Source organism: Poeciliopsis prolifica, unplaced genomic scaffold, assembly GCF_027474105.1.
Source record: "Poeciliopsis prolifica strain line A6 unplaced genomic scaffold, Auburn_PproV2 SCAFFOLD007, whole genome shotgun sequence".
Lineage (NCBI taxonomy): Eukaryota > Metazoa > Chordata > Actinopteri > Cyprinodontiformes > Poeciliidae > Poeciliopsis > Poeciliopsis prolifica.
Genome location: NW_026562382.1, coordinates 11165496 through 11445717, shown reverse-complemented (window position 1 = coordinate 11445717; position 280222 = coordinate 11165496). Strand labels below are relative to the sequence as shown.

Sequence of the window (280222 nt, the reverse complement as noted above, 5' to 3'; positions counted from 1 at the left end):
CATTAAGGAGTCATGGAATACAAGTAATAAAGCTGATGAGGGACATTTGTTTTGTTTAATTTCAGAAACTTGTAGCAACACCACAGAAATTATTCAATGATTTTATTCCACAGGTTTTACAGTCATTATATGGAAAATGGAATGCTTTCAGTAAAGCAACCGCAATCAACATTAGAGGGATCTCAGAAACTGTAAAATGTTGACCTTTTCAGCATCCATTTTCATTTGCAAGATATTAATGACCACTCAAACTCTAAATGGATCAACTTACAGTACATTACTGTCTTGAATTTCTAGGGAAATGGAAAGTACTTAAAAGTTGATTATCAACAAATGCTTTTGAATGACAAAATATGCAGATATTGCTTCAAAACATCAGCTCCAATTTTTGTGAAGACACAAATTTCTGAAATAAAAGTGAGCTCCAGTGGGTGCACTCTTTGGTGCCAGGATCTATTTTCTGAGGAGGCTGTCACAATATGCCGGAAGCTATTAGCATCTTAAGTGAATGGAACATGTTATTAATTATTAAAAACTGTCTAAATATTTGTTATTCTCCATCACTGCTTTTGCAAACTGTGGTTGTACATCCACACAGTGGGCAGTAAACGTAAGTTGATTGCAAAGTGCTCATTATTCCAGTCATCTTGTCAGATTATGACGCTCGTGGTTATCAGTTTTTTGCCGCACCCACAAACAGCTCTCAGATGTTGTTTTCTGGACAGACATTTCTATGTGTAAATGTTTTCCAGTATGCACTTCACAACGATTGTATCAGAGGAAGCAGCATGTCTCATGAATCTCAACTTTCTTATTCTTATAATGACTGCCTCCCTTAATTTTGTCTTCATAGTGATGTGAGAAATTCAACGTCCCTCGGTTACAAGATGCATCTTAATGAACACACAGCTCGCTAATGGCAACAAGTGCTGTTACATATTGCCTATTTTAATGGCTGTTAAATCAAGAATGATTCTGCAGACTCTCCTACCCGGTTGCCAGGCAACATGACAGAACACTCCTTTGTTCGGCTACATTAGGGTTGAAGGTCGGATGTTGGTCTGCCATCCCCATCCCCAGGAGTCCAGCATGCTTGGCAGTAAGACGTGGGCATGTTTATGAAAAAAGATGCCTATTTGGCTTCTATCTGGCCACTGGTATGCAAAAGGACTGTAGTAAAAAAAAAAGAAAAGAAAAAGAAATATTTCAAAGAGAAACCTGATATTGCTACCCATAACAGCTCTGTAATTGTATTGCTCCAGATAGATGGGCAGGAAATCCTATTATACTATACAGAGGAGAGTTATCGCTATACCTGTTAAATGTTCTATACCTGTTAGATGCACAGGAATATATATGTATGATATCTATATATGTAAATACATGTTTTATCTCTGTCTCCTAATCATGGACATTATTGAAAACATCATATTCACATGATCTTATTTTCTGTTTTTCCTACATCTCAAAACATGGAATGCAAACAGGACAGACTTTTCAAATGGAAACAAATCCTTCTTACACCTGCACTGCAAATGTTCAGGAAAAACAGAAACCTTTTGGGTAAACTAGCGTCTCTCCTCAGTTAAGTCCAAATCGATCATATTTCAGGATATTAGTTTCCAGAAACACAAATGAAGAGGTAAAATAAGAGTTCATTAGCAACTCAGTTGCTTGAATAATTGGGCATGGTGCTGAGATCAATAACAGTCTGTACAAACCACAATGGATACAGCCAGTAGAGTGCTAGCACTATATACCCCAGAGGATATGACTACATTGTCCTGTTCTAATAGGTTTTTAACCTTGCTTTCTTTAAAAGTGCAACAACTCATGCAATATGCATTGCTGTTTTCTAAGTACAGCACCTTAGTTGTCTGCTATGTTTAAGCTGTATTTTGAGAGTACTGTATGAGACAAAACTTTTTGTTTAAATTTTGTGTAACATGATAACAGGTGTTTATAAATACAATGCTATTTGAAATGTGTACTTATAACAAAGTTTCTTAGCTACAGTGTTGGAGCAAAATAAGCTCCAACACTGACTAAACTTATGTGGTACAGTAATTGGCCGCTGTTGCACATGAAGCTCGATATCAACCTAATTTACTCTGTGATTGATCTTCAGAGGACAATGATTATGTGTCAGAGTTAGTACTAAATAGTATCTGACAGAGCATGGAAAGGCCTCTGTTGGAACAGTTGCATGATAAACTCAACACTATGGACATCGGACTGAAGTTAGTTTGTGGTGTTACATAACACTGGCCTTCGAGTTTCCATGAATATGTTTCCAGTATCCATTGCAAAGTTAGTGTCAAGGAGTAATAATATTTCCAGTCCTTCTTGTGAAGATTAACAGAAAAAAGGTGCAAATAGTTTAAATGAAATAACTTCCTTCAAGGTTATCTTATGAGAGTGTATTTCTGATTAAAGGAAAAATAAATGACCTGACAATGTACTTACCTTGACCTTTGGTATATTTTAAAAAGTGTTAAGAAATGCTTTGAAATATATTGGCTAGGTTTTTGATTTTTGATTTTTATTTTTTAAGCCTACTCATACAAACTTATAAGTGTAATTCTAAATGATCTATATTCCAGAGAAACAAAACTTATCAATATTGCCTCTCCAGTATAGACTGTATTTTGCGATATAAGATTAGGATGAAGATAAAATACAACATTTTCCTGATTCTCAAAGTAGTCAGTCAATACAATCCACAATTTTATTAGTAAATAATATTTTTAGATATATTAGTAGCTACAATGTTTCTATTAGAAATAATTCCATTTTGGGGTATGTAATGACACTGAATAGCATCTGCCAGAAATGTTTGTATTACACACTATGATTTAAACCAAAAATGTTCACTTCACTTGTTTGATTTCATTGCAAATCAGAAAATATTTCAGTTGGAGAAAGCAAATGTCCATCCATAATCGGGGGATTTTGCACTGTATCCAATTTGTTTTTTGTTGTTCTTGTTGTTTTTATGGATACTTTTTGTAAACATTAGGATAATTTATATCAGATCAATATACAGAGTCTTTATGACTAATGAGAAAAGAAATAGAGAGAATTATGCCTAAAAGAACAGTCAAACAGATAAACTTGATGACTTATAAAAAGTATTTTTCCGTACAGAGTTGACGCCAACCCATCATCTAAGGAAGTGAATTGAAACGTTGGATAATTGCGCCCTCTTAAGTTGAAAGGAAGATTTACATGCTACATGCCTCCTTTAAGCCCTAAGTAAAATCTGCCAGGCATGGACAGTAGCGATAATCTTTGCGTATAAGCCTTGAATATGGTTAGGCTCATCAACAAGATTTTTAGACGGATATTTAAGTAAAATTTACATCGGTGTGTGGCATTGTCAGTTTTATAATCAGCCAGCCACGCGAAGTGACGACACTTTACGCGACGTCCCAAGCCTGGAAGTCAACAGTGAGGGTTTTGTTTTCCAATCTTGTGACAAAAAACCGTTTCTTAGCTACCAGACAACGCTGACGGGCTGAGTGCAAGATGGCGAAAATAAGACGGTTTCAACAGTAAATTAGCTGTGTCGTTATAAGCAATTTTAGTAGCGTGAAACATTGCGTTTTCCTTTTCCCAGTCAGTACTCCATCTACAGCGTTAAAGATGGAGGAAGAAGACACAATCCTGGTAAGCAAAGCTCGCTAATAATAGCATTCGGTGCTACATAAACAAAACGATAAAATAAACAAAAACAGTACAATCGGGAAGTCATTAACTATTAATATACTTTATTTACAAGATAAATAAAGTATATTAATTGGTAGTGGTCTGTAAGAGAAAGATCACATCAACAAGCAATTAAGATAATATACCATGATGACGAATGTTAATTAACAGAAATGCCCTTCTTTAACTCCTTTTTGTCATAGCATGATATTTGTAATTTTAATTTTCTTTTTTTTAAGGTAATCAAACTATTTGGCAGGCTGATCCTCAAATTGTTTTAACTCTCTTTTTTTTCTCGAAATGTTTTGCTCCAGGCTTTGATCAAGTACTACTGCTATGAAAAGTACTTCAATCATGCAATCAATTCTGTCTTAGCTGCTCAAAGGAAATTCAGTAGCCCCATCTACACTTTCTTCCACGCATTTGCAAGTCTTATGCAAGGTATGATTTTAAAGGATTACTAATATGAAGGGACGAGAGCCTTTGCCAAATATTTTTGTTTCTTCAGGTGAAATTAGAGAAGCCACGGCAGAACTGGACATGGTCAGAGATGATCGAGATCTGTCTCTCTGCACATTGATGGCTCTTGTCTATGCTGAGAAGAAAAAGCCAAACCCAGGTGATACAAAGTTTTGTCATGCATTCTATACATAAAACATAGTCTATCAAAACTACACAACATCATGCAAAAACATTGACACCCCCTGAGTTTCATTCTCAGTGATAAACCAACAAAAAATATAGTTTTCTGGCACAATTGTAACATGCAATAATATAGTTTATAGTTTTCAGATTTTTTTCACAAATAAACTGTCATGTTTAGTGGTTTCGAGAAGGACCCAAAAGCAGAGAGACAGAGGCATTGAGTTGAGAATGAAAGTTTTAATGAAAATATGAGAACCAACACTTAGAAAAATTGATAGGGGAACAGGTGACAGAACAAAAAACAAAAATCCACAGGAATGAAACTGACAAGGAGACACTAGGATAACACACGGTAAAACAGGAACATGACAAAAGGAGACTAGAGGAACCAGTTAGGAGTGACTAAGGGTAAGGTGCTTAAATACCTTGGAGGTTGAATGCTTAGCAAAGTACCTCAGTTGATGAGCTAAGGGGTTGCAGGTGTGAGGGGAAGGCAGCCTGAGGAGAGAGAGAGAGGGAGTGACACAGAGGGCGATGGAAAGTATGCAGGGGACCAGGAAATAAACTTAACATTAAGTAATAATAGACACAAAAATAAACTAGAACCACTAAGAAAGGATTAAGTGAATGGAAAACAGAAACAAGACTAACCTAATCAAAATAAGAAACTAGCACAGAATACAAAAATGAAAAGTTCAAAGTGCATATGAGTTGAGTCCCTCCATGAATTAATTCTGTTTAGGACCACCTTTTGAGAAGTTCAATAGCTTTGATGCTTTTGTACTCTGGCAAAACAAAAAACAAAAAAGGTTTCTCTGTATCCACAGACAGAGACATTATTCAAGAACTTGATGCTAAGGTCAAAGAGGATCGTAAAAGTGCACCACCCAAGAGTCTTTACCACGCTGGGACCTTTCTCTGGCTGTTAGGCAGAAATGACAAAGCAAGAGAGTACACAGAGCGAATGATCAAGCTCTCCAATGGCTCAAGAGAGGTGAGAGTTTATTATTTTCACTGTATTTATGCAGAATCCATAAATTTATCTTATGGGGATGATTGTGATATTTGTGATGTTCTTTTTTATTTTAAAGGGCATAATCCTAAAAGCCTGGATAGATGTTACGTCAGGGAAAGACACCTACATCAGGAAGGCTGGGAAATACTTTGATGAGGCCCTGAAAGAAAGGGCAGATGTTTTTGCCCTAATGGGAAAGGTAATGATTTATTTTGATTATTCCAAACTCCAAATGTTATGATCTTATAATGCATTACCATTCCACATTTTACAATATGTTTCAAATGTTTAATTAACTCACCAGGTTGAATTTTGAGAAATCCAACTATGTACACTTTGTTGTAGTTCTGAAAGTATAGATATTTTAACTCTAAAAATTATCAGCTTAGTTATTGTTTAATATTTATATTTATATGTATTTTAGACAAGCAGAATGTTTTCAAATGCATGTATGTCTTGTAGTTTCTTCAGACTGCAAGACATTTGAATTATTCTACCATATTGTTTCACACACTGGCCTATCTGTGATAAGCCATTTAAAAATCCTCAAACATGTCTTATAATAACTCTGTGCATGTTATATTAATATAACCCTTTCACAGATGCTTTTCTTTTTTTTTTTTTTTTTTCGTATAGGCACAGTATTATGAATGTCGTCAGAACTACTCTGGAGCACTGGAGATGGTTAACCAAGTCATAGTGAGTTTCTCTGGGTTCATTCCAGCTCTTGTTAAGAAAATGAAACTGCTGCTAAGTCTTCAAGACTGGGATCAAACCATAGATGCTGCTCACAGGTAAATAATAAGAACCATCAGTTGTGTTTTCCAAATAATTCACCAACAATTTGTACATCTCAGTTGAGACTGCATCTCAAGGTTTCTGAAAGAAGATTAATAGTACAGGTGCAATAAGGAGTGGTTGAAACACTTGCACTCTGCACTTGGGATATAAGGAGAAAAGAAAATTTGAAAATAAAAATAAAAATCTCTAACCAGTGGATACAGGTTTTTCATTGTTTTTACCTCTTTGTATCATTGCCGAAGCCAGACAATATAAATATTTTTTTTAAAAAAAGGTGCCCTGACGCTAATCTTTAGACTCTCCAGTGGCTGCCTTCTCAGTTCCTTTCAGTTTTAATGTTGATCTGACAGTTTAACCTAGTAGTGCAGGAGTATCAAATACTCTATTACTGTCAATGGAAGAAATGCGTTGGAGATTGACTTTTATTAACACCACCTTGGGTCATGTTTCAGGCTTTTACAGAAAGATAAAAATAACCTGGAGGCTTTGCGGATGCTGGCACTGCACTCTTTATGTAGAGATGGAGATATTACAGAGGTACATTCAACAGATTCTTACATTTACCTTACTTAATGGTTGGAAATTAGCATGATTCATTTAGTTTAGACAAAAACCATAGCAATGCTCATTAGCTCATAGAATCCTGTTTTTTTTTACCCCTCGACAGGCAGTAAAACAACTTTCCAACCTTATCAACGGATTAGACATACTGGAACCAAACAATGCCGAGCTTTACTACAGAATGTCTGTGGCCTTCACCCGTGTTGTAAGATTTCATGTTAATATTGTTATTATATCTCAAAGCTGGGATTTTAGAAGCAAATGTGTTTTTCTCTAAATCTTTGCCAAAGTTGTATTACCATCTCAGTTCTTGTCATGACATGTGGTCCATAGATTATTTTGAATAATTTGACTTTCCAAATTTGACTATCTCTTCTGTGTGAATCTAATTAGGCCTCAGCTAAAAAAACACATTTAAAATATTTAAGAATTATTTAAAGAAGAGTTATAGGATTTACAATGATTTCAGAACTATTTCTATATGATATGTCGTCTGGTTTTTGACGCGAACTTGAAACCTTTCTGAGGTTTTCATTGGATTTTTCCATTACTATTGCTGCTTTAAAAAAAATCTTTGCTGTGACTTTGTTGCCATACAGTGTGGACGCAGTGACAAAGTGATTGAGCAAACATTCCGAATGGTAGAGAGGGCTTATTCCATGGCATCGAGGGATCCAGATTTAGCCACGGAGTTGGGCTACCAGATGGTGCTTCAAGGCAGAATCAAAGAGGCCTTGAAGTGGTACAAGATTGCCATCACTAACAAGGAGAAAACTAGTGTTTCAGCTTTGACTGGTAAAGTTTTTTGAATGTTTTTTTTGTTTCTTTGTTTTATTGCAAATGTTCTTCATGTTTACAGATTGTTTTGTGATTGTTTTTTCACTATCCAGGTATAGCTCGCTGTCAGGTGATCGAGGGACTACTTGACGATGCAGAACAGCAGCTGGAATTTCTCTCAGAGATTCAACAATCTATTGGAAAATCTGGGGTAATGTTTAGATGAATTCTTATGAGAGAATCCTAAAACCAGTACTTGTAGTTTGGAAGCAAATATAATTTACTAAGCTAAATCAATCATGTAGCCTAAAAAATTCAGTTCTTTGATCTTATGTTGTAGATCATAGATTCCTTTAATTAGCCAATTTTGAAATCTTCACTCAACATTTGCCGATTTTTTTTCGTACTTTGTTTACAAAATTATTTGTTCAACCAATTATTTATTTTTAATATTTTCTGTTGTATTAGGAGCTTTTGTATCTGCAGGCTGTGCTGGCAGGAAAAAAGCATCAGCCCCAGGCAGAGGTGACCAACCTTCTGAATGACGCAGTGGACACACACTTCTCCTCGCTGCAGGGCCTTCCTCTGGGAGTCGAGTATCTGGAGAAGATGAACCCAGACTTCCTGTTGGATATTGTCAAAGAGTATCTTGCTCTTTGTCCTACAAAGGTAAAATTGATTTGTTTTTTTGTCACCCCACAAGTTATTAAAGAAGTTTTGGGGATTCAGTATATTCCAAGCTAATTTGGAACACGTTGTTATTTAAGCCTCCTGCTGCTGGCCAGCCTCCTGCTCCTCAGCTGCAGCATTGTGCCACGTTGTTGGATACTGTGGTTAAAATTGTGCCAGGTCTCCTTCATGCAGTCTTCTTGCTTGCCAAAGTCAGATACCAGTCTGGTGAGTAATACAAATAAAATGTACATGTGCTTCTCAGTAAATTAGATGAGCTTTGAAGAGTTGATTTTTTCCAGTGATTAAGTTAAAACAAAGAGAATCTTAGTTTTATTAGACATAGAGTGATATAGTTTAGAAATACATATTTGATTTAATTTTGATCATTGTGACTTAAGGTAAAACCTCAAACATTTTTACAAAAAATATCAGAAAACTGAAAGGGATGTCCATCTTAAATCTATGTCTGAGACCCAAAGAAATAGGTTTGAGCATTCTTGGTGATATTTGGTATTTTATCAACTTTATTTGTCCTTTGCCTTTTTATTTATTATTTATACTATTAAACTTGATTGAACAGTAAAGCACTCTGATCAACTTATGCTGTTTATACGGTGCTTTATAAATAAGTTCATACAGACCGACTTTTACATGTATTTTAAATTGTGTAGTTAATAATGGGTCAGGGTTCCTTTTGCATGTACAGCTGCACCAGTGCAGCATGGAGGCGATCAACCTGTGGCAATACTGAGGGGTTAAGGAAGCTTATGTTGCTTTAATAGGACTCTTTAGCTGATCTTATTTTGTACTTGATAAAAATCTTATCTTGTGTTTTGTTAAAGATTCTTCTGACTCTAGCTGCAGTCCACACCGATATCAGTCCCAGTCTTTTGTGGTCTTTGCTTTGTTTGTCCTTCCACTCTACTTCTGAAAAATATGCAAGGATGTAGCGCTCCGTGAGCAACATTTCTTTAAGCTTTTGCTTTTCATTGGTCATTAATTTTAATAAACAAATATAACTAAAAAAAAAAAACTCTTGAAATGGATCATCCAGCATTTAATGAATCAATATATATTTTTACATTGAATAACTGAAATAAATAAAGCTTTCACAAAATAAAAAATATATATATATTGAGATCCTTCTGTGTTTTAATTATTGATATATTTTTGTGACTGTAATGTTTCAAATCACACTCTTTCTTTACCCCTTCAGGTGACATAGATGGTGCTCAGAGCAGTCTTAACCACTGCCTGGAGCAGTGCCCCTCTCACGCAGATGCTCATCTGCTATTGGCCCAGATTCATCTTTTGCAGGGTAACATGATGCTTTGCAATCAGTCACTTGAACTCTGCCTCAGCCATAATTTTGAGGTAAAAACAAATAAAATTTGTCAATTTATGTGTTATGTTATGGATACAGATCATTTTTATCAAAAAGGTTTATGAACTATTGTGCATTCTAGATACGAGATCACCCTTTATACCACCTCATCAAAGCTCAGGCTAAGAAGAAGACAGGGGAGCTTGGGGAGGCTATTCAGACATTGCAGATGGCCATGAGTCTTCCAGGCGTCCGTAGAGCTGGTTCCTCATCCAAGTCCAAACACAAGAAGTCAGAGCTGAACTCTGCTGACTGTGTGTCTCTCTTCTTGGAGCTAGCCGAGGCCCTGTGGCTCAATGGAGAGCAGGTATGATATGGAGTTTTTATCCTTGACACAATTTAATTTAAATTTTCACAATTTCTTTACGGAAAGTTATTAGAAGATGAACTTATTTCCATATTACAGCATGAAGCAGCAAAGGTCATGCAGGATGCCATCAATGAGTTTTCTGGGACTCCGGAGGAGCTGCGTGTCACTATTGCTAACGCGGACCTGGCGCTGCTGCGTGGTGACACAGAGCTGGCTCTGAGTATGCTAAGAAACATTACACCTGAGCAGCCCTACTATATTTCTGCCAAAGAGAAAATGGCAGATATATATTTGAAACACAGAAGAGAAAAACGACTTTATGCAAGCTGCTATCGGTGAGTTACGTTTTGATTCAAACAATGACAAAAACAAAATCTGTCTGAAATATAAACTGGCATCAAATTATCTGAAGGGAAGAGTAAAATCTGAAATAGTAAAACAATATAATCAGCTTTAGCTTCTGGAAAAGCTTAAGCTAAATTAAGTAAATATGAGCTCTCTGTGTAACAGAAAGCATTTGATGTTTTTTGACTGCGTGGACTTACTAATGTATTAGTAAATCACACACAATACAGAGATATGTAAACATAATGCCATACGTTATATGTGATATTTTCCACAGAGAAATGGTGGAGAAGCTTCCTAGTCCTCACACATATCTCTTACTTGGTGATGCATATATGAACATTCAGGAGGTTTGTAAAATACATGTTTTATTTTTATTATCTAATGTTATTTGACGTTATAAGGATTCTGTGAACTTTAAAAAACTGAAGGATTTCAGTTTCTGAAATCCATCCCAACAGTCCTCTTATTGCTCTGCTGTTAAATTCTGTTGGCTTGCTAACTATGTGACAAATATCTGACTATGTGCTTAAATGTGTTTTTTTTTTAATCTTAAACAATATCTTGTCTCAGCTGGTGTGCATAAAGAATACGACAAACTTCTCAAGCTTGGTTTACAAGAAAATTAAATATTCTCACTGTTCAGTTCAGGTGGTATAACAAAGAAAAGGAAGAATCAATTGTAACTGCTGAGAGTGGAAAAACACACAGCAGGCCTGCAGCCAAATAACAGACTCCCATGGAGCAGATTTCAGACAAATCAGGGAACAGGATGTATTACCTTCATGACTGTATGGGTGCTAATAATGTTTATGCATTTTTTGGTTGTGACACAAGATAAAACTTGGGTCAAGTAGATTTGCTTTTGTCATTTCACCAACAGCAACTAATTTTAGCCAAACTATCCAATAGATTGCTCTTTAAAACATTGTAAAGTCCATTACATTCTTACTACTTGTCCCAAGCTAATAATATTTACAAAAACCTAAAACCAGCAGTAAACTATGATGCTACTTACAGTCATCTGTGTTTATCTTCAGCCAGAGAAAGCCATTGAAGTTTATGAGCAAGCTCTGAAGAAAAACCCCAAAGATGGTGCTTTAGCAAGCAAAATTGGGAAAGCGTTGGTCAAGACTCACAACTACGTCAAGGTAGATTAGGTTATACACCCACATGTTTTATACACATTTAAAGTTTTGCTGATGCATGGTTGTTGTAATCATTCCAGGCAATTACTTATTATGAAGCAGCGCTAAAGACTGAGCAACAGAACTTCCTACGCTATGACTTGGCTGAGCTTCTGATGAAGATGAGGCAGCATGATCGCTGTGAGAGAGTTCTCAATGACGCTTTGGCTCATGATCCAGGTGCTTCCAAAATCCCAATATTTATGGCATTGCATAAGTATGTAGATAACATACAAAGATACTTGCCAAAAAAAACGTAGAACCAAAATCACAGTTTGATGATGTTGTATCTAAGGTGAGATTGGACTTCCCAAAACTGTGCTGAAAAGCTGTACAAGATTTTTAAAAACTATTTAGTTTATCAGCACTAAACCAAGTGTCTGGATCTTCTTTAATTTAAACTCCATCCAATATTTCCCAACCCTGGTACTCAGGGCACACTTTCCTGCATGTTTTAGACGTTTCCCAGCTTTAACACACCTGATTCAGATTATTCAAGTTTAGCAAAACCCTGCTAATCACCCATCAACTCAAACCATGAAATATGCAGGGCAGTGTGTTTGAGGACAACGGTTGGAAAACACTGGACTAGGCCAATAAGAGGTGCTCCAAAATTCACCTTACTCCTAGTGCACAAACATTTTTGTTGCTTATATCCTGCTGAACAATTTGACCCATACATTGCTGCTTTACTTACACACTGTGATGTTGTGTTCATGACTTTTTTTTTTCTTCCAGTGAATGAGTTGCCTGCTCTCTCAGATACCTGTCATTATCTAATGCTGCTCGCTAAGGTCCAAGTTAAGGAGGAAAAAAATGAAGAAGCTTTACTTTCACTACAGAAAGTAAGTGATTCCATTCGCTCATAAAATATCTTGCTTGAATATTTCTCATGACAAATGTAATGATTTTTTTAAATCCCATTCAATTCAGGTTATTTAAATAACACACATCCATCTATTTATGAGAAAAACAGGTCTGATCTAGGTTCAATACATAGAATCTAAATTGAACTTGTTTTCAATTGAAATTGCTGCAATACGCTCAGATTCAGAACAGACATTTATACATTTTCTCAGAATACCTTAATTTTTATGTGTTTTTTTAAATTATTATTTTTTGTTTCCCTTAATGATGTTGAGTTATTTGCTGTTTATAGGCCCGAGATGTACAAGCCAAAGTCCTGAAGCGCGTTCAGCTGGAGCAGCCCGATGCTGTCCCGGCGCAGAAACAACGTGCTGCAGAGATCTGTGCTGAGATCGCCAAACACTATACAAGTCAGAGGGGCTATGAGAGAGCGGTCAAATTCTACAAAGAAGCTCTTGTGTATTGTGAGACCGATCGCAAGGTCAGTGCAGCTGAATCAAAACGTTTCAGTGTACTTACTGCAGCTGTGGGCTGTGCTTAGCAAGCGTTAGCTTTTTTTAAAGTCTTGTTACATGTGTTTCTCAAATGATCTGTGATTTCAATTGCTGAAGATTTTCTTTACGCTGAAGATCTGATGTACGTTCTCAGTGTTGCCATATTCAGAATGCTTTGACACAAAATCTATTCAGATGAATGTGTGCCCTGTTCTTACTTAGGTCATGCTGGAGTTGGCGCGGTTGTACCTCACTCTGGACGAGGTGGATTTATGCCAGCACCAATGCAGCGAGATTTTGAAGAATGACAATTTCAACGAAGATGCAACTCTGGTTTGTGTTGCCCCATCACAGATGTTTGAAGTTATTTTTTCAACTAAATCAAATAAATAATTTCGAATGCATGTTTATTCTTAGATGATGGCGGACATTAATTTTAGAAAACAGGATTACGATCGGGCACTTAGTAATTTTGAGAAACTCCTTACATACAAACCAGGTAACTCCTTTTCTTTGGCAAATATAAATAATAATAATAATAAATAAATCATTTCCCAAACTAAAAGCCAGCTGTTTTTTTTCCAGACAACTACCCAACTCTATCGCATCTCATTGACTTGTTGAGAAGAGCTGGCAAGTTGGAGAACATCCCCAGTTTCCTTGATAAGGCAGAAAAACATTGTTCCAGAATTAAATTGGACCCAGGCTTCAACTATTGCAAGGGGCTTTATCTTTGGTAAGGTCGGTCAATTTTTTTACCAATCTTGTTCTTTCAAGTTTTGAGTCTAAACTTCATGCCTTTTGCATAGGTACGCAGGAGAACCCATCGATGCTCTGCTACATTTTAATAAGGCTCGGAAAGATAACGACTGGGGTCAGAATGCTGTATATAACATGATTGAAATCTTGCTCAACCCAGACAACGACACAATTGGAGGAGAAGTGTTTGAGAATTTAGATGGTGAAATTGGGTGAGTTTCACACAAGCTCAGTAATGACAATAAAAGTCAATACAATTAGTAACTCAATTTAAAGAGTGAAAATATATTTCAAGGTTTTATTTCTGATCATTTGAATATCTGTGGCTTACAGTTAATGGAAACCCGCAAAAAAGAATTTTCAGAACAAGTTAGGTACTAAGAAATTGTGAATTGAGTTATTGAAACAATAATTTAATTTATCGAGTGGCATCTGCAGACATTATTAGACTCACACATTCTGGGCCTAAATTGATTTTAAAAAAAAGTGAGAAAAAAAAAAAACAAGTTTCAGATCTTTACTTCATAATATAAAAAAAATATATATTTTTTTTTTGTCACATAAAAGTATTTTAGGCACACCATGGGAAGCCAGGTGCCAAGGCAGCTTTATGCTACAGTAACAGTACATTAACTAACTGTATCAAGACTCTGTCTGACATCAAAGTAGACAGGCGAAATTACTGAAAAGGAACTTGTATTTGCATGACTTTGGGCTGTTTTGATTATTTGTAAGGGTGCTTAGTTGGAGGGATGTGTGAATTTAACACCTGAAGGTGTGAGAAGGGTTGAAACCTCAGAACTCGGCACCCGGGCACACCAAATGGCAGGCAGTTTCTGCTCCTGAATGAACCAAGCATCCAACCCAGAAATGTCTCCCTTCAAAGCACAGGAGAAAAAGAACAGAGACACAAAGAAGTAAAGGGCACCAGATCTCCAGGCCAAGGAAGGGAAAGCACAGTTTCATCCTTTCTAATGGCACTAGAGTCAGATGTCTTGACTGCCAAGCGTAAGAATGAGTTTAAAACTGAACTGCACAATGGGATACAATGAAATGGTTTAGATCAAAAACCATTAAAAGGTATTACTATGTTAGAATGTCTCAGTCAAAGTCTAGTCCTATGTCCACCATATTACTAAATCTGATTCTTTTCTTGAGCTTCAAATAAAACAAAAGTTTTTTAAATATTTTATTTTATCCGTTTTTTTCCCTCGTCAGTTTTATATTGTCTTTCTTTCCTTTCGTTCCTCCACTGCAATATTTTTACTCAAAGCAAAAGACCTCATGGTAAAACATGCTGATGTCGTTTCAATGTAACGTATTTTAAAATTGTCATTATTATATGGAAAGGTAAAACTGTCTGGTCTGGGATAAGCCTCCTGTTTTTCAGGATCCAAACAGTGTCTTTGGTACAGAGCGTGTGCCTCAGTTTTAAATATTACAGACTTTGTTACAATTCTATTTTGTCTCCTTAGCAACTCCACAGAAAAGCAAGAGTCTGAGCAGCTTGCTGTGAGAACAGCAGAAAAGCTTCTCAAGGAGATAAAGCCTCAGACGCCGGGCGGACACGTACAGCTCCGCATCCTGGAGAACTACTGCTTGCTGTCTACTAAACAGAAGGCCAATGTAGAGAAAGCCCTCTGTGTTTTCACAGAGATTGCAAACAATGAGGTAAGTAAACTCCAGATGGTGCACGACATTATTCCTTCTTGTGTAAGTATACCCACAGTAGTGGCTTTCCATTTTTCAGGCCATCTCTTTATATGGTTGAGTGACATTTAGTTATATTTTTTATCAACCTTAGTTTTTCCTTGTCTTATTATGAACCAGGTTAGAGTCGATTTTTGTGCTATAAGCTGTTGGCTAGGGACTCATTCTACCTCTCCTGCTTTCTATTGTGGGATTCAGAAAGACCACGTTCCAGCTTTGTTGGCCATGGCAACAGCATACATGATGCTGAAACAAACTCCTCGAGCCAGGAACCAGCTCAAACGAATAGCCAAGATGAATTGGAACATTGCTGACGCTGACGAGTTTGAGAAGAGCTGGCTGCTCCTGGCAGATATATACATCCACTCAGGGAAGTATGACATGGCCGCAGACCTTCTAAAAAGATGTCTCAATCATAACAAGGTGGGCTTGAACATGTTGTCACTCTTTAAATAAGGCATTAGTTCAGCATTCTCCGCACATGTTTTGTCTGACACAACTTTTAATCTAAAAATGTACGTTTGTCCAGTCATGCTGCAAAGCGTATGAGTATCAGGGCTACATAATGGAAAAAGACCAGGCGTTCCGCGATGCAGCTCTTAACTATGAAATGGCTTGGAAATATGGAAATCAGAAAAATCCAGCTATTGGTATGTCAAGCAAAATCAGATGTGAAGTTCTACCCACATGAGTTAAGGGAAAATTGCATTTATAACATCAAATGTCTGTGTTTCATTTAGGATATAAACTTGCTTTTAACTACTTGAAAGCAAAGAGGTACGTTGAGGCCATAGATGTGTGTCATAAGGTGAGGCTTCTGAAAATAAATGATCACAGTCTGTTGTCTTTGTTGTGGTTTTATGCTTTAACACAACTGCATTTCTGTCTACAGGTTCTCGCTGCTCATCCAGATTATCCAAAAATGAGGAAGGAAATCCTGGACAAAGCTCGTGCTGCCTTGAGATCATAGAGTTGCATGTTTTTGCATGTGTGCCTGAGAAATATTGTGAGAGAGTTGCTTATTGTGTTAAAATGAAAATGTAGTTATTTTTCTCATGCCTTTGAGCAGACCCTCAAACACATGGTTTTATAGATTTTTCTGAGCACATGAAAAGTTGGTTTCTGACAGTTTAAAGAGAAAACAGAGCAGAGACTTTGGGGAATATGCACAGCCGAAAGCTTCTAGCAATTTAATGGCTATATAAATGTTTTTGCAGATTGAAATAGTAATCTTAGAAACATTTACATTTTACTAGTCCATACTGACCCTCTGCTTTCCAGAGGTATTTGCAGTGTGTTTGTCAAAGGTACTATCCAGTTATATGTTTTTGTTCTATAAACAAATGTAAACTGACAGTGAGAACATCTGGTTAATAAAGCATACATTTTCACTGTTGGATTTTATGCAAAACAAAGTTTTTTTTTTTTTTTTTTTCAAAAAAATGCATTACTAAATTAAAAAAGCTAATTCTGTTTTTTGGGTCGATCACTTTGCAAGGACCAGGCATATATGTCTTCTTACAGTTGTGCTATTAGTTTTTATTCCTTGATTAATTTATGGATATTTCACTGTAGTTTGAGTCAGAAGACTGAGGTGGCTGGCCTGGAAGCACAGGCTGGCCTTGTGCTTTGGATTATTGTTGTGTTGAACATGGAAGGATGTCCAGTGAGGAATAAAAGCACAATGCCATCTCACATTTGCCAAAAAGACATCTTCAATACCCACAAGACTTTTGGGAAAATATTCCCTGGATTTGTGAGACAAAAATGAAACTACCTTTGGTGTGTGTCCAAACTGAGTGTAAGACTTAGAGTAGTGTTGCATGTTTTAGGCGTTTCCTGTCTTCAGCCCAGGCAATTTCAATTGACAAGTGTATTCTGAACTGCAATCAGCTGAGTCAGGTGTTGTAAAGCAGGGAAACATCTTAAACATAAAGGGAGTATGCCTTGAGGACCAGGGTTGGGAAGTAGTGATGTAGTGCAATACCTACCTTCAAAAACGGTAGTGTTGCTGAGATGGTCTGGGCTGCTTTACTACTTCAGGATCTGAACAACTTGCTGTGATTGTTGGTGTCATGAACTGTGCTCCTGAAGTATAATGTCCAGCCATCAGTGTGCAGCCTGAAGCTCAATCATATTTTGATTGTGCAGCAAAGCAAATATCCAACAAACAACAGCAAGTCAATCTCTATATTCCTTAAACAAGTAAAATTAATCTAGCCAGACTGACATAGACCCTAACGTATTAGTTTCTGTGTAATATGCCTAATATGCTATCCACACTGAAAGACCCACAATATTACTGAAAATAAATAATTCAGCAAGAGTGACCCAAAATTTCTCCACTATGATGCAAGGGTCATTACCAGTTATAAAGTCTTAATACAGTTGTAGCAACTAAGGGTGTTTTATGGAGCAATTACTTTTTCCTAGCAGGTCAGGATTGTGTTTTACTAAATAATGTGATCATCCTTGCAAAACTGCATTGTGTATCCTTTTTGTAGAATGTTGAAATTGAGAATTTGAGACATTTATCTATGGAAAAAAGTAATTGAAAGAAAAACAAAATCTGTCAAGGGGATATGATTTGTTAAAGCACTTTCAGTTCTTTCATATAAACCTGATAATCTGTTATGTTTTTTGTTGTTTGTTTTTACATGCCACTCCAAGACTATTGATCCCCAAACTGGACATCCTTCACAAAACTTTCTGAAGGCCCCCCACGGTGATTGATAGCTGAACTTTTAATTGTTTTATGGGTGGAAATATATTTCAGAAGAATCCTTTTGAAACATAGTTGTAGTTTTTGTTACATCATTCTTTTTCTTTCTTTTTTCTTTTCTTTTTTTTTTCTTTTATGAACCTCCTAAACGATGATGAACATACGGCATCTACAGACGTGACCCGCAGGACACAGTCAGCATTTTAATGGACATAATATATTGGCTTCCTGCCACGGGAAGCGATGGGGGGGGCACAGTCCGCACAGATGGAGTCACTGAAAGACAGACTCCAAATTGGGCACCAGGGGAGGCTCAGCTCGGCTGGAGCCCGTTTCTCTGCTCCCTCTATCCTCCAAATCGTTTTGAGCTTTATCCTTGGGACATTTCAGAGATTAGACAAGCGGTGAGTGTCAGCTTTCATCACTTCTATCAGGAAAAAAATAAATAAATAGTAATACTAAAGCCGCTCACATGCTGGATGATTTTTTGTAACTTCAATGATTCGTGTCGGATCATTTTCTGCTTATTAGTTTCTTCATCGACTCTGAAGTTTTAAGCTCTACGGGCAGGATGTGGTGCTTCCCAGTAGCGTGATTGGACGGGGTGGGGTATACGGCGTTCCTCCGTTATTTGTAACCCAGCAACTGCCCCAGTGAATGACCAGTTGAACGAATCCTATTAATGACGCGGCTCCAGCCTCTCCGCAGCTCCGATGGAAGCATTCTGGTTTCGCTTTGGCTCAGCCACAGGTTTGTCCCTGTCGTCTACGCATTTGACTGAAATTCAACAATTAGCTTCAAAAAATGTAAAAAGAAGAAGGCTCTTGTTTGGATAAGTTTTCTCTTTTTGTACCTTATATGGATTCTGACCATTATTTTGACATGCAGAGGTCCGGTGTGCGCACGCGCACCGCTGTGCCACCGCCTTCTACCTGAGAGGAGCACACCTGGAACCAACGAGACGGAAGTTTGTTGAAATCAGAGAGAAGATTATTGTCTTTTTGAAAACTGTACTTATCTTTTTTGTTGTTGTTGTGGGTATCAAAGCAGCAACAGATGATCTCCGGTTAGAGCAGGATGCCATATCCGTGGATTTTTAAAACTTCGTTAATGAACTGCCAAGCGTAAGCTTCAGTTCAGCGACTTGTGGTACGTGTTGTTTTGTTTGAAGGAATGCGAAATCACTTGTCATTTTGATACAGATATTTGAGACGCTTCCGACTAAGAATTTAGAGATACCTGTTCCATTTTAACCATGTGTGGTCAATGTTTTGGAGGTAATTAAGTTATGTTTTTATATACACGTTCAGTTGAACTGAAACTGATTTTACGCTGTTAAAAAAAACTTGGAATCAAATGAGTAAAATTGGTGTAGCAATTTGCATACATTATCTATGGATGGACGTTTCTTCTGCTTTAAATTAAATATAATTTTAGAGCTCAAACTAAGTTAAATTCTAACTAGTATATTGTATAAGAAATCGGATAAATTCCAAATAATTGGAGGTGTCACCTTCTTGATAAAACGACAGGGAAGAGCAAAGGCAGTGTTTTTTTGTGTTTTTTTTTTTTCTTAAAATATAATTGAATAGTAGGCTATTATGTTTAACATTCAATCCCACCAAGGCTAGCATGTAACCTTCCCTGCCACAGCATGTGCCATTCATTTTGACCTTTGTACTGTCCCTAAATTATTGTGATTAGGCTATGAAGTCATGTTTAAATTATGTCTTAAAAAGTAAATGGCTTGTACAGTTGAGGCCAAAATTATTTATGCCTCTGGCAGATTTGGATTTAAACTAATCATTTTATATTTTCAACACATAACTTATGACTAAAAATGATATTAGCTAAAAAAAACACACACACACAATCATACCCCCAAATGTGGCGGTATGATCGATTTTGGGTTTGAGTGTAAAGGTGTGATGATGCATCAAAATCATGACGTGAGAATCCAACCTCACCTACCCAAATAGAGTTAAAATATAATGAAATGTGTGTTCTTTCTATGGTGTTCTTAATCCCAAAAAGTATTCAATAATCCCCCTTTTATGTCGTTATTAATGTTATGTCATTATGTATGAATAATAAAAAAATAAACTTTGACAATAACTTTCCATTGTAGGATTAATGTCCAAGATTACAAAATTCAGTACAATCTCAGAATACAAACACATTTTGAAATAACACTGCAATGTACCACCAATACATAGTAAATAATGTGTAATTTGCATCTAATGGTTACTGCTACAGGATTATTCTCTCTTATATTAAACGCTGCATTTACTTTGGTAATGTTTGAGTATGTGTGTTTATTACAGCTGGATCTTAATCCACAACCAGCCACAGCCAAGAAAGAAGAATGACTGTTTTTCGAAGAGTTCTCCGAAGACCTCTGCACCCACTTAAACTGGTCATAGTGACCTTAGTGTTTGTCACATTTCTGTTTTTTATACAATGGGAAGTGGGGGCACAAAGCCAACAGGAGGATCCCTGGCTGAAGGAGATGGCGGTGAAGCGTGACAGCATGCTGGGAATGGTCATAGGGGCCGTCAATAACTTCAAGCATGCAATGCCAAAGATGCAGATCAAAGCCCCCGTACGGCAGCAGGATAAACCAGGGGGAGCCTCCTGCCTGCCGGGTCACTACACTGCTGCTGAGCTCAGGCCGGCTCTTGAGAGGCCTCCACAGAACCCTCTCTCTCCTGGAGCTGCTGGGAAACCTTTCCACACAGATTCGCTCAGTCCCGAAGAACAGAAGGAGAAGGAGAGGGGTGAAGAAAAGCACTGCTTCAACGTTTATGCAAGCGATCGCGTCTCCTTGAGCCGAGACCTGGGCGCAGACACAAGACCACCAGAGTATGTGGACATCTTTATAAACTTTTTATGTAGACGCAGTAATCCAACCCTACTGTCAAATAAATTACTTCTATTTGCTCTTAGTAGCAGAGGAAAATGGAAAATGTCTGGCTGAAACCACTAAGATATGTACTCTTAGTCAACACAGCATGCAGAAATCCATGCATGCCATGATGTGGCTGAGTTCAGATGAAAGTTGAAATCTAAGTACTTGATTGTAGTTACCACATATCACAGGCAGAATCGTCATCCATCTGAATTGCTAAACGGGTTGCATGTATTTGAACTACTGAGCAACATCTCCCCCATTCCAGCTTAAAGGTTGACATATGCAGCTTAAGGAGACTGGCAACGTCCCACAGATGTAGTGACCACAGTCTCTTAAGACTTTCAGGATAGTCACATCTTTTTTTTCCCCATTGTCCTCCTTCTTGCAGATGCATTGAGCAAACCTTTAAGCGCTGTCCCCCCTTGCCGACTACCAGTGTGATTATTGTGTTTCACAACGAGGCGTGGAGCACTCTGCTGAGGACGGTTTACAGTGTCCTCCACACTTCCCCTGCAATTCTCCTGAAGGAGATCATCCTAGTGGACGACGCCAGTGTGGATGGTAAAAAAATTTAATGGCACCTTTTAAAGACCGCTCTGCTGAGCTTTTGGGTTCATTACAGGCAGCATGCTGGGTGGGCAGCTCACAGGGGAGCACAATACTCCTTCTGTGGTTTTGATGTGGCTAACAAAGGAACTCAAAAGGCTGTTAGTGAATACTTTCTAAGGATTTAGCAGTATCTAGCCTCAGAAGAGATACAACAATATTGGTCAGATGTATTACAAAACTAGCATACTGGGAAGTCTTATCTAAGAAGTACATAAATGAACTTGTTATGCCATTTAAAGTCAATATATGAGGCCGTCTATTTCCAATATCCATTTTCTGTGAAGGACTCTAGTGTCTATGCCAATTTTTGCCAATTTTGATTTCTTTTCAAAAACCTTTTTAGCAGTTTTCTTGCGAAGAGTGGTTTACATATTTGCCCCTTTCACAATTTAATTAGTAATTGGATTGGAATTACTAACTTTAGACAACAGTCTCTTTGTTTTCCAGGAAATGTAAACTCTTATCTTAATGGTGACATTTAGAGTATACTAATATTTACAAATCCAGCATACTTCACGACTGACAGAGGTTGTAAGCTAAAAGTGTTTAAACAGAGCAACCTAGCTGTGATATGTTTATCCTTCCTGGTATAAACTGTAAGTCTTCCCATCATTTTCTATCTTGTAGTCAGCTTTTACTCAATTCAATGCTGTGCCCTTTTGACAAAATGTTCCAGACCATGTATAAATTGATTTAATGTGGCAGAAATAAAAAAATGGCTGGGAGTAAAATGATCAGCACCAACCACTTTCTGACTTTGAGCACTAATCATGAAAATACATCGCTATAAATGTTGTTCCTGCAGTAGCAACCTTCACGTTGAAGATTGCTGTAGTTACCGTGTTGTGGTAGTGCTTAGATATATGGTGTATTGACAATTTGTAAAAAAAAATATGGAAGATTTTTGAGTATTGGTGAAGCTGAACAGTCCTCTGATCTTAGTCACCAGACCATTTTACTGTTCATTTCTATTTCTGGTAATTATTTTGAACTTCACAGAAACAATTAATTTCTCATTCTCTGCATCTGTTTTTGGTATCCCAGTTTTCAACAGACTCTTTCAGTTACAATCTTACATTTTCAGATGTATTGAAGGATGACCTGGATGAGTATTTGAAGCAGCTGAACATTGTCCGAGTCGTCCGGCAGCGAGAAAGGAAAGGACTCATAACCGCTCGTCTGCTGGGTGCCTCCGTGGCCACCGGTGACACCCTCACCTTTCTCGACGCCCATTGTTAGTCAGAACCACTCACGTCACCAAACACTTAAACTATTTTACACACGCCCTTAGTTATGCACTGTTTATAAAATGTTTGTGATTGTAGCGATGAATAGTAATAGAACTGTGACGGGCTGTCTTCTCCATACATGTATTAACAGGTGAGTGTTTCCATGGATGGCTGGAACCTCTGCTTGCAAGGATTGCTGAGAACTACACCGCCGTTGTGAGTCCTGACATAACAACTATTGACCTCAATACATTTGAGTTCATGAAACCTTCCCCATATGGTCAGCACCACAATCGTGGGAACTTTGACTGGGGTCTCTCTTTCGGCTGGGAGACTTTACCCGATCATGAGAAGCAGAGGAGAAAGGATGAAACATATCCCATAAAGTAAATACAATGTTTGACTCAATGGAAAGTGTGACCACTGTGTTAATATTTAACCTCCTGTAATAAAATTCTTGTACGTTATAGGACTCCCACGTTTGCTGGTGGACTCTTTTCAATCTCTAAAGAATATTTTTACCATATTGGCAGCTATGATGAAAAAATGGAAATCTGGGGTGCTGAAAATATTGAGATGTCATTTAGGGTAAGATGTCACTTTGGTGTCATTTTCAACATCAGCTTTCTTATTTATAAGTGCCTTTCAGCCTAGGAGTTTTTCCAGTTTCCAGAAAGTGTCTCGGGTGTGTCTTAACTCTGCATCTGTTTCTGCTGGCTTCCATTAACTTGCAGGTGTGGCAGTGTGGTGGACAGCTGGAGATCATCCCATGTTCTGTTGTTGGTCATGTTTTCCGGACCAAAAGTCCACATACGTTCCCCAAGGGCACGCAGGTGATTGCTCGGAATCAGGTACGACTAGCTGAGGTCTGGATGGACGAATATAAGGAGATCTTTTACCGTCGTAACCAGCAAGCTGCACAAATGGCTAAGAATGTAAGTGCCAGTTTTGCTGTTGATATACTTCTGAAATTATGTCAACTAAACATACTTATCTCGAAGGAGTAGCAAATTGGTCCTGAGGCTGTGTCTTGTGTTTCCACCACTTATGGATGTGTATGAGTGTTTTCAAGACCACTTATTATCACCCTCTTTAGACAAGCTTGAGCAAATCCCAGCTCCTGTCCTTGAAATGCTTACAAAAAGCCTCAGATCTGATTATAAGTTACTTAAGATACTCTCACAGGGCAAAGCATGTTCTCTCCTGGAGAAAAGTTTAGGAGTTTAATTTTCTATACAGATTATTTTAACACACACACAAATGCTTTCTTTAGCATCTCGTACCGATGCTATCAAAAGAACATCGGTACTACTTCATGACATACTCGTAGTGCTGGTTAACGTGCTCTTGAAGGGGTCATAAACATTTCTCTAAGGGCTTTACTTCACACAAAGAGGTCAAGCCAGTCCTGCAGATTTCAAACAGATATGCTGTTGTCCACAACCTCCTAGGGACCAGTGTGCTAAACACTCTTCACTGTATTAATAAAGAGCTCTTGTTATTATTTCCCTTTCACCCCTTTTCCGTTCATTTAGTTTTAAACAGGACTACAATACAGGTAGTAGTTTTGTAATGGACCAACATTATGTATTTAAGTTTAAATACAATTTCAGGCCACATATTTTTAGATTTTATTTTTATCTGTAAGCATTATTACCATCAAGTTCAAAAAGATTAACAATCACTCAGAAGGCATCCAAATTTTCTTTTATTGCTGTTGTGCCACATGTTTTTATTTTACCCATATTATTATTGGTGGTTCAGAGTGTTACTTTGTTACCGGATTCCAAACATGTGGCTTCCATCAAGTTGAAAATCATTCCTCAAAACAATGCAAGTTTCAGTTTCCAAATGTCTAAATAAATGTATTGAAGTATGCCCATATGCACCCATTATAGTTTTGTTTTGCATTTTTCACTCTTACGATTTTGAGAAATAAATGTTTTTGCATGTCTTTGAAAACAAAGTCTGTAGTTTGTTACTAGGGTGTAACTAATTTTCCAAGAGAGTGACTCTTTTTTTTTTTATCTTCCCTTCACACCACAGCACAGCTGTGCAAATGTTATTATCCAATTAAGAGGTTGCAGACTTAAAAATCTAAAATGTCTTAATCACTTTAAGTGAACATACCACAGTTTTTCGTTGAGGTAGGTCAGAGATGAATACATTTTCCCTTGTTTATGACAGGTCTAATATTAAAGTCTTGTATTTCTTCAATGCATATGAACTTAGACAATTTTTTTAATCTTAAAATGCATCAACAAACAGCATGTAATCTGATGCCTTTTTTTAGGGACACATTCTTTGATGCATAAAATCAGTTCAATTTTATTTTGAATTCTACTTTTATCAAGCTATGTTTAATACAATGTAGTTCTTGTAGTTTTATAATTTTCAGGTCAGATCTAAGTGGAAACAGTCAATGTCTTTCAGGAAATGGCTGATTGGTGTATCCCTAATTTTTTAGTAATATACATAAAATCATTTATTTAGTTTTCCAATTATTTCAAATCTCTGTACTGATGAGACATATGTCCTTTAAATGCTGAAATCTTTAGCTACCCTCTAACAACATTTGTTTTTTTATCTTTATGATAGAGAAATTTTGGAGATATTTCCAAACGTGTGGACCTCCGGGAGCAACTGCAGTGCAAAAGTTTCTCGTGGTATTTGAACAACGTTTATCCAGAAGTTTTTATGCCTGATCTAAACCCAGTCTTCTTTGGCTCGGTAAGATCAAATTCTACCACCAGTTCTCATTTCAGACCCCATAGCTCTGTCTAGCCACTGTGAGTTTCCTCTTGGGCTTTCTGTTAGGTACAAGTCAGTTCCAATTTAACACCACTAAAAGCACTTCAGAGGGTGAAGTTGTTTGAACAGCTTGTGCTGGATGTTAGTTTTTCGTTTTGTTTCCTCTTGCTCACTCGCACTTTCCAATTTTTTCACTCCTTTTTTTTTCTGTAGGTAAAAAATCTGGGGAAAGACACATGTCTGGATGCTGGAGAGAACAACGAGGGTGGGAAACCGCTGATTATGTACCCATGTCATGGACTAGGTGGAAATCAGGTCAGTAAAAAAAAAAAAAAAAAAAGCACTTTTTATCTGACTTGTCAAAACCACGGTGGGATTTCACCACCTTTTCGAAAATGATTTAATTTTTCAACATTTCCTTCTGCCCCAGTACTTTGAGTATTCCACACGTCACGAAATTAGACACAACATTCAGAAGGAGCTGTGTTTGCATGGGGCAGGGTTGGCTGTGACGCTGGAAGACTGCCAGTACAAAGGCATGAATACATTTGTAGGAACCCAACAAAAATGGGAGCTGAAGGATGTGAGTTTGCTCTTTTCCATCTGTTCAATTTCAGATTCGCTGGTTACCCTTTATGTGTGTAGTCGAGTAGTAATATTATCCCCTCTTTCTTTAGAACCAGTTGCTCTACTTGCCAGGATTGAACATGTGTCTAACTGCCCATCATGAGAATCCATATTTGGCTCCATGCAACCCCTCAGACAAATATCAACTCTGGTCCTTCATCTGAGTCTGCAAACCACTACTTTGCAAATGTCGGCTTGGTATGCATGAAGCATACAAGGACACAAGTATCTCATAATGTATGCAGCTTTTTTTTTTAGATTACAAACTACATCAAATTTTTATTTATTTTTTATACTAAAAAGGACTAAACTTTGCTGTTGCTGCTGTTGGAAATTCTAGACTTTGGAAGAATACATCATGTGCCTCTGCTACAAGAATTCATTTAATTGCACATTAGACAAGTGCCTTTTATGTTTTAGATAACTTTACAACCAAAGCAAACACTTGGTTATTAGTTAAAGCTGGCACATACTGCAACAAAATACACTGAGGATATGCATTACAATCTAAACAGTAGAAGTGGTGATAAAGTCCTAATAATGTGATGGACAGAACAAATAGGAAATTTCCCTTTAAAACTATGAAGTGCCTCAGATCTCACTTTGTTTTTCTTTTTTGTTATTAGTCTTTGTACAAAATTGGTAGTGGTTGGGTAATTTTTTGTTGAAAACCATCTGTGGTTCAAGGATTTAAATCACCTTATACAAAATTTCCTTTGTAAGACGTATTTTTATAATGCAAGAGATTGTAAAAGGCCCATTTGTTTTGTTAAGAGAATGTGTGAAGACGTTTAAATATCAAAAGACAAAATTTATAGTTACTGCAAAGTAAACATGAGTAGTAAAGCATCATGAGTGATAGAGATTTATTTTTGAAATCACCTAAATATGTCTATTATTTCTGGGTTTATGCTTTGGTGTTTATGAAGGGGATCTCTCAGTTTAGCATAAGAAACTCCACTTAATAATTAAATGCATCTGCTGGAGTGAACCTATGAATTTCTGGTGCAGGCACTAGTGTTTTGAGGGCTGTGAATGTTGCGTTGGGGCTTCGGATTGAACGTGGTGACTTTTCTGAAATGGCAAATGTTTTGTGTCCAATGTACTGAAGTCTGAAGATGTGATTATGAGACAAATAAATTCTGTTGGGTAAAGCAAGCTTCACTCATGCTTCCCTTCTGTGGACAGCAGAGGGCACTTTTGCACCTACAAATGGCAAGCTTCTACAGTACAGACAATGCATTGAAAATGTTTCATAACATCAGATTTTATGAAATGAATTTGAAAACATGTCAAAATACAACTACTGAAAGTTATGTAGGCTTTATGTACAGTTAAAAACATAACTTGGAAAAACAAAATGGACCATTGTGTGCAAATCCTATGCATTTCACCAAATATGAAACAGAATTAAAGAAACCAGGCACATGAAAGCATTACAATTCACCTAAACTTGCATGAAAGAAAAGACAATCTTAACATATCAAGTTACTTAATACAGACTTTTAGTAAACCACAATAAATACACATTTCATTTTACTATTTGTAATAAACACTGAAAATTAAAACACAGTAATCCTAAGTGGGTGCAACACCTTTAAGAACCTTCCCACACTGTACACTTTGGCTCAATTTCTATGTATTATAGGCTTGTGTTGATGTTCGGGGACTTTCTGGAAATTCCCATCTAATGAACAAATGTGTTAAACTCAGTAAATTTAAATGCATATTTAAGCTTGGAAATGAAGCATATTCTTGTATTTATGCATGAGCAACATGTTAATGGGCTTCATTTGAGCTTTTCCATAATATCTTAGAATTCTACTGAATGTTGAGAACTTCAGTTCCATTCTGTCAATGTTGACAAATGCCACTATTTACACATTGTAAATGACCAGGCTTTATGGCTAAAATGATTCAATAGTTCAACTTATAATGCTCATAAGATCAATCCTATTTAAAATTAGACTTTGATTGTCAACTCTGTGTAACTATTTACCCGAAGAACAAATCTGAATTCTGCAAAGCAACTGTAAAAGAAAAGATTATTCTATTCCAACATAAAAAAAACAACTTCCTCTTTAAACTGTAAAGTGTTATTTAATCATTTTATATCAGCTTTTCCTTTTATATTTAAAGCAGATAAACACTGACTCAGGAAGACTTTCACTAATGACTGTAGCATTTGTAGACAGAAAAGGAAGTGTTTCTCAACTAAAAGAATTCTTTTGAATGTACTAAATGGATGTATGGACCCTTGGTAGAGGCAGCGGGAAAATGATAGAATGTACTCTTTTTTTTTTTTTATTTTGGAAGATCATCGATGTAGAAAATGTGGGCGAGCTCCATGGAACAGAATACTCCACACCTGCCAAAAAGTCTTTTTTTCTTTTTCTTTTTTTGGAAATGGGATCCCCGGACACTGAAACAACATGGAAATATTTTTTTAAGGAAAGGAACAACCACAAAAAGAAGTTGCCATGATTATGACCTCTAACTCAAGAAAGGAATCAACAGCCAGACTAAGGTGACTCAGTTGTTGAGAAAAGGGCTTTGCAGAGGAGAGGATGTGTCTGCATTCCATATGTAATATTGTAATATTGTTGCTCTTCTGCACCTTTTGGCATAGCTTTTGCCTGCTTGTGCTCCCTTGATTTTGCACATGAACAATGTTTACTATTGTAATCTACAAGCTAGAACCAAAGGTACACAATGGTATATGCCCTTTAAAAAGTTTCTGTTATCTTCAAGGAATCAAATGTTTTCTGGATTATTTAAAAATGAACCAAAACTATACTTGCTGTATCTGTTAATTGTGTATGCAATTTTAGTATATAATTGTTTTAAACAAGATTTGGTCATTAACAACCAAAGACGTGCCACTGGACCCCAAATAGACTAAGTGCAAAAATCATCAAAATGACCTGGCAGGTCACTTGAATTTAAGTGAATTCTGAAATCTGATGATTTTGAAGACATAAAAGAAGATAACTGTACAGAATTAATACAACTTGTTTTGTAAATGCAGGAAATTTTTCAATGAGTTCCAAATGGCATGCATATTTTTTACGAAAACATTTACAATATATATAAGGACACACTTACAATTTAGTCACAATAAATAAAACTGACAATTTTTTTTGCACATACAGCAGACAGAAGTTCAATCTACAGTACAATATTTGCTTGAAACTAGAACTTGAGTTCTGCAAATACAAGGTACATTGCACAGTTTGACATTAGTTGTGTTTGTATTTTTTATATCGTCTCTTGTGTTTTGGAGTTGAGCACGAACACTGTAATGGAGAAACCTGCATTTGTCAACAGTACCACAAAAGTGTTTCCCTCACAAACTTATGGCTTAAGAGTTACGGATGAAAAATGTAGTATTACTTTGTAAATTGCTCTGAAAGTAGTTTTCAAAAAAGGCAATGAAGATGTTCCAGAAAAGTATACCATAGCTGAGTTCATGTGAGGATGTAATAATTAAAAGCTTGAGGCCTTTTAATTGGCTGTGACCTCAGGGCAATGGTCTGGTAAAGGGAGTTTCGTAGTTTTGTTTGATAGTAAGGTTACATCAGGATGTTCATTAGCACTTGATTCTTGGGGTGGCTGTTCTGCTGCCATACTGATGATGCTGTTACTACTGTAGGACTCCTGGCTGTTGTTGTTAAGGTAGTTTTGAAACTCTGTCTGGTTCTGGTTCTCACGTTGCTCCACAAACATGGCCTTGGACAGTACCTTGGTGTTTTGGTCAGATGCGTAGCAGCACAAAGTGGCAGCCGGACCACCCCCATTCAGATTACGGTGGTGACTGGTTGTGTACTCCTCCTCCGTATGATTAGAGTAGCCAGTGAATTCCCCAGAGGTCACGCTGAACGGTCCTTGGGCCAAATTGCCATTGGTTGTGCTGACTGGTTCTGGGAATGCTAATGTCTCCCTGTAGGACTCACTGGGCCGACTGGCATGGACATTCGAGTCAGCACTGGAGCTCCCCAGCTGATAGTAGTCAGCAGAGGAAGAGTTCATGATGTAAGGGTTTCCATTTATAAGGTTATCATGACCCACGGAGCCGTCAGTGTAGCACATCACAGAGGACATTGGCACCACATCAGTGTGAGAAACTGCTAGAGGCGTTATGTCAGCCTCATAATTCTCAGACTTCCCTGCAGGTCCCTCCTCGTCCTCTGAGTCGCTATTTGCAAAGCTTTGTGTGCTGGAATCAGACAACCCACTACATATGCTGCTGCTGTCCTCGTCTTCCTCATCATCTTCGTTCTCTTCCTCCTCCTCCTCTTCCTCTTCTTCCTCATCCTCCTCGTCTTCATCATCCAGAGGCTCCTCCATCTCCTCTGCAGAGTGCAGGTGCATTGCAGCCGTCTGCGGGACAGCATCAGACAAAGAATACTCCAACCTGTGTTGCGACTGCGTGAACAGGTTCCCGTTCCCCATGTCGTTGGTTTCCCCGCAGTAACCGTTGGTCTGGGGGGTTTGCTGCTGTTCGCGGCTCTTCTCCAGCTCCAGCTTCATGATGGTGTGCAGGAAATGGGTTCGAACGCGGATAGGATTAAACTCTACTCTTCCAGTTGAATTGCTGCAACCTTCTTTTGTGCAGCCGCATGGAAATGACATTCGATCCACCTGGGAAAAAAACAACACCCTGTGATGCATGACTTCTCTTAAATGATTTTTCTGTCCTTTAATGTTTTGTCATCAGTCAATGCATTTCTCTCTAAATAGACAGAACCCTTCACAAAAAGAATTTATTTTATATTGTTGTTTAGTGCACTAGCATAATCTCTCACTGAAAAATTAGGAAAAACTCAATCTTAAATTTAAATTGATTCAGTGGGAAGGTTGACCTACATTACGTAACAGCTGCTTTCAAAACCACAGTTGCCTTTGTCCCATTTTTTGACAGGACAGGACCAAATCTACACTTTGGTCAATCATTTGCATTATCTCTCATTTGTCCAGAATCCTGGATTTTGACTCTTCTTTAAGCCTTTCCCAAAGGGAGGTTTTGGGAAGAGAATTGATTTTGTGCCTGGCAAACAATCTTTCCGTTTGTTTGGTCATATACTTCGAATCATTATCAAATTGAAAGATCAATGGAAACTTGTTTTTTGTTATTTGGAAAAGCCATTTCTGATTCCTTTGAATCTTTGAATAAGAAATGGATCCACAGATCTTTCACCATTACCCTTTATTGCCATTGTTGGTCAGCAACATTGGGTTGTTTCACCAGAAAATAGCAAGGGAATATTTTCTAATGCCTGTCTTGTTTTCTACATATTTAGCTCATATTCCACCTGTATTTTTTGTAATCGTGTTTTCAGGATTGGGTGTAATCCTGAAAACAAAATTTTAAGATTGGCTCCACTTAAAATCCCAGAAGAATTCAGCCAACTTAACATTTGTAAGGGTAGGTTGGAAAAGGTTTTTGATAAACACATCTAGTGGTATTTATGAATGCTTAATAAAATTATAACTTGCTTCTACAATTCTTTAAGTGAGCCATCAGAATTTTATTCATCACATACCATCTTTACTATTTGAGAAGAGAAGATGAAATTATGTCCTGGTCCAGCTCCATTTGCTCTTTTTTTTACTTTTTATTTATTGATCAGGCTTAACATATGGGCAAGTTAAGGCATAAGCTTCAGTGTTAATTTTCCAACTTATGAAAGTCAACATACCTGCCTTGTTTTCTTTCTGATTTTGTAGAATGGAAATTCTAAATGGACACATCGTATTTATGTCAGAGGCAAAATAAAGTCATGAGTTACTTGTGAAAGCTTTTTAATCCTCATATCAGCTTTAAAATAACTGTGACATGGGGGAGTTTAAATGTCTCAAAGTTGATTTTTCACCCTATTAAATGCATTTGATCAAATTAAAAAGTTTAACTTTTCTAAATCTTTCACTGTGAGAGTATGCTACTGCAATAAAAAACTCAATAATTTTAAGAATTTTTACATGCTTACAGAGTCTGTCAATAAATGTGTAAAATATGTATTTTGTGGAATTTACCTGACACTTGATCCCTGCAATGCTGCAAGCACACGTCTCGGGGTCACAGAAAAGCCTGCAGTCGCAGCCACAGTCTTCTCTGGACATGCGAATGGCTCTAAGTTCATGCTTCTCATCCACATCGATCTTCTTCACGCCTGAGGAGCGTAGCAGTGCCCGGCGCTTTTTGGTAGTAAGAGGCTGCAAAAAGAAGTACTCATCTACCTCTGTGTTGTCAAGATCAATGTCGTCATCTGAGATGTCTTCTGCTGTGAGCGTGTTGGCCTCTTCTGACTCCATTGTGCCATTCTTAGTCAGCTGAAAAACAAGATTGGAACACGTCCAGGCACTTTCAGTACCAACTGAAGATTTTTAGTTTAAAAGCTATAATTTAAATTTTTTGATTGGCAACTCTGCAAATACTTAGGATGTTACAAACTAAGGCACCACTTTATATATTTTTAAGAAATATGTTAGAAAATGCTATCACAAAACTAAATACAGGAAAAAAAATTGCCTTAAATCCTCAGACCGATGACTTCTGCTTGCTGAACAACATATTACAGGCATTTATAGACTGAATAATTAAATTTTTAATTGACTCATAAAAAGCTCCTACCTTCAGCTTTATTGAGTTAAGTTTCTCTTCCTTCAAGTGATCTTTGAGCATATCTCTGTGGATCCTCTCCTGCTCCAGGGCAAACTCTCCAAGGGAGTATTGTCTGACCCAGCTGTGTCTGTTGGACATGCCTAGAGTGCTGCCACCCTGGCTGGGCACACTGGTGAAGCCCTGCCGCCGGCTGAAGTAGTACACGGTCACATTCTCAAAATGCACCCTTCTTGCCCGCAGGCGCTTCTCCCGCTTTAAGATTGAGTCGGCTAAAAAGGGAAAACAGTATATGTAGAGCATGCAGTAAGGTAATTTTTGGCCAAAGAATTATTAATACTAAAGCAGAGTGAAACAGTGATAAGCACTTCTTTGTTTTGAGTATTCATAAACTATCTCATAAGAACACCGCAACAGCTCTGATAAATGTGTCAATATAAACCGCCACATAGAGTTTATATTGCAGGAATTCATAAATTTGGTGGGGGCTTTTTCGTGCAGGTTTTAACGCTACTTTGGACTCCTCCACTTGACAGGCATTTCCGGTGAGTCTTTTTATAGAGTTCTACAAGGGGGAGGTGCAAGAAGGAGGGTGATTTAGGAGCAAAAATTATCCTCCGCATGGCCCGAACAGCAGAGCACAGCTCGTTCACTCAGAAGCAGCATTCCCAATGTTCAACCACCAACCCCCCTCCTTCAGAGAGAAAGGACAAATAGAAACCATCTGGTTCCTGCAGCTCTCCGTCTCGTACAAGAAGGACAATGCTTTTCTTTACAGATGTAAACTGTCATACCTTCCAAAGGAGAAGCACAACTTGGTCACAACAAAATCAGGTAAAAGGAGTCTTTTTTGAACATTGTCATGATGAAGATTTTTTGCTATTTCTATAAAAGCTTAATTTCTCTTAGGTGTAAATCTTTTTTTTTTTTTTTTTTTTTTTGCACACAAACATTCCTTATGCCATTGAAGGCTTTGTCACCTTTGACCTCACTGTTCTTCAAACAAGTCGCAGATGTTTTTTTTTTTCCACTCTACATAATTAGAACAAGAAAATATGGAAATTAAGAAAGTCAAATCAGTCAACTGCTGACTTTAAGCAGATCCCCACCAACCAAAGGCTACAAAGGAAAAGTCTACAGTTATATCCCCATACCTCTTAGCTCTATTATGTAGCTATACTGCCAAATTGTCATTTAGAAAAAAAATGGCAGTTTTTTTTTTTTTTTTTGTGGGTTCTTTAGAGATGCACTCAGAAATAAATTTTACAAATGGATGTTTAAAAATAGTGATTGTCCCAAACCTAAATGTGAAACAAGAAAAAGCGAGACTTTCTGCAGGTAACAGGAAGGGGTTCTGTCTATTTGAGAAATGCTGAATTTTTAAATATTGGCAGTCTCTTGGAAATCAGAGCTATGGGAAAGATAATCCCACTGGAGCAAATATACACAGAGATTGCTGTTCTTGTAATACAAGCCAGTAAGACGCAAAGTAAAGCTTAAAACATCCACTTTATGTAGTGTTAAAATAACAGCACGCTTTTATAACAGATGACTTTCTCAGACAGCAGTAATACATCATCTCTATTTGCAGCTTAAATAATTGATAATACACAGCAAGAAGCCTAGGAAAACATATGGAACGTTTTATATCTTTTGATTATGTAATGGTTCAAGAGAAATTGTAAATTGGACACAAATCTCTGATTAATGAATCTCTACATTTTTCAACTAATTTTTGACACACAAAGACAAATCATGCTTTGATTAATTTGGATGTTTTGGTAAAAAAAAAATCCCACTCCCTTTTCTTCTAGGAATCAATTGTTTAGTGAAAAATCATCTCATCACATGGACACCGTGTCTTATTAGAATTCACTTTCTTTACAGGCTTTGAAACTAATATAACTTTGAGAGATCGGTTTTATATTTTAAATCAAAATCAAATCAATCCAAGAATCACAGCAGAGTGCATCATTGGTATGCCTGCTTTTTTTTTGTTGTTGTTGTTTTTTTTTATGTACAAGGCTTCTTCACATCCCAGCTGTGATTGCCTTTATTTTAATGAGCTGAAGGAACAACATCTGCAGATTGTAACAGCATTCTGAAAAGTAATCAAATTCAGAATGTTGACTTCTAAACTACAACTGATTTTTGTGAACTTACAGAAAATTATTAGTGACATTTTAAAACAAATTAGACAAAGATAACTACTGTTTAAAAGAAAAGGAATTTAATTCTGATTTTATTCATTTTAAATAGCTCAAAATATTTTTTTCTTTCTGATATTGTCATTGTTGAAAAAGCATGACTAGTACAAGTCCTTGATGTCAAACATGTTGCTGACAGGTGTTTTAATGCAACAGTGAATTACACGAAACACATACTGCCAATGCAAAGGTTTACTCCAACAACAGCTATGTGATTATAAATGACTTATTTGATTTTCACTTGTCCAGCTAACAAGCACATGATTTATGTGCCAGAACAGAGAAATTCAATTTGACTTTAGAGAGATATGTGAGATATTGTGACAAAGGAGGACATGCACAGGATGTGAAAATACATGATTTGATTTCTGAAGAAGTTAAGAACATTTTTTAAACTAAGGTGGTTTGAAGCTCCTTGCCTCTGTTTTCAATTACTGCAAAGTAATTTTGTTTCCTCCTCTGAATTAAGATGAAACATCTATCAGCATGTTAGGAGTATAGTTCTTAAAAATCTGACCTCAAAAAGGAGAGTTGTAAAAGAGATAGTCTATTGATCTCTGCAGTAATAGTTTTTTTTCAGTAATATTATTATTATGATATTACAGTAATAGCAACTGTTGTAAATTGCATCAAACTAATTAGTAAAACCTTCACATTTCTATTCTCCACAACATTAGTAAAGCATGCAATGGTGACAGTCTATGAAATGTTACCTTCAAATCTTTATTTGCAATGCACCTTTGATTAATCAGCCAAGTGAACTGCTTGCATTTAGTCAAGTTTGGAAACGTACACAGAATTAATTTATGTCATGGAACAAATACTGCACTTTTTCTTAGTTTGCAGTGCAAAAGTAGCACTCCAAACTGTACCATCAGTTTTTGAGGTTTGTTTTTGAGGTTCGCTAATATCATTAATTAATTCTTCTTTATTAACACCTGACTAATAACTTTTTTTCCTTGTCCATCCCATTATTTTAACAGTTCAAACTTGTTTTATTTAGCATGGCCAAGAACCTAATTGATTCAAGGACCTTTCTTAGTAAATACCACCATAGAATTCATTTTTAGTACTCATTTCTACAAGATTCATCCCAAAAGTGGCTCAAAATAGGACTACTTAATTTGAAGATTTTCTGTTTGTGTACCTCTTCACAACATTTTTCTAAGTGTTATATAGTCTGAGTAAAGCATGAGCACACAAAACTTGAGATCATTCATTTGCTTAGGCCTGTAAGCTGATGCTGCTCCTAATGAGCGAGGCTGGCTGTGCATGCTTCCTCTTCATCAACGGCACCAGTCTCCTCACAGCCCTACATCCACAAATGTTAGCTCATTTGAAGATGCGTAGATTGATGTTTAACCTGCATCTTGTAATATCTGTGAGCTACTGCATTAGTTTGTTTGTGAGATTCACACCATTTTCAATGAAAAAATATACATATATATTGTATTGTATATTGTATTTTTCTTTTTCCTGATAGGAAAAGTTCATTTTGCTGTCAATAGAACAACAGAAATTGAAGGATGCATTTAAAAGAAAAAGACTCACGGCTGAAAGGATCTGAAGTTGAGGGGTTAACGCTGTCACTGCTATCCCCACTCTCACTGCAGGAGACCTCATCATCAGACTCCCGCACAGAGGAGCAAGGGGAGGAGGAGGCTTCCACCTCCTCAAATTTTCTCTTCAGTATTCCGCTCATGGCCTGCTGCATCTGCACCTGTACGCGAGAGACAGCAAAAGGGGGTTGCATGTTATTTAATACTCGGTTTAGGACCTTCATAATCCTCAACTCACTCAATTAGCCACCAACCCAGACTGCCCCCACCCCTGCTCCTACCTTCACCCACCCACGCATGCACACGCGCACACACACACATCCAGTCTTGCTAGCTGATATCCCAGCTTCCAGGCAATCCCTGGGTCATTGATCACCTTGGCACGAAGGAGCAGAGGGGAAATAGTGAAGCTGCCAATTACAAACTACATCTTCCTCACAGGAAGTTAATTCTCCTTTTTGATTGAGAGGTTCAGGGAAAAAAGAGACAGAGACTGGATCTATTCACCTTCCACTGGTGACCATCATGATTAAGTTTATAACACAATGTTAGGTTCAAATCTTAGAAATGCCATATAATATAAATATATTATATGGTTCATTTAATTCATTTCAGTTAATGTTTCATATTAACTGGAAAAAAATTTCTAAGTACATGGACACGTCATTATCAGTGTCAATTCTGAATTGATTAGATGTGTGCTCGTGTTTGTTTCCCAAACTCACGGCTGTACCCAAACTCTATGGTGGTAAAAGGGAAGGTGTAAAACGAAATCTTCAAAAAACAATACCGTTAAGTGTGATTAATTTTTTTGTAATTATTTTATTCATTTATATAATTTAAAAAAATTCTAATGTGGCTCAAATAGTATCAATTTGTGTACATCTGCAATGTATGTTGTTGCACCTCTTATATAAAAGAATTACACATAGCATTTTTTTTTTTAGTAACCAGGACAATTTACACTGAAAAGTGTTTGAAACAAGTACTGGTTTCTCAACTGTTTGGTAAACATTTCCATCCACAGTTGGTGGTGAAAGAAAAATTTTACTTCTACACTGTCATGCTGTGCTTTTTTGTTTTCAACTTTAATGTAAATACAATGAAACCAAGGTTCTTTGGTATTTTCACCCCAGCTTATGACACCAGGAGAAGCTGATTACTGTCCATAAGTATACCCGTCATTGGAAAATTACAGCAGCTGGAGTGCCAGCACTATTTTCATACCATATTTCCCATGCACACACTCTGGAAAAAAAATCTGCTTTTATCAATTCAAATGTTTCTCATTGCCACGTCACGCAAAGGATTTTGTAGCAGACTACATCAATGTCAACCAAGAGTGCATTATCTCCCCTGACTGATGATGCAATTAGACAAATAAACAAGAATAGGCTCATCAGTCAAATACACTAAAACTAATTACTGTCACATTTAATCTGCCTCTAATACTACTGCATGGCAGACATCAAACAGTGCATCATTTTTAATATGTTTTTTTCCCTTTCAAAGCATTCAGACAGAATGCTCACAGCTTCCAATATATACACAATTGTATAAATGTAGTGATTAATTATAATAAATGTGTAGGCTTTGCTTTCACTGTTTTAACAGTAATAATTACATTTTGAAATCACAGAAGTGTGCTGCAGAGGTACAGCGAGGTTCGCAGTGACTGGCAGCTTCTCCCTGGTTGCTTTCGCTCTCGCCCTCTCTCTCAGAACCTGGAATCAGTAGAGACGACGTGCATCTTCAGCCAGTCTCCGCTCTGTCTATCTGCCAGAGCAGCTTGTGGGGGAGTTCCATTCACAGACAGCCTCGCTGTTTCATCTGGGCTCTGCTATCAAGTCATTACAGATGCAAATTTGGTCGGTAAGACATGCTGCCTGAGAGAGGAAAAGAGAGAGAGGTGCAACCAGGAGAGGGAGGACTAGCTCTGCCAGCCAGGGGGTCATTGTTCCCTGGAGGCTGCTGTGCCATGGCCAGCATTTGGAGAACCTCCAGAGTCAACAGCTCTACCTACAACCAAGGAATGTGAGGCAAGAAACTCAGGGTAGTCAGGGTAACCTCACTGAGTAAATCTCTCTTCATGAAGAATTTATAATAATTTGGATAAGAAACAGACAGCGTTATCCTGAACTAAATGCGGTTTATTCTCAGCCCATGGACACAGCTGAAAAGAAAATGAGCCTTGAATGAGAAACAGGACAGATTAATGACAGATTAAATAGCTTATTACATAATTCTCAAAAAAAAAATCTAACTTATAAAAGCTTCTGATCTCACATGAAAAATGAATTGCTTTCGCTAGCCACTTCTCACCTTGGCAAGCAGGAGTGGAAATTTCCAACAGAGATGACCTGTTCAAATTCTAACCCATTTTGTACTCCGGGTCTTAATTAGATGCCATTGTTGGAAGCGTGTTTGTGTGCTTAGCCCTCAGCTAATGCTGCGCTCAGGCTTTGATATCAAAAGTGGTTTCCATGGAGATTCTAATGTACTCTCACAAATAGTGCCTGCCCATATGGCCCTGCTTCCTGCGCTACATACCCTGTGTGAGGGACTCTTAGCAATAAAGAGCAGTCCATACGTCCAACCCCTCCTGGTTTCATCTGCATTCTATTGTGCCAGTATGAAAACTTCAGTGGGGATGACATCATAAACCACAGAGCTGTGGGTGATCCAAGGTGAACCTCTTCAATCATGGCTAAATAAAAACCAGAGATTGTTGCACTTCTGCAACAGCTCTTTCTTTGTCTCCACTGCATTGCCACTGATAATAGCTGGGCAAGCACACACTCTTCTCAATCCCAAAGAAATTAATGCAGCAAAAAACATGCTTGGAAAAGCCCCTCCCTGTGTTTGCCTCTATTTGAACACATATTAAGCCAGACATCAACTCCCATCCTTAATCAACAGTGCTCCCAGTTCTCCAGCACACTTTCATCTTGAATGTATTTTGTTTCTCTTCATCATTCACAAAGTTGACAGAGAAAAGCTCACAATGCTCATCCGGAATGATGCCAACAAGCCGAAGGGATCTGAACCAAGTCATGACACATCAATCCTACAGTGACCACTTCTATGTTTGTGTCTAAGTGTGTGCGTGTGTGTGTGTGTGTGTGTGTGTGTGTGTGTGTGTGTGTGTGTGTGTGTGTGGGGGTGTGTGTGTGTGTGTGTGTGTGAGCCCTCACAGGAACAACTGACCTGTATCCACTGGCCGAGTGTGACTCCTCTCACCTCTTCTCACAGCGCTACAACCACCCAGTCACAAATGTGGCCACTCAGAGAAGGTGAAACATGATGAATGGAGAGATTCTCATTTTGTCTCAGCCCACTGACTTGCAGCGACCCCTGAGCTTCACGGGCATGAGCGAGGGAGAAAAAGGGAGAGCGGAGAGTGCAGTAGGTTGAGGGAGACGAGTAATTTTCCAGTTCTGCCTGCGTTGTCGGTAACATATGCTTTATTGTTGCGAGACGACAGTCTTTCTCACTTCAACTGCCTCTTCTGTCACTGTGTTGCACTCTCCCTTCGCTTTCTATCTTTGGCCGCACAAAGGCTCATTAGCTGCAGCCGGGCTGAAAGGCAGGAGTCTGACTGGAACAGAGAGTGGAGCAGGGAGCAGAGGCAGCCTGTGAGATCACATGGGTGGGATGTTTGAGAGAGAGAGGCAGAGTCAGGCGTGCTTCTGCCACTGCTGTCTGCAGATATTTTTACCAACACAGGGAGGGAGGAGGACTAGGAGGAGACCAAGGAAGGAGAGTTATTGGTGTGTGGGGTGGAAGGAGAAAAATGTTAAAGAAACTGATGAGAGGAGGTGTGTGTGAAAATGGGGCAGGGAGTTTAAATAGAAAATGCATAGATGAGGGGACTTAGTTGGGAATAGTAAAGGTAAGGAGGGAGTAATGGGAAGTGCGGTTGGATAGACGAAAAGAAAAAAAAAACATCTTTGAGAAAAGAAGAGAGGGTGGGGTCTCCAAGAAAACAAGAACCTTTCCAATCTCTTTTGATCCTAGCCTAAATCAAATCAGTCAACAAAACACACTGGTTCAAATGCAAACAGCCTTCTACAAAAAAATGTTTTCTGCACAAACACCGTCTAAATGGAAGAAATTGACAAGCAAATGTCAGGGTAAAACCACTTCATCCACAGGAAATAGGATTTGTCTGCACCAGAGTGCATGTGCTCCTGATGCTTCCTATGACAGGAAGTTCTCCTGAAGAGTTAGTGGGGCCCCCAGTTGTTGCAGTCAAAGAGCCTCAATTCCTTTCTTGCACTCAGCTGGATCGTATGTCAACATAAAAGATCCAGCACTTCCTCTTTCAGGATAGAATTAAGCTTAGACATTTTTTCCCCTCTTATAGAGTCCTGAATTACAGTCATTACAGACACATGGCTGTTCCAAGTCACAATTAAACCACACCTTAAAGTGCAAGATGGCAAAGACACGGCCTGGCCATTGCCTTCCTACTCAATTCAACTCAATTCTCATCTCCTGTACTCTGTCAGGGATTTCTCACATTAAGCTGGATTTTCTGGTTGAATTTGAGCGGGGCCAATTGGCAAACAGAAGGAGGTGTCATGAATGATTCTGTTGATTTCTGCACTGTTTTAGTATTGTAGTCTGTCTGTAGTTTGGTAGTAGCAACAGAGGAAGTGAATAAGGCCAAATATTTAGCAATCAATGTCAAGGCAATAAGAACGTAAGAAATACAACAATTAATTGTCCTACTCCTCATAGGGCTTTTTACAGAGTTTTCAGTTTTCAGTAAGCTTCATCAAGGTGGCAGATTTTACATGTCGTGGCCAAATGTTTACGATTGGCTAAAATGAGATCCATTTATTTAAAACTTCAACATAGCCCATGTTTCCAGGAGGTAATTATTTCTTAATAGCCTAGGGTCCAGACCCTCTGTACAAAGCAAAGAATAGATCAAGGGACTGGTTTTTACTAGAGTAGCAAAGATAATTTTTTCTTCAGTATTCCTTCCTGGCATCCTTCCTGGCATTACTGCATATGCCAGGAAGAAGGTAAAAAAAAAGAAATATGTAATCCTAACAAAAGTTCTAAATAGTATTTAATGGTGTTACATTGTGACTCTTTACAACTCTTTAAGAAATACAATTTCTATTTTCTCATGCTCTACATCCTCTATTGACTTCGCTAAGTCGTGGCTTTACTTTAATGCATTTTTGCCCGATCAAAAGATAATTTTTGTCCTGTAATGCTGTCAATTATGTGACACCAGGACTAATATGGTGTCATATTAGAAATAGCATGTTTTACTTTCAAAAGTCACTACAGGTGGCTCAAATTTGACCCTTTATCAATTTTGACTTTTTTTTCCCAGCTATTTTTAAAATTACCTTGTTAGACTAAAGGTACAGTCTAGCAGTCACTCTTTGATGACAAAGAGTGAATTACCACGTGCATTATTATAGGCCTTATAGAAATTGTCCTAATTTAGTCATTTGAAAGTCCAAGAAGCTTGAAGTTCCAACAAGATATATTTTGTTGGCACATTTGGACATGTGCTCCATGTCGTCCAGTAACATTCTTTGAGGACATGTCACATTCTGTTATTCTGATGGACCCAAATGCCGGCAGGAGGAAGGCAAAAATCACACTGACAAACTGAACTTCCATAAATATCACATAACAGGGACAAACAACACAGGGGCATGGAGAGCAATCACAAAAGCCAAGATGGAGTCAATCATAATAGGAAGAATAAATAAAAGGATGAACAACATTTGGAACAAAGAGAAGGTGATCCTCATTGATAAAATGTGTTGTAGCTGTGATAGGAGCATGAGTCAAAGAGCTTAGAAAAAATGACTGACAAAACAAATGTGAGAATGCAGTGAAGAAAAACAGAACCCAGACAAATCTAGCTGAATTATATATTATATATACTGAAATATATATATATATATATATATATATATATATATATATATATATATATATATATATATATATATATATATATATATATATATATATATATATATATATATATATATAAAAGCTTTGAAACTTTAAATTGATCTATTTATTAACAATTGCAGGTCTGGTTAGCTGTTTATACCTGACATTTCACATTACAGTGGTCTTTTTTTAAAATATGTGGTTTGCACACAGGAAGCAAGCGGAGGAGTACATACTGTACACTGACAGAGCTTGCTGAGCTCTTTAAGCTCACAGCTGGCTATTACTGCCAAATCAGAATGACCACAGAAGCATTTCAACAACAACACAGCAGTAAAGAGGATGCACTAACTCTACAAACACACACACCATAAGGGGCACAAAGCCAAAAAGATTTATCCTTATACATTTCTGACATAAACATAGCAATACATTTTTATTCTGACAAATTATAAAAACACTATACTGTAAATTACATGGACACTAAATGGCACAAGTTACTCAGGCAAATGGAAAGCTGCTGTCTTTAGTAGCATCACGCTTTCTTAAATTATCATTTTACAGTTATTGCGTGTGCCTCTCTCTCCTCTTTGAAAGTCAATGCCACTGACTTAGTCATGCTTATACACAGGAACATGAGCCAAAGTGATTCATTCCTACAGGATTTCTGTTGTCTAGTAACAGGGAAGACTCTGTAACTAAAAGTAAATTTTACTTTGAAATTACGTTAGTTTTAAATTATTGTTTTGATAATTGTATTGTTAGCTTGGATTGACATGAATGTATATTAGCTAGTGTATAACAGCAGTTTCAACATTGTATGCAAACTTACATTTTTGAATTGATTTGCAGTTCATTATTTTCTTGCAAATTTTATGCATAAAACACAGAAAACAGAAAACAAGACATAAAATAATTTCTAAATATTACTACGGCAAAGCATCTCTGTGTCAGAAAGCCTTCAGCTACTCGACATCATCTAAATCTCAAACGTTTCTTTGTAAATTATGCTTGGAAAAAAAAAATCATCCTACCTCTGCATCCCATGTTTGTGGCATTTTCTTTACTCTCCTGAAACTTTAATAGTTACTGTCCATTATTTACATGAGTTTAACATTGACCTTTTCTTTACTAAACACTCTAGGGAGATATGCTATAAAATAGAATGGGAATGAGCAAAAGTATCTTATGGTACAGTGGAGGTACTACGATGCCGTGCGGCTCCTTTTTTTTCTGAAGATGGCATCATCTGTGCTTTGAAACAATTTGAGATTTCATTTAAAACTTTTTGCTTTCTTGCCAGAAAACTCAGCATAGGAAATATCAGTAGGTCTTTCAGAAGGATAATGCAATGAGAGCATTCTCCTTGCACAATAGACACAAGACCATGGGCTTCTATTGTGCAAAGATAAATGTTAATAAATGCTGCTTTCTGTAATTCTCTGTAGTAAGTTAGCATAGCGATGGGAGTGAGCTACAATATGCCGATCAAACCCACACATGCACAGGGAAAACATGCAAACTCCATACAGAAAGACCTTTAGCCGGGAAGTATAAACCTTGTGAAATGTTATTGCAAGAAATGTAATTTTAAAAAAATTATAAAAAATTAGTGTCCAGTTAGCAAAAGGGTCAAACATTTTCTGTATGACACACCACAATAAAAGAAGTTTGTAAGGTATTTAGCACATCTTGATAATACCAATACATTTGTTCTGAACGTAAAACTATGTTTTGTTTGTTACAGTAACCTTTTACTCCAAAATCTTTACTGACAAGTTTTAGTAAACCATGTTATCTATATTTCCTCAAACATATGATGCCCTATTACAGAAAAAAGTAAAACACAAGCTGGAACGGTGGCATTTGTTACACCATTGCACCAGCGACAGTGACCTATATTTGCTCTCACTTCGAGAGACTCTATCAACTGACAGAAGAAAAGACAGCAGACAGCAGGCAAAACAAACAAACAAAGGCTTAGAGATTACTTAATTATATATGTAGAGGTAATTTGTGAAGTGTGGCAGACAATAAAATGTGGAATATAAGATATCCTAACAAAAGCTATTATTTAATTGAGCAAAAAGGGGCAGGAGTGTTGCCCCAGTCATTCAGACATAATCAGCATCATGCAGACTGGGTGTGTATTGAATGGAAAATACAATATATAAAACCTACTTTAACAGCACAGAAGAGAAAGAGAGTAAACCAAGGCTGAGTTATTGCACCTGCCTTGTTTATCACCTTCATTACAGTTCTTCTCTAACAAGGCAATGCCACATTATGTTCAAATACCATAAAGTCCAGATGGCAGATTATTTGATATACTGTATTTCAGTTATGATAAAAGAAAAACACACAGAAAAAATATTTCTGCATCATGATAGAATAAACCTATCCTGATACTTGAATAGTATTAAGTTAATATAACAAATTCACACCAATGTTCTCATGACAGATAAGTGGTTTTAAATTGTACCCATTCCAATTCAAACCTAATTACAATTGGAGGCAACTTAAGGTTTTTTAGAATGATGCTGCCAAGAAAATTCATATTTAGCATGTTAACAGTAGCCTGTAGAGTTTGAGATGTTGCTCACCATTTTCATTTTACCATTTCAAATTTGTTAGGAATTGGGGTGGGTGACCCTTATTGGAGCACCAGGAACTGTTTCATGTGAGCTGCAGTGAGTCCTTAAATTACTCACGATTTGATTAAAAATAAAACCCTCAGTGCAAAATATGAAACATTTATTTTGCCTGGTGCTGATGTGTTTCACAGGCAACAGTTATTGCTGTTGCACAACACACTTCAGTATACCTTAACTGGAAAGAGACAAGAGATAAGGAGTGGAAAACTTGAGGAAAAAAACACCAAAACATTTCAGTAAACATGCTCTACAGTGAAGCGAGTTAGCTTAACATCACAGCGTGGTGCCAACAACAATTTTGCAGACGCATGTATTTCTGAATAATGAAACCTGCAAACGTAATCCATCTATTGTTGGGGCTACAGGCTGATGGATCATCCTGAATCACTGAGACACAACATCTCATTTTTCAAAAGTGACTTGTATAAAGAATCGTTCGATGTAAAATACAATCTGTTACAAACTGATGTTATCCAATAGTTTAGAACCCAATATTTTAAATCAGTATCAAATTGGGCATATTAAGCAAAATAAATTTTATCGTGTACCTCAAGTATAAGTAAATCTGAAACAATGCTCCTAAAAAGCATCCCACAATGCTAAAAATAGGTAGAATTGTACAAAAAGCTTTCAAAATTACTGAACTTACTGAATGTGGTAGTCTGTGGTCTGTGTGTGCATATGTATAGGAATACCTCTGATGTAGAAAAGGTTTCTGATTTGTGAAACCTGTAAGTTGTGAAAACACAACTTACAGGTTTCACAAATATTGGAGATTCTTAATATTTTCAAAGGTTTTGCTAAACAATTTTATTTTATTTTTTCTTTAACTTAGTACTGTATATGTAATCTTTTATCATTACATATTTATTCAATGTGCTTCTGCCAAGTGACCATATCATCAAATATGGCTGGACACAAAGTGCTTCCATTGTGATGGGTTGCACAATTATGCATCCTAGATTGCTTTGAAGTTCTTATGAGGTCTTTTCTTACATCAGAATAGTCAATATGCAGTTAAAACTATGTCAGCACAAAGAAAAATCTTCCACCTCCTCATCCTCATAGCCATTCTTAGGCAGTGTGTTGCTCACATCCATCACGGATGTCACACTCCACCATAAATGGTAAAACCAAATGGCACAGACAGGAGGAGAGAGAGAGAGTGAAACTCAGGTCTCAGCTGGACTCCCCTAAGGAAAGGCTGTGGCCTGGATGATTATGCTGCTACAGATGATATCAGTGGAGGATCCCAGGCACTGACAATACCCCAAAATATTTACTGAATATTCATTTTGTGGAAAGTTATAGCAGCTTCTTCCACTATACATGTAAACTGAGAGAATAGGGTGCAACAGTCCTATAAGCACTATAATCATAAGGTTTTTGGATCTATGCATCAAATACGAATGGATGCATTTGATGGATAATACAAACATCTAAAATCAGTATAATAATCAATAGTAATGTAGTGAACTTCAACAATTTCACTGAAGCGTGATTGATAAATTTGTAGATCGTCTGTGTTTGTGTATGTCCTGTCAGATTGTACAAATTATGCAAATAAATAATGAGCGAATGCAGAAGCCTCTTTTCTCATTTGGCTTTGGAAGAATTGCACAAGTATATGCAAGCTAAAAATAATAATAAAAGCAATCTCCAATTAAACACAAAGGAATCCATTGAAAGAAACATTGCAACATCTACAGATTTATGCAAATGAGATTTTCACATGCGCTCTGTACAATTGTTAACGTGCACTGTGCCTGAGGCTGCAGACAGATCTGCTCTGCACACATGAAAGAGGGGGAGGGGAAGGGGTAGAGGCTGTGGAGGGAGGTATGGGGGGCTGTTGGTGGAGAGAAGTGAGCCCCCTCCAGCCCCCTGTTCAGCACTCAGCACGAATCCGAGCTGCAGCGTGGTGACGCCTGCTGCAGCCTCTCCTCTGCAGCTTCAGCGTTCAATGATCTGTTCTTCCTCCTCTTAGAAACAATAAAGGAAGCAGGGCTGTTAATTAGCCACATGACTATACACATGCACTATTTTCACTGTAATATCTTATAAAATCAAGACCTGGAGATGGCGGACAAGCTCTTGGAAAGCCAGCATATATTTGCATTCTCCTAAATAACTGATATTCTGTGAAGAACTTGTTGATAGTTTTGAGCTCACAAACTTTCTGATTCCTGACGAGATTGTGGGTTTTAGATAAATCTTTCACACCAAACTACATTAGGATTTTTTTCTTTAATAAAACATGCCTAAACTAAAGCACTGTTTCGTCTCAGCCGCCTTTTGTTGTTACAACCGGTGATCAAAATACAAAAAACAGCAGACAGGCAGCATAGCAGATGCTTCGCATTGAGCCTGGAGTTTTGACTTGCTGTAATTGAAGTCTCACGCTGTCGAGGCATAATCAGGTACTCTCACCCTCATGTCAATCACAATGCATGCCTAAATTATTCATAAGTCTATCATTTATTTATGCCTATATTTTCCCATGCCGCCTGAAAGTTAGCAAAAGTCGGCTCACTGGCAGAAACAGAGCTGCCAAAGCCTTTCACAGAGACGCAGGGCTGCTTTTATCTTTCACACAGGCTGAGGAAAGCTGTGGGATGTGGAGTTCACATTCCACAGACAAGCCTTATCATTTATATATAGCCAGTATCATGGAGAGATCTTGAATCATTTTTTATATGCAAAATATTCAGTTATCTGAGAGAAATTGGGAGGTAGGGCAGCTCTCACTGCTATTAAAATGTATCATGAATTAGAGTCAGATTAAAAACCACAAGTGACAGGAACTACTAATGACGTGAAAATTGTTGAGGGTTAGTATCTTAAATTCTACAATTATGAAGGAATGTTTGAATTCTTGAAAAGAAAACACAGCAGAAATCTTGATTTTGAGATAGTGAAATCATCTGCCAATTCAATAATTTATAATAATTGCAATAATGCACTTTTTTAAATAAGTGATAATGGAAACCAGAGATTGTAATTAAGAGGATGATCATTTATATCACACATTTTATCCACCAAATGTAGCTCACACAATATTGCATTCGGATATGGTTCTCTACCCAGCGTGGCAAAACCTGAGTCATAACAGATAAGACAATCAATGACGATAATTTCATAGGACTAATGAAAATAGGGCTGCATGGCACAGCAATTATTAACCCTGATGCCTTCCAAGCAAAAGAAAATATTGGATTTGAAACTCAGGCTGTGGTCTTTCTGTAAGACGTTTGCGTGGGTTTTCTCTGGGTCCTCTGGCTTTCTCGCACAGTGCAAACAACAGACACATCAAGTTAGTATGCATCTTTAAATTGCCCTTAGGTATTAGTGTGTGCATGGTTGTCCTGAGTTTTGTGCTACCATGTAATGGACTGCTCATTTGTGTGTTCAGTACATGATAATGGTTGCTCCTCCTTTGTTGTTTACAATATGAGCAAGAGTAAGATATTGCTGTACACCACAGTTAGCTGATAATGTATAATCAACTTCTGCTCTTCTCTAGTTCAAACTCTTACAAATGTTGAGTGTTCACACCTCAACTAGATAATTATACGCACAAAGTACAAGACAATAAACCCTTTATTTTCCTGTTGCTTTTTTGGCTCTAGATCAAGGCAAGCTGAGATATGAAAGCATAAAAAGAAGAATCTAAAGCTTATACAGTGATCAAAACTGAATTGGATTTTTTATGTGCTGTTCAGCCTTTATTATTTAAGACCTTTAATACATATTTACGGTACATTGTTGCTTAATTAGCTTATTTCTCTGTCTAGATAAGGTGATCATTATTTTCTATGACAGTAATCGTAAAATACCAGCAACGTAAATAACCAATAGGACATGAGTGATGGTTAACAGTGAGCTGACAAAGGCACATATATGTGTACCCCTTTGGATTTGCTGGCAACAGACCAGCCTTTCTAAATAGAAGTCATGGCAACATCTCAGGAAAGAGCGATCTTGAACCATGAAAACTCAACAGGAAGGAGCCAAACACACAAAAAGAGTCACATCAAAAGCTTCTAAATTGGAAACATGAACCCTGCAGAGACTCACAAAGCTGCTCTGCAATCTGAAAGGTTGATATTAGTTTACAGTCAACCTTTGATGAAAATGTACTTCATCGATGCAGTTGCATACATTTGGGGTTTCTAATAAAAAAGTACATAAAAATGTGCTGTGACGAACAATAGAAAGCACACTGAACAGGTAATGAATTACTGAGAGGCAATTTTTTTTCTTTTTCTCTTTTGTCACTAATGACTATATAAAGTAATGCAAAATACCTCCTCTTGTCATTAGGGGGTCCAAATTTACCTACTTGAAAGTGGGTCAAATAAATCTGAATGTGGACAACAATTTATGTTTCCTCAAACAGCAACAATTCTGGTTTGGCTTTAGTCAAGCAGTCATAAAATTCCTTGATGTTAATACATAATATGCATATCTATTATTTTCTTATAATAATATGCATATCTATTATTTTCTTATATTTTTTATACTGATTAACTATTTACATTTTTGAAGCCAACAGAATTAATTTAAAAACATTAATTCACTTCTATGGTGTTGGGATTTTTTCTAGTACTGATAAAGCAAAATATAAAGGAATGCTCTGCATTTTAACATGACCTATGGCACTTATTAACTAAAATATATAAAGATTAAAAAAAAACAAAAAAAAACTAGAGGTTGAAAAGCACACAAGAAATTCTAGTTTCTACAACTCCACTAATTTCCAAAACCATAAAACAACTTTTCAACACAAATAAAGTCTGATCCATAATCCTTCTTCAGAGTCTTTCTGTGAAGGTGAGACCCCTTGATTCTTATTTCCCTAATCAAAGGAAACTGAATGGATTCACCCATGCATGTGAAGCTTTGTGTGTAGACAACTCGGCCACATTGGCTTCCTGATGTGAGATTCTGCTTAGTGCTGTTATGCCATGACACCTTCTTCTGTGAATTTTTAATGGAAAAATTTACTGGTATCAAGCTTAAGCCATCCGTGCTGAGGTTTGCAATACTGGCGCAACTGAATTACTTCTTCAGATAAGACGATGTTTTAATTGACCAGCTTTTTCATGAGTAAATATATCTACTTAATGTTGCAGCGTCCTTTAGTTTGTGTTAGTGTCCCACATGTACTAATTAAATTCTGCTCAACGGAGATGCAACTGACTGAAGAGAAAAATGAATGGAGAGAGGAACTCACAGTATTAGAAAAGGAGAAAACCTACCAAAAACACATACAACAGGTATGAAAAGGGTTTTAGAATTGTTTAACCTCTTGTTGCAATACAGTTGCAGCAGTGCATAATTTCTGACAGAAGCAGCTGGCAGATAACCAAACACAATAACCCTAGCACAATATGGCGTGTCGGGGCTGTGTTTCTGCAGCGTACAAATGTACGCAGTTTAAGAAAAAATACTGCAGCATCGTCTTACCAGACATGGGAACAAATGTTTGTCTTTCAAGGCATCCAACATTGTCAAAAGCCAAAATATAACTTTCAAGACCTGAACTGTGAATATTGTGTTTCAAACAATACAATTTCTCAAATTTACCATTTAGTTACAGTGCTATTGTATATTAAAGTATTTGTTAATGCATTAGTTATTCATGTGGCTAAAGAGATGTATTTATCAGAGGGATTTAACTTAAATATCTTCAAAGACAGACAAATAAAAGAAAAATATATGCTAAATACTAACCAAATCACAAAAAATAATAATTTTATGATCCAAGGGATTCATTTCTTGTATGCTTTTCAAGAAGTGTCTTTTTTATGAAAGGAACTAAGGTGTACAGAGTTATTGATGAAAATAAAAGACACTTTCAAGAATATGGTTCTAAAGTTACTTTCTATCCATGAACAAGGAATATAAGCACACCTGATAGATTTATTCATTGGCTATTTCAAAAAATACTTATGAGATGGTTTATCGCATTACAGAAATATCTAGCTTTTGCAGTAGGCAATTTATTTTAAATCATTATTTGAGGTTTGCAAATATAATTGTAATAATTTACATTTGAATATTTTCCATGTATTTTCAATGATATTAAGACCTGGATTTAAAACAAATTAGCATAATTTTGAATTCTGTGAATAGATGTTCACAATTCCTTGAACAAGCAAATGTTTTCCTCATTTATACAGAATGGCCTCTCACAAATAAGCAATAAAATTGTATTTGCTGTCAAACTAACAAAAAGTAGATATTAATCATCAGTCATGACTTATTCTACTGGTAACTATAAATACTGAAATGAGTTGTGTATTGCTGTTTCTCTGACAGTCATTTTTAATCCACATCATATAGTTAATTTGGTTTCTCATTACTTCATACTTTGTAAAAGGAAATTAAGTTGCATGAACTGCAATGCAGTCTGCTTCTCTTCTGTAGTTTTATTCAATGTATTGTCAGATGTAGGGATTCTGGGTAGCTTGTTTTGAATTGGATTAATGTTATTTAACTTATGTATATACAGAGGTGGTTAGTACATATTTAAATCTACTTTTTTTAATGAAAAAATATAACTTTACAAGTATTTGTAATGCACCATATTTTTTACTTCTGCTTTACTAATATACATTTTGAAGAAATGCTAATTTTACTTTATTAAAATATCTGGCTACTCTACACATGTGACGTTTCTATTCTAAATGAAGAACAAACACATTTTAACCAAACTACAAACAGATATGTCTGGTGAGACTTTTGGTTTATTACCTAGATGAGATGAGCCTGTTGTGCCATTTGTAATAGTAAACAGTCGATATAATCACTACTTTGCACTCTTCTAACATCTATGTACAGTAAATATTGTTTCAGAAGTTTTTATGTTGTGGAAAACAAAGATTTGTTCTCGCTGCCATGGTTTCATTTTAGACATGTTGAAAAAATATTCCAGCAATAGCAACAACACTTATAAATGCATCAAAGATATGAAATAAATACAAGTGCCACTCAAATGTTGCCCTGAAAATATGGTACTTAATCTCATGCTTCCCTAGGGAGATGCTCTGTCTGAAATGAAGAAGATTATCTCACCTCACCATGCTGAATGCTTGAAGTTAGAAGTATTGTCTCACCGATGTAACTAATACTTTAACCACTTCGATATACTCAAAAACTACATAGAGAACTGAACTTTAAACTCGAAGTGATCAGGTGATTATGTCATTGTGGTAAAAGCAACTTCATCTGATCTGTCACAGAGAAAACACAATTTTAAACCCTTAATCTCAATGCAAATATATTATGAAAAACAGGAACAAATCACAAGCAGTACTCATACTTCTTGGGCTTCATTTCATCACAGTAATACTCACATAAAACATGTCTATGCTGTCATACATGTCAAGATAAGGATATGTTTGATAACAGTTCTGAAAAATGTAATTCAAAAGAAGAAAACTTGAAATTCATTTGAATATCCAAATAGATATTAGTTAAAATTCAATGCCTATATTGCAAAAACCAAACAAACAAACAAACAAACAAACAAAAAAACATATTTAGCACAACACAGTTGAGAATGAAATGGCTTTTCTTTTTGTCTTTGTGAAATCAGATGCATCTCTTGTGTCAGTGAAACAGCTGTCTTCATTTACTAAACACTTGTCTGCTCCAACATCTCGCCCTGTCCCTGTTATCAGCCAGTCTTTTGTGGCATCGCAGCAACAGTTGTGTGAGCTTTGAATACCATTCATCTCGCAGGGATAAATTCACTATGTTAATGGCTTTTGAACGTCGATGATATAATTTTCAATCAGCAAAAACAAGATCTGATCTTACCTTTAGCTAAATGTGTTACAATGCGATGACCCACTTCTGTTCTGTGGAGAACAAAAAAGAGAAAACACAAGAGAACACACAATTTTTGTTAATACCGTTAGCAAGTCTTAAACTATGCAGTTGATAAAGAGATTATGCACATTGTGGCCCTGGGAAATATGGTTTATGCTGTTTGTTGTTGCATCTGATGTGAAGTACTGAAGAGAGACTAATTATGCTGTAATGCCCTCTGTTATCAGAAATGAAATGCGGAGGCTTTGTTAGAAAAACTTTGCCTTTTCTGCACTGACAAATGATTGTCAGAGCATCTTCTTAACCGTAGGAGTACCAACCTTCCTTTTATTCCTGTTTGTGAGATGGAGGTGGAGGAGAAGCAGGGGTATTCCCAGAGTGTCCGTATCCTCTTCCACACAGTACTCTGTCTCGAATGAGACCCTACTCCTCTTCTACTCTAATCTGGATTTTAAAAAGACCAGCTGGCTATATGCTGCTGACTGTGTTTCTTGGCATCCCAGGTAAAGATATGTAAAAAAAATAATTGGCCAATGTTCAGTTTTGTGGAAGAAGCCCTGATGTTTTTTTTTTTTTTTTTTTTTGTATGCTATAAAATTGTGATGATTTAACTCCAGATACAATGCAATATAACTTTTGGCAGATAGTCAATTGTTCATACTATCATACTTAACAGCAGCCATGCAGCCTTTCTTCAACATGCTTGTCTTTTGTTTTACCTTCTCTAGAGTTTTTGATTTCTCTAAAGTTGATTACTATTCTCACCTGTTAAGCCAACCACCATTTTTGTAACATTAAGACAAAAAGGTATTTTTTTAGGGATGCGTAACAAATAAGAAGTTCACATTGAGATAACATCCGATGGTTGTTATGAGAACTTGAAAAGAGTCTGTTCTCTTGTCTTTCCCATTTTGACGACTATTTAAGATGATGGCAAAATCTGTGCATCCTAACAAAAAAAAAACAAAAACCTACTTTTGAGTTAATTTTATCTTAAATAAGTTATTTTGTTACTGGTTAAAGTTGTACCATAATCTATTTAGTTAAAAATTAGATTTATCAATATGAAATGTTTAATTGAACATAATATTGACAAATCTTTCATTTGTCTGTTAAACAGGTTTACCTAGGTTGCCAACACATGCAGACACCTTTCTTATTTCTAGTACTTAATTTTTAAATATGTGCTCTAAAATTGCTTTGTAAAAGACAGAAATCTTTAAAATGAATCCATGTTGGTCTCACTATATCAGGGTCTGTCTGTTGAGTCAACAATATAAGAAGCAATGACCATCAGCTGAGGTGTGGTGCCTGGTACAGCTTGACAAATGAACCACTTAGGAATTATTCCCTGCAGCATTAAAAAGTAACAAACCAGCAGAAAAAAACATATAAAATACTTGAAACCACTAATAAAAGATGTAAAAGAAAGACATGATAACAATCTAATTTACCTTACATCAATATGTTTAAATGCAGGCCTGTCACCTGTAATAGTTCATACTCACCATTCATTTCGTTATTATTATCAGTATCCTCCTGTCTGACGCTCCTTGAAGCTCAGAGAGTTCATAATGTTTGTTCCTCCACCATGATCCAGTTTTACCTTGCAGAATCCTTTATTAAGCAGAAAGGGGTGAACATAGAGCCGGTTCCCAGCACAGTATACCGGGCTGACCCGTGCAGCTGTCGCATACAGTAGTGCTTATACAGGCACTTCTTCCGGCTGCTCGGGGAACAATGGTGCAGAATCAGACTGACAGCTTCACGGAGAACGTGACTCCTTTTGACCAATCAGGGGCTTTAAACCAGGAACCAGCCGCAACAGAGAAGAACACTGGAGCCTCCGCGCAAAAAAATAAAAAAATAAATAAATTAAAAAAAACAATCACACGCAACATGACCGTAATCAGGTTGCAGTCCTTGGTAACACAGGCGCTGCTGGCAATTGTATATTGAAATAAATAAAAAAAATAAAAATAAAAAAACGGAACATTTATTCTGAGACTGCAACATGTTTGTGATTTATGTGCTCCATTTTCTTTTTCCGCGCTAAGATGTGATGTCTAAATACTAATAACCTGAATGAGTTCAAATCAAGTCATAATGTCTAATCAGTAGCTGGCAGTATAATTATCACAAAAATAAGGGGGGAAAAAGTACTGCATGATGGTGAGAAATGTGCTCAGAAGCTACTCTAAGCAAGAGTTGGCTTTAAAAAAAAAAAAAACTACCACTACTACCAACAATAATAATAATAATAGTAATAAATGCAATATATTTTCTATGTTATTAAAGATTGGAAAACTTTTTTTTTTTTTTTTTTTTTTTTTTTTTTTTTTTAGTCCAGGGGAAAAAAATTGAAAAAGCAATAAATAAATAAATAAAAACTGTTTCGACAAACACACTGTCATCTTGTGGTCAAAAAGTAAAACTACAAATATCCTTGACCTGGGAAGACGAAGACCAACAAAGACATAGAAAAGCACCAACAAAAACAAGTTCAGACTTGTAGGATTTGTTGAAGTACAAGAGATGAAAATAAGATCTTTTCAGAGGTTTTTTTTTATTATTATTTATTTATTTTGTTGTGTTTTATTCAGTGACTCACAAAAATCTTGCTCAGTAGGTTTTTCAAATTGTGGTATTTTGTGACCCTGCGGGGGAGCTTATATGCAAATGTCGTACCAGACAATATTCCAAAACTAAATAATGCAGTTAAACCTCAAATATTCTAGACAACATTTGAACTTTTTTTTGTTTGTTTGTTTAAAATGGATACGTTGTGAAACAACTCTGTGTCTGTCTTACAGGATGGTCATTCTAATATTTTCTTTCAAAATAAGTGTCTAAGTCTATGAATCTCTTTGTTAGTCACGTATGTTGGTGTTTATGGCTTATTTCTTCTTCTTTTTTTCTTTCAATAAATGTCACAACCCCTGATCCTGCAGTGGCGTAACACGGATGTGGTGCCATCTGCTGGAAATTTCTCGTTACTTCATCTACTTGTGTCTAATATTTGGCCATCCATCCATCCATCCATTACTATATAGCACAATTATAAGGATTAGGCCTATATATTTGGGATTACACATATTTTCAGCTTTGTACATTTTTCCTACAAATAAAAGTGACCACAATCTATGTGTAATCTTTGCGGATTTCTGTAATTTACTGATATACTACTTGTTAAGGCTATTTATAAAAAATTTTGTGAATCTAGCCATTTATGCTAAATTGGTAGAGATTGGTAATTTCTACCAATTTAGTTTTCTTCTTTGGATAGTTAGAATATATTTAAGTTGATTTAGAACCAAAATTTGTAAGTAATTTTTATATTTGGAACTGTTTAGATTACGGTGTTAATTGTTAGACCCCCCCATTAATTTGAGAAATTAAGAACACACCAGGTGCTGGGTGGAGGCCTGTTGTTTGGTAAATGTCTGGCGTGTTATAATTGATTTTTGATCACTTTTTAGAAAACGTTTTGGACCACTTTTTGGAGATTATTTTTTGCTTAGACTAAGTTGCATAATACTTTAGTAATTATTTTTGTCACTACTTTTGCAAGAAATAAATCACATATTTTCACAAAACAAGCAAGTCAGAAGTGCGTTCAAACCAAACCACCTGTTAACACCTTTGTTAGAAGTTTTAGGTTTTGGAAATTGAAGGCAGCGACACTACTTTTGTATGTTATTTTTTAAATTAATTTATTTATTTCCAGTTTTTGAATGTCTGTGAGTTTCTGTGGTTGGTTTGAGTCCTTTAGGTCCTCAGTTGTAAACCTCAACCTTTGTCACTTTCTGATAACATCACTGACTTTAGAAAATTATTTTATGAATTATCTGGACTCTTGCATGAGAATGGTTGGGTTATGCAGATTATTCTTTTATATTTCAGCTGTACTCGGGGACATGCCATCAAGCTTTAAGTCTCAAAGTGAATTTTACTTGTAAAACAGACACTAACAGTTCTGTGAGTGGGAGTTTAGAAGCCTCCTGAAAAGAAGAGTAGACAGGCTTGGCTTACCTGAAAAAGACATGAGAAGCATATGTAAAAAGATCTTGTTGAACGCACAAGAGTATGATGAATAAGCCCAAATTAAGTGGACAGGAAACCACAGGTACAGCAGCTAAATGAAATTCAACCATCAATCATTTGAATGATGAACAGTAGACATGCTATTTTTCACTGTCACAAGTCAGAGAGCTAGTGGTGAAAAATGGTGTATTGTCACAACTATCCCTAATACAGACTAACTAGACTCTCTTCTCAACTTTCCTGTCAGCCTAGTATCTCTTTCACTCCCCCAGTTCCACATCTACCTAAATTATTTAGCAGTACTTTCTGTATTGTTTCTGCCCTTCACACAATGAACAGTAGGTGATGCTAAAGTGTTGGAGCTGAAAAGCAGCAATGGTCTTACAATGGAGGAGGACTGCAAACACTCTTGGGGTTAACAGAGACCAGGGTCTCTTTCAGTTCTGTACAATGGAAGCAGCTCATTAAAATCCAGTGTTTTATATTTTATTTTGACAATATTAACACATTGACATATTTAAATCAGCATATGTAGCTAAATTAATATTTTTGCTGTTGTTTCTTTTCAGGGCTTTAATATGACCAGACAACATCATGTGACCACAGACATCTTGTTGATGTTTGACTCTTTCAGACAGTATTGTCTGAAATGATGCACAACACCGTAATAATCCTCATTTGCTCTTGTAGTCCTTAATTAACCAATATGATTACATAAGAATGGGCTTCCTTCCCTGTGATGTTTTGATTGATTAATGTTGAGCTTTTCTGAATTTGGTTTCCTCTTTAGTAGAGATCAGTCTCATTTAGCTCCAGTAATTGACTTCACCAATGGTGAATTCAGAATTTACATTTGCGGTGTTACATGAAATCAACTTTTTTGAATTTTATGTCAAATTATAATATTATTCCCTTATCAACAACACATCTGGAGTGTTGCTTTGACTCTTTCATCAATGTTTGAGGCCAATTTTATTGTTTCAAATAGGACTGTGATGTAAAGTCAAATCTCTCAAGTTATTTTTGATATATATGTTGTATTTTTATTCCATCTGAAAGCAACATAGTTACTTGGATGTGGTATGAAATGGCACAATGTCCCTGAAAAATACATAATTGTACTCCTTTAAAAAAGTCACCTGGATCACTTTTTCAAAAAGTTTCTTTGGCTGTTCTATTTAGCAATGCTTATTGTGCTTTGGCATTGAAACTGTCCTTTATCCACCTGATTTGATAATATCTACGAGACAAACACAGATTGATCAAACAGTAAATGTGCCCATCAAAACTGTTGCTTTGCTTGGTGCAGTTGTTAGATCAGTCACGCTCCATGCAGAGGCAATAAACTTTAATGTAGCCGTCCAGAATTCGAGCCATGTGCTTGGTTCTTTTGTTGCATGTTTCTTTTTTTTTTTCCACTTCTCTCAGTCTCTGTCAGATTACTATTGAATAAAGGCTGCTAGTGCTAAATTAAAGAAAAAATATCTTATTATGACTAATTCAATCATTTTTAAAGAGAACCCAGAAAAAAGCCAAAAGAACCTAGAAGAGCATCTAAAAACAATCTGTTCAAACTTCAATCTATTTTAGATATTATGATGTAACTTCCTCAACCGATTCTTTGTTTAAAGGGGTAAGTCATTTTTCATACAACCAGGTTGCTTTTTTCGTTAATATATGAAATCATTTCAATAATATATTTTGTTCTATTTCAGGTTGTCTTTGTTTGATATATTTTTGTTGATGGTCTGAAACATTAAAATGTGATAAAATGAAACAAAATAAAATGTGAGCAGAAAAAAATTGAAAGGGGCCAAAAACTTTGTCCCACCACTGTGGATGGTTTAAAGAAGATGGCAAAGGTAGATTTTAAAAATACCTCTTACATGAGTTCAGTGAAGTTTGGGAGTAAAATTAAATGTCATTCACTTCTCCCCGGGTTGTATTGCAGTGAAAATCAGATGTCATTGAAAAGTTTAGGTTTGCTGTGAAGGAAAGTGATCAGCTGTCAGTTGAAAGCACGAGTGTAATCTGAGGGCTGAGTGTGGACCAAAGACCAGGTTACATGGGACATTCTGCTCTAGCCTTTTCTGAATTATGCATTCCTCTCCAGTGGATATCCAGTTTCCTTCATTCAACATGTCACTGTAGTCAGATCTATTATGAACATTCTATCATCTAATTTTCTCTGACAGCTGCTGGATGATTTCTTTTTATGCTTTAAATAATAAGCTCAGGCATAAATTATTATTTTTGCCTTTGCACTTAAAATAAAATCATAAGTGCACAAAAGCTATGCTTATTGGAGTGTATATGTGTTATTGCTGACAGCAGAATCACACACTGCGTCTCTGTATAGAGGAGCTCTGGAGAGCTTTTGTGAACCACCTGCCAATTTTCTCCCTTTGTAGAGCTGCTGATAGAGGCCCCATACGCTGCATTGAAAGTAAAACGCTACCGAGTGTGGTGACCTGTGTCCACTCCCTCCTGTAGTCCTTGGCGATACAATTGCACCACAATGGAAATTCAATCTGGAGATTGAGCCTGGTGAGTAGAAGCAGCATTCCTGTCCTTCTACAGGTTGGCTGATAATCGATCAAAAAGGAAACTTTAAACACATCTGGATTAGAGAAGCTGCAGGACCGTTTGGAGGAACACACACTCTCTGTGTAAGTACAGTCAGTGTTCTGGTTGGTTTTATATGCAAAACCTTTAATAAATGTATTAAAGGTTGGCAGTTGTGCAGCTTCATTTTACTTATTTTTACACCATTTTTAGCAATCTTTTAGGTTTCTTAAGTAAACTAAAATCAAACATGTTGCTATGAGATTTCTCTTGCAATGGGACAAGATTACTGCTTACATGTACACTGACATCTGCTGACTGCAGCCAGCTTTGTCTGCATATATTAATCCATTGAATAGTGCTTTTTATAATGACTATTTGTCAAAATAGTGAGTAGTGCAATAACTTTTGTTACTTCATTTATGTTTACTTTTGACTAGACACTAGTATTCCAAATTACTTTTAATCACATCACAAACTTTGAACTCAGAGATCCATTGGAGGCAACTTTACAAGGATACAAAACCTTTCAAATTGCTCAACAACAATTAATCAATGCCCTCAATTGATGATTAAGACTGTAGAAGCAAATATGACTCAATTTACACTGACATGTTTTGAATCAGTGGCTTAATGACATGACATCATTTCCTTTTACCCGCTATGGTATTTCATGTTGAGGCAGTCGGAAAAATCAGCATTGATTGATAACTGCCTGCCGCCTGAAGGTCCTTAGAGAAAGAACTCTGAATGCAAACATGGCAGCTGAGAATGATTCAGCCAAACAGAAACTGAACTGCAGGATCAGATAGCGAATCTTAAGTGGACTCTTCTGAAATCCAACCCTGTAACCCAGCAGCCCGCCCTAGCAGTTAAGGAGTTTTTCATAGTTTTCATGTTTTAGTACCGTAATAAGCAAATTATGACTTTGACAAATTTTCTCATGTCAACATGAGCTTGAGTTGCTTCTTATTGCATACAGTTGTTCATAGTAGTTTTATAGAGCAAGGTGAACAGTGAGCACAATCAGTTCAATATGGATGATTTTAATAGAGGAAGACAATGTGTGAGAGTGTGGAGATGCATGATTGACAGTCTGTGTGAGCCAAATCTGTCATATTTTAATACTATCAGATGCTATTGAGACTGAATGACAGGGTATCCATGACTACGATTACAAATGAGATCACTAAATCACATCATTAAATCCTCATTTGGTTTAAAAGGACGTACTGAAAGAAATGTATGTGAAATGGACCGTGCAGAATATTAGTGCTCTGGATTGACATATTTCAGATGGTTCAGCTCCTCTGACAGCATGGAGGCTGAACATCTCTATAATAAAAGCAGAGAAATGAAACCAGATGAACACTGCTGTGTGGCGTAGAAGGGCGAAGAATTGTTTTTCATTGGTTGACAGCTTTTATGCATAGAGTGCATTTGCATTCAGATGGCAAATAACAGAGACAAAAGGATTTACTGTGTGAACAGACTTCTAAATTCTCAATAGAAAATTTTCTTGTTTTTATTTTAAAAACTAATAAGGCATGTGCTGTTTACTAACCTTTTATATGGTTACAAGATTGATCTTTTTGGCAACTTAAATCAGCAAGAAAAACACTAACATTTCTGAAATATGTCAACATACATATGGAAATATATATATATATTTTTTAAGTTTTTGCCCCCTGCGGATTTCTACTATTTTTGCTTGTCTCATGTATGTTTGTCATTTAACAAATGCCAATATCAAGCACCTGTGATAAATAGTATGTTTGAATATCTATTTGAATGCACTCTTGTTCAATAATCAATAAAATGTGATTAACCACGTTTTTGGAACAATTTCACAACCAATGCCAACATCTAATCTAAAAAATCAAGACATCACATTGATAGAACCTTTCTGATATATAGTTAGGAAGGTTAAAGTTAAATCTTGGGCTAAAAGAAAGTCATATGTTATATCTCAGGAAAAAGGAATTTAAGATCAGACTGACATCTATCAGACTAAAAAACGTTACACACCCATTTTTGATGTGTTGGGATTTGAGTGATCTGCAAGGGTATCTTGCAGTCTAGACCTAAATCTGATTGAGATACTTTTTTATCAGCTTAAGCAGGTTTTTCATGCCCCAGAACCCTCCAATGTAACTGCATAATTACAATCCTACAAGGGAAAATCTGAAAGATTTCCTCCAAGGCAATCTGAAAAGCTGACTGTTAGTTATAGGTTTGGGGGACAATTCCCTATTCGCATATAAGCAGGTTGAGTTTGGATAGCTTTCTCCTTCTGCAAAACAAACCTAAATTTAAAAGCTCTCTTTTGAAATACTTACATTATCTTCATGTGATATATCTATATATATTTTTTTATCTAAAACATTTCAGTATAACAACAAAAGCCAGAACAGATTAAATCTGAGGCATTTCTTCAAGTCTAGCAGTGCCTCTTTAAGCAGCTGTCTGATTGCATTCAGGACAAATTATACAAGGAAAGAAAAAAAATATCTACTTACAGTAAATAGTGCTGCAGAAACTGTGTAATGCAGCTAAATAGCTGGGAAATTTTGCAGAGCACACTCTAAAGGACTAACATATTTTTGCTTGGCATCAATATTTCACTGAAATAACCATTAGTGCTTTAAACTAGATGATCTGTTTTGATCATTATTGAGCATATTTTTAAATACAGAAAATCAATTACGTACTCCCTGCAGAGAACCCTGTTCTCACAAATCCATCCCCAAGGCCCACAACAAGATGAATTAATAAAATGAATTATATCAAATCAAAATATTTCAAAAATAAAATTAATAAAATATAACAACTCAAATTTTCTGACTCACTTATTAATCTCTCATAAAGGTTTCTCTAGTTCAAGCCAACATGCTTTTTCACCAGAAGACTCTCTTACTGCGGCCAAGATTAATTAATGGTGAAGCTTTTTGCATAATGGGCACTTGTGTTTAGCAAACAATTTCATTTAGCATAAATCACAGAGTCAGATAATTGATGTAGGGAGATGTAGGAAGATAAATCTGACTGGGTCTGATGCAGTTTAGTAGTAAAGTTTCCACTTTCATTGAAATGCAGCTTCCAAATCTCTTTAGCACACTTGTAATATACAGTTTAATAGTGCAGCTCCAATGTTTCGTAAAGCACTCTCACTATATTTATGAGATCAAATGCAAATGTTTGGTCTTAGTGAAGTGGTTTCATAATGGCCCTTTAAAAAGGCATAGACCAGGGGCTTCCAACTCAAGAATATCCTGTAGTTCTTAAATGCATCACCGTTCCAACACACCTGACTCAAATAAGTGGTTCATTACTATTTCTCTGCAGAACTTGGTAATATTTTTTTAACTTAGCAGTTTGAGTCGGGTGTGTTGAACTATGGCTGCATGTAAAATTTGTTGATTAATACCTCTTGAGAAGTGAAGTCAGGGACTCTTACAATAGACAGATGAAGCCGATAATTTGAGCCCTCAAACCATGAGGGGGCGCTTTCAAATGTTTGTTTGTTTATTTAGAATAAGAATACTAACTCATTTAAAAGTTTCAGTAAATCTATAAATGACAGCAATGATTGTTGTTTGTTTTTCCAAAAAACATCTCTACAAGTAATAATCAATTTTCCTTGATTGCTTTTGAGGCGACTAAACTTGCACTCTTCTCAAACAGTGTGATAGTTTAGGCAATGTTGTTTGCAGGTAGACAGGGCACAAATCAAACTGGAAATTTGTTTTGTACTTCTACTGGACAGTTCAAATCAGTACAAATGGCCTCAGAATGGTTCCACTAACAAAAAGAAGCCATAAGTAAATATTAATTTTGGAGCTTGCACATCCCAATAAGCTCTCTAAAGTTAATTAGAGAGCAATGAAAGGGATTATGGGCTGCACAGTGGGTAAGGTCCTGGATTCAAATCCCAGTGTTTGGTCTCTCTGCTTAGAGTTTGTATGATCCCCCTCTGCACATTGCTACTCTGGTCTTTTCCCACAATCCAATGGATGACTTTTAGGTTAATTGATCTCTAACTTGCTCTTAGTCTTTAGTATGTACAAGCATGATTGGCACGAATCTCAACACAATCTAGCAAAATGAATGATAAAAGTATTGAGAGGATAGATAGAAGAAATTATTCTGAAATTTTGTCTCACTATTTGTTTACCAACTTATGTTAGAGAAAGTCAGAAGAGTTTTTAAATAAATTGATCAAATCTAGAAGAACTCTGTTGCATTTTATGAATCTTTATAATCAACATTAAGATTCTGGAAAGGAGATAAAGTAAATTTTCACTAAACTTTTTTCATTTTTGCTCTGGCTCTCTGGATGCATGTGTTAAGAGAAATCGGACGTCATGTGACAGTATATTTATACCTTCATAAAAAATGATGATGTGAATCACCAATTACAAGTTCCTAGACTAATACATTTTATAGAAAGATAAAAACAAAACTGATGTTTTTATTACATTTATTTTAATTATTTGATAAATTAATAATTTAATCCAATCTTTTGGACAACTAAGTGTGACACTGGTGATATTGCTGAAACCTTAATGTATTTTTCCCATCTTCCCATCTTTTCTAAATCTTACAATGTGTGACTATTATAATGCAATTACAGCTGGATTTATTTTACGTCATTTCTAATGCGTGTCTTTTATGATGTGTGGAAAGGAAAAAGCATTTTGCTACACCTTCACTCTGAGATTTTTCCCGCCTTACTCCACATGAGTGACCAGCTTGTTGTTTTCCAAATTTATGGTTTGGGTTAAGTTGAACACACTTTGCATTTCATTGATGGTAATCTAGGTCATTCTTGTGTGAGTCATGGTGCCTCATCTTTTGTCACTTGAGACAGTTATATTTAGGTGCTTTTTGAATTTCCTTCATGGCTGTTGGTGCCAAGATTGGGTGTCAGGCATGAAGATGTCATAGGATGAGCACGGGCTAAATTTATGCCTTGTTGCTATGAATGTTGGTGATGCTTTATTTTTTCTTTTTCTTTTTCTTTTTTTGTTGGAAACTGATTGTGTCATTATTTCACCAGCTATAGTTTCATGCACATTCTCCAGGAATAGCCTCTGTATCTGCAGACGCAGCTGTTTGCATGAAGCAACACTGTGATATGACTGGATTTCTTAGACATACATCTGATAATATTTCAGCTATTTTTCTGGTTGTGGGTAGATCAGTTTCCGACTTAATACAGAGTATTTTGCAAAGATCTGACATGGCAACTGACAGAGAGCAGGGGTAGGAGTTAAATAAATTTACAGCTCCCACACATTAAAGAAGATACATACATAAATCATACCTGTATATGTGCTGTTCACAACCTTTACATTCTCTCTGATGGTTGTTGTCAAATGTTATGTTGACATTCTGCCTGATGCTTTTTTTTCTTAGCCCAGATTAAGAGCTAAGGTTGATGATCATGTCTGAAGCAGGGCTTCACAAATCTGGTGGTATTGTGAAATCTTTTCATGGAAGTCTCGTTCACTGCTTGTGTGAGTTTGGTTGCTTTTACTAGACCACGTGTTAGTTGAGTGATATAAAAAAAAAAGTTTCACAAACTGTAATAAGACATTTTTTCTTGTGTATTATGACTGCAGAAAAATTAAAAATCCCTTTTAGTAAACTTGACATGGAAAGGTCGTATATATGACTGTATCACAAACAGGAAGTGGACAAAGCTGCTTGAAACAAACCAAAGTGTCAAATATTTTTTTCACGTCATTAAATTATTGGAATGCATTTATCATTCTCCTTTTCTTAGGTTGGTGCTCTCACTGTTGTCTCTCTGTGAACATTTTTAGAGGTGTCACTCATTTGATTCACAATCCCACCATGGAAAATGTTCCATTGATTTGTTGTCACTCACATTACCCCACAATGATCTCTACCAGGGTGGGAATTCCCACTGAGGATTATGAACAGCTTCAAAATCACAGCAGTCTCTCAGATGTTTTCTTTAACCTTTTCTGAAATTAACTCAGAGCTTTTATATGCCACATTCGTCATCCCCATCATGAAGAAAGATAATTCCTCATAAACGTTAAATGAATTTTAAAACTCAAAACACACACCAAGTGTGTGCACCCTCACATCAAACACACAGTGCTCAGAAAGTGGCTACACCTGACTGACAGTCTAGAAAAATGCTTTTGTTCTGAGTGGTGGGAGCTCTGACAGCTGGCAGGAGGGGAGACATTTGCCTCAGTGGGCCAAAGACTGCAGTCCAAGACAAAATGTCTATTTATTTCACCCACCTTTCTGTGACTTTAGTGTTATTGACTGTGCAAGGGTCTCTGTTTGTTTGTAATATGGAAGACACTCTGGTTAACACAATTTAAAAGCTTGCTTATGTATTTTAATTAACATTTTATAACCAAATAAAAAGTGTATATTTATATGCTAAATAAATAGTATTTATTTATGTGATTTTTACTTGTAGAAGAACAAATTAATTGCACCACTGAATTGCAGCAGCCACACTCTATTTTTATTGAGGTAATATTTCTGAAGATAAGCAATTCTAGGTAAAACTAAGGGAATGTTTTGTATGATAAAGATGGGTATAAAATATGTTACAAATGAATCGCTTCTACTTGAACCACCAGAGAGATTTTACAGTTGGCCATAAGTAGGAACTAGAACTTTAAACCAAAGATTCAGAATGAAGAACGAGCCAACATATTGTTACCAACCTGGTGCAAGTTTGCAAGAAAAGGAATACAATTCACATACCCCCCCCCCCCCCCCCCCCCCCACACACACACACACACACACACACACACACACACACACACACACACACACACGCAAACACGTCTGGTTAAAAAGTACTCTTGTTCATTTACCAAAGAAGAATTGACCAATGGGAGAAGTCCAAAGGTAAAGATTAGTGGTGTAATATTTTATACAGATGACTGTAAATAAAGGTCAAAGATGTTGTAAAAGGACTTGAATGGTGTTACCCATCTATTAATGCGTTTTCTTGTTTGGATAGCTTCATCCTTCTATCTGAAACATATATGCATCTTAAACTAAATATTTACATACAATGAATGAAATTACAAAGAAATGTTTCTCACTTTTTGAAATTAAATGAAACTATGCTTTTTTTTCTTTTTTGTCTGTGAAGATTTGAAGATGTATTTGCCAATCTAAATCAAGAGACCAGCACCTCAAACACACTACTTCTTTTTCTGACACTGCAGAACATTTAATGTAAATCTGGCAAGACATCAGAAAGATAATTGTGGGCAGTTTGTTCATAAAATAGCTCTTGCATAGCTGTCATGAACTGACCAACGAAAACATCAAAATCAAAAATAGGGAAATAGAGCAATTCTATTTTCTGTGTGTCTGCCAGACTGGGCAAATTATGGAACCATTTCAAAATCAGACAGGGGTTTAAGGCACAAACAGGACGGAAATAACTCCAAGGTGAAAAGTGTCTGACTACAATTAAGCAATAGCATGTCTCTCTTCTTACTTTCATAAAAGCATAACATCATTTAAATGAGACTATACATTTTTCACACAAGGGGTGATCAGATTTTCAAAGAGCAAAAACATGTTGCTCCACTTTTTTTATTGTTCTGCAACATCTTTCGTACTTGAGCTGTTTCACGACAGCAGAAATCTGCTTTGATCTTTGCCCTTTCTGCACTAAAAGTAAGCTATTATTAGTTAATAATAAGCTAATAATTATTGAAGCTAATAATAATTAATTCAGTCATAATTATTAGCTACTATTATTACTGAAGCTAATAATTTTTATCTAATAATTATTAGCTCATGTCTCCCTGACCAAAAGCTCTACATATATACAAAATGAAGATGCAAAAAGATTATCTGAAGCTAAGTTAATAACTGCTTCACTTCTGAAACGTTATCCTGTTCTTTTAATTATGCTCTCTGTTTGACCTTCTTTGAAAATACTGATGATGCTCATGAGTTTCAGCTATATGCGTTATCGATATATTCCTCGAACCCATGGATGGGTGTTGTCGAGTCTCTCAGTTTGCCTCATATAGATGTCATTTGAAACATTATGCTTAAATCTCAGATGTGTCTTCCTGTGAGTTTTGAGTGATTTCTTGGTTTGTTGAGTAGTTCAGGTTTTTTGTGTAGGAAAAGGATGCAGTCTAAAAAGATAAGCAACTGACTGAAGTGGAAACTTGTGTGTTTGTGCGTGCGTGTGTGTGTATGATGTATCGCCTTGGTGATGCACTTGTTTGTGTTTTCTTTTAAAGAAACGATGAATGTCCCTTGAAGGAAAATGCAAATACACTCTTGTGTAAATTATTGATCTATCCCAGCACCCTACTTAATCTTGACGCTTCAAACTTTGTTGACCGGTTTATTTTCAATAATTTACTGATCCTCTTGGAAAGTACCTTTCTCCACCAGTCAGAGACCCAACACCAAACTAAATATATCAGGGACAAACATATAGTCTGGTTAGCTTAAACTGCCTTCTGAATACTGGAAACTGCTCTTGGTCTGAAATGAACATCTAAGCAGCACAGCAGCAGCAGCAGCCCTGCAGTGCCAAAAACAAGGCATGTTGACTCTTACATCTTAGCAGAAATATTTTGTATTTATGCAGGAAGTATAAGGCCTATAATATTCAGCATAAGGAGAATCAGTAATCACAGCTTTGTATTAGCTACACTGAATAGATTTCAGAAACACTTGTTTTCATCTGTAAATAACGTCTCCAGAGGATCATTGCTTTCTTGTTTATTTTATTTATTTATTTTTTTTTTTGATAAGCTAACAAAAACATAATTTGAGAATGTTATATTTTGATTTAAAAGCTGCAATTTTGTGTTGTAGTTATGGTACTGCTGCTGCTTCAGACCACATCATTTTATAAATAAGCAGCAGGGGAATCATGTTCAAGGTCTCATTTGATCTGCAAACAACCAAAACCAACACAGGGATAATTTCTTAGCCCAGTAATGGTGATTAGTATCTTAGCTGTGTATTGCCAATAGTGACACCTTGAAAAGTAACTGCCTGTGTTTACTTAAGACAATCCTCTCATAATGGAGATGGTAATTAATGTTTTTAAGATATTTGAATGAACCAAGTTTCACAACATAAAATTTTCAGTGATGCTCCATTTTTAAAGTTGACAAATAACTGATTATTAAATAAAGACACGTATCATACAAAATAGTAAACTTCACCCATCATCTATTAATATTTTGCAAGTGTTAAATGATTCATCATGCCAGTACCTTGGTTTGAAACAGAATATAAAATGTAACTTTTGAAAACATCAAACATAAAGACGTTTAGATTAAAAACCACTGTGTTTTCAAGTAAACACTGTTGTTGTTTCTGTAAGCTCTTTACCTTTCTTTTTGTCTGCAAAGCAGAAACTTTATTATACATTTCAACATTTTGTCATCAACTGCAAACCTCTGGGTATTTTATTGGGATTTAATTGGAAACAGCCACACTGTGGAGCTAAAACAGTTTTTAGCTTCAGAAGTAAATGCATTATTTTTTGTTCACATGTTCACCTTGTAGAACCTAAATTTAGAAACAGACAGGCAATTGTGTGCAGCAAACGTACTACAAACTCAGAACAGCAGCGCTTGTTAAAGATAATGACCTGTTGATGATAGGCAAAGGGCTCCCCTTAGAATTTGTTCATGTCTTGCCACATTATTTGTAGCAACCATTGAAGTGTGTCTTTTTTCACGCCATCTTCCTGCACTTGTTTCATTAAATTTATATTATTTTTTCATTTTCACAGCCTATTTCCAGGCTCACCTATTAATTTTTCTGCTTTGATGTCTGCTGTCAATGCTTGTGGGTGGTTTGTAGTCAAAAGTCAGCGCTATACCCTTTGTACAGCACAGATCAGCACACACAGAGCTCTGACTACCAGTCGATTTGCAAAACTGCTGTGACTCTGCATGAGGCCAAAATTGTTCAGGCACTTTGGAGTGTATGTCAACTATTAAATTCAGCATGTCACTGGCCTCTCATATCTGGCATCATAACTTAAGCTTGCTGGGCTTTAATGAAGGTCTACACCTTCAATCTTGTCTCGTACATAAAATATGTTCCACTTGAGGTAATCAAAAGCTAAAGCAAATTGAAAATGCATTAGTGAAAAGGAGTCCCTCATTCCAAATAAATGGTAGGGGATATAAATTGTTCACTTTTTGTTCAGAAGATAATAAACTCTAACAACATGGTTCTGGGGGAAATAATTTTTCCTAAATGCAAATCCAGCTAAAACTGAAAAAAAAAGAGCAGAAAGAAGAAAGAAAAACTAATCTGCATCACTATATAAAGCTTTTCTTTCTGAGTGAATTCTTGTGATTTACAGGCTCACTTCTAATGGCATCTGGTAGCTCATTGTCATGCACCCCATGGCTCTATCTGCCTTTGGTCCTCATGCAGTGCTCACTGATGTGAGCAACACCAAAGTCTCTACCAGACAGAGGGGTCGAAATGAAAACCGCTGGAAACACTCATTCTGAATTTACAAGCAGTCAAATGTTGGCCAGCTATGTTATCAAATTTATGAATATGAAAAACAGAGCATATATGTTTATACAGAAGACGCTTCACTTCAAATTGTATTCTTAGGCTATGCTATCAGTTATTTATTATCTTCATTTTGTCTCTCCATCATAATATCAGTATTTATTTGTCATTATTCTCTTCACAGTGACATGTCTTGAAGCATTATTGAATGATGCATTTTCCTTATTTTGTAGGGAAAATAAGGGGTTTAGAAAGATCTACCTTCTGCTTTGGGGATTTATCTTAGTTATTCAGCCCTTGAGATAAAGAGCTCAAAGTTATTTACATCAAGTACCTGTGGATTGAGCACTTAAAAGGGCACAAAGGTTTACAAATGCACTCTTTAACTCTTTCCTAAACATTTGGGTTGGTCGGTAAAATGCTGTTTCTGTGGAGGAAGCAGATGGGGGATTAATGCCCAGCTTCAGTTTCTTTCTATCTATCTGAAAATCTATCTATCTATCTATCTATCTATCTATCTATCTATCTATCTATCTATCTATCTATCTATCTATCTATCTATCTATCTATCTATCTATCTATCTATCTATCTATCTATCTATCTATATTCTATCTATCTATCTATCTATCTATCTATCTATCTATCTATCTATCTATCTATCTATCTATCTATCTATCTATCTATCGTCTGTCTGTCTGTCTGTCTGTCTGTCTGTCTGTCTGTCTGTCTGTCTGTCTGTCTGTCTGTCTGTCTGTCTGTCTGTCTGTCTGTGATTCCACCCACACTGTTCTGGATATTTTGTCTTCATTTCACTGTAACATTTAAAACCAGGTTTGCTTCATAAAATATCTGTGTGCAGAGCCTGATTTGGTTAAGAACACATGATGTAATGTTTTTTTTTTTTTTTTTTTGCTTTGTTTTTTTGGTGAATTACTATTGTGCATGAAACATGTGTAATTTGTTGTTTGTTTGTTTGCTTTGTAGACAGCATGAAGGCAAATTGCCTAAATAAGAAAATGCACAAACAGTTGAGAATTATAACTCACAAGCTGTAATTAAAATTTGCTTGCAATCAAAGGACAAACACATAACATTACATTGTATCCAAATGAATTCAACTGTTATTGCCAGTGCTGGTTGTACTTTGGTTATGTAAATCTGAGTTTATTGCCTTTACTCACTTTTTCATTTTCATTGCTTGAATCACCAGTGTATCTAAACACAAATCTAATTTACTATAAAAAGTACTTATGAAAATAATTTGGATACTTCACACCATACAATGTCTTGCAGAAGAATTAGTATTCCTATTTTTTTTTTTCTGGAAGTCTTTTGTCTGCCAAATTTTCACATTCTAAGGCTGAAAACTGCACATTTTTCTTTCTTTAGTTAGGTTGGCTGTAGAGCATGTATGAACATCAATGTTGAAGTCTTGCTGCAGAGTCTCAAATATATTTAGGTTTGGACTTTGACTTGGCACATCCTAACACGCAAATATGCCTCAATCTACACCATTCCATCATTGTTCTGGTTGTGTGTTGGGGGTCATTGTACTGCTGGAAGATGAATCTCCACCCCACACTTACGTCTTTCATAGGATTTGTTCAAGAACTTCACAAAACTTTCATTATAACTGTGCAACCGTGACCAGCTTCTGAGCTGCTGATGAAAAAATGAACCCTCACACCATGATGCTGCCTCTACCATTTTGACTGGCAAGCATATTGTATTTGGGGTGTTGGTTTTCCACCACATGTGAAGTTCTTCACGAAGGATTAAAAAGTTAATTATGTTTTCTTACATCACGTTTCTTTAAAACAGATAATCAAATTTGAATGTTGTTTTTTTAATAGATAAAATAGAAGAGAAACAGTACTTTTCAGCCAATCGCATACTAGATGCATGCAAATATTGAAGCAAAGTTAGTTTAAGGAAAATAAACGACATTGCATGAAAGGAAACATAAAAACTTTTTGCCAAGCAGGTAGTCTGTAGAACTACAGGTGTGAGTTATATATGCAGACGAGCCTATGCCTGTCAGACAGACTGAGCTACCTTCCATGAGATACCACAGCCAGGCTGGCGCCACAGAGTGCAGCTTTGCTAAACAAGACGAGCCGGCCAGCTCCTCCACACTTAGAGGTGTCGCTTGTATTTACAGCCCCAGAAACTCCGTGCTCCTCCGCATGTAGCATTACATCACTGGTCCCAAATCAGACTCGCACATATAAACACCATTTTTTGTTGAGGGAATTTATATCGACTTGATGTCCACTTTCTTTTGCTTTGGTTCTAGAAAAAGTGAATGCTGATTCAATTCTCAGAGTATCTTGTTGTGGGTTTCTATGTGCATATTTTGTTATATTATGATAGACGGTAGCAGCTGTTGAACTATGGAATCTACTCTGGTGATAGACATGATGATGAAACCTCTGTGACCTGATTTAGCTGTATACAAGGGCCTGCAAATAAGTCACAGTATGTATTTCTGTATGGGTTTTCTTGGGACTCGGCGCAGGAGGCATGGAGCCTTAGAACCTTAAAAAAGGGGGAAAAAAACACCGCAGGACCATCTACTGCAAGGGGGCGGAGGGTCTAAAATAAAATCAGCTGTCACTGTCTGCTTGTTGGACAGAGGTGAACATATTGCCTTGGAGCTGGTCTCCATCACTGACCCGGATTTTTCTTTTTGCTTGGAAAGACCCTGCAGGCAGGGGTACAGTGGCCTTACTGTGGGATTCTATTTACTGAGATCATATATTTTATAATTCAACACCATTCTTTCCTGGTAGGTGCTGTTTAACTATTTTGCCTGTTTCCAGCTTTCAAGTTTACTTTTTTTGCCTTAATGTTGTCAGATGTAACAAAATAGCTGAAGGCTATCACTGAATCATTGGTGCTGAGCAAACATCCTCCCATAATACAGGATTTGAGAGCAAAATTTAAACCAAACTGTGACTAAAATGGGAGGTTAAAATTACCTTTAGCCTAAGAACAGATTAGAAAAAAATTCTATGAAGTTATTCCAATAGCTTAGCTGTTTGTTTGTTTGTATGAAGGCCAGATCTTCTGGCTGTTAGATAATATATAACCTCATATCCAGGTCATGAAACATGGAGTTTTGAAGAGAAACTGAATGCATTCTTAAATGCTAGGTCATGAGTGCAAGTTTTTTCATGCTTTTGGAAAGGGGAACTTTGACCTCCCAGCTTTCCACTGTATTTCACTGAGAAACATGACCCATGATGGTTAAGTCTAAAATAGGCTGGATTTATTTTTGCATGTACATGGCGCCAAGTTAACTTCACTTTCTTGATATTTGAGCTCTTGTCCCAACCTTGTCTGCCATGTAATAGGCTGGGCCTGAAGACAGATTTGAATTTTTTTGCTTGGTATCAAAATCATTTCACTTGACTGAATTATTTTAACTACATTTGTTGCTCTTTTATAAGTTGTACTGAAACATTTAAAAAAAACAGCCTACCAGCATAAAAAGCGATTACATTTCATTTTGCTGGCATACCACTTATTCAATCTTTTTTTTTTTCAAAATATTAATTGATTTATAAATTAAAAACATTTTAATACATAAAAATTTATGAAAACCATTTTTTTTTATTTGTTTCAATGTTTGTTTGTTTGTTTTTAGCTAAATAAATAAACTAAGCCCAGGTTAGTTTATTTCAGGTTTATTTTTCATAACTGAATAAGTATAGAATGTTTGAATCATTCAATGTTGTGCCATCAATAAGGCTCAGACTGTTTAAGTAAAACTGAGTTTGGAGTTTGTTTTCTTATTGTTTTGAGCACATTATATATTAATAAGTACTGACAGACAAACAAGAAAGCTTTCCAAATTAGAACAGTGATTAAGCTCCTGACACAGTATTTCAGGTTTAGCAATTACACATAAACTTTTCATTATTAATTAGAAATAAAAGCACAAAAGAAGCTAACTAAAAACAAGGGAAGAAAAATTTATCATCATAAAACCGTTTAGGTCATTGTCTTGTCCTATACTTTCATTCTAATTATACCAGAACATGATTAACAAGCAGGGCTTGCAATATCTCATCATACAAAAGTTTGAAATACAGTAACCCTAATGTGAATCTTCACCCTCTTAAAACTCTAAATGATATGAGCTATAATTTCACAGGGTTATGAAACCACAGAAGTACTCATTAAACTAAGACGATAATGAATGCTGAGATCCCTTAAATAGTACATTCATATTATTTGAGAGCGCATTTTAATGAGGTATAATGTTAAATCCCCACAAATCACGTCAATGTTTTCGACATTGGATAGTAGTTTAGCACCTTTTTACTAAATTTTGCACTAAATTTTGCACAGCTGCCAGAAGACAGCTCTGCAAATGATTTAAGTCCTGGGCCAGAGGAGCATCCTGATATTTTTATCACCTTTTCTGCAACTGCACTTTATGAGTGACACTCAAGACACAATCAATCAGATTTTAACAAAAATATATTACTTACCTGATTTTATCTAAATATATTTATAATAGCAGTATGATGTTATTTGGCTTCCAATTTTTGGGAGATAATCAAATAATAAAAAATAAAAAATAAAAAACAGATGTTAAATGTGTTCTCCAACTCTTGGCTTTGTGTGCCTCAGCTGCTGGCAGTGCAGGTGCAACCAGGGCTGGACATTCTAAAAGTTTAAAACCAGAGGAATCGGGATTCACTCTGTGGACTCAGACGTCATCCCACAGGCCAACTGTGAGGCTATGTCCCAGGCAGCTGTCTCCAAGCGAGCAGACAACACCATCACAACCAGGGTATTCCAGCTTGTGCATGGACTATGTATCCAGATGACTGCTTTCATTGTTTCCCCGCAAGTTGCAGTAAAAAGAAAAAATATTCTTCCTTATTATATAATATTAGAGAGTGATATCCATGATCATGGAAACAACAATTGAGGTAATTGAGGTAAACCTTTGTTTCTGTTGCGATAAAGTCTTGATAAAATTGACAACTCTTTTCTGTGACCATGGGTCAGTTTTTGCATTCATGCAGACCATAAAATCACTTACAAGATGTAAGCAACTGTTGGAAAAATTTAGAAAACACTGCACAAACTACATGAGCTGTCACAACCCCTGTCTGCGCCGCATGCATCCTGATATGAAAAGCCATACTGAGCAGCTGTTTAATTCCAGAAGTGGAGGCAGCTAACAATGTTTCCTGCTTCATTAGGTCATGGAGGAGTCAGAGGTCTGTTCCCTGCCTGGGGGACTTACAAGCGTGAGAAAACAAATTCATACCCAGGAAGCTTCAACATCACACAATGTAACTCAGTGTCATTTTCATCAAAAAACTGAGCAGGTACACAGATCAGCTCCATTAGGTTGATGCAAAATGCTTGGAGGAAATGAGTGCGCAAATCGTGGCAATGCTATGTAATGACCTGAACTGGTTGCTGCTGCATCATAACACTTGACATTCTAATTATTCGAACGGGAGTTCTGCAAGAAAAAACTGATAACCTGAACTCTGTGAGGTTGTATATACAGTGCCTTGCAAGATTACTAATCAAGTTTGGATGTTTTAAGACTTTGACATGAATCAACTAAGCCAAAATTTACTAATTGTGCTGGTCTTTTACAAAAAAAATCCTAATTAATTATATTGAAGGTTGAGGTTGTAATGTGGACTACTTCATAAAGGATCAGAGGTTATGAATACTTTTGCATGGCATTTTGTTTGCTATACTTGTAATTGAACATGTGGACCCATGTTTGCATTGTTTGATATATCAACTTTTTGTTAAAGCCTGCAGGGTATATTTATAAACACTGTAGTCCATTTATGTAGACAGATTATTTAACAAGGAATATGAAGGAAATATTCATAGATTATTTTGCACAGTGTGAAAGAAGAACTTGGCTTTATTATCTTTACTCCTGTGATTATTTTTTCAGAGCTCAAGAAGCGCAAGATGTTGATGGTATTTAATTGTGTCCTGTTATGCTTTAACAGAATTACTAAATTGAAGTTGAGTCTGATAACTGGCCATAAAAACAGTTGGTTATGATATGTGGCACCAAGAAATGTGTGTTATGAGGTTGTATGTCATCTACCATCTTTGACAAATGCCTCTTTTGCCCTAACAGGAGATGTCAGCCTATGAGGTTACAGGGTCACATGTCAGCAGGTCGGTCGTCCCAGGCAGTCAGCAGCTAAATTTCCAAGAAACTATGGTATGCATAACATTTTCTGCCATTATGATTCTAAAAGAAATACAAGAAGATCTTTGTATATTTCTCAGTTTTCAGCAGAATCTGTGTAACAATTAACACTTGAAAGGTCTAAAATCAAGGATGAAATTTATAACAATTTATTCCAGTAGCGACTCACTACTCATTAGATAAAATAATACATAACCACATAACATAACGGCAAGAAGAGTAATTATAATTATGTATGTATCAGTTACATAAAATCCCTCTCAGAATCTTTCATTTAAAACACTCACAGGTGACCTACAATGACAGCAACCTGGCTTCCAGTTATGAAAACCATCAGAATGATACAGGTAGGAGCTCATGCAACTCTATCTGTTAATTATCATTCTGTATTGCCTATCTCAGGTTTGCTAATATGAATCTCCTCTTTGTTGTAACTCCTGTGCTAATAATTAGACGAAGAGTTTCCCAGGTTCACAACCAAAGAGCTGAGGGATCACTTTGAAAGAACAATAGAAGAGGCTTCTGCACAAAAACCAATTAAGGTAATAACTTTTGAAATACAAGCATATTTTTTTCTGAGATCACTCTCAAAATGTAAAGATAAGTTCTTTTAACTCTCTTAATTGCATAGAGCATACTCTCTGCATAAGCATACACCTGTGCAAATTCATAATGCTTAGGTGAGGTAAACTGTGTCACTGGACTGGTGTGTAGCTGTGCTACTCACTCAAAACCTTGACAGATTTGTCTTGCGTAAAATCAGCAATTTATTTCTTTGTTGTTTGGAAGTGAATGAGAGGAAAGCAAGAAGTTTATTTTATTATGGATTGATTACCATTGTTTATAGACCCCATCAAAACCAGATTTTGAGACTTTAATGTGTTAGATTATATACTCATGTTTTTTAATAGTTAATTTACTAAAAAATATATTTTTATTCCCAACAAAGATTGGACGTGACATCAATCAATCAAAGTGGTCTTCAAATGTGAATCAGAGCAACAAGCTGACTAGTGAAGTGTGTAAGGAATTTGATATGGAGTCAACCCCAGCTACAGTGATGGATTATGAGGACTTTCCACCCCCTCCGGCTGAGGATTCTGAATATCTTCCACCTCCTCCTCCTCCTCCACACTTATTACAAATGCCATCAGACAGTGAAAATATTCCAGTGAGCCATTGCTCACATGAGCCTCTGAAGCCAGTAAACAGACAACACAATCGAGAAGCTTTTTTCAAGCAGAAGGGTATGTCTGAGCTGAAACGTCTATACAAGCACATTCAACCTGAGATTCGTAAGAATATTGAAAAAGAGTACTACAGTGAATACAGTGAAACAGAGAACAACCAGGTCGAGAACCAAGTGTACACATATGAGGATGATGATGACTGTAGTCCCGATGATGTCTATGATGAGGAGTATGAGGAGTGGGAAGAGATTCTCCCTGGGGAGGTGCAAACCATGCGCTGGATGTTTGAAAATAAACCATTGGATGCTATCAAAGATGAAACTCCTGATGAGGAAGAAGAAAACAAGAAAATTACTCAACAGGAAATAATTGTGGGTAAAGATGTGAGACGAACGGCGTGGATGTTTGAGACCAAGCCGATAGATGAGCTGGGCTCTCTGAACACCAACTCAATGGAATATAAAAACAAATTTAACAAATTTGATAAGGGGGATGTTCGTGCCGCAGCGTGGTTGTTTGAAACTCAAAATATGGACACTCTAAACAAAATGCACAAGGAGGAGGATTTGACAAAAGAAATTGTGTTTACTGAAGATGATGGAAATGCTTCTATTTACATGATTGATAGTAAGTTAATAGAAAGCTTGGGGCACACAGAGACTATTGATGAGAGCCACCTGCTGAGCTTGCGTTCAGTGTTGGAAGAAATCAGTGGAGAAGTCAAAGTCATAACAAGCACATTTGACACTCAGTTTAAATGTGTTATCATAGGACAATCAAGCCAAATGTTGGAGATAAAGTCTGTGCGCAAAATAGAAACTGAACTGGAGAACTCTCTTGCTTCACGCTGGCTTTTTGATACCCAACCTCTGGACCTGACAGACAAAGAATTTGCTCCTTTAAAACTTGTGTGCAGTCTGTCTATGGAGGATAGCAGCAAGGGAGATTGGGGCAGATGGTTGTTTGAGATAAAAACATTAAATTCTCTCCATGAGTGGCAAAGTTTGCAAACAGAGAAGAAAGCTATTATTGGAGCTGATGTGCGCAAGCACCGGTTAGTCTTTGAAACACAAGCAAAAGACTCTCCAACGGCCATGACATCGGAGTCGATTGAAGAGATTATAGGAGGAAATGTTAGATCTGCAAGGGACTTTTTTGAAACCAGTCCTCAAGTAGCCAGGAAGAACTGCCCCGAGGTTGGAAAACTTAAAAAGGCAATAGTAGATGAAGAAATGAAAGGGGACGTGAGACACCAGAAGTGGCGGTTTGAGAGTCAGCCTCTCGAACAAATAAGAGAAGAGAAAAAAGAAGTCATGCGTACTGTAAATGTTGAGGATGATCTCACGCAAGAGGATGGAACAAGCTGCAGGGCAGATGTTCGTAGGAACTGTTGGGTCTTTGAGACACAGCCAATGGATACGTTAAAAGACAATTCCAATTCTTATTCCTTGACAAAAGAAGAAATTATTGCTGGTAATGTGAGATCAGCCAGAGAATATTTTGAAACGATTCCAAGTGACGACTTGAAGGAGTTGGCCGAGGTAGGAAAACTGAAAAAGACCATACCACTTAATGAGGAAAAGGGCGATGTGAGACATCAGAAATGGTTATTTGAAAGCCAACCACTGGAGGAAATTAGAGAGGAAAAGAGAGAAGTAATCCGAACAATTGACCTTGAAGAAATTGATAAAGTGGATGTGTCAAACTACAAGCACATTTTTGAGAGCACAGACTTTAACACAAGTAAGGAATTGCAAATGATTCCAATAGAGGGTGTGACATCTGGCTCTGTAAAATCAAATAAGAACTTGTTTGAGTCATCAGCATTGTATGCTATGCAAGACAGTTTAGGCCATTTTCATGAAGTGAAAACAGTGCGGCGTGAGGAGGTAGTTAAAGGAGACGTAACAACCTACAAATGGATGTTTGAAACATGCCCCATTGATCAGTTTCATGACAGCGTTGAAAAATATCAAGTCATTAAAGGAATATCTAAACAGGAAGTTGAATCTGGCGATGTCAAGACTGCAAAGTGGCTATTTGAAACACAGCCTCTTGATGCAATCAAGTACTTCAGCAATCTTGAAGATGAAGAAACTGTGGAGACAAATAAAGCTCTGGATATTGTGAAGGGGGATGTGAAAACATGCAAGTGGTTGTTTGAAACAAAGCCAATGGACATCTTGTATGAAAGAGTGGAATTAAAAGGAGAAAACGAATCCGAAGAAATACCCAAGGGAGACGTCAAGACCTGCACATGGCTGTTTGAGACGCAAACACTTGATTCGATTCACGACGAAACTGAAACAGTTTTGAAGACATGCAGTTTAAACCAAGAAGACATTAAAGGAAAAGATGTAAAAATGGCTTGCTTTCTTTTTGAAACGGAAAACCTGGAGAACCTCACGGGGGAGGAGAGAGGATCTTATAAACGTGTCACAGAGATAGACATTGCGTCTGGAGATGTCTCAAGAAAAAAATATATTTTCGAAAACCAAACATCAGACATTATGACGTCTTCCTCTGATGAAGTAATGGAAAAGCTCAAGAGAGTTCAGACCGAGGACATACAAAGAGGAAATGTTGTGAACTGCAAATGGCTCTTTGAAAACCAGTCCATTGACCAAATACATGACAGCAAAGAGGAATATCTGAACAGCCACACAGTCAGCGATGTGCAACGGGGTGATGTCAACAAGGGTCGGTTTATTTTTGAAACCTATTCCCTAGATAAAATCCAGGAGGTTTCCTCTGAAACAGAAAACATAAAAACATCCAAAATTATTTGCGACGAGGAAGAGAAAGGTGACGTGAGAAATTACACAATGATGTTTGAAACCCAGCCCCTGTATGCCATACAGGACAAAGAGGGTCATTACCATGAGGTCACCACTGTTACAAGTGAGGAGGTGAAGAAGGGAGATGTTGTCGGGACCCGGTGGTTGTTTGAAACAAAACCTCTTGATGCAATTAAAGAAACAGATGAGGTCTATATCATTAAATCTGTGACACAACAGGATGTACAAAAAGGAGATGTAACATCTGCCAAATGGAAATTTGAGACCCAGCCTCTTGACAGGATTGCTGAAGAAAGTAAGCCTTTTATAAAAACTGTGGAAGACATACAAGGAGGCAACGTGAGAGTGAATAAACAGCGCTTTGAATCTGACACCTCCTCAAATGGATCTGTTAGGACTGTTAATGTGAGTGAAATACAGAGAGGTGATGTCAGGTCTGCAAAGTGGAGGTTTGAAACCCAGTCCATTGACAAAATTAGAAGCATGAGTTCTGAAAACCTAATTGAAACTGTTCAAAAGGAGGAGGTTGCAAAGGGAGATGTTAAACATTCAGTCTGGCTTTTTGAGAAAAATCCTCTCGATCACATTAAAGAAGTAGATGAGGGTGAGAATATATCTGTTGCTCAGGAGGAAATCCCCAAAGCAGATGTAAAAACAACAACATGGCTCTTTGAAACAACACCGTTTGATGGCTTTAGTGAGACTAAGGTAGAGAAGGCTGAGATATTGGGGAAAAGCATCAAGGGAACTCTTGAGGAACTTTACAGTCAGAAAATAGTGAATTCAATGGGAATACTAATTGAGTCTGACGAGATTGGTGATGTAAGAATGGCAAAATACCAGTTAATGAATAAGCAGACTCCAGAGATTCAGAGAGAGGAAATCATCAGGGGAGATCTACAAACGATTATGATGAACCTTCTTAACAGAAAGGAAAAAAAGGAGCAGCAAATTGTCATAGATTCAGAAGAGAAGGGAAACATCAGCTCAACAGTGGAGCAACTATTCAGCCAAGAAAAAGAAAGTAATGTTGAAAAGGAGGAAATACTTCATGGTGACATTCAGGAAACAATCAACAATCTCTTCAGTAAGACTGGATCAGCAAAACATGGCATACTCATTCAGGAGGATGAAAAAGGAGATGTACGGATGACATTATATTCTCTTCTACATAAAAACCAGGATGTTAATGTTGAGAAAGAAGACGTTGTAAAAGGGGACATAAAGAGTGCTCTTGAAAGGCTGTCCAGCTCAGAAAAGTCAGATCAGGCAGTGAAGATAAAGATAGATGACACTGAAAGGGGGAATGTCAATTTTTACTCCACATGCATTGAATCTGGAGCTCTTGATTATCTCAAACAGCTCCAGTTGGGGCCTGATGAAACTCTGGATGACACAAATAAAAAAGAGAAGATCATTGGGGGCAATATCAAGAGCACCAAATCTATCCTCGGCCAACATCAAATGCAAATTGAACGCTCAGTAGAGGATGTTATACCAGGAGATGTTCACAATGCATTGAAAGTTTTCATGACAGAGCCAACTCTCTCACTGGAAAGAATCCAGAAGGAGGAGATAGTCAAAGGGGATTTAAAAGCGGCTTTGAGCTCATTGTCAGAATCAGCTAAACAGACAGTGGTTGTGGAAAAAGAGGAGGTGGTAAAAGGTAATATTCCAAAAGCACTGCGGTGTCTGGAGAGGGCTCAGAGACGCAACAAAGAGCTGGAGAAGCCGGATATTATTCCTGGAAATATCCGGGGTGCTCTAAGATCTCTTGAGAAATCATCCACCTCCAGAGTTGGAAGTTTTGCTGTGGAGGATTTAGTTCCTGGAGATGTGAAGGCTACCCTAAAATCTCTAGAAATGGCAAAGCAAGCAGTGAAGGGAGTTGAAAAGGAAGAAATTGTGCGAGGTGATATTCATATGGCAATGCAAAGCCTGCAAGATGCCTCAAGTGAGAGAAAAATATGTCAGCAGGAAATAGATGTTCAAGGAGATGTCAAAGGGACAATTCAGATGTTCATGGAGCCTCCTCTATCCCCAAAGACCCAACAGAAATTTGCTTTTGAAGAGGATCTCAAGGGTGATGTCAAAATGTCAATCAAGTCCTTATATGAGACACAGGAGCAAATCCAACAGGAAAAAGAAGAAGTGATAAAGGGTGATGTTAAAGGCACGATCAAATCACTCATGGAAACAGCACAGCGGGAAACTCCCAAAGTCAGGCATGGAGTATACAGAAGGGTTAAAGTCAAACAGAGCCCTGCCGTGAAAAACCTAAATCCAGATGCACAGAGGAACATACAAAAGATAAAAACAACAAAGCAGGTTGAAACATCTAAAGAAAATCACTCCATTACTAATCAGTCAGATACAGTTAGAATAAAGACTTCAACAGTGGTGGAGCATAAAACTATTACCCAAAACCATGGCATAAAAACGGTAAAAACAGAGTTTCGTAATCTTAAATCAAACCAAAAGGGGATGGGAAAACTGTCTAAAACCAAAGTAAAAACTGACAATTACACGTTGAAGTCGCAAGTACCAGAGCATGATCTGCCTCTACCACCACCACCTCCACCCGTTGCAGAAACAGATCTTCTTCCTCCTCCTCCTAGTCCTCTTCCGCCAACTGCTGATACTGACACTGAACACCTTCCTCTCCCACCACCGCCACTCACTGGTGATCAAGACTTCCTCCCACCTCCTCCACCTCAACAAGAACTGGAGAGCACCCCAACGCAAACAGTTCCTGCTTCTCCATCAACAGCAAAAAGAATGATAGTCAAAAAAGTGAAAGTTCCTGCTTTGCAGCCAGTTCCAAAGTTGGAGTCTAAAGTTGAATTTAGTAAAAAGCAACTGGTACAGGCAACATCTGTGAAAAATGAAACAGAAGAAACCATGCACATTTCAAAGACATTCTCCCGTGACACCCCTCCTCCATACCCAGAATCTCCTAAGCTGCTCAAGAAGGTCAACATTGCTCCTGTAAAATTTACTCCTCCACCATCTCCACCTCTACCAGCAGAATCGCCACTACCACTAAGGAAAGTTTACATTGCTCCAGTGAAATTCACTCCACCACCTTCCCCTCCACCGTTCATGAGAGGAAAAGCTAGTAAATTTAACACAGCACTGATAAAAGCAGAGGAGAAATACCGGAAACTGAGGGAGGAAAATACCCCCCCAACTTCTCCGTCTCCCACTTTTGCACATGACTCTGTGAGTGCTACTCTTGAAATGCTGTCCAGTAGGGATCAGGTAAATTACAGTATCTCAGGAACCACTAAGAAAGGAAGTACAAATACAAAAATGGGTGCTCATTCAGACTCCTCTGTGACGGTTTTGGTATCAGACGTAACCCAAAGCAATCCCAGGTCCCAGCATGGCAACACCACTGTGGATTCCACAGTTATGTTGTCTGCAAAAGAGCAAAATGTAACAAGTGAAAATACAAAGTTGGTCTCCAGTCAAAAGATCTCCTCCGTCTCAACTGTTACACAGTTTTCTGAGTTTTCTACTCAGAAAACTGTATCAGTGTCTTCTAATCAGTCTGGCCAAACTGACAAAGTCTTGATCTCTATCACTGATGTTAGTGGCCATGCCAAAACAGACACTAAAACGCACAACACTACTTCCAACAAATCAGAAGATCAGAACAAAACTGATAACGAGGTAAAACAGGTATGTAATAATGTTTCTACAGATGAAACAAACAGAATAAATGTGTCTTTAAATAGGAGCCAAGAAAAAGTCTCAGATTTGCCAACAGAAAATACGTCTCTCATTACAAATGGAAAAACAGGCAAACAAAGCCAAAAATCAAAAAAGAACTACAACAAACAAGAAAAGCCAGTAGAGATGAACAAATCCAGTGACAATGAAAAGCAGAGTGCTTCACAAGATTTGAAAGCAGAAGCAACAGAGATAAAACAAGATATAAAGAAGGATATTACTTCTGCTGTTGTGGCTGCAACACCTGTAAGCAATACTGTCAATCAACCAGAAACCCCTGCTCCGGTAAAGAAGAAGAAGAAATCCAAAAAGTCAAAAGGAAATGCACAGCAAGGCCAGGGTAAAGAAAATGTCACTGAATCAAACACAGAAGTGAAGAGAGTAACATCTGAAATGACTCAACAAGGAGATGAAACAATTGCAGTCGACCAAATTCAGAAAAGTATAAAAGAAGAGCATGTTCAAATCAAGAGAGAGGTTATTAATGCTCACAGAAAAGATGATCAGAAGTCTGGGCAACAAAAAGCACTTCAAGCGCAAGGGAAGGGATCTCAAAAGAAAGAAGTGACAGTTTCTCAACAGAGCGCAAAGGAACAACCAAGAGAAAGTTGGGATGTCCCAATTACGGTGACAGGCAAGTCAGAAAAAAAGGAACTTGTAAAATCCATGACAGAGAGAACAAAGGGATCTCAGAGGCATGACATCCAAGTGTTAATTTCTCAAATCGCAGAGATACAAAACATTTCAGAGGAAAAGCATTCCACATCTGTAAAAAGTCTTTTAAACTCAGTGCCAGAATGGATCATAACTCCGGAAAGAAAACATGAATTGGAACAAAGTGCTGCTGAAAGCGCTGCTCAGACCAATGAAGAAATTATTTTGAATCTTAAGAAACTTGCAGAATCCAAATTAATGGAGCTTACAGACAAAACATTGGAGAAGCATGAATGTGAGCCCGTAGCAGAGAAAGCAAGTTCTGCCTTGGTGGCACAAAGAATATCAAAAATCAGTATCGGTTCTGCCAAAATTGAACACCAAACTCTTAAAAGCACCTTACATGAAAGCAGAAAAGAAGAAGTGAGTTTGTGCAAGTCAGTCGACCTCCGAGCTCCATCCCCCTCACTCAGAATGCGTCCTCCCTCTCCAACATTTATCACCATCGAGTCCACACGAAGAACAGACTCACCACAAAGAGTAACTCCATCACCCACCCTACTCCACAGGCCACCCACCCCTCCTACACCTCCACCACGCAGGTGCGACACCCCGACATCACGCATCACCAGAATCACACCGTCGCCGACATTTGATAAGGCAGAAAATCTGGCCCGACTCAAAGAAACAACAGCAAAACTTTCTCGGGTTGTCACACCCCCACCACTACTCACCCATCAAGTGATTGAGAAGAAATCAGAGGTTGTAGAACTGCCTTCAACATTTCACCAGCAAATCAAAACTGATGCTCAAGTTACAGAGACTTCAGGGACACTGACAGAGTTATCCAACTCAAAAACAAGCATTACGCAAAGTAGCTCTGAGAATGATGTGTTACAACTCCAAAAGGAGGCAAATTCTGGAGAAGATTCGGATGATTCTGACATGATATCTGCTTCTGTCAAAGAAAAGCGGGAGTTCTTTGAAGGGGCACAAAAAGCTGAGCTTAATAAGATCTTTGTGCGCAAGGAGCCCATCACTATAAGTGAACGGCTGGGTCCTGACATGGAGGAGTGTGAGGCTGAAAACAAGAACAGAGAAAAAGATGAGCCTCTAAAGGCAGACTTGTCAAGTTTTATAAACAAATTTGAATCCCCAGAAGAAAAGCAATATAGCAGAAAAGAGCTCACTCCACCTGTACAGTGCCTTCACAGTGACAACAAAAGCTCAGACTGTATAAAAGAAAAAGGAGACATACTACAAGAGGAAATACCAAGTTTTAACATCCAGGCGATTAGAAATGTTTTTGAACTGGATGAGCAATGTTTCTCAGTTTCAGAGAAGAGAACGGATCAGGAGGAGCTTGTATCAAGTCTCGGCAAAGCAAGAGTAGACTCTCCAAATCTGGAAAGATCTCATGAGACAAAAGGAGGCTCAAAGCAGAGCACTCCGCTCCCTTTTCCAAGAAATGATGCAGAAACAATATTGGCACAACCATCTGCCCTCTCAGAAACCAAAACAATCACAGAACATTTCTCAAATGTTGATGAATTTGGTAACAAAGTAACTGGAACAATCACTGCTGTCACTCAGCACTCCGAAAATGTCTCAACCCAGCCAGTCCCTTTTTCTTATGCCGATGCCGTCAAAAAGAAAGCTGCCAGGCGAACAGAAACTTACGATGAGGACACCACAGAAAATCTGCTGAGGAATTTCCACAAAACGTGGACAGAGAGTGAGACAGTTTTCAAAAATCTTGGGTACACTGTTTCTGAAGAGACATCATCACAAGCTGTGCTACATCAGACAAAGACTGTCTCATCGGGTAAAGAGTGCATGGCATGAAACAGCAAAATTTAATAGCACGGCCTATGTGCTTTTACAAGATTGTTTTCATAGTCTCTATAATGAAAAGTGTCTGAAATGGCCTGGAAGAGGAAGTCTGTAGGGGTGCTAAAAGGGAGGTTGACAAACAAATGTCATTGACTTGTTTATATGCTAACTTTAAAATGTCCAAGTTAGAGATTATCTTGAGTAAAATAAATTAATCAAATTAAAGTTCTTACATGTGGTTCATGAGTCATTGTGGGTTATTGCCTGCATTGATTGATGCATGTGTGCTATTCCTTTAGGGCTCAGTGCATGGTTGTATGTTGCTGCTACTTGGGGCAAAATAAATGGAGCAATCTGGCAGGATTGTTGGTATTACTGGCTCTGTAGTTTTATTCAGATACAATCATGATAAAAACAAATCTGCTTTGCAATGAATGAAACTAAAATATTAAGATTGTGCAACTTGTTCTCTGCTTTTTTCAACTTTGCTTTATTTTTACTTTTTTAGTTTCCTCATATGTTTTTCTTTACTGTCCAAAGACATTATTCATGAACTTTATATGATACTCAAAGCAAAATACCAAAATTGTGAGGGAAGAGAGCAACTTTTTTGTAACTATTTTCAACATGGCATTGTAACATGTTACTAACTAAGATATCAACAAATCATATTGAAATAAATAGTAGACATGTTACAGTAACCTTAGCAGTTCAGCAAACTTCTCAAAACAAAAACAATTTCAGCAGAAGCAAAATTGCTTTTGAAAGCTTTAACTGGATATTTCTAAAAATGAGAGAATAATCAGTATCACAGATAAACAAAACATATTTTTGATTTATATTCAAATCTGAAATATGACATTTAAAGTACTCACAAGAGGAAAAGGTACAAAAATTATTATGAACTGTTTAACTAGCTGCGTAGACTTGTATATAATCTGGATTCTTTGTGAAACCAGGACACCATTATTTACTGTTGCAGGGATCCAGTTCCTCATATATAGGTTTAGATCCAGCTTTAGTTCATAACTTTTGGCTCAGAAGCATTAACATAGAAAAACTACAAAATCAGTAGACTAAAGGCTTTGCTTTGTTTTTTAATAATTTAACATATTTAAATTAAAAAACCTTAATTGCACTCTTCAGATGGGTCCTGTGTATCATACTGAGGTGTGAAAAAGTGTTTTCCCCTTCCTGATTTCCAATTGTCTTTGAACGTTTTTCTACACATAAGTGTCTCACAACATCAAAAGAATCTAAATATTAGTCAAAGGCAACACAAGTAAAACAAAATGCAATTTTTAAATGACAGGGTTCATTATTGGGAAAGGAAAAAAACATGCAAGGGTACATACACATTTTCACACCACTGTATATGATGAAATGTTGACATTCCTGATTAACACTAATTTCAGTCTGTTTGATAACACAACAGTGCATTGAAGTACGGTGCATGTCTGCCTTGACAAATATGATTTATTGTACATTATGTACCTTCTTTAATCTAAAAGGGTTTTCAGATATTACAACTATGAATGTGAGTAAAACACGATAGATAGATAGATAGATAGATAGATAGATAGATAGATAGATAGATAGATAGATAGATAGATAGATAGATAGATAGATAGATAGATAGATAGATAGATAGATAGATAGATAGATAGATAGATAGATAGATAGATAGATAGATAGATAGATAGATAGATAGATAGATAGATAGATAGATAGATAGATAGATAGATAGATAGATAGATAGATAGATAGATAGATAGATAGATAGATAGATAGATAGATAGATAGATAGATAGATAGATAGATAGATAGATAGATAGATAGATAGATAGATAGATAGATAGATAGATAGATAGATAGATAGATAGATAGATAGATAGATAGATAGATAGATAGATAGATAGATAGATAGATAGATAGATAGATAGATAGATAGATAGATAGATAGATAGATAGATAGAGTTTTTTATGTTTATATTTTCAACTTCAGTAAAGTGTTTGAAAAGCTGCATATGCTGAAAAACTCACTATTTCCATTTTGATCTTTTTGGAAAGCAGATTCGTGTTCCGCAGTCGGAGCTCTGTACAGTATGTCGGAGGAGGGCTTATCCGATGGATGCTCTGATAGTGGACAAAAAAAAGTACCATAAATCCTGTTTCTGCTGTGAGCATTGCAGAAATAAATTAAGGTAAATGTGACACGAGTTCAATGTTCTGTCTCTGCTTTTGTCTTATTTAATAAACTTTAACTTATATAAATGTATGTTGTTTGGAATGGATTGTAATTTTCTCCTACAAATAAAAATGAATAAATACTAGTTTGCGAAAGCAGAATTGTACATAAAAAAAAGAAAGAAAAAATATTTTAAATGTTTTTTTTTTTCTCTTTGTCTTTGCAGTTTGGGAAATTATGTCTCTCTTCATGGACATTTTTACTGCCAACCTCATTACAAACAACTTCTTAAATCCAAAGGAATATACGAAGACGGTCTTGGACAAAACCCTCTTGTGGCAAGCAGTGGGCCAAATCCCTTAGATGATCAAATAGATTGGAGATATTCCATGAACAGTGTGAATTCAACAGATAAACCCCACAGAGGTGGAAACGAAATGACAAAAACATTTAAAGAAAGCAAGCCACACTGCAACAAGATAACCGTAGTCTGGCCTCCTCAGGGCGATCCACCAAAGAAAACCTTTAAAATAGAGGAAGACATTCAGCTAACAAAACCTCACTGGCCCCCTCCGGAAAGCTCTCCTATGTCCCCCAAACTCCAACATAGAAAGGCTGTTCCCAGAAGCGTCCTTTGAAATGTAATCTCCCACATTCAGAGTTTAGTCAAGTACGATCAATAAAAGAGAACAAAAGATTTAAGGGTAACGGAAGGCTACTGTTGGAACAGTTAGGAAAGTGTTTAAATGAAGGTCATACAGTTAAGTAATGTAAAAAGGTAAGGTTAACTGACAGGAATAGAGAGGAAACTGTGTATATATTTGTAAATTGTGAGAAAAAGCAGGGTGTAGTTGTAAGTGAAGAAAAGGTAGATAAAAGTGCAGATAAAAGTAAAGAACGTAGATATGGTACACTTGGGCAGACATGGAAATTAGTCTGTGTCATTTTAATGTTCACTGCAGTGTATGGTTGTTTTTTTCTGATAAGCAGTAGTCCAGTTTAATAAACCATTCAGTATTTGATCCCATGTTCATATTAATTTTTCTGTTGTTTTTAATCAGTTCTATATAGATTTATAAAACTTACATTAATTTTTATTAAATGACTTAATTTAATTCAGGGGTTTTCAAAGTGTAGAAGCGTTAGTCCCCTATAAGAAAGCAAATAGGCAATTTTCCCTTTTGTATTTGATGCAAACATTGCATCTGAGAATGAGTCTTCAGCAAGGGATTAAATGCTGATACAGATGAACCTGTTCTGCAAGAGCACCCTCCAAATTGTTCATTTTGAGTGAAAGGTTGTGCGCATAATCTGGCACAGTCCGGCCCCACAACCAGCCATAAATCTAATGCATGGCATCTACTATAAACCTAGCTCTACCCATCACATCTTCAGGTACTAAAGATCCGTCTGTTTCTGGCACAGGCCTAGTGAGATTTGTTCAATGTTTGCAGTTGCTTTTTCTTGTTTACTTATTTTTTCCTCACATCATGGCACCACTGAAAAACTCTGGGAGCCCTAGAGGAAACACAACCCACACTTTAAAATCCCCTGATCTAGTTGATTTGAATCATGTGAAAATATATACCTTTAGATCATTACAAAGCTATGATCAAATACAATTCAACTTAGTCCTTTTAAATTTTATTCTATTTTTTTTTGTTTTATTTCATTTTACTAACAGACTCTGAACAGCTTCATTCTGTTTTCTCTACTTTTGTATTATTTCGGCAGGTCCATCTTTGAACTAAACATTTTTAAGCATTATTCTTTGCACCTGGTGTGCAGACTGATACGATCTTAAATTGTCTTATTTATAATATAGAAAGTATATAATATAATGGAGTTAATAGAGACATTTGTATCCTACTTTGAACTGAATATATTTTACATTGAAAAATGTGTATTTTTTAGAATAAACAGTTTACTGTACTTTCCTTTGTACAAGAACATTTCTGATTATGTCCTGCTGTCAGGCTGCTTCATCTGAAATACTGTTGATCAAAGGGCAATAAAAAATTCAATCCTATTGTTTCCTTTGTCTCTTTACAGATCAAGTCATAATGTTTGATCCAGTCACATAAGTGTTACTTATAGATTTGTCTGGAAGAGTGATAAGTTGAATCATTGTTTATTTGCATAGTTTTTGCTCCAAATTCTGTCCCTATAGAAAGAATCTGAAGTCCCTGAAGTGATCTAACCCTACACCTCCACTCCAACTCCGCCCCTCTGGTGAGAATAGTAGATAGTGGATGGACAGATGGAATGGACGAACTATTACCTTTGTTAATAATGTAATCTATAAGATTGTTTTTGTTTGTTTTTTTTTGTTTTTTGTCAGTTTGATTTTAAACCTTAGACTTAAGCAATAATACAGGTAAATCCCTTGTTATTTATTTATTTTTTATTAAAACTTGCTTGTTTATTTAAAAAAAAGTTTGTCTCTTTCAATATGTACAGTGCATAATACTGCAAACATAAATAAAATATCAATGGATAAAGGTCTGGACAAGATATCCCTGCTGGATGAACGAGATCATCCAGCAGGGCCCAGGCAGTCCTGCAGAAAAAAATCTTCATGGCTTTCTGTGTCATTCTGTGGAGATGTGAAGAATGATGCATTTACGAGACCAGAGGCACAAAACCGAATTGACACAGCGATTTTTCTCAATTGGAACAAAACCAAAGTGTAGACGGCAAAATGTCACAAGACCAAATGAGGAGCATATCAATGCTTTTTCAATGGAATTTGAATGGGAGACGTATTAAACTAAGTGGCTACAGAAGAGAGAGGATCAGGTGGGGACAATTGTTTTAAATGTACCGCAAAAGTCCTAAAAACCCAAACACATGACATAGCCCAAAAAGAGTAAATAAAAAAAAAATAGCGCAGTTGCTCATGATGACTTATAAAAACACTCATTGTCACTCAGACCAGCCATCTGATGCAGACAGAAATATTTGCGTGAAACAGTAATGCACAAAAAGTAAAGATGATAGGAAGACCCTGTTACCTGTTAAAGAGAACCAGTAAAATCCTTGGGACTGGCAATTTTAGGATATTTAAAGGTGATACTGGTGCAGAGAAAAATAGTGGAAGATACATGTTTCCATTCAGCAGTGTCTAATTATGACAACACACAAGAGTTTGGGATATTTTTGATGCAAGTCCAAATCAGCTGACGGAAAAGAAAGGACAACAGAAACAGCCAGACCAAAACAGTCAGTTTCGTATTCAACCAAATAGAGATAGAATCTGGTTGCAAAAATGCAGCAGTGAGTAGGCAACGCTCAATGCTAGACATAGAAAGTAAGCTTAGGTGTAGTTCAACTTCTTGGACAACTGTTGTCCTGCATGTGCCAAAGATTATTTCCTTGGGCTTGTTGATAAAAGCAAAATCAAATGAACCTATTTATTTATTTAGGTAGTTAGTTACTTATTTATTTATTTGGTCATCACCACAATTTTTATTTGATCATTGTTGCTGATGTTATTTAGTATCGTCACATTATTCTTAAAAAGCTGTGACTACAATCGTAGCTGATTGGTCACACAATATGTTGCTTTACTGGAGCTGTAACATCTGCAGCGCAGACATGGGGAATGAAAACAGTTCGCACGGGCGGCTGACTAAAAAATTCTCCCACAGCTTCAATCTACCTTGCTACTACGGACTGCGGTCAAGCACAGCCTTCACTTTCTTCAATTGAGTGGATTGGTGAGGAATTTCTCGGATTACACTCTCATTGGTCGGCTCCTCCTCGTTGAGCGGCGCGTCAGCCTCATTGCATCACCGTCATGATTCTGCTCCCCCCCACCCCCTCCCTCCACTACCTCGAGCTCTGGGATGCTGAGGCAGAACAGAAGCGTATCGGCGGCACCACGAGTGAGAGTGGGATGAGGACGCAGAATGAGGTAGGGGGGCACCGAGGACGGCTATTTTCATTTCGTATCTGCTATGGCGCGTGCGTGCGCAGGTTGAGCTTTTTTCCTGCACGGTTGTGAAACGCAGTGAGTCGGGATGGTCCTACTTTTTGAAAGAATCCTGCAGTGTGGGGCATCCATCTATCCTCTACTCATGTGTCCTTCCTGGTCTCTGTGCGCTCAGCCGAAGAATTTCGGGCGTCTCCTCCTTTGTGGCGCTTTTGATCTCTGCTTATGTGCGTTCGGGTCATACCCATTTGGGTATTTAGCGACGCAGCTACTTAGACTCAATCCCCTGTGAGCACACACTGATCTCTGTCCTATTTGGCAGGGCTGCCACCTCTGCGCTCCGCGTTAGAACTGCGGAGGATGTTCAGCTGGGCGATGAGGATCAGGAGCTGCATGGCGTTTCATGTCAAACTTTGAAAAACATCCCAGAACAGTCAGGACAGCTAGATGTTTTGTTTGTTTGTTTTTCCAGCTTGATCTTTAAAACGTACTAACTCGCAACTTTCTCATTTTATGTAAGCTTGCCATTTCTCCCACTGAACGGAATCAGTGTAGTTGAGTGTGTTAGTGGACAGCCTCAACTGCTAAGTTTATAGTAATAGAGATAGGGGTAACATATTCTTTTAAATTTTAAATTATTTTAGACAGTGGGAAACACTGCCTAAAAGAAAAATAGCTGTGATTGTTTAAAAAAAAAAATCATGTTTTAACTTAGAATATCTGAACGATGTTTTGAAATATTTGACCGAATTTATTTTTGCACCTGTCTTACCTATGCAATGAACTGTAGAAGTTATTTTAGACTTTCTTCATCAAAACAGAGAGTCTTGAAAGTATTTTTCTGTACTTTTAGAAAAGCTTTGCTCTGTTATCCCAATGTGAGACTATCACTACTACTTTACTGTGAAAATGTAGGCTATCATTCGTGAAACAAATACAATTCAAAACAATAAGACAAGAAGAAAAAAGTATGTTCAACACTTAGCCGTGTGGGAACCTTTCTTGACATCCCGACCACAGGTTAGGGTGTATTTTTGTTGCTAAACCCTTTGTTCACACCATGACACAGTGACTATGTGTGTTACTGTGTGCTTCTTGTGTGTGCTCTCACTAATCACTTTTCTCCATGTGTAAACCCTTAATCCCCGATTTAAAGTACTACATCTTTGCTTAGTCAGTGTTGCCTGCTTTGTTGCACTGGGCTTACAGTCTGCAATGTATGTCAGTGTATTGAAATTCATTCTGAATAAATATTGTTGGAATATTTATGAGACAACTGGCTCGGATAAAAGATCACTTGGACTTTAATACCCTCATCTGAAAGAATGAATGAATGATCATTGTTTGTTTAATTTTGAAATGCCTAATGCATATGCTATTTTAGATAACAATTTACATAATTGAATGACAGACAAAAGCAGACGGGATTTGTCTGCATTTTAATAGCAGACATGCATAGTCAGTGATGGCGTTTAAAAAAAAATAAAGGAAATATTCATTCACTTTCTATTTCATGTGGGATCCTTGACTGGTTTTTGTTTCCAACTGCACTCAAAAATTACAATGTTTTTTGAAGGGGAAATGAAATGTTTCCCCCTTAAATGTTATTTTGTTTAAATGTTAAATGCTATTTTGTTTAATGCAAGAAACAAAATAAGAACAATTGCATTCTACTTCAATGCCCTTGGTTAAAAGCAAAGGACCTTGTGAAAATATCCAGTCCAGAGAGTCCTGTCCAACCTGTGTAGAAGGATAAAGAGGTTATTAATCGAAATGTAACATAAAAAGACAGATTACACCTTTCAAACACACTCAGGAACAAAGACCTTAATTTTTTTTAAAGGTTTGTTAAAAAGGGAGACTCTTGCAAGCTTGGAATATCAGCCAAACTATGACGAATGTGGGTGGCAGCATATGGAAATATTGAAGCAACATCTTCAGACTTCAGTAAGAAAGTTAAAGCTTAGGCAAAGATAAGTCCTCCAAATGCACACTGACTTAATTATCCTGCCATATTAGTAACAATGTTGTTTAGGGACAACAAAGTTAATGTTTTGGAGTGGTGCTCATAAAGCTCTTATCTCAGTCTCTTGGGAAATTTGTTGCCTGACCTGCCTTCTAAACCTAACTCAGTTACAACCATCCTATCAGGAGCAACGGGGCAAAATTGATGCAGATTATTGTGAAAAGGTTGTGGAAGGGCATCCACAACATTAAAATAGTATTGATGGAACAGGCAATTCCATCAATACTAGGAAAATGTGTGCATACTCTTAAAAACATAAAATAGGAAAAGATCTGATTTATTGCCAGGCAGTGAGCAAAACAGTCATGCATTTTAAATTAAGTGCATACACATATCTGCTTTCAGGTGTATGTAATTAAAGGCAAGGAGAACTAAAGGTCTTTGTTTTAGTGTGATTATAATTTGTTCATACAGCTGTTGGTAAAAATGTGGGTGATTTAAGTTTTTGGTCGGCATTGCAGCAGTTTGTCAACATTGTGGTTTGTCAACATTGTGGTGGATATTAGCTAGAACAAAACCTCAATAAATACTGTAAAAAAAGTCAACTCTCCCTAAAATAAAGCTTTATTTAACCAGATTAATCCCACTAAGATCAGATACCTATTTTGCAAGGTTCAAGTCAGTAGCTGTATAATCACAATAAAGGCAAAGAACACACATTAAAATTTGACAGAATTTTTGACATTTTTGACAGAAATTGCTTGAGGCCCATTTGCAAGAAAGATAAACAGAATATAAAACGTGACATTTATTCAATCTAATCTAATTTGGTTTAAACCAATACAGATCAATTTAGTCCAAATACAATCTAACCCGATTTGGTAAATTACATTTGAATTACAAATTTGCCAATTCGTTTTGAACATTTGGGAAATTAGCATTTGCAAGGGAAGAAGTCATAGACAGTGAAGATAATAAACTCCCTTTAAACTGAAGAAATCACAACAGGGCCAGATTGATTAAGCACAGCAATCATCCATAAAAACCTAGGAGATCAGAGGAAAGAAAAAGGATATAAACAATCCTAACTCCCCCAGACTTAGGGGGGGTTAGGATTCCAGCTGTGATTCCAGCTGTTGAAAAGAAAAATGGAAGAACAACATTAACTTATTGAAAACAACAGTAATATTAAAACCATAAAAGGAAAACAAAACATACATCAGGAGATATCATCATACTAGCAGTCAGTCTCTCTGCCTTACAAGCAGAGGTGGGCATTATGTTCTTAAACATTTTGTCACATCTTCTTTTACTGTAAAATCAAAGTCCCAATATTATTGCAATTTCCCTACTTGAACAGATTTTTTTCACTTTTTTCACCTAAATAGATTTATAAAACTGGTACACTACTAATCGCTAACATAGAGTTAAAGAAACAAATTAACTTCTCAATCATATCAAAATTTATACACTACTTTCAATATTTGATTCTAAAGTATTACGTTCTCAGTAAAATCTGAATATGAGATACTTTTTAAACAATTGTGAGGTGTATTCAGAAATTTCAAAGCAATTCACATTGGACATGACATAAATAGGCTTGTAATATTACTGCACCCTGTATTTCCCTCTGAAAATGTGCGGTGGGTTGTGCAAATGAAACTGACTCAAGTCCTCGTATAGGCTGCTCATGAGAATGAAATGAGTCATATGTATAAATTCAGAATAACTGCTTTTGACAGCTCTCGGGGTTTGATATTTATTTTGTGATACTTAGTGAGGTATTTATTATATAACACAGTTCAGCATAACAGACCCGTTATGCTGAACGGGTCTGTGTAAAATAGAAACAGAAATATGTCTGGATTGTATTTAAGCCGGTCTACTCTACACTGCCTAAGTCTTTTATAGATAAGGTGGAATGTCATCAAATTCACTCTGAGTTTAGCTCCAAGATATTTCTAGCCACAGTTCTTCCATATCATGTTCTCATGTTCACATTGAGAAAAAGTTTATAACTTCTTGTAAGGCCCTGCTACTGTTCAGTCGGGCATCATAATTTTGTTACATGTGGAACTTAAGACTCCAAAAAATATATAAGTTGTTGAAATCATAAAATGTTTAATTTTAATGTAGAGGTTCGAGGACTGATATATTTTATTAAATTTCATATAAATGTATTTTGTTTTGTCTTTTATAATAAAAAAATGCTTTTTCAAAATTTTTGTCTTTTAAGTTGCAACACATAAATAACAGAGGCAGCCAATTACATTACAAGAACTTCAATTAAACAACATATCTCTGTAATTATAAAGTATGTAGACTTTCATCACACATTTCTATACATTTTTTATTTGTTATATATTTTAAACAGTTTATATTGTTTTAAAAAACATTGGGAAAGCCAAATTTAACAGCACTAACAGCATGATCGGTTATCAGAGGCATGTTTTGTACTTATTTTGTTGATTATCAGATAGTAAGCTGCTGGCTGATAAGACTGAGACAAAGTCAAGCAATGCATTGCTGGACACTCAGAGGTCACAGCAGAAATAGGCTGTTTGCACTAAACCGATCTCTTGATTGATTAACTTGATATTCTGTGGGGTGTGATTTATTTTTCAGTCTTTTGGAAGTACATTTATTTGTTGGAAAATAGTTTTCTTTCTGGCTGTTTGGATTATTGTGTAGGTTACATCTGGATTAAACATGATTCAGTTGACTGAGTTCTTGTTAGAAAAGCTTGACTGGATATGCCCCAGTGTATCCAGCATAGATTGGGGTCATTCATGACTTTAGTCTAATTATGAGCACACCTTCATTGCATATGTCGATTTTACATTATTGTACTGGAAGTATTGCAATATACAAAACTGAAAGTGTCATAGGTCATAAAAGAAGGTTTGTTGAGTTTAAGGGCTATGACAGTATATAAGGTACAACCAGGAGATATTCTTTTTATGTGCTGTGATTCTAGCTTAACCTTTTTATCTTTTTTCTATTTTCTTTGATTAGAATCTGCTATTACAACTAATTAAAGATTTTAATTAATTTTCTCTTATTAGATTTGATAGGAAGCACTACTCAATGAAAGTTTTGTTAGCAGGTTTGAAATCCATCACATTTTATTAACTTGATAAATGATTACCTGTATATAAATACCGATTGAATGATATCTTTTGCTTGGGATGCTTGACATGGAAATAACATATTATAGCAACATTATAAACTCAGCCTATATCTACTTGGTTACTTTAAAATATTAGTTGAAGGAGCAACTGAACCTGGACATGGAAACTGCTTTAAAAGACATCCTGAAACAAAGTAGGACTTAATCTGCTCAAGGGTGCCCAGCTGATGAAAAATAGTTTGAAATGAAAAACTAATTAATCCAGTTATTGTATCATTTTTGGAGCATCATCAAGTAATCATGACAAATTCTTATCCTAATAGATTTTTTAGGGATAAAGAAAACATAATAATCCTCATTTCAATCTGGATCAACTCACACAGAGAAAAATAAGCAGTTAGAGGATTTTAATGAACAAATCTTTGGCGCTCGAACCGGCGGAAGACTAGTGAGCGTAGATCGCCGGGGGGAAGATGCTGAGTCCGGCGAAGCTCACTAGTCTTACCCCGGTCCGAATACTGATGATGGAGCAGAGCCTTGGATGGAGGAGCGCGTAGGGCGCCTGGAGAATGGTCATCGGGCTGAAGGTGGAGATAAGGAGGAGGTGGGCGAAGCACAGCTGACGAGCAGGCAGATTCCCGGAAGCTCGTCTTCTTGAATGGACCAGCTTGACGTTGATTGGCTGGGACGCGCAAGGGCGCCGATCCTGATTGGCCGCAGCAGGGTGTGACGTGATTGAAGAGGATCAGCTGTGATGTAGATCAGCTGTGTTCTGTCTCCCAGCTTGAATTTACGCCTTAGCTCCATGTCTGCCTTGTGCAATAATTCTTGGCATCTGAGATTTGGACAGAATAACAAAAACATGGTAAAGAAATCAGAGTAATAAAAGGGTAGTAGGGAATGTTCATTAATATTACAATAGAGCTATTCACAGTTAAGAGAAAGGAGGCCTCTGACCTATCAGAAACATCTTACCTTTACTTTAGGAGGGTTTAGGCTCCATTTCTGTTGTCCAGTCCACTCCATTCCAGCATTTTTATCAAAATGTGATAAAAAAAAAAGAAAATTAAAAACATGCTAAAGTGCATTCTGTCTCTTCTTCAAACCTTGTTATTGTTTTCTATGTTTTTGTATGAAAACCAGGTGAAATCTTGTTAATGTGAGTTTTATCTTATAATTATTCCCAGAGGTAGTGAAAAGGGCTTTTACATGTCGTTCACCTAACATTATGGGGACTGACTTTACTTTTCCTCTGATCTGAGGATGCCAAGTGATTATGGTGTCCAGCTTACCTCCTGCTCTCATCATCCACTTGTATTCCATATTCATGGAACTGGCTGCTTCTTTTAATTATACATTCAGATCTGCGTTTTGTTCCCAAACTATCAGTGTTTAACTCTGTCCACTATGTAATTCTTTCCATATTTAACCCATAATCACCATGGTGTTCTCCTGTTTTTCATTGATTTGTTATTGTGTCTTAATGTCTGCATTTCTCTCTTTAATAATTCAGATGCTCTTACACTGCTACTGTAATTGCTTTTTACTTTGGTCTGCATCTTTTAGGTGAACTCTTAAGCACACACAGAGTTTTCTTTTTTTGTCGTTGATATTTTATTAGTAGAATTTGCGAAATATTTGTTTGTTTAAATATACTCCTTATTGGCCTTTTTTATATGTTTTTTTTCTATTATTTGTTGTAGTCTTGCCACAAGCAATTGCAAAATGCTCCAGCTTTTATATGAGACTCATGAGATTGAGATTGACACTCCAAGTAAAATGAGCACGTAACCAACATTTATGCAATTTATGCAGGATTAAATTAATACATTTAACAATTTCCTATTGTTTTATCTGTTTCTCTGCAACAAATAGAGAAGCTGTGTTTTGGAGTCAAGTATTTAGTAACAAGTCCATTCCATGAGTGGATTAAAGGTACCTTACTCGAAGAATGATTGTGAACAAGGTCCTTTTGCAGTGTGATTTGATTTCCCCAGTGACTCTCCAGCGAAAGTTTATGTTATTGCTGTGGAAAAAAAATCACTGTGGACAAATTCTATATAGGATGTGACCTTCAAGATAAGAAAAACAGAAATTACAACACTACACCTATTTTGTTCCTATCACTTTTTTTTGCTTCTTTTATAACTTCTTGAATTGTAAATTAGTTCCATCAATATTTAAATTTAACATATACAAAATACATTGTTTTATATTATTTGTGCTTAAGTTTTAATAACACATTGAGAGGGTTCTTAATGGTTGTTTGGATGCTGGAGCTGGAGAGTGGATCTGTCTAATGGACTGCTGGAGATAGTCTCTTGTCCCTCCATCTTGCTCGATGGATGATAGCTGTCAACAGTAGACAGCTATCATCACTGAGACATGGGCATGTTCTTTAGTTAGCAGTTTTGATCTTACTATTTGCTTTGTATCTGCACTGGATTAACTAAATAGATTTTATAAAATATGTGCAGATTCAAATATGCTCATCAAGTATGTCAGTTGGGAAAATGTTCATCTTTTATCTGATCCATTGAAGTTCTCTCTGCAGTTGCAAACAAAGCAGGTGTGGAAAACTGGTTAAAGGGCAAGAGAAAATTGTGTTACTTTTAAAAATAATATCTTAATCAAACAGTCCACACTGTTGGATTGTCGGAATGGTGTTTTTAAGTCAGTAGGGGATTCTGCTGATGATCACAAACAGTAAAATAATCTATTTAACTCATTAATTCGTGCTGTCAGATTATAAAATGTGTCGTCATATGCATATGTTTTGTTGATTCATTTGTGATTACATGAGAAAAAAGAAGAAAAGAAAAACTAAACTAATTTAACCATAAAAGAGTTTTTGTTTTGAGCTGTATAATCAGTCACTCTGTTCCTCTCCCCACTCAAACAAACTCCTCAAAGCCTTTCTGTCTCACCAGAACCACTAAACCCAAACGGGATACCAGTAAATTTATCACAATTCTGTTTACTAACGTCCGCATGTGGAGCAATATCTGTTTAATGTTTACTGTGGTAAAACTTGTGTACTTCTTTCTCAAAAAGCGACAGCAGGATTTTAACTATTTACATTATTTTATTATTAATTTTTAATTCTGACTTCTGAGACATCCCTGAGGACTTTGCTTTTTTCATTTTTCTTTCTTTGCACCAAAATTGCCCGCAGCTTTCAGCAGATGGTATGTTCCCCACTCACTTTGTGTAACGCAAACAGTTATATTTATTTAAATATTCAAACCATTTTGCCCTGGGTGTTATTGAAATAAATAAACAAAAATAGGAAGGCGTATCCCCAAACATTCACATGTTTGGGGATACGCCCACCTATCTTAAGAGCTTTATGCCTCCATTCCACATGAAAATAAATGCAACTTAAGCTTGCACTCTCTTGTTCACTATGTGGTTTATAGTATCTAGAGTCTTTCAACATCAACGGCAGACTTGGGTTGTTCCAGTGGAAATTCATAATCTTTTAACACTATTTGGACTACAGACAAAGCTGAGACATTCATCAACTTTTCAACAATTTTTGATAGGGTTTTTTTGTGTTGGCCCACTTTGATCCCCAAAGTGGCCTTGAGGGGATCAAGCTGACTTTTAAGATGTATTCTGAAATACTTTTCTTCAGTTTCTATTCCTCAGTAAGTCATCTTTTGTGCACAGGTAGGAAGCAATTTGATGCCTAGCAATATGTTAAGGTTGAGTTTATTCCCTGTTAAATGTATGTGCATTCCTCTGTCACAACATTCTCTATATTACCTCACCATTTCTTTGGTTGTAGTATTATTTGAAAGGTTTTCCAACATGAATACACTTTATGTCAAAGAACCTTTTAGTTTCTGCACCATTAAATTCGAGTTTTAATTAATGTGAATGAGAGAGAAGTATCGTTATATGCAGTTATGAATGTTTTTGAGTTAATCACAAATCGCTTTGTGTTGATGGAAGAATGGATGGTATGAAATGATGAATCTAATTGTCTGCACATGTTTACAGAAGACTTTGTTTAAAAAGAGTTATCATGAGAAGAAATCAGTGTTTTTTCATGGAGGAAATGACCATTATGATGCCACCGGGAGCCTGTGTCTCCCTAGTTATGTCATCTTATTTAAAATCACCCTAAAACAGTCTCAAGTCATCTTCACATACGAGGTTGAGACATTAATGGCTTCATTAGTTGGTTCATTAAGAGATGCAATTCAGCCATTCCAATTTCTCATTGTTTATTAACAGGCCACATGATTTATTGAGGCTTATCCATACAACTTATGTAGACAGTGAAGATATGTATTTATTTTTTTATTTATTTTTATGTGAAAGAGACTGATAAAATAAACCTAGATCATTTTCTCAAAACAAGATGATGCATCATGTTGATTATAACCACAACTAATCACTATCACCTGTCAATGGTAAATCTTTTTTTTTTCAACCTCTTTATGTTGCACCTGTTGATAAGCATTGCAAAATTATGCATTGCAAAATTATCTATGCCAACAAAAAATGTGTTCACATTATTTTTTCACATCACAGTTACACACTTCAATTTATTTTACTCAGTTTTAGGTGAAAGTCCAACTCAAAGCAGCACACACCCCACTGGGAAAGTAGAAGAAAAAATGAAGTCTTTATGTAAATGTGAAAAACATACTCTAAAAGGTTTACAGCTGTAGTTCCAGCAAAATGTGGTTCTGCAAAGTACGGATAAAAGGGCCGAATATAAAAGCACAGCATGCATTCCAATTTTTATTTGTGAAAATATTTAAAAACAATTTATCATTTCCCTTCCACTTCACACTTATCTACTACGTGATGCTGGTCCATCAGTTGAAATTCCAATAAAATACATTCAGGTTTATGTTTGTTATGTGGAAGGTGTAGTCGTCTGAATAGTTCTGCAAAGCACACCTTCTTGGTTTAAAATATCTATTCCTTATTGTAGCATAAGCATTGTAAGCATTAGTGAACTGTATCTTTAACATCTTAAAAAATCCTACTGCACTTTGACTTAAAGAGAAATATTTCTCCAAACGAATTAAGGAACACTTGCTTTTGCATAACTCCAGTCATTATTCTTCTCACAGCAATTTCATTTGATCAAACCAGCACTTGTCAAAAATACATCATATGATGATGCTGGAGTTCAGATAGATATCACAATTAGAAATAGCAGTGAAAACAAATGAAAAAGATATTTATCATTTAAAGATTAAGACTGTTGCAAGCAACCAGTAACATATAAAATTTGTAGAGCTGTAAAAAAGTAAGATTGGGAATAATATGTTTGATGTCTTCAAAAATATTAAAATCACACCCAGAAAGGGGCTACCCTTGTCTCAAACTTTTGCAAATATTTATGCCTTTATATAATAAAATCTGTTAATCAGACCACCATTTCAAAGTGAACTCATATTTCCACATATTTAACAGGACAGACCCATATGCAGCTCATGAAAGACTACTGTATAAAAACATTAAAGATTTACCTCACAACCTGCTCTTCCTGTAGTCACCATACATGCGAAAGGTCACATCGCCAAAAATGATGAGATGTGAACATGGAAACCATTGTAAATGCACATCCAAAAGAGCTTTTCACTGCAATTTTAGCTTCATCAAGCCAGTCTGAGAATCAACCACTCAAAAACTCAAACATCTCTTATTTTTCTTCTCTGTTAGGGAGGCCCTACTAGATTTTACTAATAACACTCTTCGGTGTAAATGCTGGCACTGACTGAACACTCAAAATTAGTTGTTTTTGAGTGAACTGAAATGAAGTCAGACGCAGCAGAGACAGACGAGAGAGATGTTTGTCAAGAATCTACTTAAAAAGAAAATCCATTTTGCTTTGTGTTGTCCAGATCAGGAATCGCCAACTATAGTCCTGAAGAGCTACCATCCAGCTGCAAGTTTCCTTTTCAATGAATCCCGGCACCATCACACCTTCTTCAAAATGAAACAACTCATTGTTGAAATTGCAGGTTGCAGGATGCTTCAAATATGGAGATTGGTTCCAGTAAAGAGCAGTTCCAAGGTTTTGTGTGCATGTGATGGTTATACTATAGACAACCCCCGTACTTTACTGCTATTTCAGCAATACTAGCAACACTAGACGCGCTAAATACTAAAACTTAAAATGTTTATCTTTGTTTTAAAATACTGTCACCCCATTTTACTATAACTTCTATCTCGGGCAAACGTGACGTCGTCTCTTCTTCTAATATAAATAAGAATAACAGTAAAATTGTATTCCCTGCCTCCTCTGAGATGGTATGCTTGAAGGGAAGTGAGCTATTTTAAGGTAAAAGCAAACAAAAGAGGTTGGTACAGAGGCAAAATAGGACTGCTCTTTACTCCCGGCAAAAACAAGCTTTTTGTTAAAGGAATATTTTTTGAAAATAAATATAGTTTTACAGCTGTTGCGGTGCAAAATTGCCTGACCAGCCTGAGGAGAAGCAAAAAGTAATTTCTGCAGCCAAGTTACTTACTGCAGGCGGCAGGAAAAAAAAAACAGCTTTGACAGATCAAAGAATTGTTCATTTACATATTGAGGACATTAGCATGTAAAAACATTCATATGTTTAAGAAAACTTGAGGATGCTACACTTAATCCTGTGACCCTTTCACAAGCATGAAAGGGCAAACAGATAAAATCTGCCTGCAGTAGAGGTTGATGTCATTTCCTCACATAAATAATTTTCAAGAAAACACAAAGGACCCTGTCATCGTTGTTCATGCCAAAGACATTCTAATATCCTTCCAATAATTGATGAGTGAAGAAAAATGTGAGGAAAGTGGAAAAGTTTCTTTTGTTGCCATAAGACTTATACTTAAATGTCATGTGACTGCTACACTCAAATAACAACAAATGAAAAATATTAGAAAACTAATTTAGTTAACAAACTCATGCAGTCTTTTTACATTGAGAGAGTAAACTCAGTTTTAAGGTTTTAGCAAAAATAATCTAGTTTGTACCAGGTTTGGAGGTTATTTTGATTTCACTCTGAAGTGTACAAAACCAAAAACAGTGCACTCAACCATGTTATTATTTATTGCACAACCATAAAATTAAACTCCACATAAAGTAAACCCCAAAACCCTTCACACATACAAAAAATACAAGAATCTAGATGGGCTGTCCTTTTGTTTCACTATAAATTTCTTAGTATGAAATAAATTAATTGTTAAGTGGAAAATGTAACTTGCAAGACCTTGTATCTTTTTATGTGTAACTCAATTAGTTCTATCATAAAAGCGCCTCTTTGAATAATAATACTGTGATTAAAGATAAGTCCTCATCCTTAAAGGTGATCTAGGGCTTCCTGTTATACAAGTACTGATAACTTGGGGCACTGATTGTTCTTTTAGAGAATATAAATGTCTCTTATGCCAGTCGACATGTATTATTGGTCAATTAATTTAATATGGGAGCCTCCCTAATTAAAGAGATTAGCCAATAAAACAGTGCACTTAAATTTAGCTTAAAAAATTATGAAAAGAGCACGATGGAAAACATTTAGGAGCAAAATCAAACATGCATGATAGACAAAAAAGCATATCAACAAAGACGCATCCATGCATTCTGTGTACACACTCTATCCCTTGTGTCTTTTTTAAGAATAGAGAAAACACTAACTGAAATTTAATTTGAGGTAAAAAGGAGTTTTCTTACTTGAGGAAAGAAATCTGGAACTTTCTTTTGAGGTGCAAACATAATTAGACAAAAGATAAATTAATATAAGGCTGCATTGCAGTGTTTTTAATGTGTTACAATGATAGCTATAGCACAACAACTCCTTGGTGGGTGATTTCAAGCAGCTACTTATAAAGGCTCTGCTTATCTATAATAAGCGCATCCACAGGACTTTAGGGTGGGGAAGTGAATGGTGTTCACCTGCCACAGCTTTCTCATTAGCCATGTTTCTTTTTTCTCTCACAGCTTATATGGTAACACTGTGCGATACACCTCAGGACACACAAATCTGAGCTCACTGTACACACAAGCTTTCAGAGGAGGAAGTTGAATCTCTCATTGAAAAAGATTTATTTTAAACAAGCTGTGTAAACAATCTCTGAGTATGAAGTAGAATGGATAACAGTGCATGTACTGACCAAGAATCAATGTTGGTTTCTGTTAAGGGTAAATGTGAGGAAAAGCTGACTAAGTGCTTTTACATGTTTCCATTTGCTCCAGGTCATCATTTTCTTTGAGTGTCCCATCAACAATGATGTCTGACAGCAGGGACAGGTTGAAAGATAAAGGTTAATTACTCTGTGTCCATGTGCCCAAAGATTATAATCCTTCGGTCTGTGCAGTAATTGGTTTTCAAGAAGAGTACCTTCTTAATTGCTTTGTTGACAGGTTATGTTTCAGGTTACGTGGATAAAGGGTGCGTTGTTGTGTTTGTTATGACCAGAGTGTTTATGCCTTTTGATATTCAAGAACATTGTTCAAGAACATTATCATTTCTTATACATATATATTAAAGTTTCTCACAAGTCTTTTTTTTTCAAATCAATTGCAACAATTTTAAATCCTGAAATTAGTGTTCTCTTATTCTGCAACCAGTGTCAGTACCACTTTAATTTAATCTTTAATAGGCCAAACTCAATTCTTAAAGTTATTAAAATTTGCAGTTGCAGATCAGAGTTTATGTCTCCAAAATTTGGGAATGTAGTTCTCTTAAGTGTTGTAGGATCAGCTGATTGAGCTAATACCACAATCAACACTACATGATTGACAACACATTTTTATTTAAAAAATGGGTTATGTCCCAAAACAGCGTAACCAAGCTGGTGATCAAGAAGAGAAGGGGTTGTGTGCAGTTTCTCTGGGCTCCATTAAGGCTCACTTTTTTTTAATTGCTAAATGGCCATTATGTGTTATTTTCTTCAAACTCAATTATCCAATCCAATAAACAGCACCAAACAAAAGTCAAAAGCAAATAAATCTGATTCAAATTCTATTCAAATTCAAAAGTACTTTACATATTCATAGAAATTACAAAAGTTAAATGGTAAACTTTGCTTTGATAAAGCAAATTTGGCCAGGTATTCAGCCTACAAACCCAACTCTGCTGCTCTAACGTCATTAGAGCATTGTTGTCATTTGTTGGATCATAACACATATCTTTGGTTACATATAGACTGTCCATAACACTTGAATACCAAACTACCAATCTAAGGTGAGTTAGTGGCTTGGAGACTTTTGGGACTGCAGTCATCGCCTGTTATTTATTGGCATTTACTATGCATGTGTGCTGTTTTGTTTGTTTTACCAAACAAACAAAACAGCATCAAAATTCATTATAAATAATATGAATGTCAAATATGTTTTATCAACTTATCTTGATTGTTGATGAAAGACAAATTAAAAGCCCATTTCTATGCTCCATAACATCAACTAATCAATTGATCAGGTCTAGAAAACTACTAGGTTTAGCTGTATCATCCAAATTGTTATTTACAAATAAACAACAGTAGCATCTTTCATTGTGATTTATATTAAAAAGCAGAATTGAATGACAAAACAGGAAACGGGCCTTTGAGGTTTAGTGTTTATTTTTGGAAGGAGAAGGGTAAACCAAGTGTCTGTGGTCAACTTGCCACTGGCAGTTCAATTCCAGTTTTCCCTTATAGATGACTAAAAAATAAGCTTTACTGATTCTATTTGACTTTTTTCCAGGCAAAGACTGAACACAAGTAGAGAAAATTTAGGCAAATGTGTCACTCATCATTCTGACTGGGTGACACAGATAAAAAAAAAAAAAGTTGCTAGAAAAGCTTTATTTAATCTCTGATTTACACATTGCTGCACCCACCCTCCATTTCATATTTGCCACAGTCTGTACACAGATATGTTTCATACTCCATGCCAGTAACACTTCAGTGCCTTTAGATCTGACTAGGTAAGTTTTTGCTGCATTTCTGCTGTCTCTTGAATATTTTCTCTACCATCCATGATTTAAGAATATCAGTAAAACTGACAAGACAAAATTATAGACGGTAAGTAAGATGGATCTACTAAAGTAATTATTCTGCAGTTCAATTTCACTCATCACTGCCTGTCACTTCAAGCTTATATCTGCATGATGTGACTTTGTTCAATGGTACTGAGCTGCTTGTTGGAGGAATCCACTTAAAGCTGGCGAATTACCAACAAGTTAGCTTAAAGCAGCTACTAAAAAACAAAAATAAAAACAGAGACAAATAGAAGATTACACTTCCAGTGGTGTTAGATAAGACCTGCTTTGTGGTTTGTACCAAAAGAGGTTAAGAGACAGGGGGAAAGCCAGAATATCTGTTTAATAATTCACCAATGTAAAAAAAGAAGCATGTGAAAATGAACTTTTACTGACCTCCTCATTTCTGAAAATGTCAGCAATCACTTCACTCTGTGCAAAAGATGCTGGGAGGTTGCTGTTTCAGCGAGACATGAGAGGGACAGGGTAGCTGGAGGCATTGCGGATTTCTCCCCAATACATTGACCCTCTGTTTGTAAAGTTATCTTCAGTCCTCCAGAAAGAGTCCACTACTCTTTTCTGGAGGACTGTTTTTCTTTTTTTTTTGTTGGCTACTGGTACAAACAGAGACACAACTTACATTGATCTCGCTTTCGATTGATTCCTCTTTCTTGACCTAGCAGCTAGGATTGATGTTGTTGGCTGTAGCATACAGGGGAATGTGATTGAAATGCACTGTTTTTAGAAATAATACATGCAACATCCACTGCTGTTTGACGGGTCAAGCATCTGAAATGATTGAATTCTGTCAGGATACTTTATAACAAAAATGTTTATAAATTGACTGGTTAAAGCAAAATTGTTAAAATATTCTTCTACGGCATACAAATATATTGCACTTTTCACCTTATTAAAGCCTTTTTTGTGGTCAACAGAAGATTAAAAAATATTTTGTCACCCCTTGAAATAATTTAATTCATACCAGTTTCAATTACTTTTAAATTACTTTACTTTTAAAGTGGATAAAATCAAGTACATTGCAGACATTTGCAGTTTAGTTAATTTGAGACTGGTACTATGATGGGGTGAAATCTGTTGCTACGCATTGTGCAATCAACATTTGGTTGCTGTAGAATGGCTGGAAATTAGGTGAAGAGCTCTATTGTTTGAGGAAAGCTCATGGTAGAGCTACTGCTCTTCTGGATTGAAAGGAGTGGGGTTATGTAAGTGAGATGGCTTCATGTTCGCTTCCTATTGGAGATTTTCTAGGTATGACCCATTCAGAGAAGATCCACCAAAATGAGCTGGTGAGTGTTCTTAAGGATAGGAATGTTTAAGTTTCCCTACTAGACTTGTAACCTGTGTCCCATTATTAGACAACCAGAGGACAGTGGATTTATGGTGGGCAATGCATTCAATTCAGTTCACCTTTGTCAATCTTGTTCTGTTTCATGCTTGACTTAACACCTCAGTTAACAAACAAACTACAATTCTACAACAAAAATGACCAGCGAAGCAATTTATGAATCTAAATTAATAGACTTATAAAGAGAAAAATAGACAATGAAGAAAGTGTCAGTTTGTAGATCCTGATTTCAGCCGAGGAAGACTGAGAATCACCCAACTAAAACTGAATGTGGACAGAACATAAAATGACTTTTAATGTTTCGCTGCTTTGACTCAGGTTGAGATGGAAACAGAACTGCAGGTATGCAACAAACAATCCAGTTTTCTCTTCTCAGCAGGACATGAATCACATTTTATTATAAAAGAACCACATTTAAGTATGCTGTAGTTTGAAATATATTTAACTTTTCTCTTTTTTAGAGAAAACTGTTATACCTAGGGTTAATAATTTTGAAGGATTAATTTCACTAGCACATAAAAAAATTAAAAGAGCACAAAGCAGTGTTTAATAGTTTAATGCAGCTTTAAGAACTAATGTAATTCTAATTTATCTGTGGTACTGATAAATTAGTTAGCTATTTCTGCTGGGATGATCCTCCAAATTAGCACGTTAAAAGAAATATCTGCCCATTTCTTAGGTAAGAAGAACGTTTAATTTCCCTTACCCAAACAACAGAAAGAAGGATAGAAGTAGTGTGCATGAAAATTACAATGTGAGTACATGTGCACATTGTCTCATGTAATTGTATTTTAATTTGGACTCCAAGTACTTATTTCTGCAGCACACGAGTACCGAGGTGGATCTGTGCTTTGTCTTAGGCACACAAGCCAAAAGCATCATTTTTCATTCCCAACATAAATCCACATAAACTTGAAGTGCTGGCATCTGATTAATGGGAAGTGGTTAGCTTCTGCATGTTATCCCTCTTGGCAGTAATCCAATCCTATGACGGATGTATTTTGTTGAGTCAGAGTTAGTTATCAATTTTTTTTGGACCTCTCATAAATAAAAATGCAATGCATTTCTTTTTGGAGTCAGCTATGTCAATGAAAGAGGTAATATTAACAGAAGTAAAAGCTGAAAGTGAAAGGGATTGTCTATATAAAAAATAAATGATGAATGGATCAACTGTATATCAAGTGCTGCTAAACATGTTCAACTGTTTAAGGTTAATAGGCTAACTATTTTCTCCAGTATTATTCTTACTTCAAGTTAAGGACTGGCTCAGACCAGAAGCTTTGAGTGATTCATTTTGATTTTGCACTTATAATATTCAGGGGGAAAAAACAACTGAAAACCTCAGTTGATCTTTGTAAATCATTTTATTTAAAAGGTTTCTTGATTCAGGCTTGCGTAGAAAGATGCAAAGATTATTTACAGACTATAGTTGACTAATATCGGGTGTTGCCATTACATTATGGCTGTGTCTGCTTCAATTTAATCTGAAAACTAGTTAGCAATTAGTTTTTGTAAAATCACGCCTGCTATGATACACACACATCAATCAGAGATTTGAGGCCATTTTTTAAATTATTTCATTGATACATATTTTATCTAATGCTGATTTCTATTCATCAGTTACAATCAAAAAGGACAGCACTAAAAGCATCTTATGTTATCCTTCCTACAATGAGAGTAGTGATCCAAGATGCAGCCAGAGACATAACTTGCAGAGAAGAGATCTGTTAGCGGGAGAAATCAGCTGGATATCAGACAGAGATTTTATAGATATTTCAGAATCTCTCTTCATCAACCTCCAAAATAATTGTGTTTTTATTACAGACACAAAATTGCACTTGGAGAAGGTCAAGTGCAGTTTTTATTTGGACATATTTGTTAGTCTTTCGCTTTAGAATTGAGTTCTATTGCAATATTTGTGTTCTTTAAGCCTACAGGTGTGTAATGTTGCAAAACCTTTTTGTCACATTTGACTCAAAGGTCATTGTGTTTCATGTTGTCACTTTCTGTGTCCATGCCACTAGAATAATTTATTAAGCTTTTCAGCACCTTGTCAGATCCATAATTTACATATTGTTCTGGCGTTTTACTGAATATGTGTTCAGTGTTGACATTCGACACTTAATTATCTGGCTACTTAGCCCATAGATATCTGAGAGCAATTCTGTCAACTTAACCAGTTACATAAATGACTATTTATATATTTACATTAAATAAAAATTTTGTGTACTGTCCTCTCCACCCCTAAAAAGCGTAAGCCACAGCCTCTTCATCTAAATTAGAGGAAGGTCTGGCAGCTGGCATTAAAAAAGACAATATTTGTGCATTTAAAAAAAAAAGAACAAAAAATAAATAAAAATAACCTAACAATAAAAACAAAAAAAGTGAACTTCAACTTAATATAAAGAGATTTTCCTAACTTTTTTTTAAGATGGCAGGTTTAATAAGAAGCCAGCTCTTACAACTTACCTTTGATCATTATTCCTGTTAGCTAGAGTTTAACTTTCTTCCAATGGTTCACAGAATGGGTGATACACAGAAATAACATGATATTTTACTTAAATCCCTTCTTACATGCCTTTTCTTACTCTGACTTCAGGTTATACTCCTCACTGGTCATGAAACTAGCTTACGGAGTCTGGTGCCAACTTAGGCATCTTTAAATGCCTTTGGAGATATTAATTTGGATTAGTTATTTTTCCACTCCATTAGCAAAAATTACTTTTTAACAACATAAATTACGACATTTACATCTCACTACCTCTTTGAAACCCACAGTGGCTGCAATGTTTTGCCAAAGGCTCTACAGGATTTCTCATGTGATAAACCCGAAAAGGAGAAAAGCAAAAGCTGCATAAATTTTTTATGGGTTCTATGTGATCCTATCTTTGCAGCCCAAAGACGAAAACCAAAGCTTCCAAATTCTGCTTTTTTATTCTAAACGCGTATGTACAAAGTAAAGCATGAAAAACTTTGAAGCAATTCGCTTGAAATAAAAAGGTATCTCTAATACCTGTAATCCAGTCTTTAATGTCATTCCTCTTCAGTACTGGCTTTGTGGTCTCAAATGCTTTGTTCACAGGCATTGACGCCAACGGGGAATACAAATATCTCTGTAATTTAAATCCAATATGTTTTCTTTAAAATACTTTTTTTAATCAAAAACAATCAGCTACACATGAATTTTCTCAGCGGACATTATACATTCTTGCTAAAACTCTAGCCATATGCTTTACAGGCAGATTCTACATGAATTTCAAAAGGTTATTTATTCGTACTATATGGCAGATGGTAAATTAGACAATGTTGTTACGGTGGTGTTGCTTCTTTTGTCTTACTGTCTACTCACATTTAGACAAGAGCCTTTTCATTGTGAGATACATTCATACTCATGTTTACACTGCATTTCGCAGATGGGCAGGCAAACAGGGTTCAGTTTTTTGCCAAAAGATATTTTGACATGCTGAATGTCTGTGTTCGGGGGGCGGGGAGGAGCTGGAACACTACATCCAGGTAGTTACCAGACTCTTTCTAATTAACCCACAGCTGCCCATCTTGTTCAGATCTGTACTTTGCACTGTCCTTTCTGATCAGCTAACCCTGGATCTATTTTAATGTGGAATATAAACAAGGAAAAATGAAGATTTTTCTTCATAGGGAGATTTGTTTGCTTTCTTTGCAGTTTTTGTAGGTTGACCCTGGGCAGCTATAGAAAATAGAGGGTGAATTTATATTTGGAAGGCTTTGAATAATTTCACTGGAATAATAGCAGTGACTCATCTGGCATGATGCCTGATCATGGCATCTTGATTACTCTTTTTTCATTTTTCGCCGAGTTTGAAACAGAGTTTGGACACAGCTGTTGCTTCTGCAGACATTTACATTTCGAGTTTTTTTTTACTTTTTGTTTGTTTGTCCTTGGTGAGAAATGTTGCTTTATGGTAATTGTCTTTCTGTTTGCAAACTACTTAGCAGTCTAGGCCTCCACACCAAACTGACTCATGAGCTTCATATGTTTTCACTTCTTATGGACTTTTGACTTTAATGCAAAGTATTTGCAGCTCCTGTTGATCAAAGTAGTAGAAGAGGGGAGAGAACATTGATGAGCAACAGCTCAATTACAAATAGCTTTTTTCATTTTCCATTTATTTGAGTTAGGAATTTTGCTCTCATATGCTTTGATAACTAAACTTCGGAGAAGAATTTGGGGGTATTATATAAAATTGACTTTATATTATGTTGTAATTAGGCCTGTCATACTCAAAATAATGTTAATAGAAACACTGGAAGTAACTTTTAGATTTGCAACATTTTGTATAAATGTTTTAAGACTGCAGTATTAATTCCTTTTAATTATTTAAAATGGCATCCTTGTTGTTGAAAGATGATTGGAAGACCTTGACAAATTATATAGCTGACATATTTTTCAAAAGATCTTTTGAAGAAAGATCTTGAATAAGTGTTGCAGCACAACTTATTCAACTTTCAGACTGCTTCTTTTATTAGGAAAATGTGCATTATTTAAATATTAAAGTGCAGAATATATGTTTAAGTTCTTACTGTTTATGCTGTGGCTCAGTTTATCTGTTGCATTGAGGCTTTAGTTTAGAGTAAACAAAGATGTTCATCTAACCATGAGCACTATATATAAGTAATATGTCTATATTTAACAATTTATTACTGAGAGAGATTTGTTTATATATATATATATATATATATATATATATATATATATATATATATATATATATATATATATATATATATATATATATATATATATATATATATATATATATATATATATATATATATATTATATATATATATATACATCTGGAAATGGCAGCAGAGGCAGACTGTTCCTTCTACTCTTTGTGTTGATTCAGAGCCCCAACTTATTGAATGCGGATGTATATTTCATGACAGACTGTTGGAAGGAAGAAGAAAGAGGTCAGTAAATCAAAGAGAACCTGTGCTTTTAAAGCAGCAAAAGTGCTACCGCAAAAGAAACTTGTGTCCATTGTGTTCTGTGTAACGAGTGGGTGCATAAGGAAAAAAAGAACAAAAAAATTGCAGGGTGGTCAGTGTGTGTTTGTGAAGGTGTGCAGGAGGACATCACGATCTGTATGCACAGTGCCTCTCTTTATGCAGGAGAGCAGGATGTCACAGATGTAGCTGTGGTCAACAGGACGCATCAGGCTGAAGTGGCCTACTTAAAGGCTTGTAGGTTAATGTCTGAAGAAGTGGAAGATTATATTAGGACTGGGATGTAGGTGTCTTTGGGGTCGACAGGGCTGCCGGTGCCTGTTAGATAATGAGAGAAACGCGAGACTCTTCTGCATAATGATTCATCATTAATGTTGATTTTACTTCGGGGGTGAAGCCTGTAAGGGGAGCAGGGCCATGCTTGGGCTATTTACATTAACTGGCCATATGTCTCTGAAGCAGACAAATCTTTGGAGTGCATTAGTGATGTCCAGAAATGAGCGACTGTATATAATGGAGGCATAATTACTTCCTCTGTCAAATGTGTACATATATCCTAAAGCTTATCTTAGTCAATAGATTACATTAATATCTGGCTACCTTAGTATATTGAAAGGTATCTGTTAAGGTTTAGAAAAACTGATTTTGTCTACCAGTTTGCACAGTTAAGTAATTTCCCTATATGGGAACATATGGGAACCAGAACTCAAGCTTTTATTTTAAACTCATGTGTTTTATAAATTTATTACAGAGCGAGATTTGTATTTTTAATAATTATTTTGATCCACAAACTTTGAAAGTATATTATGTTGTTTATTTGTATATAGAGAACCGAGAATTTAGTTACTTGGTCAATTAAAATTTAACAAAAGTCCAACAAATAAAATGTTTGAGGCAAAAATGTTGGCATTGTGAAAATTATCCACAGACTATAAACCCACAATGCCATAGGTCACTCTAATACAGTGATACAATAGTTATTCTACCAGATGTTAGTACTCCAGACATAATGGGAAATTGGGAAGTCTGCGTGGAAAATAAAATGTTACCAGTGAAGCTTGAGGTGCTCTAAAATTTTCTCTGGACAGCTGCTCTGAATTTTGACTGGATGAAGCAGACCTTCCCTTGGTGCCAACAAGATTACATTTAGTTTGTCATATTGTCTTCCCTTCTTACTGAGTGAAATCTTTATTTAAATCATTAAATTCATTATAGCGAAAACATCTGCTTCATAAAAGTGCTTTTTTGAAGAATGCTATTTTTTTAGAGAACTCATCTCTTAATGATTGGCCGGTGAGGCAGCTGCTGTGGCCGTGGCTCGGCTGCCATTTCGTATCGAGCAGGGAAGCTTGTGGTTCATTTTGCTGCTGGACTTAAAATGATTCGGGTCATTTCCAGTTCAGTGCCCATCTGGACGATTGACCCACGAACTTTGAAAGCAATTCTGTGTGGGAGTACTTGTGTGAATGCAACATTGTGCATTCAGCCTTCAGCTTCAGAAAGCTAAAATCGCTTGACCTTCTCATAAAAGCCAGAACAAACTTCAGATATAATGCCACACCTCCGCTGAGAAGTCATGCATACAATCGACTGCTTTTGAGGCAGATTTAGTCATTTTTTATGACGTACCTACTCAACCAGCACACAGAGCAATTTGTGTGGTGTTGCTATGGCAAGCCAATTTGTCTTCTGGAAATCGGTCTGCTGCTGTTACAATTGGTTTTCATTAATGACTTTCTGGCACACAGCGTTGAGACATTTAAGGCTTGCATACAGCAGCGTCTTAATGATCACGTAATAACAATGTCATGAGAAAAGCCAGTTTCTCAAGATGTTTTTAAGGGTGCCTTGAACAGTTACAACTTTGACACCAAAGACATGCATTTTTTGCTAAAATCTAATTGCAACTGTTAGCTGTTTCGTTCACAACTTCTCCTTCTGTTCACTGATTGGACCCGGTACAAAATCTATCAGAGACAATCAAACTCCAGGGTAGAAAGCCCAAACGGTGCTGTAAGCGAGATTTCTTTTTCAAGTGGAACTGCACAGGAAGGCAATGGCCAGACTATTGTTATTATTAAGAAAAGATTAAATCTCCCAACAAAATAGAAGGCAAATGTCAAATGTGTGTTGAGCATAAGGATAAAGTACATTCACTTTGAATAGTAACTACACATTTAAGTTTGTGCTGCTGCTTTGTTGCTGTGCTGTGAGGTTACTAGACCGTTTTGTGTGCTTCAAAAAACAAACTGGTAACAAATTCTTTATGTTTAGAAAGTTAAACTACCTTCTCCTGCAGATTCTTCACTAATTATTTTGCTTTTCTCATGGCTCAAAATTCAGCAATGTCAGTACAACATTAAATGAAACAGGCAGAGTCTGCAGCGGCTCAGAAAGTCTCTGACTTTTTGAATGAAGACCTATTATTGCCATTTTATGCTAGCACAATATCAGGTAGATAATGTAAAAAAAAAATAGTTTTATTCAAATAGTTTATGCTATTATTAAGATCAAAAAAGGGCAAATAGAAGTGATTGATAACAAACCAATTTATTTAACCACAAACCATGAAAGTCAAAGCAAGTTTTACTACTGTCAGTAATATTTTCGGAAAGACTTCAGATAAAACTGCCAAAATCCTGGAATCATTGTTACGGTTTGTACATTTATTGATACAAGTGCAGCACAGCCTCACAGTTCATCTTCATAGTTTTATTCAGGTACATGTAAAATGCAGATATTGTTGTTCAGTGGTTTCCTGAAGCACAGTTTTACTTAGAAATTCTTGTCATTTCTTTAGTTTGGTCATATTCTTTGCTCTTATTATCTGTAGTGAACTTGGTAGTGGTAGCTCAGGGAGACCCAGCAGCTCCATATTTCATGTAATGATATGTGACCTCAACCCATCTCATACAAGATGGTCCAAATAAGCTTATTTGACATTTATTTATTCTGAGCACTGCACAGGTTCAAGCTGCACTTTGACATGTCCTACGCCACTTCCAACTAAAATATACATTTAGGCTACTTCCCCTAGTACACAATCTTGGTAGTTGTTGTTGAGCCAAGTTGCTTGGTCAAGATAGTGTTTGCATCAAATTTTTTCTTATATTCAAATATGTTCTGCAACAAGAACATGTTTAATTTGAGACAAGCACACAGTCTTTTTTTTTTTTTTAATTCATGGGAACAGACATACCACGATAAATTCTACAGTGCTTGCAACATTTTTCATTAATTTCACACCTTTCTGGTATGTATCTCTGTAGGAAAGTAGGACTCTTGGTGTGGTAGTCCTGAAACAATGTCATTTTATCAGTAAATGAGAGATAAAAAAAAAAAATCTCTAATTTCTCCTCACATTATTCAGTTAAATCCCCTTTCTCTCCCGATAAAAACTCATTTATGGTTTCTGGCTCTACCGGATCATTTGAGTGTTTTGTTTTCTCTGCTGGAATAAATACACACACCTATTTGACTGGAAGCACTGCAAATAAACCTGTTGATTCTGTTAATTCAGTGAATTAACAGAATTCAGTGAATTAACAGAATGTGGAGATCAGGAATTTTTATTTTTAGCTGTCTTCTAAGATTGTTTTGCCATCAGCCAGAGCAAGGGTGGAACTGGCAGCTTCTGCAGTCAGAAAGAGCAGTTAGATGATCACTATTATGCTGCCTGCCGGATTTAGTAACTAAATAAGTAAATAAATAATATTTACTTTTTTTGCGTTTTGTCTAAGAATAATTAGTATTGCTTGAATTTCTTATAAAATGATCTTTATTTACTGTACTATTGTTTTTCTTTCAGTTTTGATTTATCTGTAATATTTCAGACACTGCTGTCTACCTCTGCAGAGGGCATTATAAGAAGAAACGCTGTGAAATAGGTTAGAAGAGAGCCCAATCAGCCATCGCACCATCTGTCCCTCTAATGACTACCTAGGTGCTCTGTGATGTGGTACGGTTGGCTGGAGAGGTTCCATTGCAAACATTCGCTCATTAAATATCTACGTTCTGCTTTGCTCTGTGCTGTTGATGACACCTCATGATGCGTTTCTCTTTTTAAAAGAGCTGAAAAGCAGCCGTGGCTCTTTCGCTTGAGTTTTTATTTTGAGTTATTATTTTGGTTGTTCTGTGAAAACCTCAAAAGGCAGCTGACTGAAAATATTGACTGTAAATATTTTTGGTAGGGAGCATTGATTCACTCTAACACAGTATTAAATATCTGTTCTGTGGCTGAGTGATTTTTTTTTTTTTAACTCAGTCAAAAAGACCCTGGATAATCTTTACATTCTAAGACCTTTTCAAACATTTCTGCTTTTCAAAGATTTAGTCAAAAGTTGAAGAAGTGTAAGTTGCTAAGCATATTGTACAGCAAAGAAGTGAAATACCTCAAGTTGTGAAGTGGATATATATAGAAACTTGCATTTTCATTATGCCTCCTAGAGTTTTAAGATTTCTAGATTTTACAAGCATAAAGATCATGAATATCACATAAAATCCCCTAAAAATGCATTTAAATTTGTTGGTGAATAATATGCTAAGCTGTTTTTTCATTCAGACTAAAGCTGAAGCTTTTAAGAAATTTGCACTGGAATGCATGAAAACTAAAGACGGTTATTTTTTTGTATAAGTAACCGGCTGACTAAATAATAAAACACGCTACGTTTTATTATTTAATCAAATTAACCTGGTGCTTTTTTCATAGGTGGGGTGTATTGAGCTTATTTTGTCTTATTTTCTTGCATCTGCTTTTGTTTGTTTGAAATGCTGAGTTCCTCAGGGATTATCGAATGTTTATTTTATGTGATTCTTCTCCCAGATTATTTATGTTTATATGTTATGTTATTATTTATCACATTAATTTTCTCTTGTGTGGCACTTTGAGGATTGTTATATCTCGAAAATGAGACATTTTTCACCCTGAAGTAACACTCAATGCTTGTGAATTTCTTTTCAAACGGAATTGGGTGTGCAGGATATGATGTGGGAAAGAAGGAGAGAACAAACTGCATTTGAGTAAATAAGACAGGAGCACAGCACATCCCAGGAGCAATCTTCCCTCTGAGACAAACAAAGATCTTAACTTTTGACAACAGAGTATTTTAAAGTTTATCTTCTTGGAAAACACTGAGTAGGATTTAGTGGTGGTCTAGTGCAGTCAGTGTTTTAATATATTTAGAAACACTCTTCACTTACTTTTATATTACAATGGAATAGAGTAAAGTAAATATTTTAAGACTTATTTTCCATTCTATCTGCTACAATAAAAATGAACTGGGATAGATTGATTGTGAAATTAAATGAGACGTTCACAGTTACCCATGTTTGCAGCAGCCTCTAGAGCGCCTAGTGTGCTGACAGCAGGCAGGTGGACTTGTAGGGACTGCTGAAGCAGGGAAGTATCACACGATAAACAGATTTTTTTTTACGACTACAGAAGAGAAAAAGGAGTGAAATGTTTTGGTGCTGATGAGGATACGTCAGGTTTAATCTGGGTCTGATGATGTGTGGGAGTCTGTGTGCCAGCGCCAATGCCTGGACAGCTCTGGCCCAATTTATTCTGTGTATGGATGCCAACATTTAAGGGAAATCTCTGCAACACTTAACACACTACCCAGAGCTGTGTTTGCTTGGCATAAGAGGACTGCTTCTTGTACAGCTGGCATTTTGACCAATTAATCTCTTGCATATTAACATCTGAACATCCTCACTTCAGTTAATATTTTTATGTCTTTCTCTTTAAGCTTACTCTGCTTAGATTCACCGTGATATGTTTAAATGCTTTTATTACTTATATGAACACTCTTCCAAGGTAGACTACCTGTTGTGCTTTATCCAAATCAAGATGATTTAAATACAATTTATGTATATTTTAATAAATAGTGAGTACATATTGAATGTAGTCACACATATATTATTACATTAAGGAAATTTCCCCAAAATTACAGCAAATTTAGGTTAATCAGTATTAGCAAAAATATACATACTTTTTTGTCTTTTATCTGTGACATTCATTAAAAACAGCATCAGATGATAACTAGATCTGGAATAAAAAAAAAAAAAACACATTTATTTGTCTCCCTGGTTGGCCTGCCTTTTTAAAGAATATGTGGTTGTAGAAAAACAAACATTCCTGCAATCTTTTTGTCTTTTCAAAACAAGTTTTAGACAGTTTTCCAGACTTGCAAAGTGTCGCATGCTTTTAGACTCACAAAATTAAAAGGTGAACAACATTTAAACTGCACCGATGTTTCCCTGAAACTAAATGTACTTTAACAAGCATTTCATCCTTATCGTGTACTTCAAACAGTGATGCTTTCTGTTTTACTGCAGCTGAGGTGCATTGCAAGAAAAAGCCTAACCTCAAATATTGTACATGCTTTTTTCAATCCCCATGAGCTTAACACAGTGTGTGGGAGGTAACAACACAGTTTTATAGGAGTTTGTGAAACTCACAAAACACATTCTGGTTTTTACTCTGCTGGCTCACGAAGTTGCCATATTCTTATGAAGGTTTTCTTATAAGACATCAAGAAGAAACTGTCTTGTCTCAGAGTAAAATTGTTTTTACATGCACTTACGATGGCAGCTGAGCAACCTCTACCTAAGACTGGTTTATTTTTTTACACAGTATTTGTGTCGTGAAAACAAATTCTTATGTGCCTAGAAAGATTTACCTACAAATATGGTTTGCTTTGGCAGCAGAATGTCATGTAATAGAAATTGCACGTATGACATATTTCTAAAATGATATGCCAAAGATTGATAAAAACAGGTGTGTCTAAATCTGGTGTAGCTCATACATCCTGTATTTATCTGTTAGTTAGATTAATGTTCTATTGGCTCAAAAAATTGCTGATACTCAGTAAAGGTGAGAGTCTTCTGGGAATTGAGGATTTAACAGATGCAGCCATGCAACTTTGTCTCAGTTACTGTTGTGCTGATGGTACTGTTATATATTTACCCTGTTATCCTGATGGCATTTTTACATTGCTATTTTATGGAACAAGGTCAACGCATAAAAATAAACTAATTGTTATTAGAGCGAGATTCTGACTTCATATTGCCTATTTGAGGATATTCAGTCTTACATCTGGAGCCACAAAATATGTAAAATGTGTGAAATACTCTCAATATAGCAAACCTGTATTTTCTATATAAGATGACTGGTGAAGGTAGGATTATACAAAGAGTTTACATTTAATTTAAAAAAATCCTTTCTGTTTTGCTCTAGTTTGATCTGTGTTGTATAACAAAGTACTGGAAGGGAAAAAATCATTTAACATTCTAGCAATAACTGCTGGTTCACACACTTTTCATCCCCAAGGTTGGTGCAGTGTTGTGAAATTGCAGAAATATGGCTTCCAGCAACTCAGTGCTGATTAAGGAGATTTGTCAATGTCACTGTCAATTTTACTCATGAAGCAGTTCACAAACAAACACAAGTTACCCCAAAGTTCAGATCAGCAATGAAACAATATATTAAGGAGACAGCAGTATAAAAAAAAACCCAGATGAAATCAGAAGGGTACAGCAAGTCAAGACAGGTTTATATGTAGGGCTACATTATTTAACAAGTTCATCAAGTTGTACAGATGCACAGAAATGCCTTAAAAATGTAAACATTACATATAAATAAGTCAACAAAGAGCGAGAAAGCTCTTCTGTCATACAAGTTGACCTGTGTGCTGCACATAATTACCAGAATAGAAATATTAATGCACTAAATCCATAAATTGTATGTACTAATCTGAAAAGTTTTCTCTCAATTCTGGAGCTGAAGCTGGAGCTGTCGGTTCAGATTCATGCTGGCATGGTTACAGATCATTTACTCCCATAAAGTCTTCAGGCATTTCTTTATAAACCAAAAAAAAAGAGGCTTCGTCTTGCATAACCACTAATAAACAACTGGACAGTAGAGTCATTTTTAGTTCTTCAGCAATATTTTAGTGGCTGGCTCAGGCAGTCACTTTGGCATTTTTTGAGAAAAGCACTAAACACAAGTAATTTAAGTTTTAGAACAAAACTTAAATTGCTTAATGTTTAAGAATGTTTAGACTTATTGTTTCACCGTATCAATATTTGGAGATTAAATTTTACTCCTCCTTACATACCTTTTCCAAACTTCAAGCAACTACTTGGTTAATTCTTCAACAATTTAGAGCAGCAGTTATTTCTAATTTAAGATTAAATGTACTGTAAAGATAAATAACATCTTGTTAAATTGCCTGGGGTTTCAGATGAAGCATGGAGTAAAATACACTGACTTTGAAAATAGGCAACTACAATGCTTCAATCAATCCTACAAGCATTGTTTTGTTTTTGCACCAAGCAATTGAGAAGTGACTTATTTATATCCTTAAGCAAGAATTGAAAATGATTTATCCATGGAGAAATAAATGCATTAATACTCCTAAATGTTTTAGGAAATTTTCCCACTGTTGACAGAAGTAAATCTTATCAATGCTGCCTCATCAGTGAGGTTTTACAATATTAATTTAAAATGTGTAATCTTTGTGAAGGTAATTATTATTCAAATTATAGTACCATCTTTGAAGCTTAGCCACTTTAGTGAGTCATCATTAAAAGAGTAGTCAGCAATATGCAGAAGAGGTTGTGTGAAATAAAAGAAAGTTAATCAATTTAGATGTTCTTGGCACAAGTCCTACCTAATACCCAAGCTCTCTATAATTCAGGCAGGCAATCTATTAGCTCTGATACAATGTTATTGGAAAAACACTTTAGAAACCTGTCTGCATACAGACATGGAGCCATGAATCACAACATTTATGTTTGTATATAGAAGGGTACATAACAGACCTTTTCTAAAAAAATAAATAATGATAAAATAAAATAAAATAAATAAACCAACTAACATTCAACGCAGGAATGCGGAGAAAGAAACGTCAAGTGTTGATGAATGACTGTCTTTGTGCCCTACTCCCAACACAAGTTTACCTCTTGCCATATAATAAATCATGATAAATTAGGTCTCTGTTGGTAGTATAGGCTAATTATTCCCCCCGTCCATTCGCCTCTCTGGCGCGGTTCTCTATTGGCTTTCATGTCCTGCGGGTTTAGTCACAAAGTGTAGCATGCACACCTGCCCCACCCTTTACAGGATGTTTAATAGCTTAACATTTTTTTCTGGCAATTTCTATGTCGCTATTCTCACAGGGAGTAGGAGAGTTTTTGCCCGTCAATAAATGTGAGATCGTATGATATGTAAAACTGATTGGGTTAAACGTGTTATGAAGGTGACTGCAGACAGGCCCTGTTGAGTTCTGTGGTGATCTAAAAGCAAGGCTTCAGAATTTTAATTCTTCAGAAGAATCATAGCCTGAATCTTCACCTTAAAGTCTCTTTGTCCAGCATCCAATAGATACAGTGAATTATTGAGACAGTGCAAAAGAAGAGGAAGAAGAAGGGAGTTCAACTTAATCATAATTCATAATGGTGATGAATAGACTCAGCTACTGTTCTGTAAAAAAATATATATTTCCGGTCTTACATATTCCATCAGGGCTGCACAGTGGCGCAGTTGGTTGCACTGTTGTCTTGCAGCAAGAAGGTCCTGGGTTCGATTCCCGGCTCGGGGTCTTTCTGCACGGAGTTTGCATGTTCTCCTTGCGCATGCGTGGGTTCTCCGGCTTCCTCCCACAGCCAAAAAACATGACTGTTAGGTCTTTCCAAATTCTCCCTAGGTGTATGTGTGTGCATGGTTGTTTGTCCTGTTTGTTTCTGTGCTGCCCTGCGACAGACTGGTGACCTGTCCAGGGTGTACCCCGCCTCTCGCCCGGAACGCAGCTGGAGATAGGCACCAGCCACTCCCGACCCCATCAGGGACAAGGGTAAACAGATAATGGATGGATGGACATATTTCATCTTTTTTTGTTTGTTTGTTTTGGTTTTTTTTTTTTCCTTTTTGGTCTTGGGAGCAACAAATTCCACCAAGATTTTTTGATAAGTGACAAACTTTTTTTTGTCTCTGTGGAAGAATTCTGGGCTGCTCTACTTCATAGAATTGTGTTAATTCAGTTAAAGTGGAAGATCTTTAAGCATGAATAGTGTATTTAAGGTTATGCCACAGTATCTTATTCTGATTTATGTATGGACTTTGACTAGACTACTACACCTTTTTTTAAAAACATCTTAAAATGCTGTGCACTCAAGCTCAAAGTCACAAACTGATAATCTGATGTTTTCCTTGAAAACTATTTTTTATCAAAAAATTTCACTTTTGTGCATCTAATCCACAGAATATTTGTCTTAGTCTTTGGGATCATAAATATGTTATCAGGCAAATAGTTTTTGCCTGACTTTAACAGTGTTGGCCAGCATCTCGAGTGTGGCAGTGGGACTGGTTTCCAAAATCAAAGGTGTGATTTACAACAATGGGACAATAAAGGATGATTCAATCTCAGTTATTATACTTTATACCGTTTACATAGCTGCTACAGATTTTATGGGAAGGTGTAACTCTGACAAAGTTTTACAGCATTTTACCAATGCAGATTTCCATTTTCTGTTGCCTGAAGTGAGAGGACGAGAGGGAAAAGGAGGAAAAGGCGCAGTCAGGCTGAAACCAAGTGTTCTTGTTACTTTGACACCATCACTTGAAATGAAATATGAAATCTGGATGTGTTTGACTCGAGATGTTACTTGTTTTAACCTGTTGGGGAAGCCATCAATGTACTTTTGGAATAATTGTAGTTGGTCGGACATTCCTAAGAAGGTTCAGCTCTTTACTATATTTTACTGGTTTGTGGATAACTATGTTCACTGACGTAGAAAAACTTTATAAAATAATTTGTCAACCTTTCCATACTCACAAACGTCAACTGTTCACATCTCATCATGGAAACATAAGATGCTTTTTGTTTAGACTACTTCATGTTGTGGGTGGTTGTATTTAAGGGATGACTTGATTCTGCAAGTCTGGCATTCACCAGGACTTAATACGTCAGGTAAAACAATACTGAGCCTTTAGTTAATTACTTAATTACTAATTTAACCAAAGGAATGATTACTATTTCAGATTACGCCATGCTGGTCTGGATTGATTTCCTCTCAATAATTAAAAGTATTTTTAACTGCCTTTTTGTATTTACTCTTGTTATGTTTGTCTGATTTTAAAATTTCTTGACAAAAATCTGCAACAGAACAGTTACTGCTTATTATTATATGCATGACCAACAGTTTAATTGAAGTGATTTTCCCAATTCTTTCACAACATATTTGTCTGTGTTCTGTGTATTTCAAGCATATTTCACCTAATAGTGATTTATTTATTTATTAAGCCCACAGTTACAGTGAATGGCAGTTTTCGTGTTGATCCTAATTACCACCTTTCATGCCCAAAGTCAAATATTGATTTAGAAAGCATTTTTCAGTGGAGGTGCAGCAGAGCAGAAAGCATGTAATTATTCTTAGCTTTGTTGAATTTAAGGTTAGACTCTTTTCAGCTGGAGCATCTCTCAGCAGAATCCACTTTAGGCTTTCTCTACATCTAACAAAGCTTTAAAAGTGAGACATTTTACCTCCTAACATGGGAAAGAAGCCTATTCTTCTATTTTTATATTATCTGTGCTTTTGCAAGGGCTATTCTTTCCTCTTTTATAATGCCATCCTGAGCAACTGCCTATATGATACAAACTTAACAGAAACATCTGTCGTTTTTAGAGATAAAATAAAACATATACTAATTCATATTCTGAAAGTCTGGCATTTCAGAATATAATTCATACTTTATATTATGATTTCAATTACATTAGGGTAATTAGGTATTTTTCTTTGTTTTGGTTTGGGGGTTTCTTTTAGTTTTTCTCAGTCTGATAGGTTTGTGTTTGACAACACACTGCAGGTAAATGGAATTCAAATTATCACATTATGCCTTTATGTGTCTGGTCAGATTGGAATCTGTATTCCTCCAGCCTTTGAAGAAAAATGCATTGAAATTTATAGCAATTCCCTTGAGAAGTGCATGTGAACTCCTCTAGGTAAAAGACAAAAAATACACAGAAAACATCAAAGCCTGAGGATATGACCTGTTGGATTTTCAACATGAATCCCACCATATGTGCATGTCAATATGTGATGCATAGTTTTATCCATAACTTTGATCTACTATGCTTATACGTTGATTTTCTTTGAAAAATGTTCTTTCATTCCCTGGTCAAATTTATTCCAAAGATTAAAAAATAAACATTATAAACATGATTTATGTAGATCATTTTGACTACTTGGGCTAATTTATTGGATTTTTTTTTTATGTAGCACTCAGTGATTGCTTCCCTACATCGTTTTGCATAGCCTATATAAACGTCCCCTACAAATATTAATGCATTTGAAATAAAAGCTTATGTATAATTAATATATGTACATTTTTAAAACCACACATATATATTTTATACTGATGTTTCTGTCTCTTCTTTTTCAGATGTAAATGGAGATGCCATGCTTTTGCCAAGAATCTGGACATTCATTCAGTTTTAAAGTGCTTCACATTGAATTGCAAAAAGCGTCTCTTCTCTCTAAAGCAATCCATTATTGACAATTAATGTCAAAACACATGCTTGAGCAGCTTAATGCTGCCTCACTGGGTGAAACCTCACTAATGGAAGGAAGACCTTATAAGAGCCACCTCATAAAAATACACCTAAGAGTAGCATAATGCCTTCGAAAGTATCATGCTTGTACATCCTAACAGTGGTTTGCTGGGCGAGCGCATTGTGGTACTTGAGCATTTCGCGGCCGACATCCACATATGTTGGTCACATGGCTATGCCCAAACGAAGGATTGTGAAACCTCCCCCCAAAAACATCACATTCACCAACATCCGCACTCGCCCCCTCAACCCACATGCCTTCGAATTTGTAATAAATGAGCCGAAGAAGTGTGAAAGCATCACGCCCTTCCTGGTTATCCTCATCAGCACCACACACAAGGAGTTTGATGCACGGCAGGCCATTCGAGAGACCTGGGGCGATGAGGGCACTTATAGTGAGATCCACATCCTCACCATCTTTCTTCTGGGGAGGAACACAGACGATGTGCTCAACCAGATGGTGGAGCAGGAGAGTCAGATCTTCCATGATATTGTAGTGGAGAACTTTATTGATTCATATCACAATCTCACCCTAAAGACTCTAATGGGCATGCGCTGGGTAGCGACATTCTGCCCAAAGGCTCAATATGTCATGAAGACAGACAGTGACATCTTCGTCAACATGGACAATCTTATTTATAAGCTTCTAAAGCCCAGCACCAAGCCCAGAAGGAGATACTTCACAGGCTATGTGATAAACGGTGGTCCGATCAGAGACATGCGCAGCAAGTGGTACATGCCCAGGGACCTATACCCTGAAAACAAATATCCACCATTTTGCTCAGGCACCGGCTATGTGTTCTCCGCAGATGTAGCTGAGCTAATCTACAAGACTTCGTTGCACACAAGACTGTTGCACCTGGAGGACGTGTATGTGGGGATGTGTTTGCGTAAACTAGGCATCCACCCTTATCAGAACAGTGGGTTCAACCACTGGAAAATGGCCTACAGTCTTTGCAGGTACAGGCGCGTCATCACAGTCCATCAGATCCCCCCGGAGGAGATGCACCGCATCTGGAATGATATGTCCAGCAAGAAGCACCTCAGATGTTAGGAGACATGAGGATCAACAAAGCATAACTCCCAATTTATCCAGCTCAACCCCTACCCAACCTCATTTACTTTTTCCTTTGTATCTCATTACACATTTTCCCATTTAAACATGTAAGAACCTGCAGTTGCTTCTGCAAGTTCATGTTTTATGACACGTGGATTAATTAGCATTAGCATCAGCAGCGTGTACAGTCACTCACTCTTAAAGCATTTGTTTAGGAGTTTTAAAGTTGGGTTCTGTTAAAGCTTTTAATATTTTCCCTGGAGAATACAACATGTTCATTAAGTATAAATCTTGTTTGATTTCTTCCAGAGGCTGAAACCTAGTCTAAAATAGGATAAAAGCAGAATGTCTTATACCACTCCAGTAAAAACATCATAATTGTCTAATACACCTGAAATTGCTGACTTACCTCCACAGTAAGCAGCCAAGTTTTCCAGAGCCTTGCTAATCACCTCATTCTTTGACTAAGGTGTGTTGAAGCAGAAGTGTCTGAACATGGACCCTCGAGTACTGGAGTTAAAGACCCCTACCCTAGAGAGACCTAAAGATTTTTGAACATGGTGCCATTTCTGAACAATTGCACAATCCTGGAGGAGTCCCAGGCTAGTTTTAAGCATCTAAATAGCACTGTTAGCTGTTTTTGAATATATAATTTTAGCAGGTGATGGAAGCTTTGTAATCTTTGTACTATAAAGTTTAATGGGAGCATTTGATTCTGTAGATTCCACAGTTTGTATCTGGTGTCTGGAGCATTTCAGTTACATCGTAGGACCGGCATAATAAAATAAATTGCTGATCTTAATATCAACAAGTTTCTGTCTACTCCAGCACCTTTTTTATGTGGAGTTCCTTGGATTCTGTATTTTTCTCTTTTCTTTTTTATCTGTACTTTTTCCGTTTGGCATCAAGTCATTGTAAGCTTGCAATTTTCCATCGTAAAATGAAAGTAAAACCAAGGGTGTTTTATTCTGCCACATCAGTATTTATGAACATATAGCTAATAAATTGGGCATAATTATGGTTTTAGAAAATTAATAAACAGATGAGCCCCACTTTGCAAAAAAGACTTTTATAAATAGGTAAGACAGCAAAAGCTATAAAGACAACTAGAGAGAATAATACACACATTACAACTCATCTTGATTACTGCAGTGCACTTTAAGTTGAGGTCAACCACAGCCTTTTTTCACACCACTAGCTTGCTCAAAGTCTTGTTTTACCATATCCCATGGAAATCTGGGTTTGTAAAGTGGTAGCTCACAAACTTTGCAACAAGTTGCCTTTAAAATTAGACAAGGATTTTTTGTTGTTGTTGTACTGTGTTTTTTAAAAAAAAAAAACATATCTAATGCCTTTTGGCGTAGTGTAAGTGGCAACTTTTCTTTTACTGTTTCTTTTTTTTCTTTTAACCTTTTCTTACATGTACTTAACAAATATTAGATTTAGTTACATAAAAAGAAATCAAAGAAATATATATATATATATATATATATATATATATATATATATATATATATATATATATATATATATATATATATATATATATATATATATATATATATATATATATATAGTATTTGTGTGTGAGAGAGAGATTTTTAATATCCTCACATTAACTGGGTATTTAGAAGTCCTAAAGTAGCTCTTTAAATGCTGGGTTGTTACTAGTAGGTTTTTAGTACTTTGTAAGGAATATGCCAATCTGAAGAAAGCACTAACTGCTGTGGCTTGCCCTGTAGAGACAGTGCAGATGTTCAGACATTTCCCATGCATTTTAAACCTGTTCTCCCCTTTACTGCAAGTGTCCTTGAGCAAGAATCTTTCCTGGCTCCCCAGCTGCTGACCCTCCTAGAGTGCAATCCAAAAGAATGTGAAGAAATCGAATATATATTGCATTACTTATATATCAGATGTCTAAATAATGATCTCTAAAAGTATAGTTTAGGAGACCTTCGGAAGCATGAGATTGCAAGTGCAACCCTGACGACCACGCTTCTGACATGTGCTCTCATGCTCTTTATTCCCTTTCTCCATCTTTTTAATGAGGCTAAATATAAAAAAAACAGTCTATTATTAGCGTCATGATCCAAGTAGGGTGAAATGATAGTCTAACACTATAGAGTTAATATTAACAGTGTGGAAAAGTTGCAACTTTTTCATGATGAATTCGCCTGATGTTTTTGTTTACATACAATCATCGTCACATTGCCTTTTTTTTTCTTCCAAAATAAGCAGCGTGTATCTTTTGGATAGTTAACACATTTTCTTGTTTTCTTACTTTGGCGTTTCCAAGCCAGAGGTAATTATGTGTCTCGGCTACCAGCCTCTCATTACTGTAGCTGCTGCTCTTGGTTATGTGTGTTGTACATCAGCAGCTGTTTCAGCTCATCAGCTGCTACGCGCACCGAGAAAAGCACTGCATTGTGCCGTGCAGGACTCTTATTATGTCGAGCTGGGATCATTACAGACTGGATGTATTGTAATATGTATCTTGCACATCAGTGGCTGCAGGATCACTGTCACTGTATAAACAACATGGGAAAATCTAGCTCTCTCAGATAAAATGTGGCTCCGGTGGCCAATTATTCTTTTCCTTTTTATTTTCACTGAGGTTTTGTAGTCTTATAAGCTAATGTGACATTTACTGTGAAAGCTTATATCCCATAAGGGGATTGTTGTTATATATTGTATGTTTTTATACAAAAAAAAAGAAATACTTGAATAATTATAATTAAACCAGTACTTTCACTTGCTTGTCTTCTTCCAGTTTCTCTTACACAGATTTAAAGGGGCCACAGGCTCCCAAGGATTGTGTTGTTTAGTCTTAAGTTATTGCCTAACAAAATTTATTTAAAATGTTTTGCATATTTAATACAAACCCTGCGACTGTGTTGTACTGCCTATTTTCACTGTGATAGACTTAATTTGGTCTCTATCTTCCATATTTATTTTTCACTTCTTCCTTTAGCCTCTTCTGTAGCAAAGCTCCTCGTGTCTGTTCCTCCAATCAAAGGAATCCAGGACTGCATTAAATGTTATTCTCATCAGCCGCTTAAGCAACAGTTTTATTGTGTAATGACGGATTTTATACACTTTGAACTAGAAACTCAGTGTCTAATAAAGCCCTACTTTTATAGTGCCCTCTACATTTATTTGCAATACAAGATGTGTAAACAGCTTCAACATGTGCCCATATTCTTCCATATAATAATATCCCTCTAAAATGTCTGCACTGTTTCTCTATCAGTGAGTTTTTGTTCCCTCCAGTCTTTACCCTACTCATTGTAGTGCTAATACAATACATCGTTGTTCCTCGTTCAGCCTTGTTTTTTCCCCACTTCCAGTATTATTAGACTTTTTCATTACTGTTTTGAAAATAGGAAGTTAAAGGAAGTTGATAAATTCTTGGATCAATTTTGAGGAAAAACACATTTCTGCTTGTGCTCCTCTCTTTCCCATTTTGAAGCATTTCAAGGAGATAATGGTCTCTGGGTCCTGTTATATTTGTACCCCAGTAAAACAAGAAGTCATAGAAAACTATCTGATGAAATAATAAAATTTTAAATTATTCAGTGACTTTTATTTAATAGGTAAATTTCAACAAAATACATGATCAAAATGTTAATTTATTTCTGTAATTAAATTTAAAAAGTAAAACTCATATTGTCACACAATGATACATTTCAAGGTCATTTCTGTTCATTTGAAGGAAAATGGCTTGTCTAGCAAATGAAAAATATTTAGTTTCTTTGAAAAAATTGCAGTATTACAACAGACCAATCATATTGCATGCCTTAATGTTAGAGCTATGCAATACTAGAGAAAGACTGACTTGATAGTTGTCAAACCATCACTCACTGATACCCTACATTTTTTGGGTGAGTTACAAAAGGCAGCTGCTAAAGAAAAAGGTGGTTCATAGACTGATGTAGCCTTGAATAGTACTAGGAAACTAAGTGGAAGGAAAATGTGTAACAGAAAAAAAACTGCACAGGTATCAGTGCAATCTGCAGCAACTAAAGAATTGTAAAGAAAGCCCACAGAAGCTGCTGGCATAACAAAGAGTGATTATTTGACCTCTATTCTTTGCAGATTTGTTAGATCTCATTTAAAAAAAATAAAAAATGAGCAGGGTTAAAGTCAATAATTAAGGAAGGATGTTATAAACGATCAATGTTATCAATCCTAAACGAGATTTGTGTCCATTTATCATTATGCCATGTAAATATCAACTGTGTTTTTAATGTTTAGAATATTTGTAAAGCAGTAATTTATGGCCAAAATTCAATAATCTAATTTTAAAACTTTTCTGTCATCCTGGATGTTAGAGATTGATAGTACTACCAATGTAACAATCAGTTTCCTTTGATGATGGCAAATTTGTAGCAATGAAATCAAGAAATCACGCATTTCTTAAATATTCTTTATTTGTTGCTTCATATCAGAAATTTGACATTAGCTGATTACAGAGAAGGGAAATGGATAATACGTTGAAATGATGCACAGTGTACATAAAAAAAACAAACAATAATTTACTTCAGAAAATAAACATTTTTAGAGGAGTTATTTAACACTTTTATACCTAAAATGATTTAGTGCTACTGGATTTGTTTTGACAAACAAATGGCTCTTCACACTCAGCATACGATATTTGGTTCCATTTTTTAATGTCATACATTTTTTTGATGTCGTACAATTAGGTAGCTACTTTACTTATTCAAACAAAACAAAAAGAAAAACCCAGTGCTGGATTGTGGCATCTGATAGACACCAATTGGAGCAAGAGCATACAACTGCAGGTTCCACCGGGTTTTATTTGTCTGAAAGCACATAAATTAAGGAGTCAGTTTGTTGGCTGTGCATCCCAACTCAAAAGTGCATTTCATTTTCCCTCTTTGGGCAGTCTTTGGACTGCACATGTGAACTAAATCATTGCAGGGAATGCATTGATGAAGTGACAATCAGCAAGTTCTGCTCTCAGTGTCGTCTCACTCACTGACAACTTTCTTAGGCACAGAAAAATGAACAAGGCACCTCAAACATTTTCTGAAGTGTTAACACTGTTGAGAGCAGCAAAGTATGCACAGTAACATCCAGGTCTCATTTATTTCGCTGCACTCAACCAAACACTTCCATTTTTCGTGGAACAGGTCTGAACACATAAAACAATTCATTCTGGGTGTTTTATTTTAAAACATTCATCATGTTATTATAAAAATGTGCTTATGTCTACATGTTTACCGATTCTTACATTCTGACACAAACCCCAAGCAGTTTTCATAAATCATTAAGTGTGGGAGGACATTTATTTTCACAGTGGAAACAAAACAATGTGACAGAAAAATAAAATTTTAAATATCATCTTATTTCAATAAATAATTTGATTTTTGCTATGAATAACTGTAATGCAGTGGAAATTAAAGGAAGTGAAAAAATAAATAAAACGTTCAAAGCTACATATTTATCACCTTCTTTCACCATCTGAGTACATCTTTTGGTTCCTGGGCTGTATCCTGGTACTGTTCTGTGCGCTGGGTGCTGGAATGTTAAGGTTAGAGGTCAACGGACAGCGAGCAGGGAAGTCGACGGTGCAGAGGTGGTGGTAAAGCGATGACAGAGCTTTGGGAAAGTCAAAAAGAGCAGAGGACGGAAGACAAAGAAAGGCTTTTCTGGGAGGGAGTTGAGAAAGATATAGCAGAAAGTGATGGTTGTTGGGGTGTGTTCCTCAGTCTGTCTGCCCTGAACTGTCTTCCCTGACTCATCTGCTTCAAAGATGAACATCAGCTAACACTTAACTGCGCAAAGCCGATCAACTTCACCTCATCTGGGATCTCTGTGTCATCACATCCTGAAGCCTGGAAAGAGAGGACAAAAAATATGTAAAACAAATAATACAAGTTAAAATCATTTTTAAAAAATTAGGCCGATTGCTCGTTTCAACATATATTACCGTAAACAGTTACAGTAACCTAGTTGTGTAAATGTAAACACTAAGAAGCATGTGAGCACTTTCAAAAGTCACTGTAGCATAATTGTCTTTATTTTGCTTGAAGCCATCTGGTCCTCAAGCCTTTTGTGAGAATTTGGAGTGTCAGTGTCAGTGGGATCTCAAGTCGTAGTCGTAGAGAGAAGGGTGTCTAGTTTGGACACCTAAAGTTCTGATGCTGTGTGCATCTTCAAGCACACAGCACTTGAAGGCATGGCCTTCAGCATGCCCTGAGGCTGTTTCAAGCCTTGTGTGAAGTACCAGGAATGAAAGCCTTTTCCTTTCAAGAACTAGGACAAGAAAAAGGAAGACTGCTCCCTAGATTTTTTTTTTTTTTATATTTCTCTTGGAAACAACTGGTTATCTGCATAAGGCTTATATGGCCATGTCTTTTGACGGACTTTGTGGTAAGACTCGTCAGAGCTTAGAGCCAGAGTTGCTATTAAACTTAATTTCATCTTTGCATGACCAAAGCAAGAGCTGTGTTCGTAGATTGGATTCTATCCCTTTTCACAATCCTACTGATGGTGTTCCTGGATGGAATCTTAAAGCTTGGTCATGAAGAGGGGGATGCCCTGTTTGGAAGCAGATGATGTGGTTCTACAGTCATCTTTACGCCTTGACTTTTAGCTTCTCTCGGACTCGGGGCATACTTCTCATCCAGGAGGAGTGGCTTCTTTCTATGGTTTATAAAAAAAATCAAGTGAGAGGTTTAGAACTGGTCTGCCTCTTAGGTACTTGCTCTTGGAGCTTTTCTAAGTATGTCCATCTAAAAGAAGACCAAGGAAAAGACCCAGAACGAGCCAAGCTGACTACATAGTGTCCTGTGTCCTGGGAATTCCTTGGGATCAACCGGAATAATATTGCAGATGCTGGGAAGAAAGATATGTGGATTTCCTTTGTGTACCCAGAATCTCTGCAACCCGAAAACAATAGATGAATGTGTACAAAGTGGTGAAACTGTTTGCAATGTGTTTTGATTTCTACAATGATAGCTCTCTGGGTAAAGCCAAAACAAGACTTCAAGATAAGCGTGACATACTATCCATACTAAACCCAGATATTAGACACATCAATGTTGGTTTCCAATGGAAGTATTTTGTCTAAAAACCTTGACAACTTACAGGAGCTAAGCAACTAACCATTTTTCCACTGCTCACTGTTAGTGATTATGTCTTTCTTGTGTACCTGTGTTTTTTTTTAAACTACAGAGTCAAACTGTGAGAAATGAAGATGTTATACCCAAAGCTGTAAGCAAAGGTCAATCCTCTACAATCTTATTGTAGTTGTAAGGAGAACCAGAAAAGTCAAAGATACTACAAGACAACAAAGCTTTTGTCCTTCCTCTGACTCTTTACTTCAAACAAGTTATTTGAAAGCACATATCAAAGTCAAAATAACCTATTAAAGGCATGTAACTGTATTATAATGAAAGAGCATTCTTTATGGTGGTATGAAACACTTAATATGACATTGTCTGAAATGATGTGTTTATCATTTGAAGCAGGAAGTACAGGGTGTAAAATTTGCCTATTAATTTGTTTTCTCTTGAGAGCGCCCTCCTCACAAAAATTACACCTCTCTGCAAGCTGCAATAATTAATTTTGAAAAGCAATTAACTGTCTGCCAGACAGAATATCTTCTGGAGTCCAAGAAGCTCTCCAGCTAGGAAATAAAACTATAATTTGTCCATGCTCAAACTGGATTATTTCCTCATCAGTTAGCTCATGTAACAACAAGAGATCTAATGACTAGAGGCAAGTATATTTCATGTTTACTAGGCCCTAAGACTTTCAACATTCAACTTTTGTGTTTTTTTACTGAGACTTTTACTGAGACTGAGTCCTTTATAAAAATTTTAAAATATGCCAATGTGTATCGAGTAGAATTTATGTAGGGCATCTATAAGAGTGGATAAAATGGTAAAATGAAGAGCTTTACTTTTTTGGTCCAGCTTGTTCTTCACCCCAACAGACCACAAGCTCGCCTTTATTAGATATTGGCCCAGGTGTCCAAGTATCCATTTCCCAGCTCATCCTACCATCACTGAAGCACAAGACACTTTCGCTCATCCCCTTAAGGATGCTGAAGGTCATGGCGGTGAATGTTATGCCATAACCTTCATGACCAAAAAAACTAAACTCCAGATTGAAGCTGCTAAAATGGGCTTCCTCTTTTAACTACAGAGCTCATTCCAGGTAGACACTAACTTATTTTTTTTTTTCCATTAGCCATTTGCATTGGTGTCATTACCATTTATATGTGTCTACTTCCAATAGCCCATTTAATCCTCATTTTGATTTCTCTGTAAATCAAAATGGAAATTTGGGTTTTATTTAGGTTCCCTAAAGAAAAGTTGAGACTATATAATTGTTTCAACCAGTCACAGTTCAGAGAGACTCACCTGACCAGCGCAGGGGTCTGAGACCTCTGATTGTCTGGGCAACATTGAGGCAGTGATGTAGGATAGGTCAGTTTTGAGCTCAGAGACCACTGGATCTCTTGGTCACTTCAACCATAAAGCTGTCAGAGAGACACCCACTCTATAAATTATGTACATAAAGTGTTATGCACTGTTTCCCTTGTGAAGGTAATTATTGTCACTCCCTGGCTTTTATGGTATTGCCCTCATAACTCTTAGCTTACAATAGAATAATTGAGCAGGGATTTATCAGGATCCACAGTTATGCAGCCTTAGGAAATAAAATATGCTTTGGAAAATATAACAGGGGAAACTTGGAAAACATGGCTGAAAGATTAGATTTTAAAATGCTTCGACCTGTAACATGGGCTAATCCAAAAAACTCATACAATCATAAAATTGATTGTTAAATCGATTTTCTTCATAAAAAGTGATATGTTCTTACTTTAACAAAAGCATGACATAATCTAGTCAGCCTGTGAAAATCTCAATCACAGACCTACCACTAGTGTCCACGAAGAAACGCAGCAAAATAAAATATCACTGGTATTCTCTGGAACTTGTGTTTCTCCTGCAGAACATACAACAGCTTGGATATCTTTTTCGAGGTAAGCAGACAACTTCATTCAACAGCACACAATGTTATGTTTTGGGTTGTTCAAAATACAACACAGGACAGGTTCATTCTCATTGTGCACAGAAGTGTAGATAATGTTGTTTACTGTGAGAGATTTATGAGTCTAATACTACACTGTATCAGAAAAACAAATCAATATTGAATAGAGTTATGTGACTTTAGCTGGTTTAGCACTGTGTTTGTTGACAAAACAAAAGGTAGTCATTTATGCTAAGGTCTTTACCACAACACAGTGACAGGTTTAATAGTGCAGACATAGTAAACAAAGTTACTACTAATTATGAATCTATCTACACATTAGCTGCATTTCAGAGGATGATGTTCAAATATATGCTATAATCTTGGCTTCACTGGTGAATAAACAGCTGCAAAAGTCACACTTTTTAAAAATTTTGTCACTTTACTATCACAAAATTGTTTGAAATATTTTGACAAATAAAATGCTTTTCTGTGCGGGAACAGAAAAACCAGAGCAACAGATGTTGGTTTACCCTGAAGTCATTTGTTTTGCTAGACAGCAGTAACTCCAGCAATTGAATCCTTCATCACACCATGCATCAACAGCCCGTTAACAGGAGGACACTGTCAGGCATGACAAAACTCACTAAGGCTGTCATCAGCCAATCCTTCATCTGGAAACTCACCAGCTTAAAGGTCAACACTTTATAGGTAATTGGGTCATCTACAATCTTTTGAAGGTTAGCAGCAACTGTAACAGGGAAAAGAGAGAATATCATTGTTCAAATGAAAACACACGGAGAGTCAAATGTTAATATAATCACCAATCCTTTCTCATTCTGAGAAGTTTAAAGAGCAAATATCACATTTTGAAACAGAAGACCTAAAAACTTTAAAAGCATAAAGGCTAAATAAAAAATAATCTTCCATCCTGTTGGTTTTTAATAGAGTATTTTATGCACTTTTCAAAAGTAAATGGAGCCATTTGAGTCATCCCCTCTACAACAGCAAGACACAGTATGTCCATAATAGATCCAAAAGTATCCATTGTAGCTCATTTTAACATACATAAACAAAAAAGACATTTTTACTAAAATATGTTGAGTAGAACAGCACTTTTTTACAAAGACTGTCTGTGCAAGAAATGTGGGAGAGTTGCAAAGTAACTGTAATTAAGGAGAACATATTTCTCTTCGCCAATCAAAAGCAGTGGACACATTTGGAAACTCGACTTTGAGAAAGAGCAATAATACAAAGCTAAAGGAGAAGGACACAACACAGTTTATCTCACAACTAATATCAATAGCTCAAGTAAAGTCAACTACCAGATTATCATGATCACATTTATTGTTTATAAGCATAGTTAGTTGTTTATGAGCAAGTTAAACAGGTAAGAAAATACTTTCTTTTACCAATAATTTGATGTAGCATCTTTTTTTTCACTGTTTAAGTAAAACAAAGGAGCGATTTAAGTACAATACCTTATCATGGTGAAACTACATGAACTTGGAAAAAAGATAATTGTGGAAAGGATTTTTTTTTTAAATTACTCCCTTTAATTGTTTTAGCCTCTTTGTTAATACTGCTTATCATAACAAACAGTTTTTACAAATGTGTCACAGTGAACTGGATTCATGAACTGCAGAATAACACAATTTATTGAAGACAAAGAGGTGTGACATTACCAATTAAGACATCGAGTCCATTCACCAGACCGGCTGAGTAAAGCTCCTGGGAGACGCCATCAGCAGTGTCTTGTGAGGGAATAACATGAAAAACATTTGGCTTGCATCATTCCACTTGGCAGGTAATTGTGTTACACACAAAATTAGATGCTGCCCACAGCACAATGATATTGCCTATTACACACATGTATCAATAAGGAGAGAGAGAGAATGTTATTACAAAGAAAAGTGAAATTTAGAAAAAATAATTTAGACTGAGCTCTTACCTCGCCCAGGGGTGAACTCAAACCGAATGTCATTTAGCTCCTTTTTGGAGTTCCTGAAAGGGAAGACAATGGGGACATGAGCCACTGGGTTGCGCCTGGAATGAAACATGACTGGGCAGCTGAAGGTTAGGGAACAAACAGGAGATCATGTCTGGTTGCACAGATAATAGGATTAGAAACTACAGCAGAAAAAAGGTTTAGAAACACAAAGCCACATGCTTGAAGCAGATGATTCAGTCATATTTTGTTCAGAGCAGAGACAGAAAAATGTGATCAGTAGTCTGGCAAATCTTCTTTTACCTTCTAATCAGGCTTCAGACTCAGTCAACATCGGCTGGTTTTCAGTATTAACATATATCAAGCTTTTACAAGGTTACTATTTCTAAACTGCTTCTATAGTTCATTACAATGTTCCTACAGTTTACCACCTTCTTTAATGAGACAGCAGAAGAAAGTGTTATATGGTTTTCTCTGCCTCCATTCACTTGGCACTAAAACCCATCCTGAGCAAGTTGATCATGTTCTAATAGTGCTAAATACAAGTGTGAAAGCATTGTTGAAAACACTTTTCTCATCTTCAGAGATGATCTGGTATGTTTCTACCCACATTAGGTAAGTAGTCAAACTAGTTACATTATTCTTTAATCAGATATTGACCTCAGGATAGTAATCTAAATCCCATCGTCCTCTGCTCCTGCAGGTAACTTTCTGGCTGACTTGTTGAACATTTAAGAAATACAATATAGAAAGTGAGCTTATACAATTCACATGGACTTATGCAGAAAATATATCAGTAGATTTATTTTATGAATTTGTGAGATTGCTTTCTGGTACAGAGAATATTTTGCTGTGTGTTGTGCTTGAGATACATTTTAGTTGAGAAGAGTAAGAAACAAGATAGGCGTTTATGTGTCTTGCGCAAACATTCAGAGCAGTGATTGTGTCAGTGATTAAAACTGTGGAGAATGTAACATTGTAGCAACAACTGTCAGTGAAGCTAATAAGAAAACAGAAAGTTATTTTATGTTGATGTATTTGGTTTTCAAAATCTATGGGCTATACAGGATCTGGAAATGTTGGCGTCCTGTTTGAATACTCAAGGAAATTTTTATTGTTGTGTTACTGTAATCATTTATGGAGTTTTGTAGACCACTCTAATTGCTGTGATAACCATATAGTAAAATGTCATGTAAATCTTAATGTTCCCCATGTTTACTCAGGCATCTCTTTGAACACCAACAAAAGATAAAAGATGCTCAAAACTGTCAGCAAAATGGCAGAGGTTATTTCTGCCTCTTTACTGCATCTATAAACCATCCAATTAAGGTAATCAAAAGTTTGTACCTTGAAGACACTGTTGCAGTAATGAAAGCGATTACCACAAAAATGTATCTCAGACTAATTTCATCCTTGTTGATGTCTGAACAACAATGTTGCTTCTTGAGTTCATTGTTGTGTAGGTAAATATATTTTTATTCAGTCTAATACTTATCAATGTTAAAATATTGTTTGTGATATCCTAAAAAAAATACAGTAGCTCATTTTTACTTTGATTTGGCCTCCAAACCTTTGGAGGACTTTATGTCTCTGTCATTATTCAGTGTAGCACAATATTCACATTCCAGTTGTTAATCTTTTTTCTCTCAATGTTGGGAGAGAAAACAACAGAGAGACAAGATTTCTCTCTTTTTTATAACAAAGAGGAGGGCTCTGAAATGAGAACATCACGCAGGTGTTCAAACACTCCGTTGGGAGGATGACAATAAAGATGAGTGATAATCCTGTGAAGTTTTGTCATTACCAATAACATCACAATCTGACCTTTAGATAACAATTTTCACATTGAACGGTGTAATGAATATAGGTGCTGAAGGAAGACTATCTGTCACAATGATTGTAAACAAGCTTCATTAGGGAAATAATTAAATTTACCATAAAGGCACAACTTCAGAGGAAAAATAGAATGTTGTCAACGAGCAAACTGTGTAGAGCAGCTCATTAATTTAATTCCGATATAGTGATACAAATACTAAGGTAGCAGCTGTCTAATTGCCTATTATCTCCATCAACCATGCATCACTCATGCATGTGTGGTATGATGTTGCAAAAGAATGTCAAGCCTTTATACAATATTCCAATAGAAGAACAAAGTAAAATATTTTTAAACTTTTCTCTGTGCAGATCACGTAGTACTGCTGTACGAATCTGAGAAAATGTTTTCGTGTTCTGCGACCCTCTGTTTTATGGGGCAGGCAGGAACTGATATTGTTGAAAACCAAAGATTAATTTGGTTTCCAGTCCAGTTATGTAAACCACTCTGCAAACCCATATGTCACATTTGTGAGGAACTTTAAGCCACAACTCAAGACACACACAATGTTTTAAATATTTGAGGAACTACATGCAATTTATCACTCTTAGAGTTACAATCAACAAATTTATTATTTAATATCTACGTCTCTCATAAAATTGTAAATAGTCTTGTCCCAGTTTTACAGAGCCCCAAATTAATTTTTAGATTTCTTCCTCCATCTCAATGATTTAACTTTATCCTGTTAAAAGGGTAAATGGAGCAAATAAAATTATCTCCATTTTTCTCTTAAATGGAGCTAATAACAGCTCCATTTAAGTAAATAACTGGAAAGCAATTACTTTCTCGTCAATCTGTATGCAGCTTGGGATGGCTGTGCAGAATATAAAAGTTTATTAATATAATCTTTACAGAAACAACTGCAGACAAACTCCCTGAGACTAAATACTAATATTTCTCCAAAATTCAATATTAGCACCATGTTTCAGAACAGCTGACATTTATGTAAGTCTGGATTTCATGTGAGAAGCTTATAAAGAAACATGGATATGTCATTTTTATCTCAGTTGATCCTGTCTTTTTTTAATATTATCAGTAGACTTCAGTTTACTTTTATTAATATGTATTAATATAAGCATTTTGACATATGCATGTGCATACATTCATTTATACTGTAGACTGCTTGTAGTTCTTTTTTCTAAACTCCTCCATACTTTTTCTAAAAACATGACTAAAAATAATCAGACTGTTCCAATTACTAACTATTTGCTTCAGAGGGAATCTCATTACTATAACCCCATGCTAATCAGCTTTCAACTTTTCTTGCCTGAGAAGAACAAATTAGATGTTTATTCTTATCTCATGAATTCACTCATTTAATGCTTGTCCTTTTATAAAATGCTCAAGCTATTTTTTTTTATTGTTTAGGATCCACTTTTTGAAAATATATGTTCTTCAAATAAATTTTTTATTAGCAGACTTTATCAAAATTATGAATCACCACCTTTTTTGCAACCATGGGGAAGCCCTGTGGGATCCAGTCAGAGAAAAGATTATACTTGTTCCACAGTTTTTTTTTCTTTTGCTGTCTTTCAGTGTATCAGTGTAGCTCGTCTATTGAAATGTCATTAGATTTTACCATTTTTATTTACAGTATTTGCAGAAATATTTATAGCAGACAGTAGCTATGTTAAGTTAATGTAGCTCGTCAAAGACATTAAATGCATTTTGCATTGATTCTATTTGTTGTGCTGATTATCTATATGGTTGTATGAGTACTAGTAGGCAAAATCTCTGTACTTTACAGAGCTGAAGGACAGAGAGCCAAACACATCAAAGCCCTTCTGACTACTCTGCAGTAAACAGTTCACTACCACCTGTTGTTTTTGGACCTATGTTTTGTTCTTGAAGCCTGACGGGGGGCCTTCAGATGTCTGCATGAGCAAATCAGCACTTGGACACCACCTCACTGGGGAGCCACAAACTCTGAAATATCAAAAAACCTATAAATGGTTGTCCATTTCTGCACATCTTGAGTCCAGTTCTTTTTTATATCTCTAACATTTTTGAATCATCAACAGAGTAATAGAAAGCACACTAATATGATGAAAAGCTCAATCTCATTTTGACTTTCATCTCTTTCAAATTCAGCTAATAAATATTGTCATTTGACAATAGTTGAGTATCTGAATTCATATTTTTAGCTGAACAACAAGACTTAACTTCTTCATGTCACTGTGCTTCTTAACAATAAAGTCTTTGAAAAAAGATTGTAGCAGAAGAAGTCACCAAACGCTGCAGGTAAAATCAAGTGACCTGTACAAATTCCTTCATGCAAAGAAGAACAGATTTATCTGTTCTGCTCCAGTGAAAATAAAGAAATAATAGTGACTTTATCTAAATCACCTTGAAAAATTACATCCCAGAGCTTTTCACATTATACAATTTGAAAACAATTATTTTTCTTCCACTTTACAATTTAACACCACTTTGGGTTAGCCGGTCACTTAAATCCCCCATAAAATATACAAAATCTTTTATGTAAAAATTACGAAATTTAAAAAAGATAAGAGGAGTGAATACTTTTAGAACATACTGAATGTTCTTTGGTATGTGAGCAATGTAGGAAACTATGTTCAGCCTTACCGTAGCCGTAGTACCATGTTCACAGCACCTTGAATGAAGGGTGTATTCTCATATGGTTCCACCTGCATCGAAAATACCAGGGAATGAACTGCATGAATCAGTTTACCCATTTTCATGCAGTTTCAACATAGACAAAAACATCATGCCCTGCAGTGAAAAAGGAGCATGTAATCAGAATAAATTCAGAATGTGTGCAGAGCTGAATCTATAATGCAATGCATGACTGAATCCCTTTATCTAATCTGTAGGGAAAGTTGGGAAAGTAAGAGGAAAAGCAAAGGAACAATAAATAAAGGTGTAATATATTATTTGTCTATATAATTACAATTATTATATTGCTACATTATAGGTCTTTTATGTCAGAAAGACTTGATAATTTGATTAAAAAATGTCTTCTGAGATCATTTCTAAGTGGGACATAAGACAACCCCAAAAATGCTCTGGTTCACTTTCCCAATGACAATAGATTTTGGAAAATGAGTAACAGTGGCAGTAAGTCTTGAGGGTAGATACACCTATCCACTGAGCTGGCACTGTCAGGCAAGCAACCATTTACTGTGAGTTATTACTGCTGAGAGCATCCATCCTGGAGACAGACACTCTCACATTTACACATACACGCACACACACACATAGCGCCAGCTGCACATGTACATTATGCACACGCAGACAATCATTGCAGCATCAAGGTCATTGAATCATGACAAATTAGCGCTGCTTCTGCAGAATCCCTCACCTGGGGATGCTGTACAGACAAGCCTTCTATAGGGACATTGTTGGCATCTTCCTCATTCTATGAGGAAGAAATTGAGAGGCATGATTGCGCAAATTACGAATTTTAAAATCATCTTGGGAGAAAAACAGAAAAGAGCGAATAAAAAAAAAACATTGGCTAACTTTAATACATTGTCACAAAAAATATAATATGCACTAAATTAGTAACTTGTGATTTTTACAAAACATTTTGAAATAATTGCATTTTATCTGGTTTTCTAATTATCATGGAGCCAAACCTGTACATTAAACTATTTACCTAATTGCTTCTTTATCAAAAAGGTTTATAAATTTTGTAAGTAGTAATACTCTTCCTTAAATAATAAATGAGATGAGAATCTCACTTACGTCTTTGGCCTCATATTTGACCCTTCGTGACTGGAAAAAAAAAAAAAACATGTTTACACATTCATCTGTGTAATTAATAATCTTAATAATAGAGTAATAAAATAATCAATTTCAGTCACTTCATTCATTTTTTTATATAGTTTTACATTTCATTCACATGTTCAAATCTGCTTCCAAACTCTTTAAAAGCAATCTACCAGAGTCAACTAAAAGAAAACTTAAATGATATTCTATCGGCAGTAATTATTTTTTTAAAATAATTACAAATGTTATTTATTGTATAATACATAATGTCTCTTTACCATAACACATTTATCAAAGGGTTCTTTGATCAATACACTTCACTTTCTCCTTCCTCCACCTCTCACATAGATCTCCCTGCTCACTACAGTGAACCTTATACAACCCTCTAATGTCTACAAAACCAACTGATCCAGGAGGGGAGGAAAGAGCACTGTCACAAACAGAGGGGGAGGATTCATGCTGGTTTATGCTTCCCATAAAACACCTGAGTAACCCTGAATATTTTAAAACAACTGTGTTAAAGCAGTAAATCTGTCTTGTTTCTGAAAAAAATACAATGTATTTGTAATGCCTCACTTACCCTGCCCTGATTCACTGCTGCTTTACCCTCCTCACTGCCCTCATCCAGTTCGTCGTCGCTCCATTCCCAGTCCCCGTCTACTGTCTTGTGCAGATGGCCACTGGAGCCTGGGACTCTCCTCACCTTCACCAGCATGACAAACATTAATGTTACACGTGTCTTGCTTTTTTTGTTTTGTTTTTTTATTTGAGTCCACAAGGTCACTTTGATTTACCTATAATGTATTTTACTTAAACTTGTACGTCTGCGAAAGTATTGATGCCTCGTTCACCTTTATCACAAACTTACATGTTGCGGGAATTTTAGATGTTAAATTAACAAGAAGTAGAGCATGTGAAGCAGATTGAGAGTGATGAATGATTTACAAATAAAAATAATTAAACACATTTATCCTCGTTTGCATCTGCAAGTCTTTGGGATATAGCACATCTGAAAAGTATTCATAGAACATGACTTTTTTCTGAATTTTGTTCTTGGTTTTCAATTTTTAATACATTTGTAAAAATCCCAAACTTTTTTACACTGTCATAATGAGGTATTTATGTGTATAAATACACATAAATTACACATATAAAGGTTTATCTAATACGACTTTTGAATGACACAGCAACTTAGCAAATGTAGAACAAGTGAATATCTGTGAATTCTTTCCAGATTAATTGTTTAACTGTATCAGCTTTGCGCAACTAGTGATTGAACATTTGCGTCAATTCTACTTTCTAAAATATAGTAGATAACATACATGTGAACATGATTTTTAAGACGGAAATTTTAATTGGATTTAGCCATCAACTTTGAATCACTTTGTAATGGTTTTTGTGCCACTCTTCTATAAAGGTCAAATTTGTGGAGTGCAAGCAACAGTTTCTCCTACCTGAGCTGTGGATCTCTGCAGCTGTTCCAGAATTATCAGCTGCCTTTTGGTGGTAAATCTGAATAATGCTCACTAGCTCGGTCTATTAATTTAGACCGAGTAGGTTTGCAGTTGCACCATATTTTTCTAATTTTTTTACAGTTGAGCTCCGTAAACTTTTCCAAATATTTTATAGGACTAACATTGCTTTTCACTGCTGTTCGCTAACAAGCCCCTGAGCGCTGAATGGAAATGCTAAATTTTAACTGAGTGGAAATGGTAGTTAGGAGTTATCTAATCAATTTATTAGATAAGTTCTGAACGAAGTTGGTTGCACTGAATTTTATTTTATATATTTGAAGCAGGTTAGAAAAAAATGCCCACCATTCTGTTCAGATTTGAAAACCACACAATATTTATTGCAATTTCCTTATAAAGTTTATGGTTATTATTATTACTGATATATGACAAAAAAAATCTTGAAATTAAATAGGTTGTTGTTTATGATTGTACCAAAAATGTTCATGGGGTATGAATAGTTTTGCAAAGTCACTCTATGTAAAGCTGTTTAATCAAACATTACAGAGCTTTACATGAAAATTAGCTATTCAAAGCCACACTAAATGCCCCCCAAATTGGGACAGTTTGTAAGACTGAGATGAGCTCAACTCCAAAGTATTACGGAAGAGACAACACAGATCTGACAGAGATCTGTGAGCAGCCAGTACCATAAATTCCCCTCGGCTTTAGTCGAGGTCAGAGTTAAAGCAGCACTACCCTTCCAGCTGGTGTCAGGTTTACCTTCCAAATCTGACTGAGAACAAAGGCTTTCCCAGTTCTGCGCAGGGTCCTTTAGCAAAACACATTGAATTCAGGCAGAAGCCAAACCTGCTCAAGCAACAGGCAGATTTGGATGTTTTCAGAGGCCACAACTTCTCCACGTTCTTTATTAATAGCTCTTCTGAAAATTACCATTTAGAACACATCATTACAGAATTCAATAACTTTTTGATCATTATGTGTCCACTGGATCATAAAATTGAACTCAATATAAATCTATTTTCTGTTTGTTCAGCTTGTATTTTGCATGTGCTAAATCAATAATTAAAATCCACATTGGTTTCAATATTTTACATTGACAACTGATCCACCAAGGTATCCTGAAGTATTTATTGTGTGTATTAGAGCGCCATCTGCTGGTAATATTGGTTCTTCGAATCATAACTACCTACCTTAGTGAACATAATCTTTTTTTTTTATTAACAATCAAATTTAGTATGCAACAAATACTTGCTTTGTTCTACCTAAATTATCCAATATTTCCACAAATTTGATTTTTTTTTATTTTTCTAGTTTTCATTTCATTTGTTAGATACCATCTGTGATTACTTTCCTGATGAAAGAATCTGCCATCTCCTTCTCATTCCCTTGTAAAATGAGAAGGTGTGCCTGATATGCATTTCCAGCCTTTTTATTTTAAACTCTATCAGTATTTGTTTCCTAGATATGTCAATATTTTTACCATGACTACCAAATTTCACACAAAGAAAAAGAAAAGAAAAACTGAGTGCCAAGCAACAAGGGTTGCAATAGGTCAGTGGGAAAATGCTGCAGATCAAGAAGGTCAAGAGACTTAAGGAGGTTGTGCAAAGAGAGGAGCTGAACAGTGATGTTTGGGTGCAGCTAAGGTCACAATATCCTGAGGTGGTTGTGTTTCTGGAGTACTGCTTGTATCCGCAGGTTTTGGATAATGTTGCTGAGCTTCTAATGTTGTAGACTCTGTAGGTCAAATCCGTGCAAAATCCGTGCTCTGCTGCAAATTTTCTACAGCCAACGTCATCAGGCCTTACTTCAACTTTGTATTTCATGTTGCACATTTTTACAACATTGAGGGAAAGTTTTAAATTACATTCTTTTCAACCATTTATCCAGTCCATGGAACTAATTATGTGTATTGTCATGTAGTGTATACTTAAAAAATGGGAACGACTCAAAAACAAAAGGAGAAGTAGCAGGCCTAAAAAAATTCACTGCAGATAAACAGTATATTAAAGTCATGTTTTTAGAATAAAGGAACATGTTTCACAGAAAACCTGGCACCGGACATGCATCATGCTTCATTTTATCAGTCTAGTGCAGAGGTCCTTAACCTTGGAGAACTTGATTGAATTCAGAACAAGTAATGCAGTTGTTTCAGTCAAGTTAGCTGGAGAGAGGGCACATCTAAAACACGCAGGAAAGTGGGTCCTGAGAGCCATATATGGGCACCACAGATCCAAGCTAAATATGTACTGCATCTTTAGCAGGTTTCATACTCAACTCAAGAAAGGGGAACCAAGCCTGAGTTTTCAACAGGTTGTGAAAAAGAAAGTGCTTAAAGAGCAAATTTAAAATTTGGTTTTGCAATGATGTGTTTTATATTTAGACAAAAAAGCGGTTCATCACACTAGTTCAAAATATTTTTTTATGTTTGCATTATTCGTAGAACAGACTGAAATGACTCATATAACAAACATATTATACTGGATAGGTCACAAAATATAAAAACAAAGCAGCCAAATCTAAAAGAAAACTTAAAAAGACCTTTAGAAACCAATATTATCAATAGTAAAGGGATAGTTTAAAATAATTCAGAAGCACAATTCTGCTGAAAAATTATAAACGGATAATATTTTACATACAATAAATAGTTCTAATTTTATCTTCATTTAGAATAAATCCAAATTATTGGAGGCTGAATTTTATACCAAATTCAAGAGGGATCAAAGAAGTCTTTCAATCCTAAAGCTAAAAAAAGGTCAGTCTTACATAATATTCTGACCCCTTTTAATAGAGCCTCAGTTCAAAATTCTAGAACTATTCCTTTAAGACATCTAAAAAGCAATGTAGACATTAAGGAACATGCTAAAATAAATTTTTCCCAATTATCCATTCTGAAAAAAGTAGTTTTGTTATAATGTTATAGTACGGTAATACTCTCCAAATTCACAATGCTGAAGCTTGTTTTACTTCTAATTTTACATAACTGCATGACAGCAAATCAGTAAAGCATGCTGCCTGGGTTTGCTATAGAACTCCTGAATGACAGAGCAGCCTGTACCCTTTCCCTCTGTTATTGGCACTGAAAGTCTGTCTGTAGTTCACACATAAACCATCAACATTATGCCACCCTACCCCGTTTGTGCGTAATTATAAGGTCATGAACATTAATGCTTGTCCTGTCTACTATGCCCTCTATTTAGACTGAACCATGTCAGTGAATTTCCACCCCTCCACTCAGCCACCCTTCCCTCTGATCCTGCCTCAGACTTGGGCATCAGGGGATTATTATGTAAAGCGAACATCAGCTGTGCCTGAAAAACTGCACTTCCTCCCTGTTCACCATAACAGTTTTGCTAACTTATGTTAACAATCCATTTATCCAGGTTTGTCTTGACATACGCAGGAAGCTGCTCTTAAAGTCATAATAACACATGGGTCAGTGGATCTGCACAGCATGACTCTTATGCGACTGTGGCCCACATTTTTATATAGTCTATACATAGGGGTAAAAGTTGTTGGAGGTACTAAAAGAAGACAGAGTGCATACGTTGTGTTGACTGTAAATTTAACATCATGGACTGAAAGCAGTCCATCCATCCACAAGATTTTTTTTTTATGTTTAACCAATAACTGTTATTGCAGAGGGCAAAAAATTACATAAACATACCTTCTTTGCTCTTTGAGATATCTTTGGTGCACGACTCAAAAGCTTTTCAATAAGATATTCTCTGTTCTGCAGGAAAAGATGAACAAAGTAAAGAAAATTTAAAATCATCAAAGATGAATAATGCCATGCAAACCACAAATGGCTTGTAATTTAAACACGGTCCTTCCCATACTCGCAAACATTGGATCAGGCATAAGAAAGTATTCATGACAAGTAAATCAGTAAGACTTAAGAACAAATACTGTGAAAGCATATTCTTAAAATCCTAATTCAATAAATCTGAAAAGTATTGTATATGTTAAAGAGGAAAATATTTAGCAATAACTTAAAACTTTTTTTATGATGTATATATATCTGGATTTCCTTCTGTTGTAAATGCAACAGAAGGAAAAGAAACACAGTGCAGAGATTCTATCTGTAAGACAAAGCTGATAATCACTGGCCTATCATGCTGCCAACCCTGCAAATTCACTAAACTTGTGATATTGATCAGCTTCTGTGGAAAATACAAAACTCTGAGCAAATAATCTATACAAATTTCAGATTTGGAATTGAATTAAAATCTGATAATTTTTTACTTTTGTTGAGATGTGCCTTTCTTACCTCCCCTTCTTTATTATTTACCAAAACAAAATCAGTGACATGATTGAATCTATGGTCATCTAAAAATGGTCTGGTTTACATAAAAAGTCAGCTACACCTCAATGTCTGATTTTGTTATGACTCATAAATCTTAATAATGTGTTTTGTGTGTATGAAAATAATCTATAGAATCGAATATGGCTTCAAGTCATCAAATGTTAATAAAACCAAACAAAGACAGCGCAGCAAATATTTAAGATTAAAGAAATACCTTTGCCTTTTGGATGAATTTACACTTCAAAAGCTCAGAGGCTGTAGGCCTACAGACAAAACAAAGTGAAAATGCCATTGGAAAAAAATTACAAAAAAGAGTCAAGCTCAAATAATCGAACATGTGCAGAAAACGTTCTCTAGATATAGGATATAAATGCTACAGTAACAAATACACACATCAAGGAAAAACTTAAGAAACTCTTACAAGTTAAAGGGGAAAACAAGAGTCATGATTATGCCTGTCTGGAGCACTATCTAAAAGTTAAATCATTATTTAGTGCAAACTGCTTCAGCTCCATGCTCATCCATATGTTGTGGCACCAACCTTTTTGCAGGGTCTTTCTGAAGGCACGTAGTTATAAGCTTTCGAAAAGATTTTCCATATTTTTTGAGCATTTCCTTGTCCTCAATACCTGTCTCTAGAGTGGGCGGATCATTCTGTAAGGTAAGCATTAAAACCTGAAAGCACAAACAAAAACAGTCAAAAAACACCCAGACATCCAAGCAGCACTATCAAAATACAATGGGGATGGAGGGAAAAGAGGGAAAGTAAAGGAGGCAAACATATTATGTCTTTTTAGATGTTTGGATTTTAAGAAGGAAAATTGATTGTTGCAATTTCAACTACTTATTTCACTTGCTTGAGCTTTCTCAGTACAACTAGAATTGACTTGGATTATATGTTACTGAATATAAATTTGAGCATGAGACTGGGTGTTATTGGACTGATTTGGACAGAAATTAGACCAGAATGTATTTCAAAGTTCCTTGTTATGGTATTTCTATCTAACTGACTCCATGCAAATATTTTATTTAATTGTTTTTGTCCTGAACACTTACCTTCATTGGAGGGTATCTGTGATAGGGTGCAGAACCTGTTGCTAACTCTATCGCTGTAATTCCAAAACTCCACATATCTGCTTTGAAATCATAGCCTCGAACCTGCAGACATGGAGTTATAAAAGACATTAAGACATACTTATGCAAGGCTCAGAGGATTTATGTTTTGTGATAAGTGATGAATATAACTAATATAGAACATAATGAAAGCATCTGGAGCTTACGACATCCTCTAAATTCATTGGAATACCAAGTAAAATTATGTAAAACAGCTTTAGGTGAATATTGTTGCATAATTTTACACTAAAAGAATTCTTAACTACATCAGCATATTTATCTGAACCAGTAACAATTTCTATTAAAAAATAAATGGAACTAAAAAAATTTAATTTGTAAAAAATAATTTTATACAGATCATACACTTTGCAGCTGTTATTTAATTATTTAGATTTCCACATTGTTTTTACATTTGTATTTCCAGTAATAACTAATACTTTTTTATTTAATTTACTTTTGTTTCACAGAAAAACTTAAACATTGACTTAATATGTGTGTCTCTGAGATCTCTAAATGTATGTTTAACAAGTAAGAAAATGGCTATAATAAGGATGATGCTTGTATAAATCTGTATCTCCAAATAGAGGAATAATTGAAAAGTACAAAAGACTTACCTGTTCCATCACCTCTGGAGCCATCCAGCACGGCGTCCCAACAAAAGTCTTTCGAACTTTGTGCCTCGTCATGTCGCCCCCCGCAGCTAAAAATGCGCTTACACCAAAATCTGTAGTAACAAAACATAATCATAGTGGCTACCATCATAAAAATGTCATTGCAAATTTGAGGGTCATATTAAAAAAATTCTCCAAGCTAAAAATATTTTGCTTAAAACAGTACCAATAATTAAAACGCATCAGTCTTAAACACTTCCAACTTTCTTTGTTTTTGTATGGTTCAAACAAATCGTCCAATCAGTCAGCCTCCATTTTTTTCAATAAAAGACAAATAAATTAATGAGTAAAACTTACCCAATAATACACAATTTGGACAGTTTTTTTTATTTGCATAAATTCAGTCAAGGTTATGCAAATACAAAATGTAAAAGAACATTACAAAAAAAATATGGCTAAAGTACGCCAGTGTGTTACAGCAGAGACCAGAAAATAATGCTGTAACCTTTAAATTGGGACAACATTGGTTCTTTAAAATGAAAAAAAGCAGAAGAGAGTGTGATAAGGTAACAAACCTGCAATCTGAACAGACCCATCTTCTCCCAGTAAGATGTTCCCAGCTTTCACATCCCTGAGGTCAGCAAAACAATAATGGAGTAAAACATCAAAGTCACGTGGGACAACATCAATTCTTCCATTCATGTTGACAGATCCCATTGACTATCACTATCTAGAACTGTGCCCGAGGGGCTCATAGAGGTTTACGCTCCATATTCACACTGACCTTGAAATCAAGGACGTGTACAGAACACAAAGAACTTTCACTTTAGGATTTTACTTTGGCAGCTTGCTTCATTCGGTCATTATTTCAGGGTTTTACATGGGAATGTGTGCTCTCGCAAAACAAGTACTTGTTTCACAAATATATTTTTTCAATGATAGTTTTTCATAATTAAATATCTTCATATTAGAAATAATGAACAGAAACCAAAAGTGTTACCTGTGAATCTGTCCATTTCTGTGGAGATAGTCCAGGCCCTCTAGAACTTCTTTTAATATTGTGGCAATAATTGGCTCATCTAATGCTCGAAGACTTTTATCTTCTTCTTTGCTCGCATGTTTAATTATATCCAGCATGGAGCCTAAATAACATCAGGCACAAAAAAAGGCATTTCTCTCATTTTTAAGCATATATATTAAACAGACAAAAAACAACGGTACAATACATTACAGCAGATCTTGTTGGAATCAATTTACAATTGAGCCTGATGAGTCTGTGGTATTATAGCAAATTCTGGTGCATCTCAACAAATACGAATTTCCTACAAAGGTTTAATTTCACTCATGTTATATAAATTACTTATAGACAAGGTTATACATATAAAGCATTCCTTACTGTTGATATTGATGAATATGGAAGACAATGAAAATCCAAAACACCTTCCCAGACAGTTTGAATATAACTGGAAACTAAGGTTTTTTGATATAGAAATGTTATGTTATGCCTTTAGACAGATGTGTAGCCGTATGTATAGTGGATTCTACAGAACTGAACTCTGGTGAGTATCACCCAATCCCTTCAATAGACTCTGCTTCACAGTCCTCTTAAGGCTGCATTATTCCTACTGCTCCTCCACCCATAACTATCACAGCTTTTCCTTCCACTACACTTCCCTTTAATATTTCTGAACAAAGCATTTTGTGAACAACTAACTTCTTTAGCAATATCCCTTTGTGCCTTACGCTCCAGACTCCTGGAAAATGGATAAGTGAAGCCTCTTTATAACCTTAACTCTAACTCTTCCTCATGATTGTACATGAACATAGCCATACATAACATACATAAGAATTCATTATTAATCACTTACTTTTCTATTTGTCTCATGTAATATTAAAATTTTATTCAAAATTTTATTTTGGATTTTTATTCTGAAAGTTACAATCAACAAAATGCCAGAATGAGTCTGTAACAAAGATCTTATTGTGGTATATTTAATGAACAGGAGAAAAAAGTAAATCTGATTTATTTTTTAGTATTCTACCCACCGATCACTGATTTGAGAAAATCAGTTATATTAATGATATACAATGCAGCAATGAAAAGCTGAATGTCAACTTTTCGTTGCTGCATGTCTGGTATTATTAACTTTACATCATACTAAACTCACCTCCACTCAGGAGCTTCATCACCAACCAAAGTTCATCCTTCACAACAAAGGAAGTGTAGTAGGTGACGATGTTTGGGTGGCTGCATTGACTCATGGCTTGAATTTCTTTCTGTAGATATAGAACATTTGCACGACACTTTACATTTTAAAAAATCAAAACATTTTATCCCTAAGGAGTCATGTTAACCGTAGAAATGTGTGTAACTTTAAAGCTATCAGTGGTAATGTAGCAACAAATCATTAGAGAGTGGTGTAAAGCACAAGGCTGAGAAAATAGCCCATATTAAATGTGCTCACCAACAGCTCATCCATGCTGGTCTGGCATTTTTCCAGGTTGATCCTCTTTATGGCCACGCGCTCTTGTCTGGGGGTACAGAGGGCTGCCTGCACCACAGCTGTGGCCCCACTGCCTGGAATCACAGCCACACATCAGCATCAGCACAGGGGGATATGAGTCAAGAGGGACTAGCGTCACATGCACAGCTGGAGGACTTTACATTTCAACATCCCTCTGAGGCATTTGTGTTTAGGTAACAGCTTTTGTGTTTCGTCTGTGACAACTGGAGTAAATGCAAGCAGAGTGCATCACTCTTTTCAAACACGATCACACGACGACATATAATTGCTGAGACATAAGGCACACTGCCAACTGTTACTGGCAGATAAGGCATGCTTTATGTCATGTGAGATGGGACTGCTGATTGTGAAAACAACTAACTCTTAAACAATTCCCCACATTTTAACAAATATTACCACAGACTTTCACACGTTTTATCTGGATTTCATATTATAAACCAATAAAAAGTAGTGCAGAATTGTGTACAGAATACACATTTTTCAATTTCTTTTCTTAAATTAAATCTGAACAGTGTAGCAGAAATATTAACTTGTCCCATTTTAATGCAATACTCCAAATAAATTTGGAGCAATCAGTTCCTTTCAGAAGTCAACTAATAAATAACTAGTTCACATAAGTGTAGTCTAGCTTCAGTATGAATCTAGTTGTTCAGTAAAGGCATCAGAGGTTTGCTGTAGAAAGTAGGTGAAGCTCAAGAAACACACAAAAAAAAAAACCATCCACCTGAAGATATGGTCACAGCAATATCAGAGTGTGCAGTGTAGATGTAGCAGAGGGCTGTTCGAAATGTATTGACACATTGCAAATGTCAGAAATTCTAACTTTCAATGTCTATAAATACTTTGACCTGTTAGATGGCATCCCTTTATACCAGTTTTCACATTGACATATGACCGAAAATAGGGTCAAGACATTGTTTTCTCATAAAAATGAGAAAACAAAGGAGAGAAGAAACCGACTTTATCTGAACTGATAATCTTTTTCTGTAAAGTAGGATTTCCAAAATGATTTCAATTTGCTAAATACCAGAACAATGAGGGGAAAAAAACGGAGAATTTATTTTGCTTTCTCCAATTCCTGTAACTTCTAGACAGATTATGTTGTCATGGAGGCTTTTGAAGGCTTTTGAGCTGACTATAGGTACACCTGTCTATTTTAAGGCAATACCTCAAATACACTGTTTCCTTGTCTTACGTCAATGGAAATACACAGACATCTGGCAGAGAAGTGTGAAACTCTGCAAGTCTCAAGACCAAAAAGTTAAAGGTTGGGTACAAGAGGGTCATTCAAATGGACAATGACGTAAGCATATTGCTGAATTAGCTGCAAAAGTAAAAGGAAACCAAAATGTTTTCAAGACATACTGTATAGACAACTATTCTACCATTCATCTCCCGCAAAAGTCAATACAAAATATTATATATACAGGTATGCATACACCGTGTAATTGTCATTGACCTAAAACATGAAACATTTAGTCTGATTGTCAAATAGTCAAGGGCTGTAGTGGGGAAAGGGGGTTGTGTGTGTATCTAAATAGCCAGTTCAACAGCATAATTATGTTATGACATGCTTTGGGAATGACATAATAGAGCAGATGACTTGTCACACAAATAATGGTTGTTGCTATGAATGTATAAACAACAGTTGTAACACAAGATATAATGAAACACAGAGAACAAAATGACCTGAACTTTAAAAACATGGAAGGAGCTATTTCATTTGCACTTGTATAGTTTTAGACAAACTTTTTGCAGGTATAGGAGGGAGGGCAGATATAGTACTTTTACCAATTATTCTAGTTATTAAAAAGAAAACTTACTGCAGTTCACATATTGTTTTGAATACTTGCAAATGTTCAAAAATATAATATTGTACATTTTGGGATTTTCTGTTCTTCAAAAGTTGACTTGAGTTTCCCTTAAAAGACTGACGGTGAAAAACCGGTAGTTGCAGAGCAAATTCAAATGTTTTTCTTTTTTTTTTTTGAGTTGAGAGTAAGAAAGTTCCTACTCATTTCGGATAATTTTGACGTAGTTGTTCATTTCGAAAAGTACATCGTGAACATTACTGATTCTGGGATAGTTCCAATCTGTTTCATATTTCCGCTCGCGTGCCAGCTCAGGAAGGGCACAGCAACAGTGATTTCAGCAAGAACTAATAAACTTGTGGTTTAGCGTTTAAACCGTGCGCGCTGAAAGAGGACGTAGCCTATTCAATGTGACATTTACACCACATGCAGAAACACTGATTCCGCCTTGTCTGCGCAGCTCTACTGTAGACCGGTAGACTCCGACAGTGTCTGTTAACATCCGCATTGCAAAGCAGAGGACGCTGCTGCATATATTAAAAAAAAAAAAAAAAAAAAGCCGGTAGGCCCCTCTTCCTTCGCTCACGACAGATAGCCCACCGAGGGCTGCCTCCTCACCGCAACAACACCGTTTCTCCGGGTACTAACCTATGACTTCCTGCAGCTCGTAGGACTCCCTGGTAATTGGCCAGCTGATGGTAGGTTGTGGATGGTGGACAGGAACCGGAGATTCGCCTTGATCCGCCATGATGATGATGGTGGTGATGATGTGCAGCGTCGGTCACAGACAGAGAAACAGAGACAGCCGAGTGTGACCTCAGCTTCTCCTCGGTGGAAGTGTCAGCTGGCAGCTGCAGCGGTACAACCACCACAGACCCTGCCTGGCTGACTGAGCACAACCCGGAAAATAACGGAACACACACGCAGAGAGAGACACGCGCGCGCTCACTGGCACAAACCACACAAGCGCGCGCGCGCGCACTATCAGTTCGCAACACGAAGTGGCACTACAGAGGAAGACAATATTCTAAACCAGGATCTGTTTGGACGAATTAAGATGTGATGAATACGATCTCAATTGTTCTTAAGTAACTTATTAAAAAACAAATTATCCCTAATTAGATTTTATTATTATCACATAAAATGGCTTGGCAGCTTTCAGAATTAGTGACACTGACACGTATGTGTGACGAGTTAATGTAGTCGCATTGAGCAGAAATGTGTCCGGTGCGACTGATCCGACTCAGTGTGCCGGTTCATTTAGAGGACTGAACGAAGAGATCAGAAACCAGTCGTTTTATTATTATTATTTTTTTTATATATATATAAATTATTTTTTATTTGACAATAATTTCGTGTTCTATGATTAAGGTTTTCAGTCGTTTGAAATGTCACAGTTCATGTCATAATAATTAGCTAAAAACATAATTGTGGCATTCAAAAATACGTAATTGTAAAATATAAAGTCCAGTTTTGAGTTTCGAGGTGAGATATGACACACAAAGTCATAATTCAAATTTTTGACATTTCCGTTACTGGCTTTTAAAGTCACAATTGTGATATTCAAATTCAATCCAAACGATTCAAAATTATAATTATGAGATTTAAAACTTGTTTTTGTGTTCACTTTTATTTCAGTTAAATGTTGATGTTACAATTAGTTTTTAAAAACATTTACCTAAATGCCGGAGTGTTAAGTTGAAAGTTTTGTCAAAGTTTTATTTTGATTAGAACAGAAATAATGCAACAGGGTGTAGGAAGAAAAAAAAATCAACGGCAAAATGTTTTAGACTGTTTGTGTCTACAGTGGTAGTTGTTCGTGATTACTTTATGTTTTATGTTATTTATGACTTCTTTTTATTTATTTAGAACAGACTTGGTCAGTGAATGGAGATAAATGGTGCGGATCCTGGCACCATGCCGAAATTCCCATCCCTGATTCTAATGTTGGCCAGAAGATGGCGCGATCGTCCCAAAGACTACATTCTGCAGTGGACAACTGTCTGATACATCACATTAGCCTGGAAGTACAGAAAGGGACATTTTTTGTCAAAGTATAAAAAGCACTGTTTCTTTTTTCCTTAACATCTTTCCTTTAGTTGCAGTTTCATTTTCTTGTACAAAATCTAGTATTAAATATCTATACTACTATTTTTTGACAATAAAACTGTTTTAATCAATTTATTCTTCAATCCAAGTACAGTTTACAAAAAGGTTTTTAACTTTGGTAAAAAAATAAATAAATAAATAAAAAGAATCTGATAATTTACTAATTGCCAGCTGGAACCTGTAGCAAAATACAAAATGTCAGGTTCTGTGTTTTTCTGTTTTAATTCCGAGTTTCTGTGTCCTGAGTCTCCTCGTTGTCCTGTCTTCCCCTTGATTGTTCCCAGGTGTGTCTTGTTCCCCTGATTACCCTCAGTGTATTTAGTCCCTCCTGTGTCCTTTGTTCCTCGTCGGGTCCTTGTCAGATTGTCGTTGTTTGTAGTATTTTGTCATTTTCTGCCGTCGTTTGTTTTCCGCCTGTTAGACCAGTTGCTACCGGCGTGAGCCCTGGTTTCCGCTCAGCCGTGCTGCCTGGCCGCGGACTACGTCTATTGACTGTGTTTTTTGTGGAGTATTTTGTTATTAAATTACACTATTCACATTACCTGGGTCTCCAGCGCCTGCCTCATCACCTCCAATACACCACTTTCATGACACAAAAATATGAACAAATAAAAAAAAGCACTTACACATTTATCCATAACCACGGCCTTGCAAAGAAATTTAATTAGATCTTCTTCTGCTTGTTTCCTTAACCCATCAATGCAACCAATCAATGCGCACAGATTATTATGTCCCAATGTTGTACATAAATCAATAACGTTATTGATCAGAGAAACTCCTCATCACATAACTCCACAAAATTTGTATTTTCAGTATGGTGATATATCATACTTAAATAATAAACATAGGTATAGGTATTGATGTTGGTACTGGTACAGGGATTCCTACTGGTATTGGTATCAGTGTCAGCGATACTTGACCTGTATTTACGTAGCACTGGATAAATACCAAAATATGCATCATCACATTATTGTGACTTTTAAGAAATAACAAAAAATGCAAAATTTTACTGAGCAGAAATTATCATAGTCTGCTATAACATGATTGAAATACTATTATTATCATTGTCATTATTATTATTATTATTATTATTATAAGTAGTAGTAGTACAGAAAAAAGAAACAAGCAGAAAGAGCTGAACAGAAAACCTTGATGTAAAATATTTAAAAATTGACCCATATCTGCGATACTACCTCAAATTGGTCAGAAGGTGTCAGGATTTGACAAGTTACTCTTTGTATTTAAACAGTGTTGTTGCATTTTGTGGTCTCATGTCCAGCATTTAGCTTAATTTGATAAAGAATCGGTTGAGTTTGACTGTAAGAATGTTTTGCATTAAGTCCTTGACCCAGAAGGCACGTGATCGCAGGTTGTAGACTTGCACATCAAATGAGCCTTATAAAAGAAGTAATGTACGCGTCATCTACGCAATAACCCATCCTGAGCGTCATTGTGACATTTTCTATTTTTCAATTGGTTTAGATTGATGGACCCGTAGTATTATATTTTTATTACGCGCACTGACAGGGCTATTACATGACATTTGAACGCACCAATCAGTTGCTGAGGAGCTGATTGAGTCTACTTCCCTACACTGGGACAGATGAAGGGAAGCGGACGGACGGCAGCCGCACACGGATATATCTCTTCATCAGGCGAGTCGGATCTCCCAGACAGAGACCTCCGAGACGCAGCGAGTCCTCCGTTCCTCCATCGCGTCTTGCTGCAGGGAGATGGCCGGGATTCTGGCGTGGTTCTGGAACGAGCGCTTCTGGCTCCCCCATAACGTGACCTGGGCTGACTTAAAAAACACAGATGAGGCGACGTTCCCGCAAGCCGAGGATCTCTATCTGGCTTGTCCACTGGCTTTCTGCATCTTTATGATCCGGCTGGTGTTTGAGAGGTGGGTTTTGAGCTGACGGGCTGAACGAAGCAGGTGGTGATGGGGATGCGCTTTTGTTGTGTCGATGAGACGTCGCGCAGCTGTCCGCTGTCCGTCCCCCCCTCTAAACAATGGCATCTTATCTGGTTAGCGCACAAATCACCACGGTTCATCATCCTTCTTCTGCAGGCCTGCAGCGTTGTTTGCCTTTGATGCCTCTGTCAGAGCCGACTGACCGGACCTAACCTGTCCCTGCTGCACACCAAACCTGTGTTTCCCCCCATACACACACACACACACACACAAAAGAAGAAATAGGCTCCTAACTATTGACGTGTTTTCCTCTTATTTCAGTCGGATTGTGCTTTAAATGAATTTTGCTTGAGTTTCGTTGTAGTATAATAAGAATGTCTTATATTGTGACGATCACAGCAGTTATAATCATAGAAAGTCACCGAGGCCTCACAGATTTCAGTTAAACCCAGAGCCGAACCGAGATAACACGGGGCCCTGAACAGAATTTTTGTCAGGTGCCCCTCTTCCAGTTAATTAACACCCACCAGGTAATCACTAACAGAGTTTGACATATAATATTTTAATTTTGCTTCATGGGCAGCTAAAATGTGTATGTTTGCCCCATTTGAATGGATATTAAGTCATAGTGCATAAAATACTACATCTATGCATCCCAATTGGGTTGCATCCATAAATCCATCCATCCATGTATTTATTCATCCTTCTATTGTTTTATTCCTGCTTATCTTGGAATGTCACAGGAGGCTTTCACCAGCAGTCATTAGATAAGAGGCAGTTGTTATGGCAGTTGACTAAATCAGGTAAAGTTCAAATGGATATTAAGAAAATTATTTTAAGTTATACAGTACATCAAGAACCATAAGGGTCCCAATTTTAATATTATATAGGTGGTTAGTGGGACTATTATGGATAGCCCAATTTGGGATTTGTTTTCCATACATCCCTTGCAAAGACAAGCTCCACATGTAGTCTATATTAGTCATGAAATAATTAGAAGAGGAAAAGCTGTGGATTCATATATTTTACAGGTTTTTCAGTACAAATACTCTCAGGAAGGTCAAGGCCAACATGAGTTGTGCATACAAGCAACCACAGATAGTTGTCAATTGTATATTAACAATAAATTATTACTTACTTTATCACGTTCTCTCTTTTTATTGTACTAAATACTTATTTATGTATGTTATAATCAAAAGGTTTATTATATTTGTTATGGGGTATATGACTGACAGCTCAGCTGTCAGGGTATAGGCACCTAAAAATAAAAAAATATATATTTTTTTTTCTGTCAGGGTCAGGGTCAGAGCACTTTAACAACAAAAAGTATTTTATGTCAAGTGAACCAAGATTTTGTCAATGTGTAGTGTGGTTGCCTTGTGTTGTGCAAAGTGTAACTTCTGTTGGAAAAAAAAATAACATGGCTGATTTAGTAGAATTAGAAATCATTTCCACTGTTTTCTTAATTATTTTAGAATATTTGACATATTTCTCTTCAAATTCATACATATACAAATAAATTGTGGAGACAGATTAATTTCTCTGACTCAGTTGATTTGCTGCAGCTTTTCAGTCAGGTAGACTAGTAAAGTCACATGTACTTACATGTGATAACTCATATATACATATATATATAAAACTTTATAAGACATTTTTGTAGTGATAGTTGTCAGAAATAAACTCTGTAAAAAATAAATAATAGCTCATTTCTGTTTTTCAGTTTAACAAATACATAGGTATATTGTATATTTTAATCAAACACAGCAGATAATTTTAATGTGGGAGTTATGGCTTTCTGCCAAGGTATCTGTGGGTGGCTCTGGCACGCTAAACGATGCTGAAGTTTATATAGGATTAATAGCCTTTGGATAAAAGATTATTAAACGGTTTAAAGTACCTTCAGTCTTTGTTGCTCTTTCATACATGAAACATTGTTTTGAACTCTTATGATGTGTATTTTCTTGTAGGTTTATTGCAAGACCATGTGCAATGGGCCTGAAGATCCAGGCTAATGGCCCACAAAAGGCACAGCCCAATGCTATCTTAGAAAAGGTTTTCACTGCTATAACCAAGGTGAGGATATGTGCATTTATGTTTGATTGTAATGTTTAATAAATTTGTTCTACATCAAAAATATTAACCCAACATATGGGGTGCTTTAATTTTTTTTTTTTTTTTTTTTTGCTAGCATCCCGATGAGAAGAGGCTGGAGGGCCTGTCCAAGCAGCTTGACTGGGATGTGCGCACCATCCAGCGCTGGTTTCGGCAACGGCGCAACCAGGAGAAGCCCAGCACCCTCGCCAGATTCTGTGAAAGCATGTAAGACATATCATCCCTAACTTAGCCACAAGTCATCTATCTTGCATTAAACAACACCCAAGTTTGACTAAAAACAAATGACAGATTTGTAACCTGCCAAGGAAATCTTATCGCAGTGACCTGTGTATTTGCCTAATGTTGATTGCTGCATCAGTGCTTCGCTTTGGCTCGCTGACAAAGCTGGCGTATATGTGAGGGCTGATTTGAATAGGCTGTGCTGCTTTGCCATGCATCAATAAGAAAGGCAGTGACAGTAGTAAAAGCAAGGATGATAGAGAACCTTATTAGAGTAGGCTTTCATGCTTACTAAAAGCTCCCTCTCATGCCTTGTGCACGTAGAGCTCAGTTTTGTGTCTGCCTGAAATGAAACAAGAAAAATGAATCAGTTAAGCAAATTAGAAATGATATTGTGGAGAACTTAAAATGTCAGTTTGAGTTTTGGAAATTTTAGAATGAAGTCTAAATTCTTGCAATTTGTCTGCAAAGTACAATATCAGGCAGCATCCAAGATGAGTACGGTTTTTATTTTTCAGGTGTGAAAATAGAGCTGTCTCCCTTTCACACCTGATTTGACTATCAAGGATTTAAATTACTTTCCTGCAGGACAATTTAATCATGGGACTAATAGCTGGTTCATTTGTCATATTTTATGAGTTGATTGGCGTGATCAGAACCACAATCTTTCATAAGCTATTTGTATGTATTTATTGATTGATTTATTGAATTCCCATAATACCCTAAAATACTTTACTATTAAAGGAAATAAACAGACATGCAGTGAGTTTAGTCCATGAGTAAGAAATGAACTGTTCACTGGTAGATAATGAAGTAAAATGGGGTAAAATGTCATCATGGAGGGATAAATTGGTAGAAGGGTGAAACTGACTTGAAGCCTCTGATTTGGCTTGGTACCATTACATCACCCACAAAACAAGGCAATGCAGCAATTCAGAAAGAAGTAAAACCTTGTTTTTAACCCATGCTCTATAAAGGTTTGTTCAGTATAGGGTCAGAGGTCAGTTGGTGTCAGCCTATCTCTAGTGCTGAATGAACTGGTTTCCGTTCTACCAAAAAGCCATTAACAGGCTGGTTGTCACAAAGGAAAGACAGCCATGTATCACATATACACATTGAAATAGTAATCCAAAATAGATTACATTTCAACAAAAGTTGAACCATAGCATGCATGGAAAGAACATGGAAACCGCATAGAAAATTGCTGATTGGTATTTGAATCCAGGACAATCATGCTGCAAGGTAACGGTGCTAACAACTATGCCACGGTGTCCCTCTGTATTGTTTGCAGACAAAACACAAAAATCTGTTTTTAAGAAACAGTTAGGGAAAGGCAGTCCCATATAAAACAATGAAATAACATAGAATAAGCAAAGAGAAAACTCTATACTCTACTCCTAAAGTCCTACTCAAGGGATGTAGCCACAAACTTTGCAAATAGAAAATTGTAATTCTATTTTGCACAAATGATGCTTCAGTTCCAGTGAACCACTTTCATGCTGTGGGTTAGTAGTTAAAGCCGTTTGATAAGAAACCCACTCAAGATGCAAACAGAGAGCCGGCTAATCTGCAGTAATGCGTTTGCCATCAGGGAGATTGTAGTTACTTAGCAGCGTGATGTTAAAGGCCAAAGAGCCAGTTTTGTTGTCAGAGCAGAGTCATGTCTGACACCATTGGAGCAAATCTGACAGTCTGAGACACGGGGAGCCTCGCATCCCCTGATCCGCCTGAGGCTGCTGTTCTCTCAGGAGAACACATTTGACTGATTAGACCACTGGACTCGTGTTACAACATCACAGAGGATTCTCAGAAGACAAAAACATGTGTTTTCTTGCTCAAGAAGAAACTGGAATTTTGCCCCTCCCAGCTTTTCAACCATGCTTTCAGGCGGTTTTAGAAACAACTGTGTGGATGTTGTTATCTGCAGCGTAATTAGCATTGCAGACCTCCGGGCTTTGCAATAGTTTGTCCAGGTTGTCTGCCTCGGTTGTTGCAGGTCTCCAGAAGAGGCTGGCTTCAGTCCTTTCTGCAGCAGTCGTGCTGTAATTAAGCTCTCGTGCCCAGCTGTCCCAGACTGATAGGATTCTTTGTCTCTTCATTGTGTGTTTTGTATTCTTTTCATTATGCAAACACACAGTGTGTAGAAAGCATGTTTACTGAGAAATAATGATGACTGCATAGAGCTTTTGATTGGAAGCTTTTGTCTTTTCTTACCCCAAATTTACAGCAAAAAAATAACTAAGATCACACTTCTATTTTTAGAAAGAAACCTATTGTGGGATGACTCCTAAAATGAAAAATTCAGCTGGATTAAAATAAATAAAATTAGATGATGAAAGTGAAGTTTTTACAGTGAGGTTTTACAGTTCATCTTCTCTTCAGATTTTCTTTATTGCAACAGGATGAGTGTCGGCTGGGTGTCCTCACCGGCGCCAGTTGCTGAACTTCTCTTTCTCTATCAATAAAGAAATGTCATCACATCAACATGGGTTTTAATCAATATAGACAGTGGAGGGGGAGGTTGATATGGGCAAACCGGTCAGGCTGTCAGGGACGTCACAAGCATAAGAAAATCAAAACATTTCTGATAGTTGTGTGTTTTCTTTTGCATATTTAAATATTAATGGGGATTTGGCGCCCCCGTGTTGCAAACAATGTAAACAAAATTTTAAAAAAGTTCAAATCTAAAATCATTATTTCTGACTGCTTAAACTTAAAAAATATATTTTTTGGGAATATGTAAAATCTTTAGACTGGCCAAATCAGAAGTTAATTATTCGGCAGTAAACAGAATTCCTTTAAAACACATTTTGACTTCTCAAAAACTGTTTCTATTTAAGAAAGTACAATGAAGGAGCAATGGAAGTTTTCTTGTTTTTTGCCCTGGACCCCTTTCAGTCGAAAAAAAAAAAAACAACAACTACGAGACATTGATTGGTCAAAGCTGTAGTAAGTTTTTCAAGATTTATAGATTCTTTAAAATAGTTTGAGACATATTTGTGAAACCAAAGACACCGTCTGCTGCTTAGAATAAAAGGCCATTACCATTGTTTTACTTGTGCAAATCAATTCCCTAATAAATTAAACAAAAGATAAAAAGCTGAGTCATGTGAAAACAAACCATTAACAGCCAATCAATACTCTTAAATCCTATGTGGAGAAGGTAAAGTAAACAAAGCAGCATCAACTTATTATTTTGTTCCTGTCATTACGCAGAATAAGTGTGTAATTGTCTTTGCCCCTTTATCCCTCACCATAACCTCATTAAGTTGTTATGCTCAGCTAAAAGAGCTAAAACAGTTCAGTCTACTACCAGGAACAATTTATTGTTTGGGTATAATAAATTGTTCGAGACAGTATTTGTCTCGTAGCATTTCAATAGCCTTGTTTATTTTCTGTTAATAAAACATTATTTAAAAAATATTTTCCAATTTATTTATCCCGTAAGGGGAGTTCAACATAGCACAAAATTGTCACTGTTTACACTTAACAAGCATCCTTCTGTCGGGTGATAATGCTTGATAATTAAATGACAAATCATCATTTATCTCAACAGCAGGTTGAGATAAATGTGCTGTCTGAAAAAGTGTCAGCAATTTCGACAAAAAAACAATTCAAAGAATGTTGTTGTGAGTCATTGGGATATTTTTTGTGCATGGCAGCATTTCAGCCACAGTTGAGAAAGACAGGCTCGATCAACCAGTTGTCATGCAACAGTCTTTTACTATGTGCCAGATACGCTCGTCCACTTAATTTGCTTCTACTTTTGATCATGCACATTAAGCAACTAATGATTCTTTCCCATAGGCTGTATGTTGTCTTCGTGACTATTTTTTTAGTTGTTAAAGGTTTACGACTGAATATTTCAAACAACCACAAAAAAGGACTAGATTTTGCTGATATGGTTACATTGTGATGATAATATAGATCCATGCTCCTCTTCATTGAGTTATTGAGGGTTTCAGGTCTAATTGAAGTCAGCTGGAGCATCTTTGTTTGAAAAAACAAAAAGGAAAGCTATGTTTCTACTCTCTCATCCACCTATATATATGTGGATGAGACAGAGAGACGGACAGACTAGTATATATATATATAATATATATATATATATATATATATATATATATATATATATATATATATATATATATATATATATATATATATATATATATATATATATATATATATATATATATATATATATATATGGCAGAAAATCTTCTGTCCTCTTTTTCCTGAGGGACTAATAAAATATTTTTCAACTGAACTCGACTGATTTGAATGCAGTCTGCATGGTTTTAGCTGAAGATTTTCTTGTGCTTGTTTGATAGTTTTAAATTCTCATTCTCCCTTGCTGACTGTTAAGAACCGTTTTCATAAAGTAGGCACGTCTTCCTTGTCAGCAAGTCTTTGATCACAGCCGTGCCAGCTCCTGCAATATCTTCTTTGTAAACCTCAGAGGCAGGACTCCTAATCACATCACTGTGCAGAAACTGAAGTATATGCAGGATTATTGAAGCACAGAGCGGGGAGGGCTGGAAGCAGACCTAAGAGGAACACGTCACCGATTGTCTGCGCAGGACAATTATCTTGTGACAAAAATAAATTAGTGTTGTACAGCACAACTTGTGACATAAGATTTTTTGAAATCTTAATGTTTCAAGATTTTTAGTCTTTACTTGTGAAAATGAACCTTTTCGATTCAACATGGTTTTCTCAACAAAAACATTGAAAATATCCCTTTGTAAATTTCTAATTAAAATAAAGAAGCTAAGAGTAACATGGATTTTCAGGTAAATACTCAAAGGCTCAAAAGAACTTGTTACAATTATTGTAGTGTCAAGGTCATGATGGCCTTGACAGTCTAATCGTAATGTAGCAGAAATTTACTGGGAGATTGAGTGATTAATTGACAACAGGTGAAGAAAAAAATGTCTAACACTGAATATGTTTTCTTCTTATTTACTCCAGGTGGAGATTTACATTCTATCTGTATATTTTCACCTATGGAGTGCGTTTTCTTAAAAAGGTAAGCTTTTTTTTTTACCCCCAGTCTTTTAGTGTAAATGGCACAGCTAGAAGTATATACAGCGCCTTGCAAAAGTAATCCCACCCCTTGAACTTTTTCATAATTTTCGGGATCGTTTCTTAAAGTCCAATGTAACCAGTGTGTCATTTAATCTCAATATATGCAGATGTTTTTAAGGCCCTCAGAGTTTTGCTAGAGAACATTAGTGAACAAGCAGAACTATGAAGACCAAAAACTACACCAGACAGGTCAGGGAAAAGCACAAAGTAGGGTTAGGTTATAAAACATCCATCCGTTCATTTTCTGTACACCTTTGTCCCCAGTGGGGTCGGGAGGTGCTGGTGCCTATCTCCAGCAAACGTTTCGGGTGAGAGGTGAGGGTGCACCTTGGGCAGATCGCCAGTCTGTCACAGGGCAACACAGAGACAGAAAGGACAAACAACCATGCACACGCACACTCACACCTAGGGAGAATTTAGAGAGACCAATTAACCTAATAGTCATGTTTTTGAACTGTGGGAGGAAGCCGGAGTACCCGGCGAGAACCCACGCACGCAAAGGCAGAACATGCAGACTCCATGCAGAAAGACCCTGGGTCAGGAATCAAACCTTCTTTGAGCATACAGCACCTCGCTGTGGGAAAATTTTTACCTCAGCAGGGACATGGAAGCTAGTGTGACTTGATGGAAAGATGGATGGAGCTAAACACAGAACAGTGATGTTAGAAAATCTGTTAGATGCTCCAGAAAACCTCAGACTGAAAATGTTAGAAATTAATCTTCCTGCAAGATAACAATAAGCATACAGCTAGAGCTACAAAAAAGATCAAAATGAATTATGCTTGAGAGTGACCCTGTCACAGCTAAGTCAAATTGAGAATCTGTGGATAAACATAAATTACCAGATACTATTTACAGAGCTTCTAGAGCCAATCTGATTAAGTTTAAGGTATTTTGCAAACGCTGCATGTGCAAGTCTATTAGAAACATACCCCAAACAGCTTGCAGCTGTAATAAGTAAATATATTGTGACTTTTTAAAGGAGAAGTGATACAAAAAGTCTTTGTGTCTGATTTTTTAAGTGTGATAGGCTTCTAAAAATGCCCTCAATAATGCATAATGCCTATTAAAGGGTGTTGTGCAAAAGTTACAATTTTCTGACAATTTTCATTTTGTTTGGTAAAATCATTTGATAATAAATTATTCTTGCAGTAATGTTCTGTTGCCAGTTCAACTTCTCTGACTGCATTAAATATCTTAAAAGCATTATTACTAACATTTGGTAATTTAAAATGTTGATTTTTTCCTACAAACTTTAGCAATTTAAAAGTTCTTTATATTTAGTATCAAAGCTGACAATTCCTTTTTCTTTCTTGTTGCATTCTTGCACCAATGCATCTTCTTTAAATAGGTGCATTCTCACCTTTAAAAAGCTGCAGCAATATTTATCAGAGCCTCCCAGTACTGCCAGTACTCCTTGTTAAAAATCTGCCAGGTACTGATTCTGCTGAACCCTAAGAACAAAAAGCCACGGGAGATAAATCTGAGAATGAGTCAGCTGACTGATTCTTACTGAAAAATAGAGCCCAGGAGGTTTCACATATTTCATGCATATATTCATAAAAATGCATACATAATAGCAATCATGGCAGGAGCTGAGACAGAGTTGGAAAAAAAAAAATCTCTGAGACACAAGTTGCATGACGAAGCACTTTGTGAAAAATAGCTCACTCCCCGGCAGTTGGTGCTGCAGGCGCCAGCCTCCAACCTCTGTGGGATTTATTAATAGAGCAGGTCTGGAAAGCAGTGCAGGAGAACTAAACTCAAACGCAGTGATGTGTCACAGTATGCTTGTAACACATTTACTCCAAATTTAAGTGTGGACTCTAATGGCCCTTTAGTTCAGCTTCTTTTCCCACCAGAACATGCAGTGTAATCTCTTTGTCTCGTTCACTGTAGCTTTATTTTTTTTTAAATCCAGGATTACAGTCACTCTTACCTCTGGTAATAGGAACATTTTAATTAAGGTCAAAAATTTTGATTTGATTCTTTCCTTCAGACTCCATGGTTGTGGAACACTAAAGAGTGCTGGTACAACTACCCTTACCAGGTAAAAGTTAAGAAAAACCTGCCAACAACTTTACAAAAAGGTATCTCCGTCTGTTTAAAATATTCTGAGACATTCTCCTTATATATATGCAGCCTCTGACCATGGACATCCATTATTACTACATACTGGAGCTGTCCTTCTACCTGTCTTTACTCTTTTCCCGCTTCACAGACATCAGGCGGAAGGTAAGGATGACTACAGCATCACTTAGAAAACATTGCTTCTAAAATCACACCTATTTAAAATGAATCACTATAGAAAATACCATTGTCGTCATAAATACCAACTTTTTCTGACTCACTGTTCTTGCATAAAAACAGTTATATATATATATATATATATATAGAGCCAGTCTGCCCTGAAGTTGATTTCCTGCCTTACCCATGTGGGAAATAGCAAATAGCAAAATATAAAAAATCCAAAAACATTTTGATGCCCAAAAGATTCATCAAGCATTTCCTAACTGATACCACTGATATTTTTTTTTATTTTGCAGATGTTTGCCAAATATATATTTAGCATCCTTACCTTTTTTTTAATAAAATCCTTTACAACTGTAAAAGTTTCACACTTTTCAAGTCTAGAAATACGTGAACAAACCACCTGTTTTTAGCTGTAATTTTGTTTTGAGTCATAACAAAATGATAGTCACAATAGTTCATAAACGTGAATGGTCTTTTATTATCTTCATTGACTTTTGTATTTTGATTAACTACCTCAGGCTAGCAGTCTATATATAGCACACATTCTGTTTTACTGTAGTCCTGTGAAGGATCTTTGAGTACTTGGAAAAGTGCTGTACAAATAAAATGTTAATTAATATCAATCATATTACTAATAATGATAAGACATTGATAAATCAATACAAATTATTATGTAAATGTACTGGTTCTGCTGAATCTTTAAATGTCACAAAAAACTAGGCAATAAAAGCCTGACTGATGAATTTTAATTATACTGTTGCCTTTTCTTTCTTACCTAAGTTTATTATTTTACATTTTCTTTTGTTATCTCTACCTTCTTCAACATCTTGAACGTTTTTCTACCTCAACTTTAGAATTCTTGATTCTTGATTTATTTTATATATATATATATAAGTTGAGTATCAACTGATCTCTACTAAAATTAAGAAAATTATTTATTAAGAAATAATACCCAAAAAGGTGCACAGTAGCATACTGTAAGTTTATATTAGCCCATTTTTGATTGAAGTAATTTACTTTTATTATTAATAATATCGCTTAAAGTTGTACTTTGTTAGATATCAGGGCTTGAATTCATATATCACAAAACAATATGATCGTTTGTGATAAATAAAAAATTTTCTGACTCCTCTCTTTCTCATATGCCATTACAGTGCTTCTGACTTTGCCAACTAGTATTTTCATCACTGGGTGGCTCATGTTTGGGTTTCTACAGGCATCATCAAAGACACAGAATATTTTATTGGTTTGTAAATTTCCAAACCATTCATTGAGATTTTACTAATTAAACACTGTGATGTTGCAATATTTGCAATGTGTTCTGCCACTCTCGTAGCTAAACAATATTGTAGATTTTTTTTTGTTTTTTTTATAAGTTGAACTTGGTCAGTTCACCAACCCATAGCCTCTCACGTCCATTTTTGTTGTTGTTTTTATTTTATTGTATATTTTGTGAAATTGCCAACACTTTTGGCCCATTTGTTGTTTGCATGTATCACAGTCATGATTTTTACTCCCTCCTCTGGTTCATCCACAGCTCTGCCCTTTGCCCTTTCCACCAAACTCTGCACTCAGAGCAGACTCCATGATGCCATGCTGTTTGCCTTCACTCTGTCATCTCTCTGTTGACTGTTGGCATGTGTTTCTGTTTTTGTTTCTCCTTTCAGTTTATTTCATGCACAGCACTAGACTGAGGAGGGTCTTCTGCATCTCCTGCCAGTTCCAGTATGTTTCTCCCTGCACACTCTTGCCTTCGTTTTCAGTCTGCATCTTGTGTCCATCCTGTTCCTTTTCATCCTCCCTCCTAATTTACTTACCCTTCCACACTGGTTCTAATTGCTTACAGCTAAAACCTTCCGGGAGCTAAAGAATTGCAAGGGCACTTATGCCCATGACTACGTGCATTTTCATTCACATGGAGCTCCATTTAACGCTATCCCAAACTTAAGGGGTGATACTAAGATGATATTACAGGCTGTTTTTATTATTAAGTTATAGTAATGTTCAGCTCAAGTCCTATTTGGTTTATAATTTCATTTTATTTTTTTATTTTTTTTTTAGGATATTTTGTGGTAGTGATATTACAATCTAATCTTGAGAATGAAGTCATAACCATTGTAAAACTTCATTGAAACTAGTCATGTTGCAAATGGAACTTTGATGTAATTTATTGGAATTTATTTTAACAGATGAACATAAAACTGTAAATTTTATTGTGAAATAAAATGAGAAGGATAAGTAATTTCAGGTTTTTTTTCCTCCTGAAAAAAAAAACATGTCAAATGTGTGAAGAAAATGTGATAGGCTTTTACTGTGTTGTATTCTACATAAACTTTCTATTTACCTTCGGAAATTACCCACACTAATTAGTAAATAGAACAGTTTATGTGCGATTTAACCTCAGCATGAATGCAACTGCTTTCTGTGAAGGCATCAGAGGTTTGTTGACCACACTGGTGACCAACCAGCATTATGAAGAGCAAGGAACACAGCAGACAGGCCACCAATGAAGTTGTAAAGATGTGTAAAGCTTCAAACATGACAGCACTCTGGTCACAGATCTAACTTTAACTATCTGGGCTACTAGCAAAATGATACATGTTGCTAATGATGCATATCACCCAAAACACACCATGTCAGAAAAATTGTGGTAGCAGCATGATGCTGTGGGGTTCATCTGTTCAGCGGGGACAGGGAAGCTGGTCAAGGCTGGTGACAAGATAGATGAAGCTAAAAACAGGTAATCCCAGAATAAAAATGGTGAAGTCTGAGATGGAGACTCACCTTCCAGTGGGCTCATGCCCACAAACATGCAGTCAGACTCACAGCTACAATGGCTAAAAACTAAAATCGTCTAGTCAAACTCTAAACGTAAAAAAATATAAATGAAAAAAGAGGAGTTTCCCCTGAAGAACTGTAATGTTTAGTTACCAAGCAGAGAATGCAAAAATGAGAACAGCAAGCATGTCCAGTTCATTCTGGTCTGTTCTAGACTTTGAGTCACTACCTACTGATACTTGGGTTATCTCAGAGTTTCTCACAAGGAGTCTGGAAACTGACATTTCTGGCTCATCAGGAGGATGTTAACAGAGATCTTTGAACCCTTGAAAATGCAGGAGCTTTCCATTCTTAGCTAAACTCTCCCTAAGTTCTATTAGGGTGAAAACACAACGAGCCTCACATGAATGTGGCTACAGCAAGAAGAGGCAAAGAAAATACCTTTTTTATGTTTTACAAACAAAGAAGGAGAAGATATTTTCTAAAATTCCACTAAACTAACATCGTTTTGGCTATTTTGCAAAGAAGAAAGGAGAAAATAATAAAAAAGAAAACACGAAGCTAAATATTAACACACCAGTTTTCAGGTTGATTTAGTAAACATTTTACAAAGCACATGCCATTTTTTTATTCTCCATAATTATTTCCTGCCTGTGTGTGCTTCAGATCCAATAAAATACATAAATGTTTGTGGGTTTAGAAAACTTCAAGGACTGTAAATACATTTGCATGCTCTGTCAAACTCAAGTTCAACAACTTGCAGCACCAAATGTTCATAAATCTGAAGATAACCAACAGTGCATTAGCTTATTCTATTTAAAGGCCATATGAAGCGATGTTTAAAAATACTTTCTGTAGATGCCTGATATTGCCTTGGCAACTGTCTCTGCAGGATTTTCTGATCATGTTCCTGCATCATGTGGCAGCAATCTCTCTCATCGTATTTTCTTATGTGAACAACATGGCACGAGTGGGAACTCTGGTTATGTGTCTACACGATGCAGCCGACGTGCTGATAGAGGTGAGACCCTGCCAGAAGATTAAACGTTGTAGATGGATGAGCATAGAGAAGTGAGCGTATGTCAGCAGCAGGGTGTTCAGAGATATGTTCATACGCCTGCGTTCATTACAATAGACTGCAATCTATCTGTAAATCCTGACCTTGCTTTGTGGCTCACAGTTAAAAGGCAAAACGTACAACACCAAGCATGTTCCTTCATCTGTCAAACAATGTGGATCTCCTTTTATGTCAATGATCTGTCTTGGTGCTTTCAGAATAATATGTACTGCTTGTATTGCTCAAGGAAGCAATAGGATAATTGCAGATTTATTGTTTGTATCTTTAACAGTTTCTTAAAAATGCATTTATGTTATTTACACTTGACTATTTATGCTAATTGGAGTTTCTAGGATGAATTAGTTATTCATGACTTTGTTTCTCCCTACAAATTTCAGTTTCTGATAACTGTTAGAAATGTGAAGGACAGGAGGACCCGCCCTTCACATAAGGCATGTGTGCTGATCGTCCTACAACAGGACATAGCTACAAAAACAAATGTATAAACTTGATTATATTCACAGTCAGAGAAAAAAGTTCAAACACTGTGGGTGAGTTATAAACACAAGTTGTATCCATGTTCCACATTCAGCTTCAGCTTTATCTGTTGAGCTAACTTCAATATTATTATTATTTTTTTTTTCTAGCCATTTTGTTTTATGTACCGAGACTGAATGAGATTTATTTTTGACTCATGTTTTAGGAAAATAACCTTCTATCTGCATTGCAGGTAATATTTGTGGTTTTTGTTTTTCTGGTCTTTGTTTTTATTCCAGGCTGCCAAGATGGCCAACTATGCCAAATGTCAGATACTGTGCAACCTCCTCTTTGCAATGTTTGCAATTCTTTTCATAACTTCCAGGCTGGGAGTTTACCCCATCTGGTAAGAATTATTTATTTTCTTTGTGATCCAAAGCTGGCATCTCCATTGATGAGAGACCTAAGTACAGTGGTGTTAGGTGTTTGCTTTTGCACACAGTTCAGTAGACTTACAGGCAGCCAGAGCTTCAAATCCCGAGCAGCCTGAGTTCCTTATCATGTTTTAGTAGCTAATGTTCGAAAATGCACGTCAGAGCCATCAAGAGCTCAGTCCTTTTTCTTTTTTAAACTCCTTTCTCCACAATGGTTTGCAATTTGGACAGATCTGTGTGAATGTTGTTGCTAAGTACTAGTTACTATGGATACTACAGCTTTAACCTTTCAAAGAAAGACAAACCAGCTCATGAAAAGCAAATCATTGTGGTTCCACTCAACCACTGGAGAAAGAACCAATGAATTCACATGATTCTTGAAACATCAAATGAGTGTTTATTTATGAAAACTTATTTCTATGTCTGGGGGATTTTGTGGCTAATCCAGCTTCATTTTTGTTTGGAGAAAAAAAAGCTGTTTAAATTATTATGTTTTTAATTTCCACCCAAACAATTGTGTAATTGCATTCCCCTGAAAATGCTGATTAAAACTGGCCAGTCTGTCAAAATATTAGCTCATAAATCTAATTTCAGCCCTTGAATACACAACAGTCATCTCTCAGTCAGCAGCAGCAGCTGTGTGGTCAGGACTTCATTAAATGAATGTAGGCATGATTTACATTGTGTTCCAGGAAAAAAAAAAATCCACTTTTGATTCTGATAGCAGCTCATAATCACTCTCCAAATGCTATTTATGCTACTTTGATGCATGTTTAAAATTCAATCATAAAACAGCATTTGAATGACTTAATTTTATACAAGAAAGCTTCAATGGCATGTAAATCAGTTTTAAGCTATTTAAATCAATCTGAATCACTTACTGGTAGTTAACCGTTTTTGATGTCAAGCTGTCATGTAATGATTCTGCACTATATTTTAGTCATTTCCTCCATTGCACCATTTTTAAAGTTGTTGCCATGACTTCAGTATCTGGAGGATGGCTCACTCCTTGCTGTTTGCAAGGAACAAACCAGGGATGAATTTAACTCAGATCCTCAACATGACATTTAGTTGGTGTAAGTAGAGACAGCAGATGATGTCTTTGTAGTCATTAGATGCTTTGATTAATTTTCTGGTGCTTGTAAATCTCATCATATTAAAATGTAAAATATATAGATCTAAATCAATAACTTCTTTCAAAATTGGAAATTTGCATGTTAGATATATGCATTTCAAACATTTATATATTTTTATAATTATGTCTTACAGCTAATGAGACCCACAAATTATTTTTTTTTATTTTTTTTAGAAAAAAAAAAAAAAAAAAAAAAAAATATATATATATATATATATATATATATATATATATATATATATACACAGATTTTATGATTACACTGTAGTGTACACAATCTTGAAAAACCTGATGTCTTGACAGCTGCCCAGCAGACAGTCACTAAAACACTCCAGAAAAAGTTTAGACCACAACAGATTATTCCAAAAGAAACTGTCTGACCAGCTTGATATATTCAGCCATATTTTCTGGAAAGTTGCCTGGAAAGAAAAGGTATGACCAAGCAAAAGAAATAAACCATAAAAAAAAATTGTGACACCAAGCATATGCAATAGTTTGGGGGAGATTCTGACATCAGCTTCAAAAGTCACCACATTTAGACTCTCCTGAACTCGAGACAATGTCAGAGGCAGGTTTTCTGTAATTAAAAAAAAAGACTAAAGAGTTGCTCAGTCCCATTTTCAACTTAAGAAATGTTCATTTAATTAGAAATGAAAGCCCGAGAGATTAGAAGGAAGAGTAGAATTTAAGAGAATCCAAGTTGATGATAGGATTATTGTCTGAATTCTTTGTATACAACATCTTACGTTTTTTGATGAAAGAAAAATACTTGACCTTTTTACATTTTCCTTTCACAACGTAAAACTTTAACATGTCATTCTCTCCCTGCTGCTGAAGGATTTTAAACACCACTTTGTTTGAGAGTTGGGAGATTGTAGGCCCGTACCCATCCTGGTGGGTCTTCAACCTCCTTCTGGTCTTACTGCAGCTTCTTCACTCATTCTGGTCCTACCTCATAGTGAAGACAGCATGCAGAGCCATCTCTAAAGGAAAGGTGAGTCACCACACTCTTCTCCTTTGCATCATTCCTCAATTTATGCTTTTTGTTGTATCATGCTGTGAAAAGCTTTTCAATTAAGGTTACTATTCTTGTGCTGTTTTTTTTTGTTTGTTTGTTTTTCACAGAATCAATTTCTTTTTTAAAAAATGCAAAAAATGTCACACCAACAATTACATTGCTACATTTATAATGTTTAGCATCTGAATTTGTTGTTTTATTGTAACTAGTAAATAAAGAGAGGCTCTATTGTACTTTTTTCTATCAAATAAAATATTTATTCTATGTTCATGCTACTTTGCAATCTTCAAGGTGGGGAAGTGGAATCCTTTACATGTAAGTAGTGCTACACAACTACATGCATAGCTACCGCGGCTCAGTATATTCAGTATTTTCATTTATACTTATTATCTATTTCAGACCTGACCTGTTCTAGTTATTTAACAATTCGATTATTTTTGATTAGTTAGGGTGCTCCATGCACCATGTCTTTAAATTGCAGTGTATGGAATTTGTTTGAAAGTTCTCTGAAAATAATTATTTCATATTATGAGTTCAAGCAGTAGCAATGCTAAAATCAACACAAATATACTCATAACACAATAGCATGCCAACACTTATTTTAGCATGCTGGCACCCCATTTGTGGTATTCACACATCTGATAGCAATGGTATATCTTATATTACCATTGCCCATAAAATCTCAAACTATTGTGCTAACAGTGACATTAGCATGCTAACATTTAATTTATCAATGCTAACACATACTAAGGCTAATGGCTACGAAAACATGCAACAAAGGTATTAAAAAGTGAAAATGAGTTTTAAACCAGATCCCACATATAAGTTACCATCAAACATGCTACAACAGTAAACTGTTGTTCTGTGTTAGACATTTCATACTAATAGTCATGATAAAAAAGTGAACAAGCCTCTGTCCGTTTCTTTCAGATCAAATGAACTGCAACAGTTAAAATGTTGCGATTTCGAGTTGTGTGTTTTCAAATTTACGTTTTTAAATGCAAAAATGCCTGTTTTTAATGACACGTAAGAGTGTTATCATGAGTGAAACACAAGTCGGGCTCAAGTCAAGTTCTTATTCCAAAAAAGACAATAGAGTGAGTGAGATCATTTCAACCAGCACCTGTTTTAATCTGCCAAAATTTTTTTTTTTTAACAGTCACATATGTCAACCGCATTTAAAGATTAAATGAAAAGTGTAGATAAATTAAATCTCTAAATGATCATTTTATTTCTGCAGGTTTCTAAAGATGACCGCAGTGACATTGAGTCCAGCTCTGATGAGGATGACAGCCCTCCACCCAGTCAGAAGCACCACAGCAGCACCACCAATGGGACCAACAAAAACGGGACCAATGGCTACCTGACAGGAGTCCCGTACCCAGACGAACACTGACTGAGCTGATATCATGCGAATGGGGCAATGCTGCAGACACTACTATCTGTGTGTCAGCATATGTATGTGTGTGTGACTTTAGGCATATGGTGGAGACATGAGCATCTCATCTTTGTAAGTTATTGATAGATTTATGTGAATGCTGTTTTGTCATTGGTTCTTTACTGATTTTGTAGTGCAATTTATTTCTCTTCAGCTATATATTTGCATCAAACTACACTCACTGGCATATTTAGGGAATTGGTACAACACGCTCATTTAGCCAATAAATGACAGCGTTTCACTTCATGGTCGAAGATTGCTACATTAATTTACAGCAGTTCGACACACTGCACGGGGTGTTTTCCCCCTTAAGATTGTCTTTTTTTTTATTTGATTTGGATGAACATGTTTACAAGTTTTTAGTGAGACATATTTTTTCTTCTCCTTCTGATGTCAGTGTTGACATAATCTTGAAACAGAAACAGCTGTGTATTTCACCTAAACATCAGAGTATTAGCCGGATTCAGTTTTATTGCTACTCCCCCAAAGACTTGCCAAAACCGTGAGTTTTGTTTTTTTTATCACATACAAATGAACAATAATGTGAAGTTTATGCACATTTGGAAATACATTCTTCACTCAATATGTATAGGAGATGTCAATAACGGTAGTATCTGTGTGTGCACCAGGTATGGCTAGATGCTGTATCCTTTATCCAATCATTTTGTTAGATATTCTCGTACATTTCTGGTTATTAAATTAAAGGCAATTTGTCCTCCCAGGAGGTATATATGAGTTGTTTGAATAATTCAATAATAAAAAGAAATACAATTATATCAAATGTGTCTTTGTGTGTGTATATGCAAGAGGAAGCAAAATCTTAATAGCATTTTTATTAAAGAAATTCAAAAAACAGACTTTTTTTAACAAGCACTAACTGTAGTGTAATTATTGTGGAAAACTTTGTACTCTAAATCTTCCAGGGCTAAATGGCTTTGTTCTTGTAATGATCTTGTCAATATCAAAAATATACAATAATTGTTATAATAATTAATAAAGTTTTTCCTTTTACGCATATATTTCAAATAATCCACCATGTTGAAGAAACTGTCTTCAAATATTCCAAAAAAACAATCAAATATCAATAAATTTAGCTAATGTTCTACAAAAGAAGAATGGTTTTGATGATTTTGTTCCCTCCCACTGTAGCTATTGTAAACTAACAAGCCATCTAGCTTTAGTTTACCATTATAGGTCCGTTGGCCCTCCTCCTGGAATTTTCCTGTTTATTACGCGCCAGCAAGAGCTCAGGGCATTTCCGCATGAGTGGCTTTGTGAGGAGAATGGTCAAAGTTCCAGGTTCAAAGTTAATAAACTGCCGAGGCCTTAAGATGAAGGACCCTTTCGACTCATGCTCTGTAAGTCTTTCTAACTTAAAAGTAAGGGTAATGTTTGGTTTTAAGATTCACTGAGGCAAAGGATTGGAAATGCAACTTAGTATTAGACGGATCATACGTTTTTTCTCCCCTGGACTTAAACTCATAGAATGTCTTCTTTCAGTATAACCACCTCTATCAAAATCTGAAGCAGTATTCAAAAAATGGAGACAACTATTTGAAAGAACTTCAAGCAGTTTTTCAGCAGAGGTAGGTTTAATAATTTTTTTTACAGCTAAAGCACCTTTAAATAGGTACTGCTCTTATGTTTGACAATTACTGTCCTTTGCTGCAACATTTCCTGCTTTTAGAGCTGAGCTGGAACTGACGTACTCCAAGGGCCTCGCAAAGCTGGCAGGGAAACTAATCAAAGCATGCCAAGGAATGCCGAAAAAGTAAGAGACATTGTGTTGTCAGTTTTCAGTTTTCCTCTTCTTGGTGTAATGCATGTCCACTCTCAGGAGACAGACCGCAACATGGTGTGCAATAGGATCATGAGAAATATTATGCACCCTTCATGTAGATGTGATCAAAACATGAGCAGGTGTCAGTTTAATTAGCCCACAACACTAACCTTTTCATGCTGGCTCCCCTCTCAGCTCCACCTACACCGCCTGGTGTCAAGTGTCAAACGAGATGTACTCAAGAGCAGACGCACACAGGTAGATTTGACCCTTGATTAACCTTGTAATATGGGCTGACATTATACTAGGACCCATTCTGAATACATTTTGCTGGTATGTACTGTCTGATGTTTTATTTTCAGAACATTAGGAAATGCATTTCAGCAAGAGGCCGCTGAGGAAATTCGTCAAGTCTTAGATGAACACGCCAAAAGAAAAAAGCCTGTGTGTAATCTATTGTTTCTCTCTGTGCGAAAACGTTTAATCATTACTTCCAATTAATTCTAATATTCATCAGAGCCTCCTTGTGTTTTGATAGCTTGACACTGCCATTGAAAGGAGTGGAAAACTTTTTACCGCAAACTGGAATGAGCAACTCAAGGTAGGAATGCTTTTTCTTATTGAAAACAAGGATCAGTGAAGAGGTGAATGTCCTTGCAGAGAAAAAATAATCTGTGCTGTAAATGCAGATCATTAAAGTCATAAAACCACACCCTATGTGTTAGTTTTTTTTAGACATTTCAGAGGCAATGGCAGTGAAGAAAGTTTCTATGCCTGCCAACAGATTCATGTTAAGAACTAAGCACACCCCATTATACAGTATCTCACAACCAAGGTCAGCATCAATTACTTGATATCTTCATTTTCTGTACAAACTCATTTTTTAAAATTTGAGGACAATTAGTCCAATCTTTAGCCAGATGTCTTTTCATCAAGTTGAGGTCTGAAGTTTGACTGAGCTGTTGCAACACCTTCTTTCCTGGTACTGTTGTTATGCTTTAGATTCTGTAGGGTGTTTGGGACAATTGTCTGTTTTATGAATCAGTATGACCCAAGCTTCATTTGTCAGACATACACTGACACATGTAGCTTTAGAATAGACTCATTGCCTGCAATGTTTGACCAGGCCTTGTACAGCTGCAAAACAAAATCGAACCATCACATCTCCACCATCTTGTTTACCAGTTATGTCGTAAGGTACTTGTTTTAGTTTGTGTTGGTTTTTATTACTAAACAGGACACTAGATATTAGCTCAACAAAGCTCTACTTTGATTTCAATGTCCAATGAACAGTTTTCCAGAAGGTTCTTTCTCCCTGTAGTCATTCCAAAAAGTTTTTTCTTCACTGTCCAGTAATGAAATGTAAGATTTAACTTGTAAAATAATGCTTGATAATGGGAGGACTCTTGGATTTTCTGCAGTTTCTCTGAGCATTGCAAAGCAATGTTGGGTAAAATTGCCAAGATGTCCTCTTTCCAGAGGGATGGACTTCAAAAATCTTCCAAGATGAACAGGCAGCAACGATTGCTTCTTCAAAGTCATTGCTGAGGTCGCAAATTATTCTTACTGTTGTGTTAACAAATATCTGTGTCACACAGACCAGCAAATTATTCAAAACCAGTGATTTTTTAGAGGTGATCAAATCTGCTGATGACAAATAAATAAAATGCATCTGACTGACAGCACCTAACTGCAAGGATGTACATAGAAATTAAAGATAATGTTTTGGAGTGTCCTTCATGAGCCTCGATACCTTATACAACTGTTGGCAAAGTTGAAAGGTGAGAGCAACACAACCAACATACCTAACTGTGATTCATCAGTTTTGCCAGGAGAAGTGGGCCAAAGTTCCAGCAAACTCTCACAATAGTGAGAAGTTTGTGGAAGGAATCCTAAATGTTTGATGGAAGTCATGTATCTGAAGAAGAATTTAAAATACTGAAGTAGTGTGTGTAAACTTTTTAAATTTGAGAAAAGTAATTTAAAGTTGAGCACCAGCAACTCCCGACCCCATTAGGGAGAAGGATGATCACGAAATGGATGGATGGATGGAAATTTAAAGTTGAAACTAGCACTCAAGTGATTTTGTGAGCTTCAACTAAAAGAAACAGCAATCTTTAGAATTGCATCATGTTCTGTTTCAATGGAAAGTAACCTTGGAAAAGAATAACATCACAGTTCAAAGATTAATCCCTCCTTTATTTACCTATGACTTGTCTCAGGTGTGGTCATTTGTACAATCTTTATAACCTCATTATTCATGTTGACAGTCCCATGTTACCTTTCAGAACAAAAAAAAGGTGGATTCATCACAGATGTCTGCAATAAAAAGACACAAAAAACATCACATTCCACAGAAACTGACGGAATGCAACATGAGCTCCTATAACCATAACCCCTACAATTATTCGTACAGCACTCTTTACAAATGTAAGATGAAATTCTTAAAGTTTTATTTGATTTAAGAAGTGCTTTTTGTCCCTAAGTAAACAGATATTTTGCTCCCCCTGTTGGACCTTTTTATGCCATTCTCTCTTTGGAGCAGCCTACAGATGCCTTAAAAAAGCACTCAACTTTTGTCAGTCACATTTCTTCACTGATTCAACAACAGATTCTCAATACTCTGCTAGCAATAAGTTGAACTAATAAAATGTTATGTTTCTCCTGGTTTCCTCTGCACTAAAACAGCTGAAAAAAAGATTGCATGGGCTGACAAAAGAACACGAGGCACTCTTCAACTACCTAGAAAACAACAAGCACATCAGCACAGAGAAAGAAAAACAGAAGGTATGGAATACTGTTCACAAACTGCTTTTATCTCACCAAAGATCTAAAAGAATAACTTTTTGAAAAGCTATCAATATATCTGTAGAAGATTGAAATTGCATGTGTTTTCTCAGCAGATGTATAACAGACTGACTAAGTCAGCAGAGCAGCAGTCCAGAGTGGATGAACATTACTATAGTGTCAACATGGAGGGCCATCAGATGAGACTGAAGTTGCAAAACACTCTGAAAAACTGCTGTCAGGTGGAAAAACACCTTACTAGGTTAATCTTTTTCAAATCAGAGTGATGCTAATAATGAGTTTGTTAATGAATGTATCATTTCTTTCTGCTTTGCTTAGGTCACACAAGAGCTAGAGAAAAATCGAATTGAAGTTCTGTGCAACCTTTTGAGCAAATATAACCTCCACATGTCCACTTTCAGTCAAACACTTAAGCATGTAAGAAACTCTTTAATGCATCCTAATCACAAATACAATCTCTGAAAGAACACGCGTTAACCTGCAGCAACTACTGCTCATTCCAGGGTCAAAAGCAGATAGAGCAGACTGCCCAAAGGGTGGACGTGGATAAAGACATACAAACCCTGATGGAAGAAATTGGCAACACAAATGAAGACAACAAAATAGAGTTTTTGATGGCTGATTATTTTGTAAGTTTGTTGTTTTGTTGTGCATTTATTGTTTGTTTGAATGAAAGATACCTTAGTAGATAGAAATAATTTCCATCTGATTTTTATAACTTCCCCAAAAAATACAGCCAGTACAATCAAAGTGACAATGCTCTACATACTTTTAACATTTTATTTTCAACTGGGCATCTCGCTCTATCCATTTTATGATTTAATCTAGATGGATAGACCCGACTTGGGGTGTTATTAAATAGTATTTCTAGCATTAAGGATGTAGCCCCCTCACACCTTTACTGTTCATCAGTAAAAGAATGAGGCTTTACTGAACAGTGAGGTTTATTCGAAACAAACCCTTAGTTTCACCGTAAACCTGCATGTACAACAAAAACTTAGTGTAAGCCTAATTTTTGGTGATTTGCAAAGAATTTCTTCTGTTTTTTCACACTTTAATATTTTAGATCAGGCATGTTATGTGACAAAGATCAACACATATAAAATGCAGTTTTTTTAATTGCTATAGTGTTTAATGATGGGGAAAACGAATCTAAATCAACCATGTGAAACACTAATTGCCACCTAAAGCTTATAACTTGTGAAATTATATATTAATTACCCTGTTTGTTCAGGAGGAGGATAGCAAATCACTGATGACCAAAGACAGAAGAAGAGATGCAATCAAACTGAAACTCCAGCGTCTCGAAGAAAACATTACTAAGACCAAAAAAGAATGTGAAGGTAGCTCAATAACTATATGTAATAATGTACAAGTGACTCATAAAGCGGTTATGTGGTATCATTCTAATGCCTGAATATTATTATACAGGAATTGAAAAACTGATAAAAACCTACACTGAAGATTCATCTTTTTCAAATCAGAAGAACCTTGAGGAAACTGAGGAGCTCCGTGATGAGGTAATTGAGAGGAAGTGAGCAAAAATGCTCCCAAAGACGTACTTTACGGAAGGGGTGTGTGTGTGTTTGTGTGTGTGTGGTGGTGGTGGGGGGGACATAGACTCAAGTACTCACTAATGCCATTCGTTTCCTGCAGAATACTCTCAAACTGGACCTCCTGGAGGCCACTCATTACAAACTCTCATTATGCCTCTCTGAATTTGATGAGACACCCAAGACATCTAAACAATTTGGTAGCAGCATTTTTAAATGGAAAGATAAGGTAAGATTGTTGTAAAATAAAAGCATTTGTATGAAATACAAACAAATTTGACTTTATTAAAGCCAGCTAAATAAAGCAAACATATTCAAAAAACAGATTGACCCACATTCCGGCTACACAGAGAAGGTTCAATATTAAGACAACTGTAAACAATAAATGCAAAACATATATAATATGTTATACAATATTGAATTATTATAAACCACACCCCTTTTTTTAACAATACTCAGACAACCTTGTTTCCGATAATACTGAGTTAAATTAAATCAGGTGAAAATTAAATGAATTGACATTTTCACCTGATCAGCAAAATGTCAAGACACCACCATGAACTGAACACTACAGATAGTGCAGTAAACTCTCAATGCTTGAAGAATAAAATTCAGAACACAAAATAAAATAAAAAAAATACAAAAATAAAATTTTGAGAATTCCAAAGAATTAAAAAAAATAAAAATATGGAATGCCTTGAAACTTTTACACAAAATTCTAGCTGATTGATTTTCAGTTACAGACCAGAATGTCAATTATTTCCTAAAGCCAGCATCACTATTTGAGATCATCAACACAGTTAATCCACATTTCTTTAGTCTTCCTTTTAAAAAGGAAAAATGGAGGTCTGCTTTTTTTTCTCTCTCTAAGGACTGTGAGCATAGCATTATTCAGTTGACCCGTCCAGTAAAACTCCGAAAGATGCCGTTAAGGAGCCAACAATCACTAAGGGCTTCCGTCATTTATAAAGGACCGATTCAAGTTCCAACAGAACCAGCCGTAAAGCCAGAACCAAACACTGCTGACCAGATCACTTCCACACCACCAACTCAGGAGTCGGCAGAATGCAGTGGAAGCACCGGAAATGAAGCTCAGCCTTCCAGAGATGATAACAAAGCAGACGGTCATTCTTTCAGCACAACACAGAACAGTTTTCGATTTATTGTCTGATTACATGTCAAGTTAAATGTATAATATATTTAACAGATCAAACACCAGCCATGCTGTGCAGCATCGGAAAATGCAAAGCCCTGTATAATTTCACACCTGAACACAAAGACGAACTGACTTTCAAAGAAGGTAAGCTGTTCCCTTAAAGTTGATCATGGAAATAACTGAACTCTTAACTGAAAAAATATGTTTCTCAGGTGACATTCTGGACATTTATAAAAAGGAAGAAAATGGCTGGTGGATTGGAGCTCTTAATGAACAAAAAGGCCATTTCCCATCAACCTATGTTGAGGAGCTACCTATTATGAACACCAGCAAATCATCTGATGCCTGAATGACTGGACTGAAAAAAGAAAAATAAAAAGCCTCAACATTTGAAATCTGCATATGGGATATTTTATCCAAGTCTGAAAAGAATTATACTTTGAAATACTTCATCTTCTGACAATCTTCATTTATGATTTTTTTGTTTGTTTAGCATTAATGATGTTTGTGGACTTTTATAACAAAATGTTTTTACATGTGCAGACAAAACTCAGAGTGAGAATATGTTTAAAAACATGTATTTATTACAATAGACAGAAAATAATATACACAAGGGAAAAAACATTGATATTCCTGATGTTTGTAAAATGAGCACTGATTTTAAAACAAAAATAAATGAAAACTGCTTCCGTTTAAATGATTAGTTATTTGACATCACGTGTTGCAGATCTAATATGTACATTTTGCACGAGGCAGAACTTGAGTAGAAAAAACATCTCAGAAATTGAAAAGCAGTCATCATCTTAACAAAGTTGACAATTTGGTTATAGATTAGGTGTCCCCCTTTGATCATATTTTATGTAACCATCCTTTCCTTCAGTCTGTATTGCATAAGAAACGCCGCTGCCTTTTGTAAGCATACCGTGACATCTCAGGAGCGAGCCTTAGAGATGAACTCCTTTCTGACATTGGCCAGGAATGCTGGTAAATTATTGGTCTCCTGGAGTTGGCTTTCCAAGATTGGCAAGCTCTCGAGCGCCGGATCGCTGGACACAACTGTAAATATTCAATAGTTTGTTACTAGCTATTAGAAGAATCAATGTGTTTTTTTTATATATATATATAAAATTTGCAAAACTTTACAGAAAATTTGTGTGACTTACTCTGGTAAGATCCATTTTCTTTAATTCCCATTGTAATGACGTAAGCGCTGTCCTGGTCAGAGAGACTGATGTTTCGGAAAATAAACTGCAACTTTTCACCTATTAAAAAAGTCAAAAGCAAAACTAAACAACTTCTGTAATATTTATTTTTGAAAGTTGTGATTCAGAAAGTTGGCCAAATAAAGTAATCCAAGGATTGTATGAAGAGATTCAGTCTTGATTGTGTGTTAGAGGAGGTGGGAGAAAAGAGGCAATTAACTCAACTAATTTATCACATCACCATGGCAACACGCAAGGACAGAGGCAAGGCCTTTGCTTTAATTCAATAGATTTTTTGCAGCATTATCAGGTCTTGAATTATCACAGAAAGATGAAATCAAACTGATGACATATATATTTGGAACCCAGTGATATATTTCATTTATTTTTTTGCTATTTGAGTATGACTTCTAAACCTGAGCAAAAATATGTTACAATTATTAGTAGTTTTCAAATGGCGACTATGCAGAAATTAAATTTCTTCAAGTTCAACAAAGTGCTACTAGGTGCAAGTAAAATGTTTCATAGCCATTAGCATTGTGTAGCAACAGGTGGGGGGGGAGCACTGCTTTACTCTATGCTCCATACAGCCACAGTCAACATCAGTCCTTTCATCACGTCCTTCAGTACCTTGACAATTTTAAAAGCCGGAACAATATAATAAAAAATTTATATAAATTTTGAAGGTGTTACTATTTAAACATCTTGGTATGAAAGTCAGACACCAACAAAATCTCAGACGCATTGGAGCAACAGAGTCCAATAATGTCAAGTTAAAACCATTTGTGAGGGTATGGTAGGGACACATAAAAATTATTCTGAGTCCACCAAATGCCCACAAGGCAACACATTCTTTGAAAACCCTGTAATAGTACTAGCACATAAAAAAGGAGAAATATGGATTCTTTGCACAATCACATGAGGCTGTCACACTGTGTAGCTTGCTGACATTTTAGGTATGTAGATGTCCCCCCCCATCCAATTGTAGAAATCAATTAGTATGCGAGGGTTGGCATGGATATGGCTTAAAAAAAAAAAAAAAAAAAAAAAACGCTTGAATTTTTCATCATACTGTTCCTTTAGTGTAAAGTCCTAAAAACAAGTCACCTGAGAAAATAGAGGGGAGACAACAATTTTCTCCAACTCTGTGGAATAGTATTAGAAAGTGCTGATTTTAGTCTGCTTGGCTTACTTTTGACCATCTGCGACTTGTCGATAATCGTTCGAATCTCCAGCCCCAAATGATCCTGGAAAACAAGCCTGGCTTTCTGGAGGTTTCTCAGTCTGTCTTTGTTTGCTCTATTCTGAGACTCGATTACTAAAATAGGGAGCATAAGTGAGATAGATCAATGTAAGCTACATCACATGTTAACTTATTAATTATAATTATTATTTTAACTGTAAAAAAGTCATCTTACAGTGTTTTCTCTTCATTTGCTCTTCTTTATACTTCTGAATTTTTAGGATGATGTCCTCTTTCTGCATCTCTTTTTCCTCAACCTCAGACATCACCTCTGATATGGCGTGCCGTTTCTCCTTCAGTGCCATTTTCTTTTTCTCCAGGTCTGCAGAGACAATGTGTCAAAACAATGAGATGCAAGCAAACTGAATGTTTTGAGGATGCACTTCAAATATTGTCCTTTTCCCTTAAACTGCTGGAACAAGAAATCAGGGGAGAATGCTCACTCTAGAATTGCACAACAACATGGCGGCTCGGGAAACAAACTTACCCGTTTTAAATTCCTGTATGGTCTCAAACAGCTTCTTGTCATCCTTGCATTTCTTCAAACATGTGTCTGTGCCGAGAAATAAAAAGTAGGAGAAAAATGAAGTTAAATTAAGATTCATTTCAGTAACTAGCTGGGGAACACCAAGTTTAGGCTTTGTCAACTCTATTGATTTACAAAGTTTCTCTCTTTACAGAGAGCTCTACATTTCTTAATCTTGGAAAATATCTATTTTGAAGGAACAGAAGCAACTTTATGAAACACAAGTGATATTTGGGTAGCTCAGATATAATTTATGTACCTTAACAAAAGCCATCTTTGAGTGTCCAAAAACACTTTAAAAAATCTAACCATTATTATACAAACTTTTTGATTTGATCAATTTATTTATATTTGTATCATATTTTATTAATTATATGTTTGATAAAATTGGGCATTTCATCAAATTGGGCATTTCATTAAACATATAATGCCCACAAAAACATGATTAATACACTGAAACTTACCAACAGCAGATTTTACAAACTCTCTGTGATCGTGAGAGAACTCTGAAATTGTGTCAATTATCTCTGCATATGCTTTAAGGTGATTATTGTGGATCTCCTCCAATGAACTGGTGAACCTGTCACTCATGCTTGGGTCGGTAACAGACGTCATAATGTTCTGACACAATCTGTAATTTCTGAAAAACAAAAAGCAACTTATTAATCATAGCAAAACAAGAATCAACATGGATTTATGCACTACAAACCCGGCACGTTTTAACCAATTGGATATTATGGTAATGAGGATTAATTTAACAGACATCTATAAGATTAAGGCTGAAAGTGAGGCGGAAAAATACAAACTAAATCATCAAATGTTTATTAGAACTACATAATAAAGCTCATATTTTTGTTTTTGCAATATCTTGTGGGAATGACTGTGCAACCCTAATATTCCTCACATTAAACAGGTTGCCTAAAAGTCTCAATACATCAGGGCTCACTTCTATGCAACAGAATCAGAATAACTAGATGGTCGATAATATCTCTTCTGTAATAAAAAAAATCTCTGGCAGCTAAATGTACAGTTTTTCTTGTAAAATATGTACAAACAACAATCATTCATGGTAAACGAGGAAGATACAAGAGCTCGGGGGAAATGCACACATCGTGATGAAGGGCAAGTCTCAGATAATATAGTAGAAAAATAAAACCAGTCATTGATTAAAAGAAAATGTCTCAAAAAGATTTTACCATTAAAAACAGAAAGACCGCGTTATTTGGAGTAACTGAAGGGTTAATCTTCAGGACAAGAAAACAGACAAAAACCGTTGTTTTATTCCTGAAAATGTGTTTCGTCTCATGACTTTAGCACGATATGTTAGCATGTGAAATTAGATTGCAGCTAGTTATGAAAACACAAACAGCAGTTTGAATTTTTAACATATATACGTGACATCTTACGGTTGCTCATAATGCCAATGTTAGCATGTTAGCAGCTATGCTAACTAGGTAAAATCATCAGCTTTTTAGCCATAATGTAGTTTACCTCCATTCAGCATTACCGTGACACAAATTCGGCTATTTGTTCAAACGGTGTCAGTTTGTCTGGACATGGATTTATTACTCACCTGTTTAAGAGTGTAACTAAAGACTGTCGGTCTGACCAATTATCGCAATAACAATAGCAACGTTCAAAAATCCGCGGTTTGTACACAGAGGGCGGTTACTGTACGCCGGAAATGACGCATTTTCAATTTGACACCCTTTTAAAAATGATGTTTAACTCAGTTTCATAACGTCTGGAAATTCGCAAGATGATGTGCTTCGTTCGTGTTTTTACTTACCAAACTATTATTATTTTTATCGGTATTTTTTGTTGAAAAAAAGCCATGCAGCTCAAGGATCTCATACTCCTCCTGGTGGCGAAAATGAGAAACTTCACACAGATTCATTACACCCGGAGTGTATTTCAAGTACTTACAACTATTAATTATAAAAACAGACTATTGAAGACTATTGAAGGATGTCATTTTATCTGGGGGCAACATAAGCCTTTTGGGGATGGGGATAAAGGGGTCAGTGGAGTAACAATGGATATTCTATTGCTTTTTGAGAGGTCCTATACATGGGGTTAATAGATTGGGAAAAAATATGAGCTTACAAAACGGTTGGCTAATGACGCTAAGTTTCCAACTCAGTACCGAATATAACTGGGACTTTTAAGAAATCTAACTTTATAATCAGAAATCCTCTGAGAATCATTGCACCTAGTAACCTCAACAGAGGAGACCAGATGGGCTCTGTTTTTAAAGGGAAGCCCATTTTATTGCTATGGTCACTGAAAATGACTGTATTAATCAGGCTGAAGTGGTGCAGAAGGTTACGGGAAGTGCTCTCTCTCTCTCTCCTGGTGTTTGCAGTGGCTAATATTTAACATCTGTACAAGCTATGTTCTGGGAAATATCCTAATGACACTGTCATATTGTACACAGTCTTTTAAACATGTCTTAAAATGCTGACCTCTGATGACTTGGGAACACATTATTATATTCCATATGAGCTCAGACAATTTGTACAATTTGTTTCCATGGCTTTGATGAATGATTTGTGATGCCAAGTTTGCAATATAAAAGAGTTGCAAAGAGAGGTCGGGCATCATAATGCTGCTTTGACTGATGCTGGAAAGAAACCAGCTTCTCTAAGAAAGGAAACATGATGGATTTTATTCATACATCAGGTGTCCTAATTATACAGCATCTGCAGAACAACTACCGAGAATACAACAACTTCTTCAGCTTCATGTCAATAGTGGGTGACCCTCGAAATATTTTCTATGTCTATTTCCCTCTCTGGTTCCATCTCAACCATAATGTTGGCACCAAGATGATATGGGTGGCTGTTGTTGGAGACTGGTTCAATCTTATTTTCAAATGGTAAGTCTACTCAGATGTTGGCATTTTATCTTTAAAGTGTTAGCTTACAAATTTAAATCTAGCATCTTCTTACTCAGGATTCTGTATGGACAGAGACCTTATTGGTGGGTTCATGAAACCCACTTGTTCCAGAACAGCTCAAAGTCACATCTGGATCAGTTTCACATTACGTGTGAAACAGGACCTGGTAAGTAGGTTTGTATTGAGTTTAAAAATGTTGTTCAAAAAACACTTTCATTGATTTATGTTTTTACAGGCAGTCCTTCTGGTCACGCTATGGGCTCATCATGTGTGTGGTATGTGATGGTCACTTCTGCTCTAGCCTTCGCCAGGTCTTCTTGTGTTTCCTCTTTCTGGAGCTTTCAAAGGTGGACATTTACGTGATGCTTTCACAAAGTCAGAAGCAGGTTTTATATCAAAACATCTAACTTTTTTTTTGTTTGTTTTTGCAGATTTCATCTTGTGAGGTCCATTCTGTGGACAGCTTTCTGGGTCATTCAGATAAGTGTTTGCATTTCCAGAGTTTTCATTGCAACTCACTTCCCTCATCAAGTTGTTCTCGGTCTCGTCATTGGTACGTTCTGCTCAGTTATCACATGTTAACACGTATCAGATGTGCTATACATTTGAGATGACAATCTTTTTTTCTAATTTCTACAATGTTTAGGTATGCTTGTTGCTGAAGCCTTTGACCACATTACCTGGATCTATAATGCAAGCCTGAAACGGTACCTCCTTGTCAATGTTTTTCTTCTCTCGTTTGCTATTTGTTTTTACTTGCTCCTAAAGCTTCTGGACTTTGATCCGTTATGGTCGGTTGCCAAAGCCAAGATGTGGTGCGCAAACCCAGACTGGATCCATCTGGACACCACACCGTTTGCCGGACTATGCAGGAACCTGGGAGCCTTGTTTGGTCTAGGACTTGCGGTGAACTCTGAGATGTTCATTCAGAGCTGTAAGGAAAAAAACAGCTGCAATGCTGTATTTAAACTCTTATGCATGACTGCAAATCTCACCATCCTGCAGCTGTTTGACCTCATCAAGATGCCAAATCACAGCGAGGCTCTGTTTTACGTACTGTCATTTTGCAAAAGTACTTCAGTTCCTGTTGGCGTTGTTGCTGTAATACCTTATTGTGTTTGTATGCTTATCAAAGACGATGAGAGAAAACTCTGTTAGAAAATTAAAGGACTGTTTTTGTTTTATTTGCAACACTTGTTTTCAATACATTTTGTTATAATTTGTAGAAAATGAAGATTGACTGTTATTGCACACACAGAAGCACTAAACTGCAATTCATGTGGGGAAAAAAATATATTTTTTTTAGTTTAAATAATACATTTGTATCATTTGATCCCAGTCATAATGAGAATATTTCTCAAGTTTATGTTCTTGGTATTATATCTACAGTATTTTGAAAGGAAGGCTAATCTAACTTACAATAATTAAAATGATTTATGTACAACCCTACACCATGATGATTTAATCACTTTAGAAGGAGTTTGTCAATTTATAAATATCTGTGTTTAACTCACAAAATGAATCAAATAAATAATTGGTTAATTGTTGAAAAACAACTTTCTAACTTTGAAAAGAAAAACCTTCTCTGCATCAATCAAAATTTCTTGTGAACACTTCTTACAAAAGATGCAGATTGGAGATAACTAGCATAATATTTTGTTATGTGGGTTATAAAAATTCAAATACAATATTAAAACATGAATACACTATAAAGTTTCTCTTTGGAACATATGAACAAACATTCATGCATCTTTAAGTCCTTGACTGTTAAATTAACAGAATCACACACATAATTCTCTCTGTTTGCGTTGTCAATGTGTGCATCCTGCTCAGGGTGCATTTCATAATCTCTTGTGTGTCTCTTAGCAGTTTCTCCGGGAAAATTCAGATATTAATCAATTTAAAAGTGATGATGCAGAACAGAGTCTCTGATGTAACCAGATTAAATGGATAATTAAATTCCTGCGTAGAGACCCATTTCGTCTTTTCTCACAGTCTCTGGTTGCTTAGCATCGGCTGCACCTGAGGCCCACTGCTGAATGATGTAACTACTTTGAGAGAGAAGGCTCTTTGCTAAAGCTTAAAAAAACTTCAGGTTTCTGGGCCCAGGATGTCATTGTAGTGTACATTTCTGCATTCATCTACTCTCTACCCTGACTAGTTTGCCAGTTTCTGCTGCAGCAAAACATCCCCATAGCATGATGCTGTCACCATTATGCTTTACTGTAGGTATGATATTGGCCTGGTGAAAAGGTGAGCCTAACTTTCACCGCAAAGAGTTCAACTTTTGGGTCATGAGACCAGAGAATTTTGTTACTCATGGTCAGAAAGTCTTTCACATTATTTTTTTTGGGCAAACTCCTGACAAGACGCCATGAAGCTCTTGTTAAGGAACGGCTTTGCTAACACTTTATTTGAAGGGGTGTGAATAAAACTTCAAAGGCAGTGTCATAAACATGACATAACTCCTGGAATCTTTATGAATGTTTATGACTGTTGTCAAGAAGTGTCATTTGGTAAATAACAACACTTTGAAAGCAAGTTTGATTTAAAACTTGCATCAAAAGTTCATTAAATGTTAACTTTGCATTAAAAGTGTCATTATTTAGCAACTGACACTTCATGACAACAGCTATACACATTAATGCAGACTCCTTCATGTTTATGGCAGGTGGTATATCATATTTGTGTCAGTGTTCTGGACAAATTAAGTAGAGGCCACTGATCATTCAAACCTTCAAAACAGCAGATAGTTGAGCCTCAAGACAATAACGTCTTGGAGGACAACAGACAACTCCTGTGATTTTATGCTTGTGACATGTACTGTCAACTGTGGGACCTTATATAAACAGATGTGTCCCTTTTCAAATCAAGTCTAATTTACCAGAGGTGAACTCCATTTCAGTTGTAGAAACATCTCAAGAATGATCAGTAGAAACAACTCAATTTTGAGCTTCATAGCAATGATTTGATGTGATTTGTAACTCTGTGCTAATTAAAGTTGTCTAAGAGAATCCAGGCTGGCATGGGTCCCAAAAACAGTCACAAAGATGAGGCTAGCTGTGGTCACAGCTTAACTATGATGAAAGTTAAAATAGTACTGATGATAATAATGTAAATATTGATGTATAGGCACTACAACCAAAAGATGATTTGGTCAATATGTACTGAAAGGCATGTAGGAATTAAAATAATAAAAAAGAAAAGAGAAGGAAAAAATATTTTAAAAAGGCACATCTTCAAATTTTGTAATATTATGTGGTTTGGAGATTTTCAAAGTTCAAAATCTAATGTTTTGTTTTCTCTAGTTTAGAAATTACCTTCTAATTTAAAACATGCACTCACCACAGCATCATTGAATTCATAGTGATATACTGATTTAGTTTATCAAAGATTCTCAATACTGTTTGTTGCTCCAAGTGATTAGCTGATCGGAGCTCCTGTTGTGACCAGTTTGTAATATGCTCCCTTCTTAGCCATGAGTTTATCATGTGTGCCTTGTTCGATGACTACTCCTTGGGACATTACTGCTATAATGTCTGCATTCTGGATGGTGGAGAGCCGGTGAGCAATGACAATGCAGGTCCGTCCTTTTCTTGCTTCATCCAATGCAGACTGAACAGTCTGCAGATAAACAAAGCTCTATCAAGACAAAATACTTTTGGGGTTTCATGCAAGGGTATTTTTAATGCATATCAGAAAATGTACTTTGTTTAGTTGAATCTCTTTTGTTAATGTTTTATTATTATTATTATTATTTTCTTCACCTGTTCACTCTCTGTGTCCAGAGCAGAAGTCGCCTCATCTAGCAACAGGATCTTGGGGTTTCGGATAATCGCTCTAGCAATAGCAATGCGTTGCTTCTGTCCCCTTGATAGCTGAGAGCCCTGGGCACCAACCTGAGTCTCATATTTCTACCAGTGTTTTCAAGTGGTAAAGAGAATGAAAAATTAACATGATTATTGTTTGTTCTCCATAACTCATCAATACGTAGAAATACCCTTTCAACTTTTATATTTTGTGACATGTTAGCGCCAGGCTTCAATGTATTTCATTCTGATTTATGTGACAGACCAAGACAAAATAGTATAAAGTTGAAGTAACAGGAAAAAAAAGGGATGCTTGTTTTTATATAACCAAAAGCATTGTGTAGGTCTGAATCAAATAAAAAATCCATTAGAATGATATGGGATGAATTTATACAGAATATTTCTAATCATACTGTTTGGTATTAGACATCCAATCACCAAGTTTCACTAATGAAGGTGCACACATGGTCTCATAAACAAATTGATGGGCAAGATGGGGTTAAATGCTTAGCCTAGGATCACATCAACATGTGGAAGGCCAAAAAGTTGGAGTCAGATCCTTAATTTTTCACCTGATAGACAACTACTCTTTCCAGTTGTTGACTGACTTAAAAAGAAAAAGAAAAAACATTTTAACCCTCAAATTAAGATTTGACATTACAGTCTTCATCATACAAAACTGGCATTAACCAGGACATGACTAAGTTTTTTGTTCAGTTTATTCACTAAATGAACATAATAATATGATAACTACAGTAGTTATTTTAAAAACATCATTATTAAAAAGAGGCATTTCCACTCACATGTGGTAGACCCATCACAAAGTTATGAAGATGGGCCTTCTTGGCAGCCTCCACAACCTCCTCCATGGCAACAGTGCGAGTGTTGTCACCATATCGGATGTTCTCTGCTATGCTGCAGTCAAATAAAACTGGTTCCTGTGACACTATGCCAATCTGAGACCTCAGGAAGGGAACATTGATGGTATGGGATGGATGACCATCAATTAACTGTAAATAAAATAGCACAGTTTAACCAAAATGATTTTTTTAAAAGTATTTTGTGCTGTTTACATGTAAATTGACCAACACGCACCACTTGTCCCTCATCTGGGTCGTAAAACCTTTCCAGTAACTGGACGCTGGTGCTTTTACCACAGCCACTGCTCCCAACAAAAGCCAAAGTCTGTCCCGGCTTCACCGAAACAACCAGGCCACTCAGCACTTGAATGTCTGGTCTTGTCGGATATGTAAACTTGCAATTATGAAACTCAATTTCTCCTTTGAATATCTCCTATGAATGGGTAAGGTTGTTCTTAAAATACACACTCACAAAATGCAAAAAATTGTATTTAAAAATTTGAAACCCACTGACCCATTTCTGTCCATCTGTCTGGTTGATGCTGATTTTAGGAACTCTGTCCAACAGTTGAAAGAATTGAGCAGCAGCAATTTTGGCTTTGGCGTAATCTGGAGTGAAGGAGGAAGCTCTGCCCAGTGCCGTTCCGCTGATCACAATGGCTGAAATCACTCTAGGGACAGTTTGCAAGAGAGCAGAATAAACACAAGGATGATATTAAAATATATATTTTTAAATTACCATGGGTCTAACCAACCTAAACACCAGCATGTAGGGTAACCCTTCAACTCTGACCAGGTAACCTCCATATCTAAAAGAAGCAGCATATGCCATGAAGATTACACACTGTGCAAAACCGAAACATAGGCCATAGATGTTGGCTCTCTTCTTGGCAGATTTAAAAGGCAGCTCCAGTTTTTGCTCATACGATTCCACAAATGAGCGCTCTTTGCCTAAACCTGCAATGGTTCTGATGTTGCCAAGAGCCTCACTGGATACCTATAGGACAGACACTATTTGTAGCTCTCAATCTCACAGCAAAATATCAGCTCAGTAATGAATGATCTGGTTTGGTACTGGGAAGGAACAGCAGCTTACCTGACCTGCTGCTTCCATAGATTTTTTATCTTCGTTTGCAAATCCTGTCAGCATTTTGGCTTGGAACGCACCAGACAGCCCAATAAGAGGCAGGAAGCATATGATAACTAATGTTAACTTCCAACTGAAGTAGAAGGCAATGATGAACGAGGCTCCAATGTTGGTCAGTGAGTTCACAATTATGCCAATCTGGGAACCTGTTGCCTGCAGAAATAATTTTAGTCATGACTATACTCACCATCCTAAAATAACACCCCAATAAGTAAAATAAATACAACCCTGAAGACAAAAACTTACCCCTTGCACCATGGATGCATCTGTGGCCAGTCTGGTTGTCAAAGCCCCAGGACTGTTCCTGGGATCATCAAACCAGCCAATTTCCTGTCTGAGCATGGCCTGGAAGCCCACTTTTCTCAGACGGCGGGTCAGCAGCTCTCCAGACTTAGCAAAAGCATAACCCTAAAAAAAACAAATGTGAGCCAGTGTTTGAAAGCTGATGTTTTTTATTTACTCTGTTTCAATGCATACTTTAAGGAATTGTTTCAAGAATCTCTTTATTTTGTGATATATGTAGATTGTTTAATGGATGGATGGATGGATGGATGGATGGATGGATGGATGGATGGATGGATGGATGGATGGATGGATGGATGGATGGATGGATGGATGGATGGATGGATGGATGGATGGATGGATGGATTCGAGGAAAGTATCTCTCAAAACGGAACATATGTCTGTTAAAATACAAATTTCATGCAATTAGATGAGCCTTAAATATTAAAATGAATTATTTTATATCTTCTCAAATTTTCACTTTCAAATTTTCCAATTTTTAAAAATTGCTAGCAATATCTGTTGTTCAATAAGCATACATGTGCTCTTTTGTTATGTTTCTTGGGTTTGTATTTAAATTTATGGAGTTTGCAAAAAAAAATCCACAAAATGTTTATTTTCTAACAACTAGCATCAGCGCAGATTCCACACGTGTGCACATTTTTATAAACACGTTATGACAATTTGCATAATTCTTAAGAGCAATATAAATAACCTGGAGAAACTGTGAAAAGAAACTGATCACAGCCACAATGCAAAACAGAATGCAGATCCCGTTGATCTCTTCCTGCTGCTGATTTAAATCCTGAACGGCAAAAGTCTGAAAAAAAACACAGAATATGAAAATCTAAAAAAGAATTGCTTTACTAAACAATCTGTTAACGATAACCAATCCAACCAGCTCAACTTGTAACAAAGGACATTATTGTACAGTCATCACGGGAGGAGTCCTTACCCCAAGAATCTGGCTGAACAGGACTGCATAGATGGGATTGACCGAGCCGTTGACTGCAGCTCCCAGTGATCCCAACAGCATGTATGGCCACTCAGGTCGGTTGTACTTCAGGATGCGTGCAACTGGAGCTGACTCTTCATTCTTTTCAGGGCCTTCCTCTCTCACCTGTTGACAGATCTGTATTAAACTGAGTCTAGCCATAGATTTAGCAAGTTCTTAATCACAAATGGAGGGTTTTACATCTTCAGGTGTTATCTGGAGATCCGAAGGGATCATGAAACTTCCGGACAATGCATCTGGGACAAAGTCAATTGACAATTAGCTTCGAGATCGCAGACGTACAGAGCTCCTGCTGGTTGAGATTGAGAATATCAATTTTCTGTTGATAATCTAGTGCTAATTTCATTGAAATGTACAATCTCTTTTACCTTTTGGTAGATTTACAACTTGCATGTCTAAAACACTCCACTTTTAGATCCAAATCATCCTCTTGTGGCTCAGTGATGACTTCTGCAACAAGAATAATCAAAGAAGTTTTATAACATCTCTGAAAGTTTCAAGCCACCTCAACCAAAAGCGTGAATGGCATGTGTACCTAACGGAAGATTTTCGCCTGTTACCCCTAACCCTGTATTGAAAAAACCAATGCAACATAGTGATAATGTGTTGCATTGGTTTTATGATTTATTGATGTGTTATTCTGAGTGGCTGTTCAAATGATCTAGTCTCACAGAGCATCCAAATACCTTTTTCATAGCTACCGATGACATCATTTGTAACTTCCTTCTATACATGTTCACAAAGCAAACAAAGAAAATGATCTTGAAATAAAAGTAATGTAACAACTTCCATTAGTCAACACAGTCTGTCATGCCAGCTGAGTTTTACCGTTGTGCTTTGTTTACTCTTTATGCAGAGCACATCTAGTTCTGTGAGATTCTTTGGCTCTCCCACATGCACACCTACTTCTGGGTCCATCCACAGTTCTCTGATGATTTTAGGTTGGGAAAGGGATGACAGAAAAACCAACAGCCTGCTCAGCAAAAGGTAGGGCGGTGGGGTGTGTTTAGGCTTGTATGCTATAAGAGCTGCTTGTTTTATCAAGAGTGTGTGTATTGCTGTGTTTACATTTTACATTTCTGTTTACAGTGGACACACTAAAATAAAGAACATTTTTGAGTAATGTTTTCACCATTGTCTAGGCAAAAATTCTTATTTTACATCCAGCCTTAAAAATGGGTCAGGGATTATCTGTAAATATCAAATAACAAAAGAAAAGGAAAACATATGATGAAGGTGATAAAACAAGTCCTGCTGCTCAGTCATTATGCAGTCTGCTGATTAACAATGAAAATCTTTGCTTTGTTTGTTTCAGCTTTGATAGTTTTGTTTTGCTGGTTTCACTTTTTGCCTACACTGAAATGATTTATCATCATTACCTTGCCCTTTACCTGCTGCTATTTACTCCCAATGTGTGTGCATAGTACCATTTATTCAACTGAAAGAAATTCAGTTCAGTTCAACTCAAATGTTGTAATGTAGCTGTAATTACACACATTTATTGCACCCTCAAGGCACATAACAGAAAATGAGGTTGAATTCATATTCAATTATTTGGTCTCAAATCACTTCACATCAGTCAAATGTATTTCAATACAATCCAAATCATGCAGACAGATCTAATTACATACAGTGCAGAGTGCTAACTGTAGTATTAAAGGTAAAACTGCTTTGACTCAGAGACTTTGTAACAATATTTCTTTTTCAATCATATTTGCATGTTATGCCCTCCAAAGAGCAAAGATTTCTGTTCTGTTCAAGTTCAGTCATGTTTTGATAACTCTCCTTCTTAGGTGGTTGCTTTTCTGTGTTTGGTTTTCACAAACTGCTCACTCCCTGTTTTCATGATGAATTATCCTGTTGTTCATTGTGGTTCACAACATTTGTGTCCAACAGTCCATCAGTCCATCCACCCTGGAGCTTCACTGAACCTATTTCCACAGATATCGGACTATATCTCATAAAAGCCCTAATCTAGGGCTGGCATAAAAAATAACTTAATAATTGTGCTCTTGAATATATTCTTTCATGATATCATTCAACTGTACATTAGAAATTCCACAGCTACTGCATTTGAAAACAAAACACAACACAATATGACAAAATGCAAACACGCATCCATCTGAGTCAATTCTCAAATGGTTTGTTATTGTATTATTCCACTCCCTTTTAAGTAATAGTTGAAAGACTCCACAGCTTTGCCCACCACACAGCAAGCTAGTAAATATTGTCCAAGACTTCTGCCAAAGTGAATCATCATATCTTTATTACAGTAATATCATAAAAAGCTATTTATTCATTGGGTTAAATAGTAACAAAATCATTTAAATTAACCAAAGTATGCTAATTCTTAATTTAACTAATCTCTAAACCTGCACTTTTTATATAAAACTTTTTTATCTGCTCTAGACTTTAACACTAATTTGGGACATTTTAATGGTCAAAAAGTTGACAAGCCTTTACAAATAGATACTTTCTAATCTTATTTGCTGTCATATCTGTCAAATGTCTTACCATTTGGTGTGTTGGATGAACCTTGGTTCTGCAGGGTCACAAGAGTGAAGTAGACACCTTGCTTTTCTAGTAACTCGCTGTGCGTTCCTCTCTCCACAGCACGTCCATGTTCAAATCCGACAATCACATCTGCATTTCTGATTGTGGAGAGACGGTGGGCTATGGAGATGGTTGTCCTTCCTGCACGTACCTGCAGGAAAATCTGGCTGTCATTCCCCAGAGCAAGTTGAAATGTTACATTTTTTTAAAGTCTTCTTTTGAGAGAACTGACATTATCCAGAGCTTCTTGTACTACAGCTTCACTCTCATTATCTAGGGCTGATGTGGCCATGTCCAGCAGCAGGATCTTAGGGTTTCTGATGAGAGCTCGAGCTATTGCAATCCTCTGCTTCTGTCCTCCACTCATCTGGCCTCCACCTTCACCCACTAGAGTGTCAAACCTCTGTGTAATCAATCCAAAATTGTATTTTAGTTTTTTTTTTTTAATTATGCAAAATCCAATACCAGCATGTACATTTCATTATTACCCAGAGGTGTACCTGTGGGAGAGCCATGATAAAGTTATAAGCATTGGCCTCTTTTGCTGCTTGGATGATTTCTTCCGTGGTTACTCCAGGTCGGCCATACCGTATATTTTCAGCAATAGTTGTGGCAAACAGCACTGGTTCCTGCTCCACAATACCAATGAGAGAACGAAGCCACTGAATGTTCAATGTGCGAATATCATGGCCATCCAAAGACACCTGGGAATGGGGAGTTACAGTAAAAAATCATTATGAAGCCTTTAGTTTTATATGTGTTCTAGCTGTGCAGGCAGATTGTTACCGTTCCTTCCTCTGGATCATAAAATCTTTGAATGAGTTGAATTGTGGTGCTTTTTCCAGATCCACTTGGTCCAACAAAAGCAGTTGTTTCTCCTGCTTTGATCTGCATATTCAGGTTATCTAAAATCTGAGTAAGCAGTTGGAATTTCACAAGTTTTGCTGAGACCAAAGCGAGACCAAGATAGACTTTGGGTAAGTTGAGTTACCTTAACGTCAGGTCGAGATGGGTAAAAGAAGGTGATGTTGTGGAACTCCAGGTCTCCCTTGACTTTGTCTAATTTATGACCAACATCTGAGAAACAATTAATTTCTGGTTCCTGTGAAAGTAGAAACATATTATCTTATGCCATAGTGTTTCAAACTCTGCCCAAACTTTATTTCCTCTGAGAACATGTTACATTACCCGATCAATTGTTTCAAAAATTGTTTTTGCTGCTGCCCGACCAGAAGCAAAAGCCTCCAGACATGGTGAGGCCTGTCCAAGGTTCATAGCTGCCATCAGCACTCCAAAGAAAACCTGACATATAACAGGGCAACCAAACATTGAAGCAGAAGTACACTGTTGAACAAGAAGCTAAAATATGTGTTGTTGTTAGACATATTCATGTTTTAGTGTAGCACATATGATATTTGTGAGAGATCAATCAATTTTGTCTGTCAAGGATATTTCATATTGTTCCAGGTGTTTTATTAGAAAAGATAAAAATATGTTTTATTATATGTATGCATAGAAGTGTGTAATAAATTAACTATTTGAAAAGCAATTTGTTTGAATCACTTTTTTGAATAATATATATTCAGTCTGTATGTTTCTTATTTCATAATTAAAAGGTAATAAACAGGAGAACCAAAAGTAATGTGGTTACAGTAATTTTTATTTAGAGTTCAAATTAACTTGCTCTCTCATGTGAAATTAGAAAATAAACACATTAGTAATCAGCTAAAAAAAACAATGAGTGAATTCATTAGTAACTTTATCAAAAATTGTACTGTTTTTTCAAAAACATGTATTATTCATTATAGTAGTACATTCTATTTATAGTTTAAATATTATGTGAACTTCAGCATCCTAAATGCTTTTAAAGATGCTCAGTGTCTCATTTATGACAAAGCCTTAATATTAGATTTTAAATGTAATATTTTTGTAAATAAAAACATTGCTCAACATAAAATATATGTCGTGCTTAGCTTCGTTTACCTGAATTAGGCTCCCTGGAGTCAGTTCCTTGGTGTCAATGACAAGTTTAGATCCGTACCAAAAGGCCAAGGCATAACATAGAAAGATGATGCACCACAAGTATCCTTGAAACACTCCTATAATTGAGCCTTTTTTTACACCCCAGTTCTGAGCTTCAATGAGGTTTCTGTCATACCTGTAACACATCAATTAATCAATCAAACTGCATTTATGCTCACTGTTCACTCTAACAGCAACAAAAACAGTGCTTCACAGATTAAAATCAAAACGCTTCTTGTTAAATACAACAAATCATTGAAGTACAAGTATGGATGAACAAAATGGAGTAGGAAATAATTGTTTTATCATTCGCACAGTTTAACAGAATTACCTTTCAGCTTCCCTTTCCTCCCCTCCAAAAGCTGCAACTGTCCTGATGGATGATAGGACCTCATCTGCCACTGCTCCTGCCTTTGCGTAGGCTGTCAGCTCTCTTCCGGTTAGTCTGGCCACAGCCTTAAGTTGTAGAGGACACAAACTCTCAGAAAAATTAAAAACTGTCATCTCCTTCCTGGTTGTAAGTCATTTTACTACCATGGCCATTAATCCAGCAGCTATGCCAATCAGAGGGCTGACTGCTATGACAACCACAGTCAGCTTCCACCCGCCAATGAATCCAACCATGAAGCCAAACACAAACGTTGAGATCCTTTCTATGAAAATGGACACCTGATCAGCAATAGCATTGTTGATCTTGTTGATATCACTAGGGGAGAGAGGATAGAAGAAAAAACAATGTATTAGATGTAATTCTTTTTGCAACAGTGACAGTTTTTTTTTTTACCTGAAGACTTACTCAGAAATCCTTGTGTTCAGTTCCCCAACAGAGTTGCAGTCAAACCATCCAATTTCCATTTGCATAACTTTCCTGAAATACATTTTTCTGATTTTCTGAGTTTGTCTTGCAGCTGCTGACACCCAGAAGACAATCTAAAACACAAAAACACTAGTTGTTCATTCTTTTTTTTTTTCATCTGTGACGTATTTCTGCTCAGAAGATTTTCAAATTAAAGCTAAATGTTTACACAAACCTGAAAATAACTAACAATCAGAACACCTAACCCGATGCCAATGTAATAATATGCAAACATGGTCATCTGCGCTTCGATATCCACCCTGTGAAGACAGAGAAGTGAAAGCAACAATCAACAATTAAACACCTTAGCAGTACACTCCTGACTTACCCACAAGAAACCGTGGTATTATCAGTTGTTTCATATATGGAGCCATTGGTCCAATGAATGGTGTTATTTAAACACTCCTTGTTTGGGTCTTTGAGCTCTTGAACCTCCAGCTCATAAGCCACAAAAGTGTTGGTCATCATGCCGTACACCAGGAGCATGAGAGGTGAAGCCGAGCCATGGATCAGGGCACACAGGCTGCCCACCACCATCATCAGTGTGTCTCTCCAGGTGGCAAATCGAAACTTTAAGGAGAAAAAAGTGCTGAGTTTCTCTCATAAATGGTTGTCTTTAAGAAATATATATACAAGTGCCTTTCTTTATACAATAATGGGAATGAAACATATATTTAATGGACAAGCTAATATTACTTTCCACAGCAAAAATTACCAATATCAGGTTAAATGACCATTGTGCTTGACTGGCCAGAAAACTGACCTGAACCTCAAAATTAGTCAATTGAAATTTTAAGGCAAAGATGAAGGACATCAGAGCCAACAATGTAGATAAGCTGAAAGCAACCTGGGTTCTTTCAGGACCTGAAAACTTAAATGGAGCCCAGACTATGGGTGCAGATTCTGTACCATACACTGATATATGTTTTAGCAGACATTTCACAGTGTCATCATACTGATGTTATGTTTCAAAGTGAAAGCAGCATCATCCTGAGTTAGGAGAGTTTTGGGGGTGTTATAAAGATAAAGCAAGACAAAGAGCTTTGGGGTCAAGTCATTCCATACACTCGTCATGCAAATAAATGTTGTATCAATCTGGCATTTTAATTATGCAATTAAACAACCATTTTGTTGAAATAATTCTATAAAAAATATTTCAATCATTTTACAAACAGGCATTGGGTGCACAAGCTTTTTATGTGTTAAGGAGCATTGTCCTACTGGAACCCCCACCTGTATCGAAAACTTCAACCATCTCACCCAAACTGTTCCCCTCAGATGAAACAAATGTGGTTACAGAGTTCAGGAACAATCCAGGATCCACCAAAGCTCATGGAGCTTTGCTGGAACAAACTGGGGCATGATGGGTCTGGTGCACTGTTGCTAAACAATTAGTCTAGCTCAGGATGACATAGCATTTAATACCAGGTTTAGGTATAAAGACATCCCCCGTCCATTATCTATGCCTGACAGTCCTTGCAGAGGTGTAGGAGGCGGGTACTTATCTTATGCAATGATTAAGTCCAGGGTGGGGTATACCCTGGACAGGTCACCAATTTATCACAAGGTAACACAGAAACACACAGGGTAAACAACCATGCATGCACACACCTACTGGCAATTTAGAGTAACCAATTAACCTGACAGTCACGTTTTCAGACTGTAAATGGAAGCCAGAGTATCTGGAGGGATCCAATGACCGCAAGACACAAAAGAAAAAAACTGTCACAGTGTCTTAAAACACTTAATTAATTAATTTTACAACAAAGAAACTGATATCAAAAGCCAGGATATATAGGAAATCATTTAACAAAAGCAAATAATTACCAACTGAAAGTATCCAATGCTTAGTGTTTTTTCCTTTTCCTTGTCATCTCTGAAAAATAAAACAAAAACATCTTTCTCAATCCACTTGCCGCTAGGTAAATCTTGAAATAATATAAATTTGTAATCTTAAAGATAACAAAAGCGTCTTATTGTGAACTCACCTGATCTGAGTGCCTGCTGAAAAAAAGGCAGAGTTAAGTTAAAAAAAGTTATCAGATTTAAAAGAAAGATAAAATTAGGAAATTAAAATCTAGTTTGAAGTTACCATCTTTGTCCCATGTAGCGTTCTTGCCTGTTTTATCAGCATCAAATAGTCCATGCTTAGATTTCTTCATGTTAGCCAACACAGTCTTATTTAGGACAGTGTTAACCTGAAATAGTAATAAAAAACATTTTAAAAAATCAATGGAGAAACATGATTTATTAATTTAAAAATTAATACAAAGATAAAGCTCTATTAAAAGAAAACCAACTTAATATTAATATTTTGTTTCCTCAATAAGCAAAGCAAATGAGATGATTGTGCAGTCGAAAAGTAAAAATGAACCTTACCTGGACGTCTTCCTCAATCCACCAGCAACAATGAGGCTCTTGCAAAGAGTTTTTATCGTATTACCAAGTTGACCTATGCTTCTATTTTCCTATTATCTTCACTTCAGTTAGACTGATAAGGGTCATGTTCACAATTATATCAACTAGGCTGCAAATTTAAAGCAAAAATTTATCAAAACCGCAAGGTTTAGTCTAATGCACCTGCAATGTATTGGACTAAAGTTTGATCAAAGCATTAATATTTGCTAATCTGTTTTGATAACAAAGAATAGCTTCTATGTAACCTTATGTTCCTCCTAATCAATGAGGACTGTAAAATGGGAGTAATGACCGGGAGGCCATTGATTATGATCATGAGTGAATTTCTAATGGTACATTAGTAAACCTTGTTGTGACATTTTGGCTCCTTCCGGAGACTAGAATGCCTTCTTGAGACATTTATTGGCAAGGAATAAAGAGGAAAGTAATTTAAGGCTTATTAAAAATTATAACCATCCCCATTTATACTGATAAAATTTGTTTACATAACGTATAGTGCTGCAAAAACAAATGTACCTTTCCGTTTCATTTAGATCAGTAAAATAAATATCGACACTGTCATTTGACTGAATTATTGTTATGTTGCACAACAAATCCATATTTATCCACTTACTGACATCCTTTTGTTAAATCTTGCCGATGGTTGTGCTTCTCACATTCAAACATTTCAACAGATTCAAAGTTTTGGGACTTACAACAATCTCTTCTCCCTTTCTGTAACTTCAGTTTTCCTTAATTTGTATGTTGCTTTGAAAAAAAACAACACTAACTCTATTTCAGTCACCCCAAGTTTCTTTTTCTATCCCTAGGTTTTACCAACAAATGACGCTTCATTTCGAAATCCAATAATATGGTCACATGAAAACTATAATAGTTCTCTTACAATAAAAAAGTGAAATGATCACTCAGTTGTCGTAATTATGCATTATGTGGGTATTAATAAAGGATTATGTAACTATGTTGTTGTATAGGAGATAAATGCCCACTAGTACAAGCAGTGCAGAGCTCTTGGAGTTTGTTCCTTCCTTACAGCCAACTATTATTGACAAGGCTGGTGATTGATAATTTAGAGAGAAGGTGGGACCTTTTTTATCCATGCCTGGATATAAAAAAAAAAGAAAAAAAAAGGATCTATATCACGGAGCTAAGAGCTTGATTCCACCAACAAATCAGATATGACTGCATCTGAGCCGTGATCTTCATGCTTACTACATGAAACAAAAATAAAAACATTTAGATTTGATAAAATATGTTATTTAATACAATCTGTTATTCCAAGTACACTCATAAAAACAACATTTCATCATTTGGTATATTGTCAAGGACACAAAGAATGCAGCGATGTTCAGTTTGAAGATTTTCAATGTATTACATTAGCAATCACTGTTAATTATGAATTAGCAACACTAAAACATTTACATTTTAAATATTTTATTATTAATCAAACATTAGGTTGAGTGGCTGGGCAATGTATTTTGCTTGATATCCTTTTATGTCTTTTCAACAAGCCAACAAAAATTTTAAAAAAGCATTGTTTGTCAGCTTAAAATGTCTTGCCAAACGATTACTGTAATCTCTAGTTAAATGCGGATGCATTACAAAAGTGAAACATAAAAGTAGTAAGCACGTTTATATGCACATAGGTTTTTCTGTAAACATGTAGCTACTACATTTACGTAGAGAACACATAATGTGAAGGAATGAACGCCACATGGCACTTGAACACTGTAATGACAATCTCAATCAGTAGATGGCGATCGTCTGCCATGTCTGCTGACATCGCCGGAAATCAGGGTGGAAAATCACCAAATCAAGTCGGGTGAAAACAAACTTTGTGGCAATTTCCAGTTTATTCCCTGTTTCTCTTGGGACTGCAGCTCCAATTCAGGCAGTGGCCGCAATAGAAAACGCTGGTAAGTTCAGAGATATTTTTTATGATCCTGTAAATTCGACGTTTTTGCCTAGAAGACCAGAGGAAGAAATATCGTAGAGGACGTTAGTCTGAATACATTTAGAAATAAGAGTTTTTGTCCGGATCTATTGTGTTTCTTAAAATCTTTATTTAAAAAAAAAAAACACACACACAACGTGTTCGGTGTGCGTAAAAACTGAAAACAATAAACGTAGGCTACTTCTGTCTAAGTTTTCCCCCTTTTTTTTAGGCATATTATTTTTTATCCTCAGTAAAATTAAATTCGGCTATGTCATAACATGGCTCAATCAAACCAACATTTAATACTGGGATGAAATGTCATTTACGCTATTAATAATCAGATGTGCTTACGTTAACCTGTCTAAACCCTGACAGCAGACTATTCGTGCACTGCTAAAGTAAATGTTACTGTTACTACAATATGTGCAGGATGTGTTTCCCTCAAACATTATTAAGAAGGAGTGACTCACAACCTGTTTATCCAGCTTGCGCTGCACATGTACCCAGTGGACAGAAACTATCAAACTGCGTAACGCAGCGCGTCTCTCGTCTAAAACGACGGGAGACGTGCTGGATGAACCTCCTTTCATCCTATCCCTTTTGCGTGACTCCCGAGTCTTGTTCAGCCAGTTACCCAGCCTGATGGCTCGGCAGCGCACAGGAAGCATTAAGGACTGCGGTTGGTTTGCTTTGTGCGTGTGTGTGTGTGTGTTTTCTACAAAATGCAGAAACATAGTTTTTTTCTTATCTTTATTTTTAATCTATCTATCTATCTATCTATCTATCTATCTATCTATCTATCTATCTATCTATCTATCTATCTATCTATCTATCTATCTATTATGAAATGCATGAAGTTGATGAAATGCTGCTTCACAAGTTTCGACAAGCCCACCTCATGTAAGAAGTTTTAGGATTACATGATTGTTGTTTAACTCAGCTTCAGTACTTAACTTTTCTCATTTTCTTTCTTCAAATCCATCAGTTCTATTTTCTGTGTTCATATATATTTTATTAATATAGCTGCTGTTTCAGAACACACTTCACAGTTTTGGTTACATCATGCTGTTTAAGCATGGGTTGGCGACTAGTATTATCAGGGTTTTACGTTGTTATTACTTGTAAAACCTCAAACAATGATACACATGTCATTCTAACAATTTATAGACCTTTTAATACAAAGGGCCAGAGTTTCCAGGGGTCTCTTCAGCTGTATGGAGCAAAGGGAGCACAGAATGCCCCTCCCTAACCTGTTGCTGTACTACCAGATTATCTGCTTCGGGTTGAAAGAATACTACATTTTCTTTTCTTTGCTGCTCTCAAAAGGTATATTTCACGGACAGAAACTTATGTTTTGGAAATTAGATTAGTGTCACCAAGCTCTCCTATTAGTACTGCAAGTTCTTCCCAGGCAAATAGACGGACTGAATATCAACTGATATCATCTAAGCAGGATGACAAAAGTATATTCTAGTCTGCAAAAATTAGCCCTACTACTAAAGTAAGTAACAGTTTATTCCATAAGTTGATAAATCATCATCATTTCACTTACATTATTACAACAAATAATATGTTAAATGCTGTCAGAATAAATACTGTTTTTAATAAAAGTTATATCTTGTGTTTTTATTTTTTATAGGAGGTTTAATACTGTGTTACATCACCATTTCTTCCTTGGTGTCATCTTACTGCAGGAATGTCATGTTTTAAAGTGAACTGGGAACCAAAACCACTGCAGTGTTTCCCCACTGTGATGTAGATAAAAATACACAATAGAAACATGATCATGCACTGGGGGCTTGATTTTTGTATCCATGTTAAGATCTCACTATCAACACCTTTAAAGATCTTGGTGCTGAATTTCTGGCTGTTACAGAATGTCAAGAACCAAACGCAGTACCCTGTTAACAAAGTCTCTCTTCATGATGCGGAAACCTGATCTTTCTGCTCCAGAAATCTTTGCCCTTAATGTTTATCACATATTTTATTGCAGAGTTCAGATTTGTCCTATTACTTTTTATGAAACACAACACAAAAATCAAAAGTTTCACACTAATGTTATTTTGCCTTTAGATTTTCTGGATCCAAGTTTGACATGTAAAAAGCTCGGATTGTGATTTTTTGTGTTTTACCCACGGCTTGTAAGGCTTGATTCATCTCTATTTTGTTAATGACCACTGATTGAGTATTGTCACACTGGCCACTGCTGATTACAGGAACACTCAAAATTCCTGTCATATTGCAATATTCTACCCCTACTAGTTTTCCTAATGACTGGTGAGGCCAAAGTGTTCAAACGGGTTTTCATTCAAATGAAAAATCTTTAATTTATCTTGCAGTCATCAATGGTTGCCATTCTGAAGCTGCCCAGACTAAGAACAGGCTGATCTGAGCAACACTTAGCAACACTTTTCTTATGGTATCATGTTTTTAAGCTTTAAAGATGTGTGTATAAAAAATTTTGAACAATGCAGCATTGCATAATTTAATGACTTTTACTTAAGACAAAAGTAATCAAAATGCAAAAAAAAACTAGCATGTTGATTATCATTATTGTTTTACTCAAAGCTTTATAGTAGTTTTAAATTGCACAGAACGTAATACTTTTTTCCATTGTACAACTGGTTGTGTAACAGAATAATATTTGCTTATAATTAGTCCAGCTTCCTTATCTGCTTGAGCCTCCAGGCAGAGAGCTAACATACATGTCATTTGTAGCTTGCCAGATGCTTCTAAAATGTTACCTTAAGCTAAACAACTACGTACCAGAACAGGTGGGGAAGGAGAAACGGTGGGCCTCTAGTACTTATCTGGTATCTTGTTTTTTTTTTTTTTTAACAGAAATCAAGAAATCAGTTTCCAAGATAATCAACCCTACTGAGGCTTTAGTAATTCTACATTGGGCAGTGTAGGCAGACGCCAGGTCCTTCTGGAAAATGAAAACATCCTTTTCACAAAAAAATCATAAAATCACCAGAATTTCCATTCAGAAATTCTGGTGAATTTTATGATTTTTCTTCCACTGAACTTTCTGTTAACATCAATACTTAAAAAAAAAAAAAGTACAATAAATAGTTAATAAATATATGAGTTTGTTTGAATTAAATTAATTAATTGCCCTTTTGCTGATATTATAAATATTTTGTCTCAAAGTTTAGAGATGCACAGTGCAGAACTAATGAGAACATCTGTTGACTGAAATACAATTGTGATTTTATTTTTGTTTCCTTTGTCCAGAAATAAAGACAATGTTCTTGTATATCCTCGGACTGGTGGCTGTTTGGTACCTCTATCGCTGGTACAAAGAAAGCAAAAGAGTTCCCAACAAGGGGGACAAATATGTGTACATCACTGGCTGTGACTCAGGGTTTGGGAACACCCTGGCCAAACATTTGGACAAGCTGGGCTTTTGTGTGATTGCTGGCTGCTACACGGAGAAGGGTGAAACTGAGCTGAGGAAGGTCTCCTCCGAAAGGCTGACGTCCATTTCCCTGGACGTCACCAAGTCTGAAAGTGTTAAAAAGGTGGCAGCTTCCATTAAGACTCTTGTTGGAGAGAAAGGTGAGTGGTTTCCTCCCCAGTTTTATTTTATCAGTTGATTAACTTCCTGTTAAGTTTGTTTCTGAGATACAGCAATAATGTTCTTGGGTCAATTTGACCCATGGATCAATTAATTAGTCAATAGTGTTAGAAATCAAAAAAATCCTCCCAATTTTGTATCTTATTATTAACTCCAGTACTAACCATTTCAGTCAATATTTGTTCTATGATGTTTTTGGATATGTGTGAGGTTTTCCCACAAACCAGCCAGAGAGTAGCTGTCCCTGCTGTCACAATATGTTTTGACCTTTCAACTTGACTGCCGGGTCAAATTGACCGGAACAGTATCTATGTGTTATGTAGATCCGGGGGGTGGGAGGGTTGCAAATGTGTAAAATGAGCCATTTTCAATTCATATGTAGTGTACCTATTAAGACAAAGAGAAAATGTTTCATACAGAAAAATACCAGGGTTCATATTGTGCTCATGTTGTTTCAGGTCTATGGGCTGTTGTAAACAATGCTGGAGTTGCCACGCCGTCTGGTCCCATAGACTGGCTCACCATTGACGATTACAAATCCATGCTAGCCGTCAACCTCAATGGAGTGATCGACGTCACTCTGAGCGTGCTCCCTCTCATCAAGAAGGCCCGGGGCAGAGTGGTAAATGTAGCTAGTGTGTTCGGGCGAATCAGTCCATTTGGGGGGCCTTACTGTGTGTCCAAGTATGGAGTGGAGTCCTTTAATGACAGCCTGCGGTAAGAAGGACCACTGTTTTGTTTTTTTTCTTGTTCTTGACTGAGATAGTCTCCTTTTTTAATGTTTATTTCTGTGTTTTAGTTTAAACATGGCACCGTTTGGAGTCAAAGTTTTGTGCATTGAGCCAGGCTTCTTCAAAACAAGCGTGACTGACACTATGATGCTGAAAAACCACTTCAAGAACCTTTGGGAAAGATTACCTCAGGATATGAAGGATGACTATGGGCATACTTACTTGGAGACATGTGAGTTTTCATATCTCCTCTTATCTTTACCCTTTTTTTCTTATTTTTTTATGATAAAAACAACTAGGTCCAAATGCCCACACTCCCAATGGCATGTGGTTAAAATGTCCTTTGTAACCATAAATATTGAATAGAGACTTTCCTCTAAAATTTAAGGAGCATTGAATTGTATCAATCTGCATTTACATTTTATAAAATGTTTCAAACTTATCTAAACTTATCAGGTTAAAAACAACCTTGTTCTTAGGTCTTACAAAATTATGCCTATATTTTGAACCTATCTATTTTGTGGCTATTGCAGCCCATTAGGTACCTGAAATTTATTTGCTTTTGAAGTAGTATTTGCAGTACTTTAGTTTTAAACCACATTGAACAGGATATCTTCAAAAAAGGCTTAATAAGAGTTTGCAAATATTTGTTTTGAATCACGTCTTTAGCAGATAGATAAGATTAATGGTAGAGCATATGTCAGGTGTTTTTTTTCATGGACTGACAGAAGGCTGAACGTGAAACGAGCTTGGACTTCTTGACCTCTTACAGTTTGTGCAATGAGCAAAAATGCATTTATCTTCCCTGCTTATAGGCATTTAACTTTATATTAGATAAAGATTCAGAGACAGAAAGTAAGTAGATAAATTAACATCTTCAGTAAATATTTCACTAAACAGAAACCAATTTGCTTGTAAAAAAGGAAACTTTGAAATCAGCCAAAGTGCTTTGCATGTAGTCATTCACACACAGTTTTATAATTATTTATGTATTTATTCCTACGTTAGAAGTTAAATCATGTCCAGATCACCCACTGCAAAACGTTGCCTCTCCTTCAGGTCTCGAACAGCTGGATGAAAGGTTCAAGCAGCTTCGAGACAGCGACCTGATGAAGGTAGTCCACTGTATGGAGCACGCCATTGCCTCCATCCACCCTCGCTACCGCTACTCCCCAGGATGGGATGCCAAGTTCCTCTGGTTGCCCATGTCATACATGCCCACTTGGATTACAGATAGATTTTTCCTTCGATACAGTCCCAAACCCAGAGTATCTATGATTTGAGAAGCATCCTGTGTGTGTTATTTTCACAACAGTAAATGTTAGCTTTTGCACGTCTGTCAAAATTTGTCAACATTCTTTACGTCTCAAGCTCTGTAGTGATCTGTATATCACTACAGAGCTTGAAAAGTAAAGCTCTGTAGTGCTTTTGAAAATAAAGTTCTCTGTATGACATGTATTTTGAATAACAGTTTCTGAATTAGTTATAAACAGTAAACAGAAACAATGTGATGTGCTGTGAAATCTTTGCTCTTGGACAAAGTCAGTGGTTTCAAACGTAAAGGGAACGCATTTATCAAAACTGAAAGTTATGTAATCTTGTTTGGGATCTTTCACAAGTCCATACTGGTGAACCATTTACTCCTTCCCTTATATTCGCTATGGACCTTGACTCTACAGATAAAGCAGCAAACTTCACCGGCAAGTGTATGTTTTTCTCGATTAGTTTGTACAGTTGAAGGTGAGAAGAGGCTACTTCTGGAGAGCTGTAACCATGGTATGTTTACATTATCCTTATTTTGTATGTGTTGGTGCTTGTGTTGGAAATGATCGATTGTGATGATCATCAAAAACTCGTTCAGAGGTAAATGTAGGATTTTTCACTTTTAAAGGAAAATATTTTTTACTGAAATTTGCTGCCCTCTGGTGGAAGATGAAAGCACCTACATCGAGGATTCTTGGTTTTGGCTTTGCAAGAGAATGATGACGTGGTGGTGCACAAAACAAGAATATTTTTACGTTATTCTCTTTGTTTCTTTATACACTTGGACCAGCCTGACTGTTTTCTATATGCTGATGAAGAACAGAGGTATGAGTATTGCAGTTTGTAGATCGAGTATAATTTGTGACACCTCCAATCAGTTTATTCTGAATAATTGTATTTTACGGTTTGACTTTTCATGCATAGAAGTTGAAAAAAAAATCAATGAAAGCACAGTTAGCTTCTTCAGTTTGTTTTGGCCTTGTCATGATAAAGCAAAAGAGGATTTTGTAAGTATTGTATAAAAAGGAATATAGAGACTGATCCTGTGATTTTAAATGTCAAAATATGACTGCGTTAATAATAAAAGTCAATAAAATACCACGTTTTCGTCACCAGAAGTCCACTAATGATTAAATGCATGCTTATCAAGTCTTATAAAGACCCAGTTGTCCAGTATTTTGATAAACTCTTTTAGTTTACAATTAATTGGTGAAATGACTTTTAGCATGGATTTAAAAAGCTAATTATATCAATTTTAGAAATGTACCTTAAAACTTGTTGCAGCTCAAGAAGTGTGTTTTTGCTGTAACTATGTTGAACCACTGTTTTGCGTTGAATGTCCCCCACTTCCCACCCTCTTTTTTATGGTTGTGGGTTAAATTTAAAACTGGGGACAGCAGGATGCAATAGGCACAACCTCTCAGCTCATTGCCAGTAAAAAAACACGAAACAGTAAAAATCAGCAAAAAAAAAAAAAAGGTGATAGAAAACAAAGTTGGAGAAATGTTGAGGTAGTCTCAATCAAACCATACATGCCATCTCGTTAGTAGAGCTGTGTATAACACAACTGCATGCTATTGAGACAGTTGCAACTTAAGTGTGTGGACAAGCCAGTAGTCCCCAACCTTTTTATTACCGCGGACCAGCCTAGACTTGGCAATTTGTCATTGCCTTGGCCCGATTATCTCAGCCTGCGGGGTTTTCCCTGACTGGGAATGAGAATTCAGCCTGTTTAATGTGACAGGTAGCCAATCAGAAAGCGCTGTGACATAAGAACAGAGGGAATCCCAAACAGCTGACATGGCAACTGAGAGATCCATGGACATTGGAGGTGATATATGGAAATGTTTATTACTATATGTAAAGGTCATTATTATTTATGTTTATTATGTAGTTATGTTTATTCAGTTAAAAATGTCAAAAAAACAATTCACCAGCAGAAGCCATGGTGGTTTACAATTTAACAAACTTTGGCTCCTGTGCTTTATAAAAAATTTCATCCTCTTTGATGAAATATTGGTGGGGACTGTCCACATCAGGCCAAAGTTAGTGGGAACATGTCCACACCAGTCCTTTGGGAAGTTACACCTATGAACCTTGGGGTGTGCAATGTCCAACTTCTGACCTGTTGTGTGGGCCTCAGAAACAATGCTGATTTGGCCTTCCAGCACAGGTGGTTGATGAAGATGGAGTCTTTTCATTTTATAAAGGACAAAATTATGACCAAGAAATTAAAATTGTCTTAGAATGGGAAGTGTTGGAAACACAAACAGTTTGTCAATAACCAGGCTGTTTGTATTCTCTATTCATATTATATAAAAGTGTATATTGTCGTCCACGTTTAGTTTATTCTTGAACTCCAAAAACATTGCATGAATTTAACTTGGATTATGATTTTTTTTATTATTCTAATAATTTAATAAGTATTTTTGACATGATTCTGACCAACATGACAAAATTGTCACTGTAAGATAAAACTGAATTGATTCAATGACTAAGTCATTTAAAGTTTCATCCTCTTAGGTGCAAGTTGATGAAGCAGTGAGCGGTTTTGTTGAGGTAGGTTTATTTTTACTTTATCTTAACACTACATCTTCTTCTCTTCGTTCCCTGTCCGATTTATGCATATAAACTGGGATCTTAATATTTTTTTGCCTTTCAGGTTCTGCCAAATTTGGTGTTCAAGTGTATGTTACTTCTGGCCTGCTACACCGCTGTCCGCTGGTACATCAGAGATTCCTACAGGATTGGTGGTTTCAGTCAGAAGCATGTGTTCATCACTGGCTGTGACAGTGGCTTTGGGAACCTCCTGGCCAGACAGCTGGACCAGAAAGGCTTCAGGGTCACAGCTGGATGTCTCACAGAGAAAGGTGCTGCAGATTTGGCAGCATCGACAAGCCCCAGACTGAAGACTCTCCTTGTGAATGTTACAGACAGTGCTAGCATTCGGAGTGCCATGGAGTTTGTGAAGAGAGAGGTGGGGGAGCGAGGTGAGCGGGGATGGACCACTGGGTGACAGAGAACTTTGTGTACACACTTTCATCACCACAAACAGTAAATGCTATATGTGAAAAAAGGTGGTAGCAGTATCATGCTGTGGGAATGATGGTAAAATACATGAAAAGCTAAATTCAGTGTAATACTGGAAGAAAAGTAGCTGAAGGTTGAAACAGACTTAAGATTGGAGAGAGGATTCTGTTTCCAACAGAACAACCAATCACAATGTAACCTTGACACAATTTTATTTGACATTTTTTGACAAGACTTGAACATTTTCATAGATGCTTTTTTTTTCTTTCTTTCTTCAAACTAGTTATTTGACATGTATAGTGTTCATTCAGTTTGTAATACCTACACAACTTTGGTCAGACAACTTCAGATAGAATTATATGAGTGTCAAACTGTAGGAAATCAAAGAAAATTTTAAGGCCGTCTTTTACAGGAGAGTTTTGTTTTGTGGATCTTAGTGCTATTAGCTGATTGTCCTCTGTTTTCCCCCGCAGGCCTCTGGGGGCTGGTGAATAATGCTGGCAGGTCGGTTCCCATCGGACCGACAGAATGGATGCACCTGGAGGACTTTACAAAGGTGTTGGATGTAAATCTGATCGGGGTTATTGATGTAACCTTGCAGTTTCTGCCTCTCCTGAAGAAAGGCAAGGGCAGAGTGGTGAACGTGGCCAGCATTTTGGGGAGGCTGTCTCTCACCGGTGGAGGATACTGTTTGTCCAAATGGGGTGTGGAAGCTTTCTCTGACAGTCTCAGGTAGAGAAATGAAAACATCTTCTGCATTTAAGGTTTTTAAATTAGAGGTGAGAGATGTGCCTAGCTTGAATATTATTGCCAGATTTTTCCACAGATTAAAAGATGCAGTTATTGTTTTAAAAAAATGGCCCCACTAAGGTTAGAAGAGAGTAAATGTCTGCTGTAAATAAAATACTTGAAGAAAAGGAAATGACTGATGGGTGTAACAAACTGTTTATAAGGGTGGAAAAAATAAAACTGACATGTAGAAAAGCAGTCTTGTTTAATGTGTTACAACCAAGAGGTGATCATTTCTCATCCTTCTAAAGACATGAAATCTACAGTAGTTAGATGAACAGATAGTACTGGCATTGACAGCTCCCCCAGTTACATCCCCTCAATGTTTCTGGCTGATATTTTTGATATTTTATGAGGGGAAAATCTATTGTGCGCATAAATATTTTAGTCAACTAATTGTATGCTCATACCATTGAGCATGTCATTGGTCTTGTGGTGTTTTGAGATGAATTTGAGACAGTAGTCCACATGGGACTAAACATGTTTCATTCTTCTCAGGAGGAACATGCAGCACTTCGGTATAAAAGTGAGCATCATTGAGCCAGGTTTCTTCAAGTCTGGTGTAACCAGCGTAGATCTCATCAATGCTGACTTGAAAAGGTTGTGGGCGCGCCTTCATCAAGACGTTAAGGACTCGTATGGTGCCACATACTTAGATGACTGTGGGTAGAAAAGATGCTTGTTTAAATTCTCAAAGAAGTAAATAACTTAATTCACTGAGTCTTTTTTTATTTTTTTTTACAGATATAAGAATCCAGGGCTTCTCTATGAACATCCTGTGCTCTCCAGATATCTCCAAGGTTACCTGGTGCATGGAGCATGCTCTCACTGCCCAGCATCCACGCACACGTTATGGAGCTGGCTGGGATGCCAAGTTTTTCTGGATCCCTCTGTCCTATCTTCCTTCATTTGTCTCTGATTTCATTATAAATCTGCTCCTCCCCTCACCTAAAGACAAAACAATCAGTTGAATAAATAGAGGACAGCGGATAGTAACAATATTGAGTCAATTTCTTTCAAATTCTAAATCAATTCTCATCTGTCCAGAGGACTTTTACACAATTAAATTGTGTAAATGTCATGTTACAATTAGTTATCAATATGGAGCTATTATCTTAAATTTAATGCAACTACCTAAAGAAAGCTCATCGTTTTGCAAGAAAGCTGCAAATAAAACACATTTTGTACCATTTAAATTCTCAGAGTGCATTCCTGTATTTTTTTCTGCAGTGAAGCAACCTTTTGATAAATTTCGCCATCTGCTGGTCATACTTAAAATATTGTCAAAAACTCACTGTACTGTTCAGATAAACTATTCTGCCTGCTTCCAAAATAAAAGTAAAAAAAAAAAAAAAAAGTCTGAACTTGGTTAAGTTTTTATTGCTTTAATTTCCAAAAACCTTCTTGCCTCAAAAACCAAAAGCATACACAAAAAACAAAAAAAGAAACTTTCAAGCAGAATCGTATTTTTTTCCATTTTGTAACACTTAGTTACTTACATATCTTCACTGGTTCAAGGTCATATAAAGACCTGTATGCAGGAGTCAGGATGACGAATGGTTTTGATCTGAAAGTTTTTACTTAGTTTCTGTTACACACAAACGCACGCACGTACACCCACACACACCCACGCACACACACACAATCCTTAAAGCTTTCAGTCCCATATTCCCTCAAAATGCAGCATTTATGAACAGATATCGTCATGCCCCATCCAATTGAATAATTTCAGGGTTTAAAAAATACTCAATTTCCATGGAATGAAGATCAGCAAGTAGAAGAATTACTTTATTTAAGACAGCATTTGTGATGATGGCAGCTACCACTGGTAGTAAAATAATTTTATGCTTTCATTTGTTTCTTCAGCAACAATGTTGTGCTGGGACAACTGGGAGCAGAGCTTACACAGTTAAAGGGTGGTCTGTTTCTCATGAGCAGACAGGGGAACCATCCTACTCCTTAAAAAGTCCCTGACATTGCTATAAACCAATTTGGCACTGACAATGCAGCTCAAAATTTTCAAGCTCAAAACAAAACTGACAACACTTAAAGACGTTTTACCGCCTAAGAAAGAGTATACATCATGTGTTCCTGCAGCAAAAATGACAAAATGTAAAACCATAGTCTGGGAAGTGATTCAGACCGTTAGAAAAGCTGTATAAAATGACATCCATAAAAAGAGGCTTTAGAGTTGGAGAATAAAAACGCAGTCTCTGATGCAGTCTAAACCAGCGGACGTGTCACCATTTAAAGCATTAAAAAATAAAGAGCACAAAGTGTGCATGTACACATGTATAAATGTCCCAGGTGTGTAGAGAAGGAAAGCAAAGTGTCGCTGAGGGACAGGGCAGGACGAGACGGGCAGATGCCACCCATATGTGATACGGGGAAAAACAACTCCGACTGAATCAGTGAGGGTGGGGATCTTTGTTGTTCCGGAGGCGGGCCTGGCTGGAGGAGACCGTAGCGCTGCGAATGACCTCCATCCACCTGCCAGTGAATTAGGACTTATTAGAGAAATGAATCAAACACTAAAGATGAATTTATAAAAAAAGTACAGGTTACCTCTCAAAAGTGTATTCGCTTTCCGATCTGAAGTAGTACACATGAGACTTAAAATGTAGCTTGAAGACGTAGTCCTTGTGAATGTTTTCATTTTCAGCGGGAACAGTGACTGAGTATCCCAGCAGAGGGAGGCTGGCCAAAGGATAATCATCCTGTGGGAAGATTTAGTAGACAGAATTTAAAAATTTACTTTTTAGGTTGGTTAAAAACCAATCCCAAACAAACAAACAAACAACAACAACAAAAAAAAACTTTGTTTGGGAAATATAAATACAATGTTTGCAATAAACCCATTGCAAATACTTCTACAGTGGCCAAATTACATAGAGGCTGCAAAATTGAGAGACTGTAAGGTGGATAAAAAAGGGAATACATTTTGGAAATACCAATACCTTTTTCAGACCTGGAAATTAAAATAAATTTCATGTTCTCCGTAGTTTTTCTGGTCTGCAGTGATCCTGACTAAACTCGGGTCAAATGTGGCTCTCAAGCACTTTTTGTGGTAGGAATCAAGAGTAAAAAGGCTGCACGGGAGCATGTGTTCACAGCCAACATGGCACTACTATCTGATATTCTACACCAAGATGTGATGCTGGAAGAGAGGAAAACAGCAGGAGAGAGAGGTGGAAAGGTTCACAGTGCAAACAGCATGACCTGTGTTCGTTAGTCACCTGGTGAGATTTGTAGAAAAACAGACTGAAGTTGGTGAAGACCACCCAGAGCTTCTGCCACCCGTTGCTGTTCTTGAACTTTCTCAGCAGGTTTCCCGACAGCTGATTCTGGTCAAAACAGGACAGGAACACATTTAATTAGGAAGTGACACAATGACACAATCAACGAAAATATGAAGACAAAGTCACATTTAAGCTAATTCAAAACATGTCTACAAGCAATAAACCTACTGTTGGTTAAATAGTGCTGCTTCCTGATATTTTATTTAATAATTTCTCTCAATTGTTTCTGTCAAAACCAAATAAAAATCAAAACAGTCCTAACACATAAGGTTGCTTCTTTTTTTCCCTCTTTGCCAGAGCTGATTTTTATAGTGCATTTGGTCTGAATTTAAATAATTGAACTATTTTAATGATGAGGATATTTTAATAATCAACTATTATAATAATAAGTAGAAAAAATTTTTTCTACATTTTGTTTTCCACAACAAAATGTAGAAAAAATTGAAGCTCTGGTTACTTTCCACATAGACCGTAATGTACCTAGATAAAAATGTCATGGTTCTATAAATAACCCTTTTTAGACTTCTACCTTATTTGCTACATAAGTAACCTACTTGTTTAGTTAAACTCTTACTTTTCTTGAAAGGAATAAAAACATTTTATATCTTTTGTTTTAAAAAATAATTGAGGCACAGAAATAGCAGTCTTTTTGTGAAGCACTTCATATTTAAAAGAGCGCAACAACTGCATGTCTTGTTAGAAATAAACTGAAACTAATATATTTTATTAGATGTAACATGGCTGGTAGAAAACAAGAACTGAAGCTGAAAAAAATAATAATTCTCCACTAGTCTATTGAGTGCTTGTTTTCTTTAGATTGGGACAGGATATGTTGGTTCTTGAGATATTTTAGCTAACTTGAATGTTTTTTAATCATTTAATTCATTAGTCAAACAAGCTATTTATTTTCCATATTACAGACATTTTTTTCCATCAATAAGTAAAATAATCTTTAGAAATGAATCTGAAATAATTTGAATCTTTTAAGTGTAACGTAAAAATCTTGGTTAATGGTTATCTAATGTATTCCTCTGAATACAGGCAAACACTTTTAAATCTATTACTCCCCATGTCAAACTTCAAAGCTTGAACTGAAGTTGAAAAAGAAAAAAGATTGACTCAACTGTGTGATGATTCTGAAAGAAAAGCAAATGTGTAAAACTTGAAAAACATTTTGTCGGGACCTCAAGCGCACAAAGAGGTGCATTTCCTGTCTGCCTGGCTCTTTTACCTCTAGACTCCTGCAGGATTCACTAAAGGAGAGGCTTTGAACTCGGTACCAGCAGATAACAGACAGAGGCACTGGTCCCTGGCCATTCGGGGCCTTTTTGTCCCTGACTGGACTAGGCTCCTCTACCACGGAGGAATGCACAGATGTGAAAGAGAGAAACAGACAGAGAGGGCGGGAGGAACAGAAACACAGAAACTGAGTAGGTTACACACAAGCATGCAGTGGCAGGGGTTAACACCAAGGCAGACAGCGTGTCCAGGCAAAGCTGTGAAGAGGACATTGTTACGACAACAGAGGGAGAGCAGAACTGGTGCAGGACGCTACCTCACAAATCAAGATCCTTTCTGTTAATGTAGGACAAGAACATCCAACAAACCAACATAATGCTTTTAGTTAGAGACAGTCAGAGATATTATGTTCAAGAAGGAGCAATAAAGCAAGTAGAGCAGCAGCTCTGAGTTTCGATCCGGACATCACATTGAGCGCTCTCAGCCGCATGACGGAAAGGTTGAAACAGCAGCCTTGCTGACGGTACATGAGGATCAACATTAAAGTCATTTATAAATATCTTAGCAACTCTTAGCGTGTCCGTCTAAATGCACATTTTTCACCAGAGAAAATATTTCAGACAACGGGGTTGTAAATAAAATAAAAAAAGTGGAAAATCTGGCAGATGTTTGGGTGAGAACACCATCAGAAAATGTTTAGAATCCAAAAAGTGAAAAATGATTGTTTTCCTTAAAATGATTTTTAAAAAATTGGTTCTTGAAAGGAGTATGTATGCCTCTGACTTTTGTCACTTATGTGATGTACCAACACAAAGAGGATAATGGTGACAGGATGTAAAAGGCAAAATCATTGGTATTTTATGTTTTTCCAGAAAAAAAATCTGGAAAGTGTGGGGTGCATTTAAATTTAAAATCCATCATTCTGATACTCCTAAATAAAATCGAGTGCTACCCTTTATCCAAAAATAGAAATTCTATGGCACACCTGAAAAGATACTAAGGACAGCAGAAGAATGTGGTAAATCTGGGAGAGGAAATCTAAATACTGGCAAAAAACAGAAGAAAACCTGATAAAGCCTGCAGGTCAGCAAAAAATTCAAACTGATGTAAATGCTCACCTTTCAGCAGTGGACCAACACAAAACGTCCAACCAGAGCTGCTTTTACAGAAGCTCTTTATGCAATCTGACTAATAAATTTATGTCAATGAAATTAGATAACTGTAAAAGTTGAGTTTCTGTAAAAGTTCATTGAAAGTAAATTAAGAAAAAGACACCAGTGTCTTAAAATTGAAGAAGATCCATTTACTTTCCATCTCAAAACTATGCTGCACTTTTGGTTAGTATATAAATTAAAACCACAAAACAAGACAGTTGGGTTTTTGATTGTAACCAAATGTGTAAATGCCTGTTCTGTAAGGTACAGTGCGTCATATTTTAGAAAAACAAAAAAACACATTCATTTGTGTGTTTATAAAGTTAATATGTAACTGCAGGCATTCTACGTTGAATTTCTCACCATTTTTTTTCTACAAAAACATGTTTTGTTTTCAAAAAATTACTGAAGTGAAATTTCCTGTTGATTCTTGGTATCTAATTGTTTAATCCAAGGAAACAGGTTAATTCCAGGGGAGCACAGAAGGACACTGTTCCAAGTGAGAGACCAAAGTCAATCCAGATACAGCACAGACTGGGAGACAGAGGAAGAAAACAGCAGGACAGCAGGAAGAGGAGGAGGAAGAGAAGTAGGAAGGGCAAGTCTGAGCTTTGGCCGATACCTCCACAGCTACGCTAAAGTCCACCATGGACACACTGGTGTTCCTGTGCCAACACACGTGCACCATGGTGTTGCCACGGTGAGCTGTGGGCTTCTCCAGCGACGTATGCAAAGCTGTTGTGTCGTCCTCGGACTCTGCCTCCACCGTGGAGTCCTCTGGGCATTCTGGGAAAGTCGGGAGGTGGTTAGAGCTAGTCAAGGAGCGGGAGGCTTGGTGAGGGGAGAGAGGAGCTTAAACACAGACAGCGTCAGATCATCCTGAAATCAACATGGATTTGGGGTCTCAGCTGTTTGGCTCGCTTACTGTTTCTTTCTCACAGTAAACATTCACAAATATTGATGTCTGAGCACAAATCTTGTAATAGTTCAACATTTTTCCTTTGTTTATCCTCTAACTTACTGTTATCAGTCAGTGTGCAGGTCAGCACATCCGATGTGGGGCCATTGCTGGTTTTTGTCATCTCTATCGCCATCTTGATGTCCTGCATCCACTTCTCCATCTCTGTCAGCGAACTAGGTAACAAATGGAGGGAAAGCAGGAACATGTCACTCTGCCTCAAGGTTATAAACAGTTCTGCTAACAACAGCAGCACAGGGACGATGTGTGTCCTTCATTCAGCCTTTCTGGAAAGTATTCACTTTAAACTCTACCCTATTGTGTCATCAGCACAAGATGGAAACTGGATAGATCCAATTAATTAATTGAAGTAAAAATGATTTTAAATAAATTGATATGTACCTTTCTGACTACCTTTCACCAATCAGCAGATTAGACAAGATAACTGCCATCTTACATTAGTTTGAGTAGCTCAAACTAATGTAAGATGGACTGTTAAAATAAATAACATGAAAGAGAAGTGGGCACACATAGTAGAGAGTTATAAATGCAACTGGGTTTACACTTGGATTTATCTTCTGATCCAAAAGACGACATTGACACTGAAACGAAATGTTTGATCTGCGTGAAATATGTGTAATTACAGCACAGATTTATGACAAATATTAATCTGGCTTCAGAGAAGCTGAAGAAATAAAGGGAAAATTATGTTAAAGTTTATTTTAAGAGCACACTTCAGCAACAAGGCAGTTCAAAGTGCTTCACTTAATTAAGGAAGAGGGTAGCTATTTTCCTATTTACCTTGCTGCTACCACCACCGACTGTCCCTGTCCAACCAGGGTGAAGGCGTGAGGCACACCCCACTCTTCCTCGCTCTCTCTGATCTGGAAGAACACAAAGAAGCAGAACAAGACATTAAAGAGCTCCGAAAATCTGGGACAGCAGGCAACAAAAATAGACAAGAGTGGGAGAGGAGGATGGAGAGAGGATAAAAAGGAAATGTACGTTCTGGTTGTCCTGACAGTGTCTGTATTTCCAGAGGGGAACAAGCACAGCTCCTTTTGCAGTAATGACAAACTGGTGACAGCCAGTCAGCACTTACTGTCATGCCACGGAGAGGCAGCTGCCCATGCACTTTGAACTGATTGGTCGGTGTCATCCCTCGACTCGTGTACAAAATGACATCATTAAACTGTCGCCAAGGAAACAACAGAGCGGGACAGAGAAATAAAAACCATTATAGCGTTGAATAAATAATCTGCGTATGTTTTCAAGGCATTAAACTAGACATGTGTTGCATGCTTGTAGCACTGAAGCTGCCAACACCACCTGGATAACACAAAGCAGGAACAGATGAAAGCATCATTTCATTCTGCTGAGATCACTCAACTAAATAATTGGATTAGTGTTAGGAGCTGAAGAAAGATGAACATTACCAGAAAGAACATTCGCTGCTGAAGGCCTTTTCCGGACAGTTTGCTAAGGCAGCCTAACCTGATGAACTCCTGAAAAGGCAAAAAAAGCAATGAACTACTTGGTGTGTGCATGTCTTAAAAGCTGGGCAAATATTTTTCCTGTTATAATTCAGACTCACGCGACCAGAAACCACAAGATTGTCAACACCGAGCAAATCCTTCTGTAGCTCCAGGAGCTTCTGGAGGTTCTCCATCTTGAGTAGACTCCCCTGGAGCTGATCCACCACCTCAGAAACATCTGCCAGAGCAGCTGGAGAACAACAATGCATATCACATAACTACTGCTAGATTAAACCAGGGAAAAATGCCGAATGAGTTTCTAAAAGTTCTGGTCACCTCTACAGTCCCTGAAGTCCTCATGGGTGGCTGGGTAGTGTTTGCACAGGCGCTCCAGGATCTGTTTGTAGTGAATGAGGCGGTGGAGAGGTCGCAGGACGAAGACATTCAGGGGGATGTAGCACACTTTTTGCAGCTCAAAGTCTCTGCATAAATTTTCCACCCTATGTGACGCTTTGCACGCCTTCTCCAGCTCCAGGAGGATGTCAGAGTGCTTGTGCATGTTTGTCGTCAGAGGCTGCAAGCATTAAGTGTGATACATGAGGATGACACACTGCTGGTTTTCAAAAGCATCCATGTTAACCTGAGGTCAGGAGTCACCTTCAAAGCTTGAAGGTTTTTCAGCATGACATCTCCAATGCGCTGGTAGTCTCCTTTAATGTGTGCATTGGAACGTCCCTCCCTAAAAAGGAAAAAAATAGTATTGCAATTTTACAAATACACAAGAACATTATGCAAGATTTAAAGCTAAAAAGAACAAATATTTCATTATTATTATTTTTTTGTCTTTTGTGACTAACTTTTCCTTTGATGTAGAGATTGAACACTTCCACATTTTTGGCATGTTGCAACCACAAATTTCAAAATGGGGGAAAAACGATGTATGGTTTTTAAATTTAACAAATAAAATTCTGACATGTATTTCTATCCAACTCCTCTGAGTCTATGCTCATAGAGTCACCCCTTACTAAACCTTTTTTGGATATTATCCACCAAATTTTCACATTCAGAAATATTTACAAATTAACTTAGGTCTGAACTTTAATGACATAAAGTTAACACAAGCAAACCTTGGTTTAAATTTCTCCATTAAATGTATGTTACGGTCCTGCTGGGAGGTAGACCTCAACCACAATCTTAAGTCTTTTGTCTCTTCAAGGATTCTCTGCCTTCCTGTCAATTCTGACTAGGTGTTATGTTACCGATGAACAAAACCATTCCCATAGGATGATTCTGCCCTCACCATGTTTGAGTACAGGGATGGCATGTCCAGGGTAATGTGCCGGTTTAGATATTAGCACATGCAGCATGTTGCATGCAAAATTAAGTTATCTTCTTCTCTGTGTTTTTTGCTTCTTAAATGATTTACAAGAAAGTTGACTCTTTAACTTGACCCTTCTAAACTGTCTTTCGTGTTTCTTGGTCTTCACTGATGTCATCTAAAAAATTTCTGAACCTTTCACAGAACCCTTCTGAATTGGTTGATGTGGATTTGCTTTACGGGTGTCAGAATAAAATGGGGATGAGTGTCATTGAATTTTATTTCTGAAAAAAAATAAATAAATAATAATAATAATAATAATAATAATAATAATAATAAGTAAAACCATCTGCCATTTACTCTTCACATACAAAGAATTCAGTACTTTTTTTGATCTATGACATAAAATATCCAGAAAAATTGTAATTTGTGGCTCAAAATGTGAATTTTTTAATTAAGTTAACTTCACCTCCAATATGCATCAACACATTTTATTAATATTGATGTGAGCAGGTAGCAGAGCATTAATTAACTATTCAACATTTTTTATTTTTTTATTTTAACTCAATTCAAAAGAAATTCCCATTACAACTACAAAAGGCAAAACCAATAAAATTTGGTCTTCCACCAGCAGGTGTCTCCCTTGAGCATGAAATCTCCCACACAGGATTGTGGACTATTAGTGATCTAAATACTGTACTCAGTCAGGTTATTCATTATTTTACTAAATACAGTTGTGTTTGAAAGACATCCTGATTCATCTATGCCAGATAGATTTCCAATGTCGTTCACAACAGTTTCACTTATATATTTGAATACACAAAGCCAAAAGCAAAAGACATATGTAGGCCAAGGAGATTTGCATTCACATCTGACTGTAATTTTTATCAGTGAAGTAGGGTGCGCTATCATTTTAAGCTTTCGTGTGAAGTTCTAGCATCTGACAATTGCCAGTAAACGCCTGCAAATTGTAACAGCTTGACTGTGTTTATGCATCACAGTCTCCATGTGGGGCTGTGTGTGTGCCCAATAAAGCACAGCATCATTAAAGCACATCAGACAGCACAAACCCACAGGAAAGCACAGGCCAGTATTTTTGGAGCAATGGAGATGGTAGCGGCTTGGGTTGCTACCTTTAAAAAAAAAAAAAACAAATAAAATAATAAATAAATTAATTTTTATAAATGGGCCAAATCCAAACTGCATTCTGAAGCCTTCAAATAAGACCTTGAGTGTAGTTTAAAAGTGAAGTGGGGCTCACCACATAGCCAGCCTCTGCTCCACCTCGCGAAGAAAACCAGTGTGAAACTTGTGGAGCGGCTCAAAGGTGGAGAGAATGGTGTTCTTCAGGGAGTCAGGGGTTGCCTCGTCTTGTTCCACGACACTCCGGAAAGACTGAAAAACACAAATTGCAAAGCAGATTAACGCATGGGAACAGATTTTACAGTCTCATTATTAGATGAATTGTATCTTGTATAATGAAGTCTCAGGTATTCCGTCACAAAGGTTGACACCCTCCACAGTTTCTCTATCAGATTCAAGTGGGGACTTCTGCAAATTGTTAATACCAACATTTATGTATTAGCATACTAACATTAATTTTAATATGTTTACTTTACTGTCAGCATTCTGGTGTTATGCTATTTAAGCTCAAGAAAGGTAGTAAGTTAAACTTTTTCTATAAATAAAAACATGCATCTATATCTTTAGTCTTTCCTCACTAATCTGATTAGTGTGGATTAAGTTTCCACATAGCCTCATCCTCTTTAATTCTCAGTTTTAATGATAATTTTAACACCAATATAGTCATTTGTTTATACTGTTTAATTACTTCAGCTAATAATTTATTTAATATATTTCTGTTTTATCCATCCTCCTGATATCCACTTCTGCAAAGACCTCTGTGTTACACTTGACTGAATAAAAAGTGCTCTATCAATAAAGTTAGATTACACAAACTTGCTTAGAATGATTACAGAAACTTGCTTGCAGAATCACTTATCTGTGTTCCTGTTGATGAACTTTAGCTTTGTGACAACGTCTAAATCCTTCACTTGACTCACGTTGAAAAGAAGAATCAATCGTCATTCTTACTCGCTTGTTTCATTAAGACAGGTTAGCAGCAAAAGAAGCATGTTTTGTGTAGCACAACAGACTGAGAGCAGCTTCATTCAGAAGCTCTAATGGGAAAAGGAAATGGGCTGTTGGAAAATAAGTGTTTCTTGATAAGGGTTGAAAACAAAGCTCCAGCTGTTATTCAATGACTTCACTCTCAACAGCAAAGCAACACCAATCAGTATGTGGGAAGTTTATAACTTCCCACATACTGATTGGATATGTTCATGCAAACACATGAACATATACAGTTAAATGATTAAATGAATTCAAGCTAAATGTGAGTAAAACCTCCAAAATGAGAAAAGCTACCATTTTCTTCATGTGATAAATCAGGTAACAGATGATCAACCTCAATTACAGTAGAAGAAGCAAGACACACATTTAATATCCTGTTTATCTGCCAGGTTTTCTCTCTGAGACGGTATCAAACCGAAGCTGGGTGTGCGCATTTGCATCCAGCCAATAAAATCTGAAAGAATCGAATAAATAAGCACACAGAGGGAACGCGCTGCTAAATCCAACATCCTCTTTAAACACAAACACGGTTTAGTATTCACCACCTCGTGTGACATGGATAAATGCATTTCAGAGCTCAGGAGTGGGGAATGAATAAAAAATGAAATCGCTTCTGCCAAAGTGTTTGTGTGTGTCATTGCCCATCTCTGTGATTTGGTGGTCGTGTTGCAACGAAGCTGCTAAAACAGAACAATGGCAATGCTTCTCCCCAAGCAGACAAGCATATGGGAGCGAGCAAACAGCAGAGGCATGCTGATGTATGCTCATCTTACCACAGTCACCACCTCCAGGTCCTTCAGATATGTCCTCTCTGTGGTCAGCAGCTCTTTGGCGATGAAATAGGCTCGATCAGTGGGAAACCTCTGGATAGCAAACATCAGTTAATATACTGAAAAGGTAGCAGCACCTGTTTTTAGTTACATTCATCAGGACATATAAGTAGACATATAAAGTACCTTGTGATTTATATCATAAGCACAAACTAACATGTACTTGATTTGGATTTCATGCAATTGACCAATACAAACTAGAACCCGATTATGACATGAGAAAAAATAATGCATGGGTCTTAAATTTGTTTTAAATAAAAATAAATAAATAAATAAAATAAATTTTAAATTCAGTCTTTTTTACTTTTATACCTCTAAGTCTAATATGAAACTGTAAATGTCAGCGTTAATTATGCAAGAAGTTGTAAACAGGGGAAGCTTGTGAAATATATTCTTTAGTTTTGAACATTTCATGAAGAACTGTTCAACCAAAATTGCCAAGAGTACACTGTAGCTGCAAACCTAGCAAGACAGGGGTTTTAGTACCATTCATCAGAGGAGGAGCTGCAGAGGTCCACAACTTAGGTGGAAGACTATTGACAGGACAGCTATAGGTTGGAGAGTGCAAAATTTTGGTCTGAATGGAAGACTAGCAAAATGAAAGCCAAAAGTGGTCACGCTGCCAAATACTCTGAAAACACCATCCCAATGGCAAAGCATCAGGTGGTTGGAATGCTTTTTTTAAAGCATATAGGAATATGGACAAAGCAAAAATATAGAGAAATCCTGGTAATTTTTTATTTATTTATTTTTTTGAGGCTTTAAAGGTTTGAGAGCTTAGTTTACAAACCTTTCTCCGGACCTCATCTTCATCATCAGTGCGAATGCTGCAGGCGTCGTTGAGTAGCGGGCTGGTCAGAGGCGAAGGCTGACGGCCGTCGAGACTGTGGCTGCACAACTCCAGGGACTTCTGACCGTTCACCATCCCATGGGGCTGTCCGGACGGCGGAGGGCTGTGGGGAGCCACACCTGTCGTGAAGCCACAGAAAAACAAAATCCACAGGGAGGAAGAAAAGTATCAGTTTGTGTCAATCTAAAAACACAGGGATATAATTGTGGAAAAGATCCTCCATTTAAATAATTTTAGCCCAGATGGGTGCAATTTGCCACATTGTTGGAAGATAACCAAATTTGACATTTCAGTGTATTTTTACCATTTGAGGAAACATTTAAACCAAATCAAATGACAGAGTGCTAATGAAATCCAAGCTATTTAACAATCCACTAATGCTAAATCATAAATGCAGTGAGGGAGAACTGGTAAGGGGGGTTTTGTTTAGAGAGAAAAAAGAAATGAAGAAAAAAAAAATCAGTCATGACTCACAGTTACGACAGCCATTTTATACCACGTCAATAAAGGGACAAGCTGACACATACAGCAGGCTGATCGAGAAGAACCACTTAACTACTGTCATCTGCTCAGACAACGTTCACTCAGCTTACTTACTATGTTGTGGCTGCAACACGAACATCTCCCTCTCTGTCTCTCTCTGTGCCATCATCAGCAGGAGTAAAACAGAACGCAAACTAGTTTCAGAACTACCTCCTCAATAATGAGTCACATAAACATCTGCACCGATGCTACAAACGAGTGTGAAATAACAATTTCGCTAAAACTAGAGGATGAAAAGGATCTAACATCTACTATTGACACCAGACTTTACAAAACAAACACCAATGGCAATCAAGCACCACAAAAAAAAAAAAAAAAAAACATGAAAAAGCCATCATAAAAAAATACAAACTAATCTTGATCTGATTTCTGTCGGTTCGGCTAATATTTTAACAGCTACAGCTGGAAACATTACAGAGACAAGCGTATGCAAATCAGTTTAAAGACTAGTTTCACCATGTGACAGAGAGCTGTAAAAATGCTTTATATATAGTTTATTAGGTTGCTTTTAATAGCCTAGATTTACAGCCACATCCTCCGATCACACGCTGCACACACAGAAAATGAACAGATAAATTACAGCGGAGTGAACGATAGAGCAACATATATATTACAGTACATACAGCAGAGGACATGCAAGTAGGACAGAACAGGATTTTGTGCATCAAGCCACCATCCTGGACTTTGAACACACCTTGAAGGACACCAGTGGTTGAAAACACACACATATACCCGCATGCACGCACACACACCCACCCACCCACCCACCCACCCACCCACACACACACACACACACACACACACACACACACACACCCACACACACACACACACACACACACACACACACACACACACACACACACACAGAGTCTTTTCCATAAAGCTGGGACATGCAAAGATGAATGTTACATGGGTTAGTGCTCCTCATGATGTTCCCGGTTCTGCAGTGAACTGGTTGTTTACTCATGCTACATCAGTTACGGGTATAAAAGCAGGAAGCTAATCAAATCAAGCCTGCAGTGCTTCGCAAAGGTTTTAATATACTTTGATGTTTCCCATATTTTGTCAAGTTAAAACCACAAACCTTAACACATGTCAATGGATTTTATGCAACAGACCAACATGTAGTCAACTGATTGTGTGCATAGTTGTGAAGTGTAATAAAAATGACTGTATTTGTTTGAGGGTATCAGAGTAAGAGAAGTACAAATGTATGCAACTGATTCTTGATTTTTTTTGTAAGAAAATGTAAAACCATGTATCCCTTTTCCTTCGCACTACTTTGCATACTTGTGTATCTCATAAAATCACCATCTGTGTCTATGCCAGAGCTAAAAATATCAAGGAGCACCACAGAAAGCAGCCTGCTATGATGGGTGAACCCAGAGGCATTATACTTTGAGGTAATGTTGCCCTTAAAGTGTCTTTCACACAAACACAGACTCTGCCAAGCTCTTATTTTCCTGCTTTGAAATAATCTAATGGTGAGTCAGGTGATCAGATCACTGCAGAAAAGGGAACCCACAGAATGAAAACCGTGCTTCCCCCTCCACACAGCACAGAAATGCACAGATGAGGAAAAAAAACTAGCTTCATGCAGACAGTGAACATTGGACATAAAAAAGGAAAACAAGACATGTGTAACAAGGAGATTATTGCAAATTAAACCACTAAAAAAAAGACAAGTGCAAAAAAGTGCAGTACCATTTTTGCAAACTCTGCTTAGTGACTATTGCAAAAAAAAAAAACAAAACAAAACATGCAAGACAATGAGAAATGATCTTATAGCACACATTTCTATTCACTAAAACCTGATCAAGAAGCTGCTCATTACTTGCACATTACATCTATTTTACTTGTTGCTATGAGGTATGTTTAGCATATTGCTGACATTTCAATACGAGACAGGACTCAAACTATTTAAAGTTTGCTCCAGATTAGTAAAGAACAACTGACTCTGTAAACAAATACTAAATATATATCAATTGTAGATATTTTCTATAGGATGTCATTGGATTCTGCATCCTAGTCAGAAAGATGACCTGCTAGATAGCTACAGATAAAAGCCAATTCAGTCTTAACTGATGACATACAAATGGACATTTTGAGTCCTAAAACAAAGCAGTGCCTTGCGAAAGTGCTTAAACCTATTAAATCTGTTAAATTTTGTCATTACAATGTTGAAATTACAAAACCACAAATTTAATTTTATTTGAATTTTAGATGATGGACCAACAAAAAGCTGCACATAATTTAGAAGCGGAAGGAAAAGAAGATCTGGTTCCCAATATTTTTACAAATAGAAAGAGAATAGCTAGAATTTACTTGACTTGTGAAGGGATAAGTGAGTTTGCATCAAAGTATTAAACTGAATCTGCCATATTTTTTTACTTTTCTTCTTATTCAACCAATTAATTTATCTTTTAGTGACTTTGACAGGAAAAATATTTTATTTAGACGTATCAGAGGATGGGGGGCTGAATACAAATGCATGCACACATTTTTTCGCATAGCATCTGTGATAAAAATATTGAGAACTCTGCATTGTTTGGCTTCCGCTTCACAGCTTTGCACTTCTTCATGTTGGTTACAGCATAAAATCTCAGAAGAATTTGACATTAATGTGAAAAAGTTCTATGGTTATGAATTCTTTTGCAAGGCACTAAAAAAAATCCATGGTAGTCAGTACTGGATAGAAAACCGTAAGGAGACATTACATGTGATTATAGACAATAGACACATATCTTACTGACAGAGGTTAAAAGGCACTAAAAAGGCAGTTTCTTGAAACTTTCTTAAAAGTCAACATTTTTGCCATTTATGCGTTTCATTTTGATATAATCAGTACCACATTTTCTGCGGTGCTCAACAGGTAACTATTCAGTGTGGCAACCTAACAAGGCAGCTGTGAGTGTCTGTTTTGATATAAAATAATACAGAAAGAAGTGAATCTTTGAAATGCAGAAGAAAACTTTTCTACACAACAAGGATTTCCAGATACAAGCATCAGACTCCCTTCTCAGGTTTTTTAATGTGTCAACAGCTGAAAATCTGTTCACCTTCCTCATCACTAAAATTATGGCATCCGTCCTCATCCCCTGCCTCCTCGTCCAGCTGGAGGCTCCCAAAGGAGAATTTGTTTCTTGGTATAGGAGAGCTAGCCTCCACTGTACTGTTGCTGCAGTTTTCTCTGTCCTCTCCCTCAGACTCGCTTGATTCTGACCCACTGGTGGTGGAGCCCTCACACATTTGCACGGCTTCCACATGTTTGACTCCGACCTGTCCTAACCGTTTCTTTCCGGCCCGGAACCTCCCCGGAGCCGTGAGGCCGTTGGCCGTCATGCGGCGCTCAAGAGCTGCCATGCGCTCGGCCCGAGACATAACCGGGCGTGAATCTGGCCCTGGAGGGGATGCACCCTGAAGTGGGTCTGCACATGAGGTGTGATGTACTTTTTGGAGATTGTGTAAGCGAGGCGATCGGCTCGGGCGGGGGGAGGATCTTGTGTCATTAAACAGGGGGGCCGTGTAGCCATTCTGCTCAGTGTGAGTGAGAGAAGGTGCTTGGTGGGTGGGTTTATTGGCAGGATTGGAGATAACACTCCTTGAGCCAAACGTATGTTGACCTGGGAGGGGGCTGCTGCTCTGCCTCTCTTTGTTATGGCCTCTGATTTTCCCCACTGTGCCGTAACCAGGACTAAGGTCAAACTTTGGACGTGACTGCGTGAGAGACCGATATGGATCATGGTTCATGTTGAGCAAAGGAGATTCCCTGTACTTCATCTTACCCAGTAAATGCTCCTGCTTGGAACCTGAACCCAGACGCAAATTGAAGTCCTCACCATAACTCTGGTTTGTTCTGCTGGCCTCCTCCCTTCCCATGTTCAACTCACTAACTACACAACTGATGGCTGAGCTGCTGCCTTTGGCAAACCAAGATGCTGGACCTTGGCTCGGATGTTCTGGGGACATCTGTCGTGTTGATCCTCTTGATTCCTCAGGCTTGGAAATGGACTCCTTTCTGTCTTCGTGGCCATTTCTTTGATGGTTTGGGCTCATCTTTGAAGTTCGTGAAGCTGCTGGGTCTTCGGCACTGACAAGCACCGACTCCTTCCAGTGACGCCGAGGAGGAGAAGAAGAGAAGTCCTGAGGAACACCACTCTGACAGAGTTGGAAAAAAAAAAGAGTTTCAGAAATTATGCAACTAATAACAACTGGGGATTTTAAATCAATTCTTCCTCGCCTGAAAATATTGTTAGTTCCTTGTGCTTGACTAAATTTATGTACGTTTAAGCGATCAAATGTACAGGACTGAAACACCAAACAGCAAAACAAAATAGCTAATTTAGCATCAGTCACAATGATATGTTATGATATTATGAAGAAATAAAGAAGCAAAAATAAACATAAATGGCACAAAGACCAGTAAACATTTAAGGTAATAAGCAGGCTGGTGCAATGACATCAACCCCAAATCTTAATGTATTTTATGATGGTTTAATGTAATAGACCAGCACAACGTGGTGGAAACTGGCACTTTTTTGAGGCTTGACAGACTTCTATAGAAAAGCAACATTTGATAATTAGTTTGTTGACATTTACTAAGTTGTTCCCATTTCCCCAAACTCGAGCACAATTTTCCACAGCAGACTCATAGACGCTCAATTCTCTGTTCCCTTCAGAGTCAAGGTGAAACTACTTTGATATAGTGAGTGCACCCATAAGCACCTTAGAAACCTTTTTTGTTAAAAAAATGAAAGTAAAGTTTCAAAAAGAGGTATTTTTTCTTGTGCAACAGATGAACAGGAAAGGATGTTGATAAGTGGGTATGTAACCTGAACACTCAGATGTTTATGTGGCATTTAAAAATGTCAATAACACTTCTACTTCCACAACAGCGAAAGTTTTGTTTTCTAAATGGCTGATAATTTTCTCAATTTAATGAAGACTACATGTATAAAGACAAAATAAATATGCTAACATTGTTAGAAAGGTTCCATCTTTAAACAAAATGTAATAAAACTATTGTCATTGTTTTCATTATTTATCAACAACCGCCTAAAAATATTGCATATTTATCTTAGTATTGCACTAAAATGTTAGTATTTTAACAACCTTATTTCATAATAACTTTAGATTATGTATCGGCGGATTCAGGGTTCAACTGGATTTGACTTAGGCATCTTAGAGGAAAATAGGGAAGTCTCCCTATTTATTCAGTTAATATTCCTAAAAATATGCATCATTTTATTCTGCTTCACAGTTATGCACTGCTTTGTGTTGAAAAGCCCTTTACACATAAAAGCCCTTTAAAATTTAGGAACGTTTTTGGTTGTGACGTGACAAAATGTGAAAAATAGTGTGTGAAAAGTGTTGCAAAATTGTCTTCAGAAGCTTCCAGTTCTACTTATTTATATTAAACAACAGGATGTCAGGCAAAGAACTATGAATTTATCCAACCCAACTATGGATCACTGGGGCTTTTGGGGTTAATATTTACTTGAAAACAAGCAAAAAGGTACATTTATAAATTCATAGACAACGTTCATGAATAACGAAAGAGGAATAACACAGGCATATATATATAAAGCAACAAATCTATTGAGTACATTTATTATGCATAGAAAGACTAACTTCTGATGGCACTTCATGGTGGCGAGGAGAAGGCAGCGGCGACAGGCGACTGTTGTGTTGAACTCTACTGCTGTATCGGACTCGGCTGTGTTTCCTGCCAGATGGGATGATGTAGGTCAGTGTTTTACATGGTGAAAGTCTTTACTTGAACTCAGAATGCCCAGCATGTGTCTAGACCCTACCTTTCAAATGGGATCTTCTTGAACTCTGATTCCCTCACATAATCAATCACCTGCTTCTGTGTGCGACCGCTGCAGCATTAGCACATGAGAAATAATAATGAGTGTTTCTACGAGGGCGGTAGTAGACTATTAGGAAAGTTAAGTGCTTGCAGTCCTGTCGAAGAAAAAAAACTCCACCTAAATCTGAAGGAAGATCCTCGTGTGAAGAGCATAGGCTTGGGTTTGGGTTTAGGTTCCTCAAAGAGGCGGAAGAAGGCATGGTATTCCACACAGATCTTCCAGAAGACTTTACAGCAATCCCTGCTGGCCATCAAAAACTCTAGCGTGTCCTGATAGGAGCTCTGCAAAAACATTTAGAAATAATTTACAACCCTGAAGCAATTTGTGTTCTCCGGGTATAATGAAACAACATACATTTAGATCTGGCCTTAGCTTGATGAGAAAACGTTTTCGCTTGAAGCTCAACTTGCGTATTTTGGACCAGTTGAAGGCGTTGATCCTCGTGTGTGTCTAAAGATGGTGAAAAATTGAATGCCTTTTAAAGCCTTTTTTTTTTTTTTTTTTGACAAAGTGAGAATAACTGAGAAACGCAACAAGCAAATTGATGTTCACATTAATGTCTGTGTGAAGCTACCTGGAAGACCAAAACACCTGTGTGCGCCACAGCCAGACTTAACTTCGAACCTTCCCGATCCTTGGCAGGGTGCAGCCGAATCCCGTAAAAATCCAGCTTGCGAGCAACCTCCAATAACTGAAAATCTGACTCTGCTGGTGACTGACCTCTACAACACACACATAAATGTAAATATTTACAGCTGCTATTGTTTCATCCATATTTTTAAGGAGAGTTATACCTGTAAAGTACATTTAAACGCATGATTCTTCAATCACAAAGGCATTGAAAAACACTGTAGATGAAGATGCAAAAAAAACAGGCAGGTGACCAGAATCAGATAATTTAGGGCTTCATCAGTTTGGTGGCTGAAATGCCAATAAAGTTTTTCGTAAATAAATAACTTTTTTAAAATAATACCCCTTCTATATTGTTTTGTTATCAAATAACAACAACAAAAAAATATTGAAACTTTTCCATAGAGAAAAAAATGTTGAATAAAAAAGAATTTTAAATGCAACTCTATCAGGGGTGTGACTAACTTTAGGCTTAAAAGTGTGTGTACATTACATTTTATATTTTATATAGGTCACACAAGTTCCTAGGGTTGGATTTTTGAAGAACAAATAGTGGCTGGAGGAAGGAGCAGCAAACCTTAACTAACTTTCCTAATTCTCATTCGTAGATAACCCTTCCTGTTTCCTGTGTGCCACTTAAAGGATTCAACTCAACATGGCACCTGGCCAGAGGAGCCACAGATATCGTTATCAGCTGTGGTAAACTGCAGCTCTCTGAAGCTGCAGCTTCACAGAGCACTGAAGCTTGTCAGAAGCTGCAGTGGCAGACCACAGACGCAGCGGCCACTGAAGTGTTGGCAAAGCTTCTTCTTAAATAAGTTATGAGAAATCCTTGATGGAGTGGCTGGATGGTGTGAGGAGATCTGGAAGGGTTCCAGTAATATACTCCCAACGGCATTAAACTAGATAGAATGAAAAAGTAGTCAGACAAAAAAGGCCAAGTTCAAATTCACTTCTCTCAAACTTCTGCATCAGTCATCTCTAAATAGAGTAAAAAACTGGGTTTCATCCCACTAACCCAACTAAAGACAGCTGTCTGTGTGTGCGTGTGCATGTCACTTGGTGATCTAAAAGAAGCTTATAATCTCATTTTGGGACACTGTAGCCTTTTGCTTCGTTTTTCTTCATCAGGGAAAGAGAAGCTGGTCAAAATTGTGGAGAGGAAAACCTGATAAAATCTTCTGCAGTTTTAAAGATTGCCAAATCTGCAATCAGCTGGTATAGTTCAAAGTATATCCATGTATTAGAGACAAAACTTGAAAATCATTCACATATGCTCTCCATGAAATCTGACTGCGCTCAAGCTGTTTTGCACAGAAAAAGGCCAACAAAGTCTCTAGATGTGCAAAGCTGGAAGACTTTAAAGCCCCAAAGACTTACATTAAGCTATAAAACAAGTTATAAAAACCTGGCCATTGTAAGATTATATACTGCATGTTAAAGTGCTGTATGTAGCACTCTGACAAATAACCCATTCATTCAGTGGCTGCTTTCCTGAATGTGTCACTTGAGTAATAAAATAGCCCAGTGGGACAATAACAAAGTCTGCAACAACATTTCCTGTTCATGACCGAGGAGAATAATGTCAGTCCACCCACTGACCCTGTTTTATTATTTTAACCGTGGTTTAAAGATCAGACACTCACATATGCTTTGAGTGAAACTCCATGATTTTATCGATCAGGGTCATCTGATCTGGAATGTAGTTGTTGTTTAGCAGGTGTGAGCGGCAGTGGCTCTCGTCAAAGTCCCCAATCTCAGCTGAAACAGAAGGAAAAAAAAGGACAAAAAATAAAGAAGTCAGCTTTGGAGTTGATGCTACATGGGGAGAAACGAGCAAACGCGCTTCGATCGCAACAGGATGAAGAAAGAGGTCCAGATATGACCAGCAATGGAAATGAGTCGTTGCTCTGCTGCAGCTCTGCAAGATTACATTCAGACATTAGACCGAGGGGTCTCCATGGCAACACAATGTTAATCAATTTGAAATGCTGCACCGTGTGCAGCATGACAATGTTTGCTGATAAGCTGCACATGAAAAGAGCAGCAGTGTATCTATAAAAGACAGTTGTCAGATTTATCACTGCTCTGGTGGCTTGAGCCGAGCGCATAGAACTGCCCCGCGAGTCTCACACTGGATGATGTGGGAGACCATCAGAGCCGCGCTGGTGTCGTTGCACATCATACGTCCACTGGAGAGATCCTGCTTGATCTGGAGGGCAAACAGGTACCTAGGCACAAAACACAAAAATAGATATCATGTTAACAAGTCTGCAGAGGTGATTGAGGGTTAAAAATGAACTCTAGATTGAATTTGGCACTTGAGAAATTTGTCAGTAGAAAAACACTGTTTTCTTTGTCACATGGATCACAGAGTTGCACTGCCACTCATTTGTTGCTTTGTATTACGGGCAAAGAAAAAAAAATTACTGAAACTTTTTTATTGTTACAAAAACATAGAAAGGTGAATTTTGTTTGTGCAGTCTAACTAAATTAAGTTGTTTGTTGGGTTGTAGTTTTGGATTGATGCACAAATGAAAAAGTAATACAACTAAAAAGAACCACAGATTTATAATAGTCAATAAATAAAAAATAAGAATCACCAAATACTGGCTAAACATCTACAACTGTCTCATTCATGTCTTGTAATGGAATTACTATTGAACTAATTAAAAATACCTCATACCTCATATACTTTAACCCATTGTTGCCTGAGTTTGTCTATCACAAAAAAATAAAAAATAAAAATAAAAAATAACTGTTTTGCCAACATGTATGGGCTAAATTAAGTAGATATTGACATCTGAAAAGAGCATATATAATAGATGTTTTTAGAGATATAATGCAAATGAACAATATTAAGAATAGTAATAAAATTTATAATCTATTTTATTGATGCTGATGTTGTTAAATAGGGCTCTGAAACTGAAGTTTAACAAGTTTCTGCACAAATAGTTCTCGTCCATTATTACAGGACTGTAAAGGCAATTGGATATTTTAAACTGTATTGTGCTCAAAATGGTTGCTCGGTGAAAAACTAAAACTCTTGCTTACTGGTCGGTTTCTGTGGTCATGAGACATGACTTATGACAGAAAAAAAAATTTTTCTTCAACACTAGCAGCAGGCCCAGAATTTTCTGGAGGGACAAGATTTCAGATCTGGTAAAGAGCTAAAGTGTGTTGCTGGGGAGAGGGATGTCTTTGGTATCCTTCCCGCCCAATCTCACAAAAGCGGAAGCCACACGATTAAAGGATTAATACAGTTGTGGCTAATTTGTTGGTGCAACAAGAGGACTTTCAAGATTAATGACTGGGAAGGGGAGCCACAGTTTCAGATAATGGTTTAACGTAGCAATGTTTTGAAACAAACATCAGCAAAAACCTCATTGCTACCATTTCTGTCAGGATTTAATCTCAATAAGATCCCAAATATTGAGATCTTATCAAAGTAAAAAAAGGAGGCAATATTCACAGAAATGAGCAGGTTTACTCTAGAAATAATAGTGGACTCCTGCCTAGTCGCTGTATAGAATTTGCAGATTCGCCTTATAACAAATTTTTTGGTGAAACTTCACTCCAAATTATTTACTGAAAATTAAACTTATTGTGATTTTTTTTTTTTTTGTAGAGCATGACTGAAATATTAGAAATAAAATTACATTTGGAAAGCTAAAATATCTAGGCACAATGCTACTTACCATGCTATTGGCAAGTGTTTGTAAAACAACTAATAATAGTACAACTAAAACAAGCCATTACAAGCATTTTTAGTGGGGGTCTTTACAGATTTTAGCTGTTCGTTAGACATGTTGAAATATATTGTTTTAATATCACAAAGGGTTAAAACAATTTTTAAGTTCAGATTATTGAAATGCAATACTCAGTTAATTCTGAAACAGAACAACAAATCAAGCAACAACAAAGTCTAAGATTAAAACTACTGAGTGTTTATGTTTGAAACAAACTAGACACTAAATGCTCTAAATAACAGTAACATATCATATATTAATGAAAAATAGTAAATAGAAACATCTTTCTAATATCTGTCCTTTATGAACAGTCAAGCAATTGTCTAAGCTTCATTAGTTAAATGTCAATTTTTTCTTTGTGCTCTCCTAAAAACATGCAGCTCATCCGTATCTACAGAACAGAAATCAGATAATCATTAGCTCAACATCGCTAATCTCCAGAGGGCTAAACCAGCAAGATGGCAGTCATGACATTTTAATCCGATAACCTGAAGGGGAATAAATCATCGTGGAGCCAGGGCCCATGTTTCATGTATGCCTCAGTTACAGCAGAGACCTTTCACACTGACATGTATACAAACGTACGTCTCTGTGCCAAGAAGAAGACAAACGCATCCCCCAGAAAACGGGAGCAAAGAGGATCTGCTCACCTCGTCAGCTCCTCCAGCAGCTGCGCGTGGTCTGGGGGGAAAAACTTCACACTGAACCTCAGGGTTGTGTTTTTCGGTCCTGTGTGGAACAGGTTCATTAACAAAAGAACATTTGCATTTTAAAAGGAGATTATACAGAGCAGTTACGCTCTTATCAGCTCCAGGAAGAACACGACTGAACAGCATACTGAAACACTTACGTCGAAGCTGCTTAATAATCGGTTTGATGTGGTCCAACCAAACCTGTGAAAGAACAGAAGAGTAAGGCTTGTTCAAGTATGAGTTTTTGAACAAATAATGTGAGCAATTTTGAGATGAGGTTTTATTTGTTGTTTATTTACCATCATGCTTTTGTGGTTTTGAAACTCCAGGCCAAAGTAGCCACCTTCAATCAGATTCATGTGGGAGCACACCAGGTCAAATAGCACCTTGCCTGACGCTTTTTGCTGTGAACAAAAGCATGTAGGACAGCACTTAACACAAAGCAGAAAAGGCAAGCACTTTTTTCCACTTTCAGTATTCCACCTGGACACATTTAAAGCATTTTATGAGCTTAAATACATCATATTATTTCTCGATAAGTCAATATGCCTTAATGCTAAACAGATACAAACTTTTGTTAGAGAACATCAGCAAACAGACAGCATCAGAAATATTCCAAGCTGTGTTTAGTCCAATATTTGAAACAAAACACATAACAAAACAACAACACATGCACTAAGACATGGGCAAGCAAGGACAGCAATGAGCAGCAGCCAAAAGGCCAATGGTAAATCTGGAGAAGCTGCAGAGAGTCACCGCACAGGAGACTGTTAGGTGTTCACTCTACAAATGTAGCCTTTGTGAAAAAATGACCAGGAAAAATGACTTAGTTTTTTTTAATAACTCCATAAGAAGCCCTGTTTGCATTTTAACATAAGCCATTTAAGGTATATACATAGTAAGGCGCTCAAACCAAATGAAAACAAAACTGAACAAGTTTGGACTACTTGCAAAACTCTATCAGTAATGGAAGAATTGCACATATTGTACCCCATTTAGTGGGTTTCCACGGAAAGAACTCTTGTTTTTCGACTGGTTCAGTTCATATGCCTCTGAACGCTGATTTTTGCTTTGTTCCCATGAGAACCAACTGCCTTTCCCATATGTTTTGGGAACCAAACATAATCAACAGGTGGCGTCAGACAACTCGGAATAAAAGCAGAAGAAGAACCTAATAGCAAAACACACCTTGATGCCCTGAATGCATTATTTCCTTGTTTTACAAAGGTTCCTTTATGTGCAGCAAAAGAGAATTCAAACTGTACAGCTGATGCAGAAAAGGTTTCTTTGTGTTTGCTTCTTGTTATTTCTTTGTGTGCAAACTGACAGCACACAAAGTGCAAACCTGTCTCAGGTTTGCACTGAAATATCATGTATTCCACAACGCCTAACTAGAACCAAATTGGGCACTGGTGAATCTCGTTCTTCTAGAGCACACATGACACTGGTTCAAAATCAGGCTCGGGAACTGGAATGGGCTCCAAACCGCATCAGTGGAAACGTCCTGTGAAACAAGGTGGATGGAGAATCATGCTTCTTTTCAGGAGAGGGATGGAAAACTGGTCAGAATGATAGTAGGCTCAATGAATGTTGCTAAAGACTTGATACTGGGATTGAAGATCAACTTCTAGCAAACGTCCAGCTAGAGATATGATAGTATGATTTAGATTAAATCAGAATAATGTGTTAAATCCAGCAGAGAATATGTGGTGAGACTTAATGAATCTCACTTTTTTTAAATGGGCAGAAATAGTACAGTCTAAAAGAGTGAAGCTGGTAGAGACAGGCTGCAAAAGAGCTGCAGAATAAATTGCACTGACAGATGGTAGTTGTGTTGAAGAAAAATGCACAATAAACTTTTCAGAACCCCTTATAATTGCAGTACCTTATGCGTAATCGTGTCTTATCTTGTTCTACTACATGAAATCCTTTAAAAAAACATTTTAAAAAACTTGTAAAAATCTTCTAAATGTTTGTGGCTCTAACAGGCCAGTTTAGAAACAGAAAATGGGTGTGAAATACTTATAATACCCTATTAGTTATACATTATAAATCAATTTACTGTTGATAATGTATCACTTTCTGTGTCACAAATGTATCTTTGGCCTTTCTGCTTCCATGCTAGTTTTCAAAGAGCCTGCCAAGAATAAGTTTCCAACATGCATGTTGCAGCCAAAGTGGGTGGGTTGAACCTCGTCTTTGATCTATTTTTTTTTTCAGTGTCACTGCTGCTGACGGCCCAGCAGCCTTTGAGGTGGAAATCATATCAGGGTGGGATAAAAAGTTCCCCTGACCACCTCAGTCTTTCCTCAAGCACCACACGAACTTAACTGCACACTTTTGACTTTTGGGCACTGCGAGAAACACGCAAACCTCAAAAATCTACCTCAATCAAAATGAAAAACATTCCCACATGGGGTCACATTAGTGTCAGGGATTTTTTCCCAACAGATTTCTGGTACAGACACTCAGACACGGCTTGACTCACAGGCACACACACAACAGGAACACGTCTGCCTGGCTGCTTCCTCGTGACTGGTCTGCACCAGCGCACAGCATATCTCAGCTACAGAATGTGAGTGTTTGTAGTAGGAGTCCCTCCTGGCTTGATACCGATTCAGAACGGTGCCTTAATACGTTTCAAGAAAGGAGTTCTTACATGAAAGGACAGGGACATGCTGGGGTGCATGCTAGGACAAGAATTTCTCTGGTGCAGCTAAAGGGAGTTGTCGAATTTTAAATTTTAATGACGCTGCCTGTGTTCCTCTAAATGCTTAAAGAATAAAAACTTAAGCTCTGTCAGCTTAGTCAAAGTGATTACACATCATGTAAATGGAAAACCTTCCCCCAAACAAGACAATCTACCACTTTTTCCTAGCTTGCACAGGGAGTTTTCCACCTCTGAGAGCCAGCTGTTTGCATATGGTGACAGAATCGCTATCAGTGAGGGTGACTGCAGAGAAAAAGGTCACCAGTCTAAACATACATAGATACACACATTATTTAATGTCCTGAGAAAATGTTGTGTGTAAAAGGCAAAACATAGCCAGAATAAATTTAATGTTTCTTTCATTCAATGCCGTTAAACCTGGCTTAGAAAAGCCATCAGCCTCTCATTGAGGCTCTTGTGTCCACTCATGTAATTGTGCCATTGTTGGTAAAGAGGCCACACTCAGTGCAGAGACAGGTTGGGCAGAGGCTGATTGAAGCTGACCAGCACTTGATGAAATGCAGCTTTTGCATGCAGGAGTCATGTCACCTCAAAGGACAACACAAAAACATTGTTAGTGAAGCACCACTCCATAAGTGATGTGTGCGTTGTTGCTTATCCAGCAAGAATAAACGCACCGTCAATACATCTTAAGGGGGCCGGTGTTATATTTTCCAGCTATGTAGTGCCGCTTTATGTCTCAATTCAGCAACTCTGTTACCTTCAGTTGTCATGAAGCTGCTGCATATATCAAACATAAAAGAGATTTGACTTTGCCTTTAAATTGCCTTTAAAATGAACTCTGTCTCTTCAAGAAGCTCCTGCTCTTTCCGACACTCGCTCTTCGGCAGATCTTCACAGCAATGCTCCTCCACAATTCTGTTTACAACCGTACTTATGAAAAGTAGTTCATATTTTAAGATTAACAGCTGCGTTGTTCCACCAGGTGTTACTAATTGCTACAATTCTCAAGGAGCAAAGTTGGGAAGGCACATGCACACACATAGGGCACAAACGTACAAAGCTAAAGTTAAAGAAACTGACGTTGGAAACGCCCTCTTTAGAGCGTTGCTTAGATAGAGGCCAACAAAAGGAATTAGAAACTATTTTTAGGTGCCATTTTGCTATGTTAGCCCATAAGAATAGCAAGACAAATGGACAAGCCCTGCATTTTAGTCCTAATAAATAGAATACAAAAATTCAAGTCACTGACTCTTCAACTTCATACATCAAGAACCTAAATGGAGAAAGGATATTTCTTCACAAAGCACAATGAGAATCATTCTCCACAAATAAGAAAATCAGCATTCTCAACCAAGCAAAGTTTGTCCAAGAACACAAACTCATATATTATATAGACTCATTACACATAGAGTTAGATATTTCAAGTGTTCATTTTTTGTAAACTTAATGATTATGTCTTATAGACAAGACCAAAATTCTGTATCTCAGAATTATAAAATGACATTAGATCAATAAAAAAAGACATTCTAAACAAAACTATCAGGCATGGGGAAATTTGTATTTCTATGCACTAAATACTTGGTAGCAACTCCTTTTCCAGGAATCACTGCATGGAGTGTGGCATGGAGGTTATCAACCCGTGGTCCTTCTGGAGTAACAGGTTGTTTTTACAGCAGTCTTCAGGTTATCTGCAATCTTTCATCTTCCTCTTAACGATACTCTATGGCCAGGTTGCTGGTCAATTAAGCACAACACCACAATGGTCACTAAAGCAACTTTGATACCTTTTGCTTTGTGGGCAGGTGACAAATCCTGCTGAAATATAAAATCAGCATCCCCATAAATATTGTCAGCAGTAGGAAACAAAATGCTCTATAATTTTACCCACGGTGCCAATAACTGTCCTCTGGGCATCTGACAAGTCAGCAGCCTTTCCCATGATTATGTAGCCTCCTTACCCATAATATGACCATTTAGATGCTCAGGAAACCTCTGCAGGTTTTTGAGTTGCTTTGCTGATTAGGGTGTGACACCATGAGTTTCCAATATTTAACTTTTTCACAGTATTCTGAATTTGGGGTATTTATTATCTGTAAATTATAATCATCAAATATAGAAAAAACAAAGGCTTGACATATTTCACTATGTGCAGTGAATCTATGTACGAGTTTCACTTTCTGAAATTAGTGACAAAAATATTGAACTTTCTCACATTAATTTTATTCAGATGTATCTGTATGTACCTGTTTTATGTAAACTACAAGGGATTTCAAATCTAATATCTGCAAAGAGTTAATGTATTCCAGCTTTTATTCTATACCAGTTTGACAATAAACAATTAGATGGTTTTTAAAGATCATTTGTTCACATTTCTTTTTATGATAAGGTTTTATATTAGAAAGTTTAATTACTAAGCATGGTTTCAGTTTTAGTTTGGTCGATTTAGTACTTAACCTTTAGTGTGAAAATGGCATTTCCACATATTTTAAAGTAAAGGGACATTCTGTTTTTGGACTGGCCACTCCTGGCATTCCCAGGAGGCCTGGCGCTTGTACAGCTGAACAGTAATTCCAGTTAATTTAGGTCACTGGAGCTACAAAAGACACAACAGAGGTAATTTAATTTAATCTGACTTCAAAGAACCATTCATGTTTCGTTATTTTAAACTCTCCATCAGTAGAAGTCTTTCTGTAAATTATGAACCAAACTAATCCAATAGATTAAAGAATGTAGACTCAGAAACAGCTCAAATAATGATAACACAGAAGGTTGAAAGTTTGCAGTCATTCATCATTGGAAACTCACTAAACAAAATCTCTTTTGCTGACAGCCATGGAAAAATTGTCAAAGGATGTTACATTAAAAAATGTATTAATAGTTCTTATCTTTTCTTTGTCACTATATAAGTTCTAAAACCGATACTTTTTTTTGTGAATTTATCTTTTTGTTTTTACTGCCCCAAACTGAAAAAAAAAGACACAGTCATGCAAAGTTTTTGTCAGTAACACTGACTTTGTGGTTTCTGAGTGGCTTTTCATCATCCAAACTAATTTCAGTGGGGTTCAGATGACAATTGGTGCTCCAAGAAAATAATGCCAAACTCAACACTTTTTAAAGATCTACATAACCACTTAGCAACGGTGATGTATTTAAACGTATATGTCAACTTTTAACGTATCAGGATTAGATAAAGCAACATTTGTTTTTTTGTTGTTTAGATTTATAAAGCTGTTTTTGTTTTATAACTTTACCCTGGAAAACATCCAGTTCAAATGCATCATCAATAGCCCAAAATTAATGTAATGTTTGGGATGAATGTATTGTCGACTGGAACCGTAGGGATATAGTTCAATCATCATGAAAGCAATCTGTGACCCAACGCGTGCATGTCTTGGAGCCTTCATTTCAGCAGAAAGGTTACATTTTTAAGAAAACATTGTACCCTGCAGCTGACATTTTGTACCGTGTCTGCAATGGCAAAATGTCAGCAATCTCCATTTTTATTACCTTTATCTGTAAAAGCATAATAGTCACATGTTTTCATTCAATCAGTAAGTTCCAGGAACACATGACGCAGTCCGAGTCAGCAGGCATGAGGGAAGCGTCTGTCTGGCCCAATTATGTTTGAACCCAGACTGTACTACTGTTTACATGTGTCTGCATCGCTCCACTGACCTCTGCATGCTCAGGCTGACAGAAGATGGCTAAATGAAGATGACAGCAATGTCTGCGCACGCCTGCTTTCTACTTCGGGGTAAACCCCCCACCCTTCCTCAAAAAGATCTCCCCCTTTATATCCCAATGCTTGTTAGTAAGCTCCAGTCAAGACAAAAATGTGACGATAAAGGTCAGGTGTAAAGTAGCTGTGCTCTCCCTAAACTGCTGCCCTCCAGGAATTGTTAGCATGCTCCACTTCACCCAGAATAACCCAACAACTGGCAGTTCTATCCAGAACTTCAACTGCAGGTTTTGCATTTTGGGTTGGGGGAGGGTACCATGGGTGGCAACGAGACTGCCAATGCCTTTAGGCTCCAGATAAAAAGAAAGAACAAAGGGAGTCAAGTCCCCTTTAATATTTTGGTTGTGGTGCAGTGGATCAGCTGAAGTTGACAGTGACAGCAAATGGGGTTCATTCAGAGTTCCTAACCAATTTTCAATTTTATAATTCTGTGACTCAGATTCCCAGTGTTCTCATTTTTTCTAAGCTCAATTTTTAAAGAAAAAAATTAAAGTTCAACAAGTTGTTTTATGGCAGATGCAGTGGTCGAGCATTAAAGAAGGAACATAAAAAAAGAGAACATTGAATGGATGAAAAATTACATAATTAATGAATGAATATATAATCAGATGGATGAATGGGCAGACATATGGATGGACATATTTTATCATGGAGAGGCAGAAAAATAACTCTCTTGTACCCACTGAGTGTTCTTTTCCAATATTGCAGCTATGCTGCCCCTGTAGCACCCGCTGGTGCAGTTATAGTGTAAAAGATCAAGAATTTGTCACATCCCAGCAGGCGGTTTTCAGCTGTGCTTTAAATCAGGATTAGGTTTGAGTCAAAGAAAGGAACAAAGATGAGAACAGAGGGAAAAAAAAACTTTTGCTAAAGCTGACTCTTTGGATATTCAGAGTCAAACAAAAAAAAAATGCAGAGTAAAAATCTCATCAGAAACAGACTTCAAAATTCAACACATTTCCAAACTCAAATTTTTTCATAGTAGATAATGTAAAATTATAGACATTTCAACATAAGACATTTAGCTAGTGATTTTTCCCTTTAAGAAATACAATAAATTACATAATTTTTTCCAGTGTTTTTCAAGTGTGGCTGGTGCTAGACAAGTCTCTGTGTTGATTTCCTGGAAAATGTGGATTCTTATCTTCACTGATATTTCCACAAAGCTGCCATTATTTCTGAATTTACTATAGTGAATACAAGAGATTGAGGACTTTAAAGTCACTTTAAAAGAGCAACTCTTTGTTCACTCTTTATGTCAGCTGACAAAAGGTTTTCTCTCTCTTGCACTCACAACACCCAATAGAGCCATAGACAACACTCAATATGTTATGATCCTCTTTTTACAGGTTTTGTATTTCATAAGACTTCATGTTTAAACTCCTCAATGAGACTAAAAAGCTTTTAGTCGTCTTTATTCTGTAACACTACAAAAAAAAAAAAAAAAAAAAGAGCATTGCTATCAACCCATAGCCCAGTAGTACTCCAGTATAATCCATTCATAACCAAAAAAGATACAATATTTTTGTATTTTTAAATGGCCAATCTTTGTCTAGGTGAAAATTATTAAAATTTTTAGTTTATTCCCATTTCAGTTTAAAATACTTATCTAAAGGGTTCCAAAAGTCAAACTGTTTAAAATGGCCACTTGCAATTTTAAAAATATCAGTTCTGATGTGGCAAAACAAAAGTAAATGATGTTGCCTCCATATTCTTAAATCCATGTAAAAAGCTATTTGTTTCTCAGAAATCTAGATTATCTATTAGACAAAGGAAAAAAAACAAAATTTTCTACACTTAAAATTTCCATTATTTATATTTATCCAGAGTTTGAATGTTATAAAATCTTGTGGTATTATTTACTGATTCCCTCTTGAGGACTAAAACATGAGTAAAGAGGTCAAACGTTCAGCTCCCAATACAGTGACATGGCAGCGGAAAACCCCAAGAACAATCTTGGAGAGTTTTAAGTGACCCATGGCTTTCCTGATACTGCCACTGAGGCTCAGATTACAGAGCTGTTTACAGTAGTCGCCTGTAATATTCCCACACTGCAGCCTCCTTTAACTCTTATGAAAAACATATGGAAAGACCCAAGTGACTTCTGAGCAAACATCTATTTATTACAATCCTGTGAAAATGTTTCCACGTGATGTTTGTATAAGTGCAGGTATGTGTACTGCAAGGGAGGGACAGGACAGGGAGGTCAGCTGCAGCTAAAGCTCATTGAGATTCAGGTCATGCACTGCAGAGGTTCCCAGGGTGACTCTGCTGCTGCTGCACGAAGCTGACAGAGAGATGGGAGGAGGGAGGCAATCCTCCAGATAACCCTGTGAACCTGACATACAGATGCAATGCCAGTGTGCAAAGCAGTGTGCTTGTGACTCATTAAGACTTTATTTAAAAAAAAACAACAACAAAAAAAAACGTCTATGAAATGTCTATGTTTTTATGTGGATTGTGAGAGAAATAAAAGGAAACGGTTTTTTTTTTCTTTTTTTTTTTTTTTAATGGCCCAAACTTTGATGTTCAAAAGGAAAACCTCACCAGAACTTAAAAAAAAAAGTATTGATTGGGTTGCCACAGCTGTCAGAGTCATTCGGTCACAGTAAGCCAGCCTACAGGGCCTAAGAGGACAACCATGAAAATGATGTCTTCTAAGATTCACAAAGCCCCCACCTTCGCCTCCTGTTCTTCCTCTCATTGCTCACTGCACATTAGTTTGCCTTCCTTACGTTCCCAAGACTCTGGCCTGCTGAAAACATATTGATTTTGCATAAAGGATAATTAGGTGTCCTGTTGTGCTGCTGAATATGCAACAGCACAAAGCTGAGAGCATTTGTTGAAAGACCACCAACTGTTAGACGAAGGACCATAAAGCAGAAGACGATAGCAGGTTTGTAGGCCAAGTAGAGCTTTGGCCAGTCAGAGAAAGAATAAATGAGACCGCTTTCTTTCTTTTTTTTTTATATATTACTAGCACAATTTTAACTGAGCATCTGGAAATAGGAGAAAGAATTAATACATTAATTATAAATGTGTTTTTTTCTCCCCTCTCTCAGCCATTGGTTTAATAGAAATCTATTTTTGGAGCCCAATTAATATGTCTGATTGGGAACTTTCATACTTTATCCAAACCAAAATGAGCTGTGAAAGTTAAGTGTGGCATCAACACATAATGTTATAATTATCTGTGCCGAAGCTGATCTGTTACTCCGATCAGTTTTAAGTATGAAGGACTTACATCAACTAACTCCTGTTATCATTGTTCAAATGTTTTAATCGCCTCATGAATTAGGATCCAGTGACAGCCCTCTTTTTCTCATAGCAGTGAATCTCACAAAGCTCTATGTGTGCAGACAATCAATAGGTTAATTAGGAGTTTAATTAGGTGTAGCTGTGACACACAGCTCCCACAAGGTGAGGCCAGGAAAGAGACCTTCATAGTTAGTCTCATTCAAATAAACATGCCAAATACGAACTCTCACTGATTTAGAAAAATCATGAATTACTCCTCATGTGTCTTGTGCTTTAGAATATTGAGACTTAGAGACTTAGACTTGGACTTGACTTTATTGATCCCTTGGGAAGACTCCCTCAGGAAATGATCCTTAGAACTGTTTACTCTTAAACTAAATTGGCTTATTACGTACACTTTTATTTTTTGTTAAACCTGTGCGTCAGGATTACCCTGGAATTTACACTTGTTTCTATGATGTGTCATTTTAATAAAGTATCTGAAATTTTGAACCAGATCAGAGCAGTTATTCTGAAGTATTGTGCAAGGCTATTGCCTGCTTCAGAAAAATAAGTTGTGTACTAGGGGGAATAAACTCAACTAAACCTGATACATTATGTGAGTTAACAAAGACCAAACGACAAACTGAAATAATTACTAATGGCAATAAACCCTCGCAGGTCTCTGCATAAAACTACAAAAAACTAGTTCTAACATTTTTCTGATGTAGGACAATGCAGCTCTATTTTACAGTTTTATGCTTCTTTTACGAAGAGATGGCATAAATAAGCCCGTGGATTAATTGCATATGCACCAAGTGTGAAATATTTATCTTGGTCAAAAGTTCAGAGGAAATGTGGAAAAAATTTGCAGGAATGTGGGCACCTGTAACTTTTACCCCACTGTTGCCAACTCAGAAACTTTTTTGCTATATTTGGCAACATTTCAGACAAAAAAAAAAATGATATCAATCAGAATCGGTAGGTCAGGCTTTTTAAATTTCAGAAACTGGCGATTGGCCGGAAAACTGAAATCGGTACACCCATAATAATTTGTCCAATCAACGCTGATTAAGATTTAATAGAATTGCTGATATATAACACTTGTACAAGTCTGCTACAGTACCAAATTTCACCATGCTGACAACCCCAGTACACTACCTTGTGCTGGGATGTTCCATCAACACTCTAAAGCCTCCTCATTGCAGACCACCACAGTCATGTCTGGAGAGATATTAGCTGTAAAGAAAGATAAGAGCTTGGAGCTTGTGTGGTGTTTAAGAGCAGGCAGGTCTCGGGGGGAATTTGTTGGTGCTGTTCATTCCTTTAGCTATAATCTCCTTCAGTAATAAATAATGACAGCTGTGCATGCTGGTGAGGCCAATCAATTGGGCTTCTTGAGATTAGCCTTAAACTACTTATCCCACAGAGTAGCAAATCCAGAGGCCCTTAGTCCTGTGATGTCAGGAAAGTGCATAGAGGATGGTTGCTGTGAGGGGACATTAAAAAACTATGTAAACAAGGTAAACTGCTTGCAAAACTTTATCAGCAAGATTTGTGAATTTGCAATGATTTTATGCATTTCACTCGATGCAGGAAGTAGCTAAATTAACAGTCAGACACTCCTGCATTCGTTGCAATAAAAAATAAATAAATTGCACATACAAAACACAAACTATTATCTATCAATATACAATTCCAGTGCATCTATTTAAAATAATAAAGAAACTGTACTGTATGTACATGTTTATTTTTACATTTGCAATTGGTCAGTCAACTGGGATTTCCTTGTCAGAATATACCTGAACTAAGAACATACAGGTGTAAAGACAAAAGCCTTCGAACCAATCCGTCAAGGAAGATTAAGGTCAGCTTCTAGAGAATCACCCTCACTTTAAATAAGCACTTCTGTTGTAGCCGCTGAGTGTTCAACGAGTTCTCTACTTAATATAAAGACAAGAGGGACTTCTGTTTCTAAGCAAGTATGAGAATTTAGATTTTGAAAGAATTATGACACATTTCATTTTTACTTTAAGAATACATTTTAAGATCTATTCTAAAAGTGAAATGTATTGTTCACGCATGTTGTCATGAAATTTGATCCAAGGCATTACTGTGGTCGTTCTATACTGACCAACAAAAACATTCTCATTGTACGACTGACGTTCCCTTTCTGTAGTTGGAACTGCCTGAACAAAGGTGATGCAGCATTGCATTGTTTAATGCTTTGAAAAGGGTCCTGAATCAAATATGAACATTTTTACAGCTCCTTTACAGCTAAGTATCATCACAAAGATGGGCCCCTTCATGGTGATCCTTAAATTAATCAATCAGTCTATTTTGTAAAGACTAAGCATAGGTATTAAGGTATACCAGGGTAATAAAAGGTTACCGTTTCCAGTGTGCTAAAATGCCTCGCCCTACTACTCCTGTGGGTTAATACAGCTTTTATTGAACTGAAAGAGACGCAACCTACAGTAAGATAGAAGTTTCCTACCTGACTAAGTACCTAGCAAAAACCAACTTATTGTACTTCAGTTGTCTTCTAAATAGCTACATGTTATGATAAACATAATAACATGCAAACAGTTTGCCATAAGATGTTTCATGAGACTCTGTTACAAAGTGAATGTGGAGGTTTGTTTACTGTAAATGTGTGCCTTGTAACTGTGAAGTTGAAATCAGTGAGAAAATCCTATAGTTTTTTTTTTTCCAGTCCATCAGGATAAAATTATAAATATATATATTAAAAAAAATAATACAAATGTTTGAAAGTTTTCGCTTCAAATGTACTGGGCTGAGTGGAGCAAAAATATTACAGTAGGCATTTTATATTTTGTGTCAAGTAAATTTGTGTAGCTGCACTGAGAATTTGTGGAGGTGTAACAGTAAAAAAGTTATCTTTAATAGAGTTATGTGGATTTGTTTCACACTATCTGTTTTGGATCAATTGGGGTAAAACTGTTAAATTTAAGATTTTTTTGAGTGTGAATCAAAGAATACAACTTGTGCACTTGTATTTGTAGAGATGTCAACATTTTGTATTTGTGAAAGACTAGAAAAAAATGCAATTGCAAACTGCAGAATTTTCCTCTATGATTTGAATTTCATAGACACAAGACAAATACATGCATACAGCTTGTCAGATATTTTTTCATGCTGCTAACTAAGGAGAGAGTGAGACTTTCAACGGGGAACAGGAAGGCTGAATGTATTAGTAAAAATGCATTTTTTTAAAAATACAATAAAACACAGTTATCTGTTTACTCCTTGAGGTGATAGTTTAGTAGGCCCATGAGCTCCCAAACCTGCTTTTTAAAATTCTTTAATCATCAAATAATACCCAAACATTACAATTATGATCTGAATTCTGTGTAAACGCAATCCACTATCACTTGATGGCTCATTTACAGAATCATCAAGGATGCCATTTGTACAAATTGTTTTGAAAGGGCGTGAACTTTAGTGCGAAAAGAGGATAGAATATCAAAAACAATCTCCAAGAAATCTGGTGTGAACATTTACTTTAGTATATGTGGAAAAGTCAAATGCACTGTGTTATGAAACAATCAGGAGAGAAAAATCTAATATGTTTCATTTCATGCAGCATGAATAGAAGGACATGGCATTATGCCTAATTTCCTGTGGGCAGAACCTTTAGATTACTTTTTTTCCACCTTATTTAAGCAACACAGCAACTTTGTGTTAGTTACACAATGAATGGTTGAAACAGCACTATTTGCATTCCAAAATTCCATTCACACACCTTCTGCAGCACTAGCTTGAACAGCAGGGGTATTTTTGACCACTGCCATTCCCTTCTGAATTTCACATAGCTCAGATTAAACCCCCAGGCCACTGAATCACCCCACCTCCTGAGCATGACAACAGTGTACGGTGTCCTGAGCTGGAATCGCCCATTTAAGCTTGACGGTAGGGAATCTTGGGAACAAGCCAGGAGCCTGCAAACAAACTGAATTAAACAAGAATTTGAGTCACTGGACCCATTCCCCTCTACTGGAAGTCAAGCCTGACCAGCATCTGTCATGATTGGGAAGAATACACGAACCTGAACTAAAAGGAAGCAACCAGTTAAGATTTTAGGAGGCAATTGTGTTCATACAATAGCTTATTTCATCTAATCCCTGGTGTAAAATGTGATTCAATTTCAGAGATGCAGCTAAGCTTGATTTTTCATGTAACACTAAGAATCAGTCAAAACAAAGACCAGCATTTTTGGAAGTTAAATTGCACAAAACAAAGCACAACCTAGCTATTTGGTTAGTAAAAAGACCAGCACTTTGGCTAAATGTACATTTAGCCTAGAACTTCACATACTGGGTCAGAGTGCTGGAGTTTAAGTGGTCTCAGAGACCGAAATCACCCACTCTGACTGATTTAACAATTCATAAGCAGTGAAGGAGACAAACATACAGGTTTCAGAAAGTAAGAGGTGTGTTAGGTGTGTGGGGCTGAAAGCTTGGGGAAGCCTACTGTGGGTGCAAACAGGGCTTAGAGTCTTGCAGTGTTGGCCGAGTGAGCGTGATGGATTTTTTTTTTTAACTAGGAAAGATCTCCATGGCAACCTCCTATATGCAGCATGGCTGCTCTGGTCTGAAGCTGCCAAGTATGAATCCATCAGCAACCACCTTATTTATTCTTCTAGGGAAACAGGCATCAGGCATGCAGGAAGACAGCTTTTTCCAGAGAGCTGATGTTTTACAAATTGATATTAGCAGTTAAGCCTCCATATGCCGGTGTGCTTCATAAGTCCACACTTTGGCTTACAGACAACTCAGAGTCTGTACAGAGTTTTTGTACAGAAAGCAAAAAAAAAAATCTATTTTGTAACCATTTTCAACTTTCACTTTAAAGAAAAGTTTATTAATATATATTAATATAAATACATTTGCTCCTATATCAATTTTGCCATTTACTAAATTCCTGATGACCCTTAGGTTTGGAGAGCAGCACAGAGAACAGTCTGTCAGAATTTTCCTAATAAATAATAGACCTCAGAAAACACTACTCCCTCTCAAATTCTTCAGCTCATAAATAAAAAAATGCAACCAACCTAAAATTAAAAAGCTGCTGACACTGGAGAAAGATGATCCAGCACTGGAGGGTCCTTAACCACTTCAACTTTTCAGGCAATGCTACACAAATTCCAACCTCAAGCTTGGGGAACACCTGGAAGAACTGTGTGTCTGTTGAACGTATTATACAAACGACTTCTCAGTTCAATGCTCCACAGAATGGGTGGAAGTGGCATTAATGAGAAGTGATGCTGTGATGACGGGCTGAAGCTGGACTGTCGGAAAGACTTTCTCAAAAAAAAAAACAGAGGCCCAATTTCAACGATTCAGACAAATTTCTCTTAAGTCATGTTTGATATATCTGAAGTTGGCTTCAGATATAATAAAAACTTACTTGAATGTGCTACACAACAGCACTGTGTTCCAGGAAACTACAAAATAACACCCCTTTAATATCAGTTATTGTGGAAGAAATTTTAGGACCATGACAAGTCTTCTTGTATTTTTTTCTTGGCATTACATCAAGAAAAAAAAAATCTAAGATGGGAGATTATCTATGTATAATCCCTTAAATTGAAATTGCCATCCATTAGTCTCTAATTTAAACCCCATGTTTCACATTTAGCTGTGCAGTGTGATCATGCACTCATGCACAGCCATAAAGAGTTTCTTCCCTAACTATATGTTTCTACATTTAGCTAAATGGGACCACATTGTGAGAATCCAGACTAGTTTACTGAGTAAAACCATGAAATTAAATAATGAAGTAGTAATATTAAAACCATGAGACCTACATCATATGGATCATCCTATATTGTTCACATTTCTCCAGGATAGAGTGTGCTCTTCTGTTAAAAGCACAAATCTACAACTGCCCTGTGTGTTTGAATCAAGCAAGGTCATTTGATCTCTTAAGCTGAGATGAACTGCTTAGTGTGAATAAATCCAGACTGTTTCAGCACTGAACATCACCAACCCCCTTTATTCATCGTCTGCCCCTGACAAGGACACAAACAGGAAGGATCCGTCAAGACTGAGAAAAAAAAACTAAAAGTAGTAACAATTGTGAGCACCTACCACTTTAAAGTTAAGAGCTACAATACAAATGGCTATCGACACATAGGTATGGTCGTATAAGAGCAAGCATTCTCATGTACTATTCATTTGGTACCGACTGAATAAGAAGGCATTTTCTCATTGCCTAACAAAACTAGGATTCTTTTAATACTGAACCTGAAGAAAAAGTAGAGTCATGGGATTCAAGTACTGGAGGTCAAAGAAACTATTGCATTCCTCTTAAAGAAATGAAAGAAAAAATTAACTTAAGTGAAGATATGTGGATTAACAGATGGAATCTTCTCATTGAATGATATTCAATGTTACGTATGCAATAGTTTCCAGACTAACAATGTCCTGCCAATAAAATCACGCATGATCAAGTATTTATACCTCCTGAACCTTTTTGACTTATTAAAACCACAAAGTTTGACACAACTGAGTGGAGTTTCACACAAATATCCAACAAAGTTGTACATAATTATGATGTAAAAAGGAAATAAAACTTTTTATGACGTTTTCAAGACAAAAAGTGATGTGGTGTGTTGAATTTAGAAAACTGGGAGTCCTAACTTGTCCTTTAGTCTCACTGAGTCTCAATGTTGGACAGAATGTCCTCCCATACATGCAGAGTTAATTTTTAGTGTCTAAAAGCAGAAGCAGACAACAATGGACCTCTTTCATCATGAGATCACATATTGGTCTCTCGATGTTAAAACTGTTGGTTGGACTGAGTGTGGTTACTGCCACCCATGTCTAACACGATAAAACGCATTTCCTTTTAAAATGTTGTAAAAATTGTGTTATACTAAGCACAGTATAGAGACGTAGAGGAACATTTGGCTGGGCTTGAAAACAAAACATCTTTGGAACCCACCATTAAAGTACAATATAAACGCCAGCATCATTACTAATCATTCCTTATTAATACAACACAACATTAATAGAGACAGGACTGGGGTTGAATACATGAAGCAGGGAAGCAATGTCAGTAATGTGTGTTTTTCTTTTTTTTTTGATCGCATCAAAATAATAGGGACATTTATAAATATCATGACATTAAAATTTGAAAAGGCTTATGAGATGTAGGCATGTTTGCAAGGTAATGTAAATATGCAGGTTTATTTTGCAAATTGGATCAATTGTGTGCATCCACATCTGAACCATCTAACAAATGGCTATCGACACATAGGTATGGTCGTATAAGAGCAAGCATTCTCATGTACTATTCATTTGGTGCCGACTGAATAAGAAGGCATTTTCTCATTGCCTAACAAAGCTAAGACCACTACATCCTTTCCTCAATCTCTGCTTCATTCACACAAAGTTTGTTTCACACATTTGCCTTTTATATGCCCACAAGGTCCCAGATTCAATTACAGCCAGAGAGAGGCAGGCTGCACAAGTACAGCTGAAAGGAATTCAACACATTGAGATAATGCACCATGGGACTGAGTTCGATCTACAGGTAGAGCTAAAGCAAAGAAAAGATACAGGCACAATAAGAGGCAGCGATTTCTCCTTTTAATTACCCCTGAAACATGGCTTAACTCATCAGGACCCTTCAGGAGAAGAGAGCAGCAAAGGTGAACCCAGAGCAATGCAATAAAATGAACCACTGCAGAATAAGGATAATCCCAAGATACCGCACCACCGGTCGGCTCTGACATGTTAATTAGCCCCCTGAATCTGAATGAGAAATTCATAATTCATTGAAGAGCAGAAGTGCCGCAGCGAAGCAGCTGAGGCAAACATCCTCCAAAGAAGGTTTCACCATTCATATGCAAGCAGAAGATCAGAGAAAATGTGCAGGCTTTGCCTTTCATGTGCAGCAACATCTGAGCCTCAGCCACCGAGTCAAGAGTTTAATTCAAGGATCAAAAAGATGTCATTACAGGCCAAAAGGTGTCTGTCAATGGACTTCAGTCTGTCACCAGATCACAAAAAAAGACATCAGAAATGTGTCTTTCTGCTCAGTTGTAAAATGAGATAGTACGTGGTGATTCAGCAGGTAATTGTTTGCATCCACATCTGAACCAAACAAACATGCATGTCCGCCACAAAAAAACACATTCATCTTGGTTACCATAGAAACAACACTTATAGAGGCACCAGTTTTCCCAAAGCACCTGTGCGCAGTATAGAAGGTAGACAGCATATACTGCCAGACATAGGATGACAGCTCCCTTGTGCTGGTTCAGCCTGGACATATAGTAAATAATGCAGGGGGAAATAAATTATAACAACATAGCTGTGTTACAGCGGCTGACTGTCTGGTTCTGCAAAGAAGAAAGTGAAGCTTTGGTATCTGATGTAAATCTGCCGTTACAATGAAGATGACTATAAGCAGTTTATAGACAAAAATCTATAATCAAGATGCTACTCAAAGAGATGACTGTGGTGAAGGCAATGAAATTACAGCAATGTATAGGAATAACGACATGCATACTTTAAAAAAAGCATGTAGCGGTTTTTCCAAATTGGTGCAGCTGCTTCCTTAGCACCGAAACCACATGCTTTAGCTCTAGTAAATAAAGACTGGTTCAATCTCACCAGCAGCTCTTAAGTGTTACCAGAGGATAATAACTGCTTTCATCAGACACAGAATGTGGGATCATAAAAACATTGAGTAAAAATATGGAGAAAAATTGAACAAAAACTAAAAATTGATCCAATCACCATATTTCTCCTTTTTTCCACCCCTACCTGGAGAAATTAAAAGACAGAGGCAACATAGGAAAAAGGAAATTAAGTCAAGTGCCATCATTAAATTCAAATACAATTCTAAACAGGTGGGTTTTCAGAGATTTAAAGAATGTCAGTGTTTCAGCTGTTTTACAGTTTTCTGGAAGCTTGTTCTAAATTTATAGTTCATAGATGCTGAATGCTGCTTCTCTTCATTTGGTTCTGGTTCTTTTAATGCAGAGCAGACCAGAGCCAGAAGACCTGAGGTATCTAGAAGGTTGGTACAACAACGGCAGATCTTTAATGCATTGTAAGCCATTCAGCGATTTGTAAACTAACAACATTATTTTAAAGTCTATTCTTGGAGCTACAGGGAGCCAATGTAGTGACTTTAAAACTGGTGTCATGTGATCTATCTTTCTGGTTTTAGAACTGCAGAACTGCATGAGCATCAATAAACACATATTATTGTTTAAAAAAAAAACATTGATAAATTGGCTGGTCATATCAGAATACCTGTTTGCAGTGATATGGAGACAAATGACATGATTTCTTTTGTCAACTGTCTCCCTTTCCAGCAGGGGTCTCAAACACCAGTCTGGTGTTCCTGATATGTTTCTGCTTCAACACACCTGAATGAAATAATTAGGTCATTAGCAGGACTCTAAAACCTGGCTCCACTGTGTGATATAATTTAGCCATTAGATGCAGGTGTGCCAGACAAAAGACGCATTTAAAAATGGCAGCGCAATGGCTTGTAAGGAATTCGGATTATTAGGAGAGGTCAAACATTTACTCTAGACCCATTTATAGTGATGGCAACACAATGGGTGAGACCCAAGGAATTCAGAACCAAATTAGTACCAACCCTGGTTCAGCACTGAAACTGCTTTGATGGAAAAACCCTCAAAATAACATTGCAGAAAAAAACCTTCACAGGGCTAAAAAGCAAATATTCCATCAGAAGGGCTTTAGATCATTATTGCTAATTTTTTGTATGTAGACAAATATGGCATCACTGTGTCCAGATGAATCCTTAAACGGCTAGTTTACCTACGACAGTCACTGGCATAAAACATTATGTTAAGGGAAGTCAAAAATATTCCTAACACATTGGAATAATACAGATGGATGGACGGCTGTATTATCAGAGATTTAAAGAAATCTTTAAATCTTTTTTTTTTTATAAGTTTCAAAAGGAGAAGTATGTCAGTATTTTTAACTACTTTTTGTTAATTCTGGGAGCAATTAACATAAACTATACAATTTACATTGGTCTGAACCTTAAATTGGCAACAGATATTCACAAAAAATTATGAAAATTACTAAGATTGTGTAAGATTACGTAAATGTGATTATAATACTGTAGCTGAACAAAGTAATAATGAAACTGGTTGTGATTAATTCATTCACCAAAGTGGTCTCATTCTTTTCCATCTTCCCACTGCCTTCTGGGACTTTTAGCGTCCTGGCCAGTAAAACTTAATCAGCTCCAGCACAAGTCTATCAAAGTAAGCTTGAACTTGGAGTATAAAAGCCTAGTAAATAGTTCAAAATTAAAAGAATAAAATGGCAAAGAAAAAGGCTCATATATATGTTACTTATTGTGAAAGTTGAGATAACTATAAGTGCGCTGCTGGTAAAACAAATCCTTATCTGAAAGGTGAAAAGCCAGAACCATTACTTTACCATCCTCCTATAAATATATTCAAGTCCATTCACCTGGCCTGAATGTTCAAAACTTAGAGCTAAGAAAGAATTTCAGAAGATCTTCAAGTATGATTTTCAATTTGCAGCTTTATTTCCTACTAATATAAATTAAAGTAAAAAAATAAAAACTATATATATATATTTACAAAATTTCTATTTTCCTCTTCTTTGTGGTCTGAGCTTTCAGTTTTCTGCAAAAAGAGCTAACCTAAATAGGCTTTAAATTGCACAGATTAAAAGTATAGAATTTATCTCCAACTTTGTGAAATTAAATATTTTACAGTTTGATACATTATTTGCTTTTCTTTTAAAAGTCTAATCCTACATGGTTCTGTAAGATTTTAGGGGTTTTAAAGGAAAGATGGGATGTACATGGGAAAATAAACCCCTCATCCACACCACAATTCACTGTGGAATTTCAATTTCATCTCTTGAGAGACAACCCACTGAGGGTTCAGAGTTCATGAAAGGAACGTTTGAGAAGATTTTAAGAAGAGGACAGAGCAGCACGGGAACGCTTGAAGACATGTAAACTGTCTGTACTTGTAACCATCTCATGCACCGAGATAAAATCCAGTAGCGGATTTACTTTCTACTGCATATCACTACCTTCACAGTAGCACAGACATATTCCCACTTTATGTTTATCAAGGCGTTGAGACTTTGACACTCTCTTGACTTGCACCCTAAATTCCTGCACAGCAGTCACAATGGCATCTTGTAGAGAAACTGGGTCAATCAGCAGTGAAACGATAACAAGCTGTAAAGTCACGCATCGGGGGACTGAGCCACAAAAAACAAACTTTTACTGCAAAGAGAGGTGTGCCACCTAAAAATATGTAAGGGATGTGCAGCAGCGTAAACCCCAAGCTGGTGCAGCACCCTCACATGAATAATATCTCCTGAACACCTCCCCCCCCCCCTGTACTCCTCATCGGCAGATATCAGCAGAAGACAGAAGTCTGCAGCACGACAACCCCCCACATCTCACCAAGCATGCGTTTTATGTGCCCTTTCAAACAGGAGCGCATATAGAGATGAAACTCTTACTGATGCATGTTCACAGAAACATAATCTAAACCATGACCCCGGAGGGCTCCGTCCTGCGGCTCAGGGGTCATAGTACCGGTTGCAGCAAGGCAGCAAAAAGGGGGATGACAAACAACAAATAATTCCTCACCATGGCTGGAGGCCACAAAAGGCAGCTGCACGCGCTTTCTCAGACTGAATAACAACAGATTAAAGTCGGAGGAGACAACCCCGTTGGGAACAGCAGAGTTTAGGAGGAGACAGAAGAAAGGTTTCTATTTTCAGGATCCCAAAAGTGAACAAATGTAAAACGATAGCAGAAGCGACAGCAGTGACAAATATTAGTTGTCTGGATGCTGGTAATTCCCGGTCTCCTCAAAGGATTCTCATTGTCTCTCCCACCAGGCAGCAAAGATTTTCTCTGGTGATAAAAATCATAGATATACCATTTAAACTACATGACATAATAATGTTCACCATATAATTACATTACTTTAAGTCAACTAAGTTTTATTTTTATAGCCCCTTTAAAGCTTTTAGGTATTTTAAAGTTCTTCACTTGACAAAAACAAGCAATGCAAGCAATTATTAATAAAAAAACAAACAACACAACCTGCAAAATAAATTTACAAGAAACAATAAGCTATAATATGAAAAAGATTGATAACTGCAGTTCAAAACAAGCAATGTACAAATCATGCTTTTTCTGCCTGAGGTTGATTTCAAGTTTTCTGTTTTTTTTTTTTTTTTTTTTTTTTACATTTGACCCACAATTTCTGTTTTTTGTTCTAGATTATGATGTTTAACAGTGCTATATGTTCTTTGGTATGGGAAGTAGCTTTCCCATACCAAATAATGAAAGAATAACAGGAATATTACTATTCATCCACAAAAATACTTTTTAACCAAATAAGTGCATCAGAAAGTTTGTACATCAGAAATTACTGATGAAGTACTGCTGCTGGTGTCATGGGAACTTTCCAGAAGTTACCTGTCAAAAACCTTTGGTATTTTAGATTAAGTGGTCATATTATGCAGTTATTTTGACATCTTGGTAGAATTTCACAATGGGTGGAGCATAAAACAAAAACAATCCATAAATTTGGGAAAGAATGTTTCTCCGATTCTGGTAACGTTCCCTAAGCAAAATTTGTACTTGAACTTTTAAAAATGCAAGACTTGTAAGACAGATCCTCCTAAAAGAATATCAGCGCTTCTTACAGTGCCTTTTAGGGGCCAAAGAAATTCAAAGTAAAAGTGCAAAAGTAACATTAATGAGTCCCTGGGTTATTTATTTAATACTTATTTTACCAGGATTAAATATATATTTTTCAAGGCATGGTCAAGATTAATGAAATCAAAAAAAGGTTGTAATTATAACAGAACCTTTATTTATTTATTTATTTATTTATTTATTTTATCTTTATTGAGAAAAATACATTCAGGATAACAGAAAAACTGCATATCAGGATTTACAAAAACATTTGCCAGGAAATTTATAAAACACTGAACAGAATAAGTCTGACTCTAGAAATCTGTGTAACACCATACATCTACAAAATGAAATCTATTATATAAATATCACATTAACCAGTTTAAACAGGCCCTCTATACCAACATCACGTTCAAGTATTTCTAAGAGAAGTCGTTACCAGTAGTGTTGAAAGCAGAACTTAAATGTGGAGTAGCATAGAACATAAAGAAAAAGAGTTTTGTGTGAAAAAGGAGGTCCTTTATAACTAAAGCTTTTCATCACTTTCCTTCATCTTACAAATGCAATGGTGCATTTCTTACACCCAAAAGAACCAACCATGAAAGCATAGGGCTGAAGTCACAATACAGTTAATCTTAACTAAAGCAACTATTACTCACGCATGACTCATTTCTGCAAGGCGAGTGATGGTAATGGGTTTAGAAACTCATTGACACGGTGTAAAAAAGGTAGGAGGACCTTGCTTATTCATCTAAATTTTCTACGCAGCTATAAAATCCAATTTGTATTCAACTCCGTTAACAGTTCCTGAAGAAAAAAAAAAAATTACAAAACCATTCGTCTACCACCTCTGTCTGTTTCCTCTCGGAAGCTGAAGCATCTCTCACGTTGAGAGATGGGATTTAACAGACTGCTTCGAGACCAAAATGTCTGTTTTCCTTTCATACAGATATTGAAAATATACACTGGTGAAACATGAGCTCTTGAGAACCCCTCAGTGGTAAATAAATAAAAAGCATGCTGAATTTTATCAATGTGAAACTGCTTTACCCTCCAGACCAAGGACAGTAAAGGGTGAAATTCAGGATTTTACAGCATATAAGGAGATTTTTGTATGAGATTTTTCTAAGTGTTATACTGACTGTGGTGCTGTCAGTAGGTATTTATGTATTTTATGACAGGGCTAATGATTTGTCCTTGAAACACAAGCTTCCAAGCAAAAATGTCTGAATTTACCACCTAGTCTGCAAACAGCAGTAAAAACAAAATGTTCTTTTAATCACCTGTAATACCCGAATCTTGTCATATCTCCACTGATAAATCAGTGGCCCAACAACAATAGAAAAGCTGCTGAAGATAGAGCTGAAATAAGTCCTTTTTTACACATCCAGTCCAGACCTCACTGTCATTCAGCTGACAATGAGACCCTCTAGATGTGCTCTAATTGCTTCTTATTTCAGTGAATGGTGGCAGAATATGGGGGACAAGAGTTGGGAGTGATGGGGTGATGATGAGTCTTCTTAACTGGAGTGAGCCCAGCTATTTTCTTTTGTGGAGTAGCCCACTTTTTGGCTGAGTAGTGGCTACTTCCCTGGTTTCTCTGTGCGGTTTCGGGATGTAAACCCCCGAGATTTATGGAACTCTATGGGAAGAAAAATCCGCTGAAGCATCACATGTCTTGTCTGGATCTCCAAATTGGTTAAAATATGACTTGACATATTGCCAAAAAAAGGCGGAAAACTCTATAATCAGTCCCACATTTTCTTGTGATTTAATTGCCAAACCTATTAAAACCAGTTTGGTCTGCTGTGATAAACACTGGAAATAGTGCCAATAAACCATGGAGTAAGTCAAGGCACCATGTTAATATTAGTGATGGGACGTTAAAGCTTCTCCCCCTAATGGAGACTCTTGACATTAAAATTTATATCTTCTTTGGCCAGTGTTCCCAGTTGGCAATATTAACATGTAAAATTTGTCGAGAAATAAACCTGTGTTCCTCCACTGCTGCTTTGGGTTCACATCACATTGAGGTTGAGTTTCTTAATTATTCTCTCTTGGATCTGACGGATTACATAAAAGGATCCTGATAAACATGTATGTTCATGCTATATTACCTGAAATAGCAACACAAATCAAACCTAAAGACAAGATCTTTTCATTTTAATTCAATATACATTTTTTAAAAGATACAGTTGTTTTGGTTGATAATTAAGATAATCTTATTCCCATTTAAAACAACTGACTGTATATGTCAAACAAGTTAACATTAAGAGCTAACAGTGAGATTTAAAAAAATAGTTTCAAAAAACCCTAAAATTTCACTGTGGGATCTACAGCAGAGAGAAGTTTCTTAACCATCACCTCGCAACCAGTTCTTTTCCTGATCGAACCAAAGCTTCAGAAGTCAAAACATAAATAACTGTGTCGAAGAAAATCAGAACTGGAATAGATTAGGTGGAAAGAAGCCATCAGAAAGCTATTCTCTTTTAACCTCTTGCAAAAAGTTAAACTCCAGATGTTTATGGTGTTTATTAAGATCAGAAGTGAGCAAGCAATGACATGTTTACAGTAATCCACTGACATGTATGGACTAATCAAAAGCTGATCCTGGGAGCGTCAACTTATTGAGACTTAGGTCTCCAAGGGGACAATCTGCTACGTTTTGTGCAAAAAGAAAAGAGTTGTCTCAATTATGTCACTGTTGATGATGAAGCATAACAGTTTGAAGCTTTGAGTTAAACCTAGTTTCTAATTCAAGCCTTCAGTAACACACCCACACACACACACACACACACACCCCCACACACACACACACACACACACACACACACACACACACACACACACACACACACACACACACACACACACACACACACACACAAACAAGTTTCTGTCTTTCAGAAGCAAGTTCCTGGAGTTTATCCCAGGAGGGCTGAAAATGATTAAAAATTGAAGGCATCTCTCTTCATTTACATTTTTTTTCCTACAATTTTATTACCACACAGAAAAATGCCCAGAGATAACTTTGCCATTAAGTCATTTGTTTTTCAGCATAATAGTCCTATAAGAGGGAAGCACGGTTATTGTAATGAGTAAAGCAATGGGTGGCGAGAAGTTGACAGGAGTGCGATTGTAGTGGACGCTATCTTTAGTAGCTCATTAGAGAAAACCAGCAGTAGTAGCAGAGCAACATCAGAGGGAACACTGCTTAAATCTGTAATGGCTAAAGACTATATTGCTAAAATCGGTTTTCCATTACAGTATTACAAGCAAGTGTAACGTATTATAATGATTACCACTTTGTGTTTTCTTGCTCATCTCTTTCAATAGAAGGTATCCTTTGCCAGGTGCTTCTGTGTTTGGCTGTCCTGGGCTTAATTATTGACAACCTATTGCTGCCAATCGCTTAGTGTACTCTGTTTTTATTTCCATGGAAAGTACTTCTTGCCCAATGATTCTGTGCAGCCCCAGTAACACTACTTTTTTCTTTGATGGAAAAACCTACAAAAGAGCTCATGGTGTGATTAACTTTGTGTACTTTTTTCTTTCCATGAAAAGTACTCCCAGTAATTTTGTGTTCAGGAGGTTTTTTTGTTGTTGTTTTTTTTGCTGGATGAAGCCATTAACAGAGCTTTTGGTGCACACTTTTTGTGCTTCTGGCAATGAAAAAAAAATAGTCCTTGTCTAGTGATTATGTGACAAGCAATGTCTCTTTCTTGGACATAGGCACAAAAGAGCTGCTGCTGTCATTCTCTACATGCTCTTTTTCCCTCTCTTAATAAAAGTTACTCTTGGCCGAATAATTATATGTTTATCTCTTCCTCTTTCTTAAATTAACCCACTGATATAACTATTGCAAACATTGATCGCCACATGCCACTCCATGCAATTCGCTAAACTTCCTACCACAGTTGACTATCTGTGTGCCATACATGATCAACTGAATTACATAATTGTATTAGATTAAATTGGATTGATTTGAACTAAGCTGTATTTGCTGTGAATATGTATAAATAAACTGGACAAAATGAAATTTACTTTAGCATAAACGTTTGGCCATCATAGAGTATCTCCCTTTTATTAATAAAAGAGAGTATGTTTTCTCCACTCAGCCTTCATCAACCCATCCCCCACATCCTAATCCCAAAATCCTTGCTCCAATATTTCACAGACGACTTCTTTCACCAGCCATCAACAAGTGTGAGTATCTTAACATCAGCCCAGACAGAATTGGGGTATATTAGCCTCAGGAACAGAATGTGAACTCAGGGCTAATATACCAAACCCTGCATCAGCAAAAAAAAGCACAAAAAAAACATTTTTGAGTAGATTACATTCCCTTAAAAACCTAACATAAGTCAAATGAAATCTGATTTACTACTGTTTATTTAGAAATCAGACCTCTTTCAACTTAAAGACCAGCTATTTTGTGCCAGAAGTCAGCATCAAAACAAATTCATGTTCACAGCCAGAGTGCTAAGTAGGCCACAGCATGGTATGTGACCCACAAGATGGTTCAATGGCCCATTTTTGTTCCCCAACCATCTGATACTCAGCCCGCTGAGGTGGAAACCTACCCGGCTCAAACGAAGAAAACTAAAGCCTTTGGTATCAGTAACAAGGTGGAGCTTTTTGTTTGCTTCTAGAAAATGAGCATCCGAGACAAAAAATATGTAGAATACAATATGTTTCAGTTGTGAAAGAGAAGATGAGATAATTGCCTGTTTTGTGAATCAGCAGCAATCTTTGCTAACCGCAGCAGATAAGAGATTAAAACAAGGAACTAATCTTATGTCTTTTGTATCGTTAAAAACTTAAGTAATAAGTTCAAACAAAACTCTTTTGGGATGGTGTTGATGTTTTACAGCAGGTAGGTATGACAAGTAAACCTGTTACATTGAATTCTACTAAGGCAATGTAGAATTGTAAGAAAACGCCTTAGAAAATAGCTGTTTTAAATTGTTCTACCTTGAATCAAACTAGGGTCTGCAGAAAATATGCTCCACTGACTCCTCCTGTGGAAAAACCCACTGAGATTGTTATCTTGAAATAGAGGGCATAATGTGTGTTAAATTGAGCATGTATAAAGCATTCTGTTAGCAGTGTTCTTTTGCGACCCTCTCCTGAGCAACATATTCAGCTTGTTTCGTTCCAACCTCCCTGAGTTTTTAAATTCACCATCACCATAACTCATCTGCATCATAATAGCCCCTCTGAGTCCTTTTAAAGCCGACTTACTGGAAGAGTAAAAGTATGCATGCCTTGGTCTTGCTCTGAATTATTGGCACTGATTCACATGAAAACATTTCACAGTTAAACTAATTTTGAGAGAGCATAAATATCTATCTTCTTTAGGAAGAGATTGTTTGTTCTGCATTACATGGTGTCAGCCACATGTAGTGACGTCCATAGTAGAGAAACCTCTGTGAAAAGCCTTACAATAAATTGCTTGTTGCAGTCAGATAAGCTCACACAACTTGTTAAGAAATAAAGATGTTTTACTAAACAAACTTTGGCACAGTTATAGGTATGCATCCCTTTAAAATAAATTAACTTCAAGCAATTGCTTAGTAGATAACTCACTTTTTTGACTGGTTTAGGATGTATTCACACCAGGCCTGTTTGGTCTGCTTCCATTAAAATCTAGTTTATTTGCCTTGAATTTCCAGTTCTTTCAGAGAGTTCTAAATGCAACTCTAGGGCAGACCAAAAAAAAAAGACTCTGGTCCATCTAATAGCTTCTAAGAGTTCACTTGGTTGAAGTGATCTCTGGTGCAGTTTGAATGTTTATGTGAATGCAAGCGGAAAGAAGACCAGTTCAAAAACAGGAAGCAAGATGTAGCCTAAGGCATTCTGGGATAATAGAACCAAAACAAACGCATGAGCGGGAGAAATTGGTCAAAGACAAAAAGAGAAATACAAGTCTGATGCTACTCCATTTTTGTTTACATTTTGTAAAGAATGAAGTTGTGCTCAGTGTCTTCTTTAGAGGTTGTTGTGTCATTTCCTTCAGTGACTCTTGATGCACCTGTGTCTATCTTGCCATCACTCACAGTGAGCATGATGTAAAAGAGGTCAGAAATCTCCTAAGCTCTGTTAAAGAACTGCTGCAGGAAATTCACCAAGAGTTCACCAAGTTCTCATAAGTTAGTGAACATTAAATAGTAGCAGCTTCAACCTGTTGTTTGACAATGATGTCAAACAACAGGTCCTTTTCTGTCCTACCATGACAAAAGTAAACATGGATTTTTTTTTTTTCCCAATAGAAATTTAACACTGAACCTGTGTATTTTATGGCACTTGTATTGTATTTATTTATTTATTGTGTAGTATAAGGTTTTAGCTCTGCTACACTGGTAGCCAAGTAATGACATTTCGTTGTCAAGATTCACCTTGTGTTTTTTTTGTACAATGACAATAAAGGAAGTCTAAGTCTAAGTCTAAGTCTTAACATTTTCTTAACATAATCAACTAAACTGATTTCAACCTTTGGAAGTGAAGAAGAAAACATTTTGACAGCAGGTTCTTGAAGGTGAACTTAAATGTTTCATAAACCTGATTTGCCTCATTGCAGAATGATATGGTACTTTCAAAGCCTGGTGTCGGTGAACTGCTTACAAAAGGAGATGTGACAGAACCTGTTTAAAGACCGGATGGTTGAAAGATTACAAAGATGCTTCCGATCAAGAACAAAAACATATCAGTGTTCCGATCCAAAACACATTATATATTACAAATGACAACCTTTAAATGGGATTTAACAGCATACCACAGGAAAGGCCATCCACCATAGACAAGGAGAAGTACCTTTTTCTGCAAAAGGTTTAGAAGGACTTGTTCATTCTTAACGGCCCCATTAGTACAGATTACCAGCTTCATAGTTAAGCTCCTGAGACCTGATCTGCAGCACTGCTGGACACAGAACAGCTTTCTCATTACCATCTGAGAGAACCCTTCCTTATTCACCACAGGAATGTTGGGTGAAACTGTACCACCTGTTAATCATTTCCAGGGATGGGACTGGTGCACATATGTGTTTTTTCTCACTTAACCATCAAATCCAAACACCAACACCTCCATTCCAAGCTTTTTTTGAATAACTGAATACACAAATCTTTAAAAAGCAGCCAAATTGTTTTATGTGATTACTTCATTTTTACAGTAAAAGTCTCTGTAGTTTCTAGCATTTAAAAATGTGCCTTTTTAAGTCCCAACCCACCCTTTACATGTCCCACTCTTGTCAATAGAAAATCCAAAATTACACAAGTGTCATTTTAACTTTGCACACAAATCTATGTCTGATGCTTTTATTTTTGAAAGATACCACAGTGGTTTAACACTTGTTGGTTAATGTTATAAATCCACACACTGCATGACACTAAATACTAGCGTCAAGTTTAGTACTGAAGGCAATACTAATACAATTAAATTTCTGAGCATTATATAGCTAATCCCTTTAAGTCCTGAAACAGTGAATGAAAATATGTGCTTCTTCTAACTATAAAATAAACTATCTTTTTCTCTCCTGCACCTGTCTCTTTTCAAGAAAACAAAACATTTTATAGTTCATGTCTCACACAACTGCACAGTAAAAACTAAGTCATCATGCTATTTACAGTTTCCCAAAGAGTGCCAAGACAACACAGTTCAAAACCAAGACCGACACGAAGATTAGAAAGCAACAAACGGACAGGAAAACTGACATTACTCTAAAAGGATCCCTTCACCCATGCATGCAACTTTCAGTTGCCATGCCAACCTGTTACCAGTCTGCTGCAGCCAAGATGAAAATGGAAACACTGCACTAATGGAAAGTCTGATTCCTGTATTAGTGCTGCCATAAAAAATAAAAAAATAAAAAATAAAAAAACTGGGATAATTAGTAGAACAGCGACTCACCGAGACATCAAAAACCTCTTCTGTGTCATCCAACATACGGACCGTGACAGTGACATGTCGTCCAGGGGGCATGGCCGGCGGCTTGTGGCCCGGGTCCAATGTACTGATGCCAAGAGTCTCAGGAGCTCCAAGACGCTGACCTGCTCCAGAAGACGGGTTTTCCGGGTCTGGCTCTGCCATGGTGCTCTGGGATGTTCACTGCAAAAATTGCATCACAGCAAAGATACAGAGGCAGTCAGCTGGCATTTAAACCATGTGTTGTTCACAGCATTAATAGTGTGGGTTCTAATTAAAATAAGGAATCATTACCATCCTGAGACAAGGCGTCCTGGTATATGCTACATTTGCACTCAGCACTAATGGCTCATAATTGTTGCCTGTGGGAATCTCATTTTCAGCACAAGAAAAGAAAAGATTCTAGGATGTTCTTAATTTCAAGCCATAGATCACTCTTAATTCAATCTGACAAATGAACCACAGAGCAAGAGGGTAAAATTACAGTCGGTGATTTTACCCCGACTCTGGCATCGAATGTCAATTTGATTTTTCTGAATTTATATTCAGAAAAATCATACAAGCAAGGCACGGCAAAAAACAGTCACATGAGTTTTATCAGGTCTCAAGGGCAACATGTCAGAGATGTAAATATGCAGCTGGTGATGTGAACTGAGAGTGCTGTGAATGAAGAGTAATCTGAGAGCAGAGAATGAAACTGAATGAGAAACAACCTGCTTGAGAAAATTCAAAGGCAGCCATGCAAAAATGAATAAACATTCTCTTGTTTAGAAATAGAATAAAACAGTATTTAAATTATTAAAATCCATCAGTCTATAGACCAATTCCGGAGAAGATAAAATGTTTAAAAATAGCTTTTTGAGGTTTTCTGTGAATGTCCTCCACATAAAATGGGATTAAGCAAATGACTTCTCTTCCAATTTTATGTAAGAAGGACATTAGTCTCATCACCTAATGATTATGAATTGACTTTAGAAATGTGTTGACACATGACATCGAACTATCCATGTATAGCCACAGGCAGATCCACACAAGACCCATAACCATCCAAAGATCTGGCATTCCAACAAACTGAGATCACTCTGAGACCTTACCAAGTGGAAATAATGAAGCACCACAGATAGTGGGCAGCTGTTCAGGCACCACCAGGGTGAGTGACCGCTACCAAGTAACAGCTAAAAGCTGAATCAGGCATTTCATATGGAGAAGATTATGTAATAAGTGTATGTGGAAAAATCAAGCCATGAGAATATTGCTGGATGGATACTGAATTCTGTCCAGGTATGAATAGCTTCACTGTAATATGTAGCGGTTTTGCCGTCAAGCAGACCATAACTTCTTCTCTATCGAGACACATATGAAGGTAAAAAAAAAAAAAAAACCTTTGAAAGAGGAATTCCATTTAAATCATGTAAAGGCAGAAAAAAAGACAAAAATAAAATGTTTTTACATGTTCTCATTGTATGTCTTATGTGTTGTCACCAAAGAAGGTGCATTCTTAATGGGTGGGTAGACCTTATAAAGAATAAACAAACATGACGTGTTGTCTTATAGACAACAAAATGCATCTAAAAAGAGACTGAAGAATTTTACAACAAAACCTCTCTAGTAGATTTTAAGAGCCATCAAGAGCTGGTTTAGAAGTGATTAAAATACTAATAACTCTCATAAATGAATGCAGGGTTTTTAAGCTGTGGTCAAAGTTAAAACAAAATTCCCTACGATAGTCAAGCGTGTTTTGTTTTGCTTTGCTTTGTTTTGTTTTTTTTCTGTTTTTTTTTTAATTATGAAATATCTGTGCAATTAATTACATTTATATCCTTCGAAGCGATTCCATCATCTGTGTTTCTTACATTTTATAGAGACCTAAATTAAGCATCTATTTATTACTGATACAATGTGTTGTTTTATGCAACAGTGGATCTCAAAAATGTAAACATTTAAAAGACTGGATGTAAAATAATTAAGACTATGTCATTTATTTTGTCTGAAGACATTTTTACTGAACGGTACACTTGGACTCAACCATGCTTTCTAGCAGCCAGTTAAATGTTTGTGTCAATATGGACTGATATTTGGAACTGAATCACTCATATCGTCATTCATCATGCGGAAACACTCTTATGGCAGAGAGCATGATACTGCCTCCACCGTGTTTCAATACAGTATTACCTTGATGGTGTAAGGGGCTGTTCAGGACAAACATATTTTGGGATTGTGGTCCATAATTTCAAGTCTGGTTTCATTAGGGTATAAAGAGATTTTGGGAGGATTATTCCAAATTAAATGTGAGCCCCTTTGTGCATTGTTTCTCATTAATTTTAAGTAAACATCTAGTTTCTGTAATCTCACTATTTTCTTGTATTTTCAATGAGATTCTTTGAATATGGCTTTACTTAAGAAATTCAAGTGAGTAGAGAGTTATTAAGGTTGTGTTTTATTATTATTATTATTTACAATAAATGTTGCATAATTTGCACCTGTTGTGTTCAGTCACCACAGGAGTGTGAACAAACATTACAATTTTCCAGTGAAAATGCAGACACTCCACAAGGAGCTATATCTAACACTATCACTGTGGATGTAATTTGTGAAAAGAAACACACTTTAATTAAAATCTGTTAATTTATTATCTCTGACCCTTAACCGACCATCACTCTAAAACTTTTGCGTCTAATTTCTGGCAATTGCTTTGAGTATTGCTTCTAAATTCCCAACTTGTGTGACCTGCACATGGCTTGAAACCAGAAACCCCTCACACAAAGCAGTAGTGAAACAGAGGCAAGGAAAAGAGTAGACGGTGATTATTTCAGCCAACACACGCCCTCCCTCGCGGAGAGTATCATGAATCAACTGGTCAAGAGTTCTGCATGTTCAATTTGAGAGCTGAACTCATGTCCAAACAAAAACACAGAACAGGCACCAATTGTGCAGCTGGCACTAAAACACAAGTCAGTCAGTGTACAATACCAGGCGGACGTTTACAGACGGGGGTAACCTCGCTGCCTTTGAACAAGTTTGCTTGAAATTCCCCACATATGTGCAAGGTGGAGCTGGGTTTTATAACAGTGGCTCCTCTGTGTGCAAGGGGCCCCTCCAGAGCACAGCTGGAAACCTTTAGTGACAACTGAATGGCCAGAGGCTGCAGCCAGATACAGCCAGTTGTCCACCTGAAAGAAGCTGCATAACAAAACAACCAAAAAAGGGTCAATTTCCTCTTGTGCTTTGCCACAGATCCTGATATGTGGGTGTGGCTGGATTTGCCGAAGTTCCAAATGTTAGAGGGTAGTGAATGATGATTAAGTGGAAGGATTGCAAGACTGGAAACATGCATGATGCACGTCTTGTGAAAACGATTGCCTCTCCTGACTCACCTCTCACAGTCTTGACACCCTGACAGTAATGTGGGTTAACAGAGCAGAGGCTGCAGTAATCCTCGTGGTATTATCACCAGCTACAGCACATGTGACATTAATACACTGTCCGGGACTCACCTGGACACGCACTGTGGAAACTAAGCTGGCAGATCACATTTGCACACTTCCTGGTGAGGTATTGATCATTTAAATGTCACGGTGATCCACGAATCAAATTACGGAGAGGAAACCTGAGCGATTGCTGCTGCGTCTGGATGAGGAAAATTCGTGCAATGCAATCCACACTGCAGGACAGAGAGAGCAGGACCCAAAATCCACTGGATCACGAAAAGACATGGAAAAGATACTCCCAAGACTTAACCCGAATCTCATCAAACAAGTTCAATCACTTCCCTAAAACAGAGCAACACTGACGGAGGACTTGCGCTGCACGATTCTTACCCCTTCTTCTCTTTTCTGGTAATGCGGGCTTGACCAAGCCAAACTCTTTCCCGCAGCTGAAACGAAGATATTGCATCCACGTCAGGGCGCTCGGAGAGGAAATGTGAATCCCAAGGGAGTTTTTAAACACGGTTGGCCCCGCAGCAGAGGCTCTCTGCGGTCGCCATGACGGCCGTCTGAGCGAGTGAGCCGGGGAGAGAGACGGGATTTCACCTCAGCGAGCGGCGAGCAGGATCTTCTCCCGTTGGTTCTCACTCAGACAATGAAGGAGGTGCTGCACCTCCACCTTCTGACACGAACCAGGAACTCTGGGGAGAAACAACAGCACCATCTAGTGGCCCGTGCAGCAGCAACACACCTTTGGCACACTTGTTTGGTGCGCGTGTTAAAATGGTTCATTTTTACACTATCCTGTAATTAGATGGGGCACAAAATGTGGAGTCAATATGAAAGTAATGTAGAGTAAGTGCAATAAATTAAACAAACATATTGTTTTATGAGAAATAAAGAAATAAATGTTAAATGTCACTTTTAGAATGATGAGCTACAAATTGTGAGAATTATCTGTTGTAGAAATTGAACACTAAAGAAACTTGTCAGTGTCCATGTAAATGTATCCCAGTGTATAAATCCTGCACCCATGGATCTTGCTTTTTGAGAAAGCAGGAACACAGACATGTAAGGGCACATTTGCATAACTTTGTGCAGGTCCTACCTTTTTGTCGGCTGCTCTTCATGAGCTTGTTGTTCTGCCTGTATTTTTGTGTGTGTTTAGAATCTCTAAGGAAGTTTGTACCTTTTGTTATTTTTTTATTTGAGGGGATTTTCGGTTGTTCCTTTGTTCCTGTTTTGCATCTTCTTGCAGATTTTCTCGTTTTTCCCGTTTTTGTAATTACATTGCCTCTTCTTGCTGAAGTTTACTTTTCTTTATCAACATTTCAGTCAGTGGGTCAGGTCCTGTTGCCCCGGGCTTGCAGCCAATGGTATCATAGGAGGATTTTTAATTTTAGTCTTCTGTGATTGGATCCACCCGTTACCGCAACGTCTCTCAGATTCTGATAGTAAGCCAAAAAGTGGGGTGATATTGATTTCATAGTGCCTGTGACTGTATTATGTAATTATTGCTCAGTGTTTACCGCTGCTTTCATTTTTTTTATGGAGAGTGGGAGGTCTTTTTTGGCTCACATTTCATAACTGTGCTCAGGGACAAGAAATGGTAAACAATTTTTTTTTGTATGTCCGTCACCCGCCTTCTCACTGGCAGAAAAACGTCACCTACACATTCAGTTGTGTGGGACAGAAGGAGGAGAAATCTCAGTTGGTGTCTTGGCAGCTTCACAGGCCCTCTGGAGGTTCTTTCTTGGAAGTGAAGCAATGATGAACATAAAAGTGTGAAAATGAATGGGGTGAGAAAAACAGAGATGATGCTGGCTTGGGTTATGTGTGTAAGCAGTCGAGATCTGGGGCCATGTTCTCACTGATCTCCTATTCACTTTTTTAAAAAATCCATTTTATAAACCACTGATCAAGAGGGAAAAAAAACAAGAATTTACTTGGAGAACATTTGTGGTTGCCATGATACATTTCTGCAAAATATTTCCCACAGGAATGCATTAAAATGGTTTTCAGAAGTACTAACATTTCTTCACTTTTTTGAGAAAAGCATCTTGGTGTCTTCACAAGTTGCTATTGTCTGTTGTGGTGAAGAAATAGCTCAGACAAAAATCGAGAGTCTTAGTTTACCTTATTTACCTGTGTTTGACCCACCACTATTGTTATGTAATATGGACCATGAGCAAAAGAAGAAAAATATGGCTACAATTGGCTTCCTCCACAGAGTGGCCAACCTCACTGAGCGTGTGAGGGGCTCCATCACCCGTGGGGGACCTCAAAATAGAGCTGCTTTTTCTCGTCATCAAAGAGATCAGTGGTTGTGGTTCAGCCTCCTCAAGATGCTTTCTGGGTGCCTCTCCTCACAGATATTCTAGGTGCAATCCACAGGGAGGAAACACTGCGGAAGATCCAAGAATCACTAGACAGATTACTCATGCAGCCTCAAAGTCTCTGCGCTGTGGCCTGAGATTTTGAGGTCACAAAAATCTCAGTCCACAGCACTGAATGTAGTATTCTGCATTCTGATCATAGACTGTGGAATACTACATTCTTTGGCTACAACTGAAGGGTGTCATTATGGAGATGAATGTTTGAGTCAACATATTTAACAAGTTAAGGTTTAATATATACTGCTCAAAAAAATAAAGGGAACACTCAAACAACACAATATAACTCCAAGTCAATCAAACTTCTGTGAAATCAAACTGTCCACTTAGAAAGCAACACTAATTGACTATCAATATCACCTGCTGTTGTGCAAATGGAATAGACAACAGGTGGAAATTATTTTCATATTTATTTCATTCATTCAGATCTAGGATGTGTTATTTGAGTATTCCCTTTATTTTTTGAGCAGTGTATATATATTTTTGTCCCTATCTTAGGGACAAATTGTCCCTATCTTAGCAGTCTGTACTGTAAATGGTCTGAATATATAAAATTTCTAAACCAGTACCAACATAAATGTCTTGCATTTGACATAAAAGGCCAAAAGTCTTGCACTTGCAGTGGAAGGTTGCAAGGGGCATTTTTGCTGTTACCATTTTACATGAAGTAACTAACAAGTATGCCATTGTGGTCTCATACATTGAAACAAGGAAGGGCACCTGTCTGAAGTCATGACTACAAAACAAGGCCAACCGTTTCAAAGATAAGTTATTTCTATTTGTATGTTTAATTCATTATATACAGTCTTTCCTGAAACCAAATAACTCAATAAATCTTGCAAACTGGTCAAGTTTTCAGGTCTACTCTTGAGTGTCTGCTGTTCCCCACTGCTAGCAAAGTTGAGTGAAAGAAATAAGAACTCTTATGTGTAGAAATGTGGATATGACGCAGGTCTTGACATATTGTAGACAATGGTTGTATCTTGATTTAAGGATTTTCACAAGAACAGTTTTCTAGCTTTTTCTCTTTTTAGTTGCTAGGTAGCAAGCGCATCACTGGTAGCAGAACACATCAGTTCTTTGTTCCATTCTGTGCCTTTGATACTGATGATGCAATAGATTCTGTGTATGTGCAAAATTCTAAGTGAATAGCTAGTTGGAGGTGAGTTTAGTAAGTGGAGAGAAGTGCAGTGATTTTATGACAGGAAAGTGAAGTTTTCTGACCAGAGTTCATTGGGAAAAAAAACTTTCAGAGTCATCATGGCAGAAAATAGAGAATTTTACCTTGAAAATGAGGTTTTTAATAGCGAGGAGTTTAGGGTCAGCATGCTTAATTTTCTTCAGGAGCTAACCAATGATGAGATGGTGTGTTTGAGTTCAGGGAGTCTCCACGAGCAAACAAAACACAGGATTATGGAGTTGGTGCAAGGATATGTTACCCCTGTAATTGACGAAATTTTAAAAAGATTGGCACAGAAAGACAGTCAGACACGAGTAAGCCCTGAAGTTGTCAACCAGTTTATGTACGACGAGGTATCCAAGAATATACTACATTCTATGGCCACAAATCCACAAATTGCTGAAAAAGTAAAGGAAAAGGGCTGTGCTGAAAGAATTAGGGGGTTTCTAGCACGGTGTTTTGGAGTGACACAACCAGTAGTAACTGTTGTCCAAGAAGAATCTGAGCCTAGGAAATGGTCAGAAATATTCATCCCTCTTGATATGCAGCCTTCTGAGGAAGAACAAGAAAGTAGTCCTAAAAAAGACTTCGATACCCAAAAGCAAATTGA

The 280222-nt window shown here is 36.7% G+C and overlaps 14 protein-coding genes across 29 annotated transcripts; 9 read left to right on the top strand and 5 right to left on the bottom strand.

Annotated features, from left to right (window-relative positions):
- The first annotated feature begins 3473 nt into the window (after positions 1-3473).
- On the top strand, positions 3474-16626 carry ttc21b (tetratricopeptide repeat domain 21B). The gene is made up of 29 exons (XM_055032269.1): positions 3474-3669; positions 4023-4149; positions 4217-4327; positions 5181-5347; positions 5445-5567; positions 6005-6162; positions 6622-6706; positions 6837-6935; positions 7330-7525; positions 7621-7718; positions 7976-8176; positions 8275-8404; positions 9396-9553; positions 9646-9870; positions 9970-10208; positions 10496-10568; positions 11259-11369; positions 11447-11585; positions 12144-12250; positions 12565-12753; positions 12989-13099; positions 13184-13265; positions 13352-13502; positions 13576-13737; positions 15001-15196; positions 15434-15658; positions 15765-15885; positions 15976-16043; positions 16128-16626. Exons 1-29 carry the CDS (start codon positions 3646-3648, stop codon positions 16203-16205), a joined length of 3954 nt encoding a protein of 1317 aa, XP_054888244.1. The 5' UTR covers positions 3474-3645; the 3' UTR covers positions 16206-16626.
- Positions 16627-18820: 2194 nt separating this feature from the next.
- On the top strand, positions 18821-27238 carry galnt3 (UDP-N-acetyl-alpha-D-galactosamine:polypeptide N-acetylgalactosaminyltransferase 3 (GalNAc-T3)). Of its 2 annotated transcripts, none has more exons than XM_055031861.1 (11): positions 18821-19106; positions 20282-20819; positions 21257-21429; positions 22562-22711; positions 22858-23092; positions 23177-23294; positions 23441-23641; positions 25305-25436; positions 25671-25772; positions 25888-26040; positions 26135-27238. In XM_055031861.1, exons 2-11 carry the CDS (start codon positions 20323-20325, stop codon positions 26246-26248), a joined length of 1875 nt encoding a protein of 624 aa, XP_054887836.1. In that variant the 5' UTR covers positions 18821-19106; positions 20282-20322; the 3' UTR covers positions 26249-27238. The 2 variants fall into 2 exon arrangements, with proteins under 2 accessions (XP_054887836.1, XP_054887837.1); XM_055031862.1 differs by lacking the exon at positions 18821-19106 and adding an exon at positions 19139-19234.
- A 153-nt stretch (positions 27239-27391) lies between these two features.
- On the bottom strand, positions 27392-54933 carry csrnp3 (cysteine-serine-rich nuclear protein 3). 4 transcript variants are annotated; one of them, XM_055031863.1, is made up of 6 exons: positions 54405-54933; positions 52885-52925; positions 36462-36630; positions 32716-32975; positions 32118-32414; positions 27392-30725 (listed from the first exon to the last, which is right to left on the bottom strand). In XM_055031863.1, exons 3-6 carry the CDS (start codon positions 36622-36624, stop codon positions 29589-29591), a joined length of 1857 nt encoding a protein of 618 aa, XP_054887838.1. In that variant the 5' UTR covers positions 36625-36630; positions 52885-52925; positions 54405-54933; the 3' UTR covers positions 27392-29588. The 4 variants fall into 4 exon arrangements, with proteins under 4 accessions (XP_054887838.1, XP_054887840.1, XP_054887839.1 ...); XM_055031865.1 differs by having other exon boundaries at positions 52885-52920; XM_055031864.1 differs by lacking the exons at positions 52885-52925; positions 54405-54933 and adding an exon at positions 39677-40379.
- A 17633-nt stretch (positions 54934-72566) lies between these two features.
- On the top strand, positions 72567-90680 carry xirp2b (xin actin binding repeat containing 2b). Its single transcript, XM_055031509.1, has 9 exons — positions 72567-72827; positions 74681-74843; positions 75262-75390; positions 76179-76265; positions 76543-76600; positions 76707-76795; positions 77203-86455; positions 88537-88667; positions 88878-90680. Exons 2-8 carry the CDS (start codon positions 74793-74795, stop codon positions 88626-88628), a joined length of 9759 nt encoding a protein of 3252 aa, XP_054887484.1. The 5' UTR covers positions 72567-72827; positions 74681-74792; the 3' UTR covers positions 88629-88667; positions 88878-90680.
- Positions 90681-92507: 1827 nt separating this feature from the next.
- Positions 92508-129075, top strand: b3galt1b (UDP-Gal:betaGlcNAc beta 1,3-galactosyltransferase, polypeptide 1b). 2 transcript variants are annotated; one of them, XM_055031355.1, is made up of 2 exons: positions 92508-92567; positions 126450-129075. In XM_055031355.1, exon 2 carries the CDS (start codon positions 126683-126685, stop codon positions 127670-127672), a length of 990 nt encoding a protein of 329 aa, XP_054887330.1. In that variant the 5' UTR covers positions 92508-92567; positions 126450-126682; the 3' UTR covers positions 127673-129075. The 2 variants fall into 2 exon arrangements, with proteins under 2 accessions (XP_054887330.1, XP_054887331.1); XM_055031356.1 differs by lacking the exon at positions 92508-92567 and adding an exon at positions 124329-124389.
- Positions 129076-132083: 3008 nt separating this feature from the next.
- stk39 (serine threonine kinase 39) lies at positions 132084-156996 on the bottom strand. 3 transcript variants are annotated; one of them, XR_008606148.1, is made up of 19 exons: positions 156724-156996; positions 154205-154317; positions 153908-154016; positions 152740-152881; positions 152315-152370; positions 151743-151852; positions 151072-151173; positions 150557-150690; positions 150230-150278; positions 149377-149442; positions 144815-144937; positions 144211-144240; positions 143825-143881; positions 143089-143150; positions 138633-138685; positions 138367-138435; positions 137368-137432; positions 133147-133533; positions 132084-132498 (listed from the first exon to the last, which is right to left on the bottom strand). XR_008606148.1 is itself a non-coding variant. In XM_055032350.1 (18 exons), exons 1-18 carry the CDS (start codon positions 156821-156823, stop codon positions 133459-133461), a joined length of 1515 nt encoding a protein of 504 aa, XP_054888325.1. In that variant the 5' UTR covers positions 156824-156996; the 3' UTR covers positions 132084-133458. The 3 variants fall into 3 exon arrangements, 2 of the variants coding, with proteins under 2 accessions (XP_054888325.1, XP_054888326.1); XM_055032350.1 differs by having other exon boundaries at positions 132084-133533; XM_055032351.1 differs by lacking the exons at positions 143825-143881; positions 144211-144240 and having other exon boundaries at positions 132084-133533.
- A 2529-nt stretch (positions 156997-159525) lies between these two features.
- Positions 159526-178882, top strand: cers6 (ceramide synthase 6). Its single transcript, XM_055031612.1, has 11 exons — positions 159526-160087; positions 162067-162172; positions 162288-162418; positions 167408-167465; positions 169524-169574; positions 169667-169759; positions 173448-173576; positions 174389-174495; positions 176496-176652; positions 176968-176991; positions 177917-178882. The coding sequence occupies exons 1-11, from the start codon at positions 159918-159920 to the stop codon at positions 178070-178072; spliced, it is 1182 nt and encodes a 393-aa protein (XP_054887587.1). The 5' UTR covers positions 159526-159917; the 3' UTR covers positions 178073-178882.
- A 494-nt stretch (positions 178883-179376) lies between these two features.
- nostrin (nitric oxide synthase trafficking) lies at positions 179377-185801 on the top strand. 2 transcript variants are annotated; one of them, XM_055031608.1, is made up of 16 exons: positions 179377-179472; positions 179615-179700; positions 179802-179885; positions 180090-180152; positions 180257-180338; positions 180433-180495; positions 182583-182681; positions 182795-182923; positions 183021-183119; positions 183206-183331; positions 183937-184045; positions 184134-184222; positions 184359-184484; positions 185127-185379; positions 185463-185555; positions 185624-185801. In XM_055031608.1, the coding sequence occupies exons 1-16, from the start codon at positions 179377-179379 to the stop codon at positions 185758-185760; spliced, it is 1734 nt and encodes a 577-aa protein (XP_054887583.1). In that variant the 3' UTR covers positions 185761-185801. The 2 variants fall into 2 exon arrangements, with proteins under 2 accessions (XP_054887583.1, XP_054887585.1); XM_055031610.1 differs by having other exon boundaries at positions 179386-179472; positions 182798-182923.
- A 531-nt stretch (positions 185802-186332) lies between these two features.
- spc25 (SPC25 component of NDC80 kinetochore complex) lies at positions 186333-190030 on the bottom strand. The gene is made up of 7 exons (XM_055031611.1): positions 189956-190030; positions 188847-189022; positions 188344-188409; positions 188032-188178; positions 187806-187931; positions 186575-186673; positions 186333-186467 (listed from the first exon to the last, which is right to left on the bottom strand). Exons 2-7 carry the CDS (start codon positions 188995-188997, stop codon positions 186343-186345), a joined length of 714 nt encoding a protein of 237 aa, XP_054887586.1. The 5' UTR covers positions 188998-189022; positions 189956-190030; the 3' UTR covers positions 186333-186342.
- Positions 190031-191039: 1009 nt separating this feature from the next.
- LOC129361013 (glucose-6-phosphatase 2-like) lies at positions 191040-192461 on the top strand. Of its 6 annotated transcripts, none has more exons than XM_055031604.1 (5): positions 191040-191260; positions 191338-191447; positions 191517-191628; positions 191713-191834; positions 191928-192461. In XM_055031604.1, exons 1-5 carry the CDS (start codon positions 191040-191042, stop codon positions 192437-192439), a joined length of 1077 nt encoding a protein of 358 aa, XP_054887579.1. In that variant the 3' UTR covers positions 192440-192461. The 6 variants fall into 6 exon arrangements, with proteins under 6 accessions (XP_054887579.1, XP_054887578.1, XP_054887577.1 ...); XM_055031603.1 differs by having other exon boundaries at positions 191043-191260; positions 191517-191592; positions 191668-191834; XM_055031602.1 differs by having other exon boundaries at positions 191043-191260; positions 191517-191592; positions 191662-191834.
- A 16-nt stretch (positions 192462-192477) lies between these two features.
- On the bottom strand, positions 192478-206292 carry abcb11a (ATP-binding cassette, sub-family B (MDR/TAP), member 11a). Its single transcript, XM_055031601.1, is given in 28 exon segments — positions 192478-194905; positions 195049-195195; positions 195894-196100; positions 196186-196383; positions 196465-196621; positions 196706-196947; positions 197047-197250; positions 197344-197505; positions 198095-198199; positions 198335-198499; positions 198575-198683; positions 198763-198844; positions 200909-201098; positions 201180-201350; positions 201448-201651; positions 201734-201859; positions 201939-202049; positions 202136-202249; positions 202931-203105; positions 203301-203425; positions 203504-203675; positions 203766-203899; positions 204001-204085; positions 204154-204395; positions 205653-205701; positions 205814-205829; positions 205918-206023; positions 206205-206292. Coding segments are annotated over 27 exon segments (3963 nt in total). The 5' UTR covers positions 205988-206023; positions 206205-206292; the 3' UTR covers positions 192478-194704.
- Positions 206293-208037: 1745 nt separating this feature from the next.
- Positions 208038-214862, top strand: dhrs9 (dehydrogenase/reductase (SDR family) member 9). Its single transcript, XM_055031312.1, has 5 exons — positions 208038-208156; positions 211414-211737; positions 212215-212473; positions 212556-212719; positions 213547-214862. Exons 2-5 carry the CDS (start codon positions 211425-211427, stop codon positions 213768-213770), a joined length of 960 nt encoding a protein of 319 aa, XP_054887287.1. The 5' UTR covers positions 208038-208156; positions 211414-211424; the 3' UTR covers positions 213771-214862.
- rdh1 (retinol dehydrogenase 1) lies at positions 214175-218888 on the top strand. The gene is made up of 6 exons (XM_055031311.1): positions 214175-214263; positions 216274-216309; positions 216413-216740; positions 217254-217512; positions 218068-218231; positions 218314-218888. Exons 1-6 carry the CDS (start codon positions 214261-214263, stop codon positions 218538-218540), a joined length of 1017 nt encoding a protein of 338 aa, XP_054887286.1. The 5' UTR covers positions 214175-214260; the 3' UTR covers positions 218541-218888.
- A 442-nt stretch (positions 218889-219330) lies between these two features.
- LOC129360849 (FERM, ARHGEF and pleckstrin domain-containing protein 1-like) lies at positions 219331-276777 on the bottom strand. Of its 3 annotated transcripts, XM_055031299.1 has the most exons (28): positions 276433-276777; positions 272600-272797; positions 242615-242719; positions 242474-242516; positions 242274-242352; positions 240008-240105; positions 239521-239635; positions 237819-237966; positions 237599-237694; positions 237362-237525; positions 237185-237253; positions 237003-237096; positions 234431-235529; positions 231423-231455; positions 230766-230944; positions 229919-230008; positions 228274-228407; positions 226352-226433; positions 226031-226268; positions 225814-225944; positions 225656-225724; positions 225322-225411; positions 225021-225103; positions 224283-224395; positions 223884-224047; positions 220806-220913; positions 220135-220286; positions 219331-220059 (listed from the first exon to the last, which is right to left on the bottom strand). In XM_055031299.1, the coding sequence occupies exons 2-28, from the start codon at positions 272777-272779 to the stop codon at positions 219978-219980; spliced, it is 4038 nt and encodes a 1345-aa protein (XP_054887274.1). In that variant the 5' UTR covers positions 272780-272797; positions 276433-276777; the 3' UTR covers positions 219331-219977. The 3 variants fall into 3 exon arrangements, with proteins under 3 accessions (XP_054887274.1, XP_054887273.1, XP_054887271.1); XM_055031298.1 differs by lacking the exons at positions 223884-224047; positions 231423-231455 and adding an exon at positions 222100-222221 and having other exon boundaries at positions 235316-235529; positions 276433-276765; XM_055031296.1 differs by lacking the exon at positions 231423-231455 and having other exon boundaries at positions 235316-235529; positions 276433-276742.
- Positions 276778-280222: the final 3445 nt, after the last annotated feature.

Coding starts and splice junctions, on each gene's coding strand:
- xirp2b (XM_055031509.1), top strand. CDS start 74,793: ATGTCCCAGGCAGCTGTCTCCAAGCGAGCAGACAACACCATCACAACC. Junction 74,844..75,261: donor ACAACACCATCACAACCAGG/GTATTCCAGCTT, acceptor CTGCTTCATTAG/GTCATGGAGGAGTCAGAGGT. Junction 76,796..77,202: donor CTGCACAAAAACCAATTAAG/GTAATAACTTTT, acceptor TTCCCAACAAAG/ATTGGACGTGACATCAATCA.
- galnt3 (XM_055031861.1), top strand. CDS start 20,323: ATGACTGTTTTTCGAAGAGTTCTCCGAAGACCTCTGCACCCACTTAAA. Junction 23,093..23,176: donor GATGAAACATATCCCATAAA/GTAAATACAATG, acceptor TGTACGTTATAG/GACTCCCACGTTTGCTGGTG. Junction 23,295..23,440: donor ATATTGAGATGTCATTTAGG/GTAAGATGTCAC, acceptor ATTAACTTGCAG/GTGTGGCAGTGTGGTGGACA.
- ttc21b (XM_055032269.1), top strand. CDS start 3,646: ATGGAGGAAGAAGACACAATCCTG. Junction 10,569..11,258: donor CATATATGAACATTCAGGAG/GTTTGTAAAATA, acceptor GTTTATCTTCAG/CCAGAGAAAGCCATTGAAGT. Junction 13,503..13,575: donor TGCAAGGGGCTTTATCTTTG/GTAAGGTCGGTC, acceptor CCTTTTGCATAG/GTACGCAGGAGAACCCATCG.
- csrnp3 (XM_055031863.1), bottom strand. CDS start 36,624: ATGCAGCAGGCCATGAGCGGAATACTGAAGAGAAAATTTGAGGAGGTG. Junction 32,976..36,461: donor AACTTCAGATCCTTTCAGCC/GTGAGTCTTTTT, acceptor TTCCCTTTTTAG/CCGACTCAATCTTAAAGCGG. Junction 30,726..32,117: donor TTGCAGGGATCAAGTGTCAG/GTAAATTCCACA, acceptor TTTTTTTCCCAG/GTGGATCGAATGTCATTTCC.
- LOC129361013 (XM_055031602.1), top strand. CDS start 191,043: ATGGATTTTATTCATACATCAGGTGTCCTAATTATACAGCATCTGCAG. Junction 191,261..191,337: donor TTCAATCTTATTTTCAAATG/GTAAGTCTACTC, acceptor CTTCTTACTCAG/GATTCTGTATGGACAGAGAC. Junction 191,593..191,661: donor TCTGCTCTAGCCTTCGCCAG/GTCTTCTTGTGT, acceptor TCACAAAGTCAG/AAGCAGGTTTTATATCAAAA.
- cers6 (XM_055031612.1), top strand. CDS start 159,918: ATGGCCGGGATTCTGGCGTGGTTCTGGAACGAGCGCTTCTGGCTCCCC. Junction 174,496..176,495: donor CTGGGAGTTTACCCCATCTG/GTAAGAATTATT, acceptor CTGCTGCTGAAG/GATTTTAAACACCACTTTGT. Junction 176,992..177,916: donor GGAAGTGGAATCCTTTACAT/GTAAGTAGTGCT, acceptor TTATTTCTGCAG/GTTTCTAAAGATGACCGCAG.
- spc25 (XM_055031611.1), bottom strand. CDS start 188,997: ATGACGTCTGTTACCGACCCAAGCATGAGTGACAGGTTCACCAGTTCA. Junction 188,410..188,846: donor GTTTGTAAAATCTGCTGTTG/GTAAGTTTCAGT, acceptor TTCTCGGCACAG/ACACATGTTTGAAGAAATGC. Junction 187,932..188,031: donor GCAAATGAAGAGAAAACACT/GTAAGATGACTT, acceptor TCCCTATTTTAG/TAATCGAGTCTCAGAATAGA.
- nostrin (XM_055031608.1), top strand. CDS start 179,377: ATGAGTGGCTTTGTGAGGAGAATGGTCAAAGTTCCAGGTTCAAAGTTA. Junction 185,380..185,462: donor AGATGATAACAAAGCAGACG/GTCATTCTTTCA, acceptor TATATTTAACAG/ATCAAACACCAGCCATGCTG. Junction 185,556..185,623: donor CGAACTGACTTTCAAAGAAG/GTAAGCTGTTCC, acceptor TATGTTTCTCAG/GTGACATTCTGGACATTTAT.
- rdh1 (XM_055031311.1), top strand. Junction 216,310..216,412: donor CAGTGAGCGGTTTTGTTGAG/GTAGGTTTATTT, acceptor TTTGCCTTTCAG/GTTCTGCCAAATTTGGTGTT. Junction 217,513..218,067: donor GCTTTCTCTGACAGTCTCAG/GTAGAGAAATGA, acceptor CATTCTTCTCAG/GAGGAACATGCAGCACTTCG.
- b3galt1b (XM_055031355.1), top strand. CDS start 126,683: ATGCCTTCGAAAGTATCATGCTTGTACATCCTAACAGTGGTTTGCTGG.
- LOC129360849 (XM_055031299.1), bottom strand. CDS start 272,779: ATGGCAGAGCCAGACCCGGAAAACCCGTCTTCTGGAGCAGGTCAGCGT. Junction 239,636..240,007: donor GGTCTCCCACATCATCCAGT/GTGAGACTCGCG, acceptor CTTCTGTTTCAG/CTGAGATTGGGGACTTTGAC. Junction 235,530..237,002: donor ACCATGAAGTGCCATCAGAA/GTTAGTCTTTCT, acceptor CAACTCTGTCAG/AGTGGTGTTCCTCAGGACTT.
- dhrs9 (XM_055031312.1), top strand. CDS start 211,425: ATGTTCTTGTATATCCTCGGACTGGTGGCTGTTTGGTACCTCTATCGC. Junction 211,738..212,214: donor GACTCTTGTTGGAGAGAAAG/GTGAGTGGTTTC, acceptor ATGTTGTTTCAG/GTCTATGGGCTGTTGTAAAC. Junction 212,720..213,546: donor GCATACTTACTTGGAGACAT/GTGAGTTTTCAT, acceptor CCTCTCCTTCAG/GTCTCGAACAGCTGGATGAA.
- stk39 (XM_055032350.1), bottom strand. CDS start 156,823: ATGGCGGATCAAGGCGAATCTCCGGTTCCTGTCCACCATCCACAACCT. Junction 152,371..152,739: donor AGAAATGGACAGATTCACAG/GTAACACTTTTG, acceptor TGCTGACCTCAG/GGATGTGAAAGCTGGGAACA. Junction 143,882..144,210: donor TCAAATATGAGGCCAAAGAC/GTAAGTGAGATT, acceptor TCTTCCTCATAG/AATGAGGAAGATGCCAACAA.